The 243,793-nt window shown below is 43.3% G+C and overlaps 1 protein-coding gene across 2 annotated transcripts; it reads right to left on the bottom strand.

The window, feature by feature from the left end:
• Positions 1-688: 688 nt before the first annotated feature.
• LOC140201961 (annexin A4-like) lies at positions 689-117,243 on the bottom strand. 2 transcript variants are annotated; one of them, XM_072266830.1, is made up of 14 exons: positions 116,966-117,243; positions 116,591-116,808; positions 86,761-86,810; positions 69,163-69,250; positions 67,045-67,139; positions 61,576-61,689; positions 49,745-49,835; positions 39,935-40,014; positions 32,870-32,926; positions 31,843-31,936; positions 18,731-18,826; positions 18,589-18,647; positions 15,901-16,023; positions 689-1,830 (listed from the first exon to the last, which is right to left on the bottom strand). In XM_072266830.1, exons 3-14 carry the CDS (start codon positions 86,767-86,769, stop codon positions 1,774-1,776), a joined length of 963 nt encoding a protein of 320 aa, XP_072122931.1. In that variant the 5' UTR covers positions 86,770-86,810; positions 116,591-116,808; positions 116,966-117,243; the 3' UTR covers positions 689-1,773. The 2 variants fall into 2 exon arrangements, with proteins under 2 accessions (XP_072122931.1, XP_072122930.1); XM_072266829.1 differs by lacking the exon at positions 116,591-116,808 and having other exon boundaries at positions 116,966-117,242.
• Between the last annotated feature and the right edge of the window lie 126,550 nt (positions 117,244-243,793).

Genomic DNA, 243,793 nt, shown 5'->3' with positions numbered 1-243,793 from the left:
GGCTGCTCCCAGCATATCCATAGGTTGTGTTGGTGTTACCACCAGCAAAGCATTTCACTGTACGTTTCAATACACTTGTGATAAATAAATCTGAATTTTAAAAAAGGATCTAATAATTTATATCTGATGAATAAATTCTTCTCGGGCTTCCTGCTGGGTATTGATTATAACTGACAATCGATGACAAGCTGTTATCTTCTTCTGGGGTGATGTCTGTGTACGTCTACTCCAGTGATATTTATACCCCCACCATGGCCATAGGATTGACTTCAATAGCACAAAACTATTCTGCCACGCCAATGGTAAAGGAAGCCATTGAAATAAAACGAGAGGAAAAGAGTTTTAATAAAGACAAAGGTCTTGCTCTAAGAACTAGAATTCAATTGTAAACAAGGTGGGACAGCGGAAACGGACTGAATGGGTTCTAACCAATCAGCAGGGACAGACTACGGGAGTTACAAATACCACTGGCCTACACATACTCACGCATCCTCCCTGAAGGCGGCGGCAGAGATCGTCATTGCAACATTGGTTATAATCGATACCTGTACCCAGCTGGAAGCCCAAGAAGAGTAAATCTGATTTAGTCTGCATACAAATCTAGAAAACTGCACAGCACTGCTATCCACACTCCCCGAAGGAAAGTAGCAGCTGCTGTGCCTTGCAGCATCAGAAATGGACACTCACGCTGGCATAAGAATTTTATTCAGGTGTTCATATTGGAACAGGAATGTAATAGGTCACCATGTCAGTGCAGTTAAAATGGAATATACTATCTAAACAGAACAGCCTTGAATTACAAATAAGTACTTTAATGCAATGGCTCTCTGTTTCCAGTTTTAAAGTGGTACCCATGCAAAATTTAAATATTTACAAGTGGCACCTGACAAATTATTCAGTGAGACACACTCATCCACCACAGTACAATGGATTTGTGTTCGAATAATCAATTTGAATTTGACAAATGGTGTTACATGCATCTTGTATACTATCATTACTCAGTTGTACATTGTTAGTAATTTCCCACACCCTGCTCCCAATTAAGGTCTCTAGAGCTAAGGAGATTCCAGATTCCACCACGGAGCTTAGAAAAAATAGAGGGCTATGGGTAACCTTAGTAATTTCTAAAGTAGGGACGCGTTTGGCACAACTTTGTGGGCCAAAGGCCCTGTATTGTGCTGTAGGTTTTCTATGTTTTTATGAAAACATAACAAAACCAAGCCTTCTAAAACACGGCTGCACTGTCTTGATGCCCCTTCAGTATTTTCTAACATTACTTTGAAGATGCAAGTGTTATTTCCTTGGACTAGGAACCAGAATTCAACCTCACTGAATTTTAACTTTAAAATTTATTGTTTCAAATAATATTCTCTTCAAGCTATTACTTTTTATTTCGCACTGTAGTAGAATGCATATATGGTTTGATCTATACCTTCTTGGGTTAAGTCCCACAGTGGAAGGCCATTAAAAACTACAAAATGTATGCCCCAGCTTCCAACGTTCAGATCAGCACCAGGGCTTTGAAGAATAGCAATTTACAAACAATTTTCAAATGCATGTCCAGTTTTGCAATAAGATCTTGGAGTTGATTTGTGCATTGTGCATCTGCTTAGGATCCCATGAGAGCTTTCCACATTTAAATGCATTGATTAGAAAAGCATATTTAAAGATCATAATTAAGACCAAAAGAGTTAAACCCCAATAAGCATATTAAGTCATTAAATGTAGGGCAAGGCCACTACTGCATTCCATTTGCACAAGGTGTTGCTCAAGCTATTCTCCGCCACACAATTGAAGGAGGATCTTCTTGTAATCTCCAGAACAGTCACCCTTAAAGTAAAAAAAAATGTATAATTCAACATGTAATGAAACAAGGTTTAAAAAGATAGACTACCACACCACGTATATCTATACTTAAAGCATTTATGACCCCATTGCTACAATTAATTTTGAATCCCAATTTATCTACTCATTAGCAGATAACAAAACATTAACTTTCTTTTTAGTACTTTTACCATAACCAGAGAATTCAATGTACCTTAAGCACACTCATTGCTGTAAAGAAACCGTAGTTGCTGTAAACAGATACAAGATTATCAACACCCGCCTGAGTGATGTTGTATTTAGGTTAAATATTACCTAGAAAACTGCAATAGTGTCCAAGGTAGACATGAAAACTGAATCAAACCTGCTCTTTAATAATAACAATTTGCACATATCAAGTGAAATAAAGGTATTAGAAGGCACTGAGAATACTTAATATCACCGGCTTCAGGGCCATAGCTATGGGAAAATTCAGCAATAACTTGCTGAAAAATGTCATCTTGAACTCGGCCCTTGACTGTGCAGTCCAGTTTCTTGCACTTGGTGGCACAAGCACACTGCAGATCAGCCACAGAGAAGCAGGCCACATTAAATTGTACTCAACAAACTGCAACAAATGTAAGGTTTGTCAGGAATATAATAGTCATTTTAAATAAATCTGCTTTTTAAAACAACATAATTTTACCGTCTTCTCAAACAGGCTGGACAGAGCATTGCAAAATTACTGTTGATCTAATTGCAACTACGTGATTCAGTAAAAACACAGAATAACTAGTGATTGATCAGGCAAAAAAAGTAAAAGCAAATAGTTTCTCATCCTGTTTTAGCCAAAGCTTGGCAGAATGGATTTGATACCAGAGTTTTAATTGAATTATCCAAATTAGATTACTAGCCTGTGCTCAATTTTAATTAGAACAGAAAGGGAAAACTGGATTGGTAGAGTGCTTCCAGTCTTAATGCACTAATAAACAGCAAAATTAATACTTGGAAGAAAATAGACAGTGACCACAGAGACAGCAGCATGGAACCAGATCTTTTGGCCTATTGTATCTGTATTAACCACTGGCACAGTTATTACCTTCTATGTGTGGGTTTCAAGTGCTCATCTAAAATCAATGTGAGGGAACTTGGTGAAAAAAAATTCTCCCAATTTCTTTTAAGTCTACTGTTCTGTATGTTAACCTTCTGTCCTCTTGTTTATATACACCTCACAGCCTTCTTGCAAATGTAGCCCATCTAATCTCAGAAATCCTGATGAATCACCTCTTCATTCTCTTCAGTACATTACATCAGGGGTCCCCAACCTTATTTGCACTGCGGACCGGTTTAATATTGACAATATTCTTGCGGACCGGCCGACCTGAGGGTGGAGGGGTAGGGTTGCCAACGGACAATAGTAGCAGTCAAATATGTTGCGCTTACCCCGAGAAAGACTACAATGACCATGAAACCTTGCGCTGGCACCAGTGCGCATGCGTAACATGCGCATGTGTGTACGTGCCATTTTTTTCTGCAAATAGTTTTTGGTGATTCCATTCGGGGGAGGTGGGGGGGTGTTAATCACGACCGGAATATAGGTGATAAGTGGCTAATTTCTAAAAGGATTTACCTAACTAAATATTAAACACACAGTGCATATTTTCCTCACATGAATATAGTGATAAGTCAATTATCAGGGGAGGACAGGGGAGCTTGAAGTCAGTGTTGAACGAACTTCCAGTAGAAGTGGTAGAGACAGGTTCGATATTATCATTTAAAGAAAAATTGGATAGGTATATGGACAGGAAAGGACTGCAGGGTTATGGGCTGAGTGTAGGTCGGTGGGACTAGGTGAGAGTAGCATTCGGCACGGGCTAGAAGGGCCGAGATGGCCTGTTTCCGTGCTGTAATTGTTATATGGTTACATAAGTAAGTCAATAGCATCATAACATTTTAAGTAACGTTTGGATATTAAACACACAGCACATATTTTCCCTGTATGAACATATAAAATCATTGCAACACACCAATATCACTGTATCAGTGGGAACCCTGGGCTTGTTTCTCTGCAACAAGACAGTCCTATCGAGGGGTGATGGGAGACAGCGATACTCGAAGGGGGTTCCTTGTGTCCGGTCTATTCCACAATTTAGTTTCCGTTGCATTCATCGCAGAAAACTCTGCTTCGCAGAAAAATGTTGGAAATGAAAGCAACGTTTTCAGTGCTTTTGTGGCTATCTTAGGATATTTAGCCTTGACTTTGATCCAGAATGCTGGAAGAGATGTTATATCAAACATACTTTTCAGCCCGCTGTCATTTGCAAGCTCGAGGAGTTGATCTTCCCGCACTGACATGGATGACGAGTGGGTCATGACTTCGCGAGTGTTCAAGCTCAACAGTGGGCATGACAGGGAATGAGGAAAGGTGCAGCTGACTCATCGCCAAATCATATTGTTTCCTCGCGGCCCGGTAGCGCGTGCTTTGCGGCCTGGTGGTTGGGGACCGCTGCATTACATCCTTCCTAAATTGTAGCAAGCAGAGCAACAAGAAAATCTCACCCCAGCAGTGAACCCAATGGTATTGATCTGCTCTCAGGCTTCAGACTGCACAATTAACCCAGCTGAGATCCAACTTGTCATAATGCCTGTATCCCAGGGGTTACTACTACCTCCTGGAGCAATCTCTCTTGTGGAGTTCTGAAAGCTCTCAGGTCACACCCGAGAACTGGTTACTTTAAAAGAGCAGAAAGCAGGAGCAAGGAATGAGCTACTAGAGAAAATGGAAAAGTTATAATGTTTAAAAGATAGTTGGACAAGTTCTTGGATAGGAAAGTTTTAGAGGAATGTAACATAGAACAGTGTTGTCCCAATCCAATTTAATTAGTAATCAAATGGTCAACTAAACTAATCTCTTCTGCATACACAGTGTCCATATCCTTTCATTTTCCTCACATCCATATGCCCATCTAAATGTCTCTTAAAAGTCCCCAATGTTTCTGCCTCTACCACCACCCCAAGCAGCACAATCCAGGCACCCACCACTCTAAAAAAAACAACTTGCCTCTCACATCTCTTTTAAAATGAACCCTTCTCACCTTAAATGCATGCCCTCTGGTATTAGACATTTCAACTCTTGCAAAAAAGATATTGTCTTTCTACTCATACTCATCATCACCATGAGCCGTGTCATATGACATAGACGTTTGTGGTCTCATGACCATGATTGTTCTTGGCAAAGTTTTCTACAGAAGTGGCTTGCCATTGCCTTCTTCTGGGCGGTGTCTTTACAAGATGGGTGAACCCAGCCATTATCAATACTCTTCAGAGATTGTCTGTCAGGCGTCAGTGGTCACATAACCAGGACTTGAGATATGTACTAGCTGCTCATATGACCATCCACCACCTGCTCCCATGGTTTCACATGACCCTGATTGTGGGGCTAAACAGGTGCTACACGTTTCCCAAGGGTGACTCTATCTATGCCCCTCATAATCTTATAAACCTCCATCAGATCTCCCCTCAAACTTCACTACTTCAGAGAAAGCAACCCAAGTTTATCCAAACTTTCCCTCTAATCCAGGCAACACCCTGGTAAACCTCTTCTGCATTCTCTCCAAAGCCTCGACTTCCTTCCTATAATGGGGTAACCATAACTGAATGCAATACTCCAGATGCGGCCAAACTAGAACTTTATAAAGCTGCAACACAACTTCCTGACTTTTGAACTTAATGCCTCGACTAATAAAAGCCATCATGCCATATGCCTTCTTAACCACCCCCCTCCATTAACTTATGTAGCCACTTTCAGGGAGCTATGAACTTGGACCCCAAAATCCCTCTGCTCATCATTAGAGTCTTGCCTCTACGTTTGACCTAACATGATGTAACATCACATTTGGCCAGGTTAAATCCATTTGCCATTTCTACGCCCATATCTGCAGCTGATCTACAGTATATCCCACTGTATTCTTTGCCAGTCTTCCTTCTACACTATCTACATCATCAGTCTTTGTATCATTTACAAACTTACTAATCCACCCATCTACATCATTATCCAGGATATTTATATACACCACAAACAGCAGAGGTCCCAGCTCAGATCCCCACAGAACACCACTAATCACAGATCTCCAGTAAGAATTACTACCTTTGACCAACACCCTCTCTTCTGTGGGCAAACCAGTTCTGAATCCAAGCAACCTAATCCTGTACTCTGGACGTAGGCCGAACCCAGAAAAAGTAGTCGAGCTCAGGAGGGCATCTTGAAAGGCATGGACAAGATGGATCAAGTGGCTTGTTTTCAGTGCTGTATAACTCTGATGCTTAATATCAAACTGACCAAGGTAGCAAATGACACTACCCAAGTCATAGGAAAGATACAGCATTGATTGCACCCTGGTCAGATTATTGTAAAATAGGTTGTTTTTTTTTTTTTAAGTACAATTTCGTCAGTGGTCAAATAATCAATATTGGTGGGACATTAAAGAGAATACCCCTGGGTTTGCTTGGAACAATATCCTTTACATCCACCCAAAGTAGATATTAATACATTGGAGTTTAATTATGGCTAAGTGTCAAGTGTTGAAACTTCCTCTACAACTGATTGCAATCTTCTCGTCAGGAGGTCAAGGGTAGGTACCAACATTTCTGCAATGATTATCCTCAACACTGGTGCCCCATAAGTCAACCCTCTACTCTGCTCCCTGTACACTCACATGGCCAGATTTTGTTCAAACTCTGTCTACAAGTTAGCAGATGGCGGTACTGTAGTGGTCAAATCTCAATTTCGAGGAGTCAGATTACAAGGAACAGATAAGAGTGCTTAACGGCATTGTCTCATGACAATCTTTTCCTCATTGTCAACAAAATAAAACAACAGGTTATTGACTTCGGGGGTTGTGGGGGGAGGGGGGAGGGGGGAGGGCAGTGCACATGCTCCAGTCTCTATCAATGGCACAGCTGATAGTTGTAAGACTTAATTCCTAGGAATGAACATTGCTAATAACCCATCTTAGTCAAATCACAAGAAAGTATACCAGTGTCCCACTTTCTCAGGAGGCAGAGGAAATATGGCCTGTCCCATTTACCATCACCAGTTTTTATATACTCTTTGCAGAAAACATCATAACTAGATACACCATGGCTTGGTATGGCAACTGCTTTACCCGAGACAGGAAGAAACTGCAGGGGTTGTAGACACATCTCAGCGCATCATGGAAACCAGCCTCCACTCCATGACTATGTCAATACTTCTCACTGCTTCAGTAAAGCAGCCCCCCCCCCAAAAAAAAACCCTCCCACCCTGGGCAATCTCTACCCTCCTCTTCCATTAAGCAGAAGAGAAAAAAGCTAGAAAGCACAGAAGATGGACTTCAATCTACCTTATTATGGTCTGGTTCCTTATTTTCCACTGCACTGCACTTCCTCTGTAATTATAACGTTTTATTCCGCATTATCAAGTTCAGTTGATTGTCATTCAGCTGTACACATGTATACAGCCAAACAAAAGTGTTCCTCTAGTCTATACCAAGGTGCACACAGTACATACCACTCACACATTTAACACCTAAGGTGATATTACCACTAGTACTTTAACAAATAATAGTTACGACGCAAGTTTAAAAGTAAACAGTATAATGCTACTGGTATTTCATGTGTGATGAGCGATGTTCCCTCTATGGTATGTGTGCACACACATCTTTTGCTACTAGTGCAGAAAGGAATTTAAACTGCACACTAAAGGTTGTCACCCCCTACCTCATTGGCATGTTAAGTATAATTCACAATCGTACATAGTCACGTTTCCTTTTCTGGTTTCTGAAGTGGACGATGTTGACAACGTGGAGTTTGAGTTGATTTGTCTGCAGATTTTAGAACTGGCTTATTTATACTGATTTTACTGAAGAAATTATTGATTCACTATGTCAAATTCCATAAGACCGTAAGATATGAAGAGCAGAATGAGGCCATTTGACCCATTGAGTCTACGCCGCCATTTCATTATGGCTGATCCAATTTTCCTCTCAGCCCCAGTCCCCTGCCTTCTCCCCATATCCCTTCATGCCCTGACCAATCAAGTATCTATCAATCTCTGCCTTAAATATACATAAAGATTGGCTTCCATAGCTGCCTGTGGCAAAGAATTTCATAGATTCACCATTTTCTGGCTAAAGAAATTCCTCCTCATCTCCATTCTAATAGGATGCTCCTCTATTCTGAGGCTGCATCCTCTGGTCTTAGACTCTCCCACCATGGGAAAAACCTTCTCCACATCCACTCTGTCAAGGCCTTTCACCACTCAATAGGTTTCAATAATGTCACACCTCATTCTTCTCAATTCTAGTGAATAGAGCCATCAAACACTCTTCATATGACAAGCCATTCAATCCTGGAATCATTTTTGTGAATCTCGTTTGAAACGTCTCCAGTTTCAGCACATCCTTTCAAAGGGGCCCAAAACTGCTCAAAATACTCCATGTGAGGCCTCATCAGTGCTTTATAAAGTCTTAGCTTTGAATCTTTGCTTTTATATTCTAGACATCTTGAAATGAATGCCAACATTGAAATTGTTTTCCTCACCACAGACTCCACCTGCAAATTAACCTTTAGAGAATCCTGCGCAAGGACTCCCAAGTCCCTTTGTACCTCAGGTTTTTGTATTTTTTCTCCACTTGGAAAATATCGATGTAGTTATAAAGAAGGCAAGACAGCGGCTATGCTTTATTCAGAGTTTGAAGAGATTTGGCATGTCGACAAATACACTCAAACTTCTATAGTTTTACCGTGGAGAGCATTCTGACAGGCTGCATCACTGTCTGGTATGGAGGGGCTACTGCACAGGGCCGAAAGAAGCTGCAGAAGCTTGTAAATCTAGTCAGCTCCATCTTGGGTACTAGCCTACAAAGTACCCAGGACATCTTCAGGGAGCAGTGTCTCAGAAAGGGAGCGTCCATTATTAAGGACATCCAGCACCCAAGGCATGCCTTTTCTCACTCTCACCATCAGGCAGGAGATACAGAAGCCTGAAGGCACACACTCAGAAATTCAGGAACAGCTTCTTCCCCTCTACCATCCGATTCCTAAATGGATATTGAAGCTTTGGACACTACCTCACTTTTGCTTTAAATAGACAGTATTTCTGTTTTTGCATAATTTTAAAAAATCTATTCAATGTACATAATTGATTTACTTGTTTATTATGTTTTGTTTTATTTTTTATTTTTTTCCTTCTGCTAGATTATGTATTGCATTGAACTGCTGCTGCTAAGATAACAAATTTCATGTCACATGCCGATGCTAATAAACCTGATTCTGATTTTGATAGTCAACCCTTTCATTTCTTCTACCAAAGTGCATGACCATACACTTCCTGAATCTGCCATTTCTTTGCCCATTCTCCTAATCTGTCTAAGTCCTTCTGCAGCCTCTCTACTTGCTCAAAACTACCAGACTCTTCATATCTTCATATTGTCTGCAAACGTTGTCCATCATCCAAATCTTTGACATATAACATAACAAGAATCGGTCCCAACACTGACTCCTGAGGAACACTACCAGTTACAGCAGCCAATCAGAACAAGCTCCCTTTATTCCTACTCTTTGATAAATCAGCCACTGCTTTATCCATGCTAGAATTTTTCCTGTAATACCAGGAGCTTATAGCTCACAAGGTAGCCTCTTCTCTGGCACCTTGTCAAAGGCCTTCTGAAAATCCAAGTACACAGTATCGACCAATTCTCCTTTGTCTATTCTGCTTGTTATCTCTTCATAGAATTCCAATAGATTTGTCAAGTGAGATTTTCCATTAAGCTGACTACAGCTTATTTTATCAAGTGCCCCCAAATACCCCCGAGACCTCTTCCTTAATAATTGACACTAACATCTTCCCAACCACTGAGGTCAAACTAACTGGCCTATCTAGTTTCCCTTCTTCTGCCCCTCTCCTCTTCTTCTTGAAGAGTGGTGTGACATTTACAATTTTCCAGTCCTCCAGAAACATTCCAGAACCTAGTGATTCTGGGAAGATTAATACTAAAACCTCCAATCTCTTTAGTTCTCTGAGAACCCTGGAGTGTACTTCAGACCTTTCAGTTTCCCAAGAACCTTCTCTCTAGTCTCTCTAGTAATGAGAACTTCACACAGTTCATGCCCCCTGATACCTGTAATTCCCACCATGCTGCTAGTGTCTACCACAGTGAAGGCTGATGCAAAATATTTCAGTTCATCCACCATTTCCTGGTCCCCCATTACTATCTCTCCAGCACTGTTTTCCAGCAGTTTGAAAACCTCTCTTGCTTCTTTTACATTTCAAGAACCTATTAATCTCTGCCTTAAATACACCCAATATGCAGTGCTGCCCCCAGTCAGGATGCTCTCAGTTATGCCCCTGTAGGAAGTTTTTCAACCGTCTGAGATGAAGGAGATGCTGTTGTGCCTTTTTCACCACACAGCCGGTATGTACAGACCACGTGAGATCCTCGGTGATGTTTATGCTAGGGAACTTAAAGCTGTTCACCCTCTCAACCCCAGATTCATTGATGTCAATAGGAGTTAGCCCGTCTCCATTCCTCCTGTAATCCACAACCAGCTCCTTTGTTTTTTGCGACATTGAGGGAGAGGTTGTTTTCTTGACACCACTGTGTCAGAGAGATGACTTCGTCCCTGTAGACCATCTCATTATTGTTTGAGATTAGGCCAATCAATGTAGTGTCATCAGCAAATTTAATTAGTACATTCGAGCTGTGGGTGGTGACACAGTCATGGGTATACAGGGAGTAAAGGAGGGGACTTAGTACACAACCCTGTGGGGCTCCAGTGTTGAGAGTCATAGGGGTGGAAGTGAGGGAGCCCACTCCCACCACCTGCCAGCAATCTAACAGGATCCAGCTGCACAAGGCAGGGTCAAGGCCGAGGTCAGTGAGCTTCCTGTCAAGCCTGGATGAAATTATGTGTTGAATGCTGAACTGTAGTCCAAGAACAACATTCTCACATAAGCATCCTTCTTCTCCAGATGTGCAAGGATGATATGTAGAGCAGTGGCTAGTGTGTCGTCTGACAATTTGTTGTGCTGGTAGGCGAATTGTACAATTGGGCGGTAGCATGCTACAGATGTAATTCTTGACCAGCCTCTCAAAGCATTTGCTTATTATTGAGGTGAATGCGACAGGATGCCAGTCATTCAGGCATGTTACCTTGGTCTTTTTTGGTATGGGGACACTGGTGGATAGTTTCAAGCAGGAGGGCACTCTACACTGGGAAAGAGGAAATTAAAAACGTCTGTAAACATACCTGTCAGTTGTGCTGCGCACATCATGGCTTTGTGGAAAATTTTGTGGATGATATGAAGATAGGTGGAGGGGTAGGTAGTGCTGAAGAAGCAATGCAATTGCAGGAGGACTTTGACAAATTGGAAGAATGGGCAAAAAAGTGGCAGATGGAATACAGTGTTGGGAAATGTATGATAATGTATTTTGGTAAACGGAACAATAGAGCGGACTATTATCTAAATAGGCAGAAAATGCAACATCAGAGGTGCAAATGCCCAGAAGATTAATTTACAGGTCAAGCCTCTGGTAATGGCAGCAAATGCAATATCGGCATTTATTTCAAGGAGAACAGAATATAAAAACGAGATAATGTTGAGGCTTTATAGTACACTGGCCAGTCCGCACTTGGACCCCATATCTCCAAGGATGACCATGTAAAGTTTGACCAATTCCTTATAAAGCTCAGCATTACATTCTTGCATTTATATTCTAGTCTTCTCAAAATGAATGCTAACATTCCTTACCACTGATTCAACAAGGGAATCTTGCAAGAGGACTTTGAAGTTCATTTACACCTTTGATTTTCTCCCCTTTTAGAAAATAGACCACACCTTTTATTTCCTCTACCAAAGAACCTGACCATATACTTCTCAACACTGCATTCCATTTGCCATTTCCCCATTCTCCTAATCTGTCTAATCCTCTGTAGCCTCTCTACTGCCTCAAAACTACCTGCTCCTTCATCTATCCTTGTATCATCCGCAAACTTGGCCATCAATTCTGTCGTCCAAATTTTTGCCATACAACGTAAGATAAAGCAGTCCCAACACAGACCCCTGTGAAACACACTACTCACTGGCAGCCAACCAGAAAAGGCCTCTTTATTCCCACTATTTGCCTCCTGTCAGTCAGCCAACTTTCTAATATGGTGGGTTTCCAGAACTCAGGACCCAGGTATTGATCAGACAGAAATATATACATCAATACCTGTGATGTACTACTTTATAGCTCGAGGTTCGGGAGATCACAAAAAAAGTTTAATATTTGATAAGGATAATCTTAGATCCTGATCAAGCCTCTACTGAATGTGGAAAATAGACTCAGTGGCCACTAACTTAGGTGCAGGTGCTGCTGTGGCCCATTCACTTCACTGTGTGACTTGCTGTGCGCTTAGCACTCTTCTGCATAGCACTGCTGTAATGTGTGGTTATTTGAGTCACTATCATCTTCTTATCAGCTTGAATGAGTCTGATCATTCTTTTCTGACCCCTCTCATAAACAGGGCATTATCACCCACAGAACTGCTGCTCACTGCATTTTTTTTTTTGTCTTTCCCATGCCATTCTCTGTAAACTCTAGAGACTGTTGTGCATGAAAATCCCAGGAGATCAGCAATTTCTGAGATACTCAAATCAGCCTGTCTGGCACCAGCAATCATTCCATGGTCACAGTCACTTAGATCACATTTCTTCCCTATTCTGATGTTCGGTCTGAACAACAACTGAACCTCTTGACCATGTCTGCATTTTTTTATCCACTGAGTTGCTGCCACGTGAGTGACGGATTAGGTATTTGCATTAACGAGGTGCAAAAGTGTACCTAATAAAGTAGCAACAGTGTATGTTGCTTATGGGTTATTGCATAGGGCAAAATGGCCACCAAATCCCACAAAATCCACAGCAAGATGCAGGCACCTGTGTAAAATATTCTACAGGCTCTAGTGTCTTGTACCTGTGTTACTATTTCATTTTTGATACAAATCACAATCCTGGGGAGGGAGGCAGTCATATTTACACAGTACATTTGAAGCCTCTCATTTGAACACTCTAGTAGGAATTGCATTTTAAAATCAATAAGTCCAAATTGCCTAAGCCTTTCAAAATTGATTTAGATCCTGACAAACTTAATGCTAACTGTGGTAAATATCGTATATCAATAGTACACATCAATACAGATGTAATTATGAACTATACACCATAATACAAAATTCTAACTTAAAATGATTTCTCTAACCAAGAAAATTAACTTAATATTCAAGAAGCCATCATGTTAGTAAGTTTTAAGCAAACCCAGTTCAATTGTTAGTTGGTGATTATCAACTATTATGATTGTTTTCCATTCTATTTCCAAATATATCTATTCTTCTCTTCACCCACTTGCCTTCACATACTTAAACTTGTAGATGTAGTGTAATTGAGATTTTACTCCAAGGCCAAAATCAGATGGTCCTACTGAATCATCATTTCCTAGATGACAGGATAACTACATAGCCCTTTGATAAAGGTGTTGATGAGCCAAGAATTCAAAGCCCGCTGCTCTGTGTAACCTGACCTTGGACTGCCAACTTTTACCATCCTTCTCCAAGTGGAGATTTGTGTGAAGCTCCCTGCAGTAATGGATACACAGCTCCCGTTGGGTGACTAGACATTATAATACAAGGATGCCAGATCTTTGAAAGATGAACTTGTTATCCACCTCTTCTGCTTCCTGAATAGCTCTTTGACAAAACCTCACAGAAAAATATATCATGTATTATAACTGCTGATCTGGAATTAACGCCCACCATTGGGTGAGGTCGACCATGGATGTTGCATCCCAGCTGTGTGATATGCAAGCCAGGGCAATACAATATGGAGAGCAAGCTGTTGCCCACATAGCAGGCAGCTCCTCTCATTGATGAATCCAAATGAACAGTACAGACCAAAATAGTTTTGCACCTATGGTGTCACAGGAGTTGTCAGTCATCGGTAAATTCAACATAGAATTGCCTTATGGACTCCAGCTCTACATTTTCCCTCGGGTTTACTCCCGAAGCCTTCTCCATGAGTGGGTATAGCCGCAAGGCAGCAGAGGTTAGAAATCAGAGTTTTCCTTCTCCAAGATGAGCTACCAACCACTGCTGACGATCTCCATCTGCATGGAGTGACTGACTTTAAGGTGCCAATAACCTAGCTTTTGTCTCTTCTCCTGTCAGTAGAAATGGTTTTGCCAGGTGTAGCAACTAAACCATATGTGAAGGCGAGAAGTTGTACTTGTTTGTCAGAGGCTACTTGAGACGCATACCACTCAGACCATTTAATAGCTGATGGGAGCTTATCCCTACTACCAACCCCAGCTATAACAACCTCAAGTCAAGTCAAGTTTATTGTCATTTCAACCATAAGCTGCTGGTGCAATGCACAGTAAAAATGAAACAACATTCCTCCAGGACCATGGTGCTACATGAAACAACACAAAAATACACTAGACTATGTGAAACAGCACAAGGATACACTGGACTACGTAAAACAACATAAAAACTGCACTAGACTACAGACCTACACAGGACTACATAAAGTGCACAAAACAGTGCAGGGCAGTACAATGAATAATAAACAAGGCAATAGGCACAGTAGAGGACAAATTACAATATAATAATAAATGATGTAGATGTCAGTCTAGACTCTGGGTATTGAGGAGTCTGATGGCTTGGGGGAAGAAACTATTGCACAGTCTGGTTGTGAGAGCCCGAATGCTTCAGAACCTTTTGCCAGATGGCAGGAGGGAGAAGAGTTTGTGTGAAGGGTGCCAGGGATTCTTCACAATACTGTTAGCTTTGCAGGTGCAGTGTGTGGTGTAAATATCTGTAATAGCAGGAAGAGAGACCCTGATGATCTTCTCAGCTGACCTCACTATCTGCTGCAGGGCTGTGATCCGAGACAATGCAATTCCCGAACTAGGCAGTGATGCAGCTGCTCAGGATGCTCTCAATACATCCTCTGTAGAATGTGGTGAGGATGGGGGGGGGTGGTGGGAGATGGACTTTTCTCAGACTTCGCAGAAAGTAGAGATGCTGCTGGGCTTTCTTTGCTATGGAGCTGGTGTTGAGGGACCAGGTGAGATTCTCCGCCAGGTGAACACAAAGAAATTTGGTGCTCTTAACGATCTCAATGGAGGAGCTGTCAATGTTCAGCGGAGAGTGGTCGCTCCGTGCTCTCCTGAAGTCAACAATTATCTCTTTTGTTTTGTTCATATTCAGAGACAGGTTGTTGGCTCTGCACCAGTCTGTTAGCTGCTGCACCGTCTCTGTATGCTGACTTGTCATTTTTGCTGATGAGACCCATCATGGTCGTGTCATCGGCGAACTTGATGATGTGATTCAAGCTGTGTGTTGCTGCACAGTTGTGGGTCAGCAGAGTGAACAGCAGTGGACTGAGCACACAGCCCTGGGGGGGCCCCCATGCTCAGTGTGATGGTGTTGGGGATGCTGCTCCCGATCCAGACTGACTGAGCTCTCCCAGTCAGGAAGTCTAGGATCCAGTTGCAGAGGGAGGTGTTCAGGCCCAGTAGGCTCAGCTTTCCAATCAGGTGCTGAGGAATGATTGTGTTGAATGCTGAACTGAAGTCTATGAACAGCATCTCATGGGCTAATTTACAATGACCAATTAACCCACCGAGTCTTTGGACTGTGGGAGGAAACTGGAGGACCAAGGGAAATCTCACGCAATCCATGGGGAGGAATACAGAAAATCCTTACAGAATGGCGCCGGAGTTGAACTCCAAACTCCAATGCCCCAAGCTATAATATTTTCATGCTAACTGTTATGATATCACGGTGCCTAGTCACACAGCATTTAATTCATCCTGTCTGAAGTTGAGAATACAAAATATTATGTCCATTAAGTGACTGAATTACAGGCATGAGAGCCTCTGTTCGGCTTATACTAAATTACAAATGCAAAATATCCACCATTTTATAGAAAACAAAGGCTACATATGAGTTAAATTTTGGTTACTCATCAAAAAAGTGCATTTCATTTAGACATACTTCCTATTATTGTTGGGCACTAACCTTGATAAAGGAATACAAAGACTTTCCATACGTCCTTTGAAATGCTTCTCTAATGTCCAGCATGTCAATTTCACACCGAGATACCATCACCCTAATTAAAGTGCTGTCTTCTGTACCAACTCCCTATAATCAAGAAAACATGTAGTTAGGTATTCATTTTCATTCCTTAGGGACAAAAAGGCTAATTTTAGACTAGTTAATCTTCATTACAACTTTGGGTTGCAGGCCTCAACCCAGAGGTTGGGTGAGATTTGGACTAGAGGTCATAGGTTAAGGGTGAAAGGTGAAATATTTAAGGGGAAACTTCTTCACTCAGATGGTGCTGCAAAAGTGGGACAAGTTGTCGGTGGATGTGAGTTCAATTGCAACATTTAAGAGAAGTTTGGATAGGTACATAGATGGGAGGGGTACAGATAGTGATGGTACAAGTGCAGGCTAATGGAACTAGGCAGAGTAACATTTCACACAGACTGGATAGGTCAAATGACCTGTTTCAATGCTGTGGTGTTGTATGACTCGATACAAGTCAATGATAATAAATGCGATTCTGAGAGATTATGGTACATTAGATAAGGTAGTTTTAGTCAATATGCTGCAGCAGTCTGGATTTGTGTGACAGTGAATATATCATTACTTGCATGCTCTGTGGTTTCTTGTCCTTTAATACAAAAACAATTAGTTATTAACTATGATCTGCAATGTGCAAGTTTCTGATACTAAAGTGATATGTCACTACCACAGGGTGTGACGACCCGGCCTTACACGAGTCCCGGGCTCAGCTGGCTCTGGCTGACAGTACCCGGTATGGGCCCCTATCCAGAGTTACGGATCCCACTGCCATGTGGGTATCTTCGGGAGAAGAGAAGGCTAAGGAGTAAACCCTACACAAATCTGGAGTGGAGCCCCTAAGGTGGTTGGATGACATATCACGTCACCTCCCAGCAGCTCCTGCAGCCAAGCTGATGCCAAATGTACTGCTTTGCACTCCTTTGAACCACATCCGCAAGGCTGAGAGGGAGACCTTGATGTCTGGGTAGCCCAGGATCTCCATATTTATCGCCCAGGTCTGTGCCCCGGCACGGGAGCATCCATTCTCTACTTAGACAGACGGAGGCATGATGATGAAAGTGACAAAAAAGAATGATCTTAATTGTCTGTAAGTACTTAGCAAAATGGTACTTACACCAATCATTGTCTCTTCACAAAAAAAAAATCAAAGTTACTAAGTCTACAATGTAATTGTCAAATCAAAAATGATTTCCAAAACTCACATATTTTATAAGGACACTGAGGAACCTTTGCCACAGGAGTTATTGTGATGCCTTAATATTAAATGTGTTTGATTTATGATTATATGGAAAGTTTGTGTTAAGGCATCTGAAATTATTTCTCAAGGAATTAGCAGCAAATTATCTTTGTTTGAGCAATATTGGCTCCCAATTCTCCATGCAGAGAAACACTAGAGGAACGTCTGCAGGTAGTGTATTTTCCTGTGAAAAGCATTTTATGCATCAACTACACAAGGCAAAACTTTGGTATTGCAAGGAGTAGACTGCCTTTCTATTTATCTCCTATCACACAGATTTCCATATCTGGGGGCATATATAATCTTGACACTAACAGAAAATGCATTCAGCCTTTAAAGTTTCGTTCCCAGTTCACTAAATAAACACAAGAAATATTAAATAAAAATTGTAACGCTACATTGACAACTCAGCAAGATCTTTATGCCTGACTCTATCTAAAGGTTTTGGGTGCAGGCTCTTCTGAACTGACCGATAGAGGGGAGATGGCCAGGATAAAAAGATGAAGCAAAGTGAGTGGAGCAAGACCTTGCAGGTGATGGGTGGGGAAGAATGGGGAAGGGGAAGGTTAGTGTCAGAGAAGGTGGCACTGAGAGACAGACTCAGCTATGATCGATTGAGTGGTATGTACATCAGTGGGTAGAGGAAAAATGACCTGCCCTTGCTTTATCTTAAACACAGGGCACCAGCAGGAAGATCTCATCTCCCAGTATCTTGGCAGGCAGCACCAGTTAGATCCTACTGTAATATATCAAGGGACATTTAGTACTCTCCTCCCCATGATGCAGTTCAAGGGATCAACAAGTGTATGGTTTGTATTGGAGATCATGGCTGAACAAGTAGTGCCATCTCAACAACCTGGGATTAGCAAAGGCAACAGTAGGGTGCAAGGAAACTAAACTAGTTCTGGGTCTTGCAGGGAATGGAAAAATAACTGCAGCTGGAAATGAAAATGAGAAAATATGATCTGAAATTGTTGATCTTACTTAGACTAGAGTCAAAATCTGATACTGATTGGAGTTCAGAGCAACAGACAGAAAATGCTGGAGGAACTCAGCAGCTCAGGACTGAGGAAGGGTCTCAGCCCGAAGTATTAACTCTTTATTTCCCCCCTCCATAAATGCTGCCTGGGCTGCTGAGTTGCTCCAGCATTTTAAATGTGTTCCTCTGGATTTCCAGCATCTGCAGAATTTCTTGGGCTTCTGATTTGAGCACATGTTGATTAACTACTTTTTGTCTCAGCAATTGAAATGGGTTAAGGAGAATAAATCCAAAAGCCAGACTGTCTCCTCTTGCTCAACCAGCTACAGCCATTGCCAGAAGTACATCACAAAATCTCCACAGGAGCGATTACCAATGGACTTTACATTTGCAGTTAATTTACCTTCATGGAGTTGTATAGCCTCTCAGCAAAGTAAGCAGGTTGGCTCTTCATGTTTTTCACTGGAAGAGAGGATTAGAAGTTAGTTATTCCAGAGGAAACTGCATGCTGAGAAGGGGTTGGGAAAGCATGGTACTGAACTCACCAATTGCCAGTAAAGCATCTTCCAAGCTGCCTGACATCTCTCCCTTAATGCTGGCCTCAATGTCCTTTTTAGCAATCTTCTTGTACTCTTCAAATACTGTTTAAAGAGAGAATACACACTTTGGTGATAACAAGCAAAATTAATACGTCCAATAAATTCCTGGTTTGTACAGCACCAGAGACCATTCTCTATTACTCTGGTCAGGTGTACAATTGCTTCTCTTTTCACTACTTGTACACCGTTAGGGGCTCACTAATTCTATATTGTGTGTTGGTGCGTGGCCAAGTGGTTAAGGCGTTGGTCTAATGAACCAAAGGTCATTAGTTCGAACCTCAGCTGAGGCAGTGTGTTGTGTCCTTGTGCAAGGCACTTAATCACACATTGCTCTGCGACGACACTGGTGCCAAGCTGTATCGGCCCTAGTGCCCTTCCCTTGCACAACATCAGTGGCGTGGAGAGGGGAGGCTTGCAGCATGGGCAACTGCCAGTCTTCCATACAACCTAGCCAAGGCGCAAATCCATGGTCTCACGAGACTAACAGATGCCTAAAGAAAGAAGAATTCTATATTACTCAATTGTCTGCCTTGACCCAGTCAATACTCATCTCTCAAATAATGTTACCAAAACAGATGAGCTTCACATTGCTTTTTGTGGAGGTGTTGGTTAGGATATTGGAAGGTAGCACCACAGAGGTAGAAGATTGGTCATAATCTGACCAAATGGCAAAACAGTGGATAGAATTTTATATTTAATATTTCAGAATGAATTTACAGTTTTGTAAAATGTAATGTGACAAAATGGAACCTGTGTGATCCCAGAGTGCTATGCTGGTTTGTTTTGTTTGGAGAGAGGCTTACAAGAATTTTGTGTGTGTTTTATGGTGGGGAGAGGGATGTATTTATGATAAGGAATGTTTTGACAACAGAAAAATAGGACATAGCTGTCAAGGGGAAAGAAGCCTCAAAAGTCAAATGGACTGATTGAAGAGTAGATGCCAGGAACCAGAGACAGATGCAAATAACAGAGGAACACCATTATGGGATGGAACAACCTAATTACTGGTCTCTATAAAAGTGGTTTGTTTTGGGCTACAAGACTGAAGTTACCTACCAACTTAACGGATGGAGGTAGATGTTCCTTGCAAGTAATAAACACAACTGCAATTTGATCCTTTGAATTTGTTGTAGTTTGTTACTAGATCTTAGAAGACCTAGCTGAATGGAACATTACAAAGTGCAGCGAGACATTCAAGTTAAAACAAAAAGCGTAACATGTTTGTTTCTTCACAAAAGGAAGAGAAAAATGGTCAAGTAAAAAACAGAGTACAGCATGTGCTTCTTTGGGAAGGGATAGAGATAGAGAGTTAAAAAAAATGAACAAAATTCACGGGTCCATAAACAGTGAGAACGAGGTGACAATAATCATGTATTTAAAGAAAGCAGAAAAGGCTGGCTACATCAGAAAGATAGACGTGTTTGACTACATAAGAGATAACCGGATATTGTATACTGCACAAATTGAGAAGCATTTTGAAGCAAATGAATAGCCAATAAGAAATAAACACCAGCTTTGCTGAGTGTAATGGGTGGAAGAGCATACAGTTTGCTTAGAAGTTCATTTGCTGCAAACAAACCAGCCAAAATGAGCTTTGCTGATATTGTGAAAGTAATGCAGGAACATTTAGAATTGAAATCACTGTTGATTGTAGAATGCTTTAGGTTTCAAAAGGTGGAATGAAGGAAGGGGAGTCCATTTCAGTGTACATGGCTGAACAGAAGAGATTGCCAAGTTCATTAATGAGCTTAATGATGCACTGAGAGATTGTTTAGTTTGTGGAATCTTACAAGAAAACATTCAAAAATGGCTCCTAACTGAAGCACAACTCACATTTAAAAGAGCAGCTGAAATTGCTGTATTAATGGAAACCACAATCAGAGATGCAATTGGGTTACGGTCAGGAATGAAAATCAGTGTTAACAAAATTACAACATCTCAACAGAAAATGGCCTGGCTAAACAAATAATGTTACCGTTATGGCACAGGTTCACATACACCAGACCAATGCAGATTTAAAGATGAAACTTGCTCTTTGTATGTGTCCTACTTTGTTACATTTTCTGCATGTCAGGTAGACAAAAAAATGGATTGCTTAGTGAAGAGAAAAAGATAAAGTCCAGTTTCAAAAAGTGCACTAATCTGCATACTATTAATGAAAAATCTAATTATGATGAGAGCTGACAGAGTGACACAGGACTGTGTAACCTTAAGATTTACAGTGTGAAAACCGACATGAGACAAGCAACATACACAAAATGCTGGAGGAACTCAGCAGGCCAGGCAGCACCTATGGAAGAAAGCACAGTCAATGTTTTGGGCCGAAGCCCTTTGGCAGAACCGGAGAGTTAAAGCTGAGGAGTAGATTTGAAAGGTGTGGGAGGGGACAGAGAATCACCAGATGATAGGTGAAACTTCGAGGGGGAGGGGTGAAGCAAAGAGATAGGAAATTAACTGATGAAAGAGACATAAGGCCATGGAAGAAAGAAAAATGGGGGGGGGGTGCGGAGAAGCACCAGAGGGAGGCAATGGGTGGGCAAGGAGATAACATGAGAGGGGGGCAAGGGGATGGGAAATGGTGTGGGGGGGAGGAGGGAAAGGGAGGAACTGCGGGAAGTTTGAGAAATTGATGTTCATGCCATCAGGTTGGAGGCTACCAAAATGGAATACAAGGTGTTGTTCCTCCAACCTCAGGGTGGCCTTATCCCGACAATGATAATGGACATATCAGGATAGGAATAGGAAGTGGAATTGTAATGGGTGACCATTGGGAGATCCCGCTTGTTCTGGCGGACGGAGCATAGATGCTCAGTGATGTGTTCTCCAAATCTACATCGAGTCTCACCGATATACAAGAGGCCACACCAGGAGCACCAAACACAGTAGACGACCCCAACAGACTCACAGGTGAAGTGTCGCCTCACCTGGAAGGACTCTTTGAGGCCCTGAATGGTAGTGAGGGCAGAGGTGTAAGGGTACGTGAAGCACTTGATCTGCTTGCAAGGATAAGTGCCAGGAGGGAGATCAGTGGGGAGGGATGAATGGACAAGGGAGTCCCTTAGGGAGCGATCCCTGTGGAAAGCAGAAATTGGGGGGGGGGGGGAGGGAAAGATGTGTTTGGTGGTGGGATCCAGTTGGAGGTGGCGGAAGTTTCGGAGAATTCTGTGCTGGACGCGGAGTCTGGTGAGGTGGTAGGTGAGGACAAGAGGAACCCTATCCCTGGTAGCGCGGCAGGAGGGTGGGGTAAGAGCAGACGTGTGTGAAGGGTAGTGTTGATGGTGGAGGAAGGGAAGCCCCTTTCTTTGAAAAAAGAGTGCATCTCCTCTCCTCTAGAATGAAAAGCCTCATCCTGAGAGCAGATGCGGCAGAGTCGGAGGAATTGAAAGAAGGGGGTTGGTATTTTTACAAGCAGCAGGATGGGATGAGGTATTGCCCAGGTAGCTGTGAAAATCTGTTGGTTTATAATAGACATCGGTGGATAAGCTGCCTCCAGAGATAGAGACAGTGAGATCGAGAAAGGGAAGGGAAATGTCGGAAATGGACATGGTGAAATGAGGGCAGGGTGGAAGTTGGAGGCAAAGTGGATGAAATTGACGAGTTCAGCATGGGTACAAGAAGCAGCACCAATGCAGTCTCCCACACCATCACCAACCATATTGACTCCAGGGATCTCCCATCTACTGCCACCAACCTCATAGTTCCCGCACCCCACACCACCAATTTCTACCTCCTAACCAAAATCCACAAACCTGCTTGTCCAGGTTGAGCCATTGTTTCAGCTTGTTCCTGCTCCACTGAACTCATAGCTGCATACCTTGACTCTATTTTATCCCCCCAGTTCAGTTCCTTCCCACCTACATCCGTGACGCCTCACATGCTTTTGATCTTTTCAAGGATTTCAGGTTTCCTGGCCCACATCATCTTATTTTTACTATGGATGTCCAGTCCCTATACACCTCCATCCCTCACCAGGAAGGCCTCAGAGCTCTCCCTGTATTTCTGGACACCAGACCCCAGCCAGTTCTCCTCCACCACCACTATCCTCCCACCTCCTTCAAACAAAAAGGGTAGCCATGGGCACTCACATGGGTCCCAGCTACGCCTACCTGTTTTTTGACTACGTGGACAGTCTATGTTCCAAGCCTACACTGGTGACCGTCCCGCACTCTTCCTATACTACATCGATGACTATATTGGTGCTGCTTCCTGCACCCATGCTGAACTCATCGATTTCATCCACTTTGCCTCCAACTTCCACCCTGCCCTCAGATTCACCTGGTCCATTTCCAACACTTCCCTTCCCTTTCTTGATCTCACTGTCTTTATCTCTGAAGACAGCTTATCCACTGATATCAATTATAACTACCTGGATGATACCTCGTCCCACCCTGCTACTTGTAAAAACGTCATCCCCATTCTCTCAATTCCTCAGAATCTGCCATATTTGCTCTCAGAATGAGGCTTTTCTTCCTAGTATGAAGGAGATGTCCTCCTTTTTCAAAGAAAGGGACTTTTCTTCCTCCACCATCAATGCTGCCCTCAACCACATCTCTTCCATTTCATGCACGCCTGCTCTCACCCCACCCTCCTTCCACGCTACCAGGGATAGGGTTCCTCCTGTCCTCACCTACCACCCCACCAGCCTCCGCGTCCAGCACATAATTCTCCGAAACCTCTGCCACCTCCAGCTGGATCCCACCACCAAACATATCTGACCCTTACCCCCCCGCCACACTTTCTGCTTTCCGCAGGGATCCCTCCCTACGCAACTCCGTTGTCCATTCGTTCCTCCCCACTGATCTCCCTCCTGGCACTTACCCTTGCAAGCCAAACAAATGCTACACCCGCTGCTACACCTCCTCCCTCACTACCATTCAGGGTCCCAAACAGTTCTTCCAGGTGAGGCGATATTTCACCTGCGAGTCTGTTTGGGTCATATACTATGTTCGGTGCTCCTGGTGTGGCCTCTTGTATATCGGTGAGACCCGATGTAGGTTGGGAGACTGCTTCACCGAGCATTACGCTCCATCTGCCAGAGCAAGCAGGATCTCCCAGTGGCCACCCATTTTAATTCGACTTCCCATTCCCTTTCCGATATGTCCATCCATTGCCTCCTCCACTGTCGGGATAAGGCCACCCTGAGGTTGGAAGAACAACACCTTATATCCCGTTTGGGTAGCCTCCAACTTGATGGCATGAACATTGATTTCTCAAACTTCCAGGAATGCCTCCACCCCTCCTTCATCATTTACTATCCCCTTGTTCCTCTCTCATGTTATCTCCTTGCCTGTCCATCCCTCCCTCTGGTGCTCCTCTCCCTTTTTTTCTTCCATATCCTTCGGTCTCCTTACTCTTTAGGGAGCTAAGGATTTACTTTTTGGAGAGAAGGAGGATGAGAGGAGACATGATAGAGGTATACAAGATAATAAGAGGAATAGATAGAGTGGATAGCCAGCGCCTCTTCCCCAGGGCACCACTGCTCAATACAAGAGGACATGGCTTTAAGGTAAGGGGTGGGAAGTTCAAGGGGGATATTAGAGGAAGGTTTTTTACTCAGAGTGGTTGGTGCGTGGAATGCACTGCCTGAGTCAGTGGTGGAGGCAGATACACTTGTGAAGTTTAAGAGACTACTAGACAGGTATATGGAGGAATTTAAGGTGGGGTCTTATATGGGAGGCAGGGTTTGAGAGTCGGCACAACATTGTGGGCCGAAGGGCCTGTACTGTGCTGTACTATTCTATGTTCTATGTTTTCACCAATCAACTTCCTAGCACTTTGCTTCATCCCTCCCCCTCCAAGTTTCACCTATCACTTGGCGTTTCTCTCTCCCCTTCCCCTACCTTTCAAATCTACTCCTCAGCTTTTCTTCTCCAGTCCTGCCAAAGGGTTTCGGCCCAAAACCTCAACTGTACTTTCTTCCATTGATGCTGCCTAGCCTGCTAAGTTTTGTGTGTACTGCTTGGATTTCCAGCATCTGCAGATTTTCTCTTACACGAGACAATCAGTTTGGCCAATGCCAGAAATGAATGGCAAATTAATTAAAATGGAATCGGACACCAACCCGTGCCACAACATGAATTTGAATTGCATTTCAAAAATATTGACTGAAGCCTGCAAATATCTATCCAAGAACTTATACTGGAGAAACCTAATGACTGTGGGAATGACATTCGTAACAGTGAAATACAACAGCCAACAAGCCACCTCGGGCTTGTGTGTAGTAAAAACAGGAGGGCCAGCATTGTGGGGACATGTTTGGCTCAGAAAACTGTCATTTGATTGGAGATATATATACTATCTGCATGTCGCATCCCCTGCATTAGAGTCAACTGAGAGCAAATTAAGAAAGGTACTAAATGATGCCACAGTATGGCATTGGAAAAATTCAAACACATCAAGAATAAAGTAGTGTTAAATGAAAATGTCACACCAAGGTTTTCCAATCTCATCCGATTCCTTATACCATCTGCGATAAAGTAGCCAATGTGCTAGATGGCATGGAGGCCGAAGGAATTCTTTCCAAGGTTGAGTGGAGTCCATGGGCAACGCCACCAGTCCTTGTAGCCAAGAAGGATGGGTCTGTCAGGATCTGTGGTAATCAACCCAGTAGTGGAAGTACATCAATACCCTTTGCCAAGATGGATGGCACCTTTGCAAACTTTTCTGGAAGGAATCACGTCAGCAAAGTGGATTTAGTTGAGGCCTACCGGAGATAGAAGAGTCCAATGTGTTTCTCACCATAAACACTCAGAAAGGGGTTTATCTCTATTATAGGCTTATTTTTGGAGTAGCATCTGGACCTGCGCTCCAGCAGAATGCTACGTACAAGGTGTTGCATGACTACCCAGGCAATCAGCATTATCAGCAAGGATGTCAAGGAACATTTCCAAAATCTCATGACTGTGTTATAACGATTAGAAGATTATGGGCTCAAAGTAAGATGTAACAAGTGTGAAATTTTTAAATCAAAAATCACTCATTGTGGTCGCACCTGTACATCATGGATGCTCAAAGGCCAAAGGACGTGTCACAGTTGCAGACCTTTTTAAGATTTGTCAATTACTATACAGGTTCCTACCAGCAAGATGGCAAAGTGCACAGTCACAGTAGCTACTATGGGGCCAACCAAAGGTGTTATTGTCTTCTGCAAATGTATTTTTTTTTTATGATCATAAGACCCTGCTGGACATTAAGAACTTAAAAGTTCTGCACGCCTACCCCATCAGCGAGTTGTTTGTTGGTGGAGAAACTGAAGGAGCAGGACTTGGTGCCTGCGTCAGAGAGGCCTTGGAGGAGTTGGTGTGTGAAGACAGTGTGCAGTCTAACAGTGAATGATCATCTTAGTCACTTTGCTCATGATTGCAAAACCCTGTTGGACACTGTTAATGTGGAATGCTACAATTCCGATTCACTGATTTATTGACATACAGTAGGGGAGTGATGTGGCCTCAGTTGTTGTGAGGACTACACCTCAAGCCCCAGTGTCACCTATTCATAGCCACCCAGGAGAGAGGTGTTGGAGTTGGTATACTTCACCAGAATGCTGGGAGCAGTGTGGTGCGGTGTCCAAGCTGGAGTTGGAGCAGGCTCCAGTGTTCTATCGGCAGAAGAAAAGCCGTATTGTGATTGACTGCGAACTGCTGCAACATTCATGGACTCGGGGTCTTGGACTCCATTTTTCTTTGTGTGACTGTATTTTACTGATATTTTATATGTGCTGTATGTGCCTTGTGCTGTGTATGACTGTTGGTACTATGTTTTGCACCTTGGCCCCAGAATAATGTTATTTCATTTGGCTGTATTCATGTATGGTTGAATGACAATTAAACTTGAACTGTGCTCCATCCCTTGAACTCATTACTACAGATTGGGAAGAAATGGCAATGAACGAAGCAGTGTGAAGTGGCTTTCAAAAAGACAAATGAAATGGTGACATTTGTGATTGACAGAGGCCTTGAGTCTGGTTAGAGGTATAAAACATTTCACCTAGTATGGAAGAGTTTACCCTCATTACTGATCATCAACCACTCATGTCTATTTTCAATCCACAGATAAATATTCCACTAACTTCAACAATATGAATGCAGAGATGGGCTCTGGTCCTTGGAGGACACAAAAACAAGATTGAATTTAAGCGATCAATCATGGAAATGCTGATGGATTGTCCCATTTACCTTTGGAAAAGGAAATTTACAAAAGAGAACACTCCTCTTGATGTATTCTCCCTAATATAAATAGAAAGTCTCTCTATTATGGCATTGATGATCCAAAGGGAAAACAGAAAAGACTCCACACTGTCTCAGGTCTACATGGCAACTTAAAATGCTTGGGACGTGCAGCAGAAATTCCAGTTCCCCTATTTTTACCAGCACCGACATAAACTTGCCCTCGTCGGGGTTTGCCTTATGTGGGGATTGAGAGTTTTTGTACTATCCATGCTGAGAGCTAAAGTGTTGGAGGAGCTACATGCCAGTCATTTAGGTGTGGTCAAAATGAAAGCATTGGCTTGAAGCTTTGTCTGGTCGCCTGAGATGGCACAGCAGATCAAGCAACTAGCCATGCACTGTATGGAATGCCAACATGTCCAGAGCTGACAGGACATTCTGTGGAGATGAAAGGGACACCTGGATTGTCTGTTGCCTCCCAGTTGCCAGGGTCTGGGACATCTCAGATAGTATCCACAGTAATTTGGAGGGGGAGGAAGACAGCCAGATATCTTGGTACATATTGGTACCAATGACATAGGAAGGAGAAGCAAAGAGGTCCTGAAGAGTGAATTGAGAGAGCTAAGCAGGAAGTTCAGAAACAGGACCTCCAGGGTAGTAATTTCTGGATTGCTACCTGTGACATGCACCAGAGAGGGTAGAAACAGGATGATTTAGCGATAAGTGAGTGGCTGAGAGGCTGGTGCAGGGGGCAGGGCTTCAGGTTCTTGGATCATTGGGATTTCTTCTGGGAGTGGTATGCACTGTACCAAAGTGATGGGTTGCACCTGAACCGGAGGGGGACCAATATTCACGCAGGCAGGTGTGTTAGAGCTGTTGAGGAGGATTTAAACTAATTTGGCAGGGGGTGGGAACCAGAGCGAAGGGACTCAGGATAGGATGGATGGTTTAAAAAAAAAAGCAAATATAGCGTGCATTCAGATGATACGACAAAATTGCAACCAGCAGGTTGAGAATCAGCGCATTAGTGATGAGAATCAAAAAGGGTAGCAAATACAGTACTCAAAGTGTTAGATCTCTCTGCACAGACTACAAGAAATGAGTTTGTTGAATGCCTGTGAGATGGCTTTTTAGATCAGTTCATCATTGAGTCTACAAGGGGGTCAGCTATATTGGATTGAGAGTTATGTAATTAAACTGGGGCAGTTAGGGAGCTTAAGGTAAAGGAACCCTTAGGAGCAAATGATCTCAATATGATTTGAGTTCAACTTGAAATTTGATAGGGAGAGAGTAAAGTCTGACGTAGTGGTATTTCAGTGGATTAAAGGAAATTATGATAGTATGAGAGAGGAGTTGCCCAAAGTAAATTGGAAGGAGATGCTGGCAGGGATGATAGCAGAGCAGCAAAGACTAGAGTTTCTGGGAAAAATGTGGAAGGTGCAGGATAGATGTATTCCAAAGATAAAGAAATACTCAAATAGCTAAAGAGTACAACCACGGCTGATGAGGGAAGTCAAAGCTAAAGTAAAAGCAAAAGAGGGGCATACAACAAAGCAAAAATTAGTGGGAAGATAGAGTGTTGGGAAACTTTTATAACCTACAGAAGCAATTAAAAGAATCATTAGGAGGGAAAAGATGAAATATGAAAGCAATCCAGCAAACAACATCAAAGTGGATAGTCAAAGCTTTTTCAAGAATGTAAAAGAATAAAAGAGATGAGAGTGGATATAGGATCACTAGAAAATGAGGCCAGAGCAATAAAAGCAGGAGACAAGAAGATGGCAGATGAATTAGTGAGTATTTTGCATCAGTCTTTACTGAGGAAGATACCAGCGGTGTGCCAGATGTTGTAATGTGTGAAGGAAGAGAAGTGAGTGCAGTTACTGTTACAAGAGAGAAGGTGCTCAAAAAGCTGAAAGACCTAAGGGTACACAAGTCACCCAGACCAGATGAACTGCACCCCATGTTTCTGAAAGAGGTAGCAGTAGAGATTGTGGAGGCATTACTAATAATCTTTCAAAAATCATTGGACTCTGGCATGGTGCCAGAGGACTAGAAAACTGCAAGTGTCACCCCACTCTTTAAGAAAGGAGGAAGGCAGTAGCAAGAAAATTATAGACTGGTTAGCCTGATCTCAGTGGTTGGGAAGATGTTACAGCTAATTGTTAAGGATAAGGTTATGGAGTACTTGGAGTCACAGGACAAGATAGGACAAAGTCAATATGTTTCCTTAAGAGGAAACCTTGCTTCACTAACCTGTTGAAATTCTTTGAGGAGATTACAAGTAGGATAGATAAAGGGGATGCAGTGGATGTTGTATATTTGGACATTCAGAAGGACTTTAACGAAGTGCCACACATGAGGCTGCTTACCAAGTTAAGAGCCATGGTATTACAAGAAAATTACTGGGATGGTAAGAGTATTGGCTGATTGGTAAGGAGGCAGTGAGTGGGAACAAAAGGATCCTTTTCTGGTTGGCTCCAGTGACTGGTGGTTTTCCACAGGGGTTGGTGTTAGGACCACTTCTTTTTATGCTGCATATCAAATGGGCAAGAAAGTAGCAAATGAAATACAATGTTGGAAAATGCATGCTCATACATTTTGGTAGTAGAACTAAATGTGCAGACTATTTTTTAAAGCAGGGAGAAAATCCAAAAATCTGAGATGCAAAGGGACTTGGGAGTCCTTGTGCAGAACACCCTAAAGGTTAACTTGCAGGTTGAGTCGGTGGTGAGGAAGGCAAATGCAATGTTGACATTGATTTCAAGAGGTCTAGAATACAAGATCAGGGAGGTGATGCTGAGGCTTTATAAGGCACTGGTGAGGCCTCACCTTGAGTATTGTGAACAGTTTTGGGTTCTTCGTCTAAGAAAAGAAATGTTGGTATTAGAGAGGGTTCAGAGGAAGTTCACAAGGATGATTCTGAGAATGAAAGGGTTATCATATGAGGAATTTGATGGCTCTGGGTCTGTACTTACTGGAATTTAAAAGGATAGAAACATAGAAAATAGGTGCAGGAGTAGACCATTCGGCCCTTTGAGCCTGCACCGCCATTTATTATGATCATGGCTGATCATCCAACTCAGAACCCTGCACCAGCCTTCCCTCCATACCCACTGATCCCCGTAGCCACAAGGGCCATATCTAACTCCCTCTTAAATATAGCCAATGAACTGGCCTCAACTATTTCCTGTGGCAGAGAATTCCACAGATTCACCACTCTCTGTGTGAAGAAGTTTTTCCTAATCTCAGTCCTAAATGGCTTCCCCCTTATCCTCAAACTGTGACCCTCGTTCTGGACGTCCCCAACATCGGGATCAATCTTCCTGCATCTAGCCTGTCCAATCCCTTTAGGATTTTATACGTTTCAATCAGATCCCCCCTCAATCTTCTAAATTCCAATGAGTACAAGCCTAGTTCATCCAGTCTTTCTTCATATGAAAGTCCTGCCATCCCAGGAATCAATCTGGTGAACCTTCTTTGTACTCCCTCTATGGCAAGGATGTCTTTCCTCAGATTAGGGGACCAAAACTGCACACAATACTCCAGGTGTGGTCTCACCAAGGCCTTGTACAACTGCAGTAGTACCTCCCTGCTCCTGTACTCAAATCCTCTCACTATAAATGCCAGCATACCATTCGCCTTTTTCACCGCCTGCTGTACCTGCATGCCCACTTTCAATGACTGGTGTATAATGACACCCAGGTCTTGTTGCACCTCCCCTTTTCCTAATCGGCCACCATTCAGATAATAATCTGTTTTCCTATTTTTGCCACCAAAGTGGATAACTTCACATTTATCCACATTAAATTGCATCTGCCATGAATTTGCCCACTCATCCAACCTATCCAAGTCACGCTGCATCCTCTTAGCATCCTCCTCACAGCTAACACTGCCGCCCAGCTTCGTGTCATCCGCAATCTTGGAGATGCTGCATTTAATTCCCTCATCCAAGTCATTGATATATATTGTAAACAACTGGGGTCCCAGCACTGAGCCTTGCGGTACCCCACTAGTCACTGCCTGCCATTCTGAAAAGGTCCCGTTTATTCCTACTCTTTGCTTCCTGTCTGCTAACCAATTCTCTATCCACATCAATACCTTACCCCCAATACCGTGTGCTTTAAGTTTGCACACTAATCTCCTGTGTGGGACCTTGTCAAAAGCCTTTTGAAAATCCAAATATACCACATCCACTGGTTCTCCCCTATCCACTCTACTAGTTACATCCTCAAAAAATTCTATGAGATTCGTCAGACATGATTTTCCTTTCACAAATCCACGCTGACTTTGTCCGATGGTTTCACTGCTTTCCAAATGGGCTGTTATCACATCTTTGATAACTGACTCCAGCAGTTTCCCCACCACCGACGTTAGGCTAACCGGTCTATAATTCTCCGCATCAACAAAGGTTATGGGGGAAGGCTGGGGGGTTGGGCTGAGGAGGGAAAAAAGGATCAGCCATGATTAAATGGTGCAGCAGACTCGAGAGACCAAATAGCCTAATTCTGCTCCCATGTCTTATGGTCTCAACAGTGGCAAGGACACAAAGCACTTTTTGAAAAGAAAAAATATCATTGGATTCTTTAAAGTGTATCTAAAAGGGCAGAAGGGCACTTGTTTATCATTTATTTTGAAAGGTATCAGTTCTAACCTCACAGTATGTCCTCAGTGTTGCCATGTTAACCCCAATCTAATGTTCATTTGTCAGGCACGGGATTGGACCCCATGAATTTCTGAAGCACATTGCACATACATGGCTCAGTGATACAGAAATGACTGCACAGTTTTTAAAAACAAAATTGGTGACATGGTCTTAAGAAAAACCTAAAGATGTCTCAATCCAGAATGTTGAACGGGTAGCGTTCAGTAGTTGAACCAGACACCCCTTACCTTTTCTCAGATGCAATGGGTTCCTGGTACAAAGAATGCTCAGGAACGCAACTTCATCTGTTCCCCACCTTTTCTCCCCAGCATCATACAGTGACTACACGGGGAAAGACAAAACAAATTCAGGTTACACAGAGTTTGAAATAAATTTCAGTAATCACTCGATTAACCACAAACAACATCCAAAACCAGAATTAGACTCTGGTGAATTGGAACCCACACATAAAAACCACATTGGAAGCCCCTTCGTTCAGATGTCTGTGAATCGCTGTAGGTAGCAAGGTATTTTACAAATTCAATTTTTAAATCATAAATTAAAATTAGAATTACTTGGTGATTTGAAACCTTTATAGTACAAGGAACATGGTTAAATGATAGTTAATTATCAGGGCTGAGAAAATCTCTTTTAGGGTCTAAAGGAACGAGAGAGGAATAATGAAATCCTTGACCAGGATTTTTCCATTTTCTCTTGGCAAAGTCTCAAAATTGAAAGAGTGCTGATACTTCATTGTTGATAAATAAAGTGATAGTTCAGATATTAACAGGACAGTTAGCCCAATATTGGTGGTAAAGAAATATTATAAAATTCACACTATATAGTTCAACTTGCATAAAATCATTGAAAAAGCACAATCAAGGACAGATAATATTCATTTCCTATGAGATTAGATACAACCAATTTGAATTAAAGATATAATATTAAGGGTTAATAAGGGTAATATGTTTAATGTATTCTGTATAAATTTTACCAAAGTATTTAACAAAATGTTCAATGTTTCAGAGATAAGAGAGTGAGTAAGACGGGGAAAGGAATTGCAGTAGTAATCAGAGATAATATCACAGCAGCACAGTGACCTCACACAGAGAGGGCATAATGGGGGGCGGGGGGTCTCATCTTCAAGCTTAATCTTAAAATGTTGATGAAATACATGGCGAGGGTCTCCAGATACTCATACCTGTTCTGAAGCAATAGCTAGCTATGGGTCTGGCCATGTAAGAGATATAATGACTCTATAACACCACTACCGACCTGTGCATCCTTCTTCGCTAGCTGCTCATCAACATAATTTCCTTCATCTCTGTTTCCCTGAAAAAAAAATGCCAACATTCAATAAAATGAAATGGATACATTTGATGAAATGGACACTTTTGGTAATGTACAATTCAGTTGAGGGTAACAGTTGCTCCAGTTCTATTAATAAACCGGACCTGAACATAACTCAAGACCGACACACAAGAGACTCTGCAGATGCTGGAAACCCTGAGCAACATTCACAACATGCTGGAGGAACTCAAGCAGGTCAGGCAGCATCTGTGAAGAGAAATAAACAGTTGATGTTTCAGGCCGAGACCTTTCATCAGGACTGGAATAGAATTAAGAAGAAACCAAAATTAGGTGAAGGAGGGGAGGGAGTACAAGCTGGCAGGTGATAGGTGGGGGGGAAGGGGAGTAGCGAAGTAAGAGCTGGAAGTTAATGAGTAGAAGAGGTAAAGGGCCAAAGAAGAAATCTGATAGGACATGACAGTAGACAATTGAAGAAAGGAAAGAAGGGACGCCAGAGGGAAGTGATGGCAGGACAGAAGAGAAAGGGTGAGAGGGGTGTCAGAATGGGGAATGGAAAAAGAGACAAGAGTGAAGGGGAGAGAAATGACTGTAAATCAGAGAAATTGATGTTTGTGCCATCAGGCTGGTGGCTACCCAGATGAAATACCAGATGTTGCTCCTCCAACCTGAGCATGGTTTCATTGTGGTAGTAGAGGAGGCCATGGACCAACATCTCGGAATGGATATGGGATGTTGATTTGAAATGATTTGCTACTGGGAAATCCCACCTTTTGTAGCGGACAGAAAAAATGTACTCAACAAAGTAGTCCCCCACCCTACATCAGATCTCACTGATGTAGAGGAGGCCATGCCAGGAGCACCAGATACAATTAATATAGACAATAGACAATAGGTGCAGAAGTAGACCATTCAGCCCTTCGAGCCTGCACCGCCATTCTAAGATCATGGCTGATCATCTACTATCAATACCTGGTTCCTGCCTTGTCCCCAAAACCCTTGATTCCCCTATCCATAAGATACCTATCTAGCTCCTTCTTGAAAGCATCCAGAGAATTGGCCTCCACTGCCTTCTGAGGCAGCGCGTTCCACACCTCCACAACTCTCTGGGAGAAGAAGTTCCTCCTCAACTCTGTCCTAAATGACCTACCCCTTATCCTTAAACCATGCCCTCTGGTACTGGACTCTCCCAGCATCTGGAACATATTTCCTGCCTCTATTTTGTCCAATCCCTTAATAATCTTATATGTCTCAATCAGATCCCCCCTCAATCTCCTTAATTCCAGCATGTACAAGCCCAGTCTCTCTAACCTCTCTGCGTAAGACAGTCCGGACATCCCAGGAATTAACCTAGTGAACCTACACTGCACCTCCTCCACAGCCAGGATGTCCTTCCTTAACCCTGGAGACCAAAACTGCACACAATACACCAGGTGTGGTCTCACCAAGGCCCTGTACAAATGCAAAAGGATTTCCTTGCTCTTGTACTCAATTCCCTTTGTAATAAAGGCCAACATTCCATTAGCCTTCTTCACTGCCTGCTGCACTTGCTCATTCACCTTCAGAGACTGATGAACAAGTACTCCTAGATCTCTTTGTATTTCACCCTTACCTAACTCCACACCATTCAGATAATAATCTGCCTTCCTGTTCTTGGTCACAAAGTGAATAACCTCACACTTATTCACATTAAACGCCATCTGCCAAGTTTCTGCCCACTCACCCAGCCTATCCAAATCACCTTGAATTCTCCTAACATCCTCATCACGTCACACTGCCACCCAGCTTGGTACCATCAGCAAACTTGCTGATGTTATTCACAAAGCCTTCCTCTAAATCATTGACATAAATCATAAACAGCTGTGGTCCCAATACCGAGCCCTGTGGCACCCCACTAGTCACCACCTGCCATTCCGAGAAACACCCATTCACTGCCACCCTTTGCTTTCTATCTGCCAGCCAGTTTTCTATCCATGCCAATATCCTCCCCCTAATGCCATGAGCTCTGATTTTACCCACCAATCTCCTATGTGGTACCTTATCAAATGCCTTCTGAAAGTCTATCTTCCTGGTTACATCCTCGAAAAACTCCAATACATTAGTCAAGCATGATTTGCCCTTGGCATTTAATTAAGGACCACAACAGATTTGCACGTGAAGTGTTGTCTCACGTGAGAGGACTGTTTTGGAGACTGCTTGGTTGATTACTGTGCTGTGGGAATAAAGGTCTTAACAAGTGAGGCACCTCCAAAGGAAGTTGTGGCTCGGCATTCTGGGTGAGGTAGTCCATTGGATTCGACATTGGCTTCATGGAAGAAGCCAGAGAGTGGTAGGAGATGGTTGCCTCTCTGACTGGAGGCCTGTGACTAACGGTGTGCCGCAGGGATTGGTGCCGTTTGTGATCTACGTATAGCAATGATCTGGATGATGGTATGGTAAACTGGATCAACAAATTTGCAGATGAAACCAAGGCTGGTGGTGTAGTGAACAGCAAGAAAGAGGATCAAAGCTTGCATCAGGATCTCGACCATCTGGAAAAATGGAATTTGATGCAGGTAAGTGTGAGGTACTTTTGGAGTACCAACCAGGATAGGACTTGCAGTGAGGGGTAGGGCATCGATTGCAGAAGAACAGAGGGATCTGGGAATACAGATCAATAATCTATGTAAGAGGCATTACTGATAGATAGGGTCATAAAGAAACCTTCTGGAACATTGGCCTTCATAAAACGAAATACTGAGTATAAGAGCTAGGATGTTACATTGAAGTTGTACAAAACATTGATAAGGCCTAATTTGGTGTATTGTTTGCAGATTTAGTCACCTACCTACCAGAAAGATGTCAATAAGATTGAAAGAGTACACAGAAAATTCACAAGGATGTTGCCAGGACTTGAGAACTTGAGGGAAAAGTTGAATAAGTTCGGACTTTATTCTCTGGAGTGTAGAAGAATGAGGAGAGATTTGATAGAAGTATATAAAATTATTACGGGTATAGATAATGCAAGCAAACTTTTTCCACTGAGGTTGAGTGAGACTAGAACTAAAGGTAATGGGCTAAGGGTGAAAGGTGAAATGTTTAAGGGAACATGAGGGGGAATTTCTTCACTCAGAGGGCAGTGAGAGTGTGGAGCGAGCTGTTAGTGGAAGTGATGGATGTGGATTCTACTTTAACATTTAAGAAAAAGTTGGATGAGTACATGGATGACAGGAGTATGCACGTTGACGGGATTAGGCAGATTAATAATTCTGCATGGACTAGATGTGTCGAAAGGCCTGTTTCTGTGCTATGAAAAAAAATAGCTGGCGTAACAAATAATCTGCTTGAGAACTCAACAGACTGAGCAACACTTGTGGGGAAGAGGAAATAGGTCTAGGCAACAATTCCTCTTCCCTCCTGGTGATCAACAATCAGAACATAGAATAGGACCTTCTGCCATGATTTGCCAACCTATTAGCCTACTCCAAGATCAATCTAACCTTCTCCTCTTATCTAGCCCTTTAGTTATCTAGCATCCACGTGTCTATCTAAAACAGTCTTAAATATCCCTAATGTATCTGCTTGTACCAACCACTCCCCGATTGCAGTGACTTCCATGCACTTATGGCTGCCGACTCTATCTATGCCTTTTTTCCCTCTTTTACACTCCTATTGCCAACTCTTTTCCTTCTTTGCTCCAATGCAAAAACAAAAACATAACGCTTTCAACCTTTTCTCATAAGACATTTTCCCTAATCCACGCAGCATCCTGATAAATCTCCTCTACACCTCTCGAACGCTTCCAAATTTCCTATACTGAGGTGCTGAGAACTGAATACAATACCGCAAGGGTGGACCAACCAGAGTTTTATAGAGCTGCAACAATAACTCGCAGCTCTTGAATTTAATCCCCCAAACAAAGGCCAACTTTAAGGAATCTATGGACTCGTACCCCAAATCCCTTCTTTCTACACATTGCTAAGAATCCTAACTTTGTACTCCACATTCAAGGTCAACTTTCCAAAGTGCATCACTTCACACTTCTCCAGATTGAAATCCATCTGCCATTTATCAATCCCAGTCAGCATACAAGCAAAAATAAAACACTGTATCCCTTGAATGCAACTATTAAAGATGCATACAGCTCCATGGCTGTCCTCCAACTTGGAAGATCAGATGACAACCTGGTTCAACTCATGCCCTTGTATAAACCCAAAGTACATTAACAGCTAGCTATCAAGAGAGTAAAGAAATGGTCTCTAGAGGCCATTGGGGCCTTGAAGGGCTATTTTGAGGTTACTGACTTGAATGCGCTTTATGAACCAAATGGGGAGGACATTATTGGACTTACTGCTTGCATCACTGGCTACATCAGTTTCTGTGTGGACATTTTAATACCATCAAGGACTATTCGCTGCTTCCCTACCAACAAACCATGGGTCACCAGTGATCTGAAGGCTCTTCTCAACCACAAAAGAGAGCCTTTAGATCAGGAGACAGGGAGAAATTGAAACATGTGCAGAGGGAGCTAAAGGAGAAGATCAAGGTGGCTAAAGAGGAATACAGGAGAGAGCTGCAGAACAAGTTCAGGTAGAGTAGCACACAGCAGGTTTGGCAAGGCCTAGCTGTAGAGCCTCAGAATGCAGCCATGAATTGGCTGATGAGTTAAACCAACACTTCAATAGGTTTGACAATTGACCTCCTGTTCACACCTCCCTGAGCACACCAGTCCAGGTGCTGAGGCACCTAACACTCCATCAGCAACACTGCCTCACCTCCTCTGTCCTCACCTCTCCAATCCAACAAGTGGATGAACAACACAGACTACCACTGTCTACATCCCCTTCTTGCCCTGCATCTACCATCCACACCTCCACAGACCAACTGCTATTGTTCCGATCTACAATTCCCGCAGCCCCCACCTTCCACCAGCTCCCCAGCCATCATGGACTCACCTTCACTACTGAGAAGGTGAGAAGGGCTCTGGGAAAACTCAGACAGAGCAAAGCATTGGAACCGGATGGTGTGAACCCCAAGGTCCTGAAGGAGTGTGCTGAGCAGCTGTGTGGAGTTCTCCAGCGCATTTTCAATCTGAGTCTCAGCCTGGAAAGGGTCCTGACTGTGTGGAAAACATCATCTGTGGTCCCATTACCCAAGAAGGGCCAACCAAAACTCTTGAATGACTATCGTCCAGTGGCCCTGATCTCACACATCATGAGGACCCTAGAGAGGCCAGTCCTAGCTCACCTCTGACCTGGTCAGATCAGCCCTCGATTCCTGGCAGTTCACCTACCAGCAGCACAGTGGAGTCGACGATGCTGTCACCTACCTGCTGAACAGAGCCAGCTCCCATCTGGATAAGCAGGGCAGCAAGGTGAGGATCATATTCTTTGATTTCTCTACTTTCTGAGGAGACTGAGGCCCTTTGGAGTATGCAGGCCTCTACAAGTCTGTTGTTGCCAGTTTAATCTTTTATGCGGTGGTGTGCTGGGGCAATAGCATCAACAATGGAGATGCCAACAGGCTCAGTAAACTGATTAGAAAGTCTGGCTTCATTACAGGAGTCAAACTGGACACACTGGAGGCGGTGGTAGAACATTGGACCCTACAGAAAATCCAGGCAATTCTGGACAACGTTTCTCACCCTCTGCATGCCAAATGGGCTGAACAGAAGAACACTTTCAGTAACAGACTAAGACAACTGTGCTGTTCCAAAGAGCACTGTAGGTGGTCATTCTTATGCTTGGCCATTAGGCTCTATAATGAGTCAACCTATAGCCAGGAAGTGATAACCCCCTCCTGTTAGACTGTTTGAGTTAACCTGTTTTTTTTTTTTTTTTTTTAAATTCTTTCTTAGTTCTCTTCTCATATTGTGTATCTGTGCACTTGTAATATTACTGTGACTCTGTAATTTCCTTTGGGATCAATCATCAAGTATCTATCTATGCTCTCAATGCCCCATAGTAACCTACAACAACCATCTAGACTGCCCACAACACCACCAAACATCAAGTCATCTAACCCTCCCTTCCGCTTCCTCATCCAAGTCATCTGTGAGAGACAGAGGCACAGAGACATGTTTCCCAGGATCCCTTGCTTCCTTAATGAACCTTGTTGAACATCTCACTAAAACCCACAGTACACCACATCCATTGTTCTCCCTTCATCGCTTTGTTTGGTCTCTTGATCCTTAGCAGGTTGTTTTGTTGTTCCAGATTCCAGAATCTGCAGTCTCTTGTGTGCATCTTTCTCTGAGCAAAATACTTAGTTCCACTCAAGTCAGCAACATAGAAAGAAATGTTAAAAGTCAGGGCAAGAATAACCATACTGATCCTCAAACCTTTGTGGTTAGAATTAGTGAGCATAGAGTAACAAAGCTGTAGCTCAACTTTCCCTAATGCGGAAGGGGAAACGGAGGAAATTTGGAAGATTTGACCTTACAGATCGCTTTGGGTGCAACGCTGGTCTTCATGCATCATGATTTCCACCAAGAATTGAAAAATGAAAAAAAAAACACTGATACTGCAACCTTGAAATAAATTTTGAAAAATATTGGAAATGAACAAGTCAGGAATGTTTGTGGAAAGAGAAACAGTTGATATCATCCTGAAATATTAACTCTTTCTCCTTCCACAGATATTGCCAAATTTTCCATGTGTTTCCAGAATCTTCTGTTTTTAAGCGCATCTTTAATAACAGTCCAAAGAGATAATCAGACACACAGAATTATAAATATGATAGGAATTGTGAATTTGGAAAGCAACTAATTCTAAAAGTGATAAAGAGCAATTTTCAATTCAGATCAGAGTCTGCAAATATAAATAAGAGAAAAACATAACAGATAACTTTCATATTGTGAATCAAACCCTTGTCCATGCTTTCTTCAAACCTGTTAGAGGTTAACCACATAGTGGACATATTTATATTTTTACTGGATCCAGAAAACACCTTTTCAACGCTAACATTTGAATTTCTGAAGTTGTTCACAAAGCAGCAACATTGACACAGCTGTGCAAGCAGTGACTACAGCAAGCACTAGAATCACTTCCTTACCGTTGCTAGGGACACCAGCACTCTTTGGAACATGTGAGAAGTGTCCCCACAGATATCATCCTCCAGACTCTTGCCAAATTCTGAAAGAATAAGATTCCAATCATTAGTTAACTACAAGTAATATAGAAGCCAAAAACAAAGGAAACAGAACAAAATCCATTTCCCTAATGACAGAAACCATTGTTCAGGGCAACCAATCAAACACCAAATCGTGTCTTTAAAACAAATTCAATTCAAATGTTCAAATCCTTCTATCACCCTCTCAGCTCAGTTATTTCTTTCAGGAAACCAAGTTAAAGTAGTTAAAAGTGCCAGGCTAGTAATCCAGAGACCTGGATCAGCAATACAGAGATGCAAGATCAAATCTCACTACATGAGCCATGGGGTGCAAATTCAGTGAATTGAAATAATCTGGAATTCAGGAAAACTGGCCTTAGTCACAGTAACCACAAAACTTATATTTTCATAATCACCCTTCCTTCCATTTCAGGAACGGAGATCAGCTATCTTTACCCAGTGTGACCAATGTACTACTCCAGTTCTACACTGATATGGTCAGAGTCACATACAGCACTAATGCACAGAAACATGCCCTTTTAGCCATCTACACTGTGCTGACCCATTTTGATCCTAAATCCAATTTACCGACATACAAACCATAGCTCTCCAAACCCCCCACATCCATGTACCTATATGTCTCTTAAATGTTGCAATTGAACCCTTCTCTACTATTTCCGCTCAGATTATTCCACATTCTCACCACCCTCTTAGATACCCCTAAATATATTTCACCTTTCACGCCAAAACCATAATCTCTAATTCTCGTCTCAATGAACCTCAGGAGAAAAAAATATGTACTTACCCTATCTATATGCTTCAAATTTTGTACATCTCCATAAGATACCCCTTTCATTAACATCTGTCCTGTAGATAGGTGAACAGAACTGCATACAGTACTCTAAATTTGGCCTCACCCACACCAAAAACTCTCTTTACCACCCCAACTACACTCAGACCCCTCATAGCGCTGATTCGTTATAGCACAGTTATTCAATTCTTTATTGATTTTTTTAAAAAACCATAATTTCATTCTAAACAATACTTAACACTTCCTCAAGAGTGACAGACATTATAGTAAACATTCAATTAGCCAATGAGAGCGCTTTACATACGCTCTGAGCCACTCAGAGCCAATCACGTATTAGATCAATCTCTGCCTCCCCCGCGTGTGTAAATGTTCTTGCTCCCTCGCCAATTTATTCCAATATTTTCAACCATAGTGTCTGGAAAACGGCCTGCAACTTCCAGTGAGGGCAGTACATCCAAGATGTCTTGGAAAAACATTAGTATGGATGTGAAACTGCAAGTGATATGGTATTTGGAAGCTGGTCAGCTTCAGGTTGATGTTGGCACCTCTTTGAAATTTGCGATGTTCATTGATACTGACCTTTACTGGAAGGGAAGCAAGAACACAAAGAGAGGCATTCTCAACATGATTTCCTGCTACTGAGAACTGCTTCATGAGAGGAAAATTAAAAAAAGGCAGTCAAATCTTGACATCTACTTGAAGAAGGCAAAGTTAGAGGAGGACCCAGAGTCTGGTCCCTCCTCTAAAATGTAATCACCACCTGCTTCCCTCGGCTGCTGTTGCGATGTGTTGCTGCTCCACTGATGTACGGTTAGGCCCTATTTGTGTGTTTGTTACTCCACAAGTTACTGTGTATAATAAAATAATATGTCATACATCTCAGGTTTCATTTTTACATATCAGGCACACATATCCATTTATGTAATGTTATAATGACCCTACATAACACTGATTTCCACTTCCGAGGAACACATTCTCAGCGTTAAGCGGGGCCTGAGTGTACTTGTGACACCACTTTTAAGGAATTATGGATCTGTATTCCCAGATCCCCTTGTCCTGCCACATACCTCAGGCCTTCCATTCACCCTGCAAGTTCTACCCTAGTTTATCCTCCCAAAGTGTAGCACCTCACATCTGTCTGCATTAAATTCCATCTGCCATTTTTTAGCCCATTTTTCCAGCTGGTCCAGATCCTGCTGCAAGCTTTGATAGTTGACAGCAAGGAAGACTACACCCCCAATCATGGTGTCATCCACAAATTTGTAGATCCAGTTTACTACATTATCATCTAGATCATTGATATAGATGACAGTAACAATGGAATCAGCACCAATCCCTGCAGCACACCACTAGTCTTCCAACCAGAGGCAACAATCCACTACTCCATGTTGATAACATTCATTGCCTTTCCTTCAACCACATTCTTTGAAACCTCCTCAAAAAAATCTACAGAATTGCGTAGATTACAAGACCTACTATGCAGAAAGCCCCATTGAGTATTCCTAATCAGGCCTGCCTATCTAAATACTTATACACTCAATGGTCACTTTATTCGATACACCTGCTTGTTAATGCAAGTATCTAATCAGCCAATCATGTGGCAGTAACTCAATGCATAAAAGCATACAGACATGGTCATGAGGTTCAGCTATAGTTCACATCAAATGGGAAGAAATGTGATCCAAGTGACTTTGATCGTGGAATGATTGTTGGTGTCAGAAGCGGTGATTTGAGTATCTCAGAAACTGCTGATCTCCTGGGATTTTCACCCACAACAGTCTCGAGAGGTTTCCAGAGAAAGGTACAAAAAAACCCCCAAAAAACATCCAGTGAGTGGCAGCTCTGTGGATGAAAATGCCTTGTCAATGAGAGGGGTCAGAGGAGAATGGCCTGGTGGCTTCAAGCTGACAGGAAGGTGTTAGTAATTCAAATAACTGTGTGTTACTGTGGTGGCGTGCAGAAGAGAATCTTTTAATGCACAACATGTCAAATATTAAAGCAGATGGGCTACAGTGGCAGAAGTCAACATCGCTTTCCATTCCTACATCCAACAAAGCGGCCACTGAATATATTTTGTCACTTCACTACCTTCCAATAATTTACTGACGTCAGGATCAGTGACCTGAAGCTTCCTGGCTTTTGAGCCTTTCTCAGTCAATAGAACAACGTTAGCTATCCACCAGTCCTCTCACCCACAGTTAAAGACATTTTAAATAACTCTATCAGGGCCCTTAAAATTACAGGAAATATATATAAGATTAAAAATTAGTACAAAAACAGAAATAATATGTATTTAAAAAAAAGGGAAAAAAGTGAGGTAGTTTTCATGGGCTCAATGTCCATTTAGGAATAGTATGGCAGAGGGGAAGAAACTGTTCCTGAATCGCTGAGTGTGTGCAATCAGGTTTTTGGACCTCCTGACATTAACAATGAGAAGCGGGATGCCCTGGGTGATGGGAGTCCTTAGTAATGAATGTCATTTTCTGAGGCACTGCTCCTTGAAGATGTCTTGGATGCTACAGAGCCTAGTACCCAAGATAGAGCTGACTAATTTTACAACTTTCTGTAGCCTCTTTTGGTCCTGTGAAGTAGCACTCCATACCAGACAGTGATGCAGCCTGTCAGAATGCTCTCCATGGTACATCTATAGAAGTTTCAGTGTTTTAGGTGACAAATTGAATCTCTTCAAGCTCCTAATGAAATATAGCCTCTGTCTTGCCTTTAAAGCTGCAGCAGTATGTTGGGACCAGGTTAGATCCTCATTGATCTTGACACCCAGGAACTTGAAATTGCTCACTCTCTTCACTTCTGATCCCTCTGTGAGGATTGCTTTGTGTTCCTTCGTCTCACCCTTCCTGAAGTCCACAATCAGCTCTTTGGTCTTACTGACCTTGAATGCAAGGTTGTTGTTGCGACACCACTCAACTAACTGGTACATCTTGCTCCTGTATGCCCTCATCTCCATCTCAGATTCTACCAATAATGGTTGTATTATCAGCAATTTTATAATTAGTATTTGAGCTATACCAAGCCACAGAGTCATGGGTGTAGAGAAAGTAGAGCACACATCCCTGAGGTGTACTGGTGTTGCTCGTCAGCGAGGATGAGATCTTACAACCAATCTTCACAGATTATGGTCTTCTGGTTAGGAAGTCAAGAATCCAATTCCAGAGGGAGGTACAGAGGCCTAGGTTCTGTAGCTTATTGATCAGGACTGTGGGAATGATGGTGTTAAACACTGAGCTATAACAGCATCCTGACATAGGTGTTTGTATTGTCCAAGTGATCCAAGGCCATGTGAAGAGCTATCGAGATTGTGTCTGTCAAAAATCTATTGTGGCAATAGGCAAATTGTAGTGAGTCCAGGTCCTTGCTGAGGCATTTCTGCATTAGTCTCCCACTAGGTCCAAGGGAACAGCTTGTCAGCCCTTAAGGATTTATCCACCTCAATTTGCCTCAAGATAACAAACACCTCCTCTCCTGTAACTGGGATACAGTCCATGATCTCAGTACTCATTTGCCTCAGTTCCATAGACCCAGTGTCTCTCCAGAGGACATACAGGTGCAAGTTCATTTGAGCTCTCTCTCATCTTTTTCAGCTCCATGCATAGATGACCACACTGATCTTCAAGAGGACCAATTTTGTTGCAAACAAACCATTCTATTGTAACTTAATGGATGGGTTACTATTGGAATTGAAGTGGCAGTTCACCAAGGGAAATAAATACTGGCTGTTGTGTTCCTTGGGTTCCTGCATTCCTGGGGAGGTGTGTGAAATGTGGAGGAGAATGTAAATATACAGACATAAAATTACAAGATGCATAAACAATAGGGCTGATAAACTTTCATTTGATAATAGTATTAAAAACAAGGAGGCATATTTTTGTGCAAATGTAGGTTTACTGTTGTTTTATATGTTATATGTGCCTTGTACTGTGTATGACTGTTGGCACTGTGCTTTGCACCTTGGCAGAGGAATGCTGTTTTGTTTGACTACTCATGGATATTCATGTATGGTTGAATGACAATTAAACTTTAACTTGATTATGTTTAGAACATAGAACAGTGCAGCACAGAAACAGGCAATATTATCCCAACTAAATAAATTAATAATCAAATGGCCAACTAAGCTGAACTAATCTCTTCTGCTTACACAATGTCCATATCCTTCCATTTTCCTCACATTCATGTTCCTATCCAAATGTCTCTTCAAAGCCCCTAATGTATCTACCTTATCTACCTCTATCACCACCCCAGGCAGCATATTCCAGACACCCACCACCAGGGGACATGAGAGGGATTTTTTTGGCCGTAAAGTAATGGTTGATTCTGGCACACACTGTTGAAGGAGGTGGTGAAATCAGAAACAACCATGTTGTTTAAAGAGACATTTAGATTGACATATAAATAGACAAGGCATAGCAGGGTACAGTGCTAACATTGGATTTGTATAGATGAGCAAGAAAATATTTGGTATGACAAATTGGGCAGAAATACCCATTTCTATCCTGCTCCTTTTGCTATGACTATAGAGCAAAGAGAGATCATTAATGTCAACAAAGACATTTTTTGCATATTTCCATACTAAATTAGTCAAAATACTGCACAATTTATATTGATTTCCCACTATTTAATTTTAAAATTTGTTCTTTTTAAACCTTTTAAAAATACCCAACATCAATTGCAAAACATTGTTTCAATGTTTAAAAAAGGAGGGAGAGAGAAATCGGGGAATTATAGACCGGTTAGCCTAACATCGTTGGTGGGGAAACTGCTAGAGTCAGTTATCAAAGATGTCACAACAGCACATTTGGAAAGCGGTGAAATCATCGGACAAAGTCAGCATGGATTTGTGAAAGGAAAATCATATCTGACAAATCTCATTGAATTTTTTGAGGATGTAACTAGTAGAGTGGATAGGAGAGAACCAGTGGATGTGGTATATTTGGATTTTCAAAAGGCTTTTGACAAGGTCCCACACAGGAGATAGTGTGCAAACTTAAAGCACACGATATTGGGGGTATGGTATTGATGTGGATAGAGAATTGGTTGGCAGACAGGAAGCAAAGAGTGGGAATAAACGGGACCTTTTCAGAATGGCAGGCAGTGACTAGTGGGGTACCGCAAGGCTCAGTACTGGGACCCCAGTTGTTTACAATATATATTAATGACTTAAGATGAGGGAATTAAATGCAGCATCTCCAAGTTTTGCAGATGACACGAAGCTGGGTGGCAGTGTTTGCTGTGAGGAGGTTGCTAAGAGGATGCAGGGTGATTTGGATAGGTTAGCTGAGTGGGCAAATTCATGGCAGATGCGATTTAATGCGGATAAATGTGAGGTTATCCACTTTGGTGAAAAGAACAGGAAAACAGATTATTATCTGAAAGGTGGCTGATTAGGAAAAGGGGAGGTGCAACGAGACCTGGGTGTCATTATACACCAGTCGTTGAAAGTGGGCATGCAGGTACAGCAGGAGGTGAAAAAGGCGAATGGTATGCTGGCATTCATAGCAAGAGGATTCAAGTACAGGAGCAGGGAGGTACCACTGCAGTTGTACAAGGCCTTGGTGAGACCACACCTGGAGTATTGTGTGCAGTTTTGGTCCCCTAATCTCAGGAAAGACATTCTTGCTATAGAGGGAGTACAAAGAAGGTTCACCAGATTGATTCCTGGGATGGCAGGACTTTCAAATGATGAAAGACTGGATCGACTAGGCTTATACTCTCTGGAATTTAGAAGATTGAGGGGGGATCTGATTGAAACTTATAAAATTCTAAAGGGAGCGGACAGGCTAGATGCAGGAAGATTGTTCCTGATGTTGGGGAAGTCCAGAACGAGGGGTCACAGTTTGAGGATAAAGGGGAAGCCTTTTAAGACTGAGATGAGGAAAAACTTCTTCACACAGAGTGCGGTGAATCTGTGGAATTCTCTGCCACAGGAAACAGTTGAGGCCAGTTCATTGGCTATATTTAAGAGGGAGTTAGATATGGCCCTTGTGGCTAAAGGGATCAGGGGGTATGGAGAGAAGGCAGGTATAGGGTTCTGAGTTGGATGATCAGCCATGATCGTACTGAATGGCGGTGCAGGTTCGAAGGGCCGAATGGCCTACTCCTGCACCTATTTTCTACGTTTCTATGTTTCAATGATCTCAGAGCTAGGGTGCTGAACCAGAGGGACATTAAGACTGTGTGTGTCCTTTGTTTTACAGAATCCTGGTTAACCCCTTCTGCACCAGATGCAGCAATTCAGATCGACGAGTTTACTATACACCGTCAGGATATATCTATAAGAGTCTCTCAAAAGCAGAAGAGGAGGAGTATGCCTAATGATCAACTCCTTTTGGGGCACAAATATATCAATGCTGTCCCAATTCTGCTCACCAGACCTGGAATATCTTGCAGTTGTGCTGTCCATTTTACCTACTGCGGGAGATTTCCCAGATCACTTTGGAAGCCGTATACATTTCACCTCAGGCCAATGTCAATCAGGCTTTAGATGATTTGAGCAGTGGGATCAAAATGCACGAAACAGCGCACCCTAATGCCTTTACCATCGTTTTGGGGGATTTTAACCAGACCAGTCTGAAAAAAAAATCACTAAGCAATTATCATCAACAGATCACTTGCAATACCAGAGGTAACAACACACTGGACTATTGTTACGCCACCATCAAGAATGCCTACCGTGCTATTCCACACCCTCACTTCGGGAGGTCTGATCACCTAGCTGTAGTTCTACTCCCTGAGTATAGACAGAGACTGAAGACTGCAGCACCAGCAGTGAGGACCAAGGTGGTATGGACAAGGGAAGCACAAGAATGCCTACAGGACTGCTTTGGATCGGTGGACTGGACTGTATTCAAGGATTCATCTTCGAACCTGGATGAGTATGCTGCAGTTGTTTCCGACTTCAGTAAAACCTGTGTGGATGAGTGTGTGCCTACAAAGACTTACTGTACATTCCCAAACCAAAAGCCGTGGATGAACCAGGAGGTACGTCGTCTGCTGAAGTCTAAATCTGTGGCATTCAAGTCTGGTGTCCCAGGCCTGTACCAGAAAACCAGATATGATTTGTGGAGGGCTATTTCAAGGGCGAAGAGACAATTTCAAATGAGGTTGGAGGTGACATCAGATGCACGGCAACTCTGGCAAGGTTAGCAAGACATTACTTCCTACAAAGCAAAACCCAATAGCATGAATGGCAGTGATGCTTCACTACCCGATGAACTCAATGCCCTCTACGCCCACTTTGAAAGGGAGACTATAACTACAGCTGCGAAGATCCCTGCTGCACCTGATGACCATCAGAGGCCAATGTTAGGCTGTCTTTAAACTTCGCAAGGCGGAAGGCCCCGGAGTACCTGGTAAGACTCTGAAAATCTATGCCAGCCAACTAGTGGGAGTATTCAAGGACATTTCCAACCTCTCACTGCTATGGGCGGAAGCTCCCACTTGCTTAAAAAAGGCAACAATTGTGCGAGTGCCTATGAAGAATAATGTGAACTGCCTTAACGACTATTGCTTGGTAGCGCTCACATCTACAGTCATGAAATACTTTGAGAGGTTGGTCACGACTAGACTAAATGCCTGCCTCAGCAAGGACCTGGACCCATTGCAATTTGCCTATCGCCACAATAGTCAACAGCAGATACAATCTCAATGGCTCTCCACACGGCTTTAGACCACCTGGACAATATAAACACCTACGTCAGGATACTGTTCATCAACTGTAGCTCAGCATTTAATACCATCATTCCCATAATCCTGATTAAGAAGTTACAGAACCTGGGCCTCTGAACCTCCCTTTGCAATTGGATCCTCAGCTTCCTAACTGGAAGACCACAATCTGTGCGGATTGGTGATAATATATCCTCCTCACTGACGATCAACACTGGCGCACCTCGGGTGTGTGCTTAGCCCACTGCTCTACTCTCTATATACCCATGACTGTGTGGCTATGCATAGGTCAAATATCATTTATAAATTTGCTGATGATACAACCATTGTTGGTAGAATCTCAGATGGAGTCGAGAGGGCGTACAGAAGCGAGATATGCCAACTAGTGGAGTGGTGTCACAGCAACAACCTGGCACTCAACGTCAGTAAGATGAAAGAGTTGATTGTGGACTTCAGGAAGGGTAAGACAAAGGAATGCAAACCAATCCTTGTAGAGGGATCAGAAGTGGAGAGAGTGAGCAGTTTCAAGTTCCTGGGTGTCAATACCTCTGAGGACCGAATCTGGTCCCAACATATCGATGCAGTTATAAAAAAGCCAAGACAGCGGCTATACTTCATTAGGAGTTTGAAGAGATTTAGTATGCCAACAAATACACTCAAAAACGTCTATAGATATACTGTGGAGAGCATTCTGATGGGCTGCATCACTGTCTGGTATGGAGGGGCTACTGCACAGGACCGAAAGAAGCTGCAGAAGGTTGTAAATCTAGTCAGCTCCATCTTGGGCACTAGCCTACAAAGTACCCAGGACATCTTCAGGGAACGGTGTCACAGAAAGGCAACGTCCATTATTAAGGACCTCCAGCACCCAGGGCATGCCCTTTTCTCACTGTTACCATCAGGAAGGAGGTACAGAAACCTGAAGGCACACACTCAGCAATCCAGGAACAGCTTCTTCCCCTCTGCCATCTGATTCCTAAATGGACATTGAATCTGTTTAATCTATTCAATACATATATACTGCAATTGATTTACTTATTTATTATTATTTTCCTTCTTCTTCTATATTATGTATTGCATTGAAGTGCTGCTGCTAAGTTAACAAATTTCATGTTACATGATGAACCTGTTTCTCATTTGATGCAACAATTGTCAATCATTTAAAGTCAGTACAGATACGCCTCAGTCACAACTCAATATCCAACTCTATGGTTTTAGCAGGAAGTATTAACTATATTTCAGAAGAATTTTTACATAGAAAATACCCTTCTTGTAAGTAGTAACAATCTGTTGGATTTCACGATTATTCCGGGAAGCCAAAATTTCAATTAAACATCCTTCATCTGTACCAGCACCCTATGGATGAAAACAGAGTCACATCATTTTGTACTTCATAGAAACTCATCATATTTATGATGGATTAATTCCTGTTCCATAAGACTATAAAAATTATTGCTAGCACAACAAATACATCAAATGTTATGTATCTAATATCATGTTAGAAAAATTTCTACGTCTATAAAAACAACAAAATAAATGTCTGTAAAACTGAACAGCCCATTAGGCATCTGAACTTATTGCATTGTATCTTAAAATTCCTTGCACAATGAATCATTTCTGGCATATGGTGGCTGTTGCTCAAGGACTGAGACTGACATTTTGTACCAGCAGAATCCAGTGTTAATGGGTCAGTTCATAGACTTATCCTTTGGTGCTACTGGTCTACATTTTCTTAAAATGACAGCCAGCGAGAAACTATCGAGACAAAAATGGAGATTGTGAGTTTATGGGATTCATTTCCAAGATTTGTAGTTATAACAGATGATATCATTAATGATTAAAAGATTGTAATTTATGTGTAGTTATTTCTGTTTTAAAGAACTTTAAAAAGAATGGAGTACTTTGGAAAGAATGAAGAACTGGGATCTCTCTTCTACCCATCAGAGATATCTATGTGTACACAGAGCTCTTAGCACGATCCTTCCCATTCTTCCAACAATCTCTCTGACACCCCACCATCAAGCATGTGGAACCATAGCATTAGGCCAAGAACTGTTAGAATGGGAAATAACTTTTTCCCCTAGGCCACAAGACTACTGAACTCACTGCTACCAGCCAGGTTTCATCATGTATGAAGAACCAACAGCATAGCATCATACAGTTTACTTTTTTAAACTTCTGTCTTAACTACACCATACTGTTTGTTAAACTATATGGTAGTATTACTTGATGTTGTGTGTACGTGTGTGTGTGTGTGTGTTATATGTACTGCTTTGTGCACTTTGGTCCAGAGGACCATTGTTTCATTTGGCAGTATACATGTGTACAGTTGAATGACAATAAGCTGAACTTTAACTTGAAGACCAGGAATATATAATTAAATTTAAAAATCAATTCTGTGCTAAAGATAAATACAATCCAGAAAACTTGAAACACTTCATTGTGTTTAAAAGCGAGCAGAATTTAAAAGGCGAGTTATTTCTTCAGCAGTTTGAACAGGGCACGACCGCGCAAGCGCATGGAGGTCGACCAGTGAGAACAGCAGGAAGAGTTTACAAAGAAGACAGATTTACAGAGCGGGCGTGTTGGTAGTGGGAGACAGAGTAGGAAGGCTTTGACTCAACATGGCTTAAGCGATAAGGGGTCAAGGCGAGGTAGGTTATCTGTTTAGAATACGGACAGGAAGTAAGTGTGTGAGGCCGGTGTTCTGTGCTCGGTGTCAGATGTGGGAGGTCCTGGAGACTCCCAGCCTCCCGGATAACCACATCTGCACCAGGTGCGTCAAGCTGCAGTTCCTTAGAGACTGCGTTAGGGAACTGGAGCAGCGGCTCGATGATCTTTGACTGGTCAGGGAGTGTGAGAAAGTGATAGAGAGGAGCTATAGGCAGGTGGGCACTCCAGGACCACAGGAGACAGAGAAGTGGGTAACAGTCAGGAGAGGGAAGGGCAAAAAGCAGGTACTAGAGAGTAACCCAGTGGCTGTCCCCCTTAACATACTGTTGGGGGGACTACCTGGGGGAAGCAACAGTGGTCGCATCTCTGGCACAGAGTCTGGCCCTGTGTTTCAGAAGGGTAGGGAAAGGAAGAGGAAGGCAGCAGTGATAGGGGACTCTATACTTAGGGGCTCAGGTAGGCGATTCTGTGGACGCAGGAAAGAAACGCAGATGACAGTTTGCCTCCCAGGTGCCAGGGTCCGTGATGTTTCTGATCACGTCCGCGGTATCTTGAAGTGGGAAGGAGAACAGCCAGAGGTTGTGGGACAGATTGGTACCAACGACATAGGTAGGAAAAGAGAGGAGGTCCTGAAAACAGACTACAGGGAGTTAGGAAGGAAGTTGAGAAGCAGGACCTGAAAGGTAGTAATCTCAGGATTACTGCCTGTGCCACGTGATAGTGAGTATAGGAATAGACTGAGGTGGAGGATAAATGTGTGGCTGAGGGATTGGAGTAGGGGGCAGGGATTCAGATTTCTGGATCATTGGGACCTCTTCTGGAGCAGGTGTGACCTGTACAAAAAGGGCGGGTTGCACTTGAATCCCAGGGGGACCAATATCCTGGCGTAGAGATTTGCTAAGGCTATTGGGGAGAGTTTAAATTAGAATGGCTGAGGGTTGGGAACCAAACTGAAGTGAAAGAGGAAAGGGAGGTTGGCTCACAAATAGAGAAAGCTTGGAGACAGTAGGAAAGGGGGGATAGGCAGGTGATAGAGAAGGGACTCGCTCACACCGATGCTTTGAGATGTGTCTATTTTAATACGAGGAGTGTTATGAATAAAGCAGATGAGCTTAGAGCGTGGATCAGTACTTGGAGCTATGATGTTGTGGCCATAACAGAGACTTGGATGGTGCAGGGGCAAAAATGGCTACCTTAAGAACCAGGCTTTAGATGTTTCAGAAAGGATGGGGGGGGGGCAGACAAAAGAGGTGGGGGCGTGGCACTGTTGATCAGAGATAGTGTCACAGCTGCAGAAAAGGAGGCATTCATGGAGGGGTTGTCTACAGAATCTCTGTGGGCAGAAGTTAGCAATAACTCTACTGGGTGTTTTTTTTTATATATAGACCACCTAATAGTAACAGGGCCATCTAGGAACAGATAGGGAGTCAGGTTCTGGAAAGGTGTAATAATAACAGGGTTGTTGTGTGGGAGATTTTAATTTTCCAAATATTAATTGGCATCTCCCTAGACCAAGGGGTTTAGATGGGGTGGAGTTTGTTAGGGGTGTTCAGGAAGGTTTCTTGACACAATCTGTAGATAAGCCTACAAGAGGAGAGGCTGTACTTGATCTGGTATTGGGAAATGAAACTGGTCAGGTGTCAGGTCTCTCAGTGGGAGAGCATTTTGGAGCTAGTGATCACAATTCTATCTCCTTTACCATAGGATTGGAGAGGGATAGGAACAGACAAGTTAGGGAAATATTTAATTGGAGGAAGGGGAAATATGAGGCTATCAGGTAGGAACTTGGAAGCATAAATTGGAAACAGATGCTCTTAGGGAAACGTACAGAAGAAATGTGGCAAATGTTCAGTGGATATTTGCGTGGGGTTCTGAGTCGGTACATTTCAATGAGACGTGGAAAGGATGGTAGGGTACAGGAACCATGGTGGACAAAGGCTGTTGTAAATCTAGTCAAGAAAAAAAGAGTTTACTAAAGGTTCAAAAAAGTAGGTAAGGATGGGAATCTAGAAGATTATAAGGCTAGCAGTAAGGAGTTTAAGATTGAAATTAGGAGAGCCAGAAGGGGCCATGAGAAGGCCTTGGCCAACAAGATTAAGGAAAACCCCAAGGCGTTCTACAAGTATGTGAAGAGCAAGAGGATAAGACGTGAGAGAATAGGACCAATCAAGTGTGACAGTGGAAAAGTTTGTATGGAACCGGAGGAAATAGCAGAGGTACTTAATGAATACTTTGCTTCAGTATTCACTATGGAAAAGGATCTTGGTGATAGCAGGGATAACTTGCAGTGGAGTGAAAAGCTTGAGAATGTAGATATTTTGAAAGAGGATGTGCTGCTGGAACTTTTGGAAAGCATCAAGTTGGATAAATCACCGGGACCGGATGGGATGTACCCCAGGTTACCGTGAGAAGCAAGGGAGGAGATTGCTGAGCCTCTAGTGATGATCTTTGCATCATCAATGAGGACGGGGGAGGTTCCGGAGGATTGGAGGGTTGCGGATGCTGTTCCCTTATTCAAGAAAGGGAGTAGGGATAGCTCAGGAAATTTATAGGCCACTGAGTCTTACTTCAGTGGTTGGAAAGTTGATGGAGAAGTTCCTGAGAGGAGGGATTTATGAACATTTGGACAGGCATAATATGATTAGGAATAGTCAACATGGCTTTGTCAAAGGCAGGTCGTGCCTTACGAGCCTGATTGAATTTTGAGGATGTGACTAAACACATTGATGAAGGTAGAGCCGTAGATGTAGTGTATATGGATTTCAGCAAGGCATCTGATTAGGTACCCCATGCAATGCTTATTGAGAAAGTAAGGAGGCATGGGATCCGAGGGGACATTGCTTTGTGGATCCAGAACTGGCTTGCCCACAGACGGCAAAGAGTAGTTGCAGACAGGTCACATTCTGCATGGAAGTTGCTGACCAGTGGAGTGCCTCAGGAATCTGTTCTGGGACCCCTACTCCTTGTTATTTTTAGAAATGACCTGGATGAGGAAGTGGAGGGATGGGTTAGTAAGTTTGCTGATGACACAAAGGTTGGGGGTGTTGTGGATAGTGTGGAGGGCTGTCAGAGGTTACAGCGGGACATTGATAAGATGCAAAACTGGGCTGAGAAGCGGCAGATGGAGTTCAACCCAGATAAGTGTGAGGTGGCTCATTTTGGTAGGCCAAATATGATGGCAGAATATAGCATTAATGGTAAGACTCTTGGCAGTGTGGAAGATCAGAGGGATCTTGGGGTCCGAGTCCACAGGACACTCCAAGCTGCTGCGCAGGTTGGCTCTGTGGTTCAGAAGGCATACAGTGCATTGGCCTTCATCAATCATGGGATTGAGTTTAAGAGCCGGGAGGTAATGTTGCAGCTATATAGGACCCTGGTCAGACCCCACTTGGAGTACTGTGCTCAGTCCTGGTCGCCTCACTACAGGAAGGATGTGGAAACCGTAGAAAGGGTGCAAGGAGATTTACAAGGATGTTGCCTGGATCGGGAAGCATACCTTATGAGAACAGGTCGAGTGAACTTGGCCTTTTCTCCTTGGAGCAACGGAGGATGAGAGGTGACCTGATAGTGGTGTACAAAATATTGAGAGGCATTGATCGTGTGGATAGTCAAAGGCTTTTCCCCAGGATTAAAATGACTAGCACGAGAGGGCATAGTTTTAAGGTGCTTGTAAGTAGATACAGAGAAGACGTCAGGGGTATGTTGTTGTTGTTTCTTTTAAACGCAGAGAGTGGTGAGTGTGTGGAATAGGCTGCTGGCGGTGGTGGTGCAGGCGGAAACGATAGGGTCTTTTAAGAGACTCTTGGATGGCTGCATGGAGCTTAGAAAAATCGAGGGCTATGGGTAAAGCCTAGGTAGTTCTAAGGTAGGGACATGTTCAGCTCAGCTTTGTGGGTCGAAGGGCCTGTATTGTGTAGTAGGTTTTCTATGCTTCTATGTTCTTCCTGATAGTATTACAGTAATTTGTAATTCCATTAGGGAGAGTTCAGGGTTCTATTTAGTTTAGTATGAAAGGCAGCCATCTCCACCAGTGTGGCACTCTCTCAGTGCTGCATTACAGAGTTGCCTTCAAACTGCATTTGAAATTAGACCCAAAATCCACGTCTCAGGAGAAAGTGTTGCTAAATCACAACTAACATTTTAAATTAGCTTAACTAGGTGCATGATAGAAAACAGAAGGAAAATGGCAATATGTTTTATAAATGACCCCATTGACAGCTAGGTTTAATTTTTTGTAAATCTGCCTTTAAAAAGACAATCAAGGATTGTTACAAAAAGCTTTTTATCATTGTTGCATACAATCAGTGATGTAATCAGGCTGTCAGTTCAAGATGCAAAGAGCATGTCATTCACATATCAGTAATATTTAACCAGAGACATCACTACCAGGTTCCTAGCAAAATAGTGGGAACACAGTTGAAATTCTGGTCACTGAGTAAACAGTGAATTTGAGGAAGAATAAGATGGGGGGGGGGGAGGGGAGGAAGTTGTGCAGATTTTTTTATGAAGAACAAGGAACTAAGTATTTTCGTAGAACAGAATGACCAAAGGACAAAATCCAAATACCAGTTTCACAAGCCTTGAATAACATTAGCAAAGACAAGGGTGGTTTTAATATCATTCAGTCATTTTCTGTTTCAGATTCAATCACCTACTATTTTATTTATTTACGTATAATCAATCAGGATTGGTAGGAGAGCACGAGATAATCCATTCAGGAAGAACACCAGCTGATTCTCAGTGGAGTTGGTTTTAGTGACATAGCCAAACTCCCCAACACATTTGTGTTCTCATTTGCTGTATTAATCCAACAGGGAGAAGCAAACAAGATCAATCTGCTCCAATTTTAAAGTACAAGGTGAAAATGTGATAAGATGATATTTCTTCACAGTGAGCTGTGAATCATTGTAATTCTCAGCCTCACGGAGCTGGGGAGGTGAAGTCATGGTCATAGAGTTATGGAGCACAGAAACAGGCTATTCAGCCCTCTGTCTGTACTGAACATCACATGCATCTTTACTAACCCCAGTTACCTGCATCAATTCCATGTAACATCTATGCCCTGTTAATTCTAGTACCTGTCCAGATGGCTCTTCAATGTTATCATTCCTGCACTGACCACCTCATTCCAGATACCAATCACTTTCCCTCAGATCCCCTTCAAATCTCCACCCCCTCATTCTAAACCAGGGGTTCCCAACCTGCTTAATGGTATTGGTCCATAGCATAAAAGGTTGGGAACCCCTATTCTAAACCTGTGGTAGTTAGACACTCTTACTATTGGAAACCGACTTCAGCTATCTACTCTACTCATGCCTCTCTATCAGGCGTTCCCGATCTTTTTTATGCCATGGACCCCTCCTATTAAATCGAGCGGTCCATGGACCCCAGGTTGGGAATCCCTGCTCTACCACCTCTCTGCCTCTAATCCAGAAGAATAGACCCAGCCTATTAATCTCCTTGTAAATATTTTTTGCACTCTCTCTATTAAATCAAACAGTTTCTGTAGTGTGACAATCAAAGAGTCCTAATACTCCAGGCGCAGCTAACTTATGTTTGTATAATTGACACTCCTTGAAAGTACAAAGGGATGTAGAGTACCTTCATAGAGTAATACAGTATGGAAACTTTGTGCTTTTAATTTACTCCAAGATCAATCTAACCTTTCCCTCCCATAGAACCCTCCATTTTCCATTCATCCATGTGTCTATCTAAGAGATTCTTAAATGCCCCAAATGTATCTGCCTCTACCACTACCCTGGCATTACGTTCTACTCACCCACCACTCACTCTGTAAAAAAAACCTACCCCTGACATTTTCCCTATACTTCCCTTCCATCACCATAAAATTATGTCCCCTTGTATCAGCCATTCCCGCACTGGCAATCCACTCATCTATACCTCATTATCTTTTACACCTCTATCAGGTTACCTCTCATCCTCCTTCACTTCAAAGAGAAAAGCCCTCGCTCAACCAAACATGGAAACCATCAAAGGCAAAGAGAATGCAAGCACTGGCACCAGATGTAATGCAGCTTCCACGGTTTGTTTTGTTATTGAGTAGGTGGTCTCTACTTACACTCAGATCCCCACTCTTACCGAACACTTGTTGCAGTTGCCAAAGCAGCCTCTCAGCACTCAACCTTATCAGCTTCAGAGAAAAGACAGTTGATTCACTGGTTTATTATAGAGCACTGAAATCGACATACCTTGATGTGGTACTGCTGATCAAGGGATAAATGTGCCATTTCTACAACTGTTGACAGGAGCAACAGTGGTTTCTAGTGTATGTTGTCGATTACCCCTCAACCATCAGGCTCCTAAACTAGAAGGGATAACTTCACTTGCTCCAACACTGACCTGATTCCACAATATATGGGCTCACTCTTAAGGACTCTACAACTATTTATTGCTTATTTACTATTATTATTCTCTTTTTTGTATTTGCAGAGTTTGTCATCTTTCGCACATTTGTTGTTTGTTAGTCTTTGTCGTGTGTGGTTTTTTAAGTTGATTCTATTGAGTTTCTTTGTATCTACTGTGAATGCTCGTGAGAAAATGAATCTCAGGATATGTACTTTGATAATAAATTTACTTTGAAAACTTTACTATGCATCCGCATCCAATTGTTCACATAAGCAAAGAGCTGACCAGAGGAAATTGGGATCATCTAATCAGAACGAAGGGGCATCTTCCAAACCTGAATACCGTTGTTCCATTTCACAATCCATGAGTGGACTCATCTTTGATCCCCTTTCCACACAGAGGTCTTTGTTTCTGGTCATGTCGTACATGTGACCTCCCAAATTCTTCCAGCAGATTGCTGGAGGATTCTTCTTGGAGAAATACATTCATCCTATAATTGGTTTTGTTGTCAACAAACCTCACCAAAGTGGAAATGCTAGAATTAATGCATTTCTCCAAAAGAATTTCTTCTGTAGCAAGAGAAACAATAAATGCAGGAAATAGTAGACTGACAAGGCTCAGAATGTTCAAATATTTGAACAGTCAAGGACATCCGAAGTCAAGGATCCCAGTTTGAAAACATTGGTTACCAGTAAGTTTGTAATGATGATTTCTTACTGAAGACCCAGATGGCTTCCTAATGACTCAGTATAAATTGTGTACAAACAGCAGGGAGAAGCAGTCAGCCAGCCAGCGGAAAGCAGCCAACATTGTTAATATTTGAATTTTCTATTTAACAAGTACGTGTTCTAAATACTATAAATAATGGAAAGGGGCCAAGTCAGCATCAGGCTATCATCTTCACCTCAATGGAAGTTGAAAATTCTCTTCAATATATTCAGAGTAACTTGGTCATTATGTAGGATGATCTTTAGTAAAGTCTCAAAATCTAATCTTCATGATATTTTCATAGCATCAAGATTAATTTTTCATAACTTACAGTAATAAATCAACACATGCCATTACATACAGTTTATGTCACGGAATTAATAATTACTGCAACAGAGGGTAGAGGTTAAAGGGACACATTCTAGCTAGAAGTCTGTGATGGTGGTATCCACAAGGATTCATACTGAGACCTCTGCAGTTGTGATGTACATTAAGGACAGGATGAAAACCTAGATGGGTGGCTAGTAAGTTTACAGATGATACTAAGATTGGTGTTGTGGATAGAGTACAAGACTGGCAAAGAATACCACAGGACATAGATCTGTTGCATACATAAGCAGAGAAATGACAGATGGAGTTTAACCCAGCCAAATGTGAAGTGTTGCACTTTGGAATATAAAATGCTAAGACAGTGCACAGTTCATGGGAAGGCCCTTATTGATTATGATGAGCAGAGGAATCTTGGGGTCTATGTTCATAGGCTGATAGGGTGGCTAAGAAGACATATGGCAGACTTCCTTTTACTAGTTGAGGCACTGAATTCAAAGGCGCTTTTACTTCCTTAGGCGTTTGCAAAGATTAGTCAACTTCTATAGATGTGCAGTGGACAGTATATCCACTGGCTGCAGCATGGCCTGGTATAGAACACCAATGCCCTTGAATCGAAAATCCAACAAGATATAGTGGATACGGCCCAATCTAATAAGAGCACATCTACATGAAAGCACCATCCATATCAGGGACCCCCACCACCCAGTTCATACAGTTTTCTCGCTGCTGCCATCAGGAAAGTACAGGAGCCTCAGAACTCACACCACCAGGTTCAGGAACAGTTATTACCCCTCAACCATCAGGCTCCTGAACAACAGTAGATAGCTTCACTCAATTTAACTTTCCCCATCACTGAACTGTTCCCAAAACCTATGGACTCACTTTCAAGGACTCTTCATCTCATGTTCTCAATATTTATTATTTATTTTTATTGTTTATTTATTTTTATTATCATCTTTCTTTCTTTTTGTACTTGCACATTTTTGGTACAATGGTACACTGGTTATTGGTGCAATTTTTCAATCGATTCCATTAAGGTTATTGGATTTTTTTGAATATGCCCCAAGAAAATGAATCTAAGGGTTGCATTATGGAGACATATATGTACTTTGATAATAAATTTACTTTGGACTTTGAGGATGAGAATACAAGAACAAGGATGTGATGCAGAGGCTTTATAAGGCATTGGTCAGACTGCAGTTGGAGTATTGTGAGCAGTTTTGGGCCCTTTATCTGAGGAAAGATATGCTGGTATTGGAGCAGGTCCAGAGGAGGTTCACAAGAATGATTCTGGGAATGAGAGGATTAGAATAAGAGGAGTATCTGATGCCTCTGGGCCTGTACTCGCTGGAGTTTAGAAGAGAGTTGGGGGGGTGGAATCTCAATGGAACCTGTTGAATATTGAAAGGCCTAGATAGAGTGGACGTGCGGAGGATGTTTCCAATAGTGCATGAGTCTAGGACCAGTGGGCACAGCCTCAGAGTAGAGAGATGTCCATTTAAACAGAAATGAGGAGGATGGATGGTCCCTTGTTGAATATCTGAATTGTTAATAATTCTGAATAGTTCGAAAGGATCTTTTGGTCACCCATCTATTCAGGAAGATGAAGTTTCAAGTTAATGTTGTTTCTTCTGATTAGTGCTCTTGTGGTAAATTGCATTATTATTCTCACATTTAATGGGGTACAGTGGAAAATAGTTTTGCATGCCATTTATCCTGTTCCTTTACTACTTCAATACATCAGTTGAGAAGTTATAACAGAATGGAAAATCGAGTGCTTCAGAGCAGGTGCAGTGCAGAGAGACAATGAGGAGCAAAGCCAGGACATGGCGAGGTCATGAATCCATCCTGTGGTCTATTCAGTAACAGGGTGGAAGCTGTCCTTCAGCCTGGTGATAAATGCTTTCAGGCTTTCGTATCTTTTGCCTTGGGGGAGGGGGGAGAAGAGAGGGTGTCTGGGAAGTGATTATGATGGCTGCTTTAGTGTTACAGAGTCCACTGAGGGAAGGCTAGTTTTTAACAATGTGCCGAAGTGCATTCACATCTCTACAGCTTCTTACTGTCTTGTGCAGAGCAGTTAACATAAACATATAGATTGATTTCAGGTGAGGGTAGCCAGTGGCCTTACACTACAGTGAGATCCAACAGCCAGGAAGGTAGTTCTACAAAGGTACATAGAGATCGAAGGGCATGACGAGGCACAGAAGTTGTTATGGCTATCCACAGCAACTAAGGAGACCTTAGTTTGTGATGCCTCTTTGTGCCACTGGACTTGGATTTCTGAGATTGAGGGAGTGGAATTGCCTTTTCCACTTTAAAAACCCTCCCACACAGGTTTACCATCGTCTGACACGTGGACAACCACCATAGGCTGATGATTTCTACAGTGCGTTTGTAATATTTAGTGAGAGTATAGAGGGACATGCTGAATTTCTTTAACCTTCTGAGGAAGTAGATGTGCTTTCCTGACCACGGTGAACAAGTGCAGGCTACTGATGTTCACTCCTAGGAACCAAGAACATTCCTAAATGTCAACTTGTATTAGGTATAGAAAGTGAACCACACTCAAGACTGTATACCTTGTAATCCCCATGTTTAAATAATTTCAACAATTTCATTAAACAATGAGAACAGATTGCAAGGGCTCAGAATACAGGGAACAGCCAGCTCCATTATAGACACCTGCCTCCCTAGCATCCAGGACACCTTCAACAGGTGATGCCTTTAAAAAATAAAGTGGCATCTATCACCCAAGACATGCCCTCTTCCTATTGCTACCATCAAGAGGAGGTAGAGGAGCCTGAAGACACACACTCAATGTTTCAGGAACAACCTCATTCCCTTGCCATCAGATTTCTGAATGGACAATGAACCCATGAACACCACCTCAGTATTTTTTCATCTGTTTTAGTTGTACTTATTAAGTATAGTATATATTTCATTGGCAACTATACATCCATTATTTGCAATCATCCTCTCCCAAGCGATTCAACTATTTATAGGGAGCAAGTTCACAAACCTTTATTGCATTCTTTAGTTCATGTGCATCATACACATCAGGAGTCATCATCAGTCCAAGAACTACCATCTCAAAATTCCCAGATAGTTCAGACTTGAGATCACTAATCAAGTCCTGGAAGGGGGAGTGGGGAAAGAGAAGACACCAAACAGATAGTCAGTTAATTAACTCCAGTCCCAACCTTAAACAAAATCATTTAATGAACGTTTTAAAAGGTACACCTGCCAAATGAGGAGAATAATTAAATCAATAAACATTTAACTGGAACAGTCAAGCAAGAGCCATTGGCAAGAGCATAGCTGTTGGGATATTATCTGGGTGTAGACTACAAAGAAAACTATCCTAAGACAACCAGCACCAACATTAAATTATCTAAGGATTAGATAGGGCCTGTCCTCAAATTCAATGTGCAACTTTCTATGCAAGGATAACACAAACATACAGAATTTCTATAAAGTTCTTAGTTTGAACTTCTCCATATCACTGCCTCCCATGAGAACATCTTCACATTTCCCTGGTGATTTCCCAAGCACACAAGTTTTAAAAATCCTTCTTGGCAATTTTTCTTCATGCAAGATAGTTGCCTCATTGATAATTACATTATTTCAGTGACTTTCACAGACAATCCAGATCACCTCAAATCCCCCATACCTCTGGCAGCCAGGATTCAACACTTCCTCAAAACTACAGCCCCTCCACCTGTCTTCATATTGTCCGCATACCTTACTGCTACTTCTGACACAATGTCTTGACCTCTCCAAGTACATCGCCAATAGTCTAGTAGAGTCAGTGGTGAGGAAGGCAAATACAATGTTAGCATTCATTTCAAAAGATCTAGAATACAAGAGCAGGGATGTGATGCTAAGGCTTCATAAGGCACTAGTAAGGCCTCACCTTGAGTATCGGGCTCCTTATCTAAGAAAAGATATGCTGGCATTGCAGAGAGTTCAGAGGAGATTCACAAGGATGATTCCCAGAATGAAAGGGTTATCGTACGAGGAACATTTGATAGCTCTGGGTCTGTGCTCGCTGGAAGTTAGAAGGATGGTGGGGGTTGGGGTGGGGGAAGAGAATTTCTTTGAAACCTTTTGAATGTTGAAAGGCCTAGACAGCAGATGTGGAAAGGATGTTTCCCACAGTGGGCCGGGGGTGGGGGGGGGGCGGGGAGGTCCAGGATAAGAGGGCATAGCCTCAGGATAGAGGAATGTCTATTTAAAACAGAGATCTGGAGCAATGCCTTTAGCTAGAGTGGTGAATTTGTGGAATTTATTACCACAGGCAGCTGTGGAGGTCAGGTCATTGGGTGTATTTAAGGCAGAGCTTGATAGGGTCTTGATCGGATATAGCATCAAAGGTTATGGGGAGAGGACTGTGGAGTGGGACTGAGGAGGGGAAAAGGGCTCAGCCATGATTGAATGGTGGAGTAGACTCAATGGGCCAAATTGCCTAATTTTGCTCCTATGTCTTATGATCTAGAGATTGTGACTGTCAGCATGGTGAATGTTTAAAAAAAAGCTAATGCATTTAAGCAATTTAGATTGAAGAATTAATTCTGTAATATCTGATAGGAATTGTCAGATTCACTAACAAATAGCAGTAAGTACTGAAATCTTCCACAATTTTTGCGGTTTATATTGGATCCAAGATTTTATTTACCTTTAATAGTCCTCAAGGTGGTCTGGAGGAAAGTTCATGTCATGGGGTAACTAGGGAAGGACGATAAATGCTGGCCACATCTTGTGATTAATTACATTATCCAATTACAGTTTCTCATTTGCAAAACAGTCTCCAGCAATTGTGGTTGGCATCTTAAACAACGCTCAAGTCACTTGTAGAAATGGGAACAGGTCTAGTTAAGTTTACTATAAGGTGTAGAATACCTGCTAAAATGCAAAATCTAGTTAGAGGGCTGCCATAATAAAGGGCTTACAAAAATTTTATTTAATGTAGAGATACAATAAGGAATAGGCCCTTCTGTCCTCTTGAGCTGCACTGATGGCATCTCCTGATTTAATCCTAGCCTAATCACAACACAATTTACAATGACAAACTAACCTATTAACCAGTAGGTCTTTTGGACTGTGGGAGGAAGCATGAGCACCCACAGCAAACCCACATGCACATAGGAAGACTCCTTACAAGCACACTGGGATTGAACTCCCAACTCTGATACCCCGAGCTATAATAGCATTGCGCTAACGGCTACGCTACTGTGGAAAGATTGGATAACTAAGATTTCGTCAAAAACAATGCATTGAGGAGATTTGAGGAGACTTTCTGAACCTTACGGGCTATGACAGGATGACTGTGAGAAGAAGGGGGAAAGGAAGTTAGAAATGCAAGATGGTTACTAATAAAACCTTCCACACACTGGATAGAGAGATCTATCAGAGTTCTTGAGTGCAATTCAAGGAATTTTTGTGTGAAGGTATAGTTTGGGATTGTTCTTGAAACACAGAAAGTTAGAGGAGATGTGAGGGTATGCAAGAGAGAAGTCATGGTGATGTAGTAGCTATACTTTTTGTAGCTGCATATTGAAGGGAAATGTAATAGGTATAACCTGTTAAAAGTGGAGTGGATCAAATTTAACTGTGGTTTTCAAAATGGGAAATTTCATAAGTGATTATTTTTGAAGGGCAGTGGAAAGACAGGTGAAAGGGATTGAAATGAATGTTGTTCATAGACCTACCACAAGAACCATACAGCTTTATATTGTGCTTAAATGATTCTAGACACCAAATGGAGACTTAAATGGGGGGTTTAAAGGAAGAAAGAAAGAGAGGATACACTGATAAGGCAAGAGGTGTCTGGTATTAAATATAAACAATATTGATGTTCTGGTATGAGCACAAGAGATTCTGCAGATGCTAAACCGGTTCTATTGAAGAGTCTCAGTCTAAAATGCTGACTGTTATTCAGTTCCGTAGCTGCTGCCTGACCTGCCGAATCCTTCCATCATTTTGTGTGTGGTGTTTTAGTATGAATGCTTTTTCTTTTAAATAAAGCTGTTGACTCAAAATTTGGCAAAAAGGTTTGAGTAATTACGCAATGCACTCCAGCTGTAAGCACCAAGGAGTTGTGAGATTACACCCTCCAACCTGCTAAATGTTCTAATCCTTCTAGTTATTGATATACAGCAATAACCACTGGTGTCCAATTTAAATACAGCTCTATAATCAAACAAGCTGCTTGAAAAATATTCAGCAGAAGGCAGCAGAGCCAGAACAGAGCGCAGCAACCAAATAACTTGACAGATTTTAGAAGGAAGAGGCGCAGAACTTGAATTTACTATTGTACAGACATATGACACCCTGGTCAGTGTAGATATGGTGGGCCAAAGGCCTGTTTCTGCTCTTTGTTCAACTTTCTGCTTTCTGTGAATTGCCTGTGGCGTCATTGGCATTCAACTAATGATCACACAGCAAAATTTCTTCAGTGGCAAGAAAATAACATGCAGATAAACCCCTTCTTTAAACTAAAATACATGTAATGGTTAAGGAAGAAGTCAAAATAGTGCCGTAGGGTCTTGTATATGCACCCAAGAAAGCAGATGAGTCTCAGTTTAACATCGAGCTTGAAAATAGCCTTTTTAAACTATGCTTTTCACAAAGCCATAATAGTAAAGTTAAAATGGGTTTAAATCACACACAATACTGGAGGAGCTCAGCAGGCTAGGCAGCATCTATGGTAAAGAGTTCAGTCGACATTTCAGGCAGTGACCCTTCATCAGGACTGGAGAAAAAAAGATGATGAGTCAGAGTAAGAAGGTGGAGGAGGGGCAGAAGAAACACAAGGTGATCGGTGAACCCAGGGGACAGGGGTTGAAGTAAACAGCTGGGAAGTTGTTTGGTGAAAGAGATGCAGGGCTTGAGAAGGGGGAAATCTGATAGGAGAGGATAGAAGGCCATGGAAGAAAGAAAAGGGAGGAGCACCAGAGGGAGGTGATGGGCAAGTATGGAGACAAGGTGAGAGAGGGAAATAGGAATGGAGAAAGATTAAAGCAGGGAGGCATTATCAGAAGTTCGAGAAATCAGTGTTCATGCCATCAGGTTGGAGGCTACCCAAGGTGTTGCTCCTCCAACCTGAGTGTGGCCTTATTGCAACAGTCGAGGAAGCCATGGACTCCTATGTCAGAATGTGAATGGGAAGTGGAATTAAAGTGGGTGGCCACGTGGAGTTCCCAATTATTCTGGTGGATAGACCGTAGGTACTCAGTGAAGTGGTCTCCCAATCTATGTCAAGTCTCACCGATATACAAGAGGCAACACATGGAGCACCAGGTACAGTAGATGACCCTAACAGACTCCCAGGTGAAGTGTCACCTCATCTGTAAGGACTGTTTGGGGCCCTGAAATGTAGTGAGGGAGGTGTAGGGGCAGATGTAGCACTTGTTCCGCTCACAAGGATAAGTGGGTGTGAGACCTGATGTAGATCGGGAGACCGCTTCTCATAGCGCCTACGCTCCATCCACCAGAAAAAGTGGGACCTCCCCGTGGCCACCCATTGTAGTTCCACTTCCCATTCGGACATGTCAGTCCATAGCTTTCTCTACTGTCACGATGAGGACACACTCAAGTTAGAGGAGCAACACTTTATATCCATCTGGGTAGTCTCCAACCTGATGGCATGAACATTGATTTCTTGAACTTCCGGTAATGCCCCCCACCCCTCAGCATTCCCATTTCTCTCTCTCACTTTAACTCCTTACCTGCCCATCTCCTCCCCCTTTTCTTTCTTTCTTGGCCTTGTCCTCTCCTATCAGATCCCCCTTCTCTAGCCTTCGTCTCTCACCAACTTCCTAGCTCTTACTTCATTCCTACTCCCTCTCCTGATTTCACATTATCTCCTTGTGATTCTTCCTCCCCTCCCCCACCTTCGTACAGACTCCTCATCTTTTTTTCTCCAGTCCTAATGAAGGGTCTCGGCCTGAAATATCAGCTGCACTCTTTTCCATAGATGCTGCCTGGCCTGCTGAGTTCTCCCAGCATTTTGTGTGTATTGCTTAGATTTCCAGCGTTAGCAGACTGTGTCTTGTTTGTGATGGGTATAATCAGATGTTTCTCAAAAGGATGAGAGGAAGGAAAGGATTTAATTACCATATTCAGGAAAATAGTCATAAAAAACCTTTCAGATCAAGCCTATTAATATATAATCTATCATGAACAGCTGGAATAAAATTAAGATGCATTATTGCATCTCGAATTGCTCTTTTGGACTACACTAGCAAATTTGCACTGCACAGTTGAAATAAGCACAATGATCACAAATAAATTCTCAGCTGGTTGGATGTCATTCATCCAAGATTCAAATTCATTAAATCTAGCAAACCAGTTTCCTGGCAACTCTTCTCTCCAAGGCCTGCAATGGATTAAAGTGTTCAATATTAACATCGGCTATTAGTGTATTTCATGGTACTTTGAAGGCTGTACATGTTAGTCAGGTACAGAAATACTGCAGCTGAAAACATACCCTGCCGAAAGCTGTCTTGAAGTCCAGCTTGATCTGCTGCCTCTGAGCGATAGTCCTTTTGGCTAAGACTTCAATGATGGCATCTTCATCAGTACCTACACAATGTCAAAGTTCAGTGTTATGGTCTAAAAAGCATAAAATTAAATCCTGTGTTTAGAACCAGGAAACTCTAGAAAGAATGAAAAAATCTTGAATAGTCAGTTGGAGACAGACCATAGAGCAAAGAGTCCTAGGATCATACAATACTTTTGGGTATCCCTGTTCTTTGGGAAATTTCAACTCCAGGAAGTCATGAAGATGAAGAAAATAGAATGGCAAGGCACAAGATCAGGCCTTTTGGCCCACCACATTTGTGCTAGCCATGATGTCAATCTAAGTCATCCCAAATGCCTGCGTAAAGTCTGTATCCCAATTCCCTGCTTGCCCTGTCTAAATGTCTGAGCTGTTGCTATCATAATCTGCTTCTAGCAATCTCTTACCAGTATGTTCACAGCACAAGTTCCTTCCCTTGACCTTATCCGTAGGTACCGTCCCCCTCTCCCATCACACCTTCTACAAAATGTCTTGGAAATTATCCTTAATCATATTCATCAAGGACAATTCATGGCCTCTTTCAGCTCTCCTGCGTTTGTTTAAATTGCCTTCTACTTCCTTCAAATTACTCAAAGATCCTGTCCAATTTTTTAGCTTCTAAAATTTTACACAATCTTCCTTCACTCTAATCTTTTTGTTCTTCACCTTCAAATACGCTCTTATCTGCTGTGCTGGGCCCTCCCACAATGGCAACTCCAGTGTAGTCCTGCCAGAGAGGTAAAGTGGCCTAGATCAGGATTCCAAACCCTGAATTAATGAACTGAACACAAGACTTAATCCTACTCAGTAACTGGGGACTTTGGATGCAAGAAAACATCTCTGGAATAAGAAACTTGCATCAGTGTAGTGCCAATGAAACAGAACACATGGGAATGGCTTTTTAAAAAATATTTATTTATTTAGAAATGCAGCACTAATAGGCCTTATTAAATCCATGTGACCAATTAACCTGCTAACCCATACATCTTTGGGATGTGAGAGCAAAGTGGAGCACCCAGAGGAAACACACAGACATGGGGAGAACATCCAAACAAACTCCTCAAGAGGGTGGCAGCAACTGAACCTGGTTACTTGCACTTCACTACAAAGCCACCCGTTTTTCAAATGGCTCGCAAAGAGCATTCGGAGATGGATAATTGTGTGATGCCTAATTCTTTAAAGAATAAGAGAGCTTAACAAAAATACAGGTTACTCAAGAGGTCTTATGATTCCAGAACAAAGCCAACGCAACTGCATAGCTCATTCTGAAACTTTGCTCAACATCGAGTAGCAAGTATAAAATATTTCCATGTTGTGACAGAATTCAACAGAATGTGGAAGTCTGTGTTTTTATACTTAGAAAACTTCATGCATGAGCAAAACAACGTGCTAGTGAGGTCGAAGTGGATAACAACGGCAGTCAGTCCTAATTTAGCAAAAGGTTAAACTCTGGCCACAGAATATTTGGTGGAAATTGACTATTTATAGCACCTCTCAACTTCTCTCACCACAGGCTTCTATTTGACCTCAGCATGTAGCAATTGCTGCTAAGGTAGTTCTTGTTAAACCATTGCCCTAGCTTCAGTTTGTCATATTTCACGTTTTAGTGGTTCAACAGAAAAACACAACTGCAAAACTGGTGAAGCTACTATTCCCACTAGCACTGAAGATCAACTGCAGATATTATTAAGATATCCAAGATGATTAAAAGTTCAGAATAGGTGGATAGGAAGAAACATTCCTCTGGTGTTGAGAGTCAAGAACAATGGGGCATAATATTACACCAAGCCTAGTTAGAAGTGCTAAAGAAGAAATATTTCTTCTGTTAAAGGGCAGCATAAAACAAGAATCCCCCCAAAAGTATCAACTTTGGAGTGTCAGAATTCAAAGCAAAGACCATTTTTTTTTATTGGATATTGGATCAGTGGGCTGAGGGGTGGACAACCAGAACTAAAATATTGTAAAAGTGTACATTTTCCTCCATTTAGTGGCTACCTAGAGATTACCACTGCAGTGTTTAAAAATACACCTCGCTGATCTACATACCCAAACCCTTCATTGCTTTTCTTAACTTGGCAGCATCTTCCTGCGAATTGAACCCAGCAAATTCCTTGACTGTGCCTCGTTGTCCAACCTGTTGAGAAAATAAAGTCTTTTTAACATAATTTGACAGAAGTAAATTTGTTATTACATTCTGATCTGCTCTTCCAGCCTATTCTTATTCTTCATCTTTTGGATTCTTAACCAAACACCATACAGTTCATTTTTCTAAATATGAAACGATATAAAACAAAACATAATATCGATAAAATCTTCTCTCAGTTTTGAAAAACATTTTTAAAATGTAGAGACAGAGACAATCCTCCTCAAAACCTTACAATGTCAGGTGGTCAAAGGAAGCAATTAAAATTGAAGTTTGTACATGGGAGAGAATTAGAACATAGTCATCAGGAAGGCTTAGAGGGTTGCAAGAGGTTGACATGATGGGGAACCAACCAAAGCCCAGCTTTTCCAATACTAGTCTGGAGCAGCATCTTGAACACTAGTTCTGTTTGCAACACTGAATGCAGACAAAATTCAAGAGAACTTTCAATATGACTGTGCCAAGTACAACACTGAGAAGCAGCAGTATACATTGATACTGGTTCCTTTTAGGGTGGAATGTTTCACAGTAGGTTAAGTCTTCAGAATGTTCCCATGAGAGGTAGACGCAAACAGGAAGAATTCTGCAGATGCTGGAATTTCAAGCAACACACATAAAAGTTGCTGGTGAACGCAGCAGGCCAGGCAGCATCTCTAGGAAGAGGTACAGCCGACATTTCGGGCTGAGACCCTTTGTCAGGACTAACTGAAAGAAGAGCTAGTAAAAGATTTGAAAGTGGGAGGGGGAGGGGGAGATCCAAAATGATAGGAGAAGACAGGAGGGGTAGGGATGGAGCCAAGAGCTGGACAGTTGATTGGCAAAAGGGATATGAGAGGATCATGGGACAGGAGGCCGAGGGAGAAAGAAAAGGGGGAGGGGGGAAAAGCCCAGAGAGAGAAAAAAGGAATGCGTGTATATAAATAACGGATGGGGTACGAGGGGGATGTGGGGCATTAGCGGAAGTTTAAGAAGTCAATGTTCATGCCATCAGGTTGGAGTCTACCCAGACGGAATATAAGGTGATGTTCCTCCAACCTGAGTGTGGCTTCATCTGTACAGTAGAGGAGGCCGTGATAGACATATCAGAATGGGAATGGGACGTGGAATTAGAATGTGTGGCCACTGGGAGATCCTGCTTTCTCTGGCGGACAGAGCGTAGGTGTTCAGCAAAATGATCTCCCGGTCTGCGTCGGGTCTCGCCAAGGTATAGAATGCCACATCGGGAGCACCGGACGCAGTATATCACTCCAGCGGAACAAGTGCTACATATGCCCTTACACTTCCTCCCTCACCATCATTCAGGGCCCCAGACAGTCCTTCCAGGTGAGGCAACAACTTCACCTGTGAGTCGGCTGGGGTGATATACTGCGTCCGGTGCTCCCGATGTGGCCTTCTATATACTGGCGACACCCGACGCAGACTGGGAGATCATTTCGCTGCACACCTACGCTCTGTCTGCCAGAGAAAGCAGGATCTCCCAGTGGCCACACATTTTAATTCCACGTCCCATTCCCATTCTGATATGTCTATCATGGCCTCCTCTACTGTAAAGATGAAGCCACACTCAGGTTGGAGGAACATCACCTTATATTCCATCTGGGTAGCCTCCAACCCAATGGCATGAACATTGACTTCTCAAACTTCCACTAATGCCCCACCTCCCCCTCGTACCCCATCCATTATTTATTTATATACACACATTCTTTTTCTCTCTCTGGGTTTTTTCCCCCCTCCCCCTTGTCTTTCTCCCTGGGCCTCCTGTCCCATGATCTTCTCGTATCCCTTTTGCCAATCAACTGTCCAGCTCTTGGCTCCATCCCTTCCCCTCCTGTCTTCTCCTATCATTTTGGATCTCCCCCTCCCCCTCCCACTTTCAAATCTCTTACTAGCTCTTCCTTCAGTTAGTCCTGACGAAGGGTCTTGGCCCGAAACATCGACTGTACCTCTTCCTAGAGATGCTGCCTGGCCTGCTGCGTTCGCCAGCAAATTTTATGTGCGTTCCATGACAAGTAGATGGTGGTTTTAAGGTATTCCTCTGGAATTCTGACCAATATCATCATCTTCAACAAGACATCTGACCAGTATCATTTACCCAGGAATGAGCAAGGACAGTGAAATATATTAACCATATAATAAATATGCCTCAGCACTTAAAATCCAGCCAAGTTGCAAGGTACAGAACCCATCATTGCAACCCTGTCATGTACTTGTAAATGTCAGGCCAGTACATATGCAATGCCCCAAGAATTGTAATAATGTATCTGACCTTCATTTATGTAAGTGAATGAACTAGTGAAGGAAAATATCACCACAGTGTGTCTGTCCTCATTTGGAACTAGAATGAAATGATTTCAAAGACATTTCAACATAATGAAGCTGTTTAAGCCACAGCAATCATCTCAATTTACAGTGCAAAATGCTGTGCAATCTTTCCAGCTACCCCTCTGTTTTTGTGCAAAATGCTATGTTCATCCTGTGCAAGTTTGAGAGTTAAGAAGAACAAAAGATAGAATTAGAGACTGCAGCTGGCTGTCTGCCAAGTCTGATTCCCCAACAATAGCTGGATGTGTTAGTGTTGAGTGTTTTTTTAAACTCATTCTACACAGTGGTGCAGTTTAATGAGACGCAGCCATTAAATGAAAGATGCAGCTCAGGGGAAAATGAATGCCACCAAATTCCAACTTCCAATCTTCACATTAAAACTAAAATAAACCACTATTCTCAGACATAAAAATAAACCCAATTCCAATCTCCAGAAACAGACAGATTTTCAGGGAGAAGTCATGATTTGTCCATAAAGAGATAGCCACTACTGACAGAACTTCCGCAGTAAATCTCGGTAGGGATGGGACATTGCTGGAGTAATCGTGTGCAATGGAGCTAGGCAAGAAGAGGCAGTATGTCGGCATCTTGAGGATAGTAACCACAACTCATTATGTTTCAACACAATTATGAAACGAGATAAGGATAACACCAGAAAGTAATTGTGTGAATTGGTAAAAATCCAATTTCAATATTGATAAACTGGGAAAAGCTACTGTGGCAGTTAGAGTACACTGGAAACTGGATTTTCAATGAATGAGGCAAGAAAACTTTTCCCAGGCAGAGACGTTCAAGACCAGATGGTGTTTTTTGAAGGCAAGAAAAGGTTTAGAAGGGATCAGAGAAATAATATTTTTACCCAGAGGGTGGTTGAGGTCTGGAATGCAGTCTGAAAAGGTGGTGGAGACAGGCATTCTGACAGCACTCGAGCAGAATTTGAATCCTCGAGGCGATGGGCCACTTGCCGGTGAATGGGATTCAAAATTCAAAGTAAATTTATTATCATAGAAAACATGTCACCATATGCAACCCTGAGATTTGTTTTCTTGTGGGCATTTACAGTAAATGCAAGAAACACAAAACAGTCAATGAAAGACATCAGCCTACAGGATGGACAAACAACCAAGGTGAAAAGGACAAAGAACTGTAACAAAATAGAAAAATGTATTAATAATATATAAACAAGCAATAAATATTGAGAACATGAAGAATCCTTGAAAGTGAGTCCATAGGTGTAGGAACATTTCAGTGATGGGGCAAATGAAGCAGAGTGAAGTTGTCCCCTCTGCTTCACGAGCCTGCTGATTGACGGGCAGCAACTGCTTCTGACCCTGCTGGAGTGGCTGGAGGCTCCTGTACCTTCTTCCTGAAGGCAGAAGCGAGAAGTAAGCATGGCCTAGGTGCTGGAATCCTTGATGACAAATGCTGCTTTCTTGTGACAACACTCCATGTAGATGCGCTCATTGGTGAGGAGAGCTTTATCTGTGATGGACCAGGCCACATCCACTACTTTTTTGTCGGATTTTCTATTCAAAGGCATTGGTGTTTCCATACCAGGCCGTGATGCATCCAGTCAATATACTCTCCATCATACATCTAAAGAAGGTTTTCAAAGTTTCAGATGTCACGCCAAATCTTCGCAAACTGCTAAGGAAGTAGAGATGCTGCTGTGATTTCTTCGCAATGGGACTTGTGTGCTGGCCCCAGGACAGGCCTTCCGAAATTACAACACCGAGGAATTTAGATGTTTCAGAAACGATAGGGAGGGAGGCAAAACAGATGAGGGCGTGGCACTGTTGATCAGAGACAGCGTCACAGCTGCAGAAAAGGAAGAAGTCATGGAGGGGTTGTCTGCAGAGTCTCTGTGGGTGGAAGTTAGGAATAGGAAGGAGTCAATAACTCTACTGGGTGTTTTTCAAGTCAAGTCACTTTTTAATGTCATTTCGACCACAACTGCTCGTACAGTACACAGTAAAAATGAGACGACGTTTTTCAGGACCATGGTGCTACATGAACAATACAAAAACTACACTGAATTACGTAAAACAACACAAAACTACACTAGACTACAGACCTACCCAAGACTGCATAAAGTGCACAAAACAGTGCAGGCATTACAATAAATAATAAACAAGACAATAGGCACAGTAGTGGGAAGTAGGCTGGTATCAGCCCAGGCTCTGGGTATTGAGGAGTCTGATGACTTGGGGGAAGAAACTATTACATAGTTTTATAGGCCACCCAAGAGTAACAGGGACATCGAGGAGCAGATAGGGAGACAGATTCTGGAAAGGAGTAATAAAAACAGGGCTGTTGTGGTGAGAGATTCTAATTTTCCAAATATTGATTGGCATTTCCCTAGAGTGAGGGGTTTAGATGGAGTAGAGTTTGTTAGGTGTGCTCAGGAAGGTTTTTTGACATAATATGTAGATAAGACTACAAGAGGAGAGGCTGTACTTGATCTGGTATTGGGAAATGAATCTGGTCAGGTGTCAGGTCTCTCAGTGGGAGAGCATTTTGGAGATAGTGATCACATGAACATTGACTTCTTTAATTTCCACTAATGCGCCACCTCCCCCTCGTACCTCATCCCTTATTTATTTATATACACACACATTCTTTCTCTCACAAACAACAGGAATTCTGCTGATGCTGGAAATTCAAGCAACACACATCAAAGTTGCTGGTGAACGCAGCAGGCCAGGCAGCAACAACGTTAGTCCTGACGAAGGGTCTCGGCCTTCTGTCTATACCCCTTGCCCATCCTCTGGGTCCCCGTCCCCCACTTGTCTTTCTCCCGGGCCTCCTGTCCCATGACCCTCTCACATCCCCTTTGCCAATCGCCTGTCCAGCTCTTGGCTCCATCCCTCCCCCTCCTGTCTTCTCCTATCATTTTGGATCTCCCCCTCCCCGTCTCACTTTCAAATCTCTGACTAACTATTCCTTCAGTTAGTCCTGACAAAGGGTCTCGGCCTGAAATGTTGACTGTACCTCTTCCTAGAGATGCTGAAATGTTCAGGGGATATTTGCGTGTGGTTCTGTGTAGGTACATTCCAATGAGACCTGGAAAGGATGGTAGGGTACAAGATCCGTGGTGTACAAAGGCTGTTGTAAATCTAGTCAAGAAGAAGAGCTTACAAAAGGTTCAAAAAAGTAGGTAAGGATAGGAATCTAGAAGATTATAAGGTGAGCAGGAAGGAGATTAAGAATGAAATTCGGAGAGCCAGAAGGGGCCATGAGAAAGCATTGGCAGACAGGATTAAAGAAAACCCCAAGGCATTCTATAAGTATGTGAAGAGGATAAGACATGACAGAATAGAACCAGCCAAGTGTGACAGTGGAAAAATGTGTATCAAACCGGAGGAAATAGTGGAGGTATTTAATGAATACTTTGCTTCAGTATTCACTACAGAAAAGGATCTTGGCGATTGTAGGGATAACTTGCAGTGGATTGAAAAGCTTGAGCATGTGGATATTAAGGAAGAGGATGTGCTGGAGCTTTTGGAAAGCATCAAGTTGGATAAGTTACCGGGACCGAACGGGATATACTCCAGGCTACCGTAGGAAGCGAGGGAGGAGATTGCTGAGCCTCTGGCGATGATCTTTGCATCATCAATGAGGACTGGAGAGGTTCCGGCGAATTGGACTGTTATGAATGTTGTTCCCTTATTCAAGAAAGGGAGTAGGGATAGCCTAGGAAATTATAGGCCAGTGAGTCTTACTTCAGTGGTTGGTAAGTTGATGGAGAAGATCCTGAGAGGCAGGATTTATGAACATTTGCAGAGGCATAATATGATTAGGAACAGTCAGCATGGCTTTGTCAAAGGCAGGTTGTACCTTACAAGCCTGGTTGTATTTTGGGGATGTGATTAAACACATTGATGAAGGTAGAGCCATAGATGTAGTGTATATGGATTTTAGCAAGGCATTTGATAAGGTACCCCATGCAAGGCTTATTGAGAAAGTAAGGAGACATGGGATCCAAGGGGACATTGTTTTGTGGATCCAGAACTGGCTTGCCCACAGAAGGCAAAGAACGGTTGTAGATAGGTCATATTCTGCATGGAGGCTAGTGACCAGTGGTGTGGCTCAGAGATCTGTTCTGGGAGCCCTACTCTTTGTAATTTTTATAAATGACCTGGATGAGGAAGTGGAGGGATGGGTTAGTAAATTTGCTGACGACACAAAGGTTGGTGGTGGTGTGGATAGTGTAGAGTGCTGTCAGAGGTTACAGTGGGACATTGATAGGATGCAAAACTGGGCTGAGTGTGATGCCTACACCGAAGAAGTTTAGATCCTCTCTTCGACGGGAGTTCAGTGAAACCATCTCTCACTGCTCCCCATCTGTAATTTCTTCGGCTCTTCAACTTTTCGACCACACTTTGACTCAGACTCACTATCACAGCCATATATCCTTTCTTGGAACGTGCCTCCATCGCCAACTTACTCCAGTTGGCTTTAGGATTCGTTTCCAAGCCTCTCAGTTTGGACCTTCTGAGGATCCCAGGTACTCACATTTTATTGACTCTGCCTCTCGCCGCTTCTCCCATCAAGCTCTGAAGGTGACTCTCTCCGCCATGAGAAGGTACTTGGTGTCCCTATCCCAGACCCTTCCACACCTTCCGGACACTTTCTTCGCCGTCTGTAATGGTCCTACCCGTTATTTCATCCTCCGTCGGATTCACGCCTGCAATCGTCGTTTTTTTGACTGTCATGTTAGGCAAAGATCGCAAGATCCTACATCTACGGACTCCAGAGCCTGCCGGCCCCGACGCTAGCAGGCATGAACTTCAGATTGCGGCCCCTGCCACTGATCTCGGCAGCTCCAACACCTCAGGGCATATTCAAAACCCGGACTCCAGCAACGACCATGGACACCTTCACAGCGATTGCACAACCACCAACTGCGACTCCAGCCTTGAACTCCAGGCCGGGTCTTTATGTGCTGCTGTTGTGACTCCCGTCTCCCCTTCCCCCACCACCACTCCGCAGCCCCGTCTTCCTCAGATCCCATTGTCAACTCCTGGGCCCTTGGAGGCTCCATCTTCCTCTCACCCCAACCCTGCCCTCCCCCCTCTGATCCCAGCTCTCATCTGTGCCGGGTCTTTACCATCCCCTCTGACCTTCAACTGTCGGAGGCAGAACGCTCTGTTCTCAGTAAGGGCCTCACGTTTGTCCCCCTTCGCTCACACCTCAGCGAGTTCCGTGTTCGCCATGACGCGGAACTTTTCTTCCGCCGTCTCCGTCTCCGAGCCTACTTCTTCGGCAAGGACTCTTCCACCCCCACCGATGACCCCTTCTCCCATCTTCAACCCTCCTCTTCTTCATGGACACCCCGCTCTGGTCTTCTGCCTGCTCTGGATCTCTTTATCGCTAATTGCCGATGGAACTTCAACCGTCTCGACTTCACCGCACCTTGTCCCCATTCCAACCTCACTCCTTCCGAACGGTCTGCTCTCCACTCCCTCCGCACTAATCCTAACCTTATTACTAAACCCGCCGATAAGGGGGGTGCTGTTGTAGTCTGGCGTACTGACCTCTACCTTGCCGAGGCACAGCGACAACTTGCGGATACCTCCTCTTATTTACCCCTCGATCGTGACCCCACTAAGGAGCACCAGGCCATTGTCTCTCACACCATCACCGACTTTATCCGCTCAGGGGATCTCCCATCCACTGCTACCAACCTTATAGTTCCCACACCCCGCACTTCCCGTTTCTACCTCCTACCCAAGATCCACAAACCTGCCTGTCCTGGCCAACCTATTGTCTCAGCTTGCTCCTGCCCCACCGAACTCATCTCTGCGTACCTCGACACTGTTTTATCACCCCATGTTCAATCCCTTCCGACCTATGTTCGTGACACTCCTCACGCTCTTAAACTTTTCGATGATTTTAAGTTCCCTGGCTCCCACCGCTTTATTTTCGCCATGGATGTCCAGTCCTTATATACTTCCATCCCCCATCAGGAAGGTCTTAAAGCTCTACGCTTCTTTTTGGATTCCAGACCTAATCAGTTCCCCTCTACCACCACTCTGCTCCATCTAGCGGAATTAGTCCTTACTCATAATAATTTCTCCTTTGGCTCCTCCCACTTCCTCCAAACTAAAGGTGTAGCTATGGGCACCCGTATGGGTCCTAGCTATGCCTGCCTTTTTGTTGGGTTTGTGGAACAATCTATGTTCCGTGCCTATTCTGGTATCTGTCCCCCACTTTTCCTTCGCTACATCGACGACTGCATTGGCGCTGCTTCCTGCACGCATGCAGAACTCGTTGACTTTATTAACTTTGCCTCCAACTTTCACCCTGCCCTCAAGTTTACCTGGTCCATTTCCGACACCTCCCTCCTCTTTCTAGATCTTTCTGTCTCTGTCTCTGGAGACAGCTTATCCACTGATGTCTACTATAAGCCTACTGACTCTCACAGCATCTGGACTATTCCTCTTCTCACCCTGTCTCTTGCAACAACGCCATCCCCTTCTCGCAATTCCTCCGTCTCCGCCGCATCTGCTCTCAGGATGAGGCTTTTCATTCTAGGACGAGGGAGATGTCTTCCTTTTTTAAAGAAAGGGGCTTCCCTTCCTCCACTATCAACTCTGCTCTTAAACGCACCTCCCCCATTTCACGTACATCTGCTCTCACTCCATCCTCTCGCCACCCCACTAGGAATAGGGTTCCCCTGGTCCTCACCTACCACCCCACCAGCCTCCGGGTCCAACATATTATTCTCCATAACTTCCGCCACCTCCAACGGGATCCCACCACTCAGCACATCTTTCCCTCCCCCCCTCTCTCTGCATTCCGCAGGGATCGCTCCCTACACAACTCCCTTGTCCATTCGTCCCCCCCATCCCTCCCCACTGATCTCCCTCCTGGCACTTATCCGTGTAAGCGGAACAAGTGCTACACATGCCCTTACACTTCCTCCCTTACCACCATTCAGGGCCCCAAACAGTCCTTCCAGGTGAGGCAACACTTCACCTGTGAGTCGACCGAGGTGATATACTGCGTCCGGTGCTCCCGATGTGGTCTTTTATATATTGGCGAGACCCGACGCAGACTGGGAGACCGCTTTGCTGAACATCTACGCTCTGTCCGCCAGAGAAAGCAGGATCTCCCAGTGGCCACACATTTTAATTCCACATCCCATTCCCATTCTGACATGTCCATCCACGGCCTCCTCTACTGTAAAGATGAAGCCACACTCAGGTTGGAGGAACAACACCTTATATTCCGTCTGGGTAGCCTCCAACCTGATGGCATGAACATCGACTTCTCTAACTTCTGCTAAGGCCCCACCTCCCCCTCGTATCCCATCTGTTACTCATTTTTATGCACACATTCTTTCTCTCACTCTCCTTTTTCTCCCTCTGTCCCTCTGAATATACCTCTTGCCCATCCTCTGGGTCCCCCCCCACTTGTCTTTCTTCCCGGACCTCCCGTCTCATGATCCTCTCGTATCCCCTTTTGCCAATCACCTGTCCAGCTCTTGGCTCCATCCCTCCTCCTCCTGTCTTCTCCTATCATTTTGGATCTCCCCCTCCCCCTCCAACTTTCAAATCCCTTACTCACTCTTCCTTCAATTAGTCCTGACGAAGGGTCTCGGCCTGAAACGTCGACTGTACCTCATCCTACAGATGCTGCCTGGCCTGCTGCGTTCACCAGCAACTTTGATGTGTGTTGCCTGAGAAGTGGCAGATGGAGTTCAACCCAGATAAGTATGAGGTTCATTTTGGTAGGTCAAATATGATGGCAGAATATAGTATTCATGGTAAGACTCTTAGCAGTGTGGAGGATCAGAGGAACCTTGGGGTCTGAGTCCATAGGACACTCAAAGCTGCTACGCAGGTTGATTCTGTGGTTAAGGCGGTGTACGGCGTATTGGCCTTCATCAATTGTGGGATTGAGTTTAAGAGCCAAGAGGTAATGTTGCAGCTATATAGGACCCTGTTCAGACCCCACTTGGAGTACTGTGCTCAATTCTGGTCGCCTCACTACAGGAAGGACATGGAAACCATAGAAAGGGTGCAGAGGAGATTTACAAGGATGTTGCCTGGACTAGGCAGCATGCCTTATGAGAATAAGTTGAGTGAACTCGGCCTCTTCTCCTTGGAGCGACGGAGGATGAGAGGTGACCTGATAGAGGTGTATAAGATGATGAGAGGCATTGATCGTGTGGATAGTCAGAGGCTTTTCCCCAGGGCTGAAATGGCTAGCACGAGACGGCATAGTTTTAAGGTGCTTGGAAGCAGGTACAGAGGAGGCCTCAGGGATAAGTTGTTGTTGTTGTGTTTTTATTTTTACAGAGAGGGTGGTGAGTGCGTGGAATGGGCTGCCAGCGGCGGCGGAGGTGGAAATGATAGGGTCTTTTAAGAGAATCCTGGATGGCTACGTGGAGCTTAGAAAAAGAGGACAATGGGTAAAGCCTGGGTAGTTCTCAGGTAGGGACATGTTTCGCACAGCTTTGTGGGCTGAAGGGCCTGTACTGTGCTGTAGTTACCTATCTTTCTAATTTAAAGTTGCTGACCCACTCCATCCATGATCCCCTGATGAGGACCAATTCATTGACATCTGGTTTCCTCCTCTGAAGTCAATAATCAGCTCCTTAGTCTTGCTGACATTGAGTAAGACGTTGTTGTGGCACACTCTGCCAGATTTTAAAAACATAGAAAACATACAATCTCCCTCCTCTCTGCTGATTCACAAACTTTGATTTGGCCAACAACTGTATTGTTGTCAGCAAATCTGAAGATGGTATTGGAGCTGTGCTTAGCCCACAGTCCCAAGTGTAGAGCAACTAGAGCAGGAGGCTAAGCACATAGCATCACACATCATGAAGACCCTAGAGAGGCTGTCCTGGCTCACCTCTAACCCCGGTCAGATCAGCCCTTGATCCCGGGCAGTTTGCCTATCAGCACACTGGAGTTGACGATGCTATCATCTACCTGCTGAACAGAGCTGACTTCCATTTGGATAAGCAGGGCTGTACTGTGAGGATCATGTCTTTTGATTTCTCAAGTGTTTCAATACCATACAGCCCTCATTGCTGGTGAAAAGATCCGTTCAATGCAGGTTGGCACTTCCATTATATCCTGAATAATGGACTACCTGACCAGCAGACCACAGTTTGTGTGGCTTCAGAGCTGTGTGTCAGACGTGGCTGTAAGCAGCACTGGGGCCCACAGTGGACTGTATTGGACTTTAGATACACCACTGAGTCATGTCATCTGCAGAAATTCTCAGATGACTCAGCAATAGCTGGTGTATAAAGGGAGGAAGTGAGGATGAATACAGGGCCCTGGTGAAGGACTTCGTCAAATGGTGCAAGCTGAATCATCTGCAGCTCAGCATCAGTAAGTCAAAGGAGATGGTGATGGACTTAAGAATATGCCTGCACTGCTCCGTTATTATTGATGGCGAGGACCTACAAGTACCTGAGGATGCACCTGGTGACAGACTTCAGTGGAGCATCAACACAGGGGCTGAGTATAAGAGGGACCAGACTAGCCACTACTTCCTAAGGAGACTGAGATCCTTTGGAGTATGCAGGCCTCTCCTTCACATGTTCCATCAGTCTGTTGTCACCAGTACATTCTACTAAAAGGTGGCACACTGGGGCAATGGTGTCAACACTGGAGATGCCAACAGACTCTGTAAACTGATTAGAAAGGCTAGCTTCATTATACGAGTCAAACTGGACAAACTGGAGACTGTGGTAGAACAAAGGATCCTATGGAAAACTCTGGCAATTCTGGACAATGTTTCTCACCCTCTACATGTCACCTTGGCTGAACTGAGGAGCACTTTCAGTAATAGACTACGAGAGCTGTGTTGCCCTGAAGAGCACTATACAAAGTCATTCTTACCCTCGGCCATTTGGCTCTATAATGAGTCAACCTATAGCTGAGGAAGTGATGATCCCCTCCTGTTATACTATTTGAGATAATTTATTTTTTCTTTCTTACTTCTGTTCTAATATTTGTATACATGTGCACTTGTAATGCTATTGTGAGACTGTATTTCCCTAGGAATCAATGAAGTATCTATCTATTGTGGTGCACCTGTGCTGATGGAGATTGTGGAGGAGATGTTGCCAATCTGAACTGACTAGGGTCTGTAAATGAGGAAATCAAAATTGCACAAGGAGGTATTAAGGCCAAGATCTTGAACCTTAGTGATTAGTTTTGAGAGGATGATAGTATTGAATGCTGAGCTATTGTCAATAAAGAGCATCTGATGCAAGACCAAATTACCATAACCATAAGACATAGGAGCAGAATTAGGCCATTTGCCCATCGAGTCTGCTCTGCTATTCAATCATGGCCGTTCCTTTTCTCCCCCTCCTGAACCCCATTCTGCGGCCTTCTCCTCATAACCTTTGATGCCATGTCCAATCAAGAACCTATCAAGCTCTGCCTTAAAAACACCCAACCACCTGGCCTCCACAGCTGCATGTGGTAATACATTCCACAAATTCATCACCCTCTGGCAAAAGAAATTTCTCTGCATGTCTGTTTTAAATTGATGCCCCTCTGTCGTGAGGCTGTGCCCTCTTGTGCTAGACCCCCCCACCATGGGAAACATCCTTTTCACATCTACTCTGTGTAGGCCTTTCAATAATAGAAGGTTTTCAATGAGATCCTCCCCACCATCCTTCCAAATTCCAGCAAGTACAGACCCAGAGCCACCAAACGTTCCTTGTATGATAACCATTTCAATCCCAGAATCATCCTTGTGAACCTCCTCTGGACCCTCTCCAACGCCAACACATCTTTTCTTAGATAAGGAGCCCAAAACTGTTCACAATATTCAAGGTGAGGCCTCACCAGTGCCTCAGCATCGCATCCCTCTCTTGTATTCTAGACCTCTTGAAATGAATACTAACATTGCATTTGCCTTCCTCACCACCAACTCTACCTGCAAGTTAACCTTTTTGGGTGTTCTGTACAAGGACATCCAAGTCCCTTTGCATCTCAGATTTTTGGATTTTCTCCCGGTTTGGAAAAAAGTCTGCACAACCATGTAATTTCCAACATTGTATTTCATTTGCCAATTTCTTGCCCATTCTCCTAATCTGTCTTTATGCAGCCTACCTGTTTCCTCAACACTACCTGCCCTCCACCAATCTTCATATCATCTGCAAACTTGGCAACAAAGCCACCTATTCCATCATCCAAATCAATGATATACAGCATTAAAAGAAGTGGTCCCAATACTGACCCCTGAGGAATACCACTAGTCATCGGCAGCAAACCAGAAAAGGATCCTTTTACTTCACTCACTGCCTCCTACCAATCAGCCAATGCTCCAACCATGCCAGTAACTTTCCTGTAAAACGAGCAGTGATTGATAAGTTCATGGCCTAAGGTAGGAGGAGTCAATTTTAGAAAACCTAGCACATTTATTTTTCAACATAGTCCCCTCCTACATTTACACACTTAATCCAGCGGTCGTGGAGCATACAGATCTCTTCTTTGTACGTTTGTAGAAGTCGGCATCTTGGACCTCCAGAAATTGGTCCACAGCAGAGGTGATTGATAAGTTTGTGGCCTAAGGTAGATGGAGATGAGTTATACAGCTCTCGTTACCTGCATGTGCAATTCAACTCAGTGATTATGCAGAAAGTTTGAAGTTAATAACTCATCTCCTTCTACCTTAGGCCATCTATCTCTGATATAACTGCAAGTCCTTTTGCCCTTGCAATTTCTTAACTCAACCCAAAGGGATTCAACATCTTCTAATCCTATGTCACATCTGTCTACTGATTTGAGGCCATTCTTTACCAGCAAACACCGCTCTCTCTCTGCGTACCTTCTTATCCCTCCGATATAATTTGTAACCTTGGACATTTGGCTCTCAACTACAACCATCCTTCTGCCTTGATTCAGTGATGGCCACATCATACCTGACAATCTACAGTAGTGCAACAAGATCACCCACCTTATTTGTTGTACTCCATGCATTGAAATAAAACTGTGTTTGCTAGCCTTTTTGATTTTTCACCCCTAATTCACTGATACTCACCCAGCTGGCTGCATTTTTCCCTATCATTTGCCTGCCCTTCCTGATAGCCTATCTGCATGCTTTCTTTGCTTTTTTACCTTCCATCCTATCCTGAGTCCCTTCATTCCTGTTCCCACCCCCTGTGCCAAATTAGTCTAAACCCTCCCCATCAGCTTGAACAAACCTGCCCATGAGAATTGGTCCCCTTCGGGTTCAGGTGCAACCTGTCCTTTTTGTACAGGTCATAACTCCTCAGAAGAGATCCCAATGATCAAAGAACCTGAAGCCTTGCCCCCTGCACCAGCTTCTCAGCTGCGTATTTATCTGCCACATCATCCTGTTTCTACCCTCACTGGCACATGGCACAGGCAGCAATTCAGAAATTACTATCCTGGAAGTCCTGCTTCTCATCTTCTGCCTAGCTCTCTAAATTCTCTCTTCAGAAACCCATTGCTTTTCCTTCCCCTGTCACTTGTACCAATATGTCCCAAGAGATCTGGCTGCTCTCCCTCCCTCTCTAAAATCTTTGCTGTCCAGATGTTGCAGGGTTGAGTGAAATTTGAGTGGATCCAAATAGTTTCTCAGGCAGGATCGGTGTAGGACAGACAACGTCAGCCAATGGGATCAGCCTAGGCCGGGCGATAGTAGTGAATTGGATTATTGTAGAATAGGCACTCAGTGGGTCAGCACCGCACAGCTCTTATCCGTCTTATTAAACCAAACAAGTGATCAGCAAATTTGTGAGCAGGAAAGTTTTGTAGCTCACCTGAACAAAGTTAGAATGTTGATGCTGATGGTGCTTCAAAGTTTCTCACAAGCACCTTTTGCAACTGAATGTTTGCAAACTGCTGATAGTAGATTGCACTACAGGTTCTGCTTAAACTACTACTTAGTAAAGCAGGGACAAGGAGACAGAAGTAGTGGAATAATCGAGGTAACACATGGCATGAATTAGTGTTTTATCTCCAGTGGAGCTCTATGGAATTGGGTGTGACTGTACAGATGGAAATCAGTGGCCTGATCAAGGTCATTTTGGAGTTAAATGTGCTTCCTTCTGGGCTGGGAATTCCAGTTTTATTACTCAAATAGCCAAAGAAACAGATTCTCTACCATTCCTCAACAATCTCTTGCTTCCATATCACTCAAGGTTAATTTGATTGATAACTCAGAATGAAACTCTAAAAGCATGGCTTGCAAATAGAATTGCAACCCCCTGCTTACTGAGCAGCTGGAAAAAAACAATAATGTTTCTGTTTTTAAAGTTATAAAGCAGAGATTTGCACTCAGGTGTTATAGTTAATAAAACTAACAGCTTGACCTGCAGTTCACATCAGACTTCTCTCTGGAGAGGCTGACACAAGACACACAAATTAGTCATTTAACAAGAGTCAGTATCAGCCTTCATTAACAGATACATATCAAACAGGTGACCACACACTGCAAGACAAAAGCATGAAAATAGAATATTCTAACTGCTGAACATTCCCAAACCAAAAGCCATGGTTCATCCAGCAAGTTATAATACTTTATTTTCATGCTTTTGTCCTGCAGTGTGTTGGCACCCAACTCTGGCAGGGTTTGCAGGACATTACTTCCTACAAAGTGAAACCCAACATCATGAATGGCAGTGAGCTCAGTGTCTTCTATGCCTGTTTTGAAAGGGAGTATACACCTGCAGTTGTGAAGATCCCTGTTGCACCCACTGACCCCGTGATCTCTGTCTCAGAGGCCAATGTCAGGCTGTCTTTCCGGAGGGTGAACCCTCGCAAGGTGGCAGGCTCCAATCGAGTACCTGGTAAGGCTCTGAAAACTTGTGCCAACCAACTGGCAGCAGCATTCAGGGACATCTTCAATCTTTCACTACTACAGTCAGAAGTTCCCACCTGCTTCAAAATAGCAACAATTATACCAGTGCCCAAGAAGAGCAGTGTGATCTATCATCCATCCAGTAGCACTCACATCTACAGTGATAAAATGCTTTGATAGGTTGGTCATGGCTAGAATGAACTCTTGCCTCAGCAAGGATCTGGAGCCACTGCAATTTACCTATCGCCACAACAGGTCTACGGCAGACACAATCTCAATGGCTCTTCACACAGCCTTAGATCACCTGGACAATACACCCATGTCAGGATGCTGTTCATTGACTATAACTCAGAATTTAACATGATCATTCCCACAGTCCTGATCGCTAAGCTGCAGAACCTGGGCCACTGTACCTCCCTCTGCAATTGGATCCTCAGCTTCCTAACTGGAAGACCACAATCTGTGCGGATTGGTAATGATATCTACTCCTCGCTGACGATCAACACTGGTGCACCTCAGGGGTGTGTGCTTAGCCCACTGCTCTACTGTCTCTATACCCATGACTGTGTAGGTAGGTGTACCTTAATACCATCTATAAAGTTGCTGCTGATGCAATCATTGATAGCAGAATCTGACATGGAGACACGAGGGTGTACAGGAGTGAGATATACCAGCGAGTCAAGTGATATCACCGCAACAACCTTGGGCTCATCAGTGAGACCGAACAGATGATTGTGGACTTCAAGAAGGGCAAGACAAGGGAACATGAACCAACCCCCAGAGAAATCAGAAGTGGAGAAAGTGAGTAAATTCAAGTTCCTGGGTGTCAAGACATTTGAGGATCTAACCTGGTCCCGATGAGACAGATAGGAAAAGTATCACTCTACATGCAAAACTGTTGGCCCAAGATTATGTTAATATTTAAAAATAAAACAAGTCTTCACATCAAAATTTGAAGACAGATTTTTAAAACTGTAATCTTTACAGTTATATTAATGTACTAATCCTCTTTGAAATTAAGGATATACACTGGCTTGACAACCCATAAACCTTTAACAGCCCAGTTATTGATCCTCATTGTATGTCACTTACCGCCCTGGTTGAAGATTTACTTTATTAATAAGAGTCAATAGCAGGTTGGAGCTCCACACCAACCAGTACCATGTTTGAACAATGGATTTCCCTGCTGAGAGTATTTTACAACATACCAAACAAGTGATTAAACTCTAAACAGTGAGACATCAAGTCAATGAAACACTTGTGTCTTCCCGATCTCATTACAATCAACTTTAGTTTACAAGGAGACAATGGACAATACAGTATACAGGCTGGGGTGGGAGGCAATGGTGTTCAAATATCAGAATACTTACAGCTGCCATGGGAACAGAATACAACACTTCAAGTGGAGAAAATGATCTACCTGTTGCAGAAAACAAACACAGCAATGAAATTTACTGCAGAATGAAGAGCAATTTTTAACAAAACCTATATTCTCAGTGTTTAGTAAGGCTTGTAGATTGGTGAGACAATGGGAGACTTTCATTGCCATCTGTTGCTCACTGGACAGTACTTTCAGCTGAGGGTAGAAGATTACAAGTTCTAAGTTCCACTCTGAAGACTTAGGTGCCAACTTACAGAATAGTGTTTTTCAGTGCCTCTATCAGACAGGACAAAGACTTGATAGTCTTCTCGGGAGGGGAATGTGAAGATATCTTGGAGCTATTCAAATTGAAGTGGATTTATCTGAGCTCTCCTAGCGAATTTTGATCCCCAATTGATATCAGCAAAAATTCTGATCCACATCACACAGAGAAGCAAGTTGCACAATTTCTGCTTCAGAACAGTGGTGACATTCCCAATGTATTTTACTGAGTGAGAATATTGATGTACACATGGATCTTGGGGTCCAAGTCTATAACATTCATGAATGAAGGAATCATGGGGGCCACATCTATAGATCTGATGTACAGTGGGACCTTGGGGTCTAACTCCATAGGTCCCTGAAAGTGGCCACGTAATGCACGTCAATAGGGTGGTAAAGAAAATATATGACATGCTTGCTTTTTTTAGTAGAGGGATTAAGTTCAAGACTCAGGAAATTATGTGGCAGCTTATAAATAACTCTGGCTAGGTGGTATCTGGAGTAATGCAGTCATTTCTGGGGGCCTCACTATAGAAGGATAGTGGGTGGAGGGCTATGGAGAGGGTGCAGAAAAGGTTTACAAGATACTGCCTGGATTAGAGGGTTTGTGCTTTAGGGAGAGGTTGGACAAATAAGGTGTGATTTCTTTGGAGCAGCAGAGGTTGGACAGAACTGTTAGAAATATATCAAATTGTAAGCAGTATAGATAAAGTAGACAGTTTGGATCTTTACCCCATGGTTGATATTTAAAGGGCATATATTTAAAGTGCTCTCTGGTATTAGACAGTTCAAAGAAGAGGCAAGTACAATTTTAAACACAAGACACAGTGGTGGGTGCCTGAAATGCACTGCCAGTGCTGGTGGTAGGGATAGGTATGATAGAGGCATTGAAGAGGCTCATAGACAAGCACATGGATATTGCAGAGATTGGAGCAACACTGGAAGGTGTCATTAGCTGAATTAGTAAATTACAGTACTTCCATACGTGGTGGTCCAAAGTTTCCATACTGGCCATCTCACGGCACATTAGTACTTTGCACATTAGATTATTTACTGAATTTATAACTACCTCTCCCCCTTCTATGCGACGTTGTCAATAATTTGCCATTGTTAACCACTCGTTTGTCATGATAGAGGATCATGAAGAATCGGGTTTATTTTCACTGACCTACATGATATAACATTTGTAGTTTTATGGCAGCAGTCAGTGCAAACATGCAAAATTATTACTAGAAATTACAAGAGAAACACAGGGCAGAAAAAAAAATAATGAGGTAGTGTTTATGGACCAGAGGGGAAGAAGCTGTTTTTTAATCATTGAGTGTGGATCTTCAGGCTAATGTACCTCCTCCTTGATGGTAGTAATGAGAAGACAGCATGTCCTGGTTGGTAAAGGTCCTTAATGATAGATGCCAATCCTGCCGAAGAGTTTCATAAGACCATAAGACATAGGAGCAGAATTAGGTTATCTGGCCCGTTGAGTCTGCTCCGCCATTCAATCATGCATGATCCTTTTTTTTTAAAAGCTCCTCCTCAACCCCAGTTCCCAACCTTCTCCCAGTAACCTTTGATGCCATATCCAATCATGAACCTATCAATCTCTGCCTTAAATAACGCCAACATGGCCTCTACAGCTGCATGTGGCAACAAATTCCACAAATTCACCACCCTTTGGCTAAAGAAATCTCTCCCCATCTCTGTTTTGAAAGGGCGCCGCTCTATTCTGAAGCTGTGCCCTCTTGTCCAGACTCTCCCACTATGGGAAACATTCTTTTCACATCTATTCTGTCTAGGCCTTTCAACATTCAAAGGGTTTCAATGAGATCTCCCCCCATCCTTCTGAATTCCAGACCCAGAGCCATCAAATGTTCCTCATATGATAACCCTTTCATTCTTGGACTGTATTCTTTTCCTAGATGCTGCCTGGCCTGCTGTGTTCCTCCAGCATTTTGTGAGCTGTTAATGATAGATACCATCTTCTTGAGGCCCCAGCTTTTGAAGGTGTCCTTGATGGTGGGGATGGTGTGGCTGAATTTACGACTCCCTGCAGCCCTGCACATCGGAGCCTCCATACCAGGTGACAGAGCCAGTCAGAATGTTCTCCACTCTACATCCACACAAATTTAAAGTCTTTGAAAGTCTACCAACTTTCTCAAACTCCTAACAAAGTAGATCCTTCAGCACAGCATGAGTGAATCTTAGCATGGAAACATGTCCTTCCACCCAACTGGCCCATGCTCATACAGGCCCACATTAGGTGCATATCCCGCTAAGCCTTTCCTACTTATGTACCTATCCAACGATCTTTTACATGTACCTGCTTCGACCACTTCCCGTACCACCCCAGTATAAAAAGATTCCCCTCAAGTATAGAGGGAACAATTGACCTTAGAGTAGAACACAGAACAGTACAGGCCCTTTGGTCCACAATATTGAGCTAACCTTCAGCCAACTCCAAATTAAATTGAACCTTCCTTCTTGTATAGTTCTCCATTTTTCTTTCATCCATGTGCCTTTCTAACAATCTATTAAACATTCCTAATGTATTTGCTTCTACCACCACCCCTAGTCATGTGTTCTATGAACCTGCCACTCTGTATTTAAAAAAAAAACCTTTGACATTCTCCCCTACGTTATCCTCCAATTACCTTAAAATTACGTCCCCTCATATTAGCTGTTCCTACCCTGTGCAAGAAGTCTCTGGCTATCCACTCTGTCTCTGCTTCTTATCATCCTTTATCAAGTCAGCACTCATCCTTCTGAATTCCAGCAAGGACAGACCCAGAGTCTGTGGTGGCCAGTGCGATCATGTTTGCTGTTGTGTGCTGGGGCAGCAGGCTGAGGGTAGCAGACACCAACAGAATCAACAAACTCATTCGTAAGGCCAGTGATGTTGTAGGGATGGAACTGGACTCTCTGACGGTGGTGTCTGAAAAGAGGATGCTGTCCAAGTTGCATGCCATCTTGGACAATGTCTCCCATCCACTACATAATGTACTGGTTGGGCACAGGAGTACATTCAGCCAGAGACTCATTCCACCGAGATGCAGCACAGAGCATCATAGGAAGTCATTCCTGCCTGTGGCCATCAAACTTTACAACTCTTCCCTTGGAGGGTCCGACACCCTTAGCCAATAGGCTGGTCCTGGATTTATTTCATAATTTACTGGCATAATTTACATATTACTATTTAACTATTTATGGTGCAACTGTAACAAAAACCAATTTCCCCCGGGATCAATAAAGTATGACTATGACTATCCTCCATCACTCCAAAGAGAAAAGCCCTAGCTCACTCAACCTATCCTCAATAAGACATGCCTCTTCATCCAGGCAGCAACCTGGTAAATCTCCTTTGCACCCTCTAAAGCTTCTACATTCTTCCTGTAATGAGGTGACCAGAACTGAGCACAGTGATCTAAGTGTGGTCTAACTGGAGTTCTCATTGCTCTTGTACTCAATTCCCCACTAATGAAGACCAGAATGCCATACTGCTTCTTAACCACTGTATAAACTTGCATGCAACTTTGAAGGATCTATGGACGTGAACTCTGAGATTTCTCTGTTCTTCCACGTTGCTAAAAAATCCTGCAATAACTTTGTACTCTCAAGTTTGACCTTCCAAAGTTTATCACTTCCCATGTTTCCCGACTGAACGGCAAGTTAAGCGGTCAACACAACACCTATAAAGTGATATTGACTGCCAAACAAATATTTGCTGTAACACCATGAAAATGCTTGCTTTTGTTCAAATAGAGGAGGATAGACAATCTCTTGGTTTCACTGCACTTGACAAGTGCTACTTCCAGCAGAGCAGGGTTTCCTAACCTAGGGTCCACAGACCACTCAGTTAATGGTAGGGGTTCATGGCATAACAAAGGTTGGGAACCCCTGTGCAGGGTAACACTGACTCTACAGTATTGCCAAAGCCATATTACATCACTTTAATCTTATTGTGAATCCCCAGCCTTCTAAATGCAGAAGAGGATGTGCTGCCTACCAAGTCATGCAGAACAGATGATCAGCTGGATTTGGAGCAACTTTGTGCCGTAGCCACCAATTTAATAAAGCCTGTGGCACACAAAGTCACTATATACGACAACATTACTGCCTGTCAAGGTCCTGTAGTAGTAAGATTGTTCACCTCACATACTTAAGTAGTGATAATGGGATAGTGGTGTGAAGAGGAAAAAAACCCACTAGTATTCTCCTACTTTAGAAAATAAAGCTGACAGTGTTTAAATGAAATTTTTAATTCACTGTCAGTGAACCATTGGAACTCTTTAGAGGATGTATCCTTCGCTGTCATGCTTAGGAAAAAAATTCAAACTGATCTGAATTTATGTTACACCTTTACTAAGTTCGTAAAATCTGGTGCCTTGCTGAATGAATTAAGTGATTTTTAAAAAACGATTTATTAAGTAGTTGCTTCTTAACAATATCTTTGATTATTCAAAATGTTAATTGGCAAATATGTCATTTTTTTAAAATGTTAGTTTTTACTTTAAATCTTCTTTATTTTCTATGGTGGCTGAACATAATGTTTGTTTCTTGCTTCAGGGTTAGCATTAGCGTTAGCTGCTTGAGTAGCTGGTGACATCCTAACAGCCGGACTGATCGTCAGTATCAACCGTTAGAGAAAGGGAAGTTCTCACACTGTCTACAAAAGTGGCAAGCAATAACACCGACTGCTTTCTTCAGATTTATAGACAAGTTTTTTTTTTAAAGCTGTTTTAGGCTTGATAAAACAAAAATCCTTAAACAGCACCTGATGCTAAAGGAACATCTCTCCCTGATGAATGCAGAATACCAAGTCACTTGTTGACTCTTGATGATCTACCCACAGCCAGAGAAAACTAGAAGGACCAAGCCAACATCAGGCATTGGAATTTAAAAGTCAATTCTTTGTTCTGTAGCTATAATGGGATTCACACCACAGATTGAAAATCCTCTTGTAGAATACGCATCTTCATAGAACTAAATCAATTAATTGTTTAAGGAGTCAAACAACCAGCTGAGGTGACCTGCTCTCAAAAGGTTCAAAGATTCATTTGTTATCAAAGTATACAACTTGAAATTCTACTTCTCCAGGTAGCCGTGAAACCAAGAAAGAAAAGGAAGGCAGCACGATCGTCAACCCCCAACATCTCCCTTCCCCTCACAAAAAAAAACAAACAAAACGGAACAGAACAGAACTCCTCTTGTATGCTCATAGAACTCAACTGTACCACAGGCAATTGGTTTACCTCAGCTGTGGTAATTCCTTAAAACTACTTGAACAGCATTTGACCTCTTCCACTATCAAAATATTCCTGAAAATTCTGCACAACTGTGGATTATTAATGATCTATTAATATACCCAGAGTAAGATTCAATAAATAACATCTTATTGTTCAGCCACTCCATTTTGTAGAGCCAGATGGATCAACATTAGAGACAGCTTGACAGCAGAATTCCCAATTCTGATTCTTTCCGGAAAACAGACCAGGGTCTGGCAAGTTTAGGATCTGAATCTATATATTACTTCCCCAAAGCAATCACAAACTGGTAACCTAACCAAAAGACCACAAGGCATAGCACTAGAATAGGCCATAGAGTCACTCTGCAATTAAATCATGCCTGATGCTTACTTCAACTCCACAGCCCCACTCTCTGGCCTTCTCCCCATAACCTTTGATAGATTCTTGATTGGACACTGCATCAATCTCCAACTTAAATACACCCAATAACCTGGGCTCCACAGCTGCCTGTGGTAATAAATTCCACCAATTCACCACATTCTGGCTAAATAAATGACTTTGCATCTCTGTTTTAAATGGACACCCCTCTATCCTGAGACAGTGCCCTCTTGTCCTAGACCCTCCCACCATGGGAAACATACTTTTTCACATCTACCATGTCTAGGCCTTTCAACATATGAAAAGTTTCAATGAGATCCCCCCTCATCCTTCTAAATTCCAGTGAGTACATGCCCAGAGCCATCAAATGTTCCTCATATATTAACTTTTCATTTCCAGAATCATCTTTGTAAACCTCCTCTGGACCCTCTCCAATGCCAGTGCATTTTTTCCTTAGATGAGGTGCCCATAACTGTTCACAATACTCAAGGTGAATCCTCACCAGTGCCTTATAAAGCCTCAGCATCACATCCCTGATATTGTATTCTAGACCTCTTGCAATGAATGCTAACATTGCATTTGCCTTCCTCACCACTGACTCAACCTACAAGTTAATCTTTAGGATGTTCTACACAATAACTCCCAAGTCTTTTCACATCTTAGATTTTTGGATTTTCTCTCTGTTTAAAAAGTAGCCTGCACATTTATTTCTTCTACCAAAGTGCATTACCGTGCATGTTCCAACATCGTATTTCATTTACCACATTCTTGCTCATTCTCCTAATCTGTCTAAGCCTTCTGCAGCCTACCTGTTTCCTCAACACTACCTACCCCTCCACCAATCTTCGTATCATCTGCAAACTTGGCAACAAAGCCATCTATTCCATCATCTAAATCATTTATATACAGCATAAAAAAGAAGCGGTCCCAACACCGATCCCTGCAGAACTCCACTAGTTACTGGCAGCCAACCAGAAAAAAAACCTTTTATTCCCATTCGCTGCCTCCTACCAATCAGCCAACGCTCTAACCATGTTGGTAGCTTTCCTGTAACACCATGGGCTCTTAACTGGGTAATCAGTCTCACGTGTGGCACCTTGTCAAAGGCCTTCTGAAAATCCAAACATCCACTGCATCCCCTTTATCTAAACTACTTGTAAATTCCTCAAAGAATTCCAACAGGTTTGTCAGGCAAGATTTTCCTCCCAAGAAAACAGTATTGACTTTGTCCTCTTTTGTCCTGTGTCACCAAGTACTCCATAACCTCATCCTCAATGATTGACTCCAACCTCTTCCCAACTGGTCAGGCTAACTGGTCTATAATTTCCATTTTGCTGCCTCCCTCCTTTCTTAAAAAGAGTGGAGTGACATTTCAATTTTCCAGTCCTCTGGCACCATGACAGAGTCCAATGATTTTTGAAAGATAATTATCACACCTCCACAATCTCTAACATTACCTTTTTCAAAACCCTAGGGTGCAGTTCATCTGGTCACAGGTGTCTTATGTACCTTTCGGTCTTTCAGCTTTTTGAGCACCTTCTCTCTCGGGTAAATGCACTCACTTCTCTTCCCTCACACCTTCAATATCTGGCACACTGCTAGTGTCTTCCACAGTGAAGACTGATGGAAAATCAAGCAACACACATCAAAGTTGCTGGTGAACGCAGCAGGCCAAGCAGCATCTGTAGGAAGAGGTGCAGTCGACGTTTCAGGCCGAGACCCTTCGTCAGGACTAACTGAAGGAAGAGTGAGTAAAGGATTTGAAAGTTGGAGGGGGAGGGGGAGATCCAAAATGATAGGAGAAGACAGGAGGGGGAGGGATAGAGCCAAGAGCTGGACAGGTGATAGGCAAAAGGGGATACGAGAGGATCATGGGACAGGAGGTCCGGGAAGAAAGACAGTTGGGGGGGGGACCCAGAGGATGGGCAAGAGGTATATTCAGAGGGACAGAGGGAGAAAAAGGAGAGTGAGAGAAAGAATGTGTGCATAAAAATAAGTAACAGATGGGGTGCGAGGGGGAGGTGGGGCCTTAGCAGAAGTTAGAGAAGTCAATGTTCATGCCATCAGGTTGGAGGCTACCCAGACGGAATATAAGGTGTTGTTCCTCCAACCTGAGTGTGGCTTCATCTTTACAGTAGAGGAGGCTGTGGTTAGACATGTCAGAATGGGAATGGGATGTGGAATTAAAATGTGTGGCCACTGGGAGATCCTGCTTTCTCTGGCGGACAGAGCGTAGATGTTCAGCAAAGCGGTCTCCCAGTCTGCGTCGGGTCTCGCCAGTATATAAAAGGCCACATTGGGAGCTCCGGACGAACTATATCACCCCAGTCGACTCACAGGTGAAGTGTTGCCTCACCTGGAAGGACTGTTTGGGGCCCTGAATGGTGGTAAGGGAGGAAGTGTAAGGGCATGTGTAGCACTTGTTCCGCTTACACGGATAAGTGCCAGGAGGGAGACCAGTGGGGAGGGATGGGGGGGACGAATGGACAAGGGAGTTGTGTAGGGAGCGATCCCTGCGGAATGCAGAGAGAGGGGGGGAGGGAAAGATGTGCTGAGTGGTGGGATCCCGTTGGAGGTGGCGGAAGTTACGGAGAATAATATGTTGGACCCGGAGGCTGGTGGGGTGGTAGGTGAGGACCAGGGGAACCCTATTCCTAGTGGGGTGGCGGGAGGATGGAGTGAGAGCAGATGTACGTGAAATGGGGGAGATGCGTTTAAGAGCAGAAGAAGGGAAGCCCCTTTCTTTAAAAAAGGAAGACATCTCCCTCGTCCTAGAATGAAAAGCCTCATCCTGAGAGCAGATGCGGCGGAGACGGAGGAATTGCGAGAAGGGGATGGCGCTTTTGCAAGAGACAGGGTGAGAAGAGGAATAGTCCAGATAGCTCTGAGAATCAGTAGGCTTATAGTAGACATCAGTGGATAAGCTGTCTCCAGAGACAGAGACAGAAAGATCTAGAAAGGGGAGGGAGGTGTCGGAAATGGACCAGGTAAACTTGAGGGCAGGGTGAAAGTTGGAGGCAAAGTTAATAAAGTCAACGAGTTCTGCATGCGTGCAGGAAGCTTCGCCAATGCAGTCATCGATGTAGCGAAGGAAAAGTGGGGGACAGATACCAGAATAGGCACAGAACATAGATGTTCCACAAACCCAACAATAAGGCAGGCATAGCTAGGACGCATACGGGTGCCCATAGCTACACCTTTAGTTTGGAGGAAGTGGGAGGAGCCAAAGGAGAAATTATTAAGAGTAAGGACTAATTCCGCTAGACGGAGCAGGTTGGTGGTAGAGGGGAACTGATTAGGTCTGGAATCCAAAAAAGAAGCGTAGAGCTTTGAGACCTTCCTGATGGGGGATGGAAGTATATAAGGACTGGACATCCATGGTGAAAATAAAGCGGTGGGGGCCAGGGAACTTAAAATCATCGAAAAGTTTAAGAGCGTGAGAAGTGTCACGAACATAGGTCGGAAGGGATTGAACAAGGGGTGATAAAACAGTGTCGAGGTATGCAGAGATGAGTTCGGTGGGGCAGGAGCAAGCTGAGACAATAGGTCGGCCAGGACAGGCAGGTTTGTGGATCTTGGGTAGGAGGTAGAAACGGGAAGTGCGGGGTGTGGGAACTATAAGGTTGGTAGCAGTGGATGGGAGATCCCCTGAGCGGATCCTGGCACTGATGGAAAATACTCAGTTAGTTCATCTGCCATCTCCTTGTCCCTCTTTATTATTTCTCTGGCCTCATTTTCCAATGGTCCTGTATCCACTCCTCTCTTTTTTTACATATACACTTGAAAAAGCTTTTTCTATCCACCTTGAAATTGTTTACAAGCTGCTTTCATTTTTCATCTTTTCCCTCCTAATGATTCTTTTAGTTGCGTTCTGTAGTTTTTTTTTTTAAAAAGCTTCCCAACCCTTTATCTTCCCGCTAATTTTTGTATTGTTATATGCCTTCTCTTTTATTTTTACGTCAGCTTTGATTTCCTTTGTCAGCCATGGTTGTACTATTTTGCATATGAGTGTTTGTGTTTTTGGAATACATCTATCCTGCCCCTTCCTCACTTTTCTCAGAAACTCGTGCCATTACCGTACTGCTGTCATCCCTCCTCTCTCATACCACTGTAATTTCCTTTACTCCACTGAAATACTGCTACATCATACTTTACTTTCTCCCTATCAAATTTCAAGATGAACTCAATCATATCATGATCACTGCCTCCTAAGGGTTCTTTTACCTTAAGCTCCCTAATCACCTCTGGTTCATTACATAACACCCAATACAGTATAGCTGATCCCCTAGCAGGATCAATGACAAACTGCTCTAAAAAGGCATCTCATAGTTAGTCAACAAATTCACTTCTGAGATCCATTACCAACCTGATTTTCCCAATCAACCTGCATGTTAAAGTCTCTCATGACTATCATAATATTGCCCTTTTAATACACTTTTTCTGTTATCTATTGTAATCTGTGATCCACATCTTAGCTACTGTTTGCAGGCCTGTATATAACTGCCATCAGGGTCCTTTTACTCTTGCAGTTTTTTAACTCAACGCAAAGGATTCAACATCTTCTGATCCTATGGCACACCTTTCTACTGATTTGATGCAATTCTTCACCAGCAGAGCCACGCCACCCCCTCTGCCTACCTTCCTATCCCTCCGATATAACGTGTAACCTTGAACATTCAGCTCCCAACTACAACCATCCTTCAGCCATGATTCAGTGATGGTCACAACATCATACCCGACTTTATTTCTTTACTCCATGTATTGAGATATTACACTTCAAGTACAGTATTTGGTACCCTTTTTGATTCTGCATCCCTGATGCACTGATACTTACCCTGCTGGCTGCAATTGTATCCTATCATCTGCCTGCCTTTCCTGACAGTCTGGTTGCACAGTATCTTTGCTTTTTTTTTTAACCATCCCTCCTAACCCAAGTCCCTTCATTCTATAAAGACAAACAAGCAGTCCAAACCCCTATTTACTTACCCTACTCACTTCTGTTCCCACTTTTAGGGTGCTGATCTACTAAAATGCAATACTTTACACCAGTCTAGATTAGACTTCACTTCTCCACCCACATTTCAAACTGGTTTGTCCTGATTTCTTTATCGTCTTTAAAAGCTTTTTCTGATTTCAGAGTTTTTTTTTCAGGTTGGTACGAAATTACACTTTATTGGTTACACAACCCTGGGAGATTCTATCTCAAAAGGCTTATATTAGATGGAAATGAGAAAATCTGCTGAAGCTGGAAATCAGAGCAACACACACAAAATGCTGGAGAAACTCAGCAGGCCAGGTAGCATCTGTGGAAAAAAAGTACAGTCGACGTTTCGGGCTGAAGTATTTTGTGTGGCATTTTGTATGTTTTGCTTATACAAGATGGAAGTTTCCAATTCACTGCAGCAAGACATAAAAAAAAACATTAATCATTCTGTAGTGCTGAACATCTGCAGATGTAATATTCAAAAATCCACAAGAGAAATGGAAAACTCACTTCTGCATTTTTTTAAAAAACCTATTTCTGGGATTTCAAAATAGGGAACTTGGTAAATTGCAAGTGGTAGTAATGACCCCCCCACCCCCAAAAATCATGATCTAATACACCTCAGGAGTGCTACAGAGTGACCATTAACAAGTCAACAGTGAAAATTAAGGGAACCACATATTCAGTTATTGCAGGAGATCATTGAAAAAAAAATCTCCACTACAAACCCACATAAGAGCAGGTTTACATTTCCTTTATCCTGATGGCTCATTTGTAAAAACAAGGCCAACTCTTTTTCACCTTGTAGATAATGGTTAGGCTAGATAATGCACTCAAGTCAATGTCATGCACTTTTAAGCTCAGCGATCTTTACTGTAAGTACTGAATTAGTCACCAGTCTAAAAAGCTACTATTGTCTACGTTAAGATCAAATTATCCAGGATCTGTGCTCTGTCAACAATAGATTCAAGAATTCTAACAGTTGGCTCCAAGCTTGTTCCAAAAGATAATAATTGATTTTCATTTCATTTTCCACTCTATCTCCATATTCAATTTCCCTGGAATGAGAAACCTATTCACTCAAGCCTCACATGTACTCAATCACCAAGAAACCAGCCATCTGGGTCAATTACTAAATAAATTCCTCTTCGTCTTGGGTCTCAGTTGACAAACCGTTATTCTGAGACTTGGACCCCAGGTTTTAAAAGTCTCAAAGTAGAGGATATTTTCACTCAACAACTCAGAATTATTGAGCAATATGTTACAGAATTAGAGCTTTTGGCCCGAGTATGTCATTTGCAATCTTTGCCATATCTACTCATGTTTCTCTGGTTTACAACACTCCACAGATCCCTGTCATTTTCTGTGCAAGACCTATCCTGGTTCAACTACCGAAAATTCATGGCTTCAAATTTGTCCAAGTTTAATTCCACAATCTCCTATGTTCCTACACTGCATGAAGTCCTTGTCTGTCCAACCTCTCCCTACAACTCAGTCTCTCAAATCCTGACAGCAGCTTCATCTTTTTTTCTGCACTTTCTATGTAATACCACCCTTCTAAAAGCAAAATTTCCCAGGCATAGGCATTCCAATAGGCATTTTTGCCTATCCCAGGCAGAACTTTCACACCCCAAGAAACCAAGAGAAAAACCTTAGATTACATTCCTTGTGAGCAGATACATTACTTTTTAGGGGAGACCACAGAACACCCAGCACTCCAGCCTTGGTCTCACTAAAGCCATATGCAAACTCATCGGCCTGCTTTCTTATACACTCCTATTGCTTTTGTTACGTACCCCGTAACTGGGTTGCCAAACCAGCAAGAAATGGATCACTCAGTTGGAGTCTGGATTACTAAAACTAAGAAAGTTTTATTAAAGAAACAAGCAACACAGTACTCTAATCAAAAGGATAATAAATGCAACAGTTCAGCAATGATAAACACACATGTACACAGAATTAAGATAACAGGATCAATCAAGCTCTATCGTTGTCTAGGGGTAAATGACCAGTTTCAAAGTGACGCCAAGTTCAGTTCAATTTAGTTCAGTTCAGTTCACAGACAGTGGGGGGGAAGGAGAGAGAGAGCAAAACGAATGAATATTCAAAACGGCTTCCACACACAGACCTTCGCAGTCAGCTTTCGGGTGAGTCCTTTGTGATGTCATCTGAGGTCACCGACCGTGACCCCTCCGTTTCCAGATACGATCGTTTCTCTGCGGTGAACCCGGCACCCAGGCAAGGGTGGACACACACCAGGTTCCCGCCGATCGTGCCTTTCCACCCCTGTGCGTCTATGGCCTGGTCTCGCAACCGGCCTTCCAAAACTTCCCACAGACTTGTGAGAGACGCACCGCTTCCAGGGTCTCGTTACCTCGGGTGTCGTGTGTGTCCTGCCTTAGCGAACCTGTCCTTTTTTATCCCCCTGCTGGGGTATCGCCTGTCCATCACTTCGAACAGTTCAGGGTTCAAAGGGGGAGCCGATCTTGACAGCTCTCTCCTTCCGTTACTCTCTCCCATCCCTTCATTAACATCTCCAAATGCTGCTCCATTGTTTTCCTTATCTCTCTCTCTCCTGAAGACAGGTGGCAGACCAACTGCTGATCCCACTGGTGCCAGCACAGGACAGCTAACTTCTTAATCTATGTGTATTCTTGTCACACTTTGCAATGGACTTATGTGCACTTCACCATCCTGAATGCTCTCTCCATCTGCATTTTAATCTGATTTCTGGACAAAGGTATTGCAATCCCTTATATCAAAAATTGCACACTGTCTTTTAAAATATGTTCTCCCACCCAAAATCAATCTTCTCACATTATATTCCATCTTTAACCTTCTTCCCCATTTACTTCACCTAGGATAAATCATGGTGGGCAGGGGCTGCCTGCAGCAGCCGATATGTGTGAATCAGCATTAGTAGTATTCAGAAGGTACAGTGGTCTAGCCCCTGCAACTGGAAGCCAGACCGCTGCAGAGGTGCGAGTTATTACAAATACAGTGAATAAAGCCAGGATTAGTCATAGGAACTATGATATTGTAGCCATTACAGAGACTTGGTTGAGAGAAGGCAAGAACTGGCAGGTCAACAGCCAAGAATTGAGATGTTTTGAATCTGATAGTAGGGCTTGTAAAAGAGCTGATTCTTGAGGAGCACCACTGGGTAGGCCCTCCTGTCAGAAATAACAACCTTCCTTCACTACCCTCAGTCTCCTCAGCCAAGCCAATTCTGAATCCAATCAAGCAAGTCTCCATGGATTCCATGTGCTGTGGTGAATGAACCCTCTAACATGTCCTCTAACTACAGCTGAAACATTCTCCCTGATCGGTTGTGCAACCCTGCCCCTCCTCTCCAGCTCTTTTACAAACCTTCCTGTTCCTAGGACGTAGAGCTTCCAGTCCTGCCCTTCTCTCAGCTAAATTTCTGTAATGGCTATATCAATTCCATATACCAATCCTGGCTCTAAGTTTATCTATAACAGTTTGTGCACCAAGTAACATCATCATCATCATCATCATCAGGTGCCATGCCCAGTTTGAGCTTTGACTGCCATGGCCCACACACTCCTGTTTCGGGTCAAGTGGATCAATTCATTGGTATTCATTTCCAGTTCTCTGGCTGCTGTCTCCATCATCATTTGTCTTTGCCTTCTTCTTGCTTTCTTCCCTTCAATCTTTCCCATAATTACTGTGCATTCTAACTCCTCTTTCCTAATCACGTCCAATGAAGTTACGTTGCCTTTTCATGATCTCATACATTATTCCTTTTTGTGTTTGCTCTGTTCATGACATCCTCATTAGATATTCGTTTCATCCATGATATTCTTTGCATCCTCCTCAAAAACCACATCTCTGCTGCTACAATTCGTTTCCTCATGTTACTAGACATTGTCCAACATTCTGAGCCATATAACACAACTGGGTAAACGTAACATTTCAGTTCTCTGAGGTGGGTTGTCACGCCTAGTTCAGTATAGGTCAGTATACTCTTCATTCTCGTAAAGGTGCCTTTTGCCATCCCTATTCTTCTTTTGATGTCCAAATCGCACTTGCCATCTGATGTCACCCAGCTTCCTAAGTAGCAAAAGTTCTGTACTTGTTTAATGTCTTCCCCGTTTATTCTCAGCCTGCAGATAGGATTCTCCTTCTTTTTGGATATCACCATACATTCTGTCATTTTGCAATTGATAGATAGACCCATTTTTGCACTTTCTTTATCAATTATATCAATTAAGTTTTGTAGTTCTTCCTCCATACTTGCAATTAACACAGCGTCATCTGCATACCTAAAATTATTGATGTTTTCATCGCCAACTTTGATTCCCAAAATGTCTCTTATTTTTTGTAATATTGCTTCACTGTACACATTAAATGAATCAGGGGAGAAAACACATCCTTGTCTAACGCCCCTCTTGATTTTCGTAAACGACTCACCTCTCCATCTATTCTTACAGCAGCAGTTTGTTCCCAGTACAGATTTCTGATTATGTGGAGGTCTTTTAAATCTAGATCTAGAGTTTTCTGTAATATTTCAATTAGGTTATTGTGCTTCACTTTATCAAAAGTAACACCATGTTCAATAACGAGCTCTGCTTGTCCACATTTCAGCCTCGATATATCTTCTACCTTCTGCTCGATACCTCCTCTTACTGACTTACGACTCAGGTTCCAGTCCCTCAGTTAGTGCTGCTTTCTCCAGGGACAAAGTGTCAGAATATCATAGTCTTGAGGTGAAAGGTTAGTTTATTGTTAAATAAACCGGCGTGTAATGAAATTTTTTTTTACATGAAGTTGGCAGAGAAAACAATACAGAGAATAAATAGAACATGGCTATGATGAGTGCAAAACAGCAGAATGGTGCAAAGATTGAAATACATTCTGAATAGTGCAAAAAGAAACGCAAGTTTAATGAAAGTTTAAAGAAATCTGCAAGGCAAGATTTTGTTTTAAAAAAGAGGGGCAGGTGCCTGGATGGCACTGCTCAAGGAGGTGGTGGAAGTAGCTATCATAGTGACTTTTTAAATGACGTGTAGACAGACACGAAATGCAGGGATACAGACCATGTCAGGCAGTTTTGATTAGTTTAGACAACCATCATAGTCAGCACAGACACGGTGGGGTGAGTGGCCCTGTTTGGTGCTGCATTGTTCAATGCTCTAATATGCCCTTCAAGCCTGGTACATTTTGCAACTACCTTTGCATCATAAGCAAATTTGGAACCTTTTCCCATCCAAGTTATTTACAGATGGCAAATAACTGAAGTTCATTGGAACTGATCTGCTAACTTGGTGTTTGCTGTACATTAACCAATCCTTCTTGTATTGCCCTCAGACCTACAAGTCCCAATTCTGTGTGACACTTTTAAAACATATATTTTAGTATGTAAATACTATTGCTCTCCTCCTGATCAATGTGCTCATTACACATTTGTCTAACTCCATTTCATATTAGCGGCGATTCTGTCAAAACACAACAATATTCCATGTCCTCCCACCATGAGAATACACATTAGTACTTGTTCTCTACCAACTGATGTTAGACTGACCTGTCAAAAATTTGGCCTTTTCCCCTCTCTGCTTCCTACAACGTTTGGTGCTTTATAAATCAAAACAATTCAAACTCTGAAAGATCAAAACTAACTCATTATCTCTGTAGTAACAATTAGGTGGAATTCAGCAAGTTGAGCAGCATCTGAGGGTGGAAAGGTACTGTCAAAATTTGACCCGAAACAGTCACGTCTCAACTCACTGAGTTCCCCTAGCAGAGACTGTTGCTTCAGATTCTAGCATCTGCCATCGCTGTCTCTCTCATCTCTGTAATCACCATTTAAAGCTTTTGTTATTGAGACTAAGAGAATTTTTTTATTGGCATATCATCCCATTAATTTCACCAGTATACTCATTAAAAAAGTTACTTTCTTTTAATCCTGTCCTCAAGAAGGGTCTTGGCCAAAAACATCGACTGTTCATTTCCACGGATGCTGCCGACCTGCTCGTTCCGCCAGCAGCTTAATTAATTAATCCATTTATTTATTCAGCGATACAGCACAGATTAGGTAGACCCTTCGATCCACACTGCCCCCAACAACTCCACAACCCCACAACCCTGATTAACCCTAGCTTAATCAGAAGACACTTTACAATGACCAATTAACCTACCTGGTACATCTTTGGACTGTGGGAGGAACCCGAACCCGGGGAAAACATAGAAACATAGAAAATAGGTGGAGTAGGCCATTCGGCCCTTCGAGCCTGCACCGCCATTCAGTATGATCATGGCTGATCATCCAACTCAGAACCCTGTACCAGCCTTCCCTCCATACCCCCTGATCCCTTTAGCCACAAGGGCCATATCTAACTCAACCCATGCATTCCACAGGGAAGATGTACAGAGACTCCTTATAGACGGTACCGGAACTGAACTCTGAACTCCAGAATTCCCCAAGCTGTATCAGCTTCATGCTATTGCTATGATACTATGGTGCCCATTTTGTGGGTGTTGCTCTGGAATTCTAACATCTGCAGAATGTCTTATATTCATCTCTTTATTCACATCCTTTTATCCTCAACTCATGGTTCCCTGCTTTTAGACCATAAGACATAGGAGCAGAATGAGTCCATCTGGCCCATCGACTCTGCTCCGCCATTCAATCATGGCCGATCCTTTTTTTCTATCTCCTCCTCAACCCCAGTTACCGGCCTTCTCCCCGTAACCTTTGATACCGTGTCCAAGCAAGAACCTATCAATCTCTGCCTTAAATACACCCAATGACCTGGCCTCCACAGCTGCATGTGGCAACAAATTCCACAAATTCACCACCCTTTGGCGAAAGAAGTTTCTCCGCACCTCTGTTCTGAAAGAGCGCCCCTCTATCCTGAGGCTGTGCCCTCTTGTCCTAAACTCTCCCACCATGGGAAACATCCTTTCCACATCTACTCTGCCTAGGCCTTTCAACATTCAAAAGGTTTCAATGAGATCCCCCTTCATCATTCTGAATTCCAGCAAGTACAGACCCAGAGCCATGAAACATTCCTCGTATGATAACCCTTTCATTCCCAGAATCATCCTTGTGAACTTCCTCTGGACCCTCTCCAATGCCAGCACATCTTTTCTTAGATGAGGCCTCATCAGTGCCTTATAAAGCCTCAGCATCACATCCTTACTCTTGTATTCTAGACCGCTTGAAATGAATGCTAACATGGCATTTGCCTTCCTCACCACCAACTCAAGCTGCAAGTTAACCTTCAGGGTGTTCTGCACAAGGTCTCCCAAATCCCTCTGCATCTCAGATTCCTGGATTTTCTCCCCGATTAGAAAATAGTCCACACATTTACTTCTACTTCCAAAGTGCATAACCATGCATTTTCCAACATTGTATTTCATTTGCCACTTTCTTGCCCATTCTCCTAATTTGTCTAAGTCCTTCTGTATCCTACACCTGTTTCCTCAACACTACCTGCCCCTCCACCAATCTTCGTATCATCTGCAAACTCGGCAACAAAGCCATCTATTCCATCATCTAAATAATTTATATACAGTATAAAAAGAAGTGGTCCCAACACTGACCCCTGCAGAACCCCAACAGTCACTGGCAGCTAACCAGAAAAGGATTCTTTTATTCCCACTCGCTGCCTCCTACCAATCGGCCAATGCTCTAACCCTGTTATCAACTTTCCTGTAATACCATGGGCTTCTCACTTGGTTAGCAGTCTTATGTGTGGCACCGTGTCAAAGGCCTTCTGAAAGTTCAAATATACAATATCCACTGTATCCCCTTTATCTATCCTACTTGTAATCTTCTCAAAGAATTCCATCAGGTTCATCAGGCAGGATTTTCCCTGATGGAAACCATGCTGACTTTGTACTATCTTGTCCTGTGTTACCAAGTACTCTTATCACCTCTTCCTTAATAATGGATTCTAATACCTTTCCCACCACTGAGGTCAGACTAACTAGTCTATAATTTCTTTTCTGCTGTCTTCCTCTTTTCTTAAAGGGTGGAGTAACATTTGCAATTTTCCAGTCCCCTGGCATCATGCCAGAGTCCAATTATTTTTGAAAGATCACTTCAAATAATCTCTTAACGCTACCTCTTTCAGAACTCTAGGGTGCAGTTTGTCTAGTACTGGTGACTTACGTACCTTTAGGTCTTTCAGCTTTTTGAGCACCTTCTCTCTTGTAACAGTAACTGTACCCACTTCTCTTCCTTCACACACTACAACTTCAGGCATACTGTTAGTGTCTTCCACAGTGAAGACCGAAGCAAATTTTTATTAACGACCTGGATGTTGGGGTAGAAGGGTGGGTTGGCAAGTTTGTAGAAGACACAAAGGTTGGTGGTGTTGTAGATAGTGTAGAGGATTGCCAAAGATTGCAGAGAGACATTGATAGGATGCAGAAGTGGGCTGAGAAGTGGCAGATGGAGTTCAACCCGGAGAAGTGTGAGGTGGTACACTTTGGAAGGACAAACTCCAAGGCAGAGTACAAAGTAAGTGGTAGGATACTTGGTAGTGTGGAGGAGCAGAAGGATCCGGGGGTACATGTCCACAGATCCCTGAAAGTTGCCTCTCAGGTGGATAGGGTAGTTAAGAAAGCTTATGGGGTGTTAGCTTTCATAAGTCGAGGGATAGAGTTTAAGAGTCGCGATGTAATGATGCAGCTCTATAAAACTCTGGTTAGGCCACAATTGGAGTACTGTGTCCAGTTCTGGTCGCCTCACTATAGGAAGGATGTGGAAGCACTGGAAAAGGTACAGAGGAGATTTACTAGGATGCTGCCTGGTTTAAAGAGTATGCATTATGATCAGAGATTAAGGGAGCTAGGGCTTTACTCTTTGGAGAGGAGGAGGATGAGAGGAGACATGATACAGGTGTACAAGATAATAAGAGGAATAGATAGAGTGGACAGCCAGCGCCTCTTCCCCAGGGCACCACTGCTCAATACAAGAGGACATGGCTTTAAGGTAAGGGGTGGGAAGTTCAAGGGGGATATTAGAGGAAAGTTTTTTACTCAGAGAGCGGTTGGTGCATGGAATGCACTGCCTGAGTCAGTGGTGGAAGCAGATACACTAGTGAAGTTTAAGAGACTACTGGACAGGTATATGGAGGAATTTAAGTTGGGGCTTATATGGGAGGCAGGGTTTCAGGGTCGGCACAACATTGTGGGCCGAAAGGCCTGTACTGTGCTGTACTATTCTATGTTTTATGTTAAAATACTCAGTTCACCAGCCACCTTCTTGTCCCCGTTATTATTTCTCCTGCCTCATTTTCTAGCAGTCCTATATCCACTCTCATTTCTCTCTAATTTTTAACATACTTGAAAAAATTTTAACGATCCATTTTGATATTATTTGCTAGCTTACTTTCATATTTCATCTTTTCCCTTTTAATCATTTTTTTTAGTTGCTCTCTGTAGGTTTATAAAAACTTCCCAATCCTCTATCTTCCTACTAATTTTTGCATTGTTGTATGCCCCTTCTTTTGATTTTATAATAGCCTTGACTTCCTTGTCAGCCACGGTTGTACTAATTTACCATTTGAGTATTTCTTCATTTTTAGAATACACATATCCTGCCCCTTCCTCATTTTTCCCTAGAAACGCACACCATTGCTGCTCTGCTGACATCCTGCCAGCAGCTCCTTCTAACTTACTTTGGCCAACTCCTCTCTCATACCACTGTAATTTCCCTTACTCCACTGAAATACTGCTTCATCAGACTTTACTTTCTCCCTATCAATTTTCAAGTTGAACACAGTCATATTGTGATCACTGGTTCCTAAAGGCTCTTTTACCTTAAGCTCCCTAATCGCCTCCAGTTCATTACATAACACCTAATCCAGTATAGCTGATCCCCTCATGGGCTCAATGACAAACTGCTTTAAAAAGCTATCTCTTAGGCATTCAACAAACTCATTATTGAGATCCATTACCAACCTGATTTTCCCCAATCGACCTGAATGTTAAAATCTCCCATGACTACCATAACATTGCCCTTTTGATTTGCCTATTCTATTTAACCATATAACAATAACAGCATGGAAACAGGCCATCTCGGCCCTTCTAGCACGTGCTGAACTCTTACTCTCACCTAGTCCCACCGACCTGCACTCAGCCCATAGCCTTCCATTCCTTTCCTGTCCATATAGCTGTCAAATTTAACTTTAAACGACAACATCGAACCTGCCTCACCACTTCTGCTGGAAGCTCGTTCCACACAGCTACCACTCTCTAAGTAAAGAAGTTCCCCCTCATGTTACCCCTAAACTTTTGCTCTTTAACTCTCAACTCATGCCCTCTTGTTTGAATCTCTCCCACTCTCAATTAAAAAAACCTATCCACATCGACTCTATCTATCCCCCTCATAATTTTAAATACCTCTATGAAGTCCACCCTCAATCTTCTACATTCCAAAGAATAAAGACCCAACTTGTTCAACTTTTCTCTGTAACTTAGGTGATGAAACCCAGGTAACATTTTAGTAAACCTCCTCTGTACTCTCTCTATTTTGTTGACATCTTTCCTATAATTCGGTGACCAAAACTGTACACAATACTCCAAATTTGGCCTTACCAATGCCTTGTACAATTTCAACATTACATCCCAACTCAATGCTCTGATTTCTTGTTGTAACCCGTGGTCCACCTCCCAGCCACTGCTGGAGATCCTCTATATAATTGCCATCAACGTCCTTTTACCCTTGCAGTTTCCTAACTCAACCCACAAGGATTTAACATCTTCTGATCCTATGTCACATCTGTCTACTGATTTGAAGCCATTCTTTACCAGTAGAGCCCACACCACCCCCTCTGTCTACCTTCCTGTCCCTCCGATACAAGGATGAGTAACCTTGGACATTCAGCTCCCAACTACAACCATCCTTTAGCCACAATTCAGTGATGGCCACAACATCATACCTGGCAATCTGTAATATTTTAACAAGATCATCCATCTTATTTCTTATACTATGTGCATTTAGATACAACACCTTGAGTACCGAATTTGCTATCCTTTCTGATTTTGCATCCCTAATAATTTGATACTCAGCCTGTTGTCTGTAACTGAGTCCTATCACCTGCCTGCCCTTCCTGACAATCTGACTGCACGCTGTCTTTACTTTTTTACCATCTATTCTATCCTGAGTTCCTTCACACTGGTTCCCAACCCCTGCCAAATTAGTTTACACCCTCCAGATCTTTCACCATGACATCAAGAAGATCATCAAGTAAAAGGGACAAAGCATTGGACAACTGGTGGCATGGTTTATCTTTCCCTTCTCCTCATACAGCAGTGATTTTTGCTAAAGGTATTAACACAAGTCATAAACCTCATCAGACAGGCATTTCATTCAATCTTTAAGAAGAGATTTTTATTTCTTTGTTCCACACATTTTAAATGTGATCATTTCACTCCTGAACTCCAGCAGTCATTTGATCCCACACATTTGAACTCCAGCAGTCATTTGATTCCAGCACACATTATCCATGACCACATAGGTCTTCCTGGGTACAAACCATTTCCTCCCATGTCCCAAAGACCACAGGGGTTTCGGAGAGCAGAAAGGTAGCAGAGGAAGGCAGCCAGAAGATTAAGCACAATTTTCCATTTCCTAAGTGCCTTTTCACTCAGCTTGTTTCTACACCAAAACAAACCCCCTCATTTCTAAAACAATCACATGACAAACCTCTTAAATGCACTCATTTATATCCATGCACCTTTCTGAAGGGTATTGTACATAAAAATATTGCAGCTGTATGAAAGTCAAAGGTCAACAATTCTGTACAAATGCACCAGCACCCCAAATAGAGGAGTGCAGTCAATACATGTTGGCCTATAAATAACAGACCTTATAAATGGTTCAGATGGTGGTAGCCTCAGTGTAATTCAAGATGTTACTGTGATTCACACAGAGTTCTATGTACTTTGTTCAATTAGTGCAAATCATGGGATATAAACAGTATGGTCAGCTGACAGGAAAGGAGCTTTTAGATTAGAAATGATTGATTCTTGTAGCAAGATCAACCATCATGGTTTTATAACATTTTGGACAGTCAGAATTTATCATCCCAACTAACTGAATAAAAATATTTAAAGTAATTTTTAATTTAGTTCTGGGATCTAGCATTGTTGGCAAGGCCAGTATTTATTCCACATTTCTTACCACCTTCAGGAAGCTTTTAGTTTTTAAATTGTTGTAATGTTTTTCTGGCAAAGGAATCCTGATGGTGCAGCTTTTCAAGCAGTTCCATAATTACACCAAGGGACAACCGGGATCCACAACACTTTTCCTAGTCAGGATAGTGAGTGAGTGGAATGGGAACTGACAGAAGGTGACATTCCCACATACAGTATACTGTAACCTTTCATCCACTGTTAAGGTCCTGCCATTAACAGTGTAGGGTCCATTTAGAGGTGATCTCCCAAAGGATAACTCACACTTGGCTGGATTCAACTCCATCTGCTATTTCTTTACCCAGATCTGCAATTAATCTATATCCCTCTGTATTCTTGGCAATTTTCTAACTATCCACAATGCCACCAAACTTCATATCACCTGCAAACTTACTGATCCACCCATCCATATTTTCATTTAAGTCATTATATATGTTCCATGGTCACATTAGGTACATCCTGGACCCTAAACAGTGGACACAAATTATGTTTGTGGTCGTCTATTGCTGTAGCCCAGGGGTCCCCAACTTTTTTTGCACTGCGGACCGGTTTAATATTGACAGTATTCTTGCCGACCAGCCGACCGGGGGGGGGGAGGAGGGGGGGGGGGGTTAGGGTTGCCAACGGACAAGAGTAGCAGTCAAATACGTTGTGTTTACCCAGAGAAAGACTACAATGACCATGAAGCCTTGCGCAGGCACCAGTGCGCATGCATCCGTGTGCTTGCCGATTTCTTTTTCCCCCGCAAGTCGTTTTTAGCGATTCTGTTCGGGGGGGTGTTAATCACAACTGGAATATAGGTGATAAGTCACTAATACACTCAGTTTCGTTTCTAAAAGGGTTTATCTAACGAATTTAATATTAAACACACAGCGCATATTTTCCTCGCATGAATACAGTGATAAGTCAATTGTCAGGGGAGGACAGGGGAGCCTGAAGTAAGTGTTGAACGAACTTCCAGTAGAAATGGCAGAAACAAGTTCGATATTATCATCTAAAGAAAAATTGGATAGGTATATGGACAGGAAAGGAATGGAGGGTTATGGGCTGAGTGCAGGTCGGTGGGACTAGGTGAGAGTAGCGTTCGGCACGGACTAGAAGGGCCGAGATGGCCTGTTTCCGTGCTGTAATTGTTACATGGTTATATAAGTAAGTCAATAGCATCATAACATTTTAAGTAACATTTGGATATTAAACACACAGTGCATAATTTTCCCCGTATGAACATATAAAATCATTGCAACACACCAATATCGCTGAATCAGTGGGAGCCCTGGGCTTGTTTCCCTGCAACAAGACGGTCCTATCGAGGGGTGGTGGGAGACAGCGATACTCGAACGGGGTTCCTTATGTCCAGTCTATTCTGCAATTTAGTTTTCGTTGCATTCATTGCAGAAAACTCCGCTTCGCAGAAATATGTTGGAAGCAACGTTTTCAGTGCTTTTGTGGCTATCTCAGGATATTTAGCCTTGACTTTGATCCGGAATGCCGGCAGAGATGTTACGTCAAATATACTTTTCAGCCCGCCGTCATTTACAAGCTCGAGGAGTTGATCGCCTTCCCGTGCTGACATAAATGATGTGCGGGTACATGACCTCGCGTGCGTTCAAGCTCAACAGTGGCCGTGACAGGGAATGAGGAAAGGTGCTGCTGACTCGTAGCGCCAAATCATATCGTTTCCTCACAGCCCGGTAGCACATGCTTTGCGGCCTGGTACCGGTCCGCGGCCCAGTGGTTGGGGACCGCTGGTTTAGCCCATCCACATCAAGGTTCGATATGTTGTGCATTCAGAGATACTCTTCTGCACTCCACTCATGGTGATTTGAGTTACTGTTGCCTTCCTGTCAGCTTGAACTGTTTTGGTCTTTCTCCTCTAACCTCTCTCATTAACCAGGTGTTTTCACCCACAGAACTGCCGCTCACTGGATGCTCGTTATTCTTCGCACCATTCTCTATAAACTCTTGACTGTTGTTAGTGACAATCCCAGGAGATCAGCAGTTTCTGAGATACTCAAAGCATCCCATCTAGCACCAACAATCATTCCACTGTCAAAGCCACTTAAATCAAATTTCTCCTCCATTCTGACGTTCAGTGTGAACAACAACTAAACCTCTTGACCATGGCTACATGCTTTTATGCATTAAGTTCTGCCACATGATTGGCTGATAAGATATTTACATTAACGAGCAGGTGTATAGATGTACAGAACTGTGCAAATGTCTAAGGCACATATATATAGCTAGGGTGCCTAAGAAATGTGCACAGTACTGCATTTGTTAACATGAATGGGATGGGAAATGCCAGAGAGTAGTGGTGAATAACTGTTTGTCAGGTTGGAGGCCGGTGACTAGTGGTGTGCCTCAGGGATCTGTACTGGGTCCAATGTTGTTTGTCATATACATTAATGATCTGGATGATGGGGTGGTAAATTGGATTAGTAAGTATGCAGATGATACTAAGATAGGTGGAGTTGTGGATGATGAGGTAGGTTTTCAAAACTTGCACAGAGATTTAGGCCAGTTAGGAGAGTGGGCTGAAAGATGGCAGCTGGAGTTTAATGCTGATAAGTGTGAGGTGCTACATTTTGGTAGGACTGATCAAAATAGGACATACATGGTCAATGGTGGGGCATTGAAGAATGCAGTAGAACAGAGGGATCTAGCAATAATGGTGCATAATCCCTGAAGGTGGAATCTCATATGGATAGGGTGGTGAAGAAAGCTTTTGGTATGCTGGCCTTTATAAATCCGAGCATTGAGTATAGGAGTTGGGATGAGCATAGGATGTAATGTTGAAATTGTACAAGGCACTGGAGAGGCCAAATTTGGAGTATTGTGTACAGTTCTGGTCACCGAATTATAGGAAAGATGTCAACAAAATAGAGAGAGTACCGAGGAGATTTATCAGAATGTTACCTGGGTTTTAGCACCTAAGTTACAGAAGAAGGTTGAACAAGTTGGGTCTTTATTCTTTGGAGCGTAGAAGGTTGAGGGGGGACTTGATAGAGGTATTTAAAATTATGAGGGGGATAGATAGAGTTGACGTGGATAGGCTTTTTCCAGTGAGAGTAGGGGAGATTCAAACAAGAGGACATGGGTTGAGAGTTAAGGGGCAAAAGTTTAGGGGTAACACAAGGGGGAACTTCTTTACTCTGCGAGTAGTAGCTGTGTGGAACGAGCTTCCAGCAGAAGTGGTAGAGGCAGGTTCGATTTTGTCATTTAAAAAAAAAATTGGATAGGTATATGGACAGGAAAGGAATGGAGGGGTTATAGGTTGAGTGCAGGTAGATGCGACTAGGTGAAAGTAAGCGTTCGGCACGGACTAGAAGGGCCTGTTTCCATGCTGTAATTGTTATATGGTTATATGAAGTTACAGCGAGTTTGTAAATCTGGTGGGAGCAAAGGATAATGGGAACGGTGAGGATGGAATGCTGCGGGGGTGGTGTGGGATAGGAGGCAGAGAAGGAATGCTAGGGGTGGGGAATGGTGTGGGTGCAGAAACACCCAGCCCTGAGACACCAGGCAAATAACATCTTACAGAATGACTCTCTGGTGCTTCCCATTCTTTCTCCTCTCCCTGCCCTCTTCCCACTCTCAGTCCATAATACACACCGATATCAGAGTCAAGTTTATCATCACTCACTTGTGTGATATATAGACACCTAATAAAGTAGCCACTGAGTATATATCACAAACAAAGGTCATAGTACAGATCCCTTCAGAATACCACGTCACACACCTTCAGCCAGATTAGTCCCATTGACCACTACCTCCATTCTTCTATGGGCAAGCCAATTCCAAATCCAAATGGTCATATCACCATGGACCCCATGCACCTCAATCTTCAGGATGAGCCTATCATGAGGAACCTTGTCAAATGCCTTGCAAAGATCCATGTAGACAACATCCACAGCTCTACCTTCATCAAGAAATTTAATTTTCATATGATTTCCTTGCACAAAGTCATGCTAACTCCCAAATTTAGCCATATGTTGGTCCCCAAGTACCCTCTCTAATAGTTTCCCTACCTCTGACACAAGACCAGGATTATCCTCATTTTCATTTTTAAGCAACAGAACAAAGATCTTGATCAAGCCCTTGGGACTTTGCCTCCACAATGTTCTTTATAGGATGACACTAACTCTTCCTTAACCTTATACTAGCTCTCTCCACTATCCTCCACTTTCTTTTCCATGGTCAATACTGATAAAGTACTCAGCCACTCACCCAGATCCTTCACCTCCAAGCACACGATTCCCCTTTATACAGGATCACGTAATCGTAATAATAATTACAATTCTTTATTATTAGTTGAGGCATGGAGTTCAGAGTTAGGAAGGTGCTACTTTACAAAGCTCTGGTTAGGCTACGTTTGGGCTACTGCATTCAACTATGGTCACCCCATTATAGTAATAATACTGAGACTTCAGAGTGAGCACAGCAGTAGTTCACCAGGATGTTGCCTGGAGTAAGAGGGTATGTGCTGTAAGGAGAGGTTGGGCAAACTTGGGTTGTTTTTATGGAACAATAGAGACTGAGGGGTGATTGTAAGATTACACATAACATTACAGCACAGTACAGGTCCTTTGGCCCATCATGTTGTGTCTGTTGAAGTGTCTCTTAAATGTCCCGACTGCATTTGCCTCAGTCACCACAGTTGGCAGGGCATTTGATGCACCTGCTATTCTCTGTGTGAAAAAAAAACATACTGATGATATTCTCCCCCCCCCCATACCTTCCTTCATTCACCTTAAAATTATGCTCCCTCACATTAACTATTTCCACCGAGAAAAAGTCTCTGGTTATCTGCTCAATCTTTGCCTCTTGTACAACTCCATCAAGTCACCTCTCTCCTTTGCTCCAAAAATCCCTCTATCACTCAACCTATCCTCACAAGACACACCTTCAAATCCAGGCAGCCTCCTGGAAAATCTCATCTGCACCCTCTCTAAAGGTTCCACATCCTTCCTATAATGAGGTTTTCTAGAGCTACAACATTACCTTGTGGTTCTTGAACTCAATCCCCTGATTAATAACGGCCAACACACCATTCACCTTCTTAACCACCTTATCAACTTGTGTGGAAACTTCGAGGGATCTATGGACACGAACCCCAAGAACCCTTTGTTCTTCCACATTATGAGAGACAGAGATAGAGCAGATAGACAGTTATCTTTTTCCCCCAGTGTGGAAATGTGTTACACTAGAAAGTATGATTTAAGGTGAGAAGTGGCAAGTTCAAAGGAACAGGCAGGGCAAGTTCACTCTCCCCCCACTGCCCCCGAGAATGGTGGGTGTTTGGAATAGACTGTCAAAAGTGGTAGAGGAGGCAGATTCAATAGAGGGGATTGAGTGGCTCCTAGGAAGGTGGATGAATATGCATGAATATGTGTGTTATTTTTAAATTGATTCTTTTGTATTTCTTTGTTCTACTTTGCACTTTCTGAGGAAGCTTAAACAAGCATCACTCCCCACTAACATCTTAACTACATTCTACAGAGGCATGGTTGAGAGTGTGCTGACCTTTTGCATCACAACCTGGTACTCCAGCTGCAGTGCTGTCGACAAAAAAGCCTTGCAGAGGGTGGTTAGGGGAGCAGAGAAGGTTATTGGGGTCTCCCTACCTTCTGTCCAAGACCTCTTTCAGAATGCCTCCAGAAGACACGGTACATCATTAAAGACCCCTCACACTCTCTCCGTGAACTGTTTGTTCTTCTGCCATCAGGCAAACGTTACAGGAGCATCAAAACTAAAACCACAAGGCTACTAAACAGCTTCCTCCCACAGGCAGTCAGACTGCTGAATAGCTGCTCCACCTGACTCTGCTTTGGACACTTTTAACTTGCACTGGACACTTATAACTGATTTTAACTGACATGTTGCTGTTGTGTTTTACTATTTATTGTTATATTTATTATTTAGTGTTGTGTTTGTTATGTTATGATTGCACTGCCCCTGAGAAACACTGTCTCATTCTGCCCTGCACAGCTGATGTATGGTTAGAATGACAAAGTTTTTTGAATCTTGAATCTTGAATCCCCACACGACAATGAATCTCAGGGTAGTTGGTATATACATAGTTTGATAATAAATTTACTTCAAACTTTGAAAATGGAGGGATAGGGACATTGTGTAGAGAGCAGGGATTAGTTTTGTTATTCCAGCACATGGTAGGCCACAAGGCTTGTGTCTCTGCAGCACACACTCGAGAATTTAGCAGGACAGGCAGCATCTATGCAAAAAGCGTACAGCCGACGTTTTGGGCTGAGATCCTTCAACTGGACACTGCCGAAAGGTCTCAGACAGAAAAATGAACTGTGTCCTACTGAAGGGTCTCCACCGGAAACATCGACTGTACTCTTTTCCACAGATGCTGCCTGGTCTGCTGAGTTCCTCCCGCATTTTGTGTGTGCTGCCTGGATTTCCAGCATCTGCAGATTTTCTCCTGTTTGTGTTTTAGGTTTATGGCTTTACTCTGTTTTGTACTGTTCCACATAAAGCATTCTAAAATGCAGGGACGATCTGATCCCAACTTTAACAGGAAAATTCAGGAAGCAGGCGGAAAAACACACACACACAATGTAATCAGATCTTCGAATTTAACTGTACACATTTCATTCACCATTCCCCTGCGTGTTTATTTTTTTAAAGAAACATTCTGTAATCGTTGGGAAATGAAGAGCAGGGGACCCTCAGTCTAGGGACTGAAGCCCATTACCTGGGCGACAGGTAAAATCAACTGGCCTCAACGGGAAAGCAAACATTAAATTAACCCAGTAAGAAATTACCATTTATTCCAAATTCCGAAAAGATAAGGATTTTTTCCAGAAATATTTATATCCATCCATATTCAGATTTGTTCCAAAGTTATCTACTTTTTCCGTAGGAGGACCTGGTCCCTTCATTCAACGCGGTGACACGTCCTGGCTGTAAGCGAGTGGATGCGAGTCGGACCAAAAACTTACGACTCGCCAGTGACTGAAGTAAGTAAACTCTGTGAAACCAACTGAAAGAGTTGCTTGTCACTGAAATGCACCCAGTTACCCACCCGAATCGACAGTGTAAACTTCCCGATCAACTTTTAAACACGAGTTAGCAGAATAGCTTACCGTGCTACCTCAGGACCGCTTAATAACTTTAATGTCTAAAAAGTGAAATCTTACCTTCGTGGATGTAAAATCTTTGTAAATATTTCTAAATGAAAATGGCTGCCTACTTTTTATATGCAAAGTCTGGGCGGGGACATCTCCGTGGAGCCAACGAGCAAGCTGTGCGTGACAGGAAAAATCAGAAAACACACTGAGCGTATGTTGGTCCCTTAAACCAATTGTAACGTAAACTGTATTCTGTAGAAAGTAATTTGTGTAAAAGTCGCAGGAATCAAAAGGGGAGAACAGACTGAAACATTATTTTATCCTCAGAGGAGCACATTTGCCAGGTACTGGGAAGAAGTCGCCTGTGAGGTGGGATTGCCAACAGCCCTCGATTTTGCTGCAGTGGCCGGGATTTGAGCATTGCAGTATGTTCCTGGATTCCATTGGAATTAGAAACCAACCGAAAACAATTTAAAACATTACGCATTTCTTTAGTGATAAAAATAGTGCAGTTGGGCAGGATGGTGTGGGCAGGGGCAAAGGTTTTTCAATGAAATTCCTCCACCGAGATTCCTAAACAATTGTAATCTGCACTATACGAGAAAATCTGCAGATGCTAGAAATTCAAGCAACACACACAAGATACTGGTGGAACGCAGCGGGCCAGGCAGCATCAGTCGATGTTTGGGTCTGGGCCGAAACGTCGACTGTACTTCTTCCTATAGATACTGCCTGTCCTGCTGCGTTCACCAGCATTTTGTGTGTGTAATCTGCACTATGGAGTTTTGGGCTGCATCATTCCTTAGAGCGATCAGGTAGGCCATCATTACACATTGGGTCACTAACCCCACACGGGATATGGCCTTCTGGCGAATACCTTGTTCAGAAGTTTCAATGTAAGTTTCTATATACTACATTGCGTGTATTTATATACTACATTGAGATTCATTTTCTGGCAGGTATTTACATAACGAAATACATAGTTTATGAAAAAACTATACATAAACAAATACTGATGAACACCATGGAGCAAATTAAGGCAAATTGTAAGTAATATATAAAATAAATAATACTGAGAACATGAACAGTTGAGTCCTTGAAGTGAGTCGATAGGTTGTGGAATCAGTTCAGTGTTGAGATTAGTGAAGTTATTCACACCGGTTCAGTAGCCTGATGGTTGTAGGCTAATAATTGTTCCTGAACCAGGTGGAGAGAGTCAGCAACTTTAAATTCCTTGGTGTTAACATTTCTAAAGATCTGTCCTGGGCCCAGCACGTAAGTGCAATTATGAAGAAAGCACGGCAGTGTTTCTACTTCCTTAGGAGTTTGTGAAGATTTGACTGATATCTAAAACTTTGACAAATTTCTACAGATGTGCAGTGGAGAATATATTGACTGGCTACAACACAACCTGGTAAGGAAACACCAATGCCCTTGAACAGAAAATCCTACAAACAGTAATAGATATGGCCCAGTCCATCATGAGCAAAGTCCTCCCCACCGTTGAGCACATTTACATGAAACATTAGAACATAGAACAGTACAGCACAGCACAGGCCCTTCGGCCCACATTGTTGTGCTGACCCTCAAACCCTACTTCCCATATAACACCCCACCTTAAATTCCTCCATATACCTGTCTAGTAGTCTCTTAAAATTCACTAGTGTATCTGCCTCCACCACAGACTCAGGCAGTGCATTCCACGCACCAACCATTCTCTGAATAAAAAACCTTCATCTAATATCCCCCTTGAACTTCCCACCCCTTACCTTAAAGCCATGTCCCATTGTATTGAACAGTTGGGCCCTGGGGAAGAGGCGCTGGCTATCCACTCTATCTACTCCTCTTAATATTTTGTATACCTCTATCATGTCTCCTCTCATCCTCCTTCTCTCCAAAGAGTAAAGTCCTAGCTCCCTTAATCTCTGATCATAATCCATACTCTCTCAACCAGGCAGCATCCTGGTAAATCTCCTCTGTAGCCTTTCCAATGCTTCCACATCCTTCCTATAGTGAGGCGACCAGAACTGGACACAGTACTCTACAAGTGTGGCCGAACCAGAGTTTTATAGAGCTGCATCATTACATCGCGACTCTTAAACTCTATCCGTCGACTTATGAAAGCTAACACCCCATAAGCTTTCTTAACTACCCTATCCACCTGTGAGGCAACTTTCAGGGATCTGTGGACATGTACCCCCAGATCCCTCTGCTCCTCCACACTTCCAAGTATCCTACCATTTACTTTGTACCCTGCCTTGGAGTTTGTCCTTCCAAGGTGTACCACCTCACACTTCTCTGGGTTGAAGTCCATCTGCCACTTCTCAGCCCACTTCTGCAACCTATCAATGTCTCTCTGCAATCTCCGACAATCCTCTACACTATCTAGAACACCACCAACCTTTGTGTTGTCTGCAAACTTGCCAACCCACCCTTCTACCTCCACATCCAGGTCGTTAATAAAAATCATGAAAAGTAGAGGTCCCAGAACAGATCCTTGTGGGACACCACTAGTCACAACCCTCCAATCCGAATGTACTCCCTCCACCACCACCCTCTGCCTTCTGCAGGCAAGCCAATTTTCTGAATCCACCTGGCCAAACTTCCCTGGATCCCATGCCTTCGGACTTTCTGAATAAGCCTACCGTGTGGAACCTTGTCAAATGCCTTACTAAAATCTATATAGATCCAATCCACTGCACTACCCTCATCTATATGCCAGGTCACCTCCTCAAAGAACTCTATCAGGCTTTCTACAGATGATCTGCCCTTCACAAGGCCATACTGACTGTCCCTGATCAGACCATGATTCTCCAAATACCCATAGATCCTATCTCTGAGAATCTTTTCCAACAGCTTTCCCACCACAGACGTAAGGCTCACTGGTCTGTAATTACCCAGACTATCCTTACTACCCTTTTTAAACAAGGGGACAACATTCGCCTCCCTCCAATCCTCTGGTACCATTCCCGTGGACAACGAGGACATAAAAATCCTAGCCAGAGTCTCAGCAATCTCTTCCCTCGCCTCGTGGAGCAGCCTGGGGAATATTCCGTCTGGCCCCGGGGACTTATCCATCCTAATGTATTTTAGTAACTCCAACACCTCTTCTCCCTTAATATCAACATGCTCCAGAACATCAACCTCACTCATATTGTCCTCATCGTCATCAAGTTCCCTCTCATTGGTGAATACCAAAGAGGACCATTCATTGAGGACCTCGCTCACTTCCACAGCCTCCAGGCACATCTTTCCACCTTTATCTCTAATCGGTCCTACCTTCACTCCTGTCATCCTTTTGTTCTTCACATAATTGAAGAATGCCTTGGGGTTTTTCTTTACCCTACTCGCCAAGGCCTTCTCATGCCCCCTTCTTGCTCTTCTGAGCCCCTTCTTAAGCTTCTTTCTTGCTACCCTATATTCCTCAACAGACCTATCTGATCCTTGCTTCCTAAACCTCATGTATGCTGCCTTCTTCCACCTGACTAGATTTTCAGGAAGTTGTAAGAAGTCAGCATCCATCATCAGAGACCCCCATCACCCAGATCATGCTGTCTTCTCACTGCTGCAATCAGGAAGAAGATACAAGACCCTTAGTACTCACACAGCCAGGTTCACAAATAGATATTACCCCTCAGCCATTAGGCTCTTGAACCAAAGGGGATAACTTGACATCATCACTGAAATGTTCCCACAACCTATTTTCAAGGTCCATCTCATGTTCTTGATATTTACTGTTTATTTGTGTTTATTATTTCTTTCTTTCTGTATTTGCACACTTGCGTCTTTTGAACACCCAGGTTGGTGTGGGTTTTCATTGATTCTATTATGGATATTATTCTATTATGGATTTATTGAGTATGCCCGCAAGAAAATGAATCTCAGGGTTGTTTATGGTGACATATTTGTACTTTGAACATTGAGGCTCGTTTCCAATTCATCTGACTTAGGAAATGACATATTCCCTTTCTTTCTGTTCAATGAACAAGCCAACAACCTTAGCCAGAATGATCATCTAGGGAGGGAAGAGTGTCTAGTCGGGTTGAACTTATTTTAGAATCACATCATTATATAATTCTGAACTGCATATTTTCACGGAAGATACCAGAACCAGAAAGGTACAGTTACTTTGAGCAGGCAAAATGATAACATTTATATTGTGGAACATAAAGCTTTAAAAGTAAGATATCTTGGAGGGGGCGCCTACAGTAATTTAAACCGACAGAACACTGTGATTGTGAAGGGATTTAAAAGGAAGTTGCGAATTTTAAAACTGAGGTTTTAAATTTGTGGGTGGGGGCCAGTGTAAGCCAGTGAGTAAAGTCTGACAGATAAGTCAGGAAGTGGGCGTCACAGTGTCAGAGGAATTCAAGGATGAACGGGTAAAGCAGAAGTGCATTGGAGTAGATAAATGTAACGTGGGAAATAATTGTAATGGAGGATTTCAACAGATGAGTTGAGGAAGGGGAGATAATTGATGATGTAGTGGATATGTTGCTGGTCAGAAAAAAAATGAGGTTATGAGTAACACAAACACAAATGAGGTTGTGAGGAACTCAGCAGGTCAGGCATATGGAGAGGAATAAAGAGTAGATATTTTGGGCCAAGACGCTTCATCAGGACTGAAGACTAACAGACCTGCCGAGTTCCTCCAGCATTTTGTGTGTGTTACTCTGGATTTCCAGCATGTGCAGAATCTCTTCTGTTTATAAATTGTGAATATTCAAGTTGAAAGACAATTTTTATCTTAAACATTCAGTGACACCTTTCTACATACAGTTAGTTTAGTTAATCTAAGACACATGAAAGACAGTACCCTTTCCAAAGTCTCGAATGCCATGATCGTTAAGAGTTTCAAAACTAGAAATAATCTGTATGGTCATTAATTAGTGTTGTATTTTTTGTTTGGTTTGGTTTGTTTCTCTATGTTGAATGGATATACTGAAGTTTAGCTTCATCTGAGCAACCCAGCTACTCAAACATGCTTGGGGTAAGTTTGAAGATGTTGTAGAGTGTTGCTCAACGGTTGTACTCACCTCCACATAATTCTTTTCTATAACTATAAGAAAACCAACACAAACAGCAGCTGATATCCAGCCCTTAATTTTCACTCTCGGGAATCATAATCAGCTTCTCATGTGAAGTAATTCAACATAAGGCCAAATATTAGTCCCAAGGCTGAGCTTTTCAGAGATAGTGTAATATGTTTGCATTGTCAGAGATATGGCTCAACCGTGTTATCACAACCAAGGACATTACATGTCGAAAGAGCAATGTCATGCACTGCAATGCATTGACATGACTTGAACAAAGAGATAAAGAGGGCTTGGGAGACTAATTATGTCGAATGGGGAGACAAGTGGGTAACATTGAGTATGAAGTGGGTGGCTGGTGGCCATATCCAATCTAAAGATTCAGGTTCAAGATTCAACATTGTTTAACGTCATTTCCTGTACACAAGTGTAAGGAAAATGAAATAATTGTTACTTTGGATCGAATGCAGCACATAAAAACACAATCAATTAAAAAACACACAATAAATACATACAATCGCTTATGGACATAGATTGATTGTATATCCATACAGTGATGCCAGGCTGTACATAAGGTGACTGAAGGGCCAATTTTAATTCTACTGTACAATAACCACTAAGTCTGCAGTAGTCAAATTGTTGAAAATATTAAAATGAAGAACACTGCAGAGGTACAGGTAATAATTAATGATCTCCTGCTGGTTTAAAATATTTATACTATTTCATTTCTTTTGCATGAGTTGCTGTCATCACTGGTAATGCTGGCAATAGTTGTTTCTCTCTAATTCCTGTTAAACTGCAAAAGATCACATACAGGTCAGATTAGTCTTCCTGAATGTGTTAGTTTTTTTTTATTCCAGATTATTTATTGTGAGATGAGTTTAAATTCTGCAGCTGCTGTGAAGAGATTTGAAATCCCATATCAGAATCATTAATCCCACTCTCAGTTCAGTGATATCACTATGACCCCATTCCAATGGACGAAGCAGAAAAATGGTAAATTAAAGACATTCCTAAAAAACTCTAAACTGCACGTCAGCAGATTTTGAAATGAATACTAGAAAAGTTCACAGAAATAAATCTTTGGAACAATCTGTCATTTGGAGGGGGGGAGGGAGAGAGGGAGGCAGGGAAAGAGTGTGTGCGTGTGTGTGTGAGAGAGAGGGAGAGACAGAGAGAGAGAGAAAGAGAGAGAAAAAAGAATTAGAGAGGCTGTACATATGTAATCTATGCTATCCGCTATAAATAGGGATAACATTGTATCAGCTTTGGGAAGTTGCTCCTTGGCATATAAACTGAACGCAGCACCTAGCACTAAAGTACGAATGGCTTGCTGAGTGTACATTTTCTTGCTTCCTGTATGAGACTATTTGGACGTGTGCAACTGCTGACAGTTGCTACCAAAATCCACCTCCACCAAACTCTGCCTCTCCATCACACCACACCTTTTAAAATCCCGAGATAAGTGAAGCAAAGCTGTTTTGGTCGCCTAAATTTTTATCTCTTCCTATGACTTATCGTAATATGTATGTGAAATATCTCTCAATTCAAGTTCTTTCCAGTACAGAGAAGATTTACACGGATGTTGCCTGGATTGGGGAGCATGCCTTATGAGAATAGATTGAGTGAATTCGGCTTTTTTTCCTTGGAGCGACGGAAGATAAGAGGTGACCTGATAGAAGTGTACAAGATGATGAGAGGCATTGATTGTGTGGATAGTCAGAGGCTTTTTCCCAGGGCTGAAATGGCTGGCACGAGAGGGCATAGTTTTAAGGTGCTTGGAAGCAGGTACAGAGGAGATGTCAGGGGTACTCAGAGAGTAGTGAGTGTGTGGAATGGGCTGCCAGTGGCGGTGGTGGAGGCGGAAATGATAGAGTCTTTAAGAGACTCCTGGATGGCTACATGGAGCTTAGAAAAATAGAGGGCTATGGGTAAAGCCTAGGGCAATTCTAAGGTAGGGATATGTTCGGCACAACTTTGTGGGCTGAAGGGCCTGTATTGTGATGTAGGTTTTCTGTGTTTCTATGTTACATTAGGCTTGTGATGGAATACTCTCCATGAGCATCTGAATTTGCATCATCATCGGCACCTCCAAACTATTAAAGAAACTCAATATTATCTCATAGACTCATAAAGTGATAGAGCACAGAGAAGACTCCTGGGCCTGCCATGTCCAAGTACATCATCCATACCCATCACATTTATGAGTAGTTGGCTTGTAGTCTTCCCTGCCTAGGGGATTCAAGTACTTGTCCAGATAATTGCTTCCATCTTCTATTCTGGTAGCATATTCCAGATCACAACAAGCAATATTGATATATGGTACAATGTGTTTGATGTAGTCTACATGGACAGCATTAAGGCTTTTGACAAGGTTTCCAGTGGAAGGCTTTGTTAATTTATATTTCCCCTGATCATATCTAACCTGCTTATTCTTCACCTTTATTTGAGTATTCTGGTTTTGAACACTGTTACAAGTTTATAGAGTCATAGAACATTACAGCACAGAAGCAAACTCTTTGGCCTATCTCGTTCATTAATCTTCTACTGCCATTGACCTGCCTTCCGTTCCCCTCCATTCCATGTACCTATCCGAATTACTTTTAAATGTTGAAGTCAAACCTGCATCCACCACTTCTACTGGCAGCTCATTCGGCACTTTTACTACCCTCTGAGTGAAGAATATCTCCCTCAGGTTCTCCTTAAGTAAATCAGCTTTCACCCTTAACCCATGACCTCTTGTCTCACGCAATCTCAGTGGAAAAAGCCTACTTGCACTTGCCATGCCTATACACCTCACCATTTTGAATACCTCTATTCAATCTCCCCTCATTCTCCTGCACCCTAGGGAATAAAACCCTAACCTATTCAACCTTTCCCCATAACTCAGGTCCTCTAGTCCCAGCAAGTTTCTTACTATTCATCCTATACAAGCCTATTATAATTTTGTATACCTCTGTTGGAGCCTTCTCTGCTCCAAGGAAAACAAAGCAAAATTATCCATTCCCAATGAAATGTTCTACATGAATTGACATCCTGACAATTGCTTTTCCAAATGTAGATTAATCCTCTTAGAGGATTTGTCTAGTAACTTGCTAACTACTGACAGATTCACAAGCCTGTAATTATTACCTGACTTATCTGTCTTGTCCATCATGAATGAACTATTTAGGACCCTCACCATCCAGAACATACCCTCTTCTCATCATGACCATTGGATAGCAGCCTGAAGACACACACTTATTGCTTTAGGAACAGCTTCCTTCCCTCCACCATCAGAATTCTGAACAACCCATGGACACTACCTCACTATTCCTCTTGACACTATTTATTTACTTGCTTACTAACTTCCTTATCTATCTAGCCAATTTATTTATTTGTTTGCAAACAACAGGAATTCTGCAGATGCTGGAAATTCAAGCAACACACGTCAAAGTTGCTGGTGAATGCAGCAGGCCAGGCAGCATCTGTAGGAAGAGGTGCAGTCGACGTTTCAGGCCGAGACCCTTCGTCAGGACTAACTGACGAAGGGTCTCGGCCTGAAACGTCGACTGCACCTCTTCCTACAGATGCTGCCTGGCCTGCTGCGTTCACCAGCAACTTTGATGTGTGTTGCTTATTTATTTGTTTGTTTGTTTGTTTATTTATTGTAACTTAAAATAACTTAGTTAAAAAAATAAAATAAAGCAACAAAATAAGGAGAGCCAATGTTGTTTCTTTGTTCAAAAAAGGGTCTAAACATTAGCTAGGAAATTATAGGCCGATGAGTCTGACATTAGATGTGGGAAAGTTATTGGAAGGTATTCTAAAGGACCAGATATACAGTATAAGTATTTGGATAGATATGGACTGATTAAGGATAGTAAGCATGCCTTTTTGCGTGGTAGGTCATGTCTAACCAAACTTATAGAGATTTTTGAGGAAGTTGCTAGGAAAGTAGATGAAGGCAAGGCAGTGGATTTGTCTACATGAACTTTAGAAAGGCATCTGATAAAGTCCTGCATGGGAGGTTGGTCAAACAGGTTTAGTCACTCGGCATTCAGGAAGAGGTAGTAAATTGGACTGGACATTGGCTTTGTGGGAGAAGTCAGAGAGGGTAGTAGATGGTTGGCTCTCTGACTGTAGGCCTGTGACCAGTGGTGTGCCGCAGGGATTGGTGCCGGGTCCGTTGTTGTTTGTCGTCTATATCAATGATCTGGATGATAGTGTGGTTAACTGGATCAGCAAATGTGTGAATGACACCAAAATTGAGGGTGTAGTGGACAGTGAGGAAGGCTATCATGGCTTGCAGAGGGATCTGCATCAGCTGGAAAAAATGGGCTGAAAAAATGGCAGATGGTATTTAATGTAGACAAGTGCAAGGTGTTGCACTTTGGTAAGACCAAGCAGGGTAGATCTTACACAGTGAACAGTAGGGCACTGAGGACTGTAGGAGAACAAAGGGATCTGGGAATACAGGTCCAATATTTGTTAAAAGTACCATCACAGATAGATAGGGTCATAAATAAAGCTTTTGGCACTTTGGCCTTCATCACTCAATGTACAGAGTACAGGAGATGTAATGTTATGTCAAAACTGTATGAGAGATTGGCAGGGCTTAATTTGGAGTATTGTGTGGAGTTTTGGTTACCTACCTACAGGAAAGATGTAAACAGGTTGAAAGAGTACAGAGAAAATTTATAATGATGTTATCGGGTCTGGAGGACCTGAGTTATAAGGAAAGGTTGAATAGGTTATGACTGTATTTCTTAGAATGTAGAAGATTGAGAGGACTTTTGATAGAGGTATACAAAATTATTAGGGGTATAGATAGGGTAAATGGAAGAAGGTTTTTTCCACTGAGGTTGGATGGGACTACAACCAGAGGTCATGGGTTAATCATGAAAGGTGAAAAGTTTAAAGGGAGCATGAAGGGAAACTTCTTCACTCAGAGAATCGTGAGAGTGTGGAATGAGCTGAGAGCACAAGTGATGCATGCGAGCCGAGTTTAACATTTAAGAGAGGTTTGGATAGGTACATGTATGGTAGGGGTATGGAGGGCTATGGTCCTGGTGCAAGTTGATGGGAATGGGCAGTTTAAATGGTTTGGGCATGGACTAGATGGGCTGAAGGGCCTGTTTCTGTGCTGTACTTCTCTATCACTACAGTAATTTTTATGTCTTGAACAAGAAATTTCATGACATACAGTATATAGCTAGAATGTCTAAGACTTTTGCACAGTATACTGTAATAATTTTATGTATTGCACTGTACTGCTGCCACAAAAAAATCTTGACATATGTGAGTGATGATAAATCTGATTCTGATGGGTCTCTATTGTGGACTGAGAGTGGGAAGGTGGCAGTGAGAGGGGAATCATGGTTGGGAAAAGCGGAAGGGAGAGGGGAGAGAACAGGAAGTACCAGAGAGAAATTCTGTAATGATCGATAAATCAATTGTTCTGAATCAAATGAGCTTGTCTGTGCCTCAGGCTGGATGTGTCTACACTTGTGCCATCACCCACCCCTAATAACTCCTTCCCCGCCACCTGTCTGACATCCCTCCTGTTGTACTTCAACAGCACCATTCCCAACATCCTTTGCTCCTGTCAGATTTACAAACTCGCTCTCTGCTCCACATTAACAATTCAGTACTGTGCAAAATTCTCAGGCACCCTGTACTAATCTACTATAATCTACTGTATAGATGATATATATACAGGACTGTCAGATCAATATTCCAGGGTGTAGGTGCAGGATATAGAGGAGGATAGAGCCACGTTAAGGAGAACATCATAACAGTGGTTTGAGATACATTACTGAGCAATCATGCAGTGAGGATTCATGGGTGGAGCTGAGACATAAGAAGGAGGTGATCATCTTGTTGGAATTGTGTAATAGGTCCCCAGTTGTCAATGGGAATTGGAGGAGCTATATCCAGGGACATTGCAGAAATAATAGAGTTGTCTTAGTAGGCAATTTTGTAATTCCAAATATTGGCTAAGACTGCATAGTGATAAGGGCTTAGATGGGGTGAAATTTGCTAAGTGTATTTAGGAAAATTCCCTCAGGCAAGGTACAGTGGTCCTACTAGGGAGAAGGCAAAGATTGACCTTGGGAAATGCAGCAGGACAGATAACTGAGGGAACAAAAGGCAAATTGCTGAAGGAACTCAGCAGGTCAGGCAGTATCTATGGAAATGAATAAACATTCGATGTTTTGAGCCGAGACCCTTCTTCAGATAATTGAGGTGTTGGTGAAGGAGCACAATGGGAGCAGTCACCTTAAATAAGAGTTAGATCTGTTCCTCAAGTTTGTTCTAAATTGTGACAAGGCAACATTTGACAATGTTGGACAGGAACTCCATCGGTCAGGACATAAGAACATAAGAAATAGGAGCAGGAGTCGGCCACCTGCTCCGTCATTCAGTAAGATCACGGATAATCTGGCCATGGACTCATCTCCACCTACCTGCCTTTTCCCCATAACCCTTAATTCCCCTACTATGCAAAAATCTGTCCAACCTTGTCTTAAATATATTTACTGAGGTAGCTTCCTCTGCTTCATCAGGCAGAGAATTCCACAGATTAACCACTCTTTGGGAAAAGCAGTTCCTCTTCATCTTCGTCCTAAACCTACTGCCCCAAATCTTGAGGCTATGTCCCCTAGTTCTAGTCTCACCTACCAGTAGAAACAATTTTCCTGCCTCTATAATATCTATCCCTTTCATAATTCTATATTTCTATAAGATCTCTTCTCATTCTTCTGAATTCCAGTGAGTACGGTCCCAGGCGATTCAATCTCTCCCCATAGTCTAACCCCCTCATCTCTGGAATCAATTTGGTGAACCTCCTCTGCACTGCTTTCAAAGCCAGTATATCCTTCCTCAAGTAAGGAGACCAGAACCGCACACAGTACTCCAGGTGCGGCCTCACCAGTACCCTGTACAGTTGCATCATAACCTCCCTGCTCTTAAATTCAATCCTTTTCGTAATGAAGGCCAACATTCCATTTGCCTTCTTGATAGTATGCTGTACCTGCAAACCAACCTTTTTGTGATTCATGCACAAGCACTCCCAAGTCCCTCTGCACAGCAGAAGGTTTCAATTTTTTACCATTTAAATAATAATCTGATCTTTCATTTTTCCTTCCGAAGTGGATGACCTCACATTTGCCAACATTGTACTCCATCTGCCAGACCCTTAACCCACTCACTTAACCTATCTAGATCTCTCAGCAGATTTTCTGTATCTTCTGCACAACTTGCTTTTCCATTCAATCACTGAGTGTAGAAGTTGGATGTTATGTTGCCGTTGTTCAAAATGTTGTTCAGATTGCATTTGGGCATTGCAGTTTTGTACATGCTGCAAAAGAAAAGATGTCATTAACCTAGAAAGAGTGTAGGAAAGATTTAAAAGGACATTGTCAGGGCTCATGTACTGAGTTACAGAGTCATAGAAGGTAGGGCTTTATTCTTGGGAGAGTAGGTGATGAGGTTGACTTGAAGTGGTGTATAAAATCATGAGGGGCATAGATAGGACGAATGCATGCAAGGCTGAACCAGAGTGCATAGGTTTAAGGTGAGAAGGAAGAGATTTAGTTGAATGAGTTGCCAGAGGAAGTGGTTGAGCCAGGTACATAATTAGCTAAAGAACACTTGAACAGGTCCATGATAGGAAAGATTTAGAGGGATTTGAGCAAATGGGACTTGCTTAAATGGGCATTTTGATGGGCATGTTTGAGTGGGTTGGATAGTTTCTTTTTGTGCTGTATGACTCTATGATCCCATTTGCTGTCCTCATGTCTCCTGGCACTTCACCTGTGGCCAACAAAATACAAAAAATGTCTGTCAGAGTCTCAGCAATTTCCTGCCTTGAAGCCTGGGATACGACTCATCAGGTTCTGGAGATTTATCTACATTTATCCCTGATAATATATTGTCGTTTTTACTTTTTACATGTTCTGGTATATCCCTTTTCCCCACCCTGATATCTGCAATGTGTTTTTCCTTGGCGAATATGATGTAATTGTGACATGGAATTATGATGTAGTGGCCATTACAGAGACTTGGCTGGCACCAGGGCAGGAATGGATTCTCAATATTCCTGGATTTCAGTGCTTTAAAAGGGATAGAGGGGGGAAAAGGGGAGGAGGGGTGGCATTACTGGTCAGGGATACTATTACAGCTACAGAAAGGGTGGGTAATGTAGCAGGATCCTCTTTTGAGTCAGCATGGGTGGAAGTCAGGAACAGGAAGGGAGTAGTTACTCTATTGGGGGTATTCTATAGGCCCCCTGGTAGCAGCAGAGATTCAGAGGAGCAGATTTTGGAAAGGTGCAAAAATAAGAGGGTTGTTATCATGGGTGACTTTAACTTCCCTAATATTGATTGGCACCTGATTAGTTCCGAGAGTTTAGACGGGGCAGACTTTGTTAAGTGTGTCCAGGATGGATTCCTGTCACAGTATGTTGACAGGCCGACTAGGGGGAATGCCATACTGGATTTAGTATTAGGTAACGAACCGGGTCAGGTCACAGATCTCTCAGTGGGTGAGCATCTGGGGGACAGTGACCACCACTCCCTGGCCTTCAGCATTATCATGGAAAAGGATAGAATCAGAGAGGACAGGAAAATTTTTAATTGGGGAAGGGCAAATTATGAGGCTATAAGGCTAGAACTTGCGGGTGTAAACTGGGATGATGCTTTTGCAGGGAAAAGGGAAATGTACTATGGACATGTGGTCACTGAAGAAGACTAGTGTTGAAATTGCAGGGGCCCTGGCAGAAATATTTAAAATGTCGCTGCCTACAGGTGAGGTACCAGAGGATTGGAGAGTGGCTCATGTTGTTCTGTTGTTTAAAAAAGGATCGAAAAGTAATCTGGGAAATTATAGGCCAGTAAGTTTAACGTCGGTAGTAGCTAAGTTCTTGGAGGGAGTACTAAGAGACAGAATCTACAAGCATTTGGATAGACAGGGACTTATTAGGGGGAGTCAACATGGCTTTATGCGTGGTAGGTCATGTTTGACCAATCTATTGGAATTTTTCAAGGAGGTTACCAGGAAAGTGGATGAAGGGAAGGCAATTGATATTGTCTACATGGACTTCAGTAAGGCCTTTGACAAGGTCTCGCATGGGAGGTTAGTTAGGAAAATTCAGTCGCCAGGTATACATGGAGAGGTGGTAAATTGGATTAGACATTGGCTCAATGGAAGAAGCTAAAGAATGGTAGTAGAGAATTGCTTCTCCGAATGGAGGCCTGTGACTAGTGGTGTGCCACAGGGATCAGTGCTGGGTCCATTGTTATTTGTCATCTATATCAATGATCTGGATGATAATGTGGTAAATTGGATCAGCAAATTTGCTGATGATACAAAGATTGGAGGTGTAGTAGACAGTGAGGAAGGTTTTCAGAGCCTGCAGAGGGACTTGGACCAGCTGGAAAAATGGACTGAAAAATGGCAGATGGAGTTTAATACAGACAAGTGTGAGGTATTGCACATTGGAAGGACAAACCAAGGTAGAACATACAGGGTTAATGGTAAGGCACTGAGGAGTGCAGTAGAACAGAGGGATCTGGGAATACAGATACAAAATTCCCTAAAAGTGGCGTCACAGGTAGATAGGGTCGTAAAGAGAGCTTTTGGTACATTGGCCTTTATTAATCAAAGTATTGAATATAAGAGCTGGAATGTTATGATGAGGTTGTATAAGACATTGGTGAGGCCAAATCTGGAGTATTGTGTTCAGTTTTGGTCACCAAATTACAGGAAGGATATAAATAAGGTTGGAAGAGTACAGAGAAGGTTTACAAGGATGTTACCGGGACTTGAGAAACTCAGTTACAGAGAAAGGTTGAATAGGTTAGCACTTTATTCCCTGGAGCATAGAAGAATGAGGGGAGATTTGATAGAGGTATATAAAATTATGATGGGTATAGATAGAGTGAATGCAAGTAGGCTTTTTCCACTGAGGCAAGGGGAGAAAAAAACCAGAGGACATGGGTTAAGGGTGAGGGGGGAAAAGTTTAAAGGGAACATTGGGGGGGCTTCTTCACACAGAGAGTGGTGGGAGTATGGAATGAGCTGCCAGATAAAGTGGTAAATGCGGGTTCTTTTTTAACATTTAAGAATAAATTGGACAGATACATGGATGGGAGGTGTATGGAGGGATATGGTCTGTGTGCAGGTCAGTGGGACTAGGCAGAAAATGGTTCGGCACAGCCAAGAAGGGTCAAAAGGCCTGTTTCTGTGCTGTAGTTTTTCTATGGTTTTCTATGGTTTTTCTATGTTTAGAGATCTCTTGTAGGATGTTAGGGATAAATTTGTCTTGGTGAGGAAGATAAAGAATGGTAGGGTGAAGGAACCATGGGTGACAAGTGAGGTGGAGAATCTAGTCAGGTGGAAGGCAGCATACATAAGGTTTAGGAAGCAAGGATCAGATGGGTCTATTGAGGAATATAGGGTAGCAAGAAAGGAGCTTAAGAAGGGGCTCAGAAGAGCAAGAAGGGGGCATGAGAAGGCCTTGGCGAGTAGGGTAAAGAAAAACCCCAAGGCGTTTTTCAATTATGTGAAGAAGAAAAGGATGACAGGAGTGAAGGTAGGACCGATTTGAGATAAAGGAGGGAAGATGTGCCTGGAGGCTGTGGAAGTGAGTGAGGTCCTCAATGAATTCTTCTCTTCGGTATTCACCAATGAGAGGGAACTTGATGCCGATGAGGACAATATAAGTGAGGTTGATGTTCTGGAGCATGTTGATATTAAGGGAGAGGAGGTGTTGCAGTTCTTAAAATACATTAGGATGGATAAGTCCCCGGGGCCTGACGGAATATTCCCCAGGCTGCTCCACGACGCGAGGGAAGAGATTGCTGAGCCTCTGGCTAGGATCTTTATCTCCTCGTTGTCTACGGGAATGGTGCTGGAGGATTGGAGGGAGGTGAATGTCGTCTCCTTGTTCAAAAAAGGTAGTAGGGATTGTCCGGCTAATTATAGACCAATGAGCCTTACGTCTGTGGTGGGAAAGCTGTTGGAAAAGATTCTTAGAGATAGGATCTATGGGCATTTAGAGAATCATGGTCTGATTAAGGACAGTCAACATGGCTTTGCGAAGGGCAGATCATGTGTAGCAAGCCTGTTAGAGTTCTTTGAGGAGGTGACCAGGCATATAGATGAGGGTAGTGCAGTGGATGTGATCTATATGGATTTTCGTAAGGCATTTGACAAGGTTCCACACGGTAGGCTTATTCAGAAAGTCAGAAGGCATGGGATCCAGGGAAGTTTGGCCAGGTGGATTCAGAATTGGCTTGCCTGCAGAAGGCAGAGGGTTGTGGTGGAGGGAGTACATTCGGACTGGAAGGTTGTGACTATTGGTGTCCCACAAGGATCTGTTCTGGGACCTCTACTTTTCTTGATTTTTATTAATGACGTGGATGTGGGGGTAGAAGGGTGGGTTGGCAAGTTTGCAGATGACACAAAGGTTGGTGGTGTTGTAGATAGTGTAGAGGAATGTCGAAGATTGCAGAGAGACATTGATAGGTTGCAGAAGTGGGCTGAGAAGTGGCAGATGGACTTCAACCCAGAGAAGTGTGAGGTGGTACACTTTGGAAGGACAAACTCCAAGGCAGAATACAAAGTAAATGGCAGGATACTTGGTAGTGTGGAGGAGCAGAGGGATCTGGGGGTACATGTCCACAGATCCCTGAAAGTTGCCTTACAGGTAGATAGGGTAGTTAAGAAAGCTTATGGGGTGTTAGCTTTCATAAGTCGAGGGATAGAGTTTAAGATTCATGAGGTAATGCAGCTCTATAAAACTCTGGTTAGGCCACACTTGTCGGAAGGATGTGGAAGCATTGGAAAGGGTACAGAGGAGATTTACCAGGATGCTGCCTGGTTTAGAGAGTATGGATTATGATCAGAGATTAAGGGAGCTAGGGCTTTACTCTTTGGAGAGAAGGAGGATGAGAGGAGACATGAAAGAGGTATACAAGTTATTAGGAGGAATAGATAGAGTGGACAGCCAGCACCTCTTCCCCAGGGCACCACTGCTCAATACAAGAGGACATGGCTTTAAGGTAAGGGGTGGGAAGTTCAAGGGGGATATTAGAGGAAGGTTTTTTACTCAGAGTGGTTGGTGCATGGAATGCACTGCCTGAGTCAGTGGTGGAGGCAAATACACTAGTGAAATTTAAGAGACTACTAGAATTTAAGGTGGAGGGTTATATGGGAGGCAGGGTTTGAGGGTCAGCACAACAATGTGGGCTGAAGGGCCTGTACTGTGCTGTACTATTCTATGTTCCATGAATATTGATGAGAAGTATTCACTTAAGACAGTACCTGTGTTCTTTGACTCCATGCTGTGATTGCTCCATTGGTAACTTGCCCTTCTCTTTCCCTAATTACCCTCATGATTTTATATCATTATGAAGTTCCTTGCAACTTCCCTGAATTGAGTCTGCTGGGTATATTATCAAAATATACAGTATATATTAAAATGTAAAAGCAAAGATGTGAAGCTGAATTTTATAAGGCAATGTGATCAGACCACATTTGGAATATTGTGAGCAGTTTTATGGCGCACATCTAAGAAAGAAAAGTGCTGGCATTGGAGAGGATCCAGGGGAGGTCATGAAAGCAAGGATGTGATGCTGAGGCTTTATAAGGTGTTGTTCAGACCTCACAAAGTACCGTGAGCAACCTAGGGCACTTTATCTTAGAAAGGATGTGCTGGCATTGGACAGGGTCCAGATGAGTTTCATGAGAATGATTCCGGAAGTGAGAGGATTAACGTTTGAAGCACATTTGGTGGCTCTGGACCTGTACGTGCTGGAGTTTGGATGAATAAGGGGTGATCTCATTGAAACCTATTGAATATTGATAGAGTGGACATGCAGAGGATGTTTCCTACAGCACAACCAGCCTCAGAATACGAGGACATTTCTTTAGAAAGGAGATTAAAGGAAATTCTTTAGCCAGAGGTGGTGAATCTGTAGAATTCATTGCTACAGATGGCTGTGGAGGAAAAGTCATTGGGTTCATTTAAAGTGAAGCTTGACAGGTTCTTGATTAATAAGGGTGTCAAACATTACATAGAGAAGATAGGAGAATGGGATTAAGAGTGATAAAAAATCAGCCATGATGGAATGTTGTAGCAGACTCAATAGCCAAATTGCCTAATTCAGATCCTATGTCTTATGGTCTTATCTAACAAGACTTCCCCCCCCCCCCACCTTCTTTCTTTTCAAGTACTCTCAAATACTCTCTTCTTCCCAAGGATCTGTACCTGCCATGTGTTTCCCTATTTTTGTCTTTATCAAACCTTCTCACTCCCTTGACATTCAGCATTTCCATCAACTATCTCTAGTTCCACTTTCTTCCATGATCCATTGTCCTCTCCTATCAGATTCCTTCATCTTTAGCCCTTTACCCCTTTACCTTTTCCACCCAGCTTCTCACTTCATTCCCCCTCCCCCACCCATCTTCCTTTGCCCGTAGCTGATCTCACCTATCACCTGCCAGCTTGTAGTCCTTCCCTTCTCCCCACCTTCTTATTCTGGCTTCTGGCCCCTTCCTTTCCAGTCCTGATGAAGAGTCTTGGCCCAAAAAATTGAGGTTTAGATAGATGCTGAGTTACTCCAACATTTAGTATGTGTTGCTCCTTTCTTCTCTAACCACTATACCTTGTTGTCATCTGCAAATTTACTAATCCTGCCACCTGCATCCTCCTTCAGATCATTAACATATTCAACAAACAATAAATGAATCAGCACTGCACTGGTTAGTTGCCTCCAATATGAAAGACAGCCTTATACCAGCATCCTCTGACTCCTCCCACAAAGCCAATTTGCTATCTCACCTGCATCTCATTTCCTTCTGGATCAACCTACCATGGAGGAGTTGGTCAAAATCCTTGCTAAAGTCCAGATAGACAATAACCATAGCTCCATCCTTATCAATCCTCATGGTCCACTTCCTCACAAAAACAGCCACAGTTGTGAGATGTAACCTCCCAAAAAGAAAGGCATACTGCTGCCCCTGTCGGTTCTTGTGCATAACTGAATGACCAGTAACTTTTGTGCAATCACTGTAATGCTTATTTATGCTACTGTTTAATTTAGATTAAGGATTGATCCACCCACTGGTTTGTAGGAAGATGTCATTCAGTCCCCTGGGTTCATGACAGCTGTAAAAGAGCCACGCAACCTGTATTTTCTCTGGAACATAAGATATAGGAGCAAAATTAGGCCATTTGGCCCATCGAGTCTACTCTGCTATTTCATCATGGCTGATCCATTTTTTCTCTCGGCCCCAATTTCCAGCCATCCCCCTTCATGCCCTGACCAATCGAAATTCTATCAACCTCTGCCCTAAATATACATAAAGACTTGGCCTCCACAGCTGCCTGTGGCAACGAATTCCACAGTTTCACCACTCTCTGGTAAAGAAATTCCTCTTCATCTCTGTTCTAAAAGGATGCCTATTCTGAGGCTTAGACTCTCCTACCATAGGAAACATCCTCTCCACATCCACTCTATCAAGGCCTTTCACCATTTGATAGGTTTCAATTAGGTATCTCTCATTCTTCTGAATGCAAGTGAATACAGGCCCAGAGCCATCAAATATCCTTCATATGACCAGCTGTTCAATTTTGGAATAATTTTTGTGAACATTTGTTTCAGCACATCATTTTGAAGACAAGGGGCCCAAAACTGCTCACAATACTCCAAGTGAGGCCTCACCGGTGCATTATAAAGTCTCAACATTATATCCTTGCTTTTATATTCTAGTCCTCTGGAAGTGAATGCTAACATTGCATTTTCCTTCCTCACTACAGACTCAACCTGCAAATTAGCCTTTAGGAAATCCTGCACAAGGACTCCCAAGTCCCCTTGCACCTCAGAATGTTGTATTTTCTCTCCATTTAGAAAATAGACATCCCTTTGATTTCTTCTGACAAAGTGCATGACCATACACTTCCCAACACTGTATTCCACTGGCTACTTCTTTGCCCATTCTCCTAATCTGTCTAAGTCCTCCATAGCCTCTCTACTTTCTCAAAACTACCTGCCCCTCCACCTATCTTCGTGGACATCTTTGCAACAAAGCTATCAATTCCATCATCCAAATCATTGACGTACTGTAAAATGTATAAAGCATCAGTCCCAACACAGGCCCCTGTGGAACACCACTACTCACTGGCATCCAGCCAGAAAAGGCTCCCTTTATACTCACTCCTTGCCTCCTGCCAATCAGCCACTGCTTTATCAATGCTAATATCTTTCCTGTAACATCATGGGCTTGTAGCTTGTTAAGCAGCCTCGTGTGTCACCTTGTCAAATGCATGTAGTTTTACAGGTTACTGTATTTAAGCTATTCAGCATATACTTCTGAAACCTAATTATAGAGTACAAAGGCTCCCAGAATATTTGACAGATGTTTTGGCAAAATGTTTTGATGGGAATCCTATAAATGTTTAATCGGAATGCAACAGCCTCTCCAGGATTGTGAAGGTACACCTCTCAGTCAGCAGTCTGCTGAAATGTCATCCATTGCCAAAGGGACCTGCCAATGAAGTAGTGAGAGCCTGAAACCCAGATTAACAGACTACTCACCCAGTCCTGCCCTCCCCTACCTGCATAAAGGAATTGAAAAGGTAAGCACATTGAAGATAGATGACAACCAAAGGGCAGATTTTTCCAAAAGTGATTTGTTAATATTTGCTTTATACTGGTTTCATTTATCCAGTGTATTTCTGTTAATTGCCTGTGCGATTGGCAGAAATATTTCATTCACTGCAAGGAAACAACTCACGGAGAACCTAAGGAACCATTTCTATGATGTAAACATAGAAACGTAGAAAACCTACAGCACAATACAGGCCACTCGGCCCACAAATCTGTGCCGAACATGTCCTTACCTTAGAAATTACCAAGGGTTACCCATAGCCCTCTATTTTTCTAAACTCCCATGTACCTATCCAGGAGTCTCTTAAAAGACCCTATTGTATCTGCCTCCACCACTGTCACTGGCAGCCCATTCCACGCACTCACCACTATCTGCGTAAAAAAACTTACCCCCAACATCTCCTCTGTACCTACTTCTAAGCACCTTAAAACTGTGCCCTCTCATGCTAGCAATTTCAGCCCTGGGAAAAAGCCTCTGACTATCCACACAATCAATGCCTCTCATCATCTTATACACCTCTATCAGGTGACCTCTCATCCTCTGTCAATCGAAGGAGAAAAGGCCAAGTTCACCCAACCTATTCACATAAGGCAGACTCCCCAATCCAAGCAACATCCTTGTAGATCTCCTCTGCACTCTTTCTATGGTTTCCACATCCTTCCTATAATGAGGCGACCAGAACTGAGCACAGTGCTCCAAGTAGGGTCTGACCAAGGTCCTATACAGCTGCAACATTACCTCTCGGTGCCTAAACTCAATCGCATGATGATGAAGGCGAATGCACCGTATGCTTTCTTAACCACAGAGTCAACCTGTGCAGCAGCTTTGAGTGTCCTATGGACTCGGACCCCAAGATCCCTCTGATCCTCCACACTGCTAAGGGTCTTATCATTGATACTATATTCCGCCATCATATTTGACCTACCACAATGAACCACCTCACACTTATCTGGGTTGAACTCCATCTGCCACTTCTCAGCCCAGTTTTGCATCCTATCAATGTCCCACTGTGACCTCTCACAGCCCTCCACACTATCCACAACACCCCCAACCTTTGTGTCATCAGCAAACTTACTAACCCATCCCTCCACTTCCTCATCCAGGTCATTTATAAAAATCACGAAGAGTAGGGGTCCCAGAACAGATCTCTGAGGGACAACACTGCTGACCGACCTCCATGCAGAATATGACCCGTCTACAACCACTCTTTGCCTTCTGCGGGCAAGCCAGTTCTGGATCCACAAAGCAATGTCCCCTTGGATCCCATGCCTCCATGCTTTCTCAATAAGCCTTGCATGGGGTACCTTATCAAGTGCCTTGATGAAATCCATACACACTACATCTACTGCACTACCTTCATCAATGTGTTTAGTCACATCCAAAAAATTCAATCAGACTCGTCAGGCACGACCTGCCTTTCACAATGCCATGCTATTGTGAATCATATTATATTATATTGTGAATCATAACAATCATATTATGCTTCCCCAAATATTCATAAATCCTGCTTCTCAAGATCTTCTCCATCAAATTACCAACCACTGAAGTAAGACTCACTGGCCTATAACTTCCTGGACAATCTCTACATCCGCAACCCTCCAATCCTCCGGAACCTCTCCTTTCCCCATTGATGATGCAAGGATCATCGCTAGAGGCTCAGCAATCTCTTCCCTCGCCTCCCCCAGTAGCCTGGGGTACATCTCGTCAGGTCCCAGTGACTTATCCAACTTTATGCTTTCCAAAAGCTCTGGCACATCCTCTTCCTTAATATCTACATTCTCAAGCTTTTCAATCCATTGTAAGTCATCCCTACAATCACCATGTACCTTGGGAAGTTTCACTACATTAAAGATGCTATTTAAATTCAGGTCACAGGAAACGAGCACTCATCATTGGGGACACTCACAACCCAGGCCATGCTGTCTTCTCACTGCCGCCACCAGGAAGAAGGCACAGGAGCCTCAGGACCCAGATCGCCACATTCAGGAACAGTTCTTACCCCTCAACCATCAGGCTCCTGAGTGGATGACTTCACCCACAACAGAAGATCTGCAGATGCTGGAAATCCAAGCAACACACACAAAACGCAAACACGAAGAAATCTCCAGATGCTGGAAATTCAAGCAACACACACAAAATGCTGGTGGAACGCAGCAGGCCAGACAGCATCCATAGGAAGGAGCACAGTCGACGTTTGGGGCGGAGACCCTTCGTCAGGACAAAACACATCCAAAATGCTGGAGTATTTTAGCAGGCCAGGCAGCATTTAAGGAAAAGAGTACAGTAGATGTTTCAGGCCGAGACCCTTCAACAGGACTTCACTCAACATTACTTGCCCCATTTTATTGAACCGTTCCCACAACCTATGGACTCACTTTCAAGGACTCTTCATCTCATGTTCTCAATATTAATTGTTTGTTTATTTATTATTGTTTCTTTTGTTTCTTTCTTTTTGTATTTTCACACTTTCTTGTCTTTGGGACACTGGTTGTCTGCCCTGTTGGTACGGTTTTTCATTGATTCTGTTTTGGTTATTGGATTTATTGAGTGTGCCTGCAAGAAAATGAATCTCAGGGTTGTATGTAGTGACATGTATGTATTTTGATAATAAATTTACTTTGAACTTTGAATTTTGGTGTCCCCATTTGGATTTTTATGTTCAGGAATAAATCTTGAACTCACAGACTCAGAAGCAAGTGAGAGACCCACTGACTCATTTTACACGCCACCTCAAATTGTTTACAAATTCTTGCTTTCAAACATATTTTTAGTAAGAAGAAAATCTTACTTAAGGTGGAAGAGGAATGTAATGGTTAGTATGATATTATTACAGCGTCAGCGACAAGGATTCAATCCCGCACTTGTCTGTAAGGTGTTTGTACGTTCATATCTGACTGCGTGGGTCTCATCTGGAAGCTCCAGTTTCCTCCCACATTGCAAAGATGTATAGGTTAGTTGGTTAATTGGTCACATGGTTGTAATTAGGTAGGACGGGCTTATAGAATCATAGAGTTATAGAGAAGTACAGCTTAGAAACAGATCCTTTGGAGCATCTGGTCTCTGCCAAAACCCTTTAAACTGTCTACTCCCATTGATGTGCACCAGGACCATAGCCCACCATACCCCTATCATCCATGTATCTATCCAAACTTTTCTTAAGCATTGAAATTGAGCTCGCATGCACCATTTGTGCTGGCAGCTCATTGCACGCTCTCACAAGTGAAGAAGTTGCCCCTCAAGTTCCCCTTAAATTTTTCACCTTTCACTCTTAACCCATGACCTCTGGTTGTAATCCCACCCAACCTCAGTGGAAAAAGCCTCCTTGCATTAACCCTATCTATATCTCTCATAATTTTGTATTTAAGTTCCCCTTAAATTTTTCACCTTTCACTCTTAACCCATGACCTCTGGTTGTAATCCCACCCAACCTCAGTGGAAAAAGCCTCCTTGCATTAACCCTATCTATATCTCTCATAATTTTGTATACCACTATCACATCTCCTCTCAATCTTCTACGTCAAAGGAACACAGTCCCAAACTATTTAACCTTTCCTTATAACTCAGGTCCTCCAGATCTGGCAACATCGTTGTAAATTTTCTCTGTATTCTTCCTTACTTGTTTAATCTTGCCTGTAGGTAGGTGACCAAAACTGCACACAATACTCCAAATTAGACCTCACCAATGTCTTATACAACTTCACCATAACATCCCATCTCCTGTATTCAATACATCGATTTATGAAGGACAAAGTGCTAAAAGCTTTCTTTACAGCCCTATCTACCGATGATGCCACTTTCAATGAATTATGGAACTGTGTTCGCAGAGTCCTTTGATCTACAATACTCCTCGGTGCTCTACCGTGTACTGTCTAAGACCTACTCTGCTTGGTCCTACTGAAGTACAAAACCTCGTTTGTTAGGATGGAAAGCCTATTACCATGCTGTATCTCTAAATTAAGCTAATTTAAATTAAATCATCCCATTTCCTTTTTCCCATTGGATTCAGTTGTGTATAATACAAGGTGGAATGAGTGATTACTGTCATTAAGATGAACATCCTGTTCTGTGTTTGGAAACAGTTGGAGCTTGCTCCATTGTGTAAGGACACAGAAACCAGTTACAAATGGAGTCACCTGATTACCAGTCTGGGGCATCAAATATCATCACATCTTTTGGTCTTTGTGTTACAAGAGATTACAAGATTAATACTTGTACTAGTTATTCAGTCTCAGTAAGAAATCTTTTGTCAGATTGAAAATTGACTGGTGCGCATAAGAGAGAGATTGTGTTAGAATTTGTCAGTGTTGTGGATCTTGAGCACATTGATTTCTCTAGCATATGACAAACTCTGTTCAACCTCCAGCTACTCATCCACCATAGATCTGAAATCAGTTCTCCAAGATGCCCATTATCATGATTTCACTTCCCATGACTTAGAATTGTAGAGTTTTACAGCATAGAATCAGGCCTTTCAGTCCAAATCATCCATACTGGCCAAGGTGTTGCATTTTCCACCATCTGGCCCATAAACCCCTCTAAAATTTTTCTATTAACGTAGCTGTCAGATCTTTTCTAAATATAATTTTCCCACCTCTGGCAGCTTGCTGGATATATCCACCACTTCTATGTGAAAACTTGATTCTCAGATCCCCTTTAATTTTTTTTCTTCTCAATTTAAGTGTATGCCCTCTTGATTTAGATGCCCCAATCCAGGGAAAAGACGGTGACAATCCATTTTATCTATGCCCCTCCTGATTTTATTAACCTGTAGAAGGTCACACCTCAGCCTCCTACAATCCAGGGAGAAAAGGTCCCAGCTGCTCTATTCTTTCATTGTAGCTCAAATCCCAGTAATATCTTCACCAATCTTTCCATCTTAATAACATCCTTCTTATAACCAGGGGACCAGAACTGCACACAGTATTTCAAGTGCATTCTCATCTATGTCCTGTCTGGCTGTGACATGGAGAGATATAGACCACATACAGGCAGATGGGATTAGTTGGTTGGCCTTGATATTGAGGGCCAAAGAGACTATTCCTGTGCTGTACTGTTCTACTTTTCATAGTACGAAGCCATGCTGTCTATCCCTAATCAGCCTTTGTCTGTCCAAATGCTAGCAGATGATGTACCTCAGAATCCCCTCCACTAACTTACCCACCACTGATGTCAGGCAATAGTTCTTCCTTGCCTTTGCTGCCCATTTTATGGACTTCAATAGAAACTAATCTCCCATAAGCCAAAAGATCAGCATTGTCCCAAGTCCTATCAGTTCCTGAAAGCTTTAGATACTTAAAACTGTCCGTCACTTAATTATCCTGGTGATTAAATCTCAGTCATCCTTTTCCTTCTTAGCCTTATGTATGGTGTATTGCACACTGTCTCAATAATTCCCCTCATGTCTGGTGTCAAATTCGGGCAGAGAGCATTTCCTTGAAGCATCTTGAGATTTTTCGTAGTGCCAAAGCTACAATACAAAAGCACGTTACCTTGGATTTGCAACAAATTTGTTACTACATTCATAAGCACTGTTTTCACCCCATGCATCTTGAGGCAAGATTAAAGAACTGTTGTAATACTTACTGAAAATCTACTCATTTGTCTCATCTTGTGTACCTAAAAATGTCTACCTCACAGGGCTGGTTTACTAATTCAGGAGCTCTGTAAAGCACTCGTTCCCTTGGGTATTCGTTCTTCATCTGCATTAATCGTCAACAGAGTTGGGAGACACAAGAGGCTGCAGAAGTCAGAATCTGGAGCATAAGAGAAACTGCCGGAGGAACTCAAACAACAGGAATTCTGCAGATGCTGCAAATTCAAGCAACACACATCAAAGTTGCTGGTGAACGCAGCAGGCCAGGCAGCATCTGTAGGAAGAGGTGCAGTCGACGTTTCAGGCCGAGACCCTTCGTCAGGACTAACTGAAGGAAGAGTGAGTAAGGGATTTGAAAGTTGGAGGGGGAGGGGGAGGGATAGAGCCAAGAGCTGGACAGGTGATAGGCAAAAGGGGATACGAGAGGATCATGGGACAGGAGGTCGGGAAGAAAGACGGGGGGGGTACCCGGAGGATGAGCAAGAGGTGTATTCAGAGGGACAGAGGGAGAAAAAGGAGAGTGAGAGAAAGAATGTGTGCATAAAAATAAGTAACAGATGGGGTACGAGGGGGAGGTGGGGCCTTAGTGGAAGTTAGAGAAGTCGATGTTCATGCCATCAGGTTGGAGGGAGGGACTCAGCAGGTTATATAGCAGGCGTGAGAGAAAGGAATTATAAACAGTTTCATCCAAAACCCTGAAGTCCTGATGCAGAGGCTCGACCTGAAATGTCAACAGCCCATCCATTCCACACTTCCCAATTCACCGAAGCTATTCCTGCAGTAGTTTCTCTTCTGCTGTCAAGGAATGCGTGTTTTCCAGTTTTTAATGGATATGCAAGGTCTTAGATTAATACTTCTCCTCTGTATTTGTAGTGGAGAAGGACATGTGAGTGAGTGAAATAAGAGGAAGAAATACTGATGTCCTGGAACATATAAATACTGACAGATATAAGACCATAAGGCATAGGAGCAGAATTAGGTCATCTGGCCCATCGAGTCTGCTCCACCATTCAATCATGGCTGATCCTTTTTTCTATCTCCTCCTCAACCCCAGTTCCCGGCCTTCTCCCCGTAACCTTTGATGCCATGTCCAAACAAGAACCTATCAATCTCTGCCTTAAATACACTCAGTGACCTGACCTCCACAGCTGCATGTGGCAACAAATTCCACATATGTATTCAACACCCTTTGGCTAAAGAAACTTTCCCACATCTCTATTTTGGAAGGGCGTCCCTCTATCCTGAGGCTGTGCCCTCTTGTCCTAGGCTCTCCCACCATGGGAAACATCCTTTCCACATCTACTCTGAGCCTTTCAACATTCGAAAGGTTTCAATGAGATCCCCCCCCCCCCCACCGATCCTTCTAAATTCCAGCGAGTATAGACCCAGAGTCATCAAATGTACCTCGTATGATAACCCTTTCATTCCTCGGAATCATCCTTGTGAACCTCTTCTGGACCCTCTCCAATGTCAGCACAGCTTTCCTAAGATGAGGAACCCAAAACGGTTCACAGTGCTCAAGGTGAGGCCTTATAAAGCCTCAGCATAATATCCTTGCTCTTGTATTCTAGACCTCTTGAAATGAATGCTAACATGGTTGTATGGATATGTTGTATGGGAGGAGATACTGATATCCTGGAATATATAAACTCTGGAGGAGATATTGTAGGGGAGGAGGTACAGATACCCTGGAATATATAAACACTGATGGAGATGTCGGAGGTGCAGAAATGTATGTAAGTGGTTAAATCCCCAGGGCCTGATCAGATATATTCTAAGATGTTATAAGTAGTAAGTAAGGAGCACACTGGTGCCTTGGCAGAGATTTGTGTACCTCATTATCCACAGTTGAATTACTGAACAAAATGATAAGACAAAATGGACAGCCAGAGACTTTTTCCCAGAGTGGAAATGGTTAGTACAAGGGGGCATAATTTAAAGGTGATTGGAGGAAAGTATAGGGGCGATGTTTTTTTACACAGTGCATACTGGGTGGTGCATTCTCTCTTATCGCCACTCCCATCGGGCAGAAGGTATAAAAGCCTGAAAACATGAACTACATCACCAGGCTGAAGAGCTGCTTCTATCCCACTATTTGAAGACTTTTGAATCGACTTCTTGTATGTTAAAGATGAACTCTTGTTCCTCACAATCTACTTCATCATGGCCTTGCATCTTATTGTCTGCCTGCACTGCACTTTTTTGTAACTGTATCATCTGCAAACATGGCAACAAAGCCATCTATTCCATCATCTAAATCATTGATACAGCATGAAAGGGAGTGGTCCCAACACCGACCCCTGCTGAACACTACAAATCACTGGCAGCCAACCAGAAAAGGATCCTTTTATTCCCACTCGCTGCCTCCTACCAATCAGCCAATGCCCTAACCATTCCATTAACTTTCCTATGATACCATGGGCTCTTAACTTGGTAAGCAGCCTCATGTGTGGTACCTTGTCAAAGGTCTTCTGAAAATCCAAATATGCAACATCCACTGCATCCCCTTTATCTATCATACTTGTAATCACTTCAAGGAATTCCAACACTTTCATCAGGCAAGGTTTTCCCTTAAGGAAATCATGCTGACTTTGTCCTGTCTTGTCCTGTGTCAGCGAGTACTCCATCACCTCATCCTTAACAATTGACTTCAACATCTTCCCATCCACTGAGGTCAGTCTAAATGGTCTATAATTTCCTTTCTGCTGCCTCCCTTCTTTCTTAAAGACTGGAGTAATATTTGCAATTTTCCAGTCCTCCAGAACTATGCTAGAGTCCAATGATTCTTGAAAGATCATAACTAATGCCTCCACAACCTCTACCACTACCTCTTTCAGAACCCTAGGGTACAGTTCATCTGGTCGGGGTGACACGTACCTTTAGATTTTTCAGCTTTTTGAGCACCTTCTCCCTTGTAATAGTAACTGCACTCACTTCTCTTCCCTCTCACCCTTCAACACCTGACACACTGCTGGTGTCTTCCACAGTGAAGACTGCTGCAAAGTACTCATTTAGTTCATCTGCCATCTCCTTGTCCCCCATTATTATTTCTCTGGCCTCATTTTCTACTGGTCCTATATCCACTTACATCTCTCTTTTATTTTTTTATATACTTGTAAAAGCTTTTTCTGTCCACTTTGATACACTTACAGTATGATGATTACTTTGGTACTTGTGACAATAGCAAACCAATGCCAATACCAAGTACATAGTAATGTCTTTGAGACCTCTGCTGAGAGGAGTTTGTTGATGTGCCTCTTAAACACACTTGTCTTTGGACATCCTTAGCTCCTGGTTTCCTCAACATTGCTTTCTCTTTATCAGTGCTTTTAAGGGGTTCTCCCAGAAAGAATTCTAGCACTGAACTGGAAACCTGACTAATGTAGGTTTTCTTTAATTTACTCAGCTATTTTCTTTCCCTCAGGTGTCAGGCATTACCTCTGCCATCATCAGCTACCATGCCCTAAATCATGGCTATCACCCATCTGCCATCCCTCTCCACTGAACTTACCGTCTCAGATTGCCATCAACCCGTAACCACTGACGGTAGGTTATGACTTACCAAATTCTCTCCCTGCACTGACTGTTTCAGCAACCACCCCCAACACATTCATCACTCACATCCGCCTCTCACCATCCAGCTCTTCTCCCCTCCTGCCAATTCCAGAACCATTCCAGGCACTACTTTGATCAGGAACATAGAAATTCTGCCTATTAACTAACTCACATGGAATGTCTACGATGGAATACCTTATGGTTAGTGGCTGATTTGCTGATTGTGGAGGCTTTCTCATAGATCAACTCACGAATTTCCTCCCCAGTGTCAGAGGCTAATATCAAAGGCTGGCTGCTGACTTTAAACCTTTGGGATGTCTGCAAAACACTTTGTATCAGAAAAGTTATAAAAGTCTTCTCTTTTTCCCTTTCTTTCTTTTTCTTGTCTTTAACCTCTCACCCTTTATTCTGTCCATTTTCTCTTTCTGTTAATCTTTTTCTCACTTTCCCTCTTGCTTTTTATCTTCTTTTTCTCAAATTCATTCTTTCCTTTCAAGCTCCTCAAGATGTAGAAACTGATTTGACAAATGTAGCAACTCTGAGGATGACAGTTGAAGGTCTGGTGTGATGGTAATCTCAGGGAACACTTTTAGAATCCTGACCTGACTACGTTACAATGACACACACACAAAATGCTGGAGGAACTCAGCAGGCCAGGCCGCATCTATGGGAATGGGTACAGTCGACATTTTGGGCCTTGACTCTTCATCAGGACTGGAGAAAAAAAGATGAGGAGCCAAAGAGTCTTTTTCTCTCCAGTCCTGATGAAGGGTGTTGGCTTGTAACGTCGACTGTATTCTTTTCCATAGATGCTGTCTGGCCTGCTGAGTTCCTCCAGTATTTTGTGTGTGTTGCTTGAATTTCCAGCATCTGTTTGCGATTAGGTTACAATGACAATGGCTTTGAACTGACATTGAACCTGCTCTGCGTATTCCTTGCGCTGGAGGCCACTGGAAGGAGCTGTATGAGTTTCGGCAGTACAGCCTGTCACCAGCGGACCACAGTCCTAGAGAGCACACAGAGAAGCTGGTGGACCCAGAGCAAAGAAGCTGTGTACCTGAGCGACAGTCCCGGTAGCTCAGGGTCAACCAAAGTCAGTGTGTGCTTTGGTGTGGAATGTTTACACTGTGGATGTCTCCGGGGAGGAGAGCAAACAGGAAGGATTACATGACAGGCGGTGTGGTTGCATTCACACAGGGGTAAGAGCCAGAGTTCAGAATATTGTATGCTTTACATGACTAATTAACAAAAAATATTTAAATTAAAGGTTAAATAAAGTGATTTTCTGTTTGCCGATTCATGCCTGGCCCAGCTCCTAATTTGTCTGTGCCTGATAAAAAAGGCAGAGACAGATATTTCTTTGTAATTTATTAGGAACTTGTGCTAAAGTGTATCCAAGTGACACTCTGGAATTTAGTTTAAACAAATGCCTCAGTGTACGAGGGCACAAGAAACTAACAGCTATCCCACTTCTCACAGCTCACGTCTCTGCAGCGCTCCCTCAGTAGTGTACATGGTGGGTCTTAACATCGAAAGTTTCAAGGATAAATATTCACAGTTAACACAACTACTGCTCAGGAAAGTTCTTGTCCTCTTTTGCCTTCAGACTTCCAGTAAAATACTTCTGTTAATATGGAAATATATTTATTTATTGAGATGGAGCGTAGAATAGTTTCTTCCAGCCCTTCGAGCTGTGTTGGCCAGTATCCCCAGATTTAACCCTAAGCCTAATCACAGGACCATAAGACCATAAGACATATGAGCAGAATTAGGTCATTTGGCCCATCAAGTCTGTTCTGCCATTCAATCATGGCTGATCTTCTTTTCCCCCTCATCCCCACTCCCCAGCTTCTCCCTGTAACCTTTGATGGCATGTCCAATCAAGAACCTATCAAGCATTACCTTAAATATGCCCAAAGACCCGGCCTCCACAGCTCCCTGTGGTAATAAATTCCACAAATTCACCACCCTCTGGCTAAAGAGATTTCTCCGCATCTCTGTTTTAAATGGACGGCCCTCTATCCTGAGATTGTGCTCTCTTGTCCTAGACTCCTCGAGTACGGGAAACATCTTTTCCACATCTATTATGTCTAGGCCTTTCAATATTTGGAAAGTTTCAATGAGATCCCCCCTGATGCTTCTAAGTTCAGCGAATACAGTTGCAGATCTATCAAATGTTCCTTGTATGATAATCCTTTCATTCCTGGAATCATCCTTGTGAACCTCCTCTGGACCCTCTCCAATGTGAGCATATTTTTTCTTAAATAAAGAGTCCAAAACTGTTCACAATACTCAAGGTGAATCCTCACCAGTGCCTTATAAAGCCTCAGCATCACATCCCTGATATTGTATTCTAGACCTCTTGAAATGAATGCGAACATTGCATTTGCTTTCCTCATCACCAACTCTACCTGTAAGTTAACCTTTAGGGTGTTCTGCACAAGGACTCCCAGGTCCTTTTGCATCTCCGATTTTTGGATAATCTCTCTGGTTAGAAAATAGTCCGCACATTTATTTCTACTATCAAAATGCAAGACCATGCATTTTCCAATATTGTATTTCATTTGCTATTCTTTGCCCATTCTCCTAATCTGCTTAAGTCCTTCGGTAGCCAAACTATTTCCTCAACACTATCTGCCCCTCCACCAATCTTCATATCATCTGCAAGCTTGTCAACAAAGCCATCTATTTCATCATCTAAATCATTGCTCTACAGCGTAAAAGGAAGCTGTCCCAAAACCGACCCCTGCAGAACACTACTAGTCACTGGCAGTCATCCTTTTATTCCCAGTCACTGCCTCCGATCAATCAGCCAATGCCCTAACCATGCCATTAACTTTCCTGTAATACCATGAGCTCTTAAATTGGTAAGCAGCCTTATGTGTGGCACCTTGTCAAAGGCCTTCTGAAAGTCCAAATATGCAACATCCACTGCATCCCCTTTATCTATCCTACTTGTATTCGCCTCAAAGAATTCCAACAAGTTCATTAGGAAAGATTTTCCCTTAAGGACACCATGCTGACTTTGTCCTATCTTGTCCTGTTTCACCAAGTACTTCATAACCTCATCCTTAACAATTGACTCTAACATCTTTCCAACCACTGAGGTCAGAATAACTGGTTTATAATTTCCTTTCTGCTGCCTTCTTCCTTTCTTAAATAGTTGAGTGATATTTGCAGTTTTCCAGTCCTCTGGCACCATGCCAGAGACCAATGCTTTTTGAAAGATAATTACTAATGCCTCCACAATCTCTAATGCTAACTCTTTCAGAACCCTAGGGTGCAGCTCTTCTGCCCTTAGGTCTTTCAGCTTTTTAAGCACCTTCTCCGTAGGGTAAATGCACTCACCTCTCCTCCCTCACACCTTCAACACTTGGCATACTGCTAGTGTCTTCCACAGTGAACACTGATATAAAATACTATTTCAGTTCATCAGCCATATCCTTGTCCCTTGTTATTTTTTCTCCTGCCTCATTTTTTATTGGTCATATTTCCACTCTCATCTCTCTTTTATGTTTTACATATTTGAGAACGCTTTTACTATCCACTTTGATATTGTTTGCTAGTTTTCTTTCATATTTCATCTTTTCCCCCAATAACTCTTTTAGTTGCTCTCTGTACGTTTTTAAAAGCTTCCCAATCCCCTGTCTTCCTACTAATTTACGCTTTGCTGTATGCCCTCTCTTGTCAGAAGGGGAGATAATTATATCAAATGAGCTGCCAGAGGGAGATGGGTATATGGTACACGCTGCCAGAGGGGGAGATGATAACATGGAATGAGCTGCCAGGGGGAGATGATTATATGGAATGAGCTGCCAGGGGGAGATGATTATGTGGAATGAGCTGCCAGAGAGGGAGATGGCATATGAAACAAGTGGCCAGAGGAAGATGGGTCTGTGGTACGAGCTTGCAGAAGGGGAGGTAAGAAGCAGTTGGATAGGTACATGGAGTGTTTGGGCTTAGAGGGATATGGGCTGGGCTTAGGAAATTGGGAGGAGATGGCTGGACATTGTGGTCAGAATGGACTTGTATCCATGATGTACTGCTCTGTGACTCCATAGCTCTTGAAATAAACTCACTTCAGAGATTCATTTGCTCCCTATGACATGTTCACAGTTTCTCAAACAGACACCAAGCTTGATGAGCATCCTTTGATGTTCCACCTTTGGGTTGGGGCATTGCTTTATAAAGCTTCAAGGCAAGGCAGATGATTATAATAGCAGGTAGATATTCCTTGAGCAATATTGATATGACTGTGTGCCTTGCTGGCCATTTTGGTCAGTAGTCAAGAGTCAACTGCATTCCGTACATTAGTGTTAGGATTGGGGTCACAAATAAGTTGGGTGGAACAAAAGACTTCCCTCCCTCAAGGAGATTAGAGACCTAGAGTGGTACTTGCAATAATTGAGTATGTGCATGGTCATCATGACAAACACTATTTCTTTAGATCTTGGATTTATTTAATTAATTGCATTTCCGGATGCCATGGTGGAATTTAAATCCGCAACTCTGCAGAAGTAATCCTGTCCTTTGCATTTTTCCCAAGATACTAAACTCAAAACGAAGTCTAAATTCATCTGCTGCTTTTTTTCCTTGAACATAAAAAATACAGAACATACGTTTTAAATATGCTTATAAATTTACCAACTGAAATAATCATTATAGTAAATAACATTCAGCCTTTGAGAATGGGCTGCAGGGGTCGAGGTATACAGTCTTTGTGACAACACTTCATTATCTATCTGAGAAATGCAATGGTTCTACGTACGGCTCCTCTGACTACAATACTTCCTCATTAAAACCTCTCAAATGATCCAGCACTCCCACATTATTTTGTCTTTGACAGTGCAGCACTCATCATGGATGAGATATGAAAAGGGGGCCCTAGTTGCCCATGGCGATGTGAGAACAGAGTTGCCTCGGGGTACACTAGGCCTCTCCATAGGACTGGCAATCCCGATGTAGGGTCTTGGCTTGAAACATCAGCTGTTTATTTCCTTCCATTGGTGCTCTCTGATTTGCTGAGTTCCTCCACCATCTTGTGTCTGTTACGTAAACCTATGATGAAGGGTCTCGGCCTTAAATGTCAACTGTTTATTCTCTTCCTTAGGTGCCATCTGATTAGCTGAGTTCCTCCAGCATTTTGTGTGTTGTTGTTGTGATACCAAATTTACTTTGAAACTAACCAATACTTTCCTAGGCATCATGTCTACTGACTTTTGTTTTTAGATTTAAACCAAATTTAAATTCCACAGCTGTCACGGTAGGATTTGAATTTAGGACTTTGAATTGTAAGTGCAGGCTTCTGAGCTACTAGTCTGCTATCTTAATCACTGAGTCGTTCCCACACCCTGTGGAATTGGACACACTGGTTCATATCCTGGGATCCATGAGCAAATGTCATTGTTAATTTCCTTTGAACTTGACTGATGAACCTGTCTCAGCAGCAAAGGAATAGACACTTTTGGAAAGCACAATATGATGCTTCATGCTGCTAATTAGGAGCCAGTGGGGAAAAACATCCGTCTGTAGCCATCCTACAATTCATGTGCTGGGATGTATCTGTGCTGGAAGCTAAATACAGTTCTGTCAGGATCTGAAGCTGAGAAGCCAAACAGAGGATTTGCTATGTCAGTGCTGCACCCGAAGCTATTTTCTCCTGCAGCAAACTCTTGTGCTGTTTTGTTCTTTTTTTTTTTATAAGAAATTCTGTCTGAAAATACTCCATAGTGTTTTGGGAAATTTTACTATGTTAAGGAAGTATTTCAATCAACATGTTTTAATGACCTGAAGCATCTTCAGGGACCTCATTTGAATTAATAAAATGCGAAGATACTAGCAATGAGCAATTTGTCATAAGACCATAAGATATAGAAGCAGAAGTAGACTATTCAGCCCATCGAGTTTGCTCTGCCATTCAGTCATGGGCTGATCCAATTCTTCCAGTCATCCCCACTCTCCTGCCTTCTCTCCATACCCTTCGATGCCCTGGCTAATCAAGAACCTATCTATCTCTGTCTTAAATGCACCCAATAATTTGGCTTCCACAGCCACTCATGGCAACAAATTCCACAGATTTATCACCCTCTGATTAAGTAATTTCTCCGCATCTCTGATCTAAATCATCTCCCTCCTATATGCTGATTCATCACCACCTTTAATTTGGCTAATGACAGTGGTATTGTCAGTAAACTTAAATATGGTATTGGAACTGTGCTTAGCCTCAAAGCCATAAGTATAAAACAAGTAGAGCGGGGGGCTGAGCACACAGCCTTGTGGTGCCCTTGTGCTGATGGAGATTGTGGAGGAGATGTTGTTAACATAGAAACACAGAAAACCTACAGCACAATACAGGCTCTTCAGCCCACAAAGCTCTGCCGAGCATGTCCTTACCTGAGAAATTACTAGACTTCCCCATAGCCCTCCATTTTTCTAAGCTCCAAGTACTTATCTAAAAGTCTCTTAAAGGACCCTATCGTATCTGCCTCCACCACTGTTGCTGGCAGCCCATTCCACACACTCACCACTCTCTGAGTAAAAAACTTACCCCTGACATCTCCTCTGTACCTACTCCCCAACACCTTAAACCTGTGTCCTCTTGTGGCAACCATTTTCGCCCTGGGAAAAAGCCTCTGACAATCCACACGATCAATGCCTCTCATCATCTTATACACCTCTATCAGGTCACCTCTCAGCCTCCGTTGCTCCAAGGAGAAAAGGCCAAGTTCACTCAACCTGTTTTCATAAGGCATGCTCCCCAATCCAGGCAACATCCTTGTAAATCTCCTCTGCACCCTTTCTATGGCTTCCACATTCTTCCTGTAGTGAGGCAACCAGAACTGAGCACAGTACTTCGAGTGGGGTCTGACCAGGGTCCTATATAGCTGCAACGTTACCTCTCGGCTCCTAAATTCAATTCCATGATCGATGAAGGCCAATACACCGTATGCCTTCTTAACCACAGAGACGACCTGCGCAGCTGCTTTGACTGTCCTATGGACTCGGACCTCAAGATCCCTCTGATCCTTCACACTGCCAAGAGTCTTACCATTAATGCTATATTCTGCCATTATATTTGACCTACCAAAATGAACCTCCTCACACTTATGTGGGTTGAACTCCATCTGCCACTTCTCAGCCCAGTTTTGCATCCTATCAATGTCCCGCTGTAACCTCTGACAGCCCTCCACACTATCCGCAACACCTCCAACCTTTGTGTCATCAGCAAATTTACTAACCCATCCCTCCACTTCATCATCCAGGTCATTTATAAAAATCACGAAGGGTAAGGGTCCCAGAACAGATCCCTGAGGCAGTTTACTGGTCTCCAACTTCCATGCAGAATATGACCCATCTACAACCACACTTTACCTTCTGTGGGCAAGCCAGTTCAGGATCCACAAGGCAATGTCCCCTTGGATCCCATGCCTCCTTACTTTCTCAGTAAGCCTTGCATGGGGTACCTTATCAAATGCCTTGCTGAAATCCATGTACACTACATCTACTGCTCTTCCTTCATCAATGTGTTTAGTCACATCCTCAAAAAATTCAATCAGGCTCGTAAGGCACGACCTGCCCTTGACAAAGCCATGCTGACTATTTCTAATCATATTATATCTCTCCAAATGTTCATAAATCCTGCCTCTCAGGATCTTCTCCATCAGCTTACCAACCACTGAAGTAAGACTCACTGGTCTATAATTTCCTGGGCTATCTCTACTCCCTTTATTGAATAAAGAAACAACATCCACAACCCTCCAATCCTCGGAACCTCTCCCTTCCCCATTGATGATTCAAAGATCATCACCAGAGGCTCAGCAATCTCCTCCCTCGCTTCCCACAGTAGCCTGGGGTACATCTCATCTGGTCCCGGTGACTTATCCAACTTGATGCTTTCCAAAAGCTCCTGTACATCTTCTTTCTTAATATCTACATGCTCAAGCTTTTCAGTCCGCTGCAATTCAGCACTACAATCACCAAGATCCTTTTCCATAGTGAATACTGAAGTAAAGTATTCATTAAGTACCCCTGCTATTTTCTCTGGTTCCATACACACTTTCCCACTTGATGGGTCCTATTCTTTCACGTCTTATCCTCTTGCTCTTAACACACTTGTAGAATGCCTTGGGGTTTTCCTTAATCCTGCCCGCCAAGGCCTTCTCATGGCCCCTTCTGGCTCTCCTAATTTCCTTTTTAAGCTCCTTCCTGTTAGCCTTATAATCTTCTGGATCCCTAACATTTCCTAGCTCTCTGAACCTTTTGTAAGCTTTTCTTTTCTTCTTGACTAGATTTATTACAGACTTTGTACACCACGGTTCCTGTACCCTACCATAACTTCCCTGTCTCATTGGAACATACCTATGCAGAACTCCACACAAATATCCCCTGAACATTTGTCACATTTCTTCTGTACTTTTCCCTGAGATCATCTGTTCCCAATTTAAGCTTCCAGTTTCCTGCCTGATAGCCTCATAATTCCCCTTGCTCCAATTAAACGCTTTTCTAACTTGTGTGTTCCTATCTCTCTCCAATGCTATTGTAAAGGAGATAGAGTTATGATCACTATCTCCAAAATGCTCTCCCACTGTGAGATCTGACACCTGACCAGGTTCATTTCCCAACACCAAATCAAGTACAGTCTCTCCTCTTGTAGGCTTATCTACATATTGTGTCAAGAAACCTTCCTGAACAAACCTAACAAACTCCACCCCATCTAAACCCCTCACTCTAGGGAGATGCCAAATGATATTTGGGAAATTAAAATCTCCCATCATGACAACTCTGTTATTATTACACCTTTCCAGGATCTGTTTCCCTATCTGCTCCTTGATATCCCTGCTACTGTTAGGTGGCCTATAAAAAACACCCAGTAAAGTTATTGACCCCTTTCTGTTCCTAACCTCCACCCACAGAGTCTCCGTAGACAATCCCTCCATGACGTCCACCTTTACTGCAGCCGTGATACTATCTCTGATCAACAGTGCCACGCCCCCACCTCCTTTACCTCTCTCCCTGTCCTTTCTGAAACATCTAAAACCCAGCACCTGAAGTAACCATTTCTGCCCCTGCACCATCCAAGTCTCTGTAACGGCCACCACATCATAGCTCCAAGTACTGATCCACACTCTAAGCTCATCCGCTTTGTTCACAATACTCCTTGCATTAAAATAGACACATCTCAAACCATCCATCAGAGTGCGTCCCTTCTCTATCACCTGCCTATCCTCCGTCACACACTGTCTCCAAGCTTTCTCTATTTGTGAGCCAACCTCCTCTTTCCCAGTCTCTTCAGTTCAGTTCCCACCCCCACAACGATTCTAGTTTAAACTCTCCCCAGGAGCCTTAGCAAACCTCCCTGCCAGGTTATTGGTCCCCCTGGGAATCAAGTGCAACCCGTCCTTTTTGTACAGGACACACCTGCCCCAAAAGAGGTCCCAATGATCCAGAAATCTAAATCTCTGCCCCCTGCTCCAATCCCTCAGCCACGCATTTATCCTCCACCTCATTGTATTCCTATACTCACTGTCGCGTGGCATAGGCAGTAATCCCAAGATGACTACCTTTGCGGTCCTGCTTCTCAACTTCCTTCCTAACTCCCTGTAGTCTTTTTTCAGGACCTCTTTCCTTTTCCTATCTATGTTATTGGTACCAATATGTACCACAACCTCTGGCTGTTTTCCCTCCCACTCCAGGATATCTTGGACGTGATCTGAAACATCTTGGACCCTGGCACCTGGGAGGCAAACTACCATCTGAGTTTCTTTCCTGCATCCACAGAATCGCCTATCTGACCCCCAAACTATAGAGTACCCTATCACTACTGCCTTCCTCTTCCTTTCCCTACCCTTCTGAGCCATAGGGCCGGACTCTGTGCCAGAGGCACGGCCACTGTTGCTTCCCCTAGGTAGGCTGTTCCCCCCCAACAGTACTCAAACAGGAGTACTTATTGTCAAGGGGTACAGCCACAGGGGTACTCTCTAGTACCTGACTCGTCCCCTTCTCTCTCCTGACTGTTACCCACTTGTCTGTCCCTCATGGCCCTGGTGTGACCACCTGCCTATAACTCCTTTCTATCACCTCCTTGCTCGCCCTGACCAGACGAAGGTCATCGAGCTGCATCTCCAGTTCCCTAACTCGGTCCCTTAGGAGCTGCAGCTCGACACACAGGGTGCAGATATGGCCGTCTGGGAGGCTGGGAGACTCCAGGTCCTCCCATGTCTGACACCGAGCACAGAAAACTGGCCTCACATACGTACTACTTCCTTTCCGCAATTAACACAGGTAAATCTACCTCGCTTTGTTACTACCTAAGCCCGTTGAGCCAAGGCCCTCTCACTCTACTGCCCGCTGGATATGGTGTCTTCTTTTTAAACTCTTCCCGCTCTACTGGCAGATGTCACGTGTGTAAGGGGGTTTCATCTCTTATGTTACTGCGTAGGCTAATTAAAATGGCTTCTTTGTTATGTTATACTTGGGAATGCTTCTTTGTTATGTTAAATGCTGAGAAAGTCCTCCCGCTAGCAGTTTGTTGAATCACGTTACTGATAAGAGGACGTTATGAACCAATTGGGATAGTTGTTATGTTTTCAGTGTATCTGTAAGATATTGTATGCGCGGGGTTTTTGGGGCAGAAGGTGGGAGAGAGAGACAGAGGATGGACCAGGTGCTGTGAGTCCGCTAACAGGGTCGGACCCTGAGTGGGGCGTTCGGCGAGGAGAGAAGACGGAGATGGACTCATGTGGAGCATCTGGTCGACCACCGTTGGGGGGCTACATGTGTCTGCGCAGTCTTGTCTCTCTTTGCCCTGAGCAGTAAAACAGCCTTCGCTCTGGAAATCCTTAGCCGTTCACCTGCAGCCTTTGTGCTTCGAATCAAAAAACGCTGAAGATCGCTGAAAACGCTTGCCTTTTTAAACTTTCCCCGCTCTACTGGCTGACGTCACACGCCTGCGCAGTCTTGCCTCTCTTTACCCTGAGTAGTAAAACTGCCTTGTTGCCAATCTAAAGTGACTGGGGTCTGTAAGTGAGGAAATCGAGGATCCTATTGCACAAGCATGTATTGAAGCCAAGATCCTGAAACTTATTGATTAGTTCTGAGGGGATGATAATATTCAATGACAAGCTGTAGTTGATAAAGAGTATCCTGATACAAGTATCCCCCGCTTTTTGAAAGTTCGCTTTACGCCACTTCGCTTTTGCGATAGACCTACATTAGGACCTGTTTTCGCTAACCGAAAGAAATCCGAAGAGGATTTCTGCTTTTATGATAAAAGGTGAGAAGCAAAAATGGCGTTCAGCATTTGTTTTGCAGCGAACTGTTATAGAGGCAGCGCACCCCCCCCCCCGAGCAGCGAGAGTGGCGCTGCCAAGCTCCCTCCCCGGGAACTAAACTCAACATCTCAGCATCAAGCCGCCATAGCTTTGAACTGTGTCAGTGAGCATCTGTGCTTTATCTTGATTTATTTTGTGCATCAGTTGGCAAGATGTGTCCAAAGGGATCAGAAAAGCCTAAGAGAGCTCGTAAGGGTGTTACACTTAGCGTAAAACTGGACATAATTAAGTGTTTCGATTATGGTGAACACTTCCTGTTGTGTTTCATTCACTTCCTGTTGTATGTCGTTCACATCCAAGCGGTTGGAATACCCAAGAGATTTTTTCTGAGTACAATAGTGGATACATTAGTCCTTTTGTTGAAATTTATACAATTACTGATTGCATCAATTTCATCAATACTGATGCAATTGCAAGAGGAAAGGATATGAATCAAAATTGAATGCAATGGCAAACGGCCCGAAAGTGAAGTTGTCCTGGAAATGAACGTGAAGCACTTGCGTGAGAGTTTCACTACGACTGACAGTGCTGCAATGAGTGCAGAAAAGTATAACTACTTTATATAGGCTGTGTATTTATCATATCATTCCTGCTTTTACTATATGTTAGTGTTATTTTAGGTTTTATGTGTTATTTGATATGATTTGGTAGGTTAAATTTTGGGTCTGGGAACGCTCAAAAATTTTTCCCATATTAGTTAATGGTAATTGCTTCTTCACTTTACGCCATTTCAGCTTATGAAAGGTTTCATAGGAATGCTCTACTTCCGGATAGCGGGGGAAACCTGTATATGCATCTTTGCTGTCCAGATGTTCCAGGGTTGAGTGAAGAGCCAATGAAATGGCATCTGCTGTGGACCTGTTGCTCTGGTAGGCAAACTGGAGCAGATCCAAGTCACTTCTCAGGCAGGAGTTGATATGCTTCATCACCAACCCCCCAAAGCACTTCATCACAGTGGATGATAGTTGTTGAGGTAAGTTACCGCATTCTTTTTAGTAAAAATGAAGCCTGCTTGAAGCAGGTGGGTACCCCAGACCGCTGAAGCAAGAGGTTAAAGATAATGGTCGGCACTCCATCCAGTTGATGAGCACAAGTCTTTAGTACTTAGCCAGACACCCCATCTAGGCCGGATGCTCTCACGTCAGCCTCAGAGACTGAAATCACAGGGCTGTGGAAGTTGTGATGTCTCCTCTGTGTTTTGATGGTCAATGTAAGCACAGAGTCATTAAGTATTCCCATTGTTTACTGAATTTCACAGATTCCCTTCATGACTCAGCATTGGAGAAGAGGGGCCTTTGAGAAAAAAACTTTAGAATCACAGAATCATAAATAATTCCAGCATGGAAGGCATCACGTGGAGCTTTGAGATGTTTCTGTAAAAACAGTCTGATCAGTCCCATTACCACTTTAACCCATTGTTCCAAAAGCTGCGTGAGTTTACTCCTATTACCTTCCTCTGAGTCCATTGCATTGAGGGTTAAATTTCTTCATGTTCTCCTTCAGGTATTTTTAAATATTCTCGTGGTTCCTGCAGCTGTTACCCTTTCAAGTAGTGAGTTTCAGTTTTCTTATATTGCTTATTTATTCTTTTTTTTCTCAACACTCCTTTAACTATATCTGGGAATTACTTAAAGCCCATGTTCACTTCTCTGCTGAGTGAAATAGATCCCTCCTGCTTATTATATCTTGATCAATCTTAATTTTATACACTTCAATTAAATACCCACTCACTTTTCTTTGTTCTTGAGGAAATGCAGACTCTCTAGTCTCCCCTATTATTCTCCAGCTTTATCCTCAAATCTTGTTTGGCACTATCACATCTTTCCCATACTGTGGTATCCAGGGAATTTTAGCTGTCACCTATCCGGTATTTTACACATAGTCCTAACAGGACTTTCCTTTTCCTATAGTCTGTATCTCAACCAAGAAACAAAAATATAGTGCGTGCCTTCTTAATCACCTTAAAATCATATCTTGCTGCCTTAAAGTTTCCATGGTGATACAGACGATAGAACAGTTCAGTGCAGTTGTAGTACTTCAGCCTACTAGGATGTGCAAACCTATATAAACCTACTCTATGATCAATCTAACCCCCCCCCCCACACAAACCTAAACCCTCCTTTTCTTACATCCACGTGCCTATCCAACAGTCTCTTAAGCATCCCTATTGTACCAGCCTCTATCAGCACCTCTGGCAGTAGATTTCATGGACTTACCACCCTCTGTATATAAAAAAAACTACCTCTGAAATCTCCCCTAGATTTCATCCTCCTTCACTTCAAAGAGAAAAGTCCTAGCTCACTCAACCTTTCCTCATAAGACATGTTCTCTAATCCAGGCAGCATCCTGGTAAATCTCTGCACTTCTCTAAGGTTCCACATCCTTCCTACAATGAGTCGACCAGAACTGAACACAATAGTCCAAGTGTGGTCTAACTAGGATTTTATAAAGCTACAACGGCATCTCGAGGCTCTTGAACTCAATCCCCCAACTGTTGTTCGTCCATTGTCATCGTCGATGAGGACCTCGACAACATTGATGGAGTCGAGGCTAGCGCATGATTTGGATTTAAGTGAGGGAGAGTTGCACGGCGTCAGCCTCACTCTCTCTTCCCAATTCCCATCTGGATCCAGTGGCAAGACAGGGTCGAGACGGCTGGAGATGGGAATAGGCGCAGTGGATGACCAGGACATCTTCTGTGTCTTGTCCTGCTCTACATGTTCCACGACGCTTGCAGAGACCGCCTTCTTGACCTTTGGACCTTCCATTGGTCTCGTCTGCTCAATCCACCGGAGTCTGTCTTCACATGCTGGGATAGACAACTCCCTATCTCATCAAGGGTTTGAGACCTGTCGGCTACCCTCACCTGGTTTAGCCGGCTTGTCGAAGCCGTTGCCCGGGGTGTGGCCGCTGTCGCATGCAAACAGCTACAAGGAGCCACAGGTGAGAGCTGAGTGCCAGGTGGGGACCAAAGATGGACTAATCGCCTCGAAAAGCACGCGACATGTTCCCCCACCAGAGGTGCTACCCCTCCCTGACACCCCAACTCCCAACTAATGAAGGCTAAAAAACCATATGTTTTCTTAATCAGCCAATCAACTTGCACAACAACTTTGAGGAATCAATGGGTGTAGACCCCAAGATTCCTCTGTTCCTTTACATTGCTAAGAATCCTGCCATTAAATTTGTAATCTGGCTTCAAGTTTGATCTTCCAAAGTGAATCACTTCACACTTTTACAGATTGAACTCCATCTACCACTTCTCAGCCCAGCTCTGTACCTTGCTTATATTTTACTGTAACCTATGTCAATGTTCTACACTATCCAAAGTTCCACCAACTTTTAAATCATCTTCAAACTTACTAGCCCACCCTTCCACTTCCTCATCCAAGTCATTGATAAAATCACAAAGAGTGATGCAGAACAGATCCCCATAGAACACTACTAGTCAATGATCTCCAGGAAGAATATGCTCCATCTACTATCACCTTCTGGCTTCTGTGGGCAAGCCAATTAGAATCCATGTGGTCAAATTTCCATGGCTCCCATGTCTCATGAGTTTCTGAATGAGCCTACCATGGGCAGCCTTGTCAAATACCTTACTAAAATATGCACCACATCCACTGCTCTACCTTCATCAAACTGTTTTGTCGTATCTCAAAAAACTCAATCAGTCTCATGAGACACAACTTGCCCCTCACAAATAAGACAATCCCTAATAATACATCACTTTTCCAAATGTTTGTAAATCCTGTCTTTAAGAATCCCCTCCAAAAGTTACCGATCACTAAACAAGACTTAATGAGCCATAATTCCCAAGATCCTTATTATCTTTTTTAAACAGGAGAACAAAACTAGCTATCCCATAATCCTCTGGTACTTCTCCTGTGGCCAGGGAGGATGCAAAGATCATCTTCAATATTTCAACAATCTCTTCCCTTGTTTCCCATAGTAACCTGGATATGTCTCCATCAGCCCTGGGGACTGATCTGTCCCAATATTTTTCAGTAGCTCCAACACAGCCTTTCTCAATCTCGACAGTTTATTAGCCTGTTCAGTGTGTGACCACCATACTGGTAGATCTCGGCTGCGATACTGTCAGGCCCCGGTGCTTTGTTGGGTTTTAACTGTTTGATGGCTTTGATGACCTCGTGAAGAGTAGGGGGAGTATCTAGCTCGAACAGTATGGGTCGAGGGTGTACTCTGCCCAGTGCTTCGTCGGTGATGGTTCCTGGTCTGTTCAGCAGCTCGTGGAAGCGTTCTTGCTATCTTTTCATGTGCTCTGACTTCTCAGTGAGGGTGGATGTACTGTCCTTGCTCAGGAGTTGTGAGGTGCCTTGTTTGATGGACTATACACAACCTTGATTGCTTCATAGAAGCTTTTTGAGTCATTACAGTCAGCGAAGGTTTGTAACTTGTTCGCCCACCACTGGTCTTTCATAGCTCTGAGCTGCCTCTGCAAGGTTGATTTTGCACTCAAAAAAGGCACATTTTTTGGAACTTGAGTTTGGGTGTCGAAGAAGAGCCTGGTGTGCAGCTGCCTTAGCTCTTCGAAGGTCTTGCACAGATTGGTTGCTCTCATCAAACCAGTCCTGATGCTTGTGCTTGACTTTCCCCGAGGTGTCCTGGGCAGCGCAGTAGACCGTTTCTGTGAAGGCATTCCAGTGCTCAGTAATATTGTCTGGTGGATTCTTGTCATATCAACCTTGTTATACGGATGTGAGACATGGTGCCCATATCAGAGACACTTACGCCAACTTGACCAACTGCAGCAGCTTCACCTACATTCTCTGATGAAGATCACCTGGTGAGACAAAGTCTCCAATACCGAGGTCCTCTCTCGAGCTGGAATGCCAGCAGTTTCAACCTTGGTGATGTCAGCCCAACTGCGCTGTCAGAATACCTGATGGAAGACTGCACAAGGACATCTTGTACGGCCAACTGTCCAGTGGTACCCAAAAATGAGGAGGCCAGCGACTACGGTACAAGGATGTTCTGCACAGGAGCCTCAAGAAAGCTGACATTGCCCCATCAACATGGGAGGATCTGGCTCAAGATCGCACACGGTGGAGGGACACCATCAGAAAAGGTATGGACGCTGCTGAGAACAAGCTCAACGAGGCAATAGAGGAAAGGCACAGGAAGTGCCACAACAGAGCTTCTGCCCCTGCTGCCCCTCCAGGCCTCACCTGCCAAGTATGTGGCAAGCAGTGCCCGTCAAGGATCGGTCTGTACAGCCACTCCAGGACGCACATATCAAACCCCACTGACTGACTGAAAGGAACCGTCATCATCCTATGGGATGAATAGCCTGAGAGAGATTAGCCTGTTCTACACTTACCTCAGGTTTGTCATAGTCCTTCTCCATGGTGAACACTGAAGCAAAGTGTTCATGTAATCCATGATTCTTGTGTTGCTCTGTATTTCTCTATATCCTCAGTTTTATTCTTTTTACCCTCACCTTGTTTGCTCTCTCTAAATGCAGTACCTCAAGTCCGAATTCTTTTGCCACCTTATTGTCCAGTCTATTGATACTTTACACACTCTCTTCCTCACTATCAAACTGACTGTCTGTACTAATATGATTAGCATGCTTTTTAATAACAACTGCTGGATTTAAGAAGTTATAGAAGTACATCATAAGAAGCAAGACCTGAGGAGCACCTCTATAAATGGCTCTCTAGTCATTCAAACACCTTGTTTTTCTTCACAGCACTAATTTAGGATCCTATTGTTCGCTTTCCATTAGTGTGTGGTAGTCTGCTTTGAGAAGGGCTCAGATTCCTGCGTTACACGTCACGGTGAATGAGTCTGTGAGTGGAGCTAATTCAACAGGAGACATTTTACTCCCTTCTGTTACCACCAGAGGACGCTGCCGTCCCTTAATGCATGCTTTGCAACGCGCTGTTTGATTTCCCAAGTCCTTAAGTAAAAATTTAAAAGAGAGCGTCAGAATATTCCCCTTGCTGAGAATTTCTCTCTGCTCTGCTTTTTAAAAAAAATTGAATTCACTGAACCCTGATAATCGTGCACTCTGACAGGTTTTGAAGAAACTACGTTAGAAAATAAACAGAAAACCAAGACGTATGGAGCAGAGTCCAGAGACATGAATTAATACTTGGAGTTTAGAGACAGTAGCAAGAAGGGATCATAGACAATAAACAATAGACAATAGGTGCAGGAATAGGCCATTCGGCCCTTCGAGCCAGCACCGCCATTCACTGTGATCATGGCTGATCATCCACAATTAGTATCCAGTTCCTGCCTTATCCTCATAACCTTTGATTCCACTATCTTTAAGAGCTCTATCCATCTCTTTCTTGAAAGCACCCAGAGACTTGGCCTCCACAGCCTTCTGGGGCAGAGCATGCCATATATCCACCACTCCCTGGGTGAAAAAGTTTTTCCTCAACTCCATTCTAAATGGCCTACCCCTAATTCTTAAATCATGAAAGTAGGGATCTTTGATGATGGAAGCTGCTTTCTTGTGGCAGCACTCCTTGTTTAGGTACATTTGCTCAATGGTGGGGGGGCTTTCACTGCGATGGACTGGGCTGTATCCACTATATTTTGTTGGCTTTTTCATTTTGGGGCATTTGTGTTTCCATACCAGACTATAATGCAACCAGCCAGGATACTTTCCACTGTACATCTATATAAGTTTGTCAAAGTTTTAGATGACATGCAGAATCTTCACACACTTATAACAAAGCAGAGGCGTTGCTGTGCTTTCTTTCTAATGGTAGTTATGCGCTACTCAGGAAAGGTCCTCTGAAATGATAATGGCAAAGACAATGAAGTTACTGACCCCCTCCCTTAATGGAGTTGCAAGAGGACACTTAAGAAAAAATCAGGAGGGGTAAAAGAAGGCAGAGGTTGCCCTAGCAGACAACGTGAAGGAGAATCCTAAGGGATTACACAGATATGTTAAGAGCAAAAGGATTGCAAGGGACAAAATTGGTCCTTTTGAGGATCAGAATGGTAATCTATGCGTAGAAATGGGGTGACTTTAAATAAATATTTTGCATCTGTACTTACTCAGGAGATGGACTCAGAGTCTATAGCAGTAAGGCAAAGCAACAGCAGGGCCAACAGATTAAGAGGAGGAGATGCTTGTTGTCTTGAGGCAAATTGGGGGGGGGGGGGTAAATCTCCAGGTATTGACTTGGAGTTCTGTCAGACCTTGTGGGAGGCAAGTACAGAAATTACCAGGGCCCTAGCTGAGATATTTAAATCATGCTTACTGACAGGTAAGATACCAGAGGATTGGAGCATAGCCAATATTGTGCCACTGTTTAAGAAAGGTGCTAAAAATAAAGCAGGAAATTATAGGCAGGTGAGCCTGACATCAGTAATAGGAAAGTTATTGAAAGGTATTCTAAGGGACTGGATATATAAGTATTTGGATAGACACGGACTGATTACGGATAATCAGCACGGCTTTATGCATGGTAAGTCATGTCTAACCAATCTTACAGAATTTTTTTGAGGAAGTTACCAGGAAAGTCAATGAAGGCAAGGCAGTAGGTGTTGCCTACATGGATTTTAGCAAGGCATTTGACAAGGTCCTGCATGGGAGCTTGGTCAGGAATGTTCAGTCACTTGCCATTCAATTGGAGGTAGTAAATTGGATTAGACATTGGCTTTGTGGGAGAAGCCAGAGTGGTAGTAGATGGTTGCCTCTCTGACTAGTGGAGTGCCACAGTGATCTGTGCTGGTCATTTATATCAATGATCTGGATGATAATATGGTTAAATTGATCAGCAAGTTTGCAGATGACACCAAGATTGCGGGTGTAGTGGCAGCGAGGAAGACTAACATGGCTCAAAGAGAGATCTGGACCAGATGGAAAAATGGGCTGAACAATGGCAGATGGAATTTAATGCAGACAAGTAGGAAGTTTTCACTTTAGAAGGCCAAGCAGGATAGGTCATACACAGTGAGTGGTAGGGCACTGAGGAGTGCAGAAGAACATGTGGATCAGCGAATAGAAGTTGATCATTCATTGGAAGTTGTGTCACAGGTAAATAGACAGTAAAGAAAGCTTTTGGCACATTGGCCTTCATAAATCAATGTATTGAGTACAGAAGATGGAACGTTCTGTTGAAGTTTTATAAGATATTGGTGAGGAGTAATTTAGAGTATTGTATGTATGAGTTTTGGTCACCCTCCTGTAAGATAGATGTAAACAAGATTGAAAGAGTGCAGAGAAAATTTACAGGAGTGTTGCTGGTTCTGGAGGACCTGACTTATAAGTAAGATTGAATACATTAGGACTTAATTCCTTGGAACATAGAAGATTGAGGGGAGATTTGAAAGAGGAATACAAAATTATGAGGGACAGAGATAGGATGAATACAGGCAGGCTTTTTCCACCAAGGTTGGGTGGGACTACAACTAGAGATCATGTGTTAAGGGTGAAAGGTGAAAAGTTTAAGGGAAACATGAGGGGAAACTTGTTCACTGCAAGGATCGAGACAGTGTGGGAGGAGAGGACGGCAGAAGTGGTGCATGCGAGCTTGAATTCAATGTTTAAAAGAAGTTTGGATTGGTACATTGAAGGCAGAGGTATGGAGAGCTGTGGTCCTGTAGTAGGTTGATGGGATTAGGAAGATTAAATGGTTTGACATGGACTAGATGAGCCAAAGGGCCTGTTTTCGTACTGTACTTGTCTGTGACTCTATTGCACTATTACAGAAAGAATATTAATGGAGTTTTGCCTATAGTTCTGGAGTTCTATCTGAGCATTGTCTGTAGTTCTGGAGTGCTTTTTGGAGTATTGCCTGGAGTTCTGGAGTTCTATTTGGCGTATTGTCTGGAATTCTATAGTTCCATTTGGAGTACAGGTATTGTCTGGATTTCTGGAATTCTATTTGTGTCATTGACTGGAGTTCTGGAATTGAATTTGGGGTATTGCCAGGCAGAGAGAGGACCTGTGGGTTGACGAATTTCAGATGAAATGTGAAGCCTTCGGGGTAGCTTTGGTCTGTGTTTTTGCTATTGCTTAACACACATGCTTGGGCCTGGTGATAGTACCAATGCGCATTTTTTTGCTGGTAGGGGGAGGGGGGATTGTTGCTTGCTGCCGCTTACACTCGGGAAGGGGGAGCTGGGGGGGGGGACATTGGGGTTCTCATGTTTAACTGCTGTTCATTCCTTGGGGCACTTCTCTGTTTTTGTGGATGTTTGAGAAGAAAAAGCATTTCAGGAAGTATATTGTATACATTTCTCTGACATTAAATTTGACCTTTGAACCTTTGAAGCTTGAACCTTTATTGTCTGGAGCTCTATTTAGAGTATTGTCTGGATTTCTGGAGTTCTATTTGGAGCATTTTCTTGAATTCAGAATTTCTATTTGCAGTAATTTTTTTTGCAACTCTGAAGTTGTATTGACATGCTAGGCTGAATGGCCTGTTCCTGCACTCTATTGTGACGGGGTCCTGAATTACCCCTATAAACTGTACTCGATTACCCCTATACACTGTGCTTTTGAAAAGAGAGAGAGAGTTATTTAACACCAACATGTCTTACACAGACAATGGAAGGAGGAGTAATTTGAGTGACAGTTGATGCTCAGCATGGGAAGATAAAATAGGAAGTCAGATGATAGACCTCAGGCACATGTTTTGGACACTGAATGAGCTTTGTTGTGCCTACAGAAAAAGTGGATTTTTGGAAGATCGATCAGGCAGATCGATCAGTGGCTCTTGCAGTGAAAAGAAAAGTCAGTGACCGGTGGGGAGTTGTTCATGTGTCCACCCTTTGCCTGGGTTGATAGCTCCACCACAGAAAAACGGTCCCCTTTGTTGTGGTCACAGTTGGTGACTTTTAAAGGATTTTGGAGGACAACAAGAAGGTCGACGGCGTCAGCTCACCTGAAGACTCAAATCTCTTCCTCTCTCTCTCTCCATCACTACTCAACTCAATACCACAAACTGAACTGAACTTTACTCATCATGGTAAGACTGTATTTTTTTACCCCTAGGCTTAAAGAAGCTTGATTTTCGCATATATTTCCACATTTACTGATATATATAATCATTGCTAACCTGTTTGATTTATCTACATTTATCTTACTGTATTGCATAGTTACTAATAAATATTGTTAGTTTATAGCAATACTGGACTCCAAAGTGTTTTCCATCTCTGCTGGTTCTTTATTCCCGTCACGGGGTACGTGACATTATATTCTATATTTTATATTCTACTTTCTCTGTCTTGGCATCATCTTGTCCAACTCAATATTTCAAAACGATCATTTTGCTCATGCTTTTAATTTGTATTTCCGCTTCTGCAGTTCCCTTCAGTAAACCACATTGACAAGCATCACCACCCTCTGGTGGCAGTTAAAGGAAATGAATTGTATCCTGGAGATTAACCTTGGACAGCTCAGCAGAGAAACTCACTCTGTGGTGTGAGGGCAGAAGCCTTTGTAAACTGGGCCAGTCTGTTCCCAATTATACCTACAACACTTCAGCTGCCTCCCTCCACTTCTAGAGTTTCCAGATCTCTGGTCCTAACTGGTTTCCCTTCACCATGGATATACAAGTCTTCTGCATGGCCTTCCCACTTCAGAGGAGTCTGAGTGTCTTCACTTCTTCTTGGAACAGCTGGCAAAATACAGATTCTTCTCTACCAACATACAGATTCACCAGGTTCAACATGCCTTCATACTAAACTTCTTCGGTTCCTTCTGTGTTCACCAGGTCAATGGATTATCCATGGCCTCTTGCAAGGAGTCTCAGCTTGCCGGGATTATTACAGTATAGCTAGAACTATTTCCCCATCACTTTCTTCCTAGGACAGTGATGTCTGCATTGATGCTGCCTCCTGCACCCTACTGAACTAGAAAGTCCCATTTTTTGTTGTTCTCTCCTGTACATGCTCCCTCTCTGACTCTTCCCTATTCTTTCTGGAGATCCCCATCTCCATCTCAGGCTTACCAGCAACAACCATTAAAAACCCATAGACTCCCATAGACCCATGCTATCTCTGACCCTCTGCTGTTCTTTCCAGAGTTCTCCATCTTTATCACCAAGCACAACAGACCCATAGACTCCTACAGCTACTTGGGGAGTATTCCTCCATCCAGGTTTCTTTATTTATGTCCCTCATGAGTTTCTAAACCTGTAATGTCACCTCTGAGAGCTCTACACTCCACAGAAAACAGTTGCAGCATAAGAAGCCAAGTTTCCTTTGAGCTGAAAGGTGAATGCTGATATATGCCAGTTATTGAACAGGAGGGCAACCTAAATAATTAGTTGCTAACCACTGAACGTCTTTTACTGGGATTAGCTTTTATCAGCAGCCATTACTGTCATTACATTGATAAACCATTGAATTACATAGAGATTTTCACGCAGAATTAGTCCACTCAACACTATAATTATAGACCATAAGACAAAGGAGCAGAGTTAGGCCATCCAGCCTGTTGAAGCCGCTCCACCATTCCATCATGGCTGATCCTCAATCCCATTCAACCACATTCACCTGCCTCCTTGCCATATCCTTTGATGACCCGACCAATCAGGAAACTATCAACTTCAGTCTTAAGTATGCCCACAGCATCCACTGTGGTCTGTGGCAGAGCATTTCACAAATTCACCACTCTCTCTTTAAAAAAATTCCTCCTTACTTCTGTTCAAAAATGTTGCCCCTTAATTTTGAGGCTGTGCCCTCTAGTTCTGAATACCTCCATCATAGGAAACATTCTCTCCACATCCACCTTATCTCGTCCTTTCAACATCTGATAGGTTTTAATAAGATCTCCCCACATTCTTCTAAGTTCCATTGAGTACAGGCCCAAAGTTGCCAAACACTCCTCATATATTAATTCCTTCATTCCTGGATTCATCTTCATGAACTTCTTCTGGATTCTTTCCAATGACAACACATCCTTCCTGAGATATGGGGCCTGACACTGTTGACAATACTCCAAATGTAGCCTGACCAGAGTCTTATAAAGCCTCAGCATTATCTCCTTGTTTTTATATTCTATTCCCCTTGAAATAAATGCCAACATTGCATTTGCCTTCTTTATCACAGACTCAACCTGTAAATGAACTTTCTGGGAGTCTTGCACAAGGACTCCTAAGTCCTTCTGCACCTCTGATGTTCGAACCTTCTCCCCATTTAGATAATGGTCCGCACTATTGTTCCTTTTACCGAAAAGCATTATCATATATTTCCCAACAAGTAGGCAATGAAAGTTTGCATATTTTTGATCCAAATGTATTAAGCCTAAATTGTGAAAATAAACTTCAAGTTTATTGTTATTCAACTGTACAGTTAAACAAAATAACATTCCTTAGGAACCAAAGTGCAAACATCCTCTCCACATCCACTCTATCAGGGCTTTTCACCATTTGATAGGTTTCAATTACGTCAACCCTCATTCTTCTGAATTCCAATGAATATTGGCCCAGAGCCATCAAATGCTTTTTATATGACAAGCCGTTGAATTCTGGAATCATTTTTGTGAACCTCCTTTGAACCCTTTCCAATTTCAGCACATCCTTTCCAAGAAAAGGTGCCCAAAACTGCTCACAGTACTCCATGTGAGGCCTCACCAGTATTTTATAATGTCTCAACATTACATCCTTGCTTTTATAATCAAGTTCTTTAGAAATGAATGTTAACATTGCATTTGTCTTCCTCACCACAGACTCAACCTGCGAATTAACCTTTAGGGAATTCTGCACAAGCAATCCCAAGTTCCTTTGTGCTCCAGATTTTTGTATCTTCTCTCCATTTAGAAAATAGTCAACCCTTTTGTTTCTGCTACCTAAGTGCATGGCAACACACCTCCCAACACTGTATTCCATCTGCCACTTTTTTTCCCCATTCTCCTAATCTGTTTAAGTCCATCTGTAGCCTCCCTACTTCCTCAAATCTACCTGTCCCTCCAGCTAACTTTGTATTATCTGCAAACTTTGCAACAACGTCATAATTCCATCATCCAAATCATTGACATATAACGTAAAAAGAATCGGTCCCAACACAGATCCCTGTAGAACACCACTAGCACTGGTAGCCAGTCTGAAAAGGCTCCCTTTATTCCAACTCTTTGCCTCCTGCCAATCTGCCAATCTTTCCTGTAATACCATGGGCTCATAGCTCGTTAAGCAGCCTCATATGTGGCATCTTGTCAAAGGCCTTCTGAAAATCCAAGTACACAACATCAACAGATTCTCCCTTGTCTATCCTGCTTCTTATTTCTGCAAAGAATTCCTACAGATTTGTCAGACAAGATTTTTCCTTGAGGAGGGATGTGATTCTTGAAAGATCAGTACAATCTCTTCAGCCACCTCTTTCAGAACCCTGTGATGGGCACCATTTGGTTCAGGTGACTCATTTACATACAGACCTTTCGGTTTCCCAAGAACCTTCTCCCCAGTGATGGCAACTTCACACACTTCATGACCCCTGACACCTGGATCTTCTACCATGTTGCTAGTGACGTCCACAGAGAAGGCTGATGCAAAATACTTATTCAGTTCATCCGCTATTTCTTTGTCCCCCATGACTACCTCTCCTGCATTGCTTTCCAGCAACCTGATATCCACTTTCGTCTCTCTTTTACACTTTAAGTATCTGAGGAAACTTTTGGTATTCTCTTTAATTGGCTAGCTTACTTTCATATTCCATCTTTACCTTATCAATTACTTTTTTAGTTGCCTTTGTTTGGATTTTAAAAGCTTCTCAATCCTCTAACTTTCCACTATTTTTTTCTCTATTTATGCACTCAGGCTTTTATGTTGGCTCTGATTTCTCTCATTAGCCACCATTTTGTCATCTTGCCTTTAGAATACTTCTTCCACTTTTTGATGTATACATACTGTGCCTTCCAAATTGCTTTCAGAAATTCTGGCCATTACTTCTCTGCCGTCATCCCTGCCAGTATTCTTTTCCAATCAATTCTGGCCAACTCCTCTCTCATGCTCTGTAATTCCCTTTACTGTACTGTAATACTGATTTTACCTGACTTTAGTTTCTCCTTCTCAAATTTCAGGGTGAATTCAATCATATTATGATCACTTTCCCCTAAGGGTTCTTTTACCTTAAGCTTTCTAATCAATTCCGGATCATTGCACACACCCAATCTGGAACAACTGATCCCATAGTGGACTCAACCACAATCTGCTCTAAAAAGCCCTCTCATAGGCATTCTAGAATTTCCTCCTCAATGGAATCCAGCACCAACCTGATTTTCCCAAACTAACTGCATATTGAAATACCACATGACTGTTGGACTGTTGAGAATTGCCCTTTTGCCATGAATTTTCTATCTCCCATTGTAATTTGTAGACCACATCCTTACTACTGTTTGGGGCCTGCTTGTAACTCCCATCAGGATCTTTTTACCCTTGCAGTTCCATAGCTCTATCTACAATGATTCAACATATTCTGATTCTATGTCATCTCTTCCTAATGATTTGATTTCAGTTTTTTTACAAACAGGGCAACGCCACCCCCTTTGCCTTCCTGCCTGTTCTTGCAATACAATTTGCATCCTTGGGCATTAAGCTCCCAACCATAATCTTCTTTTAGCCATGGTTCAGTGATGCCTACAATGTCATACGTGCCAATCTGTAACTGTGCTCATCCACTGTCCTTTATTCCATATACTGCATGCATTCAGAGAAGGGAAACTGAAAATTGGAGCGGGAGTGCGGCGGAAGCCATTTTGATTTTTTCTTCTTATCATCGGAGTTAAGAGAGGCGGGATTGCACAGGCGTGTGACGTCGGGCAGTGAAGCGTGGAAGATTTAAAAGGTCAGAAATCCTGATTCGGGTTTAATTCAGAGAAGGAAGTCTGAGAATCAGAGTGGGAGTGCGGCAGGAGCCATTTTGATTTTTTCTTCTTATCATTGGAGTTAAGAGAAGCGGGACTGCGCAGGCGTGTGACGTCGGGCAGTGAAGCGCGGAAGATTTAAAAGGAACACAGCCATATTCAGCGGGCAGTGGAGCAAGCCGGGAGCAGAGTGAAGGCTTAAGGGCTTTGGCGGAAACGGGTGAGGCAAAGTAGGTTTGGTTTTCAATTTTTCCTGCTATTTGAGGAAAGGGGGCAGTATGAGTGTGAGGGCAGCTTGTTGTTTTCGGTGTCGGATGTGGGAGGTCCTGGAGTCTCCGAGCCTCCTGGACGTCCACATCTGTGCCAGGTGCGCCGAGCTACAGCTCCTAAGGGACCGTATTAGGGAACTGGAGCTGCAGCTCGATGACCTTCGTCTGGTCAGGGAGAGTGAGGAGTTGATAGAGAGGAGTTACAGGCAGGTGGTCACACCGGGGCCACGGGAGGCAGACAAGTGGGTCATGGTTAGAAAGGCGAAGAGTCAGGTACTAGAGAGTACCGCAGTGGCTGTGCCCTTTGACAATAAGTACTCCTGTTTGAGTACTGTTGGGGGGGACAGCTTACCTGGGGGAAGCAACCGTGGCCGTGCCTCTGGCACAGAGTCGGGCCCTGTAGCTCAGAAGGGTAGGGAAAGGAAGAGGAGGGCAGTAGTAATAGGGGACTCGATAGTAAGGGGGTCAGATAGGTGATTCTGTGGACGCGGTCCAGAGACCCGGATGGTAGTTTGCCTCCCTGGTGTCAGGGACCGGGATGTTTCTGATCGTGTCCAAGATATCCTGAAATGGGAGGGTGAGGAGCCAGAGGTCATGGTACATATAGGTACCAATGACATAGGTAGGAAAAGGGAAGAGGTCCTGAAAGGAGAATATAGGGAGTTAGGAAGGGAGTTGAGAAGGTGGACTGCAAAGGTAGTAATCTCAGGATTACTGCCTGTGCCACGTGACAGAGTAAGAATGGAATGAGGTGGAGGATAAATGCGTGGCTGAGGGATTGGAGCAGGGGGCAGGGATTCAGGTTTCTGGATCATTGGGACCTCTTTTAGCGCTGGTGTGACCTGTACAAAAAGGACGGGTTGCACTTGAATCCTAGGGGGACTAATACCCTCTCAGGGAGATTTGCGAAGGCTACTGGGGAGACTTTAAACTAGAATGGTTGAGGGGTGGGAATCAAATTGAAGAGACTAGGAGAGAGGAGGTTAGTTCACAAATAGAGAAAGCTAGTAGACAGTGTGTGAGGGAGGATAGGCAGGGGACAGAGAACAGGAGCACTCAGACCGAAGATGTAGGGGAGAAGGAAGAAAAAGATAACAAAGTTGTTTGCACCATGAGGGATAAACAGAGAGTAAGAGGTGGAGAGTTTCTTAAATGTATTTACTTTAATGCTAGGAGCATTGTAAGATAGGTGGATGAGATTACAGCATGGATTGATACCTGGAAATATGATGTTGTAGCAATTAGTGAAACATGGTTGCAGGAGGGGTGTGATTGGCAAATAAATATTCCTGGATTTCGTTGCTTCAGGTGTGATAGAATCGGAGGGGCAAGAGGGGGAGGTGTTGCATTGCTTGTCAGAGAAAATATTAAGCGGTGCTTTGGCAGGATAGATTAGAGGACTCATCTAGGGAGGCAATTTGGGTGGAATTGAAGAATGGGAAAGGTGTAGTAATGCTTATAGGGGTGTATTATAGACCACCTAATGGGGAGTGGGAATTGGAGGAGCAAATTTGTAAGGAGATAGCAGATATTTGTACTAAGCACAAGGTTGTGATTGTGGGAGATGTTAATTTTCCACACATAGACTGGGAAACCCATTCTGTAGAAGGGCTGGATGGTTTGGAGTTTGTAAAATGTGTGAAAGATAGTTTTTGCAGCAATAAATAGAGGTACCAACTAGAGAAGGGGCAGTGTTGGATCTCCTGATAGGGAATGAGATATGTCAGGTGACGGAGGTTTGTGTTGGGGAGCACTTCGGGTCCAGTGATCACAATGCCATTAGTCTCAATATAATTATGGAGAAGGATAGGTCTGGACCCAGGCAGGGTTAAGATTTTTGATTGGAGAAAGGCTAACTTTGAGAAGATGCGAAAGGATTTAGAAGGAGTGGATTGGGACATTTGTTTATGGGAAGGATGTAATAGAGAAATGGAATATATAATTATCTGGATAGACAGGGTCTGATGAGGAACAATCAACATGGATTTGTGAGTGGAAGGTCATGTTTGACAAATCTTACTGAATTTTTTGAAGAGGTTACTAGGAAAGTTGACGAGGGTAAAGTGGTGGATGTTGTCTATACGGACTTCAGTAAGGCCTTTGACAAGGTTCCACACAGAAGGTTAGTTAGGAAGGTTCAATCATTAGGTATTAATATTGAAGTAGTAAAATGGATTCAGCAGTGGCTGGATGGGAGACGCCAGACAGTAGTGGTGGGTAACTGTTTGTCAGATTGGAGGCCAGTGACTATTGGTGTGCCTCAGGGATCTGTACTGGGTCCAATGTTGTTTGTCATATATATTAATGATCTGGATGATGGGGTGCTAAATTAGATTAGTAAGTATGCAGATGATACTAAGTTAGGTGGAGTTGTGGATAATGAAGTAGGTTTTCAAAGCTTGCAGAGAGATTTAGGCCACTTAGAAGAGTGGGCTGAAAGATGGCAGATGGAGTTTAATGCTGATAAATGTGAGGTGCTACATTTTGGTAGACTAATCAAAATAGGACATACATGGTAAATGGTAGGGCATTGAAGAATGCAGTAGAAAAGAGGGATCTAGGAATAATGGTGCATAGTTCCCTGAAGGTGGAATCTCATGTGGATAGGGTGGTGAAGAAAGCTTTTGGTATGCTGGCCTTTATAAATCAGAGCATTGAGTATGGGAGTTGGGATGTAATGTTAAAATTGTACAAGGCATTGGTGAGGCCAAATTTGGAGTATTATGTACAGTTTTGATCACCAAATTATAGGAAAGATGTCAACAAAATTGAGAGAGTACAGAGAAGATTTACTAGAATGTTGCCTGGGTTTCATCTCCTAAGTTACAGAGAAAGGTTGAACAAGTTGGGTCTTTATTCTTTGGAGTGTAGAAGGTTGAGGGGGGACTTGATAGAGGTAGTTAAAATTATGAGGGGGATAGATAGAGTTGACGTGGATAGGCTTTTTCCATTGAGAGTAGGGGAGATTCAAACAAGAGGACATGAGTTGAGAGTTAAAGGGCAAAAGTTTAGGGGTAACATGAGGGGGAACTTCTTTACACAGAGAGTGGCAGCTGTGTGGAACGAGCTTCCAGCAGAAGTGGATGAGGCAGGTTCAATATTGTCATTTAAAGTTAAATTGGATAGATATATGGACAGGAAAGGAATGGACGGTTATGGACTGAGTGCAGGTTGGTGGGACTAGGTGAGAGTAAGAGTTCGGCACGGAATAGAAGGGCCGAGATGGCTGTTTCCGTGCTGTAATTGTTATATAGTTATATTCTATGGTTATTCAAATATAACGCCTTTTGTCCTGTATTCACCCGTTTCAATTTTGTCTGCTTTTTATGTTGCAACTTATCCTGTGACTTCAATTTTGCCCTGTCATCGGCCTCTCCTTGCTAGGACTCTCACTACATGTTGCCTCTGTTTTTAAACCAACTACCTCATCTTTAGCACTATCACTCCATTTCCCATCCCCCAACAAATTAGTTTAAACCCAGCTGAACAACTGTATCTAACTTGCCTACAAGGATATTGGACCTCCTTGGGTTCAGGTATACCCTCCCCAGAGGAGTTCCCATTGATCCAGAAATCTGAATCCCTGCCCCCTCCACTAGTTCCTCAGTCACACATTCACCTAACAAATCATCCTATTAGAACATAGAATAGTACAGCACAGTACAGCCCCTTCAGCCCACAATGTTGTGCCGACCCTCAAACCCTGCCTCCCATATAACCCACCACCATAAATTCCTCCATATACCTGTCCAGTAATCTCTTAAACTTCACTAGTGTATCTGCCTCCACCACTGACTCAGGCAGTGCATTCCACACACCAACCGCTCTGAGTAAAAAACCTTCCTCTAATATCCCCCTTGAACTTCCCACCCCTTACCTTAAAGCCATGTCCCCTTGTATTATACAGTGGTGCCCTGGGGAAGAGGCGCTGGCTATCCACTCTATCTATTCCTCTTAATATCTTGTATACCTATATCATGTCTCCTCTCATCCTCCTTCTCTCCAAAGAGTAAAGCCCTAGCTCCCTTGATCTCTGATCATAATGTACACTCTCTAAACTAGGCAGCATCCTGGTAAATCTCCTCTGTACCCTTTCCAATGCTTCCTCATCCTTCCTATAGTGAGGCGACCAGAACTGGACACAATACTCCAAGTGTGGCCTTACCAGACTACTATAGAGCTGCATCATTACCTCGCGACTCTTAAACTCTATCCCTCGACTTATGAAAGCTAACACCCCATAAGCTTTCTTATCTACCCTATCTACGTGTGAGGCAACTTTCAGTGATCTGTGGACATGTGCCCCCAGATCCCTCTGCTCCTCCACACTACCAAGTATCCTGCCATTTACTTTGTATTCTGCCTTGGAGTTTGTCCTTCTAAAGTGTACCACCTCACACTTCTCCGGGTTGAACTCCATCTGCCACCTCTCAGCCCACTTCTGCATCCTATCAATGTCTCTCTGCAATCTTCGATAATCCTCTACACTATCTACAACACCACCAACCTTTGTGTCATCTGCAAACTTGCCAACCCACCTTTCTACCTCCACATCCAGGTTGGTAATAAAAATCTCGAAAAGTAGAGTTCCCAGAATTGATCCTTGTGGGACACCAATAGTCACAACCCTCCAATCCGAATGTGCTCCCTCCACCATGACCCTCTGCCTTCTGCAGGCAAGCCAATTCTGAATCCACCTGGCCAAACTTCCCTGGATCCCATGCCTTCTGACTTTCTGAATAAGCCTACCATGTGGAACCTTGTCAAATGCCTTACTAAAATCCATGTAGATCACATCCACTGCACTACCCTTATCTATATGCCTGGTCACCTCCTCAAAGAATTCTATCAGGCTTGTTACACATGAGCTGCCCTTCACAAAGCCATGCTGACTGTCCCTGATCAGACCATGATTCTCTAAATGCCTGTGGATCCTATCTCTAAGAATCTTTTCCAACAGCTTTCCCACCACAGGCGTAAGGTTCACTGGTTTATAATTACCCGGACTATCCCTACTACCTGTTTTGAACAATGGGACAACATTCGCCTCCCTCCAATCCTCCGGTACCATTCCCGTGGACAACAAAGACATAAAGATCCTAGCCAGAGGCTTAGTAATCTCTTTCCTCGTCTCGTGGAGCAGCCTGGGGAATATTCCGTCAGGCCCCGGGGACTTATCTGTCCTAATGTATTTTAATCACTCCAACACCTCATCTCCCTTAATATGAACATGCCCCAGAACATCAACCTCAGTCATATTGTCCTCACCATCATCAAGTTCCCTCTCATTGGTGAATACCGAAGAGAAGTATTCATTGAGGACCTCACTCACTTCCACAGCCTCCAGGCACATCTTCCCACCTTTATCTCTAATTGGTCCTATCCTCACTGACACAAGGCACAGTCAGGAATCCAGAAATTATTATCCTGGAGATCCTGTTTCTCAACTTTCTACCTTGATCCTAAAATCTCTCTTCAGAACCTCCTCAGCTTCTCTACCTATGTCATTCCTGCCAATATGTACTAAGATTTCTGGCTGCTCACCCTCACCCATGAGAATGCTATGGACCCGAACCGATAGATCCCTGATCCTGGTACCAGGAAAGCAACATACCATCCACGTGTCTCTATCGTGCCCACAGAACTGTGTCTCTGTTCTTCTGACTCTAGAATCTCCTATTAACACTGCTCTCCTCTTCCCCTCTCTGCTCTTTTGAGCCACAGCACCAGACCCAGTGCCAGGCATTCGGTCACTGTGGCTTCTCCCAGTGGGACGTCCCCTCAATAGTATCTAAAGTTGTATAATATTTTTGAGGGGAACGGCTACAGATGTACTCTGCACTGGCTGTGTATTTCCCCTGTGTATTTCCCCTCCTTCTCCTGACAGTCACCCAGTTACCTGTCTCCTGCAGTCTGAGGATTACTATCTCCCTGTAGCTCCTGTCTATCACCTCCTCATTCTCTCACATGAGTGGAAGGTCATCAAGCTGCAGCTCCAGTTCCTTGATATGTCCTCTCAGGAGCTGCAGCTCGGGGCACCTGGTGTTTATCTGGGAGACTGGAGGTGTCCCAAACTTTGCACATTCTACACGGAGTACAAAGTACTGCCCCTGGAGTCATTCTCACTGACCTACTATGCCCAGATGGCCCAGATGAGGAATGAACAAATAGTTCCAACAGATTCGTCAGGTAAGATTTACCCTTAAGGAAACCATGCTGACTGTGGCCTAATTTAGCAGGTGCCTTCAAGTACCCGGTGAGCTCATCCTTAACAATCGACTCCAACATCTTCCCAACCACTGAATAACTGGCCTATAATTTCTTTTCTTTTGCCCCTCTCCCTACTGAAAGAATGCAGTGAAAATTTCTATTAATTTCTGTAGGTTTCATGATTAACTTTCATTTCAGATTCTTTCTCGCTGTCTCTATTTTATCTATTGCTTCTTCTCACTTTATTCTTTCTATGAATCTTCTCTTTTGTGTTATGTATGTTTAGACTTCTAGCATTTCCTGTTTCTTATTCCAGTGTATTAGTTTCCATCAAAGTGGTACATGGTATTATTTATTTCACTTGAGAGAATGGGTGGGCCTCAGTTAACACCTCACCCAAAACATGACAGCTTTGACTGTGAGTTCTGACGAAGGGTCTCGGCCCGAAACGTCGACTGTACCTCTTCCTATAGATGCTGCCTGGCCTGCTGCGTTCACCAGCAGTTTTTATGTGTGGAGCTTTGACTGTGAAATAGTTTCTCAATGAGCTGGGAAGTTTCGGCCACAATCTAAAGGGGAATTAACACTGACAGTCCTTCTCAAATACACTAGCCTTCGCATGATCTCAGACTCAAAGAAATGTGGATTTCTATAAACTTTTTCCCTGAAATGCCTTAATGTGCTATTTATTTAGTTCAGGGGCAATTGGGAAGGGCAAGCTTTCCTTCAATGATTAACTGGGAAGATAGACAATAGGCAGAGAATGATATGGATTCCAAAGTTTATATCTGAACCAGTTGAACCCCCAATAAGACACCAAGTTTCAGCACTGAGCAACAGACACAAACTGCTGAAGAGCTCAGCGGGTTGGGCAGCATCCACGAACAGGAATAAACAGGATATTTCGGGCCGAGACCCTTCACCAGGGCTCCTCCATAGGTGCTGATCCACTGAGTTCCTCCAGCAGTTTGTGTGTGGTTCTTAAGATTTCCAGCATCTGCAGAGTCTCTCCAGTTTAAAGCGTCAGTGCTGGAAGCTTGTAATATCTCAATAGTGAAGCCCGAGCCCGCTCAATTAACTTGGATTTAGAGCCTATGCATGGCATCAGCCTGGCCTCTGAAATCTAATCCTGTAATCCCTTCACACCTAGTTGGTCAGGACCATGTGCCTGCCATTTCTGTATCTCAATCACTCTCTCTACATGCTCTCATCATCTTTAGGTTTTTAAAAAAAATCAAATTTTAGTTCCTTGTCAACACTGACAGAGCCAGCCCAACATCACACCATCGAAAGGTGGATGAGGATGCACCAAGTACAAGGAAATATCACTTTGATTAGAATCAGCAACAATTTGCATTTATGTCATCATTTGCATGTAGTAACGTTTCTCAAAGAGTCTCACAGGAATGCTTTAAAATAAAAATAGTTACCTGTGTCCAGAGATATTAGGATAGGTGTTCAAAAATGTTTTAGGAAGGAAAGTAAGACGGAAGGGCAATTAGATTTATGGCTGTAGAGTCATAGATTATAGAGCACAGAAACAGGCTCTTTGCCCCAACCAAGATGGCTACCCAGCTAGTCCCATGTGTCTATGTTTCGTTCAGTTCCCTATGAAACCATTTCTAACCATGTAACTGTCTAATGGTCTTTTAAGTGTTGGAATTGTACTTGTGTTTACAGCTTGTCTCATATATCCACCCCCTGTTGCAACGAACGAGACGAACCCAAACGCAGGACACAGGCACGAAGATTGAGTTAGGATGCAGATGCAGGCATGAGCGTTGAACAGCAAACAGGAGGGAGTGCAGGAAAGCAGGAGGCAGGCAGAACTTATCTTGACACGGAGCGTAGAAAGGAAAGTGGCAGACAAAGCTTTTCTTAGCACAGAGAGACGGAGTAACACAGGTAAACCTCGGTGCTGAAATAAAACTTAGAAAACTTATCTTGACACGGAGAGACTGAGTTTCACAGGTAAATCTCGGTACTGAGCAAAACTGAACACACAATCCTCAGTGGCCGGGAAATGTTAATTACCACACTGGCAAAACCAACGATCTGGTAACTAGTGGGTGCAAAGCTGGGGTTCTTATGCTGCAGGTCTTGATGAAAACCAGGTGTGGCGCCATCAAAGAAAATTAGGAGAAAATGGGGAATTAACTGTCGGCACCGTGATAGTACCCTGCCCTCCCCCCTCCCCCTCCTCCCCCCCCCCCCCCACCAGCGGGAGTCTCCAGGTGAACCACCAGGCTTGTCTGGATTGTCTCGATGGAAATCTCGGATGAGGGAAGGGTCCAAGATGAAGGAGCGGGGAATCCAGATGCGCTCCTCAGGACCGTATCTCTTCCAATTGGCCAGGTACTGGAGACCCCTGCCTCGATGGCGCACATCCAGTATTTGCCGGACGGTGTACGCTGGGTAGTCGTCAATGATTCGGGCGGGTGGAGGAGGTTCAGCAGGAGGGCACAAAGGGCTGACAGACACGGGTTTCAGTTGGGAGATGTGGAACGTGGGATGAATGTGCATGGATCTGGGCAGTTTGAGTTTGACCACTGAGGGGTTGATGATGCTCTCAATTTTGAATGGTCCGAGGTAACAAGGGGCGAGTTTCTTGGGTTCATTCTTGAGGGGGATGTCTTTTGAAGAGAGCCCTTCTTCTGACCAGGCCGATAGTTGGGCGCAGGAATTCGATGGCGATCGGCCATCCTCCGGTTGCGGTCAGCGGAGCGGAGCAGGGCCGCGCGTGCATCCTTCCAGACCTTGCGGCACCGGCGGAGATAGGCCTGGACTGAAGGCACAGCACTGTTGTCTTCATGGGCAGGAAACGGGGCGGGGGGGAGTGGTTGATAACCGAGGGAACATTCAAAAGGAGACATTCCAGGGGTGGTGCTGACCAGGGAGTTGTGGGCGTACTCCACCCAAGTGAGATGGGTGCTCCAGGATGATGGGTTGTTGGCGGATATGCAGCTCAGAGTTGCTTCCAAATCCTGGTTTGCTCGTTCTATTTGACCGTTAGTCTGTGGATGGAAACCGGAAGACAGACTTACCGAGACTCCAAGGGCTTGACAGAAGGATCTCCAGACTTGAGAGATGAATTGGGGTCCTGGTCAGACACAATGTCAGAGGGAATTCCATGAAGGCGGAAGACGTGATGGACAGGGAGTCGGCTGTTTCACGGGCTGTAGAGAGTTTAGGAAGGGCTATGAAGTGCACGGCTTTGGAGAAACGGTCCACCATGGTGAGTGCAGCAGTGTTACCATGTGAAGGGGGTAATCCAGTAATGAAATCCAGAGCAATGTGGGACCAAGGGTGGCGAGGGACAGGTAGGGGACAAAGCAACCCAGCAGATGGTCGATGGGAGGCTTTTCCGCGGGCACATACAGAACAGGCAGAGATGAAGGAGCGAGTGTCAGCATCCATGGAGGGCCACCAGAAATGTCGCTTCAGAAAGAGACAGAGTTCGACCAATTCCAGGATGGCAGGTGAAACGAGAAGTATGCCCCTGCTGGAGAACCTGAGACCGAACAGAGTTAAGCACGAAGAGGCGACTGGAGGGGTCCATTGCCTGGGTCAGGTAGAGTCCATTGGGCCTCTTTGACTATGGATTCAATCTCCCAGGTGAGGGCAGCCACAACACAGGATGGTATTGGGGTTGGGAAGACCCTCCTCGGAGACGTATTGATGAGAGAGAGCATCTGGCTTCCCGTTCTTGGAACTAGGATGATAGGTGAGGGTGAATTTGCAATGGCCAAAAAATAATGCCCAACGGGCTTGGCGGTTTATCGGTTTGGATGTATGCCAGGTTCTTATGGTCTGTCTAGACGATGAATGGATGTTCAGCTCCCTCCAGCCAGTCCCTCCACTCCTCCAAGGCGAGCTTGACGGCCAGCAAATCCCGGTTCCCAACGTTGTAGTTCCATTCGGCAGGGAATAGACGGCGATAGAATAAAGCGCAGGGATGGAGCTTTTGGTCTGGGACGGAACATTGGGAGAGGACCGCTCCCACCCCCGAGTCGGAGGCATCAACTTCCACAATGAATTGGCGAGAGGGGTCTGGTTGGACCAGGATGGGAGCAGAGGTGAAACGCCTCTTCATCTCCGAGAAGGCTGAGTCTGCTTTGGGGGTCCAGTGAAAAGGGGTCGTAGGAGAGGTGAGTATTTAGCAAGCAACGGGCTCTTAGGTAAGGGGCGCTGCCACTCGGCTGTAGTCCCTGATGAAGCGACGGTAGAAGTTTGCGAACCCCAGAAATCGCTGGAGTTGTTTGAGTGTCGTGAGTTTTGGCCACTCCGCCACCGCCCGGATCTTTTTGGGATCCGTCCTCAATGATGTACCTCAGGAAACTGACAGAACGGGCATGGAACTTGCACTTCTCTGCCTTAACAAATAGCTTGTTCTCCAAAAGAATCCGAAGAACCTGACGGACATGGTGGGTGTGTTCCTGAAGACTACGGGAGAAGATTAGGATGTCGTTCAAATAAACAAAAATGAAACGGTTAATAAGGTCCCTAAGGACGTCGTTTACCAGGGCTTGGAAGATGGCGGGAGCATTGGTGAGACCGAATGGCATGACCAGATATTTGAAATGACCGAGGGGGGTGTTAAAAGCTGTTTTCCATTCATCTCCCTCCCTTATCCTAACCAGGTGATAGGTATTCCGCAGGCCCAACTTAGAGAAAATTGTGGCTCCGTGAAGAGGCTCGAAAGCAGAGTTGATAAGGGACAGGGGATACTTATTCTTTATGGTGATACTGTTCAGGCCACGGTAGTCCATGCAGGGGTGCAGTGAGCCGTCTTTCTTCCCCACAAAGAAGAAACCTGCGCCCACAGGGGAAGATGAGGGTCGGATAATGCCAGCCGTGAGAGAGTCATTTAGGTAAGCCTCCATTGCTTCCCTTTCTGGTTGGGACAGGTTGTACAGCCGGCTGGTGGGTAGAGGGGCTCCAAGGAGAAGGTCAATTGCGCAATCGTAAGGGCGCTGTGGAGGCAGGGAAAGAGCCAGTTGCTTGCTAAATACTTCTCCCAGATCGTGATAAGTCAGGGAGTTCAGAGACGGACGAGGTCGCGGTGACCTCCACTGGGGAAAGGGCTGATTGTAGACAAGTGGAATGGCAGAACGAACTCCGGCTGACTCTTCCCGGTGGACCAGTCGATGTGGGGGTCATGACTGTTTAACCAGGGGTAACCGAGAACTATCGGGGCTTGAGGAGAGGAAATTAAATTGAATCGTACCTGTTCCCGATGGTTTCCAGAGAGAACGAGAGGCAGGGGTTCTGTGCAGTGTGTGACTTGGGCCAGTACTACACCGTCCAGTGCCCGGGCTTCCGGGGGGAAGGAGTTACTCAATGGCTCACGAGGAATTCCGGCTTGGAAGGCTAAGTTTTCATCCAAAAAGTTTCCTCAGTGCTGGAATCCACTCGTGCCAACAGAAGCAGGGACTGTTGGTTGTACAAAAAGTGGCTTGAAGCTGCATCTGGGGTCAGGGGACGGAAGGGAATGTTCGGCTCACCAGGGTCCCCCCTGGTACTGGTGGGCCTTCCCTTTTTGACTGAAGAGGGCAGATGGCAAGGAAGTGACTAGACTGGCTGCAATATAGACACTCACCTGCTCTCAATCTCCAGAGTTGTTCAGCAGGAGAAAGGTGGTTCTGTCCCAGCTGCATGGGTTCCTCTCCTGGGGCGGTGGAAACGGCCGGGCTGGGAGCTACTCTAGGAGCCGGAGGAGGACAGAGGCTTGTTCTGAGGGAGGTGGTAATGAATGCCGAGGAGTGGCCCAAGGTGGTGGACAACCAGTTCTGTCTCTGTGGCATTCTCGGAGGCGATTGTCCAACCTGGTGGCTCGGGAGATCAGGGAATCCAGGTTGTCGGTGTCATCTCTTGCTGCCCATGTCTCTGAGACCATTCCGAAATACCCCTTGGAGTGCCTCATCGTTCCACCCCAAGTCGGCCGCTATGTCCGGAACCCCATGGAATATTCCGCAACACTGCGTGAGGCCTGGCGAAAAGTGAGTAGACGCTTGGCGGCATCTTTACCATGGATGGGGTCGTCAAAGAGCTTTCTCATTTCCACGATAAAGGTGGTGAAAGAAGAACAGATATCCGGTTGGTTATCCCAAACAGCTGTGGTCCACGCTAATGCACTTCCCCATAACAACCCCATGATGTAAGCAATCTTTGACTTATCCGTGGAGTACGTGGACGACTGCTGTTCGAACACCAAGGAACATTGCAGAAGGAAGGCCCTGCACTTCCCCAAGTCTCCAGCATAGTGCTCCGGTTCAGGTATGTGAGGCTCTCTTGTTGCGAGGGGGCGATGGAAGCGGACCCAAGCGCAAGAGACAGACATTGAAGTACTAGGAACTGGACTATGTCTATTAAGAATGAGTGTTTTCTTCTTTTGATTGTTCTTTCTTTCCTCTCCTTTCTATAAGTGTATACCTCAGATAAATATTATGTGAGATTTGTGACAAATATGATTATATGATACATATGTACAGTATCTGAAATACATCTTATGGAAATGTTTGTTTGATGATGAAATTCAATAAAACATAAATTACAAAAAAAAAGAATGCTAGGGAAGCCAATGAGCGAGGACAAAATGATAACACGAAGGTAGACACAGAGTGACAAACCAGAAAACCTGGACTTGGACTTGGGATCTGAACTTGACAGGGAACTCAGGTCATGACTCGGGACTTGGGTCTTGGCAGGGACTTGGTACCTGGGTCTAGACTTGGCTCTTAGCTTGGACTTGGACTCGGACTCAGACTTGGCTTGGAATTGACTCAGACTTGACTTGGAATTGACTCTCGACTTGGACTCAGAACTTGACTCTCGACTTGGACTTGGAACTTGACTCTTGACTTTGACTAGGCTCAGACTTGGACTTAGATACAGGACACAAACACTGAGCCAGGGCTCCTCCTTGGACACAGTACATAGAGCCAGGACTCTTCCTGGATGCAGGGCACAAAACACTGAGACCACTCCTCCCTCAGGGTAGCAGCAAACGGCCGGACCTACCCAGCGGAGGAGAGAACACAGAGAGACAAAACCACACAATGATAGACTGACCTTTATCTTGACACGAAAAGGCTCCAAGTAGCGGCAAGCCCTTGACATGGCCCAGGAACTACAGACAGTGGCTCTACGTCTCACTCCGGCGGGTTAACTTGACAAGGATTCTGGTGAGGTTACTGATGAGGTAACTGACGAGGTTATGGACGAGGTTACTGACGAGGTTACTAACGAGGACGGTCTAGCAAGGAATCACTGGACCTCAGAGTTATTTATGTTGCCAGCCTGAAATGAGAATTAGGTGCCTCAATTAAGGCACCCAACGGAACAAGGGAAAAAGGGAATAGCTGGAATACAGAATCCACGGACCAGACCATGAACCGGAATGTGGACCTCACAGACCGGACTGTGACACCTCTTGGCGGGGGTGTTGTTGACACGTAAGAAGTTGCCATTAGAGGCTGTCTGGGCTGATTAGACAGGGTTCCAGGAGTGGGTTGAGTAAAATGAGTGGATACGTGGTCCACCTGGTCACTGATCTGCATGATGTGAGCAGACAGGGAACGGAGGTTTTTCTTGACCTCCCAGTAGGGAACCCTGGCTGGCGAGGGTTTGTTGAAGGGTATTCGTGTCTGCTGGGTCTATTGGTGGCCAGTTCATTCTGTTGCAACAAATGAGGCAAACCCAAACGCAGGACACAGGCATGGAGATTGAGTTAGGATGCAGATGCGGGCGTGCACGTTGAACGGCAAACAGGAGGGAGTGCAGGAAAGCAGGAGGCAGGCAGAACTTATCTTGACATGGAGCATAGAAAGGAAAGTGGCAGACAAAACTTTTCTTAGCATGGAGAGATGGAGTTTCACAGGTAAATCTTGAGCTGAAGTAAAACTTAGAATGCTTATCTTGACACGCAGAGACTGAGTTTCACAGGTAAATCTCGGTACTGAAGCAAAAATTAGAACACACAATCCTAAGCGGCCGGGAAACACTAATTACCACACTAGCAAAACCAACAATCTGGCAACTAGTGGATGCAAAGCCGGGGTTCTTTGATGAAAACCAGGTGTGCCGCTAAAGGAAATGAGGAGAAAATGGGGAATTAAAGGTCAGAGCTGTGGCACAATCAAAGGGAATTAGGAGAAAATAGGGAATTAACGGTTGGGACCGTGACACCCCTGTGTGAAAATGTTTCTCCTCACATTCCCTTTGAATTCTTCTCTTCTCACCTTAAATCCAATTTTAGAGTCTTCTACGCTCAAAAAAAGGCTGTGGCTATTCACTCTACCTAAGTCCTTCATGGTTTTATAAACATTTATAAAGTCACATCTCGGTGTCCTGTGTTCTAGGGGACAAGTCGCCAACCACAAGCCCTCCAGTTCTGGTAACATCTTCTGAATCTTTCCTACACCTTTTCCAGTTTAATCACAAGATCACAAGACAAAGGAGCCGAAGTAGGCCATTCGGCCCATCGAGTCTGCTCCACAGCTCCCCCATGAGCTAAACTATTCACCCATCTAGTTCCAATTTCCGGCTTTTCCCCCATATCCCTTGATACCCTGACTAATTAGATACCTGTCAATCTCCTCCTTAAACACCCTCAATGATTGGGCCTCCACAGCCATATGTGGCAACGAATTCCACAAATCCACGACCTCTGGCTAAAAAAATTTCTCCTCATCTCTGTTTTAACTGGGTACCCTCTAATTCTAAGACTATGGCCTCTTGTCCTGGACTCACCCACCAAGGGAAACAACCTTTCCACATCTACTCTGTCCAACCCTTTGAACATTCGAAACGTTTCTATGAGATCCCCTCATTCTTCTATACTCTAATGAATACAATCCAAGAGCTGACAGACGCTCCTCATATGTTAGCCCCTGCATTCCAGGAATCATCCTCATAAATCTTGTCTGAACTCTCTCCAACATCAGTATATCCTTTCTAAGATAGGGGGCCCAAAACTGCACACAGTATTCCAAATGAGGTCTCACTAATTCCCCATAGAGCCTCATCAACACCCCCTTACTCTTATACACTATTCCTCTTGAAATGAATGCCAACATAGCATTCGCTTTCCTTACCGCCAATCCAACTTGGTGGTTAACCTTTAGGGTATCCTGCACGAGGACCCCCAAGGCCCCTTTGCACTTCCGATTTTTGAATTTTCTCCCCATCTAAATAATAATCTGCCCAATTATTTCTTCTTCCAAAATGTACAACCGTACATTTGTCAACGTTGTATCTCAGCCATTTCTTTGCCCACTCTCCTAAACTGACTAAGTCTCTCTGCAACCTTTCTGTTTCTTCAACATTTCCTGCTCCTCCACCTATCTTGGTGTCATCTGCAAACTTGGCCACAAAACCATTTAATCCATAATCCAAATCATCGATATACATCGTAAAAAGAAGCAGCCCCAACATCGACCCCTGCGGAACACCACTAGTAACCGGCAACCAATCAGAATAGGATCCCTTTATTCCCACCCTTTGCTTTCTGCCTATCAGCCAATGCTCCACCCATTTCAATATCTTTCCTATAATTCCATGGGCTCTCATCTTATTAAGCAGCCTCATATGCAGCACCTTATCGAAGGCCTTTTGAAAATCCAAATACACAACATCCACAGCCTCTCCCTTGTCAATCTTATTCGAGATTACCTCAAAAAATTCCAATAAGTTGGTAAGGCAGGATCTTCCCTTCATGAAACCATGCTGGTTTTGGCCTATCTTGTCATGCACCTCGAGGTATTTCATAACCTCGTCCTTGAGGATTGACTCCAATATCTTTCCAACCACCGATGTCAGACTAATAGGTCTGTAATTTTCTTTTTGCTGCCTCCTTCCTTTCTTAAATAGCAGAACTACATTTGCGACCTTCCAGTCCTCCGGAACCATGCCAGAGTCTATTGATTCCTGGAAGATCATTTCCAATGCTTCCACAATCTCCAAAGCCACCTCCTTCAGAACCCTTGGCTGCCAGGCCAGGAGACTTATCTATTCTTAGTCCACTTAGCTTCCCAAGCACTTTCATCCGGGCCAGGAGACTTATCTATTCTTAGTCCACTTAGCTTCCCAAGCACTTTCTCTCTAGTTATCTTGACAGTACCTAATTCTATTCCCTGATACCTCTGGCTATCAGGTATATTGCTCATGTCTTCCACTGTGAAGACTGATGCAAAATACTCATTCAGTTCCTCCGCCATCTCTTTGTTATCCATTATAATTACTCCAGCATCATTTTCAATCGGTCCCATATCTACCCTTGTCACTCTTTTACTCTTCATATATTTAAAAAAAACTCTTAGTATCCTTTTTTATGTTAATCGCCAACTTCCTTTCATAATTCATCTTTTCTTTCCTAATGACTTTCTTAGTTTCTTTCTGTAAGTTTTTAAAGGTCTTCCAGTCCTCATTTTTCCCACTAATTTTTGCTCCCTTGTACGCCGTTTCTTTTGCTTTTATTTTTGCCTTAATCTCTCTCGTTAGCCACATTTGTGCCATTTTTCCATTCATGATTTTCTTTTTTCTTGGAATATATTTTTCCTGCATTTTCCTTATTTCTTGTAGGAATTTCATCCAATTCTGCTCTGCCGTCCCTCCATTTAGTTTACTTTTCCAATTGACTTGGGCCAGTTCCTCTCTCATACCACTGTAATTTCCCCTGTTCCACTGAAATATCGATACACCTGATACCAGCTTCTCCTTTTCAAATTTGAAACTGAACTCAATCATATTATGATCAGTACTTCCAAGAGGTTCCTTTACCTCCAGCTCCCTAATCGCCTCAGGTTTGTTACACAGCACCCAATCCAAAACAGCCGGTCCCCTGATGGGCTTCTGGACAAGTTGCTCCAAAAAGCCATCCTGTAGGCATTCTACAAACTCCTTTAGCTTGGTAACCAGAATGGCACACAATTCTCCAGATGTGGGTGCACAGTATCCCAGATGAGAGGACACAATAAGAATAGGTGTTTAAAATTTTTTTGAAGGAAAGTAAGTCAGAGGGGCATTTTTTTTTTATAAATGACCTGGATGAGGAAGTGGAGAGATGGGTTAGTAAATTTACTGATGGCACAAAGGTTGGGGGTGTTGTAGATAGAGTGGAGGGCTGTCAGAGGTTACGGCAGGACATTGATAGGATGCAAAACTGGGCTGAGAAGTGGCAGATGGAATTCAACCCAGATAAGTGTGAGGTGGTTAATTTTGGTAGGCCAAATATGTTAGCAGAATATAGTATTAATGGTAAGACTCCTGGCAGTGTGGAGGATCAGAGGGATCTTGGGGTCTAAGTCCATAGAACACTCAAAGCTGCTATGCAGGTTGACTCTGTGGTTAAGAAAACATATGGTGCATTGGCCTTCATCAACTGTGGGATTGAGTTCAAAAGCCGAGAGGCAATGTTGCAGCTATATAGGACCCTGGTCAGACCCCACTTGGAGTACTGTGCTCAGTTCTGGCCGCCTCACTACAGGAAGGATGTGGAAACTATAGAAAGGGTGCAGAGGAGTTTTACAAGGATGTTGCCTGGATTGGGGAGCATGCCCTATGAGAATAGGTTGAGTGAACTCGGCCTTTTCTCCCTGGAGCGGTGGAGAATGAGAGGTGACCTGATAGAGGTGAATAAGATGATGAGAGTCATTGATCATTTGGATCGTCAGAGGCTTTTTTCCAGGGCTGAAATGGCTAACACGAGAGAGCACAGTTTTAAAATGCTTGGAAGCAGGTAAAGAGGACATGTCAGGGGTAGATTTTTTATGCAGAGAGTGTAAGTGCATGGAATGGGCTGCTGGCGACGGTGGTAGAAGTGGATATGATAGGGTCTTTTAAGAGACTCCTGGATAGGACAGAATCAGAATCAGGTTTATTATCACCGGCACGTGACGTGAAATTTGTTAACTTAGCAGCAGCATTTCAATGCAATACGTAATCTAGCAGAGAGAAAAAAAAATAAAACATAATAATAAATAAACAAGTAAATCAATTACGTGTATTGAATAGATTTTTAAAAATGTGCAGAAACAGAAATACTGGATATTAAAAAAAAGTGAGGTAGTATCGAAAGCTTCAATGCCTATTTAGGAATAGGATGGCAGAGGGGAAGAATGATCACACGATAAGAATCAGTGCTAAGACAGGTTCAGGGTCCCAGATGAGGCAAAATTACAGGTGGACCCTCCAGTAGACAAGCAGTGGATGAGTTGCCTTTCAGATGTGATGATAGTCAAGAACTAATTTACTCTGACCGAGGAAGTGTTAGATCAGTGACATCAAGGAAGACCAAGGAGTTATTTATGACATTTTTGTCTGATACTTATTTCTCAGTTGACAGATGTTTGGGATTGATATTTATTCCTCAGTTGACAGATGTTCAGGTTTGATATTTCTCCTCATTTGACAGATGTTGGGGATTGATAGTTCTCCTCAGTTGACAGATTTTGGGATTGATATTTATTCCTCAGTTGACAGATGTTTGGGATTAATATTTATTCCTCAGTTGACAGATGTTTGGGATTGATATTTATTCCTCAGTTAACAGATGTTTGAGATTGATATTTATTCCTCAGTTAACAGATATTCGAGATTGATATTTATTCCTCAGTTGACAGATGTTCGGGATTGATTATTCCTCAGTTGACTGATGTTCAGGATTGATATTTCTCCTCAGCTGTCAGATGTTTGGTGTTGACATTTATTCCTCAGTTGACAGATATTCAGGGTTGATCCCGGATCCCAGTAAACCCCATATACCTGCCTTCTCGCCATATCTTTGATGCCCTGACCAATCTGAAAATTGTCAACTTCTGCTTGGGACTTGGCCTGCACCACAGTCTGTGGCAGAGCACTCCACAGATTCACTACTCTGGATAAAAAAAAAATTCTTCTTTACCTTTGTCCTATAAGGTCACCCCTCAATTTTGAGGCTGTGCCATCAAGTTCTGGAAATTTCTACTATAGCTGTTACATACCTCATGGATATCTTGTGACTGTCTTATGACCATGATGTAATTGAGTATCTTATGAGCATGAGGTAATGGCCATGTGATGGTGGGGTGATGTAATTTTCCTGCTGGTGTGAGGTCACGTTATGACATGTTCTCACCAGGTATATAAGGGGAGACCCCTGGTGTGACGCAGTTAGTTTTTGCAGTTGAGTTTTAAGTTTAGTTCGTTATTTAAATTGTCAGATACTCCGTTGTGTTGCGTATTTGTTTTATGACTCAGTTTTGTTTTAAAGTGGGGTTCTACTTTCTATTGTAAGTAGTACTGGAGAGTGAAGACCTTACTAAAGTACGGGAACTCGCAGAGTCGAGTAAAGCTGATATTGTTCGGCGGTTTTGGAGAGGATCGACCTTTATTGAATCTTCGTTCAACAAACAATGACCTGCATTTTGGGATCTCCTCTGCTAAAGCAGGAAGGATTGTGCAGTGTCTGTTCTCCAGAGGAAAAGGTCAGTTCCTCTAAACCATTTTATTTCCGTCGTCGTGAATCCTGCAGACAAGGCAGGTTCCAGCTGGGATCAGCAGTAACGTCACGCCTTCGAGGAATTCTTTACTTGAGAACAGTCTCTCCTAATTGACTGTATAAATCTTTTGGACTTTCGAATTTACCATTCTAAGAACTGTGTTTGAATTTACCACTTTAAGAACTGTTTTCACATTTACCCTTTTAGGAACTGTTCCAGAGTTGCCTTATAGCAGTTAACTTCCGGTTAAGTTAGTCATTTAAATATGATTCGCTATTTTTGAGCAGAGTTTAATAAATGTTCGTTTGTTTTTATAAAAACTGACTCAGTTCTATATTCATTGTTGCCAGTCACGTGACATAGCAAACATCCTCTCCACATCCACCTTATCTAGTCTTTCGGTGGGTTTCAATGAGGTCCCCCCCCCCCCCGCCGTATTCTTCTACATACCACTGAATACAAGCCTAAAGCTCCTCATATGTTAACCCCTTCATCCCTAGAATCATCCTCGTGAGCCTCCTCTGAACTTTCTCCAATGACAACACATCCTTTCTCAGATATGGAGCCCAAAACTATTGACAACACTCCAAGTGCAAGTACTAGTATCTTATAAAGCCTTAGCCTATCTTCTTGCTTTTATATTCTATTCCCCTTGAAATAAATGCCAACATTTCCACAGACTCGACCTGTAAATTAACCTTCTGGGAGTCTTCCACAATGACTCCTAATTCCATCAACACCTCTGATGTTTGAACCTTCTGACCTTCTAACCATTTAGATAATAGTCTGCACTATTGTTCGTTTTACCAATATCTTACATTTTCTAACACTGTATTCCATCTGCCACTTTTTTGTTCTTTCTTCTAATTTGTCTAAATCCTGCGGCAATTGCATTGCTTTCTCGGCACCACCACCTCTCCACCTATTTTCGTATCCCACACAAACTTTGCCACAAAGCTAACAATTCCATTTTCTAAATCATTGACAAACAATGTGAAAAGTAGCAGTCCCAATACTGACCCGTGAGGAACACCACTAGTCACCAGCAGTCAACCAGAAAAGGTCCCCTTTATTCCCACTCGCTGACTCCCGCCTGTTGGCCATTCTGCTATCCATGCCAGTATCTTTCCTGTAACACCATAGGATTTTAATCTTGTTAAGCAGCCTCATGTGTGGCACATTATCAAACGCCTTCTGAAAATCTAAGTTAATGACATTCACTGCCTCTCCTTTGTCCACCCTGCTTATTACTTCCTCGAAGAACCCTAACAGATTAGTCAGGAACATTACCCTTTCCAGAATAGGAGCAATCAAGTGTGACAGTGAATAAGTGTGTATGGAACCAGAGGAGATAGCAGAGATACTTAATGGGTACTTTGCTTCAGTATTCACTACGGAAAAGAATCTTGGCAATTGTAGGGATGATTTACAGCGGACTGAAAAGCTTGAGCATGTAGATATTAAGAAAGAGGATGTGCCAGAGCTTTTGGAAACCATCAAGTTGGATAAGTCACTGGGATCGGATAAGATGCACCCCAGGCTACTGTGGGAGGCGAGAGAGGAGATTGCTAAGCCTCTGGCGACGATCTTTGCATCATCAATGAGGACGGGAGAGGTTCTAGAGGATTGGAGGGTTACAGATGTTGTTCCATTATTCACAAAAGGGAGTAGAGTTAGCCCAGGAAATTATAGACCAGTGAGTCTTACTTCAGTGGTTGGTAAGTTGATGGAGAAGATCCTGAGAGGCAGGATTTATGAACATTTGGTTTATAACATGATTAGGAATAGTCAGCATGGCTTTGTGAAAGACAGATCTTGCCTTACAAGTCTGATTGAATTTTTTGAGGATGTGACTAAACACATTGATGAAGGAAGAGCAGTAGATGTAGTGTATATGGATTTCAGCAAGGCATTTGATAAGGTTCCCCATGCCAGGCTTATTAAGAAAGTAAGGAGGCATGGGATCCAAGGGAACATTGCTTTGTGTATTCAGAACTGACTTGCCCACAGAAGGCAAAGAATGGTTGTAGACGGGTCATATTCTGCATGAACATCGGTCACCAGCAGTGTGCCTCAGGGATCTGTTCTGGGACCCCTACTCTTCGCGATTTTTATAAATGATCTAGATGAGGAAGTGGAGGGGTGGGTTAGTAAATCTCCTGATGACACAAAGGTTGGGGGTGTTGTGGATAGTATGGAGGGCTGTCAGAGGTTACAGCGGGACATTGATATGATGCAAAACTGGGCTGAGAATTGGCAGATGGAGTTCAACCCAGATAAGTGTGAAGTGGTTCATTTTGGTCGGTCAAATATGATGGCAGAATATAGTATTAATGGTAAGACTCATGGCAGAGTGGAGGATCAGAGGGATCTTGGGGTCTGAGTCCATAGGACTCTCAAAGCTGCTGAGCAAGTTGACTCTGTGGTTAAAGGATACGGTGTATTGGCTTTCATCAATTGTGGGATTGAATTTAGGAGCTGAGAGGTAATGTTGCAGCTATATAGGACCCTGGTCAGACCCCACTTGGAGTACTGTTCTCAGTTTTGTTCGCCTCACTACAGGAAGGACGTGGAAACCATAGAAAGGGTGCAGAGGAGATTTACAAGGATGTTGCCTGGATTGAGGAGCATGCCTTATGAGAATAGGTTGAGTGAACTTGGCCTTTTCTCCTTGGAGCGACGGAGGATGAGAGTTGATCTGATAGAGTTGTATAAGATGATGAGAGGCATTGATCGTGTGGATAGTCAGAGGCATTTTCCCAGGGCTGAAATGGCTAGCACGAGAGAAGGGCCTTGTATTGCGCTATAGGTTTTCTTTGTTTCTATGTTTCTAGAAACCTTGCTGACTTTGAGTTATTTTAACATTAGTCTCCAAGTACCCTGAAACCTCATCCTTAATAATAGACTCCAACACTTTCCCAACCACTAAGCTTTGCCTAACTGGCTTATAATTTTCTTTCTTTTACCTTCTTTTACCTTCCTCCCTTCTTAAAGAGTAGAGTGACATTTGTAATTTTCCGGTCTTCTAAGACCATGCCAGAATCAAGATATCGATGCAGAAGAGATTTGGCATGTCAACAAATACATTCAAAAACTTCTATAGTTGTACTGTGGAGAGCATTCTGACAGGCTGCATCACTGTCTGATATGGGGGGGGAGGGCTACTACGCAGGACCAAAAGAAGCTCCGGAGGGTTGTAAATCTAGTCAGCTCCATCTTGGGTACTAGCCTACAATGTACTCAGGACACCTTTAGGGAGCGGTGTCTCAGAAAGGCAGCGTCCATGATTTGGGTCCTCCAGCACCCAGGGCATGTCCTTTTCTCACTGCTACCATCAGGTAGGAGGTACAGAAGCCTGAAGACACACACTCAGCTGTTCAGGAACAACTTCATCCCCTCTGCCATTTGATTCGTAAAGGGACATTGAATCTTTGGACACTACCTCACTCTTTTTTAATATACTGTATTTCTGTTTTTGCATGTTTTTAAAAAATCTATTCAATATACGTAATTGATTTACTTGTTTATTTATTATTATGTTTTATTTTATTCATTATTTTTTCTCTCTCTGCTAGATTATGTATTGCATTGAACTGCTGCTGCTAAGTTAACAAATTTCACATCACATGCCGGTGACAATAAACCTGATTCCGATTCTGATTCCCTTCTGGACTGTGGCCTTCTCTCATCCACAGCTCAGTGAAGCCTGCAACATCATACCAACCAATCTCTAATTATGCCACAAAATTTTGTTTTCAATCTTTAAGATGATCTTTAAGAATCTTTAAGATCTTTAATCTTTAATCTTTTTTCTGTGGCATTGTAAGTGTTGTTACTTCGATGTACTCATGTTATTCCTATATATACAATAAAAAGATTTGAAAAGAAAAGGATTATGCCAGCGGTTTGTCCAACTTATTCCAAATGCTACACACATTTAAATACAGCACCTTCAGTCCTACATTCTTTGCACTTAAGAATTTTGCCTCTGTGGTACAAATTAACTCTGCTCTGTCTGCATTTGTACCCAACATTGGTTTGTCCTTCCTTACATTCATATTACACCCATCATCTACTTGTAAACTTGTTGGTTCATCCTCAGCGCTGTCTGGTTCCCATCCTCCTGCCATATTACTTTAAACCACTTCTAACAGCTGTAGTAAACCTGCCAGCAAGAATATTGGTCCCCATCAGATCCATGTGTAACCTATCCCTTTTGTACAGGTCACACCTGACCCAGAAGAGGGGCCAAATGTCCAGAAATCTGAATTCCTGCCCCCTGCTCCAACTCTTCAGCCGCACATTCCACAACTGCTCCCACGATGATGTCTCCACTAGATAGTATCCCTCTTTTACAGAGACTGGGTTTTTAAAGCTCTTTGCTGGACTTGTGTGGGAGTGCTTCTGCTCCATCTGCACTGTACTCCAGTCAAAAAGTCCCATTGGAAAAACTTCCTGTGTTTTAAAGCTCTTCGCCAAACTTGCAAGGGAACGTTTCTACTGTGTCTGCGTACTCCAGTCCTAGTCACCACGCAATCATCTGCGCCATGGCTTCACGTGACCTTGATTGGGGGGCAAGGAGATGCTATACTTTGCTCAAGGGTAACTTGCAGGCCTTACAGCTCCTTTGGTAGAGATGTATCTCCATCCTCCCATCTCTACCGAGTGAACACAATTGCAAAAAATTGATTTAAAATATTTTCCATCTCTTTTGGCTCCATTCATAGATGGCCACTTTGATCTTTCAGAGGACCAATTTTGTCTCTTGCTGCCAGAACAACCTCATGCCTTCTTTTAGTCCTTCTGATTTCTTTCTTACGTATTCTCTTGCATTTCTAATACCCCTCAAGCACCTCATATGTTCTTGCCTGTCTATACTTGGTATGCATCTCCTTTGTTTTCTTAACCAGGGCCTCAATATCTCTCAAAAACCATTGTTCCTTAAACCTGCTGTCCTTATTTTTTATTCTGACGTAGACGTGCAAGTTCTGTACTCTCAAAATTTCACTTTTCACTGTCTCCCACTTACTACGTACACCCTTCCCAGAAAACAAGCTATCAAAATCCACACGTGCAAAATCCTTTCTGATACCATCAAAATTGGCTTTTCTCCAATTTAGAATCTCTACCTGAGAGTCAGTCCTATCCTTTTCCATAATTATCTTGAAATGAATGGCATAATGATACAACTGTTCCTCTACACAAACTTCTGTCACCTGTCCTGTCTTATTCTCTAATAGGAGATCTAGAATTTAATTGGAACCTCTGTGTATTGCTTAAGGAAACAGTTTACAAGTCTTGACTCCTGTTTGTACATGAACATGGGAGACAAAATCCTCACACAAAATGCACAGATCTCCTAACCAGCATCACTTACACACTCATTTTATTGACATATTGCAATTTTGAATGAAAATGTATTCAAAATGAACATTTTATTTGGCTTAATATTTTAATAAGATGAAAATTCAGTAAAGTGGCAACTGAGAAACATTTACTCTGATTTGAAAATATTATGGCAATTCATTTCCCAGTATCTTAGAATATTATTGCACTGAGAGTTTGAAATAAAATCCAAAAGAAGATGCTGAATATATTCAAAAAATGATATTAAGGGCTTTAGGGGATAGAGTGATGGTGAAGGGAAGAGTAAAAGATCATCTATGTTCTCGCAGTACAGTGCAATAGGCACACGGGACTAAACAGCTCCCTCAGGCCTCTGTATCCTGATGTTCTGTTTTTATTACATTGCTGAGGTCACCAGTTTACATTACCATTCCCGCTTGTGAGTTAACAGCAGTGGTTCCCCTGAGTTTCACTGAATAAGTGCAGACAACTGCTATGATTTGTCTGTCATTTTCTGTAGCATTTACCCGACTCTGCCCTGGATCATCTCCTCTCACTAATACTCCCCGCTATATCCTTCTCCCCTCCGGATATAATTATTCCACTATTACCTCCCCTGTAGAAAACACATGGGCATTTGTGTAACCAGTCGCCCTAATGTATGTGACAAACCTGGTGTACACTGTGGCACTGGCACAGACGCACAAGAATCCATTGCTGCTCTAATGGTTATCAGAACAACTGCAGTGTTTTCTTAAAGACACCCATCGGACTCTCTCACTCTGTTTCCTTCACCATAGATGCTGCCTGACTCACTCAGTCCAATATTCCTTTTTTTTTTGATAGTCACATTTTCTTCCCTTATGGAAGTGCGCTAAGGTCCTGGGAACATCCTGAGGCCACTGCCAATGGAAAACATTAAAGGAATGCAACCCATCTTTCCACAACTGATTCAGAATTCAGAATCAGTTTTAATATTTGCAGTGGAGTGTGTTGTTTTGCAGTCCAGTTTTCAGAGGAGAATCAGGAGTCTGCAGACGCTCAAATCTGGAGCAAGAGGCAAATTGCAGGAGGAACACAATGGATCAAGCAGCATCTTTGAAGCAAAAGGCATGGTTGATATTTTGGAGTCATGACCCTTTCTTTGAAGTCAATATAGATTTGGCACGTCGCCAATAACTTTGACAAAGCCAAAGACCCATTGTAAATTGGGGGGACCACTTCATTGAATACCTCTGCACCATCCACCTCAAGTGGGATTTCCTGGTGGCCAGACATTTTAATTCCTATTCCCATTCCTGTTCCAATCTGTTGGTCCATGGCCTCCACTTCTACTAAGATGAGGCCACTTTCAGAGTGGAGGAGAAACACTTTACATTCCATCTGGGCAGCCTCCAACCTGATGGCATGAATAACAATTTCTCCTTCTGGTAAAAAAAAAATCCCCACTCTGACCTTTTACCTCTTCTCACTTGCCTATTTTTTTTCCCTCTGGGTCTGCTCCTCCTTCCCTTTCTCCTATGGTCCACTCTCATCTCTTATCAGATTCCTTCTTCTGCAGTATGAATCCATTGCAGAAGAAGAGGAAGACACGAGCAGTATGGTGGAAGTTTCATGTGTCAGGGGTCATGAAGTGTGTGAAGTTACCATTTCTAAGGAGAAGGTTCTTGGGAAACTGAAAGATCAGAAGGTAGATAAGCCACCTAGACCCGATAGACAACACCCCAGGTTCTGAAAGAGGCAGCTGAAGAGACTGTGGAAGCATTAGTAATGATCTTTCAAGAATTATTATGCTCTGGAGTGGTTCTGAAAGACTGGAAAATTGCAAATGTCACTTCACTTTTGAAGAACGGAGAGAGGCAGAAGAAAAGAAATTGTAGACCAGTTAGTCCAACCCCAGTGGTTGGAAAGATGTTGGAGTCAATTGTTAAAGATGTGGTTTTCAGATACATGGAAAACACGTGATAAAATAGGCTGAAGTCAGCATAGTTTCCTCAAGGGAAAGTCTTGCCTGACAAATCTGCTGGAATTCTTTGAGGAACTATCAAGCAGGATAAACAAAGGAGGATTGTTAATGTCGTGAATTTGGACTTTCAGAAGGCCTTTGGTAAGATGCCACACATGAAACTGTTTAACAAGCTACGAGCCAATGGTATTACAAACTTTTTAGCATGGATAAATCAGTGGCTGATGATCAGGAAGCAAAGAGTGGGAATAACCATTTCCTGGTTGGCTGCCAGTGACTTGTGGTGTTCCACAGGGATCCGTGTTGGGGCTGATTCTTTATACATTATATGTCAATGATTTGGATGACAGAATTGTTGGCTTTGTTGTGAAGTTTGCAGACGATATAAAGATAGGTGGAGGTGAAGGTAGTTTTGAGGAAGTCAAGAGGCTACAGAAGGCCTTAGATTAGGAGAATGGGCAAAGAAGCGACAGGTGTCGGGAAATGTATGCTCATACACTTTGGTAGAAGAACTAAAAGGATTGACTATTTTCTTAATGGAGAAAAAATACAAAAATCTGAGGTGCAAAGGGACTTTGGATTCCTTGTGCAGAATTCCCTAAAGGTTAATTTGCAGGTTGAGTCTGTGTTGAGGAAGGCAAATGTGATGTTATCATTCATTTCAAGAGGACTAGAATATAAAAGCACAGATGTAATGTTGAGACTTCATAAAGCACTGGTGAGACCTCACTTGGAGTATTGTGAGCAGTTTTGGGCCTTTATCTTCAAAAGGATGTGCTGAAACTGGAAAGGGTTCAAAGGAGATTCATGAAAGTTATTCCAGGATTAAATGGCTTGTCACATGAAGAGGATTTGATTGCTCTGGGCCTGTATTCACTAGGATTCAGAAGAATGAGGGATGACCTCATTGAAACCTATCAAATGGTGAAAGGCCTTGGTAGAGTGGGTATGGAGAGGATGTTTCCTATGGTGGGAGTGTCTAAGACAAGAGCATCCAGTCTGAAAATAGAGTGGTATTTTTAGAACGGAGATGAGGAGGAATTTCTTTAGCCAGAGGGTGCTGAATCTATGGGATTTGTTGTCACAGGCAGCTAAGGGGGCCAAGTCTTTCTATATATTTATGGCAGAGGTTGATAGATTCTTGATTGTTCAGGGCATAAAGGGATATGGGGAGAAGGCAGGAGGTTGAGGCTGAGGAAAAATAAATCAGCCACGATAAAATGGCAGGACAATCTCGGTGGCGCGAATGGCCTAATTCTGCTCCTATATCTAATGGTCTTATGGTCTTCTCCAGCCCTTGACCTTTCCCCTTTCCCCCACCTGGCATCACCTATCACCTTACAGTTAGCATCCTCCCCCCCACCAGCTTTTTATTCTGGCATCTTCCCATTCCTTCTCAGTCATGAGGACACGTCTGAAACGGTGCCAATCTATTCATTTCCATCGACGCGGCCCCACTTGCTGAACTCCTCCAACATTTTGTGTGTGTTGCTTTATGGCCTGGTATGGAAACACCAATGAACAGAAACAAGAAGCTACAAAAGATGGTGTATACATCCTAGTCTATCATAGGCAGCACCCTTCCCACCACTTGAGTACATTTTCAATGAGCACTGCCACAAGAAAGCAACATCAATTATCAAGGACCCCTAACATCCACACCATGCTCTCTTCTCACTATTACAATAGGGCAGGAGGTACAGAAACCTTAGGTCTCACTCCACAAGGTTCAGGAAAAGTTATTACCCTACAACCATCAGGTCCCACACCACCAGGTTCAGGAACAGTTATTACCCCTCAACCATCAGGTCCCACAGCACCAGGTTCGGGAACAGTTATTACCCCTCAACCATCAGGTCCCACACCACCAGGTTCAGGAACAGTTATTACCCCTCAACCATCAGGTCCCACACCACCAGGTTCAGGAACAGTTATTACCCCTCAACCATCAGGTCCCACACCACTAGGTTCAGGAATAGTTATTACCCTACAGCCATCAGGTCCCACACCACCAGGTTCAGGAACAGTTATTACCCCTCAGCCATCAGGTCCCACACCACCAGGTTCAGGAAAAGTTATTACCCTACAAATATCAGCATCCTGATCTGATGTGGATAACTTCACTCACCATACACTCATCACAACTCTGAACTGATTTTACAACATACAGACTCTCTTCCAGGGTCTCTTTACAACTCATATTCTCAGTATTTTTTTTTACACAGTTTGCCTTCTTTTCCAGATTCAGAATCAGAATCAGGTTTATTATCACCGGCATGTGTCATGGTATTTGTTAACTTAGCAGTAGCAGTTCAATGCAATACCTAATATAGAAGACAAAAAGCAAGTAAAATAATAATAATAATCATTATAATAAATAAATGAGTAAATTACAGTATACGTATATTGAATAGATTAAATATATATATAGGCATCCGTTAGTCTCGTGAGACCATGGATTTGCACCTTGGAAGGTTTCCAGGGCGCAGGCCTGGGCAAGGTTGTATGGAAGACCGGCAGTTGCCTATGATGCAAGTCTCCCCTCTCCACGCCACCAATGTTGTCCAAGGGAAGGGCACTAGGGCCGATACAGCTTGGCACCGGTGTCGTCGCAGAGCAATGTGTGGTTAAGTGCCTTACTCAAGGACACAACACGCTGCCTCAGCTGAGGCTCGAACTAGCGACCCTCAGATCACTAGACCAATGCCTTAACCACTTGACCATGCGCCACAACACCAAATAGATTAAAAATCATGCAAAAAATCAGAAAGAATATATATTAAAAAAGTGAGCTAGCGTCCAAGGGTTCAATGTCCATTTAGGAATTGGATGGCAGAGGGGAAGAAGCTGTCCTTGAATCGCTGAGTGTGTAACTTAAGGCTTCTGTACCTCCTACATGATGGTAACAGTGAGAAAAGGGCATGCCCTGGGTGCTGGAAGTCCCTAATAGTAGATGCTGCCTTTCTGAGATACCGCTCCGTGAAGGTGTCCTGGGTAAATTGTAGGCTAGTACCCAAGATAGAGCCGACTAAATTTACAACCCTCTGCGGCTTTTTTGGACACCAATCCACTAGGTGGCATATCTCATTCCTATACACCCTCTCATCACCACCTGAGATTTTACCAACAATGGTTGAATCATCAGCAAATTTATAGATGGTATTTAAACTATGCCTAGCCACACAGTCATGGGTATAGAGAGAGTAGAGCAGTGGGCTAAGCACACACCCCTGAGGTGTGCCAGTGTTGATCTTCAGTGAGGAGGAAATGTTATCACCAATCCGTATAAGGTTGTGGTCTTCTCTTCTGGTTAGGAAGTTGAGGATCCAATTGCAGAGGAAGGTACTATGCCCAGGATCTGCAACTTCTCAATCAGGATTGTGGGAATGATGGTATTAAATTCCACATTGATTATTTGTCAGTCTTTGTTATGTGTAGTTTTTTCATAAATTCTGTTGTTTTTCTTTATTTTCCATAGAAACCATAGAACAGCTACATCACAGAAACAGGCCTTTTGGCCCTTCTTGGCTGTGCCGAACCATTTTCTGCCTAGTCCCACTGACCTGCACACGGACCATATCCCTCCATACACCTCCCATCCATGTATCTGTCCAATTTATTCTTAAATGTTAAAAAAGAACCGCATTTACCACCTCGTCTGGCAGCTCATTCCATACTCCCACCACTCTCTGTGTGAAGAAACCCCCCCTAATGTTCCCTTTAAACTTTTCCCCCTCCATCCTTAACCCATGTCCTCTGGTTTTTTTCTCCCCATGCCTCAGTGGAAAAAGCCTGCTTGCATTCACTCTATACCCATCATAATTTTATATACCTCTATCAAATCTCCCCTCATTCTTCTACGCTCCAGGGAATAAAGTCCTAACCTGTTCAACCTTTCTCTGTAACTGAGTTTTTCAAGTCCCGGCAACATCCTTGTAAACCTTCTCTGCACTCTTTCAACCTTATTAATATCCTTCCTGTAATTTGGTGACCAAAACTGAACACAATACCTGCCTGCAATGAATTTCAGGGTAGTGGATGGTAACATATACATACCTTGATCACAAATTTACTTTGAAGTTTGAAATGAGTTTGAGACAGGCTGGGGAGGGTGGTGTGTATGACAGGGTTTTCTTACCAAAACTCCATCCCCCATTCTACTCCATGTAATACTGTAACAACTTAGTTTGTTTATTTCATGCATCTTTCAACAACACTGAAACCAAATGAAGGCTCTCCTGTCTCTCAGCAAAGCACCTCTGAGGCTATTAACTATGTCTAATTGAATGAAGCCCAGCTATCTAAACTCTTCATTTTTATAGAATCAAGTGCTGTTTTCTAGTTAGGGTCTCAGAGCTGTTCTCTGCAGAAAGGTCAAACATGGCTTGTTTGTGTAGGGACATGAGTGATATATTAATCAGAATTTACTGACTGGAAATGTTAATCTTAAGTAAATTTTCCAAATCCAATTTCATCCCAAGTTATTTTTTGACTTGTTCAGTCCACCCTCTCATTCCATGTTGCTGTTGTGGCTTTGTTAATGATAGATTGTGAGACTGATAATTCACCTTAAATCAGTACCAAATCTGAAAGAGAATTAATTTTTCAGTCTTCTGGTGATCATCGAGGGGCCATGATAAACATAGCAGTTAGTGCAATACTATTACAACTTGGAGCATCAGTATTCAGAGTTCAATTCTGGTGTCCTCCGTAAGAAGTCTTTGTAAACCCCCACCCGCGTGGAATGCATGGATTTTCTCCAGGCCCTCCAGTTTCCTCTCACAGTCCAAAGACATACCAGGTTGGTCATTGTAAGTTGTCCAGTGATCAGGTTAGGGTTAAATCGGGGTTGTTGGGGGTTGAAGGACAGCGCATTTCAAAGGGCCAGAAAGGCCTATTCTGCACTGTATTTCTAAATTTTAAAAAATGTAGATTGTGCTAAATGAAATGTTAGAAGTGAAGGATGATTTTGGTGTATTAAGCCATTGCTGAGGACTTTGTGAACAATGCTTTGACTGATGTTAATGGGGTCAACAGATTCAGCCATTTCACATCCATTTGAGATTGTTCAAAATCAGTATTTGGAACAGTTGCATTGTTTGTTTCTACAATAGAAAATGTCTCCAGGAAATTGAAGGCTGAGGATTGCTCTGAAAGAGGGCTTTATGGTTATGGAAGGCTTGATTTGGGAGCGAGGTTGCTTTGCCATTTGTGGAGGCTCAGAACTAGGGCAATCAATGTAAGGCAGCCGCGATAGATGCTGTAATAAATTCAGTGACAGTGAATGATCTCAGTTCAGAGGAAGGGACTGAGGTGAATAGCAGAGGGATTTAGGGGGAAGTGAGGGGGAAAGGAAGTTAGGGGTGAGTAATTTAAGGTAGGGAGTGGTGAGTGAAGGCTTCAGTGGAGCAGAATCATACTTATTACCCAGTTCACTTGAATTTGAGCATTCTTTGTAATTGTTTCTTCCTAAACTGCCTTTTAATCATATCTATTGATTCTGTACCTATTTATTTCAGAGGCTCTGCATTCTATGCTCTAACATTCAATTCTAAATAAAGGCAAAGATTAGCTTTATTTTTTGTGATCAAAACATGTAGTGAAATGTGTCGTCTGTGTCAAAACAAATCAGCAAAGATTTGTTGGGGGCAGCCTGTATGTGTCCATGAGACATAGGAGCAGAATGAGGCCATTCAGCCCAGTGAGTCCTCGCCACCATTACCATTCCATCATAGCTCATCCTGAATCTCATTCAACCCCATACACCTGCCTTCTCGCCATAATCCTTTGATCCCCTGACCTATCAGGAAACGATCAACTTCCACCTTAAATACACCTCTAGCGCAGTCTGTAGCAGAGCGTTCCACAGATTTACTACTTCCTTACCTCTTTTCTAAAAGGTCACCCCTCAGTTTTGAGGCTGTGCCCTCTAGTTCTGGATACCCCCACCACAGGAAGCATCCTCTTCACATCCACTCTATCTAGTCCGTTCAACATTCGGTAGGTTTCAATGAGATCCCCCCGCATTCTTCTAAGTTCCATTGAGCACAGGGCCAAAGCTGCCAAATGCTCCTCATATGTTAACCCCTTCATTCCTGGAATCATCCTTGTGAACCTCCTCTGGACTCTCTCCAATGACAACACATCATAACTGAGATACGGGGCCCAAAACTGTTGACAATACTGCAAATGCCGCTTGACTACTGTCTTGTAAAGGCTCAGCATTATCTTCTTGCTTTTATATTCTATTTCCCTTCAAGTATATGCCAACATTGCATTTTCTTTCTTTACCACAGACTTGACCTGTTAACTAACCTTCTGGGAGTCTTGCACGAGGACTCCTAAGTCCCTCTGCACTTCTGATATTTGAACCTGATGTCACTGCACTTCCAGTGCCAACCTAACATGCCCACAACTCACTATCTCTAACTCAGCTGTGCTTAGAATGTTGAATTGAATTGAATTGACTTTATTTCTTACTTCTTTCACTTACATGAGGAGTAAAAGACTTTACGTTACGTCTCTGTCTGGATGTGCAATATGCAAATTATAGTAATTAGTAATAAATAGTATGTACAGTAAGATATAGAACAAGATATACAGTAAGAACGTGGGAGGAAACTGGAACATCCAGAGAAAACCCACACGGTCATGGGAGGAATGTGCAAACTCCTTGCAGACATCAGCGAGGATCAAACTCTCATCGGTAGTACCTGGCTCTGTAAAGTGATTGCACCAGCTGCTGCACTACTGCGCTGTCCTGAGCTTAGTTCTAATTTTTAGGTTGTGTAGTCCATGTAGCTGTGAGAATCAGTGGGTTTATAAAAGATATCAGTAGATAAACTGTCTCTAGAGATAGAGATAGAGAGATCCAGAAAAGGGAGGGAGGTATTGGAAATGGACCAAGTAAATTTGAAGGAAGGGTGGAAGTTGGAGACAAAGTTGATGAAGTCGACGAGCTCAGCATGGGTGCAGAAAGTAGCACCATTGCAGTCGATGTAGTGTAGGAAAAGTTGGGGAATGGTACTGATGTAGGCTTGGAACATGGGCTGTTCCATTTAGCCAACAAAAAGGCAGGCAGAGCTGAGAGCCATGTGAGTGCCCATGATGACACCTTTGGTTTGAAGGAAGTGGGAGGAGCCGAAGGAGAGATGATTGAAATTGAGGACCAGTTCCATCAGATGGAGGAGAGTGGTGGTGGAGGGTAACTGTTTGGGTCTTTTGTCAAGGAAGAAATAGAGAGCTGTAAGGTCCTCCTGATGGGGGATGGGGGTTTACAGGGATTAGATATCCATAGTGAAAGTGAGATGACTAGGGACAAAGATAATACAGAGGGTACTGTATTATCCAGAGATCTGAGCACAGAGACACAGACAGACTACAATGTCAGACTGAAAGAGTGCTGTATTATCCAGAGACTTGAGCACAGAGATGCAGATGGCCTACAATGTGAGATGTGCATCCAACAGGTCGAAGAAGCTCACATGACTGCCATTGTAGGCAGAGAACTCTGCAGACTGAATATTGATTGAATAGTCAGGATACTCGTCTGGTACCAGCAGCTCAGTCAGAGAGTCAGACTACACCTTCTTCTGGCAATTGAAGTCTCAGGATGAGTTAAGACTGTGTGGTGTCAGCTTTGTGGTGAGGAACACACTCACTGCAGCTATGAGGGGGACAGACTGTCAGCATCATCTTGCCTGGTCAACTTTATCAGCATCTATGCCCCCACTCTTGGTGCCACCCGAAAGATAAAGATCTCCTCTGTGGGGCACTACATGAAGCTTTGTTCAAGATATCTAGCACTGAAGGATTGTGCCCATTGGGAAACTTCAGTACTAGAGTCGAAACCAAAAGTGAGGCCTGACCCAGCTGTTTGGATCCACATGGAGTGGGAAAGACAAACGAAAATGGGCAAAGGCTGCTGGAACTGTGCTGTTACCATCGACTGTGCATGATCAACATGTATTCTCAGTTCAAGGAGCTTCACAAGGTCTCATGGAGACATTGATGATCTCGTCACTGGCACCAACTAGACCTTGTCATCAACAGGCCTGCAGATCTCTGGTGCATCCTTATCTACCACAGCTATCAAAACGCAGACTGTGAGGCTGACCACTCCCTAGTAGAGTCATCAACCTCCTCCTATGCACAAAAAAGAAAAAGAAACAAAAGCTTGCAAACCCCAACCCTTAACCTCTCCTTGCATAGAACTAACAGATCGCCCACCCAGAAAACGGCAGCTAGAACATCAAATCCCAAACCCCCAACCCCCTCCCTCGCAAGGAAATATTGCCCACAAGGAAAAAAAAGTGACAATAACATCAAACTCCCAATCCCCCCCATACACAAAAAACTAATAGATCCCCCGCACACAAAAACGCCAACAAGAACATCAGACCCTAAAGCCCCAATTCTTCCCTTGCACAAAATCTAACACATCACCCGCAAGGACATCAAACCACCAAATCCCAAACGCCCAACCCACTATAAAGAAAACACAGAAAACTGGAGGAAATCAACATAAACTACAGTCCATTACAATAATCATATACATCTCAGAATTTTTAATGCACTTGCTGTGCATACAGTGCTGAACAAATACAGAAGTTCACTGACTGCTTTGAAGATGCTGTGGCAGCCTCCACCTATGACAACAACTCAGCTGAGAGCAAGTGGTTTTGTTTCCATGATGCCATGTACATTTCAGCCATCACTATGTTTGGAAAGAGAGAACGCTCATGAACAAAATGGTATGAGGAAATGGAACCAGTGACTGAAGCCAAAAGAAGAGCCCTCTTTCCCAACTCCAGCACCCTGAGATGCTCTTAAGGCTGTGAGAAACAAGGCCCAGAAAACTGCTCAGCACTGCATCAACAACTACAAGCTGAACTTGTGCAGCATTATCCAGACTGCTGAAGACACAGGAGATGCACTAGACATGGATGAAGGCATCATGAAAGCCACAGGCCCCTCTGAAGTCTAAGACAGGAGAAGTCATATCTGAAGAAGGCAAAGAACTTCAGTGCTGGGCTGAGCACTATGTAGAGTTGTACTCTGCCCAAAACGTGGTCACAAGCACTGCACTCAAGGCTATCCCAGACCTACCAGTCATGGAGGAGATAGATACACTGTCAACACCAGAAGAACTCAGCAAAGCTATTGACTTGCTTGCTTGCGGGAAGGCTACTGGAAATGACGATAGCCCTCCAGAAGTTTTGAAGAATGTCAAACCAGCATTGCTGCACCATCTGCATGAGCTCCTCTGTCTCTGCCGGGAGAAACTGAATCGATTTTATTTCTTACATCCTGCACATACATGAGGAGTAAAAATCTTTGTTACGTCTCCATCTAAATGTGCAATGTGCATTCATAGTAATTTATAATAAATAGAACAGTCAATGTAACAGAAATACACTCAAATCAGCGTGAGTTAATCAGTCTGATGGCCTGGTGGAAGATGCTGTCCTGGAGCCTGTTGGTCCTGGCTTTTATGCTGAGGCACTGTTTCCTGGATGGTAGCAGCTGGAATAGATTGTGGTTGCGGTAACTTGGGTCCCCAGTGACCCTTTTTACACACCTGTCCTTGTAAATGTCCTGAATCATGGGAAGTTCACAAATACGGATGCGCTGGGCTGTCCGCACCACTCTCTGCAGAGTCCTGCGATTGAGGGAGGTACAGTTCCCATACCAGGCAGTGATGCAACCAGTCAGATCCTCTCAATTGTGCCCCTGTAGAAAGTTCTTAGGATCTGGGGGTTCATATCAAACTTCCTCCTGCGTCTGAGGTGAAAGAGGCACCGTTGTGCCTTTTTCATCACACAGCTGGTGTGTACAGACCACGTGAGGTCCTCGGTGATGTGGATGCTGAGGTACTTAAAGCTGTTCACCCTCTCAACCCCAGATCCATTGATGTCAATAGGGGTTAGCCTGTCTCCATTCCTCCTGTAGTCCACAACCAGCTCCTTTGTTTTTGCGACACTGAGGGAGAGGTTGTTTTCTTGACACCACTGTGTCAGAGACATGACTTCTTTTCTGTAGGCCACCTCGTTATTGGTTGAGATAAGGCCAATCAATGTAGTGTTGTGGGCAAATTTAGTTAGCAGATTAGAGCTGTGGGTGGCGATACAGTCATGGGTATACAGTGAGTAAAGGAGGGGACTCAGTACGCAGCCCTGAGGGGCTCCTCTTGTACCACAAGAAATGTGGACAGCAACAATGTCACCTTCTACAAGAACAAGGGTGACTGTAACAACTACTAGCATCTCCCCCCTCAGCATCGTGGGAAAGGCCTTTGCCCAGGTTGTTTTAGCACAGATGCAGCACCTTGCTCAAAGTGTCTACCCAGAGTTCAGTGTGATTTTAGAGCAGGCAGATCCACTGTGGATTTGATCCTTTCACCATGCCAGCTGCAGGAGAAATGTTGAAAGTAGAAAAAGCTACTCCATGACATTCACTGACTTGACGAAGGTGTTTGATCTGGTCAGCTGAAGTGAGCTCTTCAGGTTGCTGCAGAAGGTAGGCTGCCTGCCAAAACTGCTGGGCATGATCACATCCTTCCATGAAAACATGCACAGTACTGTCTGCTCTAATGTTGCAACTTTGTAAGCCTTCCCAGAGAAAAGCAAGACTGCGTCTGGCACTGACACTCTTTGGCATCTTCTCCATGCTGCTTCATTATCTTTTGGAGAATGCACCCAGGGCGTCTACTTACATACCAGAGCTGATGTCGCCAAGGGTATCGAGCTACATATGGAGCTGACAGCAAACTCTTTCACATTGCTGGCCTTCGCTCTAAGACCAAGATCTGATACATCTTCATTAACGAGCTGTTGTTCGCTGAGGACGTAGCACTGACTTTCCATACAGAAGGCCAACTTAGGCATCTCATTGACCACCTGTCCCATGCCTGCAAAGAGTTTGGGCTGACAAGACCAATGTCATGGCCCGGGAGAAGAAGACTCCCTCCCATCCATTTTCATTGATGGTCATGCTCTAGAAATGGTTGACTCCTTCACCTACCTTGGGTCAACCATCACGAATGCTCTGTCTCTCGATGCTGAGCTCAGCAACAGAGTAGCCAAGGGTGCATCTGTCAAGTCTAGACCGAACAAGAGAGTGAAGAGCAACAGCCATCTGACTGTGAATACCAAGCAGCATGTGTACCAGGCCAGAGTTCTTTACACTCTCCTGTACGGCAGTGAAGCCTATGCTAGTCAAGAGAAGAAACTGAACTGCTTTCACCTGTGCTGTCTCACACAGATCATGTACATACCTTTGTAGGGCAGAGCCACCAATGCAGAGTTATTAAGATGTTCAGGCATCCCTGGCATGTTTGCATATTTCAGCCAGAGGAGGCTCAGATAGTTAGGACATGTCAGACAAATAGGTTCTGGTTGAATCCTGAAAGATATGCTGCATAAGTAGGTGGCTGAGGTGGTGTAGGAGCTGGCCAGTGGCTCAAAGAAGGGGATGCTGGCTGCTGGGCCGCAGGAGAGCCAGTGTGCTGGGCCACGATGGGAGAGTTGGTTTGCCAGGCTGCAGGAGCATAGTCAGGCTGCTGAGCCACACGAGCAGAGTTGGGTCGCCAGGCTGCAGGAGGAGCTGGATAGTCTCGGAGGATCTGACCTGAATGCAGGCCGTGCTGCTGCCTGCTGCTCAAGATCACTGCGGTTGGTGCGCAAAGGCGGCATGTGGAGAAGTCATGACTGTCTTGGACACTTCTTTTGTGATCACAAGACCCTGTTGGATATTGATTGCTGCAGGTCTGTTTTCCTTCTTTGGTGGTGAAACAGGAGGCGTGGCAGCAGTGTCACCTCTGTTGTAGTAAGGACTAGGCCACAAGCTGTGGGCTTTCCAGCTGCTGCAGTCCAGGTGAGGAGGAGATGTGAGAGCCAGTGTAGTGTGGTGTCCGTGCGTGGTTGGTGAGTAGCCTCCCTTGTTGCTGTCGCCCTCCGGTGTTGGATTGGTGGAATGACAGGGTGGACTGCTGGGAACCATCAATTTGCTAGACTTGTCACTTAGGGTCTTGGACTAAAAATGTGCTTTCTTGCATGACGATGTTTTCTCTCTCTCGTTATTTGGAACGCATGTGTACGTTTTTGCACCTTGGCCCTGGAAGAATTCTGTCTCATTCAGCTCTATCCATGTATGGTTTGAATGATAATTAAACTTGATTTGATTTGATTTTGATATGGCAGAGGGTGCACACTCAGTTGGTTGCCCACAGCTTCGCTTCGAAGACATCTGCAAAAGGATCTGAAGCTGGCCAACAGAGATGTGAACAACTGGGAAGACATAGCAGACAACCAGTTTGAAAAGGTATGCAAGATGCAGAAAATACCCACATCAACGAGCTGGTTGCCAAGAGAGCCCAATGGAAGGAGAGGGCTGCTCCAACCAGACGCCAGTCTTTCTACACCATTGTGGAAGAGACTATCACCCCAGAGTGGGACTCCTCAGCCACTTCAGGAAATGCTTTACCATGAGCTGACTTTTCCCGTGTGCTACCCAGCATCTTCTGAGGCAGAAAGATGCCAACAGCAACAACAGTATCCACAAAACTGCCAACCATTGTATCATCTGTGAACTTACCCACCCATCCACTTTCTTCATGTATAATCACATACAGCAGAGGCCCAGTATGGATCCTTGTGAATCATCACTAGTCGTGCAGCTCTATTCTGAAAATCCACTTCTTTCTTCCTTCTCCTTCCAACAAGCCAAAGCTTTTTCTAATTGTATTACTTATTCTAATCCCATGTGATCTAACCTTCCAGACAAGCCTGCTGCGTAGGACTTCATCAACAGTCTGACTGAAGTCCATGTAGGCAATATCTACCACTCTGTTCTGATCAGTCCTCTTGATGGTGTCCAATCACACAGCCAATGTATTGCACTGCTGTGCTGTTCATAGTTAACAGACCTTCTTTCAGTCAGCCACATAAGAATTATCCAAAACACTTGCAAGGCTTTTAACTGTTGGTGTTTGGTACCAACTCTTCTGATGGATGGGAAGCATCCATCATCAAGGACCCTCGTTATCCAGGACATGCCCTCTTCTTATTGCTACCATCAAGAAGCAGGTAAAAGAGCCTGAAGACACACACTCAGTGGTCAGGAGCAGTTTCTTCCCTCCACCATTAGATTTCTGAATGGACAATGAATTCACGGACACTACCTCACTATTCTTGCTTACTTTTTGCACCACTCATTTAATTTAATATTTTATATATATATAAATAAAGATCATAAGACCTAAGAGCAGAATTAGTCCACTTGGCCCATTGAATCTGCTCCACCATTCAATCATGGCTGATGCTTTTTTCCCTTCCTCAGCCCCACTCCACGTAACCTTTGATGCAGTGGCCAGTCAAGAAACTATCAATCTCTGCCTTAAATACACCCAATGACCTGTCCACCACAACTGCCTGTGGTAATAAATTCCACAGATTTACCAACCTTCGGCTAAAGAAATTTCTCTGCATCTCTATTTTCAATGGAAGGCCCTCTATCCTGAGGTTATGCCCTTTTGTCCTACACTGCCCCACCATGGGAAACATCCTTTCCACATCTCTGACTAGGCTTTCCGGCATTCAAAAGGTTTCAATGAGATTTCCCCCTCATCATTCTAAATTCCAGTGAGTACAAGCCCAGAGCCATCAAACATTCCTCATATGTTAACCCTTCCATTCCCAGAATCATTCCTGTGAGCCTCTATTGAACCCTCTCCAATGCCAGCACGTTTTCTTAGATGAGGAGCCCAAAACTGTTCACAATACTCAAGGTATTTTTTAAACCTTAAGCTCCCTAATCATCTCAGATTCATTATATATTCATTATATAGGGTTTCGGCCCGAAACGTCGACTAATCTTTTCAACTGATGCTGACTGACCTGCTGAGTTCCTCCAGCGTATTGTGAGTGTTCCTTTGACAACAGCATCTGCAGATTATTTTGTGTTCATTGTATAATGCCCAATCCAATATAGCTGATACCCTAGTAGGCTCAATGACAAACTGCCCTAAAAAGCCATCTTGTTTGCATTCATCAAATTCACTCTCTTGGGATCCATTACCAACTTCATTTTCCCAGTCTACCTTGCATGTTAAAATCTCCTATGGCTATCATAACAATGCCCTTTTGAAACACCTTTTCTATTTCCCGTTGTAATCTGTAATCTACATCTCAACTACTATTTGGAAGCCTGTATATAACTGCCAACAGGGCTCATTTACCCTTGCAGTTTCTTAACCCAACTAGAAACATAGAAAACCAACAGCACAATACAGGCCCTTCGGCCCACAAAGCTGTGCCGAACATGTCCTTACTTTAGAACTACCTAGGCTTTACCCATAGCCCTCTATTTTTCTAAGCTCCATGTATCCATCCAGGAGTCTCTTAAAAGACCCTATCGTTTCCGCCTCCACCACCACCGCCGGCAGCCCATTCCATGCACTCACTACTCTCTGCGTAAAAAACTTACCCCTGACATCTCCTCTGTACCTACTTCCAAGCAACTTAAAACTATGCCCTCTCGTGTTAGCCATTTCAGCCCTGGGGAAAAGCCTCTGACTATCCACATAATCAATGCCATGTGCATTTCAGATATAGCAACCCCCTACTAGCTGTGCAGTACTCTGGGATATCCTGAGGTTATAAAAGGTGTTTCAGAAACATGAGATGCTGGCTTTTCATAAAGCATGTTGAGATGTCGAATGAGAGATTTCCTTCTACATTTCAGGGCACTCTGAACTGTAGCTGCAGAATGTTGGTGATACTATATTAATCTGTCTGAAGGAGTCAGAGCTTTGAAAAATATTCACTTGAAGCACTGATCTACATGACAATAGATAGCCCAAGGCAGAAAACATCTTAGAGGCAGAAAGAAAGAGACATTAATACTGAAGAAGGCTACTGGGAACATGATGAGAACACCACGTTAAAGCAGATAGAGACTAGTGCCCTGATTTTCTTTAATGAAAAGGCAAGTACTGTTTGTGTGCAGAAAGAAAATATATTGAAAGTGACTAGCTAGGCAGTACTTCAGAGATAGCCTGCTATCTATAAGGGTCCAAGTTCTGGCTCTCTCTTCATGGGATGTATTGTCTTCGAGCTCCTCATGTTTTCATCATTTTTTTTAGGACATCAGTGATTGTATCTTCCTGGTCTCATACTGAACTAAGAGGTTTGTTATCTGTACTCTCACCTTCACATGATTACATTCTAACATTAACTTCATTTCAGGTGGCAGGCTGTTGGCTGATAGCCACACTGACACCCCCCCCCCCACCCTGTAAGAACTCTGTTTCTCCATTGTTGTTGTATTCTGAAAATGTCACATTCCAGTCTTCCACACCAGTGTTTAAACTGTCTTCCTTTCACTTCACCCAATAATTCTCTCCACCATAGTTACAAAGGGCCGTCAACCAATTCCCACAAGACTGCTTTGATATCTTCTCCTGCGACCTCAAACTAGACTTGGGCTTCCTTGTATTTACCTTCCATTCCACACATATCTACACTGAATAGATCACCCTCTTGAAATGTGATGGCATCTCTTCTCCTCTCCTTCATTTTCCAAAGGACTGTTCTTTCCAGAGTGTTCTGGTACACTATCATCTCCATTAATATTCACCAAAGTTCCCATGGTACCTTGCCAGGTAACAGTGGAGATGTCACCGGCCCACTTATCTCCTCCTCATCTACTGTCCAAGGCTCTAACACTTTCCACATGAAGGGGTTATTTACTTGTCTTCCAATTTAGTACACTGCATTCTTCACTCTTGAAGTGATCTCCTCTACACTGGGAGAATAAATATTCATCAGCGGACACCCTGTTCAATGTTCATATATGAATCTGATCTCACAGACTCTACCCACTTCCAATGTAACCAGTCTGCCCGTGGCTCCTGTACTATCCCAATAAAGCAAAAGCTGGAGAATTAAGACATCAATTGTTGCTTGTCATAGTACAGTCTTTCAAGTATAAGATTTAGATTGCACAATGAAGTGAGCCTGTACTTTGGTGCTGTGTCTGCAGTATGTTTTGACTCCACAGCCTTAGAGCTCAGAGTTATATTCTGAATATAATATTGATGCAAAGACAGCAAAGTTAGAATGAATGCATTATCCAATTAGAAGAAATCTGATGTGTCGGGTTTATAGTGCAAATTATGTTAAACCATTACATATCATCCCCTGTTTGGACCTATGTCCCACACAGCCTGGAGAGAACTCTTTCATTACAGAGAGAAACAAAAGTAAAACCTGGAGACATTGACATTGATTATTCATTCTGTAAACCCAACATTATGAAATCTGCAGCAACACAGATCAAAATTGCTGGTGAACGCAGCAGGCCGGGCAGCTTCTATAGGAAGAGGTGCAGTCAACGTCACGGCCCGAAACGTCGACTGTACCTCTTCCTATAGATGCTGCCTGGCCTGCTGCGTTCACCAGCAACTTTTATGTGTGTTGCTTGAAATTCCAGCATCTGCAGATTTCCTCGTGATTATGAAATCTGTTCTTTACATCACATCTTATCAACTTGTACTCCAACTTTCACATCAACAGATTATTGTCATTGATACAGATGAGCAGAATTAGGCCATTTGGCCAGTTGAGACTTTTCTGCCATTTGATCATGGCTGATTTATTTTTCCTCTCAACTCTGTTCTCCTGCCTTCTCCCTGTAACCTTTAGTGCCCTTAGTAATCAAGAACCTTTAAATTGCACTTTAAGTCTTCTCAATGACCTGGCATCTTCGCCCATTGAAGACAGAGGGTTGTAGTGAAAGACTGGAGGCCTGTGACCAGTGGTGTTTAGAACATAGAACATAGAACAATACAGCACAGTACAGGCCCTTCGGCCCACAATGTTGTGCCGACCCTTAAATCCTGACCCCCATATAACCCCTCACCTTAAATTTCTCCATTTACCTGTCTAGTAGTCTCTTAAATTTCACGAGTGTATCTGCCTCCACCACTGACTCAGGCAGTGCATTCCACACACCAACCACTCTCTGAGTAAAAAACCTTACTCTAATATCCCCCTTGAACTTCCTACCCCTTACCTTAAAGCCATGTCCTCTTGTATTGAGCGGTGGTGCCCTGGGGAAGAGGCGCTGGCTATCCACTCTATCTATTCCTCTTAATATCTTGTATACCTCTATCATGTCTCCTCTCATCCTCTTTCTCTCCAGAGAGTAAAGCCCTAGCTCCTGTAATCTCTGATCATAATGCATACTTTCTAAACCAGGCAGCATCCTAGTAAATCTCCTCTGTGCCCTTTCCAATGCTTCCACATCCTTCCTGTAATGAGGCAACCAGAACTGGACACAGTACTTCAAGTGTGGCCTAACCAGAGTTTTATAGAGCTGCATCATTACCCCATGACTCTTAAACTCTATCCCTCGACTTATGAAAGCTAACACTCAATAAGCTTTCTTAACTACCCTATCTACCTGTGAGGCAACTTTCAGGGATCTATGGACATACTTTATACTTTATTGTCGTACAATTATCACAGCGATATTTGATTCTGTGCTTCACACTCCCTGGATTACAAATATTAAATAATAAAGATATTAAAATAGTTAAAATTAGTAAATATTAAAAATTTAAATTATAAATCATAAATTGTAAATAGAAAAATGGGAAGTAAGGTAGTGCAAAAAAACATGTACCCCCAGATGCCTCTGCTCCTCCACACTTCCAAGTACCCTGCCATTTACTTTGTACTCTGCCTTGGAGTTTGTCCTTCGAAAGTGTACCACCTCACACTTCTCCGGGTTGAACTCCATCTGCCGCTTCTCAGCCCACTTCTGCTTCTTATCAGTGTCTCTCTGCAATCTGCGACAATCCTCTACAGTATCCACATAGGATCAGTGTTTCATAGGATCAGCGCTGGCACCTCTGTTAGTTGTGAGATGCATAAGTATAGTGATTGTGACTTGAACAAAAAATGTAGATGGCTGATTAATGTTTGTGGATGATATAAGAATTAGTGGAGTTGTGCAGAGTGAGGAAGGTTGTCAAAGGACACCAGGATATAGATCACTTGGAGACTTTGGATGGTCAAATGTAAAAAGAAAAGCAAACGGTAAATGACAAGACCTGATAGAGCTTTGATGTTTATAGGGATCTTGGAGTCCAAGTCCATAGATCCTTGAAATTCACTGCACAAGCAGATGGGGTAATGGGGCATTGCATATAAAGGCTGGGAAGTCATGTTGTATCTGTATAAATCAGGCCACATTTGGAGTATTGGTGCATTCTGTTTGCCATATTTGTGGAAGATTTGGAGGAGATGCAAAAGAGGTTCACCAGGATGTTGGCAGGATTAGAGAGCATTACCTGTAATGGAATATTGGTCAAAACTGGATTGATTTTTCTGGAGTATTAGAGGCTGAGAAGGGACCTACCAGAAGTTTATAAAATTATGAGAGGCAGAGTGAGGGGGTAGATAGTTTTTTTTAACCAGGTAGGAAATAACAAACATAAACATGCATAGCTTTAAGGTTAGAGGGGAAAGTCTAAAGGAGGTGCGTGGGGCACATATTTTACACAGAGATTAGAAAGTAGAAATATAGAAACATGGAAAACCTACAGCACAATACAGACCCTTCAGCCAACGATGCTGTGCCGAACATGTACTTACTTTAGAAATTACCTAGGGTTACCATAGACCTCTATTTTTCTAAGATCCATGTACCTATCCAGAAGCCTCTAAAAAGACCCTATCTTATCCGCTTCCACCACAGTTACCGGCAGCCCATTCCGTGCACTTACCACCCGCTGCATAAAAAACTTACCCCTGACATCTCCTCTGTACCTTCTTCCAAGCACCTTAAAAATGTACCCTCTTGTGGTAACCATTTCAGCCCGGGAAAAAGCCTCTGACTATCCACACAGTCAATGCCCCTCATTACCTTGTATACCTCTATCAGATCACCTCTCAGCCTCCGTCGCTCCGAGGAGAAAAGGCCAAGTTCACTCAACCGATTCTCATAGGGCATGCTTCCCAATCCAGGCAACATTCTTGTAAATCTCTTCTGCACCCTTTCTATAGTTTCCACATCCTTCCTGTAGTGAGATGACCAGAACTGAACACAGTACTCCAAGTGAGGTCAGACCAGGATCCAACATAGCTGTAACAATATCTCTCAGCTCTTAAACTCAATCCTACAGTTGATGAAGGCCAATGCACCGTATGCCTTCTTAACCACACAGTCAACCTGTGCAGCAGCTTTGGGTGTCCTATGGACTCTGACCCCAAGATCCCTCTGATCCTCCACACTGCCAAGAATCTTACCATAAATACTATATTCTGCCATCGTATTTGACCTACCAAAATGAACCACCTCACGCTTATCTGGGTTGAACTCCATATGCCACTTCTCAGCCTAGTTTTCCATCCTATCGATATCCCGCTGTAACCTCTGACAGCCCTCCACACTATCCACAACACCCCAACCTTTGTGTCATCAGCAAATTAACTAACCAATCCCTCTACTTCGTCATCCAGGTCATTTGTAAAAATCATGACGAGAAGGGGTCCCAGAACAGGTCCCTGAGACACACTACTGGTCACCGATCTCCATGCAGAATATGACCCGCGTACAACTACTCTTTGCTTTCTGTGGGCAAGCCAATTCAGGATCCACAAAGCAAGGTCCCCTTGGATCCCATGCCTCCTTACTTTCTCAATAAGTCTTGCATGGGGTACCTTATCAAATGCCTTGCTGAAATCCATATACACTACATCTACTGCTCTACCTCCAAGTCACATTCTCAAAAAATTCAATCAGGCTTGTAAGGCATGACCTGCCTTCGACAAAGCCATGCTGACTACAGCTAATCATATTATGCCTCTCCAAATATTCATAAATACTGCTTCTCAGGATCTTCTCCATCAACTTATCAACCACTGAAGTAAGACTTACTGGTTTATAATCTCCTGGGCTATCTCTACTCCCTTTCTTCAATAAGGGAACAACATCTGCAACCCTCCAATCTTCCAGAACCTCTCCCGTCCCCATTGATGATGCAAAGATCATTGCCAGAGGATCAGCAATCTTCTCTCTCACCTCCCACAGTAGCCTGGGGTACATCTCGTCTGATCCCAGTGACTTATCCAACTTGATGCTTTTCAAAAGCTTCAGCACATCCTCTTAATGTCTATATGCTCAAGCTTTTCAGTCCGCTGTAAGTCATCTCTACATTAGCCAAGGTTCTTTTCCGTAGTAAATACTGAAGCAAAGTATTCATTTAGTACCTCTGCTATCTCCTCCAGTTCCATACACAAGTTTCCACTGTCACACTTGATTGGTTCTATTCTCTCATGTCTTATCCACTTCCTTCACATACTTGTAGAATGCCTTGAGGTTTTCCTTAATCCTGCTCGCCAAGGCCTTCTCATGGCCCCTCCTGGCTCTCCTAATTTCATTCTTAAGCTCCTTCCTGCTAGCCTTATGATCTTCTAGACCTCTATCATTACCTAGTTTTTTGAATCTTTCTTAAGCTTTTCTTTGCTTCTTGACTAGATTTTCAACAGCCTTTGTATACCACGGTTCCTGTATCCTACCATAATTTCCCTGTCTCATTGGAACGTACCTATGCAGAATGTTACTCAAATATCTCCTGAACATTTGCAACATTTCTGCCATACATTTCCCTGAGAACATCTGTTCCCAATTTATACTTCCAAGTTCCTGCCTGATAGCTTCATATATCCTCTTACTCCAATTAAATGCTTTCCTAACTTGTCTGTTCCTATCTCTCTCTAATGCTATGGTAAAGGAAATAGAATTGTGATTACTATCTCCAAAATGCTCTCCTACTGAGAGATCTGACACCTGACCAGGTTCATTTCCCAATACCAGATCAAGTACAGCCTCTCTTCTTGTAGACTTATCTACATATTGTATCAGGCAACCTTCCTGAACACACCTAACAAACTCAAAATCCCTTGCTCTAGGAAGATGCCAATCAATATTTGGGAAATTAAAATCTCCCACCATGATGCTCCTGTTATTATTACACCATTCCAGGACCTGTCTCCCTGTCTGCTCCTCGATGTCTCTGTTACTGTTAGGAGGTCTATAAAAAACACCTATAGAGGTATTGAGCCGTTCCTTTCCCTAACTTTCACCCACAGAGACTCAGTAGACAATCCCTCCATGACTTCCTCCTTTTTTGCAGCTGTGACATTATCTCTGATCAGCAGTGCCACACCCCCACCTCTTTTGCCTCACTCATTTCCCATTTCTGAAACACTTAAAGCCTGGCACTCTAAGTAGCCATTCCTGCCCTTGAGCCATCCAAGTCTCTGTAATGGCCAGAACATCATAGCTCCAAGTACTGATCCACGCTCTAAGCTCATCTGCTTTGTTCATGATGCTTTTTGCATTAAAATAGACACACCTCAAACCATCAGTCTGAGTGCATCCCTTCTCTATCACCTGCCTATCCTCCTTCTCACACTGCCTACAGGCTTTCTCTATTTGTGAGCCAACCACCACTTCCTCTGTCTCTTCAATTGGTTCCCACCCCCAGCAATTCCAGTTTAAACTCTCCCCAATAGCCTTAGCAAACCTCTCTGCCAGGATATTGTTCCCCCTTGGATTCAAGTGCAACCCGTCCTTTTTGTACCGGTCACACCTGCCTCAAAAGAGGTCCCAATGATCCAGAAATCTGAATCCTTGCCCCCTGCTCCAATCCCTCAGCCACGCATTTATCCTCCACCTCAGTCTATTCCTATACTCACTGTCACGTGGCACAGGCAGCAATCCCGAGATTACTACCTTTGAGGTCCTGCTTCTCAACTTCCTTCCTAACTCCCTGTAGTCTGTTTTCAGGACCTCCTCCCTTTTCCTACCTATGTCGTTGGTACCAATATGTACCACGACCTTTGGCTGTTCACCTTCCCACTTCAAGGATATCATGGACGCCATCAGAAACATCCCAGATACTGGCACCTGGGAGGCAGATTACCATCTATGTTTCTTTCCTGCGTCCACAGAATCACTTGTCTGACCCCAACTATAGAGTCCCCTATCACTGCTGCCATCCTCTTCCTTTCCCTACCCTTCCGAGCCACAGGGTCAGACTCTGTGCCAGAGGTGCGGCCACTGTTGCTTCCCCCAGGTAGGCCGTCCCCCCCACCATTAGTACTCAAGCAGGATTACTTATTGTTAAGGGGGATGACCACAGGGGTACTCCCTAGTATCTGACTCTTCCTCTTCCCTCTCCTGACTGTGTCCCACTTAGCTGTCTCTCGAGGCCTCGGTGTGACTCCTTGCCTACAGCTCCTCTTTATCATCTCCTCACCTTCCCTGACCAGACGAAGGTCGTTGAGCTGCATCTCCAATTCCCTAACCTGGCCCCTAAGGAGCTACAGCTTGACACACCTAGCGTAGATGTGGCCGTCTGGGAGGCTGGGAGTCTCCCGGACTTCCCACATCTGACACCCAGTACAGAACACCGGCCTCACAGACATATTTTCTAGTCCTATTCTTCACAAGTAACTTGCCTCACCTCAACCTGTTATCCCTGAAGCCCCATTGAGCCAAAGCCCTCCTACTCTGCCTTCCTCTATATTACCGCCCGCTCCTCTGACACCCGCTCCATGAAGCTCTCTCCTTTTAAATTCTTCCCATTGGTCTAACTCGCTGACGTCCACGTGCTTGCGCAGTCGTGCCTTGATCCTGGAAAGTACCTGGAATGCACTGCCAGGTGTGGTGATGGAAGTGGATAGGCTAGTAATGTTGAAAGGGTATTTGGGTAGGCACATGAACAGACCAAAGGAATGGATCATATGCAGAAAGATAGGATTAGCTGAATTTGGCACCACGGTGAATACAGACATAATGGGTCGAATAGTCCCTCTGTTGTTCTGTTCTATGCACGTACTTTGATGGTGAGTAATTGTCCCTTTGTGATTACTTCTTTCTTCTGTGATGGCTGTTCACTGAAACTTTAAAACTTCTTTAAATTATTTATCAATATTTCAAGATGTGGGCAATGGTGGTAAGGCCAGCATTTAAAAACCAATATAAGTAATTGAGAATTAGTTTAGGATGTTCTGAGATCTGGAAAGATGCTATAGAAATACAAGGTTTACTTCAAAATTGGCTCACAAGCAATATATTTTAGTTTAATTGCTTTTGATGTTCAAATCACAAATCTATGTTTTTTCCTCACTGGCTGCTTCAGCTGACTCAACAGAATAACTGTGATTTGGAATGAACTTTTCCAGGCTGGAAGGGCTTTTGAATTAATGGGATTAGGTTGTGGCTGACTCCGTAAAACTGTGACTTCAGCATCTCATCCTTGGACGAGCAGCAAGACGGGACTGAACAAAAATGCAGGCTTTACATCAGGATAAATAACTGTAGAGATATCAGTTTGTATCTCCACTGGTGGAAAATTACACTTAGTAAACACTGGCAAAATTCTTCTGGGCAGCACAAAGTTAAGAAATTAGATATTTTGGATTAACTAATTTCTGGAAAAATATATTGATCCAGTTGTTTAAGGGAAGCTGACTGAAGTGCTGAAACTCCATAAAGGAAATAAATTCAAGTACAATAACACTGAGGCAAGAATATAAATTTAAAAATGTTTAATTTAACCTCATAGAATTGCTTTTTTGATCTATGACCTTTATACACAGTCTTTGACATAATGCTGTTGATTCTCACTTCATCTGCTGCCTTAATTCCAATATGTCCAAATAAACATTGTGGAAAGGAGGGTGAAGACTGTAGAAGATGTATATGTGATCTCTGACTTTTTAGTGGTCCGATGCTGCCTATGATTAATATAGGAACCTTTCACAGTTCAAATGTAAAGAAAGAGCAGAATTATTTACATATTGTTCATTCCAAACATAATCACTGCTTACTTGTATTCCCCAGGGCAGAGAGGGGCACATTGCTGTCCATACGCACAACGTCACTTCCCTTTATGAATACAATGTGACTGAAAAGTAACTAAAGGCAAAGAGAAGAGATTAGCTTTATTTGTCACCTGTACAATGAAACATACAGGCGCCTAGGCGTGACTCGTGTAGTGGCAGTACTCTCAATGGATACGACTAAATATTCCCATTTCAGCCTGATTCAGCTAAAAAGCACCACTGCTTCCAAGGGCAGTACAGTTAAAAAAGATGTCTTAAAGCATTTGAAAGAACTATCACTGCTTAAAACTGATGGAAACAACACCGATTGTGGTTGGAAGCGCCCACGTAGGATACCTTGGAGGAAGCACGGGTGCAGAGCGGGGTTACAAATGTCTTTAAGGAAACGGGGTTTTAAGCTCCCTATACCGATTATCTTGCTGCCAAACATGCAGTCTCCGGTGAATAAAATCGATGATCTCAGAGGCTAGGGTGCTGAATCAGAATGATGTTAGGACCTCGTGTGTCCTTTGTTTCACGGAATCCTGGTTTACCCCCCCCCCCCCCACCGCCGTACCAGATGCAGCATTTCAGATTGACAGGCTCACTATACACCTTCAGGATAGATCTACAGAGTCTCTCAAAAGCACAGGTGGAAGAGTATGCCTCATCATCAGCTCTTCTTAGTGCACAAATATATCAGTGCTTTCCCAATTCTGCTCACCAGACATGGAATATCTAGCAGTTAAGTGCCAACCTTTTTACCTTGGGTAATTTTGGTAGCAGTATACATTCCAACTCAGGCCAATGTCAATCAGGCTTCAGATGACCTGAGCAATGGGATCAAAATGCACGAAACAGCTCACCCTTAGGCCTTCACCATTGTTTTGGGAGATTTTAACCAGGCCAGTCAGAAAAAAATCACAAAGCAATTACCATCAACAGATCATTTGCAATACCAGGGGAAACAAGACAATGGACCATTGCTACACCACCATCAAGAATGCCTACCATGCTATTCCACGCCCTCACTTCGGAAAGTCTGATCACCTGGCTGTGCTTCTACTCCCTGAGTATAGACAGAGACTGGAGACTATAGCACCAGCAGTGAGGACCAAGAAGGTATGGACTTGGGAAGCACAGGAGTGCCTACAGGACTGCTTTGAATCGGTGGACTGGACTGTATTCAGGGTTTCATATTCGAACCTGGATGAGTATGCTTCAGTTGTCACCAACTTCATTAAAACATGTGTGGATGAGTGTGTGCCTACAAGGACTTACTCTATATTCCCAAACCAAAAGCCGTGGATGAACCAGGAGGTATATCATCTGCTGAAGGCTAGATCTGTGGCATTCAAGACTGCCAACGCCGGCCTGTACCAGAAAACTAGGTATGATTTGCGGAGAGCTACTTCAAGGGCGAAGAGACAATTTCGAGAATGAGGTTGGAGGTGACATCAGATGTACGGCAACTCTGGCAGGTTTTGCAAGACATTACTTCTTACAAAGTGAAACGCAATAACATGAATGGCAGCGATGCTTCACTACCAGATGAACTCAATGCCTTCTATGCCCACTTTGTAAGGGAGACTATAACTACAGCTGCGAAGATCCCTGCTGCACCTCATGGTCCTGAGATCTCTATCTCAGAGGCCAATGTCAGGCTGTCTTTAAAGAGAGTCAACCCTCGCAAGGAGGAAGGTCCCAATAGAATACCTGGTAAGGCTCTGAAAACCTGCACCAACCAACTAGCGGGAGTATTCAAGGACATTTTCAACCTGTCACTGCTACAGGCTGAAGTTCCCGCTTGCTTCAAAAAGGCAACGATTATACCAGTGTCTAAGAAGAATAATGTGAGCTGCCTTAATAACTATCGCTTGGTTGCACTCACATCGACAGTGATGAAATGCTTTGAGAGATTGGTCATGACTAGACTGAACTCCTGCCTCAGCAAGGACCTGGACCCATTGCAATTTGACTATTGCAGCAATAGGTCAATGGCAGACGTAATCTCAATGGCTCTCCACACGGTTTTAGGCCACCTGGACGACGCAAACATCTTCAGTGGCATGCAAAAGTTTGGGCACCCCAGTCAAAATTTCTGTTAAGTGAGTAGAAGATGAACTGATCTCCAAAAGTCAGAAAGTTAAAGATGAAACATTCTTTTCAACATTTTAAGCAAGATTAGTGTATTATTTTTGTTTTGTATAATTTTAGAGTGAAAAAAATGAAAGGAGCACCATGCAAAGGTTTGGGCACCCCAAGAGATTTGAGCTCCCAGATAACTTTTACCAAGGTCTCAGACCTTAATTAGCTTGTTAGGGCTATGGGTTGTTCACAGTCATCGTTAGGAAAGGCCAGGTGATGCAACTTTCAAAGCTTTATAAATACCCTGACTCCTCAAACCTTGTCCCAACAATCAGCAGCCATGGGCTCCTCTAAGCAGCTGCCCAGCACTCTGAAAATTAAAATAAATGATGCCCACAAAGCAGGAGAAGACTATAAGAAGGTAGCAAAGCGTTTTCAGGTAGCCGTTTCCTCAGTTCGTAATGTAATTAAGAAATGGCAGTTAACAGGAACGGTGGAGGTCAGGTTGAGGTCTGGAAGACCAAGAAAACTTTCCAAGAGAACTGCTCATAGGATTGCTAGAAAGGCAAATCAAAACCCCTGTTTGACTGCAAAAGACCTTCATGAAGATTTAGCAGACTCTGGAGTGGTGGTGCACTGTTCTACTGTGCAGCGACACCTGCACAAATATGACCTTCATGGAAGAGTTATCAGAAGAAAACCTTTCCTGCATCCTCACCACAAAATTCAGCATCAGAAGTTTGCAAAGGAACATCTAAACAAGCCTGATGCATTTTGGAAACAAGTCCTGTGGACTAATGAAGTTAAAGCAGAACTTTTTGGCTGCAATGAGCAAAGGTATGTTTGGAGAAAAAAGAGTGCAAAATTTCATGAAAATCTCCAACTGTTAAGCACGGGGATAGATCGATCATGCTTTGGGCTTGCGTTGCAGCCAGTGGCATGGGGAACATTTCACTGGTAGAGGGAAGAATGAATTCAATTAAATACCAGCAAATTCTGGAAGCAAATATCACACCATCTGTAAAAAAAGCCAAAGATGAAAAGAGGATGGCTTCTACAACAGGATAATGATCCTAAACACACCTCAAAATCCACAATGGACTACCTCAAGAGGCACAAGCTGAAGGTTTTGCCATGGCCCTCACAGTCCCCCGACCTAAACATCATCGAAAATCTATGGATAGACCTCAAAAGAGCAGTGCATGCAAAACGGTCCAAGAATATCACAGAACCAGAAGCCTTTTGCAAGGAAGAATGGGTGAAAATCCCCCAAACAAGAACTGAAAGGCCCTTAGCTGACTACAGAAAGTGTTTACATACTGTGATACTTGCCAAAGGGGGTGTTACTAAGTACTGACCATGCAGACTGCGAAAAGTTTTGCTTTGGGCCCTTTTCCTTTTTTTGTTATTTTGAAACTGTAAAAGATGGAAATAAAAAAGTAATCTTGCTTAAAATATTAAAGAAATATGTCATCTTTAACTTTATGCCTTTTGGAAATCAGGTTATCTTTTACTTGCTTAGCTATTCAAAACAACAGAAATTTTGACCAGGGGTGCCCAAACTTTGCATGCCACTGTATGTCAGGATGCTGTTCATTGACTCAGCATTTAATACCATCATTCCCACAATCCTGATTGAGAAGTTGCAGAACCTGGGCCTCTGTACCTCCCTCTGCAATTGGATCCTCGACTTCCTAATTGGAGGACCACAATCTGTGCAGATTAGTGATAACATATCCTCCTCGCTGACAGTGAACACTGGCGCACTGCAGGGTGTGTGCTGAGGATTTGGTTACAGTTTGAAAACATTTTGAATTATTGAGATTCTCCCTCTCAAGTCCCATCTTTTCTAATTGTTTTTTTTAAACCATCTTTAATTGACTTATCTTTCAAAGAATGAGATAGATTGGGTATTAAATGATTTCAGGATTTGTTTGATGGAGGAAATCTCTTTTTTGTGCAACTTTCAATGAAATGTAACCTTCCCAATACCCATTTTTTTCGATATCTACAGGTTAGAGATTTTTTAAGATCTCAATTACATACATTTCTTACAATTCCAGATAAGAATATAATAGATACAACTTTTAATTTGAAACCCTTTGACAACGGTTCAATATCTTACACTTATGTTCTGCTGTTGGGACTGAAAAAGGCCTCTTTAGACAAAATTAAAGGAGAGTGGGAAAAGGATTTACAGATTTTCATATCTGAAGAGAGCCAGAAGATTATTTAAAATTGATTAATTTTTCATCATTATCTGCTCGTCATTCTTTATTACAATTCAAAGTGGTACATATGTCTAAAGACAAGCTCTCCTGTTTCTACGCAGTTATTTCCCCTTACTGTGATAGATGTAATAATGGAGTGGCCACACTAATTCATATGTTTTGGACATGTCCGAGCCTTGAAAAATTTTGGAAAGATGTATTTCAAATTTTCTTTGTACTCTTCAATGTTAGTTTTAAACCCAATAAGCATAGCTCAAATACTATCTATAAATTTGCTGACAATACAACCATTGTTGGTAGAATCTCAGGTGGTGATGAGAGTGCATACAGGAGTGAGATATGACAACTAGTGGAGTGGTGCCACAGCAACAACCTGGTACTCAACATCAGTAAGACAAAAGAGCTGATTGTGGACTTCAGGAAGGGTAAGACGAAGGAACACATACCAATCCTCATACAGGGATCAGAAGTGGAGAGAGTGAGCAGTTTCAAGTTCCTGGGTGTCAAGGTCTCTGAGGTTCTAACCTGGTTCCAACATATTGATGTAGTTATAAAGGAGGCAAGACAGCAGCTGTACTTTATTAGGAGTTTGAAGAGATTTGGCATGTCAACAAATACACTCAAAAACTTCTATAGATGTACCGTGAAGAGCATTCTGACAGGCTGCATCACTGTCTGGTATGGAGGGGCTACTGCACAGGGCCAAAAGAAACTGCAGAGGGTTGTAAATTTAGTCGGCTCCATCTTGAGTACTAGCTTACAAAGCATCCAGGACATGTTCAGGGAGTGATGTCTCAGAAATGCAGTGTTCATTAGTAAGGACCTCCAGCATGCCCTTTTCTCACTGTTACCATCAGGTAGGAGATACAGAAGTTTGAAGGCACACACTCAGCGACTCAGGAACAGCTTCTTCCCTCCTGCCATCCGATTACTAAATGGATATTGAACCCTTGGACACTACCTCACTTTTTTAAAATTTACAGTATTTCTGTTTTTTGCACATTTTAAAATCTATTCAATATATGTATACTGTAAATTACTAATTTATTTATTACTGTTATTATTTTTATTTCATTTATCTTTTTTCTCTATATTATGTATTGCATTGAACTGCTGCTGCTAAGTTAACAAATTTCACTTTACATGCCGGTGATAATAAAGCTGATTCTGAATTGTGCTGTTGTGTCAACAACCAACACAGTTTGACGATGTGATGGGGGCAGTCTGCAAGTGTCGCATACTTCCAGCACCAAAGTATCATGCCCATGATACTCATTAACCCTAATCTGTACAACATTGGAATGTGGGAGAAAATCAGAGTACCCAGAGGAAACCCACACATTCATGCGGAGGATGTACAGACAAACAGCGACAGGAATCATACTCCGGTTTTACAGTTAGGTATTGTGAAACATTGTACTCACCGTTACGATACAGTCTCACCTTAGCTGGAGATGACTTTCAACAGGTTGTTTCATTTGTCTTCAAAATTTACTGTATGTCATTATGGTTTGGGATTTTAGCGTGTTGGAGTATTGCAGAGATCTGCTTGTACCTTCTCCCAGTACTGTGAATGACAAGGTCTGTTGTACAGAAACTTTGGCACATTTGACCAGAGATATGTACTCCACATCCGTGTCGGACATTACATTACCTGCAGAGTTTGTTAAGTGTGTCCAGGACGGATTCCTGTCACAGTATGTTGACAGGCCGACTAGGGGGAATGCCATACCAGATCTAGTATTAGGTAATGAACCAGGTCAGGTCACAGATCTCTCAGTGGGTGAGCATCTGGGGGACAGTGACCACCGCTCCCTGGCCTTTAACATTATCATAGAAAAGGATAGATTCAGAGAGGACATGAAAATTTTTAATTGGGGAAGGGCAAATTATGAGGCTATAAGGCTAGAACTTGTGGGTGTGAATTGGGAAGATATTTTTGCAGGAGAATGTACTATGGACATGTGGTCGATGTTTAGGGATCTCTTGCAGGATGTTAGGGATAAGTTTGTCCCGGTGAGGAAGATAAAGAATGATAGGGTGAAGGAACCATGGCTGACGAGTGAGGTGGAGAATCTAGTCAGGTGGAAGAAGGCAGCATACATGAGGTTTAGGAAGCAAGGATGAGATGGGTCTATTGAGAAATATAGAGTAGCAAGAAAGGAGCTTAAGAAGGGGCTGAGGAGAACAATAATGGGGCACAAGAAGGCCTTGGTGAGTAGGGTAAAGGAAAACCCCAAGGCATTCTTCAATTATGTGAAGAATAAAAGGATGACAGAAGTAAAGATAGGACTGATTAGAAATAAAGATGGGAAGATGTGCCTGGAGGCTGTGGAAGTGAGCGAGGTCCTCAATAAATACTTCTCTTCGGTATTCACCAATGAGAGGGAACTTGATGATGGTGAGGACAATATGAGTGAGATTGATGTTCTGAAGCATGTTGATATTAAGGGTGAGGAGGCATTGGAGTTGTTAAAATACATTAGGACAGGTAAGTTCCCGGGGCCTGATGGAATATTCCCCAGGCTGCTCCACGAGGCGAGGGAAGAGATTGCTGAGTCTCTGGCTAGGATCTTTATGTCCTAGTTATCCATAGGAATGGTACCAGAGGACTGGAGGGAGGCAAATGTTGTCCCTTTGTTCAAAAAACGTAGTAGGGATAGTCCGGGTAATTATAGACCAGTGAGCCTTATGTCTATGGTGGGAAAGCTGTTGGTAAAGATTCTTAGAGATAGGATCTATAGGCATTTAGAGAATCATGGTCTGATCAGGGACAGTCAGCATGGCTTTGTGAAGGGCAGATCATGACTAACAAGCCTGATAGAGTTCTTTGAGGAGGTAACCAGGCATATAGATGAGGGTAGTGCAGTGGATGTGCTCTACATAGATTTAGTAAGGCATTTGACAAAGGTTCCACACGGTAGGCTTATTCAGAAAGTCAGAAGGCATGGGATCCAGGGAAGTTTGGCCAGGTGGATTCAGAATTGGCTTGCCTGCAGAAAGCAGAGGGTTGTGGTGGAGGGAGTACATTCAGATTGGAGGGTGGTGACTAGTGCTGTCCCACAAGGATCGGTTCTGTGACCTCTAATTTTTGTGATTTTTATTAACGACCTGGATGTGGGGGTAGAAGGGTGGATTGGCAAGTTTGCAGATGACACAAAGTTTGGTGGTGTTGTGGATAGAGTGGAGGATTGTCGAAGATTTCAGAGAGACATTGATAGGTTGCAGAAATGGGCTGAGAAGTGGCAGATGGAGTTCAACCCGGAGAAGTGTGAGGTGGTACACTTTGGAAAGTCAAACTCCAAGGCAGAGTACAAAGTAAATGGCAGGATACTTGGAAGTGTGGAGGAGCAGAGGGATCTGGGGGTACATATCCACAGATCCCTGAAAGTTGCCTCACAGGTAGATAGGGTAGTTAAGAAAGTTTATGGATTGTTAGCTTTCATAAGTCCAGGGATAGAGTTTAAGAGTCGAGGGGTAATAATACTACTACTAGGTCGACTCAGGCCTAGGGGGCCGGCATCAGGTACGATGACGGACTCTCCACTTCTCCCTCTAATAATGCAGCTCTATAAAACTCTGGTGAGGCCACACTTGGAGTACTGTGTCCGGTTCTGGTCGCCTCACTATAGGAAGGATGTGGAAGCATTGGAAAGGGTAGAGAGGAGATTTACCAGGATGCTGCCTGGTTTAGAGAGTATGCATTATGATCAGAGATTTAGGGAGCCAGGGCTTTACTCTCTGGAGAGAAGGAGGATGAGAGGAGACATGATAGAGGTGTACAAGATAATAAGAGGAATAGATAGAGTGGATAGCCAGCGCCTCTTCCCCAGGGCACCACTGCTCAATACAAGAGGACATGGCTTTAAGTTAAGAGGTGGGAAGTTCAAGGGGGATATTAGAGGAAGGTTTTTTTACTCAGAGAGTGGTTGGTGCATGGAATGCACTGCCTGAGTCAATGGTGGAGGCAGATACACTCGTGAAAATTAAGAGACTAATAGACAGGTATATGGAGGAATTTAAGATGGGAGTTATATGGGAGACAGGGTTTAAGGTTCGGCACAACATTGTGGGCCGAAGGGCCTGTACTGTGCTGTACTGTTCTTTGTTCTATGTTCTATGTTCTGAGATCCAGCATATGCAGTGATGATTGAGGTAGTCAGGGTTACAAGAGTTATTCTCTTTAGGACCATTGCTCAGGTGGCCATCCGAGCCATTCATACCAGAACCTGGAGGCATCACTACCAGTTTAGTGTCAGACTAAAGTTGGTCTTGGACAGACGTGCCATCACCTGATGAGGTTCACCACAAACATTGGACAATTATGAACTTTGCTCAAAGCGATGTCTATCTCAGCATGGGGTCGATGTGTAGCACCTTATGGGGAGTAATGCACTTGCCCCAGGGCAAGGATTGTTAATTTGACTTTGTTCAGGAGAATTATTGGATAACAGTTCATCAGAGTTCGAATCATAAATTCTCTTTCCTGTGGGTCGCAGTAACCCTACGAGTTGAAAGTTATTTACTGAGTAAGTGGACTGATTGCTGTAAACTGAATACTGTGACAAGGCCTCTAACCATATTCCCCCTCCACTTCCAATAACACCGGGGCTTCGTGGTAGCGTAGCAGTTAGAGTGATGCTATTACAACTCAAGGCGATCCTGAATTTGGAGTTCAGTTCTGGTGCTGTCTGTAAAGAGTTTGTATGTTTTCCCCATAACCATGTGGACTTCCTTCAGGTACTGCAGTTTCCTCCCACAGTCCAAAGACGTACTAGTTAATAAGTTACTTGGTCATTGTGAATTGTGATGTGATTAGGCTAGGGTTAAATAGGTGGGATAGTAGGTGGCATGGTTCGTGGGGCTGGAAGAGGCTGTTCCACACTGTATCTCTTCATAAATAAAAATAAAATAAATAAGCGTATTTAAACTTATTAAATATTCCGAGTTTGCCAGCATTCATTGCTTCCAGCATTTGGAATTTTTCTTGAGAATGTGAAAACATAGAAACATAGAAAACCTACAGCATAATACAGGCCCTTCGGCCCACAAAGTTGTGCCAAACATGTCCCTACCTTAGAAATTACTAGGCTTACCTATAGCCCTCTATTTTTGTAAGCTCCATGTGCCCATCCAAAAGTCTCCTAAAAAACCCTATTGTATATGCCTCCACCACCGTTGCCGGCAGCCCATTCCACGCACCCACCACTCTCTGCGTAAAAATCGTACCCCTGACATCTCCTCTGTACCTTCTTCCAAGCACCTTAAAACTATGCCCTCTTGTGTTAGCCATTTCAGCCCTGGGGAAAAGCCTCTGACTATCCACACCTTCAATGCCTCTCATCATCTTATACACCTCTATCAGGTCACCTCTCATCCTCCGTCTCTCCAAGGAGAAAAAGCCAAGTTCCCTCAACCTGTTTTCATAAGGCATGCTCCCCAGTCCAGGCAACATCCTTGTAAATCTTCACTGCATCCTTTCTATTGCTTCCACATCCTTCCTGTAGTGAGACAACCAGAACTGAGCACAGTACTTCAAGAGGGGTCTGACCAGGGTCCTATATAGCCGCAAAATTACCCACGGCTCCTAAATTCAATTCCATGATTGATGAAGGCCAATGCACCGTATGCCTTCTTAACCATAGAGTCAACCTGCGCAGCAGCTTTGAGCGTCCTATGGACTTGGAGCTCAAGAATCCCTCTGATCCTCCACACTGCCAAGGGTCTTACCATTAATACTATTTGACCTACCAAAATGAACTACTTCACACTTACCTGGGTTGAACTCCATCTGCCACTTCTCAGCCCAGTTTTGCATCCTATCAATGTCCCATTGTAACCTCCGACAGCCCTCAACACTATCCACAACACCCCCAAACTTTGTGTCATCAGCAAATTTACTAATCCATCCCTCCACTTCTTCAACAAGGTCATTTATAAAAATCACAAAGAGTAAGGGACCCAGAACAGATTCCTGAGGCACACCACTGGTCACCGACCTCCATGCAGAATATGACCCATCTACAACCACTCTTTGCCTTCTGTGGGCAAGCCAGTTCTGGATCCACAAAGCAATGTCCCCTTAGATTCCATGCCTCCTTACTTTCTGATTTGAGTTTGTCTGAGATGTTGTTAATATATGTCTTTTTTTCTGCAGATTTGGAAGAAGCAGCAGCATCTTTAGGAATTTTGTAGCACATAAGAAATTCCTGGAAATGCAAAGCAATTTGGGATTTTGTCAGTATTTGCATAATTATTGGAATGTATAATTGTATGGAAAAAGTTTTGAGAATATGTCATGTTGGAATTTACAATTGGTCAATAACATTTACACTGCCAACAATGACTGGGGTTTGATTGACACATATTAATTCCTTCTTGTCATTTTTTATAGGATAATTTTTTTTCCCTTCAACATATCTCACTGCTTATAACTCAGGTACAGCTGATTGATTCATTTCTACTCTGGATTTCTGACAATAGCTTTTTCCACAGTAAGAGAAACATCATTCTGTCTACACTCAGTGTTGTTTAATGACTCATGTTACATACCTTATAAGGAACATGGAAAATTTATTGCACAAAAGATTCTGCAGATGTTGGAAAGCCAGAGCATCACACACAAAATGCTGGAGGAACCCAGCAGGTCAGGCAGCATCAGTGATGGAGAATGAACAGCCAATGTTTTGGGCCAAGAACCAAGCTCTGGAAAGGAAGTGGGAAGAAACCAGAATAAGAAGGTGGATGGGGGAGGTGAAGGAGTACACGCTGGCAGGTGATAGGTGAAACTAGTTGAGGGGAAAGGTGGGCAGGTAGGGGAGGGGAATAAAGAAAGAACCTGGAGATGATAGGAGGAAAAGGGAAAAGGCTGAAGAAGAAAGAATCTGATACGAGAGGAGAGTGTACCAGGAAGGAAAGGGAAGGACAAGGGAGTACCAGAGGGAGGTGATGGGCATGTGAGGAGAAGAGAAGTGGTGAGAGAGGAACCAGAATGGGGAATGGAAAAAGAGAGAAGTTAGAGAAATAGATGCTCATGTGATCAGATTGGAGGCTACTCAGATGGAATATAGGGTGTTGTTCCTCTGACCTGAGTTTGGCCTCATCGTAGCAATAAGGGAAGCCATGGATCAACATGTCGGTATGGGAAAAGGAAGCAGAATTAAAATGGGTGGCCACCAGGAAATCCCATCTTTTGTGGTAGATGGAGTGAAGGTGCTTAACGAAGTGGAGGATTTATTTAAAACCAAAATAAATGTATTGGATATCTAAAATAAAAACAGAAAATGATGGAAGTACTTGGCAGCTAGGGTGCACCTGTGAGAAGAGAAATGATTAACATTTCAGATTGGAGACCCTTCCCCAGTTTTGATGGAGTATCTTTGACCCTAATACTGATTCTGTTTCTGTGAGGGTCCGGACCGAACAGTGGCAGGCATCCAAGTTTTGATGTTCATGGCAAGTCCATACTTAAAGGACTGAACACACAGTGCTCAGTTGTGGAGTTCCATTCTTAGTGCGATGGTTTGTGATGTTGCTTTTGGATTGAGCCTGAGTCTGAGTCTGGCCCAGCTCTGCACGTGGGTGCACCACCATCCATAGCCCTCATTACATTTCCTCTCCCCACAGAAGAGGACTGACATGCGGAGTGTTTGCAGGAGTTTCTGTTTTTAAATTGTAGAGAATTCATTGAATGACACATAGTCCTGTCTCAATGGAACAGAGCCATTACATAGAGTTGAGTAGAGAGCTTAACAGGTCCATTTAGGACCAAAAATAATTCAAAATTAATTAAGTGAAAAACAAATTGTTAATGAGTACATAAACCAATTCCTTAATTTATTCATGCATTTCTTGATAATTTATTCAAAAAATGTTTCTAATTCTTTGACTCAGTTACAATTGTATGTTAACTCAATTATTAGAATTGAAAATACACTTGGACTAAGATGTTAACTGTCCTGAGCTATCACCAGTGGGATCATCAGTTGATCTGTCACCTGTCTTCAGGAGTTTCGGCCCGCTTATGATCAAGACCCCTCGAGGTGGTGGGCTGGCAGTGCTAAAGCACCACCTCCCACTGGTGAGCTTAAAAACTTGGCATCTGCCTCTATCAGAGTTGTTGGTCACTTCCATCCAACAAATAGTTTGCTCTTCAGGTGTCTATGCAACTACTGAAGGGTTTGCAAAAGATGTATACACTGTCTGACTATCTGCCCCTCTGGACGTACTTGGTCCACACCCATGCTGATCCTGTCTCTGCTGCCTCAGCTACAGCCCTGCTGGTTGACTTGATCTCTCTTCTAGTGAAGCTCTCTCTTGATCTCTGTTCTAAGAATATTGACACATTCATTGCTATGTTAAATTGGTAGCATGGAAGCCAATTAATCCTAGCAGACAATGCACATGTTGAGGCTGTTGTTGACTGCAGTACACTGCAATCAGTTTGTCTTGTGTTCCTGTCAAATGAATGAGAAGTTTTTCATTTATAGCTAAAACCAGATTTGGTTGAACAACCAGTGAGGAGCTGTGAAAGTGGGGAAGACATGGCTGTTTACAACATCTGCTTGCTGGCTTTTAAAGCACAGGAGCTGACCAATTTCTTCACACAATCTAAGAAAGAGGATCCCTGTGTTTGGTTTAACCAGGATTAGGATACTTTTGTCATTTCCTGGTTGTTTTGGTAGGATTTTCATTTGCTTTAGCACCTTTCTTTTGATTAAAATTTCCCCAGATAATGGCACCAATGGTTTAATGTGCAAAGTTAAAGCTATGGTGGTTCTTATTTAATCTTAGAACATGATATTCCTGAAACTGTGCTACGTAAAGAGCCAGAGCTCACATTGCATTCTTCTCCCTCAAAGCAATCTTTTGAAACTCCTACAGTTCCCAATGCAACCTTACAAAAGGGCCTTGACTGTTGGCTGGTGGAAATTGGATTATGGTCACTCTCAGTTTCCTGGCTGACGATCCTTCCAAGCTCGTGATGTCTGGTACATCTTGTGTGTCTTTCAATTTCCTGGCCTGACAATCATTCCAGGCTCATGATCTCTGGTACATCTTGTGTGTCTCCTGCTTGTCGGTTGAAAGAGCAAGCTGAATTGCCACAAGGAGTTGGTTTTCAGAATAATGGTGATTCATTGAAAAATGGGTGCACACCAAGAGACCAGTCAAAGCTGATACACCTGAGCATGAATTTGTTGCACCTTTCACATTCTCAGTTAATGAGTTTACCAGGAGAGCTAAATTTTGATAAGCAAAATGGTGGTTACAAAAATACTTAATTAAGTACAGACATTGGTTCCAGAATAAAATGAGTATCCACAGATTTAACAATAAATCCAATTTTCTATTACAATCCTGGGTGCATGCTATAACATAATTAATGAAATTGCTGAAACTCGTGTGTCATCACTGTTACACTCCATGTCTCCAATTCTAGGTTTTTTTCATTCATTCCCTGTTACCACATTTGTACAATCCATACCCTACTCATTATTAGCCCTCAGCCTCACCAAAGTGCCAGCATTTATTGACATAATAATGTATTACACACAAAATGCTGGACCATCTCAGCTGGTCAGACAACATCTTGGGAGAGGAATAAACAGTCAGTGTTTTGGGCCAAGACCATTCATCAGGACCTTCAACCATTATTACACTCCAGCTATCAGGCTTCTGAACCAGTGTGAACCAGGGAGAACTGGGCTAAGCATGCATTCTTGAGGTACCTTGTTGATTATCAGCAAGGTGGAGATGTTATTTCTGATCTGCACAGACTGCCTTCACCCAGTGAGGAAGTCAAGGATCCAGTTACAGGCCAAATAAGTGTAAAGTGGTTCATTTTGGTAGGTCACATTTGAAGACAGAATATAACATTAATGGTAATTAATGGTGAGACTCTTGGCAGTGCTTGCCTGCTTGCATTCGGCCTTGCCTGAGAAATTGGACTGTTGAGTTAACTGACCATGAATGCTATATTATATTTTATATTTATATTTTAAATATTTTATATTTAGTTATTCCTTTCAGCTGCAGTATTGGCTTCGTTTTCTATTTGAGAATTTTAGTTAACGGCCCTGTTTGGCCTGTCATTTCTTGTTTTCTTTTCCCTTTAACACTGTTCGCATTAAAGTCTGTGAACTATCGACCCGCTTCAGTGCCCCTCACTCCGCACTTGAGACAGATCTGAACATAGTGACAGCATATCTCGACCACACAAAGACGGATCCAGCAGAGACAGAGCAGCTGACCTTGGCTCTGAGATTCATTGGTCAGGTTGGAGACAAGCTACAGGTAATGGAATCTGTTCTGAGTGAAGTTATGGAGGCAATGAAGCAGAAAATCTCATGCCAACAAGTCTCATCAGGAGGAACAAGTATCATCCCTAGCCACAACGGTTGACCAGATCAGCTCAGACAATCATACTGCGATTTCTGCTGTCACAGCCGCCGTCCTTGAGCTCACAGTGGACAGCTGGCATCAGCTGACAGCCGTTAGTGTTCTCGCTAATTCAATTCCGCAGCCTCTGGCTACCTCAGTCCCATTCCCAGCATCTCACAGTTCTTCCTTTTCTGCTGCCCCAGCTATCTTTGCTACTAATGCTCCTACTCCTGTGCCCGGACCAGAACTGACTCCCGCCTTTGGACCCCCAGAGGCACCTGCATCCGTACAGGAACCGAGTATTCCATCACCAGGCAGATACTCTGATGATCCTGATGGCTGCAGGAATTTTATTACCCAGTGCAAGCTGACATTCCAAGCCCAGCTTGCACGTTTCGGTGATGATGTGCAAAACATTTCAGGATGTATATTGCATACATTTCTCTGACATTAAATGTACCTTTGAAAGCTTTGAAACATGGTCAATCTCCTAGTTGGACCTCCACTGAGCCTGTTCAATGCTTTACGGGAGCAAGGATATCCCGCAGCCCAGTCATTCTGACATTTCGTGGCAGAGCTAAGGAGGGTTTTTGATTTTCCGGCATAGGTCAGGAGGCTGCTCACTGACTCTTAGACCTGCACCAAGGCAGAGGAACGATGAGAGCCTAAGCAGTTAAATTCTGTACCCTTGCAGTAGAGACGGGTTGGAATGAGAGATCTCTCATTATTGCCTTCCAGCCTGGACTGAACACAGGGATCCAGCATGAGATTGCTGTCCAGGACAATCAGGATAGTCTGGATGACCTGATTAATCTGGCTATTTGAGTTGACGACTGGGTTACAGAGTGGCGCAGGGGAAGAACGTTTTGAGCTTCCTCCATGCCATCTGATCACCATCTTTCCTTGCCCTCTCTCACTCCTTCCCTACCCAGCACCCAGTCCACGGAGGAGCCTATGCAGGTAGGTCACATGTGCCTGTCTCAGGAGGAATGACAGCAATGCCGGAGAACAGGTTCCTGCCTCTATTGTGGCGATCCAGGACATTTCCATGCAGTATGTTCCAAGCTCCAGTAAAAGAGGATACCTGTCAACAGGGAGGGGAATCCTGTCAGGTTGGTTCTCTCTTCAGTCAGCTTCCCCTAATTCTGTAATGCTTGCAACTTCCTTGACGTGGAGGTCTCAGACCCATGAACTTAAGGTGTTTATTGACTCTGGTGCAGCTGGGAATCTTATGGACATCTCTCTAGCTCAAAGATTGGGAGTTTCAATTCAGGAATTAAGAGAAAAGATCAAAGTCAAGGTGCTGGATGGTCGACCTCTGGGCACTGGCCAGATCCACTTTTCCACCCAACCCCTCCAACTTGTGCTTGAAGGGAGCCATCATGAATGACTCTCTTTCTATCTGGTTGATTCACCTGAACTGCCACTTTTACTTGGTCTCCCCGGTTACCTCAACATAACCCACAAATCAATTAGTCTCTGAAAGCACTCCAAGAGTGGGGAACAGCATATCTATCTACCTGTCTGGGTTCAGCTCAAGCTCCATTCCATATATCCCCTCCTGTGTCAGCTAAGGATATGGACCTGACTGGGATTCTGGCTGAAAATGCAGATTATGGTTATTACACAACACCGAATCTAAGATAGCCTTTTCCCGAGTAGGCTCAAGCACAAGCTGCTCAGAAAAGCCATCTTGTAGGCATTCAACTAATTCTCTCTGTTGTGATCTGACACCAACCTGATTTTCCTAATCCCCTTGCATATTGAAGTCCCCCATTACGATTGTGTCATTATTTTTATTACATGTCCTTTCCAGCTCCTTTTTCAATCTCAACCCTACATCTTGGCTCCTATTTGGAGGCCTATATATAATTTCCATAATGTTTTTCTCACCCTTGCAGTTTCTTAATTCCACCCACAAAAATTCAAACTTCTCTGACCCTATGTCACCTCTTTCTAAAGATGTAATTCCATCTCTTACCAACAGAGTCACACCACCGCCCATGCCTCCTTGCCTCTCCTTTTTTAAACTCCCAACTATGACCTTCTTTCAGCCACGATGCCCTCGATGTCATACCAACCAATCTCTAACTGCACCACGAGTTCCTCCACTTTATTCTGAATGCGATATGCATTTAAATGCAGCACCTTTGGCCGTGCATTCTTTGGCCTTTTGAATTTTGCCTCTGTGGTACAATTTAACTCTTTGCTCTGTCTGCATCTGTACTCAATCATTGGCTTGTCCTTGCTTACATTCATGTTACACCCACCATCTACTTGTAAACCTGCTGGCTCATCCTCAGCTCTATCATACTGCTTCCCATCCCTCTGCCAGATTAGATTAAGCCACTCCAACAGCTCTAGTAAATGTGCCTGCAAGAATATTGGTCTCCTTCTGATTCAAGTGCAACCCATCCCTTTTGTACAGGTCACACCTGTCCCAGAAGTGATCCCATTTATCTGGAAATCTGAATCCCTGCCCTCTGCTCTAATTCCTCGGCCATGTATTTATCTGCCACCTTTTTTTTATTAAGTGCAATTGTGAACAATAGTCAGATCAGAAATGCTGATCAAGTCAACGAGGTCCCAAAGAGAACTCTGATAGGGCAATCAGATGGTTCACTGCTGCTCAGAGAACAGGCACAAGGGTCGCTAGCCCCTGTATCCCAGAAACACACGGGAGCAGTGTGGCGGAGGTACGTGCTGTGCATGACCTGATCTGAAAGCATCATGTTGACTTGTAACAGATCACGTTCACGGTGGAACAGCTTGGTCAAGGATGGGGTGATCAGCACTGATGAACAAATTATACCTTTACTACCACCTCATTCTATTCCTATCCCCACTGTCACGTGGCACAGGCAGCTATCCCAAGATTACTATCCTTGAGGTCCTGCTTCTCAGCTTCCTTCCTCACTCCCTGTATCTTTTTTTCAGGACCTCCTCTCTTTCTCTACCTATTTCATTGGTACCAAAATGTACCACGACTTCCGGCTGCTTATTTTCCCTTTTCAGGATATTGTGAACGTGATCAGAAACATTACGGACCCTGGCAACTACCATCCATGTTTCTTTCCTAAGTCCACAGAATTGCTTATCTGTTCCCCTAACTATAGAGTTCCCTGTTACTGCTGCCCTTCTGAGCCACAGTGCCAGATTCAATGCCAGAGACACGGACACTATTGCTTCTCCCAGATAGGTCATTTTCTCCCCCCCCACCCCCCCCAGCAGTACTCAGAATAGAGTACTTATTGTTGAGGGGGATGGCCACAGGGATGCTCTTCACTGTCTGATGTTCTCTCTCCCTCTCCTGACAGTCACTCATTTATCCGTTTCTTGTAGACTTGGGGTGACAACCTCCCTGTAGTTCCTGTCTATCACTGCTTCACTTTCCCTAACAAGTCAAAGGTCATCAAGCTGCAGCTCCAGTTCCTGCACATGGTCTCCAAGGAGCTGCATCTCGATGTACCTGGTGCAGATGTGCCCATCGGGGAGGCTGGGAGTCTGTTGGCAATCCCATATCTGACACCCTGACAGAACACTCTCTGCATATATTACCCCCATTCTCTCAAAAGTAATTCAGAAAAAAAAACTAAGAAAATAGAACATAGAAATCTACAGCACATTAAAGGCTCTTCGGCCCACAATGTTGTAATCTGGAAACTGCCCAGAATTTCACAATCGCATAGCGGGCTATTTTTTCTAATATCCATGGACCTATCTAAGAGTCTCTTAAAAGACCTTATTGTACACGCCTCTACCAACATCGCTGGCAGTGCATTCCATGCACCCACCGCTCTCTGTGTGAAAAACATGCCCCTAACATCCCCCTTGTACCTACTTCCAGGCACCTTAAAATTATGCCCCCTTGTGTTAGCCATTTCAGCTCTGGGGAAAAAGTCTCTGGCTATCCACACGATCAATGCCTCTCATCATCTTATACACCTCTCAAGTCATCTCTCATCCTCTGTTGCTCCAAGGGAAAAAAGCCAAGTTCACTCAACCTATTCTCATAAAGCATACTCTCTGGTCCAGGCAACATCCTTGTAAATCTCTGTACTCTTTCTATAGTATCCACATCCTTCCTGTAATGAGGTGACCAGAAATGAACACAGTACTCCAAGTGGACTCCAAGGTCTTGTATAGCTGTAACATTACCTCACTGCTCTTGAACTCAGTCCCGTGGTTGGTGAAGGCCAACACGCCATACGTCTTCTTAACAACACTGTCATTCTACGCAGCAACTTTGAGTGAATGAATTTGCCTACTTACCTTGCCTCTGCCTGTTCTCGCCGAAGCCCTGTTGAGCCAAAGCCTTATTTCCCTGAGTCAGACTACTCCAGCGAAAACTGCTTTGCTAGGTGGTACCTCTCTTTTATAGAGACTGGATTTTTAAAGCTCTTCACTGGACCTGCACGAGAATACTTCTGTTGGATCTGCATGGTACTCCAATTGAATACTCTCCGCCGAAAAACTCCCTGCTTTTTAAAGCTCTTCACCAGGCCTGTGCAGGAATGCTTCTGTTGCATCTGCGCAGGACTCCAAACAAAGAATCTAAGCAATGCACACAGAATACTAGAGGAACTCAGCAGGCCAGGCAGCATCTATGGAAAAGGCCGAGACCCTTTATCAAGACCTAATATCAAACATTATCAAACCAGGAAGTAACTGTAGTTCAAGGTTAATACTGCTCTTCCCTGCGCATTGAAGGATCAACTTGCAGTGCTAATTCAGCAAGATGTATTTGTCCTGATGAAGGCTCTTGACCCAAAACATTGTCCGTTGATCCTTCTGTATGGATGCTGCCTGACCTGCTGAGTTCCTCCAGCATTTAGTGTGTGCAGCTTGGATTTTCAGCATCTGCAGATTTATAGAAAAGAGTATAATCGACGTTTCGGGCCAAGACTGTTCAGTAGGATTGGAGAGAAAAACTCAGTCAAATTGGTAAGGCATGGCCTGCCACACACAAAGCAATTCTGGCTCTCCCTAATTAGGCCATGGGTTTTCAAAAGCTCCCATATCCTATCCTGAAGCATTTTCTCCAGAAATTTCCTTACAGCTGACGAT

Source organism: Mobula birostris, chromosome 8, assembly GCF_030028105.1.
Source record: "Mobula birostris isolate sMobBir1 chromosome 8, sMobBir1.hap1, whole genome shotgun sequence".
NCBI lineage: Eukaryota > Metazoa > Chordata > Chondrichthyes > Myliobatiformes > Myliobatidae > Mobula > Mobula birostris.
The sequence above is the reverse complement of the archived record's forward strand: the minus strand, read 5'-3'. Positions and strand labels throughout refer to the sequence as shown.

Bases quoted from the DNA above. Each gene is read 5' to 3' on its own strand.
- LOC140201961 (XM_072266830.1), bottom strand. The intron at 18,827-31,842 runs GTAAGGGGTGTC...CTCTTTAAACAG, and splicing joins CCCATTGCATCTGAGAAAAG to TATTTGAAGAGTACAAGAAG. The intron at 16,024-18,588 runs GTAAATTAACTG...TCTTGATTATAG, and splicing joins GGCTATACAACTCCATGAAG to GGAGTTGGTACAGAAGACAG.